General features: G+C 32.6%; 1 protein-coding gene across 2 annotated transcripts; it reads left to right on the top strand.

Annotated features, from left to right (window-relative positions):
- The first annotated feature begins 150,811 nt into the window (after nucleotides 1–150,811).
- Nucleotides 150,812–282,666, top strand: LOC118188827 (pituitary homeobox x-like). 2 transcript variants are annotated; one of them, XM_035359344.2, is made up of 3 exons: nucleotides 150,812–151,184; nucleotides 195,447–195,712; nucleotides 279,481–282,666. In XM_035359344.2, exons 1-3 carry the CDS (start codon nucleotides 150,944–150,946, stop codon nucleotides 280,000–280,002), a joined length of 1,029 nt encoding a protein of 342 aa, XP_035215235.1. In that variant the 5' UTR covers nucleotides 150,812–150,943; the 3' UTR covers nucleotides 280,003–282,666. The 2 variants fall into 2 exon arrangements, with proteins under 2 accessions (XP_035215235.1, XP_085671718.1); XM_085815592.1 differs by having other exon boundaries at nucleotides 195,444–195,712.
- The last annotated feature ends 5,692 nt before the right edge of the window (nucleotides 282,667–288,358 follow it).

The following is a 288,358-nucleotide window of genomic DNA, read 5'->3' as shown; positions in this document are numbered from 1 at the left end:
CACTGGGTTAGTCTATCTCTTATAAGGTCCATGTTTTTTCCTCTGTGATGTGTATAGGAAATTGAGGAACACTTGTTAAGAAAAAACGTTCTTTGACTTTTCGCGATAATTTAAACTCGTATTTTCGTATTTTTTGTGCTCAAAATAGCTAATTCATTAATTAGTTTACTTGTGCAAAAAAATATTTTCTTTACCTTTAAAGATTAAAGAAATTTAAAACGATATTCGTTTTATGAACTCTTGATGAACGTGACCTTTGAACTTCGACGCAGGCTTCGAGCTTTGGCGACAGATATTTCGCGCATGGGCAGCTGTTTCCCTCTGCGTTCCGACGGAGCCACTCCTGTTGCGGAGAAGTTTTCCCAATGCATATTCTTTGGCACAGATTCGTCACTCGGAAAGATGCTGGAACTGGACAACTTTTCTTCCTCGTTTCCTCGCCAAGTTCAAGGTTCCTGCCAAGCGAAGAACAATGTCTTCACGGAGTTTTCGAGCAGCTGACCCCCAGAGCAACAGGGACGACAAACAGACAGAACGGCACGTATTTTTTTAACCGATAAGGATGGTGGACAACACAGGGCAGCGTTGTACTCTTCAGACGGGAGAAGAAATCGAGCATGGTGTTATGGTCTTCCTGATGTAGTTCATTCTATACTGTTTTCCATTTTTTAAAAAAAATTTTCCAGATATTTTGTATTGAAAATCAAGTTCTTGTCCTCAACGCTGTTTTCTCATCAGCTACCCTGAAGTCTCATGAATCGCCTTACGCAGCTGAGAAAAGAAAAATCAACTCCTTCAGAAATTTCAAATTTAGCCTCTAGGTTGACGTTTAAAATCCTTATTATTTTTGACAACCACCGATATGTGAATGAAAAATGTAAATTCTTGGTTACGATGCTAATTCTAATTATTCCCGGTGTAAGCCGGTTATCAGTAACGATTTTATTTTCTGTAGAGTAATTTAAAGAATTAGAGATGAATTTGTTTTCCTACTAGAAATTGCTGTATTTAATGTGTCCCGATGTCCACCGGCCTAAAATATGTTACTCGGAAATTGATTTCCTTATATTTTATTTTCCAGTTTTAAGAGTCATGTAATAGTGTTTAATAATTTAAAGTCTTCTGTTTTGTGTGGACCCGCCGATGGTAATCATAGTAGTGAAAACAGAAGGTATGTTCTTTGATATTTTGTCAAAGTTAAAATCTTAAACGATTTTGCGAACTTCGAAGATTGACCACTTCATTGTAACTTTTATATGTAACAACCATAATGCTTTAATCTCTTAATAAATATTTGATATTTAACTTTATTTTTTTTTTGTTTTATTAACTAGAATACACTGGACTAAATTAACTTATCCTGGGTTTAACTTGTTTACATAATTCAATGTTACTATTTGTTGTTATTTATATGTATTTGAATTAGGTTCCATTTCTATTTAGTGTATTATTATATTGTCACACCATTTTCCACATGCTGTTTACATACTTTATTACAAATTTCAAAGTGTTTTTATTGATCATGAAGTTGAGATAACTTAAGTGGTACCTATACAGAATTGTTTATATATATAATGGAAGAAAGGAGAACAAACTAAAAAAGACTTGTGTGGTCAAGAATTTAGCGCACTGAGCTGCAAAGTTTGATAACTAAGTAAAAAGGAAATTCTTCAAGCTATTGCTTAAAAGCAAATGTGATACTGTGGTTCTCATGTAAAACGTATTAACACTAGGTAAAAATAAATTGTAATACAAAAAGTTAAAATACAAGAAGTATGAAATACTAAACAAGAAAAACTGACAAATAAAAAGTGAATGTAAAACTCAAATCAAATTTAAAAGTTAAAAAAAAAAAAACATTGTTTAAATTTAAAACTTTTTATTCCTTCTTCTACAAAGCTTTAACTCTTCAAGCTCAGTAGGTACTCCCTTAAAATTATGTATATGTTGACTAATAACAATTCGCTATTTATTTTATTCTGTACATTTGCCTTACCAGGCTAGTTTGTATAGGTTTTCTTTCCTTTCACCATTAATGTGTTTCTCATTTACTTTTAACAAGCGGACGCGTCGGGAAATGAAACAGAAAAATTGGGACTAAAGTTATATTAGGTATTCTTGTCTGTTTAATACTCAAAAAGTTTTTTTCGTGTTCAGTCTCAATTCTTATTTTTGACGAAACGCGTTATGGAGTTAGCTGGATTCGAAACTCATTGTGCATTTCCCTTAATAAGTCCGTAATGAGATTCGAATTAGGCTAATTTAGTATTTACCGCTTCTTAGTAATTTTTCTTGGGTTTTATATAATTTTTGTTGTAATTTTAAAATTTTTTAGGATTGTTTATAAACTTTCATCAACATTTTTTATTTTTTAAATTTGATTTGAGTTTTACATTCACTTTTTATTTGTCAGTTTGGTTAATCTTTGGATTAGGGTAACTTAACGATTTTTTGGCGAAAATTTGGCTACCAACTCTGCTACAGCAACTTTCTACTTTTTTTTTTTTCGGCGCCATTTTCTCTTCACAAAGTAAAGACATGTTTCTTTTCTTTTTATTTACTCAACACTTTTCTAACAATCTGCTAGCCGAATTACACTTATGCTAGAAATTTTATGGGACAAAACTGCTTAATCATGACAAATATTAACTGCAAAATTGGGAAAAAGTGCAGAATCGCAAACTCCTTGCCGCGTTTTTCAGAATCGCGCATACACAGTAACCATGTACACGTCGACTTATTTTTACTTAAAAAAACATCCCAGAATTGCACAAAAATGGCATTGCGCACACTCTTGACTTTATCCACGTACACTGCTTTTTTCTCATAAATTATAAAAATTTGCACGAAAATGCAGGAAAATTTTGTGAATCTTTAAACTCGGTAAAAAGCACATATATGAAATTACCTGATCGCGAAAAAGTATATACCCTTTCCAAGGATGAACATTTGCACGTATAAAATAAATAAAATATCCAAAAACTTTTCCCTCTAAATTATCTATTATAAACGTCACCTGCAAATTTATAACGCAAACATTAAAAAAGGTTCCAAATACTTAGTGTCAAATATTTAAATTCTATCCATGCACATTTACTTCTACTCAAACGTATTCCAAAATACTACAAACATATAACTCACAAAATCACGATCATTAAATTAAAATATAATTAAATTAAAAAACACTACTTAAAATATAAATAAGCACATACATTAAATTAATAAAAATTAGCTCACAATCCTAATTACTTTAAACTAATTCATTGCTAATAACAATTTTCCAATAATACCATATTAATTTATTTATTCTTTACATGCATAAATAAGATACAATAATCCAGTAGTCAACTGGCAGTCTATTCACCCAGTAATAAGAAATTTATAAAATTTCACCCATACTCAAACGACTTTCAGCAAACCACGTACCCTTCCTTACACTCCGTTTCACAAAATGTCCATTTTCACCAGATTTCTTGCACCGCCATTCAAACTTATCTGTACCATCCTTCCTTTCACACAATCTCATTTCATTCCCACATGTTGGACATTCATACTACACTCATACACCATTCAAGCAATTCTTTTGGATTATCAGATAAACGCAATAAAAATTTAGAATTCATTTTAGATAGCGCCATGGGATCCAAAAATTAATCAACACTCTTTCACACAACACACAATGAAGCTAAATACAAAATGCTATAAACTACTGCAGATATTTTTCCAAATTTCCCTCCTTTTCCGATTAAAGAACTATAATTCGTCCATAAATGTCATATGACATATCTCATGATCTCTCATTTCCCTCACACAAAATAATGCGTAATCGGTACTGAGTACTTCTCACATTATTCCCAACGTCCTAGGTAGTAACCTTTATCGCCTACTAAAATGTCGCCAAACTACCTGTTACCATATTCCAAAGATTAGCCGTTAGTTTTTGTTCTTTAGTATTTCATACTTCTTGTATTTTAACTTTTTGTATTACAATTTATTTTTACATAGTGTTAATACGTTTTACAAGGGAACCACAGTATCACATTTGCTTTTAAGCAATACTTAAATAATTTCGTTTTTACTTATATATATATGTATAATGAAAGAAAAGCTTATGAACTAAACAAAAAGGACCTGTGAGGTCAAGAATTTTGCGCATTGAGCTGCAAAATTTGAAATAAAATTAAAAAGTAATTCTTCAAGCTATAGCCTACGAGTAAAGTGATACTTCGTTCCTTTGCAAAAAGTATAAACACATAGTAAAGATCCAATTGTAATATTCTGTGTTTTTAAGTTTTGTATTACGATTAGATCTTTACTTTTTTGCAAAGGAACAAAGTATCACTTTACTCGTAGGCTATAGCTCGAAGAATTTCTTTTTAATTATATATATATATATATACATATTTCACATCAGAAGGCCGAAAATTGTGTTTGAAAAGAAAATCGCCTCATTCGTACATGAAAATTATCTGAAAGCTCCAAAAGAGAAGGATAAAGAGGGATGTTTTAATGGGTTTAATAGGTTTTTTATTTTTATTTTGACTTTTAATTATTATTCTGTTACTAAACAAGGGCCATATATATTTTCGAAGTTGTCATGATAAGCCCATGACGTGAATACGTTTTACTTTTCTAACAATAGTTCCTTTACTTACTTTTTCTGTATTTTTCTCTTAATTTTAATTTACAACTTTAAAAAAATCTAAAATTCTACTTTATGGATTTTTCTACTCAAATCTACAGAACAATTATTAAAAACTTTTGACCACTTTTTAGGCACTTTTTTGAGTCTAATATTTTAAAAGAATAATTGATTTTAAAATTTAATTAAAGTTTTAAACTGAATGATGATCTTTATTCCCATTTTTGTTTTAAAAGAGTCCGAATTTACTTTAATTTCTTTCCATTAATATAGTAATATTTTCCTTTGTAAAAATTTAAAAATTCATTGAAGTATTTAAAAGCTTTTCTTTTGGTTTTAAATATTCCAAATTTTCTATTGGTTTTAAATATTCCAAACTTTTGTTCCAAATTTTAGCCATTTGAGCGATTACTTTATCGCCAAGGTTTTTTAGTTCCGCCAATGAAACCAAAATGGCAAACCTATAAGTCTCGATATTCCTAGCTTCGATTGAGGTCTAATGAAATTGCTTAAGGTGTTTAATTACTTAATGTGAATTTTAATTAGGCTTTTTCACCTAAGTTTTATAATTTCACTAAATTTTAAAATTCTTTGGATTATATGATATATGTTTAAATGCAAAATTTTAATTTAATTTTTTCACTGAAATATTTTAATTTTTTACTTTCGGTTTCAATTCTGTAAACAAAATAGAATTATCTTTATTTAAGGTACAAGATTCTAATTAGAATTAATTTTTTCCTTGCTTTGGGGAAGAGTCAAAATTTTCGATTGAACTGTTATAGTAATTAAAATACATTGAAATGTTTCATCGGCTAATTCTGGATACAGCAAAGCAAGGATTTTTGTAGAAGAGAGATTTCAGTTGATTTCAATGTTCCTTCCCCCTGATGGAGTGGCATTGAATTTCATTGAATTCCTCTTCAGTTTTGTTCTTTTTTCTTTAAATTTCATTAAAAAATTTTTTGAATTGGGATATTGATTGTTTAAAAGTTTTGGTTTTTACATTTATTAAATTCTTTGTTGCATTTATAGAATTATTTGAAATTTATTAATAATGAATTTCAAAATTTTTGGTCTTTGTGAAACATTAGTTCTAAATTTCTTACCTTTTATATAATATATATGTATATGATGTTTTAATGCAAGAAGAAACCCGGTACTTTTAATTTCCGAATTTTCCAAACAATTTTGACGTGGCCGTTTCGAAACATAATTTTATTCATTGACAATGCACATTAAATCAGTTTCTTTGTTGACAAGATAGTTCCATATCATAATCGGGAACAGTAATTTTTATGTGCATGTGTTAACACCATACTACGTCATCTTAGATAAAGAATTAAGTATAGGGCTTCAGAGGTTTTGCAGGGCTGGAGAAGTTAAGAAGAAGTGACGTCATTGCTCGCGAAGCAGTATTTGTACTAAGCATGTGCATATGTACAGTTAAGCTGCGGTTGGTTAATTTTAGGTTTTAATTCTCTTTGCAGGCAGCGCTATGTAATTTGGAAAGATCTCGAATTTGGAAGAAAAAATAAACTTAGGGGGAGAACATCAAATTTAGAATAGTCAATTTTGAAGTTGCCAATTATTTCTAACGTAGCCATGGTATTTTATTAAATCTTACAATTTAAAATATGGAAATCGATTCTTGACATTCGTATTAAAATTGAAAAGAGTATTCACATTCCACTACAACACTGAAGATATAATCAATGAAGGAGTAAACCTATGTATTCTTTCATATGTGTACCTAAACAAAAGTTTAATTTTATGGAGGAAATGAACAAATATTTTTACCATTCCTTCTCTATTCTCTTACTTATAGGGTGTATATTTTTATTACGAGCTTGCTTAACTTGATAATATCCCACAACAATAATGAGCAAAATGCCATTATTGTTGGTGCTATCTAAGTGAACACCCAGGTATTTGATACCTCAGTCAAATACCTGGGTGTTCACTTAGATAGAAAATTAACCTTTCAAAATCACATCAATTATATCTGCAAGAAAGCAAACCAAGCTATTTGGAAGTGTTTATGCATTAATAAGCAGACACTCAACTCTTAGCATCGCTACTGAAAGAATTTTATATTTACAAGCCTGGGCGGCTACCGCTTGTACGGACAGATTGAAAATTCAAAGAATGCAAAATAAAGCCTTGAGAATTATAGCCAATGCTTCCTGGTTCCACTCTGCATAGCGACCTCAGGATTAAACCTAGAGACTCAGAAATTCTAAAATGCTCCCACACATTCTTCCTCAAATGTGATCAACACAACAAGGAAATCATTAAGAAATTAGGCAATTATGACTACGTCATAGAGCAAAATCATAAAAGACCTCGCACTATCCATCATAATTCTAAATGGTAGGGCTTGTTTATATAAAATATTTTTTCATTTTCTTCATTTAAATAAGTTTTATATTTTATTCATATCTAACCAAGTTTTTATTTCGTACCTTGCAAAGAACATTTTTGTGCCTAATATAGCAGGTTTTGTGGACTGTATTTGTATATATTGTATTATATTCTGTATGCGACAGCTCTATGGCGTAGCAGATAAGACAAACAATTGGAAACTTTCTATGACCGATTCGAGTCCCGATAGAATTGTTTACGCACATATACCTGTACAAAATTGTTTCTCTTTTTTGCAACATATTTTTATGCTCTTCACTGTATTTATGCCAAAGAGAATTTCAAGAAACTTTCTCAACTTTTCTTGAAAATCTACTTCTTCAAAGTTATGCCATTGCTTTATCCCATGGCATCATATGGCGCCACATGAACGTCACCCCAAAGATGCGCCATTACTAAAGATTATTGAAGTCAACAGATGGCATCGTACTTCTTTCTCTTATGAGATCCGCACCCAGTGCTGTAAGACTTTCCGCTTGTTCAGATTTTTTTTTCTCATCTTTATGCCATTAGGAACTTAAGAAATATAGATTGGTAAAGGCCTCAACAGGTCGCATGCCTTTTACACGAATGATGAACTGTGATCTCAATTCCTTCACTTCTTAACTGCTCATTGAGCTGATAAAGACGTTTTTTCTCTCCGCTCCTGAGGTTTTGCTATTCTACTTGAATTTTGAGTGAGTATGTTCTTTTGTTTTTTATTGTTATTCGCTATCTGAAAGGTTATTTACTATCTACTGACTCTTGATTATCTTTACGACTGACTATAGCTGAATAGGGCAAATTATGCTTATCGATTTTTGACTCCCTCATTGATTATCTAACAATTGATGACATGGCTATGGACAGGGCCTATATTAATGAAATAGAAACGCTTTACAAACTTAGAAAGGATATGGAAATTTTCAAATCTAAACTCCTTGACAACCCTCCGAAGAGAAAACTAAAATGTTAAAAAGTTTAGAATCCTAATGCACTCGATCTGAAACCTTAGTTCTTACGCTTCTCGCAAATAAACAAGCTACAATGGATGCTATTATTAAAAATGTACTATTAATTAGTGGCGAAAAAGATAAATGGACTCCAGCACCTCGAAATAAAAGAGCGAGAAAGCTATCTGACTCAGATAATAACCTTCCCCCTACACAACTTAGCAATAAATTCAATGCACTAATCAAAATCTTGACATTCCTACAGGGAAATGAGAAAATGGATGAGACTGACACAAATGATGCACCTTTTGTTAAACCAAATAAATATGCCGGGAAAATCCCACCTTTAGTTATCACTAAAGATATTAAATGGAAAGACTTACGCAAATTCACTAAAGATATACTTAAGAGGACAACTTAGTAATTAAAGTTTGTGACTCAGAAGACTACAGGAAAATAAAGGATTACTTCCAAAAAGAGGCCATACCATTTCACACTGATTTGTCAAACGCCGAAAAATGCGTTCGCGCCATAATAAAAGGATTATCTGATGATATTACAGCGGATGAAATCAAAGAAGATCTTGAATCGCAGCAAAGTTTCAAAAGTTAGACAACTGCAGCGGACCAGAGAGGGCATCATTGTATATCTCCTTGTCTTCTATGCCGAAGCGCCTACTAAGACAGACGAGGGTAAGAAGATATTCCACGTCAGGAAAATTATGGATATGTATGTTAAAATAAGAGGTTATAAGAGTAGACCGAGATCTACGCAGTATTTTAACTGCTAAAGGTGCAGTCACTCTCAAAGAGCCAGCCATAACCCTCCTAGATGCGTGAGATGTCTTGACTTTCACAAATCTAAAGAGTGCCCATCTAGACTTAAGAAAAATTTTGTTCCAACGTGTATTCTATGTCTTGGACCTCACCCCGCATGCAACGAGGAATATCCCAAGCGACCTGGAATTGATGATAGCAATTTTAATAAATCTAATACCAACAAAATTAAAGACAACTACTGACTACCAATCAGGAAAACAGTTCCTTTAACCAATCAATCACATGCCGCTGTTGCCGCAGCCCCTCCAAGCAGCAAGAAAACTAACTTTTCCAAAAATATACCTAATAAAATTAAGAAAAAAAAGAAGACAACTTTGACGAATTTAAGAATTTCATCATAAATTTACATAATATGTACCAACAAAGTAAAAAAGCAGCAGATTCTTCAGACTGAATATCGCCCTCGAGGCTGCAAGGCTTTTAATAAACCACGAACATAATTAATTACAACAGAGATAATTTTACCAAAAATTTAAAACAGATCTGTTACGCAAAATTCATGTTTTTCAATTGTAATGGGGTTAAGAATCAATTACTAGCACTCAGAGATTTCCTTTCCAAGGATAACTTAGACGTAATCATGCTTAATGAAACTAACCTACGTTGCACTGATAAACTAAAAATCCCAAATTTCGACATCTACAGAACTGATCGTCTTCATAGAGGCGGTGGAGCCGCAATTGTCATAAAAAGTTAACTTAAAAGCAACGCGTACCCTCTCCCTGCTTTTAATAGCATAGAGGCTTGCACTTGTATTTTACCCTGCAACAATACCAACTATTTAATAGTATCCATTTATAAACCTTCGCAATCTCATCTCAATACCCAAGACCTGGACGCCATAGTAAATTTAGGATTCCCCACTCTTATAGCGGGGGACTTTAACTGAAAAAAAAATGCAGTTTGGAATTCCAGAAACAATAACCCTGATGGCATTACTCTGTATAATTACTGCCAATTTAAGGATGTGAACATTCATGCTCCAACTGATCCAACTTTTGTCTCTTCTTCATACGAATGCAAAGACACCCTCGATCTACTCATTACTGACAACATCAACTAGCAACCGTATCTTTTTATCGATAACCGTATTTTTTATCCTCAGATCATTTTCCTGTACGTTTTACCCTTTATGGGTTAAGCTTTGGCCTTCCACCATTTAATAGCAAAATAAATTGGTTCAGTTACCTTATGCAAGAGGACACTATTATCAATAAAGACTTAAATACCCTTCAAGATATTGAAGATGCAATAGAAAAGTTTAATAATAACATTCACGAAACGCTTAATAAGTCCAAATCTGCCATTCACCCTGAAAAATTCACCCTTCCAGCACACATCCTTAACAAGATAAAAGAAAGGAACAGGATGAGAAAAATTTATCATAAAACGTTAGACCCAATCGATAAACGCAACTTCATTCAAGCTAACGGAACCGTAAAAAATCTGATCAAAGAATATAAAGACGGCAGTTGGAATAACTTTGTAATCAGTGATTCGCAAATGATCGCAAATGATTCGACAGTGACCCAGAAGTTAGAAGAATTTAAGAATCATACCAACCCACACACCTCTCCCAGAGAAATTACAGAATTAATAAGAAAATTAAAACCAAGGAAATCAGCAGGATTTGAGCAAATTAGCAATAAGACAATTCACAATTTTCCAAGAAACGCCATCCTTCAACTTTATTACATCTTCAATGCTTGCCTACGCTTAGGATTTTTTCCTAAGCAATGGAAACACGCCATTATAATAGACTTAAAGAAACCTGGGGAAAACTGAACGTCCACCTCAGATTAGAGACCCATCAATATCTTTTCAGCAATTGGAAAATTATTTGAGAAATTAGTTATCAATAGACTTACAAAATTCGCAAAGACAACAACATAATTCAGGAACATCAGTTTGGATTCAGGCATGGATTTAGCACTACCCAGCAAGTGACTCGTATCGCAGAAATTATCGGTGAGGCCTTCAATAAAAACGAAACGGTTGCTGGGATCTTTATTGATATTTAGAAAGTGTTTGATAAGGTTTGGCATCCAGGCCTCCTTATCAAACTTATCGGCAACAATTTCCCACCTGGACTAATCTTTCTAATTTCTAGTTTTTCGGCAAACAGAACTTTTCAAGTTCGTATTAAGAACGAACTCTCAAATATCAATTATATGAATGCTGGTGTCCCTCAGGGCTCGAATCTTTCGCCTTTTCTCTTTAATATGTATATAAACGATCTTCCTAGCCACAAAGATGCCATTATCACCTGCTATGCAGACGGCATTGCCATTCTCAGCAAATCCATCAACTCTCAAAGATCTGTTCAAACTTACAAAATGCAACAGATTATATTTTCCTATGGTTCAGTGAATGGAAAATTAAAATTAACGAAAGCAAATCAAGTACAATTTATTTTCGAAAGAACCCTAGAAGACATCTCAATAGTACACTGGTGTGCAAAACTTAAGCAACAGGTGTTCTTTTTGCCAGAACTCCACGAGAAATCATCTGAGAGACATGAAATTCAAACAAAAAGAGGCTTTTTTGAACTCATAGCATTGTTACACATCATTGTCTGTACAAGACGAGGAGCAACAAGCAGATGTTCCTCAGTATGGGATATGCCATGCCCTTACTGCAATGGTTGCTTCGTCCCGTCTCTCCATACTCAGCACCAGATTGCCCAACAGATTTTGAGATAAGAGTGCCCATTCCTCAATCAGTATCTGTTTCAATTGTTGGGTGTTCCCCGGAGGATGTAATCGTGCCAGATGGCGTCTCCTCAAAGCATCCCACACATGTTATATGGGATTTAAATCAGGGAAGTACGCTGGCCAATCCACTCGAGTGATATCTTGACTTTCCAGTAACTTCTGAACAGTAGGAGTCCGGTGTGGACGTACATTATCATCCATGAAAACGACGTCTGCTCCAGTGACAACTCAGAACAGACGCACATGGGGGAGGATCACCTCCTGACAATAACGATTTCCGGTTACAGAACCTCTGTCGAAAACGTGGAGCTCTGTCTTCCCCTTCAGTATAATGCCTTCCCAGACGAGGTCTCCAGACCACCGTAATGGTCTCTTTTGATGATGTTACTGGGATGAAACTGGGTCCCGACCTCTCCGCAAATCAAATGGCGTTGAGAATCGCTTGTGACACTAAAACGACTCTCATTCATAAAGAGGACACCATTGATGAGATGTCCAGTTTTTATGCTCCTTTCACCACTCTAAACGTAGCAGCGATGACCAACTTCCAAAGGGATGCAGCGTTCAGGACGGCGGGCGAATTGGCCACCTTTATGAAGGCGTATGGACACAGTAAACCGCTACACTTGTCGTCCCGTTGCTGTATACAGCTGCTGAGCTATGGCGCTTGTTGACTGGTTTCAGACTCTTTTCGCCTGCAAAATGATATATCAGTCATCCACTGCAGTTGTTTTCCTGACGCGGCCACCAACAACCTTTCTAACAACTGCACCTATGGTTTGGAAGGCTTTCCAAGCGCACAAAACGGCACTTCTGTTGATTCCGAACTCTTCAGCTATACTGATTACACTACGTCCTCCAGCTTTTCGATCATTGAGCCATGTGTGAAGTCATCCAGGTGATTTCTTCTAGCCATATTTCACGAAAAAACTCACTTGAACTTGCAGCGAATTTCTTTAATTGCGTTTCTTTCCTTGGTTTTATTGTAGTCTTGAGTTGAGTGCGTCGACCGCACGTGATTTGCGTACACTCACGTCGCCTGTGATGTTTTGTTCCTGACATTTGCATACGCGTGACCTTTCTATTGAATCGCGTGTTCATTGTACTGATGGCAAGAACCCCCTTTTCTGCAGTTTCATGGCTCTCTGATTAAAATTTACATTGTTGCTTAAGTTTTGACCACCAGTGTATTATCATCACTAACATCCCTATTCCCAATGAAAAATGCATCAAGTATTTAGGAGTAGATCTCGATCAAAAACTCACATCCAAAGATCACGTTGAAAATACATGCAAAAAAGCTAATCAAGCAATAGGAAGTATTTATGCGCTCATAGGAAGAAATTCTAATCTTCAGGCAATACGTCCCATTCTTTTTTATGGATCTCCAGCTTGGCTGCTACTGCAAGAACTCACCGCACAAAAATTTAAAAGATTCAAAACAAGGCAATTCGAATAATTACAAATGCACCTTGGTTTGTGCGGAATAGCACCTTACACAACTACTTAAAAATAAAACCAACAGATGCAGAAATTTTAAAATTATCTCATAACGGCTTTGCGTAGTGCGACAATCATCCTGAAAACATTATTAAAAAACTCGGAAATTATGATTACACAGTAGAACAAAGCCACAAAAGACTCCGTACTGTTCACCACAATAGTTGGTGGAAATTGTAGATATATTTTCGTTCTTTACTTATTTAGCCAAGTTTTATTTTATTATTATTACTTTTCATCTTACTTCATTACTTTACAAAACGCTGTGGACTTTGTCCCTGCCAAAGCAGGTATGGACTTTAGTGTGTATATAGTTTTCTTCTTGTGAACCGTCTTCTACTGTGACAAACTATGCTATTTCATCATATAATCATTTGCCAATAATTGCTTGTCTAAAGAATAGTAGGAATTTTTTTTTTTTCAAAATGCCTCACAATGCAACCTACAAGAGATGACGCCACCGGAGCACTAGTATACTAAGAAGCTTTTCATTTTCAAAAATAGATGGAGCCACATAAGCACCTTCGTATCTTCTAAGTTTACTTATCTCTCAACAAATAGCGGCACTGGAGCTTCCATTAAAAATCTCTGAATTCTAGCACAGTATGTGTACAGTTACTTTTCATTCTAGTGGATTCAAATCCCTTGGTCCTCAAGATTTAAAAAAGTCAAGAATACTATATTGGTAAAGGCCGCAATAGGCCGATTGCCTCTTACCCGAAGTTAAGACATCTCAATTCGTTAGTCAATTTGTTGTTGTTTTAAGAGTTTGTTTCGAAAATTTCTCTTGTTGACTGTAGCGAATTTGTGGATTAGCAGGTGTTTTGAAGTAAGTTCTGTTGAACGTTTGAGTAGTTAAAAGATAAATTCTGTGAGATATTGTAAAACTGTACGAATATCTGAAGAAATTGAAGCATTTTGTTTTGTTTGTTGTGGTAAAAATAATTTTTTTTTTAAATCGGACTTGTGCATTCAATTCAAACGAACCCGTACGCACGCAACAATATATTAAAATTTATGCTGATTATTTTAACCAAAGCTATATTAAAGTTATGAAGTAAGAGTCTTTGTTAGAAGTTTGGTTAAAACTGATTTTACTAGCTTTCTAATTCTTTCAAATTTATTCTTATTACATTAAGCTTTCTCTATTTGATGTTATATAAAGCAGAAATTCTCAATATCTTATCATAAATGAAGTTATTTTTTGCTTCAAATCAAAGAATTTTCTTCTCATGAAAATTATTTTGCACGCAAGGATATTTACAGAGCGTAATGCTAAACTAAGTCTTATTTGTAATATTTGGTTCGTTTCTCTAAAATATTTCTCATATTTACCCCCTTTTTTTTTACCAGGGCGTTATTTAAGAATTTAAATCTCTTTTATATGTACTATTATCGTTTTCGGAATTAGAAGTGGAGAAAGTAAATTACATGCTCTTCAGGATTCGAACCACGAATCTTACATACGTATATACAAGGTGTGTTCGAAAAGTTCGGTGATTGGTCTCATAATTAAAAAACCGCGCCGGTTAGGATCTTGCACTCACGCAGACGCAGTGAGAGAAATGTCATCTAGAACCATCTAACGGCCATTTTACGACAGATAAGAGGAAGCGCACGCTATGAGCAGTTTAACACAGTCAGTGTGAGAAAGATTGTCAGTGTGACATGGAGCAACGCATACACATAAAGTTTTGCTTCAAGTTAGGCAAAACGGCGACGGAGACACATGACATGTTAGTGAAAGTTCAGGAAGCAGTGAGTAAAAAGTGTGTTTATTAGTGGTTTAAACGCTTTACAGACAGAAAGGATGATGTCAAAGATGAGCCGCGGTCGGGGCGCCCTACAACAAGCACAACTCCTGACAATGTGGAACGACAGATGCTTGCGGCAGATCGACGACTATCTTTAAGAATTATAACTGGCGAATTGCAGATAAGCCTAGACAGTGTGAGCACCATTGTGCACAAACATTTACATAAACGTAAGATGTGCGCCCGGTTTGTACCGCACTCGCTGTCAGACGAGCAAAAGCAATACCGGATGGAAACTTCTGGAGATTTTATCCACATGTGTGACCGGAATCCGCAATTCTTGGAAACAATAATTACAGGGGATGAGTCGTGGTGCTATCAATACGATCCGGAGACCAAGCGGCAATCCATGGCATGGTGTTCAACGTCGTCACCCCCACCCCAAAAAAGTCGTTTGACACAATCCAGGATCAAGACGTTGTTGATCGTCTTTTTCGACAGTAAGGGTTTGATCCATCGTGAATTTGTACCCGCGGCTACAACCGTCAATGCGGAATACTACGAGGTGGTTTTGAAACGGCTGCTGCTACGCATACGCCGGATTCGGCCACAGTACCGGAATGGACAGTGGAATCTGCTCCATGACAATGCCCGGCCGCACACTGCGATCCGTGTAACCCAATTCCTCGACAGGCGCCAGGTTCCAGTTTTGGATCACCCTCCATATTCTCCAGATCTGGCTCCCGCGGACTTCTTCCTGTTTCCCAGCCTCAAAGGAGTTCTGAAAGGCCAACTCTTTTCCGACATTACTGAGATCCAACAACGTGTGACAACGGTGCTTCCAGCCATACTGAAAGAAGCGTTTTCAGACAGTTTCCCACAATTGTACACCCGATTTCAAAAGTGTATTGTTGCTAATGGCGAATACTTTGAAGGCCAGTAAAGCTATTTTGCTTGTTTCTCTTGTTTCCTTTTTTATGGTAAAATTCACCGAACTTTTCGAACACACCTTGTATATACATTAATTAGATATGCTAACCCTTTTTTACAACTCCAAGATCACTCATGGGAAATGCAATAATTCCTTACATTCTTCCCTATACAAAGGGAGACTAAGGAGAAGCATGAAGCCCAATCAGTCAGATCCAGGTGATGACAGATTATAAATCTAGCATCAAAGTACAGTACATTAGGGTCCCTTAAGTTATTTGAATATAGCAAAGGATATGAGCATTATCTGTTTAGGGGAATGGATGCCTTTTTGGGTATTTTTCAAGATTAAACTCGATTTTATTCACGTGAGGAAAAGCACAAAAACCAACCATGTAGCCAGCCCGTTTGCCTGGAATCGAACTCAGGTCAGATTTTCAGTATTCAGCGATCTTTCTCAATTGGCCGCAGATGGGACTAGGGTTTTTAGGAGCAGTTAAGAATAGGTGTAACTCGTCGAATGGTAGGAATGCTTGAAGTCTGGCTGAGAGTGCTAGTTTTATACTGCATTTTGCCAATTATTTCATCGAGTTTCATTATACATTATCGTATTGATTAAGTGAATTTTTGTAGCAGCATTTTTTAAATATAATCTCTTTTCCAGGTGTAGAAGTATATTATTGTATTCGCAATTAGAGTAACTATAACAAATAACTTCATCTTAACATTTCATGTTTTTCTCATGTCTGGTATTTCTCATGTTCGTATGAAAATACAGACCGAGAAATTTTATAGATCTTTTAACATATATGTAAATAAATAATTTCTTAATAAAATTTATAGTTTTGAATTTTTAACTCTGTATTAGCTATACACAAATATTGTACAAACGTGTGTGAAACTTCAGTGGATCATTGATAAGTTTATTTTCAATGATATATATCATTCCTAAAAACCGTATTTCGTATCATTCTTTTAATTGTTACTAGCAACAAATGACACTTGATTATTAAAGAAACCTTTGTGTTTTTTGTGTGCATAATTTTGATTCAGTTTATTATTTCGCACTTAGAATCAATATTGTTACGATTGGAAGAATGTCTGATGTGCATGAACTAATATACTAATTTCTAGTTTTCTCTTATATTTTTTACTGCTTATTTTGACCCTTCATATTTTAATCAGAAATTTATTTAAGATTAATTCTATTTTTATTTTATAACATAGTAATTATATTATTTCGGTAAATGTTTAAAATATTTATAAGAATATTTGAAATTACTTTTGTAAATATTTGGGACACGAAATATACCTTATAATTCAAACGTCATGAAATGATAATGAAAAGACATTAGTTAATCAACTCATATGCATGTAAATGTATGAACCTATATTTTTCGAAAACTTGATAACTTACAAGCTATCGGAAGCCTAAACTGGCAATTAAACCGTATTTTGCAACGAACCCTTTTTAATTTGTTTTGCGTTTTAAATTCGAAAAGTAATAATTTCTATAATTTTTTTGTAAATTATGACTTAATCGCATCATATTCCAACATCCCCAACCACGAAAATTTCCCCAAACCGCCCCTTCGGAAATGGATAACGTGTGACCTCAGGACACTAACGGTTTTATAAGTTAAAGCCTTAAGGGACTGTCTAGGCTCACTCGCCACTCTATTATCTCTGTCACCATCTCATTAGCTGACATATAGAGGATTAAGGCATTCAGATCGGCAGGTGGAGGCCACCATAGGACGCGCCCCATTTGAACGTGCTACAAATGCGTAAGCTATTCATTTTCAGGCAGAGGCAGGGTGATGATTCATCACATGCTTCTCAGGTCGTTTCCCATACTGATGAAATTTTCTTTCTGAACTAAAAATCAATCAGAACTGAACTAAAAGCTCTCTAAACTATGAGATCGATGAATTTTTCCCTAATATATATCATACTGAGCCATGAAGCCACTAAAATGTAAATTCGTTATATAATATTTTATGAATTTTTAGTCCATTACGATATTTTCCCCTGAGGCAAAGAAGGAAATGCTCTCCCTTATATGCAATACAAAGGTAATGGTCATCTGATGGTAAAAAATAAACTACTACAATAATAAGCAGGTAAAAGAAATAAGATATATATATATATATATATATATATATATATATTACACCTAACGCAGGTTAGTTTTATATTCATTAAAGATAACTATTTCAAATCATAATGCCATTAACTTTTACAATAATTATTTGAACATAGTTTCGTATATTCAGAAGCGTGACACATATAATGAATTACAGTTTTGTAATAAAAGTATTAAAAATTCCTTTTCCATAAATGGGGTATAACGTTGCATTAATATAAACAGTTATGTAATGAAAAGTATTGAACCAATTTTTCTGGCAGTTTTTAATAACGTAACTTTTCTTGCAAATATCGCCAATATTTTCCTCAAAATCTAATCGATAACTTAATACACGTTTTAGAGATAATGCCAATATTCGGCATCTTCCTTGATTAATAAAAGATAATTATAAACCTTTATTATTATTATTATTGTTTTAAACTTGCTGAATCGTCTTTCGCCATTAAGAAAAGTTTCTAGCCACGTTATAAATATTCTTAACGCTGCGACACAGGACTGATACAATTTCACAGCTTCCATGTGAGCTGTATGCTGCCACTGAAACCCGAGTTCATGGTCTACAGTTGCTCGAAGACTTCATGATGTACAGCCTGAATGCCAGAAGACACGCTTGTTTGCTTCGCGCTTTCTGCAGCACACAAAACAGCGCGTTTAGCATGAGTCAGACAACATGCGCTTTGGACCAAACTTCAGAGGAACATGGGGCTTTTTACGGATGAATAGAGATTGGACACTGATTCTCGACGTAGCTTTATCTGGAGAGAGCCTGGAGTCCGATACCATTCTTCCCTCATCAGGGAAAGGAATCATTTTGATGGTGGAGGTGTAGTGGCTTGGGCAGGCAGTCATGTTGGAAAGCCACCCCTGCATGTGTTGAGCAACGGCTTCCTGATTTCTATGAAGTATAGAAAGGAGATTGTAAAGCGCTATGCTGGACTTTTCAGAGGTGCAGTTGTTCCTGGGTTACTGTTGATAACGCGCTCATCCACATAGGGATCAGCAGACTGATGATTACATGGAAAGTGATTATATTCGTCGCATGTATTGGCCAGCCAAATCTCCTAGCTTTAACCCTATGGAGCATGTTTAGGACGCTCTTGTAAAAGCAATTTCATCTTGCCATAAACCGAAAACTGTCTTGCTGCAGAAGTGGAATCGATTGCTACAGGGACTCCTGAACTGCTTCCTGTCCAGTATGCCCAGACACTGCGCGACACATCTGGCTGTGAGAGGGGACCATACCCCATATTAGATTCATTTTCAGTTCTATATCAAAACGTGGATTTTGGATATCCCTGCACCATGAGCTTATGAGTACATAAAATAAAATGACTTATGAGTACATACAATAAAATGACAAAATTATAAAATGATTTTTGAATGGTACAGCTCTTTCTCATTTACAGATGTATGATGGTACCAAATTTCATTAACATCTTTCTGTTATTTTTTCAGAAATTCGGCATAACGTACGAATTTTTTAATTTTGCACTCGATTGTGTAACGCGGTAGCTGCGTTGTGTCATCAGTCGTTGGTATAAGGTTTTGCACGGGCTGGGGAGTGAGGAGGAAGAATGACTGAGATGTATGAGAGGGTAATAGAGGCCAATAAATACTTGCCACCCGGGAGTAAGGATGGGGTGGGATGCGCTCGAAGGGACAACCGGAAACTCCACTATGCCTCGTTATTTTCTATGTTTAGAGTGTACCTTTTGCGCTGAGAGTTTTGCCTTTAAGTATTTAAAAAGTGCTCACCATTCGACTGCAGAAAGAATGCTTCGTCTGGTTGTAACATATAAATATGGGGGATATATTTGTAATTTATCTAGACACATAATTTTGAGTTCTACAAAGCACTCGATATTGATCTCTATAACTATAAATTTATCTGGCATATTTGGGATTGGATAAAATCTAAAAAGTCGATGAAACTTTTGAAGCAGAAGCTTCTGAAACAAAATATTGATTACGGTATTAAAGGTTAAATAGGCTTATATTAAGCAAATAAAATTTTTAAGAAAACATTGTTATATTATACAAAATAACAATTATTTTACTTAGCAATTTATAATAGTCAAATGTTTAACTTAGTTTAACTTAATAAATGCATTATCAGATAATACTGTACTATAATACCCTATTATTACCTATTAAATATACTATTTAATATTAATTACCTATTAAATATACTATTTAGTTTTTCGCATAGAACTGATTCTCGAGGAAGAGAAAAACTTTAAGTACTTAAAAATTTGTTTTTCTTTTTAAATATTTCGACAACCTCTTTTGGGGGTCTAGCAAATAAACGTTATTGCTATTTGAATGGAATATTTGTTACAAGACTCACGCGAAAGTGATGTAGTGAAATAATATACAGCAGTATTTTTAATAAATAAGTTTATTATTTATTAAAGAAAAATTTTTATCTTGAGATTTAGCTTTGCGATTTTGAACAGCTCATGGTCTATGCTTTTAATTTCTGGGATTAATTCTTAAACTAATAGGTCTACTGTAGTTACTTAGCTTCACTCATTAAATTAAAATGCACACACCTATATCAAATTGCAGTTTCTTTTTTATCTCCTATTTTCATACTATTTTACATTTTAATGATTTTTTTAAAATTTCTTGAATCTTTAATAATAAACTCTTTGAGGTGTTAATACCACATTCTACCCAAAGATAGTTTTTTATCACAATTTTTAATCTGTTTTGTTTTAAAGGTAGTCAAATTCAATTTAAATTTTTATAACTGTGAAATTTAAATAATTAGATCAGTCGTTTATATTTAGAGCAAAATAATGATATTTTCATTTAAAGCTGGCTTTTTGCAAGCAGATAATTTGTGCAAGGAAGCACACTTTATAACAGGGATGTCAAACTCATAGGTACACTTGGGCCAAACAAACAAGGTTTAACTTTAGGCGGGCCGCAAAAAAAAAAAAAAAAAAATGTTCGTAATGATATGATCTTTTTCTTGTAACGATAAATTTAAATCGGTTAAGTGTTTGGTTTGGTTTGGTTTATTAGATTACAGCAAAGCACTCGAGGGCTATCTGCCTTAAGGGAGGGATGCCTTCGTGGAGGACGTTTTAAGGGAAACTGGCTCGTATACACGTTACACATGGGGAAAACCACGAAAACGCCCATGCAGCCAGCCCGTTTGCGGGATTCGAACCTCGGACCGAACTACCAGTGGTCAGGGATTTTACCGCTCGGCCGCTGGTGGGCGTTAAGTGTTTGGTTATATCAACCAAGAAAGATAAATCTTGTATCCATATTGGATCGTAAAACAAACTTACGTCTTGATTTTTCGTTTTTAAAAACTGATATATTTCTTCTTTCAAATCCCAGAACTGTTTGAGAATCTTGGAGCAAGATAACCAACGTACCTCGGTATAGTAGGACAAACCCGAATATTCACTATCTAACTCACTTAAGAAAGCAGTGAATTGACGCTGATTTAAACCTCGAGATCTTATAAAATTTATAACTTTTTTTATATATGACAAAACATTCTCCATATTTATTACTTTCGTGCATAGAACTTTTTGATGTATAATACAATGCATATGATGAATGTTTGAACCGTGAATTTTACTAAGTTTTTTTCTTAGTAATGCTACGAAGCCCTTGTTTTCCCGGTTATTGATGGAGCGCCATCTGTAGCTACAGAATTTAATTTTGCCAAAGGTAGATTGTATTTCTGCAGAAGTCCAAAAACACAAGTAAATATATCTTCTCCTGTGGTAGTACCAGGCATCGGTATTAGTTCCAGTAATTCCTCAAAAATGTTAAAATTCTTGTCACAAGAACGAAGAATGCTAATTGAGCTTTGCCACTAATGTCCGTGCTCTCGTCACAGGCAATGGAGAAACTTTCGAAACTAGATGATTTTGCTTTGATCTGATCACTTAATTCGCGGCTAAATCAGTAACTCTTTCCGCAACTGTATTTCGAGGCAATGAAATTGATTGAAAAGCCTTCACATTTCCAGGACAAACAATTTCTCCAGCTTTCATTAGGCATTCCTTGATGAAATCACCGTCAGTAAAAGGCTTCGAATGTTTAGCTATCAACTCGGACAAGACGTAGCTTGCATGTACCGCCGATTCACTTTCTTGCAATAGTTTACTAAACATGGACTGTTGCTTTTTCACTCCTAACTTGACCTCTTTCAACTTTTCTTCTCTCATTAATCCTTCGTAATTGTTATATTTCGATTTGTGTTGTTCGTAATGACGTTTAATATTATATAACTTTGGTACATTAATAGTATTATTACATATCAAGCAGATTATTTTATCTTTTATTTCACAGCAAAAATATTCTAATTCCCATTTTACTTGGAATATTCTATGTTCGTCAGCGATTTTTCGTTTAATTTTACTACCATTTGGTTTTGATATAGACATACTGAATACAAAGGGCTGGAATAAACACGGTTAACGTTAAAAAGTTAACAAAAATTTATTCTTTCCACAAGAGATAAATCAAAATGCTGAAATATTTCTTCAAAAATATTCTAACAATATCACAAAATGTCAAACGTTTAGCAAAATTCAATTCAAAACAGAGAAACTAAATCTATCTCACAGCGAAATCGCTACAAATCAATCACAGCATTAAGTAAACAAACAGTTCGGTAGAACTACAGCTACTACTGAGATGAGTTGTTTGTTCTCGGCTTTTATAAGCTTTATAATTAATTTCTCGAATATACTGGAAACATCTATAAATATCTGTATTTTTGTGGATGGCAACAGCAATTACGAGATATTTATTTATTAGGTATTAAATGCACGCGCTGTTCTATTTTTAACCTTCCAACGCAGCTATCTTTTCAAAAATCGTCTGCGTTGCTAAGGCAACATGAAGCAAATCTAATTACAATTCTAAATAATAAAAACTAAATAAATAAATAACTATGAAATCCGTAACAATATGACTTAAGTAATAATTAATAATAAAACAAAGTGCATGCACATGCATGCACCAATATATCGCACTCGCACAAAACTATGATTGGAAAACTGAGACCGTGAGTTCGGCCATATTCGGCTATCGGGCGATGGGTACAAGTTCTGAGTGCACGTGTCCCCCAAAAGCCGAAGGCAGCTGAGCGCAAGCTACTCACACGCACTTGTAATTTAAGTAGTGTGTGTAATATCGAGGCTCGCTGTGAGTAATCTAACAACACTGAATAAATTATCGTTAATTACTTAGCAGTAAACATTTCATTTTTTTCTTCGTCGATATGTTATTTTATTATTATATATTATTATTTGCCGATATATTGGCCGGGCCGCAAAAATATTTGTTGTGGGCCGCATGCGGCCCGCGGGCCGCGGGTTTGACATCCTTGTTTTATAACATTAAATATAAGAAAAGATTTCTATTATTATTATTATTGCTTACTTTCCTTTATCATCTTGCTTTTTAAATATTATTTCTTATTTGATAACATTTGAAGTAAGATGAGAAGCACAAACTCATCTTGATTTAAATCTATCATCATTATAATTTACTAGACTATTAGCTCAATAAATTTATAGTTGTAAACTACACAGGTTGAAGAAGTATAGGCAAAGTCCAAAAATGGATGGAGGTATTAATTTTTTCATATTGTCTGTAGCAAACAGAAGAAATCACAAAGACTGCACATATAACCGTGTTCTGGAAAAATACTTAAAGGGTCATTTATATCAATATTCGAATGAAAACTCTCAATCAAGTAAGCTTAGCTTATTATTCACTGATCATAATATTCTTTATAATAAAGATAACAATCAGCTTGATAGGAATTTATTTGCTAAAGCTTTTCAATGTATTTATATTGCGCAAAGATTTTATTATTAATATTTTAATTATCGGATTGAAAGAGTAATCTAGCCGGCTTTGAAAATTGATACGCAGTGTTTTAAATCATACTAATTTTCAATTCCTGAAATATTTGTGTTTTCTGATCCGTATAATATGCAAATTAAATTTTGCTTTATTATTTTTATTTTAAATAAAACTCACGCAAGTTAATATTCAATTTCCATATATAATCCTGACTTAGTAATTAGTTTAAACTCATATTGTAAGGTTTATCTTAATTTTCTAACAGTTAATTTTGAGTTAAAGTTACTTTCCTATTTTCCTAAATTTCAGCTTACAACTTCCGGCCAGAACGTATTTTCAGAATAGCGTTTGAATGCAAATGAGGAGAAGTATTTAACTGTAAAGTTCTACTGACTTCGTTAGAGAGCCTGAGATTCTGCTCAGCGCGCTTTTGGCTATACTCTCTCACAAGTTATTATTACGCTCGGCCGTACTTTAGGCCCTTGATAGCTTCGGCTATATCTTTTTAGTTAAGTTGGTTAAGTTTTATTGATTATTATTCCTGAGTTCAAGTCCAAGTGGAGGCTTCATTGTATTTCCAAGAAGGAGTCGTCTGTTAACTTTATTTTGAATAATAAAGGGTAATTAATCCTTCGTACGATTACGTTTCTATCTCTCTGAATTCAGCGATTATTCGCTTACCTGTTCTTAAGGTTCCTCAACTTTAGCTGTAGATTGAAGCACAGGAATCTTGCAATATAATGTTTGATATTTCTTTTGTAAGTGTCGTTATAGTTGTATATTTATTGGTAATCTCATCCTACAATAGAAATACGTAATTGTATAAAATTTCTATGAATTTCCTTATAAAAACAGAGCCGCCTTCTTGGTGGTAGAGAAAATGGCTGTCAGATCCTTGAATCCGAGCTCGAATCCTGCAGAAGGCAAAGATGTTTATAAGTATATGGTGTCTTTAGCAGAAGAAGGTATAAAAACGGCAGGAAGAAGTTTAACGTCCTATAATGGCTTTTGCATGTGCCTTTGCTTAGCATTATTGTTAAAATTTGCTCTATGTAATGTTACGAAGAAGAAAATTCGCATTTAGGAATGCTGATTTTAGATATATAATAACAAAAAAAAAAAAAATACGTTGCAGCAAATAATAAAAATAGTAATACATTTCTTTTGCGCATTTGTGGATATGGAGAAATATGCGCGGACATGTAACAACGCAAACATAAGTTCTGTTTGAAAAAGTTTTCAAAAAAAAAAAAAAAAAAAGTCTTAGGTTTATGGAAGTTGCAAACAAATATTCTGACACGTTATTAAAAAACTTTATCAGTGTTCTTGTCACTTCTGATCCCAAGTTCCACAGAGTTAAATCCTTTATAATTGCTCTGCCTATGGTCGCAGTTAACAACCATCTATCTAACGTACTACAAAAGATAAAACTTTGGATCAGTTTCTTTGCTTAAAAAAAAAAAAAAAAAAAAAAAAAAAAAAAAAGCAAAAAAGGCAATTTTTCCTTCCTTGTTCTTTCTTTCCAGTTTTTTAAGCCTTCCTTCATTTAGCCTAACATTTTTAATCCCTTGATAATTGCAATATGGTCATTTCGGTTACGAGGTTGAAATATGCATATAACCACATCAGCCCCTGATTTTGCAGTAACATTCTACTTTCCCTTGCACATAAGAATTAACTAAAAAAGGGGTTTGTTTTAAAAAGTTAGTAAGCATTTAATCGTTTGTAGAAGAAATGCATTACCTAAAGACAGTCACAAGAAATCGGAGCGTTTTTGCATCGTTTTCATTTGCTCTTATGCAAATTTTCAGAGAACAAAAGCAACCTTAATTTAAAATAGCAATTAGGACGGGATTTGTGATCCAAATATTTAATCTTTTACGCCTGACACGTAATTTTGTTCGTTTCCTTCAATTAGCGGTCGGGAGTAGATTTAAAAATGACAGGAGAGAATTTCTAGAATATTCCTATATTTTGAGAAAGTATACTGGTTTTTTCCCCTTACTTTTTCTAAGGTAATAAATTATGTTCACACCAGAAATGTAAACATGCCTTAAGTTTGTATGTTAAATTAGTTTCAGAAAAGGAATAGCTACTAGAGTTTGCTCCAGCGAAATTTCAATAGTACTTGTTCGTAAGCGGTAACTGAGCAAGTTTCTGAGAAATTTTTATTTTTATAAATGAAATTGCAGTTGTCAAACTCTTTTATGGTTATAAAAAGCTTATTTAATGAAAATTATAAATAGCATAAGTTTTTAAAATTTTTAAAGGATGAGGTATATCTAGAGGTATATAGTATTTCACATTTAAAACAAAAATATCGCATTGTGGGTTCCAGTTATTCTTTTCGAATAAATCTTAGATTAAATTACCTGTTACAGCTAAGCACGCGAAAGTTATGAGTCTATTTTTCAAAAATAAAGATTTAAATTGTTTTTTTAATCTGATTTTTTCCCTTTTGTTTTCCTTTTTTAAATATGAATGACCATTTAGAAATGGTAATCTTAATGAGACGACTGTTTTAACAGAGATTTTTGAAAAGATTTATATTATCTATATAGAATAATTTATTATATTAGTCTAATTTATTATATTAGTCTAATTTATTATATTAGTCTAATTTAATATATTAGTCTAATTTAATATATTTTATAATATAAAATATTTCTTACATTATCAGTTATTATCAAGCATTGTTGTTTTTATTATTGGAGAAAAGTAGTATCCGACATACAATGCTTGGATTCACAACATTTTTAGTTTTAACAGGAAGCGTTGCCATTCTATTCTTTGTGAAAAATATGCATTTGTCATATTCTAATGCCTTAATTGACAGGGGATAATTAAAGAATTCGAGCTGAGCATTTTCCGAAAACAATCGTGGCGATTTTACACCCAATTCAATCTGAAACTGGATCGTTTGACCCATCATATCAATTTCAGTCTTCATTTTCCTCCTTCTATAAATGCAGAAGAGAGGGTATTTACAAATTATTGCATTTATTTGGTATTTACATCAAATCAATCATAAGATATTCGCATCAGCTTGCCTTTGCATTTCAATCTTTCTTAAGTTTCAGCAGTAGCAGTTTCTTTTTCCCTTGTGTCAACTTATAGCACAATACTGCGCTATTAAGTTAGGCTTTTTTAGGGTTAAGAAAAAAATAATGGGGTCTATTTAACACATAAGGGCCAAAGGGCCCTAGCAGTTCTTTTCGATTGAAACATATCTTTAAAAATGGAAATAAGCAATGGATTTGCCGATCTAATAATTTCAATGAGAGTATTTTCGCAACTGCTAAAGAGAAAGCAATTGACCAAAAATGCCATGTATGCATAAAAGATGAAAGAAACAAAAGTTAAGTTACAGAAGTACACTGAACTTAGTTTAATTTATTTATAAAAGAGGGGTGCATAAAACGCAGACTATGTTAAAAATTACTGTTACTCCAAAACACAGACAGTGTTATAAATGAAATACGAGGCTATTTCCTGATTGAATTGGCTGAATTGGGAATAAATTTACTAAACCTTTAACTGCAAGGCTGAAATGAGAACAGAAATGTCAAGGTTGAATCTGGAACAGTCTAAATATGGCCTTTCACTCATAGTAGAGGCGTATCTGATTATGGTTACAGAGACATATTATAGAATGAAATAAAAATGACACAATATCAATCAATATTTTATAATATGAATAATCAATCAATATTTTATAAAATGAAAATTTTATAGAAGGGTTTTAACTTATAAAAAGGAAAAATAAATGCAAGGGCGCCTAAATAATAAAATGTGTTATTTTAATTGCATTTTTTAAAGTACAAACCGTTAGCTTTATAAATTTATCCGGGGCTCTCCATACTTCTATTAAATGTGATATAAAACTGTATTGTTGAATTTTGCAAAGATAAGTATTTAATATTTTATTTCTATTAAACTGTATGATATTTTATTTCACTAACGATTCGATGATTTTTAATAAAAGCTTATTTTATAAAAAAACCTTTTTTTATTGCTTTAATTTTAAGCCGAAATTTTTACTCCTCAATAAAACTAATGAAAATGATTTAATATACAATTTTACAGAAGTGAGATCTATAATTAGTTTTCGGCTTTAATTTCGAGGACCAGTTGTTTTTATTCACCCATCTTATTAATATTCTTTAATGGAACATGAGTTTACCTCATATTTCATCTCAGATACCTTAAGATAGTTATAGCACTAGAACATTTATACACACTGTATGATGAATAGATTTGGCTATCTTACTTTCAGTGGTAGCTAGTGCTATATTTAATCACGCATCTGTATGCAAGAATTCTTTGAGAAGAATATATTTACGTGAGCTACGACAGTAACTAATTTTGAAAGATTTTCATTACTTTTCAAGACGAATGGAAGAAAGGAACCCATTTTATATTTTAGTGGAAAAATGAACTTGTAAAATGTTACATCCCGATTATTGATTTCATCTCCTGATCTTTGATGGTTGGAATTTTCCTCACTACACTATTTAACAGCATAAGGAAGAACCTCGGGTACAATACGCTATTTGCTATTGATGTTCTTCACCCCGTGTTCAAACATGCCACATATCCCCCCCCCGGTAATCAAAAGGGGAAAAAAGTGTACTTCGAACTTTGTCGCCTGGTGTCACACTTCACTGGTTAAAACCTCTGATCGTAATGAATAATCAATATTTGCCTCTTTTAGAGAGCCTTCCACTTCTCTTCTGTCGCAGAGGTGGATTATAAACCATCTTCCTCCCCCGTGCTTATTAGAGAGAAATATTTCGCACTTCACTAGTGCTATAGACTCACCCCTACTCTTCGCTATCGTATCGTTGAGATGATGAAGGACAAGATCTTCATGTACCACCATCTTTGGTCTTCCGAAATCAGATTTGTTTCCCATAGAAGAATCTCAGATCAAAAATTTTAAAAAGTTACAATTTCTCATAATAATAAAAAGGTGTACATATTGCGATGTTTAACAATAAAAAAATTGCAGACAATTTTAAACAAATTGTTGATTTTAAAATAAAATGGAAACTCTTTTTCTCCTTTTGTACATCTTGCTTTACTTATTACATTTCGAAGCTATCTTATAAAGCAAAAATTTTCTTTAAGTGAAACTATTTTACTTAATTCACAATATAATATAATGAAGCTTTATACCATACCAAAGATATTAGAACGTTTGTAGTATCTAGTGGACTATCAACAAAGTTTTTCATTTTAGTTTGATATATTTAGGCTTAATGGAAAGTATACAAAAGTTCATTTCGAAGATTCAAATTTCAGTCAATACTTTTAATGCTTGTTGATCCGGAGGAACTTTCTAGCTGTATATTAAGCAGGTTATATTCATTAAAAATAAAAAAAGTATCCTTTTTTAAAGAAATTTCATCATTTTTTAATTAAATGGAAATTATTACTTATAAATGCACTTTGACTATTTGTATAAAGAGAGAGAATTTAAGAATCAAATTGCCTTGAGACATTGACATTGCAAATAAAGACATTGTAAAATTTTAATTGTCAAAGCAAAACTAATTTTAGCAGTAAATTTACATTATATTAATATCGGCATATACCAAAGAAAAATATATCTCTAAATTCAATATTTTTTATTGGTCACTATTAAAAAAAACCTCCTAATTTTGTTTAAGATGTTTCTTCTTTTAAAGAAGTAAAATAAAAATTATAATTTTACGTAATTTGAACTAGGAAAGGACATATTCTTAACGCGATCTGAATAGCGAATTTTATTGATAGAAGAGGAAACTATCCGAAAGTTGACTTTCTGTAAAATACATTTATTTTGGCCAGTAAGTAATTAGCTTGACTTCCTTCCGATCACTGTTATCGTCTGAGCACATGCTTTCCTTTCGCCATTTGCTCTTCTACAGCTGAAGAAGACGATTCTATATTTAAACCTTTGAAACTAGTCCTTCAAATTTATGAATGCATTTATGAATAGTATGCTGATTCTTATTGCCTCAACACCTCCAATAATCCATATTCAGCGTCTTATTTTTAACACAAATTAATTAGTAATGATTTAAAGATAAAATAGAGTAAGTTAATTCAGAAGTCAAATAACAAACATCAGCGTTATATTTTCAAATTTTCACAGGACTAGTTTCGATGGTGTTACCGAACCGCCATATTCAGCTACAAAAGCGCATATGAATATGGTTCATTTGGGCGTTTGCAGCTGAAGATGGTGGTTCGGTAAAACCATCGAAACTAGTCCTGTGAAAATTTGAAAATATAACGCTGATGTTTGTTGTTTGACTTCTGAATTAGTATTTGTTCGGCGTGTTATTGTTCCTTAATTATAGAGTAAGTTATTACGTGCATGTTTATATTTCTCTTGAGTATTTTTAGAACCAGTTCTATACCATAAAGTACCATAAGAATAACACATTTTAAAACTTAATACAAGTAACTAGTTTATGACCGGGAAATTTTGTTTATTATTACTTGTGTAATATATTTGCTTTAAATATCAAAATACTTAAATTAATATCAAAATAAAATACCCTCAGTTTTCACCATTGACATAAAATTGTAATATGTACTGCGCGGAGATGTATGAATAAACAAATCCCTATTTTTTGCTGATTTTCTTTTTCAAAATTAGAAAATAATGATATGATTAAATTGATCTAGTCAAAAAATATTTTACTTAAGGAAAAAGCACTTTTACATTTTTCAGACCCTAGAATCGGCTATTTTATTATGTAAAATTAAAGATTATTTTTGAAATTTTTATGCGAGAAGTATAATAATTGGTCATTTTATACTTACGTAGGGTTTATAAAGTTAATAAAATTTTCTTGAAATTCTAGCCAATAGTTCCAGTGCAATCTTGTGCGCGAGAAGAAAAATAACAGTTTTAAGAAATCTAAAGGTATAAATAATAACCTTCAAATCCTTTAAATGCACATTATTTTCCTAACAGCAGTATAAATTATGAATTATTAATGAAGCATGCTTCATGATTATAGAAAAATGTGATAATAAATGTGTAAAGTAAGACCTGTGTCTTTTTCTTAATCGAGTTCAGAATTTCAGTGCAGTTTCTTCTCAAGGTATAATATTTTCTTTATTCAGTTATTTAGTTTTCCAATCCAAAATCGTAAATTCCCTTCCACATTTTAGACACATTTCAGTCGAGAAATAAAGTGTTTTTAGTAAGAAGGTATTTTTTCGTCGTAAATGCGTTTTTTCATGCATTTATTATGTAAAATAAAATGTTATTATTCTAAAATCATTCTCGGATTGGTAATTTCAGAAATACTGTTTTCGTGAAATGAAAGAAATGCAACAGTTGTTTAACTACATGCATAATCTTAATCAAATTTTTTGAAAATTGAGTGTAATTTTATTATCTGAAATTTCGGCTTGATGTATAGCGTTTCTGTGCTCTGATTTCTTAATTTATAGTGTTTCAGTGCCTCCTAATGAGTTATTATCTTTTGCAGTAACTGAAGCTGACTGACCTTCAAATTTGAACAAAGCGATGTAAATTTCTGCTACTGAAACTTATTTAAATCATACTTAAATTTTCATATTTCAAACGCAATACCAAACTAGACAGGAACAAAGCATTTTACAAATAAAGACAATACATTGATTATTTGTAGAGCAATGAAGGTACATACTAATAGCTTGTATAATTCATAAAAAATTATTGTTGATTGACTGCTATAAAACAAATAGTGCTTAAATCACTTACTTCAAAGCTCTTTTTCAATTTTACTTAGTTACAAATAATAACATAATCTTAAACAAACGTTTACTTAGCTCGTAACTTGTGTAAGTTCTAGAACGAAACAGTCAAATGAAAACAAAAACCAGTAAAAACGTAAAGTAGATATAAAACTTAATGATAACTTACATTAAATAAGCGTATTTACAACTTAGTATACAGACTTTTTTCTTTAAATTAATTTTTTTAATTTGTTTATTTACAGGTGAAATAATTCCTGCTGAAACAACAATTTTTTTTAATCCAAAGTCTTAGTTTTCAGCGATTGAAACACATTGTTTTCCCAAGATTTAGCACATGATACAAATTTCTAAATATTGGGTGCATTCGTGAGTGTATTTTACTCCAAAAACCCTATCTGTTATCAACGAAAGAGATATATGCAAATGATATGTGATGCGTCCAAAAGCGAATTGCTCCTCAAAATTGGTCGCAAATTAGGGTGAAATGAAGACGTTGCACCTAAGGGTTAAAGCGCTCAATAATAAAAAATTTTAAGCGAATCAATTTCTGTTTTAGATTAAATTTCATTTTTTATGATACGATGAATAAGAAAGGTTATCAACTGTGGCATAATTCTGGTAAGCTCAAAGCATTACAAAAGTCATGTATTTCTGTGTTGTGAATCATTTTGCCATTTTTGTTTGTACAAGCAATTCTAAACAAACGGGACTGTCATTCGGAAACCTGCTCCATTATAGGATTAAAATTAGATCATTATAGGATTAAAATACTATCTGAAAGTTATTGATTTAGTTTGTAAAATACAATAGTCGAATTAATGTATTGATTAATTAAGAAGTGGCTACCGCAGGAATAGGAAAGAACGTGATTTAAGTAGTGTTTTTAGCAAGTGGTATGAACAGAAGCGCAGTATTTTTTTTTTTTTTTTTTCACAGAGCCAAGATTTACTTTAGAAGTAGACCACTGTGTAAGAATCTTAAGAGATTGAGGGAAAAAAACCAATTCGTTAATATCATTGAATATCTTTTTGTCATGGCGATTTGATGGTATGAACTGGAGTTTTGGGAGATACCCATACTAACTTACACCTGTTTACGAGATGCTTATTCTTTTTGAGTCTTTCTAGTGTATAGAAGCAAATTAATTTTCATTTCTTCTTACGAAGCAATTGAACTTTCAAGAAAGTATTCATCACTTCAATTACATTCCCTAGAGAATTAATAATTTAGATCAGGTTCTTTTATGGCGAGAAAATTAAGATCTTTATTTTGTCTTTGAGTTTGAAGTAAAAACTTGAATTAATTTTTCATTGATAGATCTGTCAATGTTTTAAAATTAATGCTGTTGGTGTATTTAATTATGGCAAAGCACACGAGGGCTATCTGCCTAAAGGGAGGGATGCCTTTCGTGGAGGACTTCCTAAGGGAAACTGGCTCGTATGGGAAAACCACGAAAACGCGCATGCAGCCAGCCCGTTCGCGGGATTCGAACCTCAGACCGAACTACCAGTGTTCAGCGTCTTTACCGCTCGGCCGCTGGTGGGCTTTAAAGTTAATGCAACTATTTTCTTATTGTTTTAACGTATTGTTCAAAAGCTACCTTATTTGACTTGCTATGATTTAATAAATTGCATGATTTTGCTTTTATAATTACCTATGTAAAATTATGCTTACTGTACTTCAACTTTGAGGAAGATATTTCAGAAACAGTGCTTACATTTTCCCCTTTCTTATGAATTGTGAAGAAGTCAAAAACTTTTCTAACAAAGTGCGAAACACTTGTCTGTGTTTTACTGGTATTCAAAGATCTACCCAATGAAACAAAAATTTGAATAACCAAAAAACAAGAAATCTCTGTAAATCCTCTTAGGAGGAGAGCCCTAACCGGGGAAGACAGCTTGTAAGAAACTGGAAGCGTTCTTCGCAAGTGTCCCAGTTTATATTGCATTGAAGAGCATAATGGTAAGCACATTCAATAGCTATTGAAAGATGTGTAATTCACATCAAGGTAATAGTTGATTTTCATCATTTTCTGATTTTAAAATCTAATAGTCATTATAAAGGAACTCGAACTGAAATGTGATGGATAATAACTCTCACCACCTAGGTACTTCCCAGCCTCCGTTTGAGTGAAGAAGAATGCAGAGAATTAAAAATATGTTTATTCTAATTATTAAAAATGTTTTTCTTATATGGCCTTGCTGTGGATAGCATATATATCTAAAAAATGGAAGACTCATGATTCGATTATAGGGAAGAGAAAAAGTTATTTTTCTGATTTCTCAAATTTAAGTTTATACAATTTCATATAAAAAACTGAACGAGAAGCAAAGTATCCGACATCAAGTACAAGTAAATGTAATATGAAAATTTGCAGTTCTATACAGCGTCTCGAAGAGCACATTAAACTGCATTCTCTGAGGGATCATATTACTAATATACATAATTTACATAAGCTATTGAATTACATAAAAATAAGCAATAAATCTATTTGCATTGTTTGACAAAGTCATATATGGAATATTAATGATGAGGAAGACATTCCTCATTCTTTCAGCAATATGTTTTAATTCTTATTTTCTACACCGAAAATATCTTGATATTATCACTTTAACAGTCCAGGCTTTCCTTGTATTTATGCAATTGTGAAACAATGGTCTTCTGTATCTCCTACCACTGACTGCATCTCTTTTCAAGTTTTCTCGAACCTGATAGCTAAGCAATGGCTTTTAAGATATATGAAGAAAAAGAGTAAGAACCTATTTAATAGTATCTGACACAAAATAATATCAGAGTGTAGCCGAGACTGGAGAGGGGATGTGGTCGAAAATGGCACTGTGGCTTGTTCAGCATCGTGCTGCATCGTGTGAGCCCACCACGTGCACGTGACACTGAAGTTTTTTTTTTTTTTTTTTTTTTTTTTTTTTTTCCAACTGGAGTATGGGGAGAAAGGGAGAGTTGCTTTTCGTTTCTTGGCCGCTGAGCATGGCCGATGTCCACTTGGCTATAAAAATGTAATGAAGAATATAACACGCAGCAGATGCGTTCATTTTTTCATTCTTTTAACTTCCCACGATCTCTGTGATCGGTGTTCATATTAACAGATTGTCCCAGGAAGAGGAAAGCTTCTTTTTTGTTTTGTTTCGGTTGAGTCGTGATGAAACGATATTCCATTCTTGTGTGTTGATCTAGAAACAGTGCATTTTCGCTGAAGCGTTAATTTTTTCCCGTAAAAATCTTTTTGGAGAAAAGATAATTGCAATAACAGGTTTCTAGCCCATCCAAATGACGAGTTTTTCAGAAATTTTCTTTGCTAAACCCAACTCTACAAAACATATAATTATTTTTATATAAATAAAACAGGTAGCATTGCGTATTTAACAACCTTGAGAGTGCGATTAAATGACTAACTAAAATATTTTGTTCCCTCCCCCTCAGCCTTTATTTTAAATAAGACGAAAGAACAAAAGCATGTTACTAGTTTAATTAAATCTATAAAAAAATCAGTTTTTTTAAAGAATGAGAAATTTTAACTGGTATGCACGAGGAATATTTAAAATCTTTAGTCCATGCAAAAGATAGTGGATATTGTTTGTCTTCATCTGGCAATAACAGCGCTGTACTGAAAGGAAAGAAGCTCAGTCGGAGAATACTTAGTCTTCAGAACAAGTTTTGTGTTTATGAGATGTGTATAACGCAAATTTTTTTAAATAAAAATATGCTTTTTTCCTTTACATAGTCGAGATGGAAAGAACTGTATTAATAGAGTAACGATTTATCGGGAGGTCCTCATTAAGTTTGGGAAGATTAGAATAGAAATTTATTAAATATTGAGGCAAATGTGTGGAGAATCTACTATGCAGTGGTTAACGTTATTCAAAAAGGTTAAATGTTTTCAAAAGGGCCAAGAAGATCTGAGTTATGATGTGAGATCAAAAGAGTTTCAGTGATGCTCTTAACAGAAACATCGCCTATGGGTCCTCTTGTGCTCAGCATGATGGATGGCTAACTATTAGAATTATTGTTAATGATTTAAATTTGTGAAAAACGACTTTATATGACTTTAGTCGAAAATTGGGAAGGAGAAAACTGTGTGCGAAGACCGCCCTGGAATTTTTTGAGTGCTGAGCAAAAATTAAAATAGAAGGGTTACTCTTTCTTTGACTGGTATGGTGTTCTTCATAAGCTTATTACTGGTAAGAATCTGTTTTCTTTCTTTTCTTTTTTCAAGTTACAAAGAAAAGAGTGGAAGATTAAAGACTAATTAAGAATTTCGAAGAATTTCAAAGAAGTAGATTCAAAATCAAAATCGAGGCCATCGCTTTTTTCTGACATCGTGGAACTCTGTTTCATGAATTCACTACAAAAAATTAGTCCATAAACGCAGCTTATTATATGAATGTCTTGAGAATCTTTGGTACTGTTCTGTTACCAGGATAGGATTTAGGAGTGCAATGTATGTATGGAAGTATGTGTTCATGTGTGCATATATGTAAGCACGAATGTATGTGTGTGTATACATATGCACATACATACACACGTGCATACAATCATACATTTCTGAATCCAGTCCCGATAACAGAATAGTACCGAATCATTCCAGAACATGTGCGACCGCAGTTAGAAGAAACTGTACTTATTTTGCATCATGACAACGCACCATCCTACAAAGCATTCGCTATTCGTAAACTCCTAGTCCGCCTCTGACTTTTTCCTGATTTCAAAAATCAGAATGGAATTGCAAGGACAACACTTGGATAACGTGAAGATTACCAGAATCAAAATGACGAAGCGGTTGAAAGGCTTATCAGAAAGACCTATTGCTTTCAGAAATGAAACATTTTGACCGAAATTTATTAATCGCCAAAGCAGCTTCTTTGAAACCAACCAAACTGATATACTTGTCTAGCAGTTTCTTGACAGACTGTATAAATAGCTTTCGTATTAAACCATTCATGCAAGATGAAAAGGAACCGCAGCTTTTATTGCAGCTCCAAAAAATAATATTAACACAAACCAAAAACAAAAAAAAGGAAGACTATTGCTTAAGTACTGGCAGAAGTTCAAGCATAGCATTTTGAAGGAAAGATACCATCTAAAGTTAAAATTAATATCACAGATTAAATTTCAAATATTCAGGATTACTTGCGGAAAGTTCACTACGCTGTTATCAAAACGTGTAACAGAAGTGTAAATTCGCTCACTGAGCTAAATTAGAAAACACTGAGTACCTGAAATGATTGCTGAGCTCTGTGTAAAAATTGAAATTGGGCTCATTTGTGACTTGACTGTCACCGTTTGTCCTTTTCTCAGTAAAGGTGAAGGTTCAGGGAAAAGGGATATAATCTTCTGGTAAAAACATTCAGAGTACTTCTATTCTTACAAGATTAAAAATAAAGAGAGATAAGATTCTAATCCCACAAAGTTATTATTAAACAGCATACAAAACAATGAATGAATAAATAATCTTGAATAAATAAAAAATTGCAAACTGATGAAAAATAAATAAAGCCATTATATAACAAAATACAAACAAACATTTGCATGAATTTGGATTAAAATGAGTAGTATATATTGCCATATATAGAAGCAGAACTTTACTGGAATGCAAACCAGATGAAAATCGCACAAATTTTTAGCATGCATTTTAAACAAAAACATTAGCCACTGCTGTTGTCTAATAAAGTCAGATCAGTAGCATTTAATTGAAATTGTGGTAAAGAAGGATACACATAAAGCGTCAAAATTTATATTTTGCAATTATTATTAAATTTAAATATGAATAGGATATGATATATATGTAAGGTATTTGATGAGAAATTCTCTAGCCGATATTCTTAATTTATAGCATTGGGAACATTTTCTGCAATGCCTGCAAATAATAATAAAATTATTCCATTGTAGTTAAATGTTCCTTTAGGAGAAAATTGCGTTCCAGCGATAAAAAAATCCTTCGATATTAATAAAATTGAATACGCACACATTACTTAAGCCGTATTTATGCATTTAAGCAATTCATATACTTATTAAATATTAAGATGTTTCTCAAAAGCTATCCTTCAAAGCAAATGAAAAAGATTTAACATTTGAATAACAATGTTAGTGTAGTTGTACGAAGCCAAGTAAATATATTTGGAGCAGTGGTCCTTATACTGTTATGATATTTCATGCAATTTTAAGCTTTATTTTATAAAAATACTTGTGTTTGAAAATTATATTTTTGTAGTTGAAAACATTATATAACAAAAAGGAAACAATATATGTCAAAGTTTATCTTTTAAGAAATTATTGCTTAGTAAGTTCTTACTTCTTTTTGATATGATACTGTGGAATGTTTTTAGGTTACAGAAAAACTTATTTATCCAAATAAAGGATGCAAATCCATTTCGGATAACTAATGAAGCGTATATATTCCACAATTAAAGTAAGCACATATAACTTAGATAAACAAAAATATTCATCATAATTTATTTATATATGTTTGAATTATTAAAAATAATATTTTACTTTGGAGTTTTACCGAGCAGCAATGTCGTGCTTCCATCTGATGAACATGATTTTTTAGTGAAACCTAGAGTGATTTTTGACGAAAAAAGTTCGTTAACTAATTTTACTGAACTTTTAAATTCACATTTTATACTATATCCAGTACCAGAAGTTCAGAAAGTCACGACAGCAACTGCTGCTTTAAGAAAATAGGTTTGAAAGTGGTATAAATACATTGGCGAATTGGTGTTGGGTGATCCAGGAAGCAACACTTATAAATTTAAAATATTTAAAAGTTTAGTCGTCAAAGCGTTTGCCGTCTTAAAAGATATGGCTAAGCTAGAAGTAGAACTTTTCAGTAAAAACGAGTTCAAAGTTGAAGAATTGAGTGGCGGCTGCCAAATGAAGAACAAAAGAGAAAAGGGGGGAAGAAAATAAGAAAAATTTTAACTAAGCAAGAATACTGAAGATAAGAGTGTACAGTTACCCCAGAGGTAAGAAACTTCATCTAAAATTCAATTAAATACAATAGTTGCTAAAAATTTGGTGTTGCCAATAGCACAAGTATTACTGAATAATGTCCCTACGTGTGCGTTGTTAAACACTGGGGCTCAGTGCAATTTTCTATCGGAAAGTTTTTCCACAAGTACTTTGGAAGGTATAGATTATTTGGTGTTGCGGAAGCAAAGGTTATTGCTGCTCAAGGCAAGCAGTGTACTTCCTTAACGAGTTCAGATTAAAAATGAAGAACAAATAGCTGTGTTTTTTGTTGTAAAAATATCCAAGCGCAAATAATTTTAGAGATGCACTTTTTAAAATCCGCGGTGGGGAGGATACGTTTTCAAGAGGCCACATTGCAGCTGGACATAAAGAAGGGGCATAACCACCAAAGATTCAAGTAAAGCATCTATCAACAGAAGACAGATTGAAATTAGAAAAATTGGTAAGGCAATTTTGCACATTTTTCGATGACAAGCCATGCTCCACTCAAGTTGTGAGTCATTGTATTAATACCAGAAACACCTCCCGCGTAAGAGCATAGCTCTATCGTTATCACAAAGTTGAGAAAATAATAGAAGCTCATATACAAATGATGCTAAGAAATAAAATCATAATTCTGAAAAGTAATTCTTACGCTTGCCCGATGGTTCTATTCCAGAAGAAAAATAATCTCCCACATACAAATTATAAAGCGTGGCTATTCGCAATTGATTATAGGAAATTTAACAGTGTGCTAAATATCCTGTCTATCACCTTCCTATGATTGAGGAAATTATTCGCAAAGTTAAATCTACAACTATATGACTAATTTAGATCTGATTTCAGGGTTCTTTCAAATTTGCGCAAAGCCAGAAAACAAACTGAAAATAGCATTTATCACAAAGTCAGTTTATGTCTTTAAATCGTTTCGTCCTTTTTAATTGTTTATGTCTTTCTAAGAAAGCCGGTTTGCTTATATGGAGCTCCCATAAGTTTTCAAACAGCCATGGACACAATTTTGAGATAGATTCTAGGTAAAAGCACGTTTATTTATTTAGATGATATAATGATAACCAGTGAGACAATTGAAGACAATCCACAATATTTCATATTTTGGATGTCAGCCATCTTACACGAAGTATTTTCGCTTCTAAACGAAGCAGTATTAGTAAGTAAATGAGACGAAATAAATGCCTCAAAATGTAAATTTGACGCGATAGAATTTCGTTATTTAAGATATAAAATGTCGACGAAGAGAAGAGAAACAGAAAATTCAAAAGTGATAACTGTAAAAAATTACTTTCCTTCTAATACTGCAAAGAACTTATTTTCATTTTTAGGCATGTATTCATAATTATAGCACTTTCATTAAAAATTTCACTAAAATAGCTGAGCCCTTGTTAAAATCAAAGAAAGCAGGATTTATTTGGTCAGCCTAGGCAAATACTTCATTCGAACATCTTAAACAAGCATTAATTTAAGCACCGGTATTAAAGTTTTCTGAAGGCGATGAAAACTTGGAAATTGCTGCGAATGCCTCCAATAACGCAATGGGTGCTGTTCTAACTCAAAAATGCCAATCGTTTGCATGCTTTAGTAAAAATCTTAATCCTATAGCTAAAAATTATACAGGTACTGAAAAAGAAACCCTAACCGTCTTGCTAGCAGATAAAAAATTCAGATTCAGAGCATATTTCGGTAAATCTTTCGTTACAATTTATTCCGATCACAGGGCTGTGGTCGTTTGTACTCAGAAACGAATTTATCGCCAAGGCTGATTAGATGGACCCTTAAACTTCAAGAATTCGACCTCATCATTAAACATACACGTGGGAAGGACAATGCAGTGGCCGTTGCGTTATCAAGAATAAAATTAGATGAGGATGGAAATGCGCTAAAATGTGCCATGCTTACTGCAAAATCCTTGATTCTCGTGCTACTATGGTTGCTGAATTACAAATGGACTCCGAATTTAAAGACATTTATGCTTATGTATGTAAAAGATTCGAACCATTTTCATTATCAAGACTTTATGGTAATTACGAACAGAGCTACGAATTATGAAGTCATTGACAACCTCTTATTTTATGAAAAAGCTACTAATGAGAATCACGAATTCAGACAGTTATCCCAGTTAGTTTAAGTATTTTGCAAGAATTGTAAGATTTGCCAATTTTAGGTAACCCTGGAATAAGGAAAACCGTAAAGCGAGTTCACGAGGCTGTTTATTTTCCGCAGCCACATAGATTTAAAACATGAAAAAAAAAATTTTGAAGGGATTTCTGTCCACAAATTGAGGAGACTGGCATGACTGCAGTAATGACTTAGCATTTGATTGGAGGTCATCTAAATATGACATGACAGGAAAGACACCAACAGAATTACTTCTGCGAAAAAGTAACTGTCCCAACTGATAAACTATTTTTTGCTCAAAAAGGGCACCAGAATTTAAGATGGCTGACATCCAAAATCTAGTAGGCAAGACTACTGAAAATTCCGATATGGCAAGAAGTAAACAGAAATTATATTAAGATAAAAAACGTACGGACTATTATTTCAAGGTGGGAAATAATGTTTGGAAAAGAAAACATTGGTTATCATGTGTAACGGATGATAAAGTGGAAAAGTTTATCCCAGATTTTGAACGACCATATGTAATTCAACATATAAGGGAAGCAGTCATATATTTAAAGAATAAAAATGAGGAACAGGTTCTGGACACCGCAGAATAGTTAAAGCTCTACTATGAGCGGGCTGGCATGCCTAAGCTTAAAGATATTTTGCAGGAGACTCTGAATACAACAATTTGCAGCTACATAGGAAGTAGAAGTCCATGGAAAGAAAAGAGGGATTGGAAGACATGAAAATGAATCCAAGAAATTCAAGTGGGATCTAAAAAAGGACAAGTGCGACAAAAACATCAAGTGCTAGGCTTAACAAGTAACAAATTCTCATACGGTAACGGAAAGATCAACTTCCCAAGAGATACAGCGAGCAAGCAACGGACAGCCAACGCAAGCTCACAGATCGCGCAATAGTTCCGACTACACAGTTCAACGACGTTCCTGCATAACTTCTATAGCAGAAACGGCCAGCGAAGCAGGATTCGCTTCAGCAGAGGAGTCTGCGAAAGTTTCAGAGGTCCTGTTCGTCTAAGTTCCGGATAAGGGTTCAAACGGAGACAGTACTTCTGGAGAGAAAATACGCAGGTTACGAAACGGGCTGCGGAATCAGAGTCCTCCCAAAGACAAAGAAAAATCAGGAAAATCCAAGAGAGGACTCCGAGACTGCCAGACCAACCAAAGTAGGAAATAAGGTCTAAGGAGACTGCTGCGCGTACACCAAACTACGATATTTCCAAGCTGGGAAGAGTTTCTCTCCAAGCGGATGGATGATCGCCGGAAAAAACAGAAGATAAGTGAAATTTATTTTTCTTCACAGTTTCAGCTTCTGTTTTATATCAAAAAGTGCAACAGTTGTTATTTATTTTAAATTTTGCCTGAAGCGAGGTCATTTCATTCGTTCTTAAACCCTGAAATTAAATATGCATTAATTCATACTGCTTTTAAGTTAAACAGAAACAGAAGTTCTGTTTCAAGACTGAAAGACTTAACATCAGACTCTTAGACTGAAACAGAAATTCTGTTTCAGTCTAAGAGTCTGATGTTAAAATGTAGAGTACCTTTAAACAATTTATGCACATACAATGTAAAGTATAAACTTAATTTTTTAATATGCTGTATTGTAAATGCTTCTTGAAGTATATTTTATAGTTTACAGCAAGCGTTAAATTTTTCTTAATATATATGTGTGTAGAGTCCATGTGGGCGGCAGAAGTTAAATCTATGAGGCTTTTTGAGTTAGAAAATCGTTTTAATGGAACTGAACACACAGCAAATACACATAGGATGCACAAAATACAAAAACCAAAATATAAAACTACATCTAGCTTTGAATTTTAATTCTTGTTGCCAACTCTAAGAAAGCATTCCTAATAACTATAATCAAACTATATATTTCTCTGATTTATTTTCAAGCCGATTATTTAATTTTTGGTCAGTTCCTACATGTGCTAAAGTAAAGTAAATGCTTGCACAACTGTAAGACTTGAAATTAAGTAGTGTGAATGAAATTAGTAAGTGTGAATGAAATGTTTAAATGTCAGATAGAAAAATAAGAAAAAATTAAGTTAAAAACAAAAGCTAGTCGTTTACATGTAATTAAAGGTTAGACTCTCCAGCTAACAAAAAGTTTAATCACCTATTTGTCAACACATTAGCTACAATTATCAAATTAAGGTGTTTTTGAGTGTCCAGGCTTCTAATATGTTATATATGGGTCAGATGGTAGTGTTATACCACTTATATAAGTGACACTTACCCATGGGTGACAATACATTTTACTGGACAGCAGTAAGGAAAAAAAGTTAATTCTACACTAAATGAAATGCATGCATGAAATTTCTGATAGAATTAGATGGAAAACTCGGATAAAGTGTTTTGAATAGGAAAAAAAAAAAAAAAAAATTATGCGAATTTTGTTAAACACTTCTGATAGTTTTTTCCTTCCAGGTGTTTGCAAGATCAGCTGCTATTGTAATATGAAGAAATGTATATCCAAAGGTCAAAGTTGCTGTAAATTTTTTTTATAAGCAGTTGTAATTTCTGTTACTCGCAGGTTAGTTACTTATAAGTAGTTGTAAGTTCTGTTGCTTGCAGGTTAGTTATTTCTAAGTAACTGTAAGTTCTACTGCTCATTATTAGTTAAAACTTAAGATCTTAACAAGATCGTTAAAGACTTTCTTTGCGATTACTTAAAGTCTGGGAAGGAAAAATGTAAATTATTTATGTTAATTAGTCAGTTATGTTATGCTACAAATCTTTCTGTCACTTCCGTCTTTCCTTTTTCCTGCCAGAATGCAAATTTTAGCTTGAGTCATTTAAGTGAGGGTTTGAGCCTGTTTGCCTGTTTTAGTCAGACCATGTTCTGCCTGCTGAAGGCCACGTTACTAGTTGTTATTCTACGAAAGCATTCCTGTCTACAGCATTGCTTTATTCTTGCAGATTGTGCTGTCACGCCGATGTAGGTTAGAGCCAACTTGCGGATTTAAATATTTGTGCTAGCATTTGGCTAGCTAAGGCTTTGTTTGCTTTCAATTTAAAATTCTACTTCCTTGACTTAAAACCTCAAATGCTGACTGATTTGTGAGCACCATGTGCGCCTTCGTTCAACTTATCTGAGTTCTTAATTAAAAGAGTCTTTTACACCCTTAGTAAATTTCTGTTGCTTATACAGACATAGCGATAAGTCGCATAGGTCTACCTTAGAGTCTTGACTTAGTTTATGTTACCAAAACAAGTAAGATGCTACAATTATTATGTAATGCGCGAATTTTATGAAAGAAGAAGGACCACCATTGGCCGAGCATTAAAGTCTCTGAACACTGGTACTTCGGTCCGAGGTTCAAATTTAGCGAACGGGTTGAAATCCTATCCATTTCTTATCCATTCCAGCTTGGGAATCCTACCCATTTGCATCTACAACTATAGAAAATTGTGTCTTATGTACTTGCCACGAGGCCTTCCCATCATAAGTGAATAGCATCAGAAAGAGACGAGCAGGCATAGGTAAAAATTTGAAACCATCAGAATTGCTCCCTGCCGTCGCTACGAACTTCTTTAAAGTATCAACTTCTTTGGCAACTGCAGAAACCCTGTCATCAATTTGTTGTTCGATTTGCCCTTGCACGGCAGAAGCTCCGTTTGTTCCGCTTGTTGTTGGACGGCCGAAACTCTTCCTTCGATTTCTTCTTTCACAGAAGAAACTCCTTCTTCAGTGTGTCCAACTTTATTTTCAATAGCGTCAATTCTGCCTTCCATAGCCTCGAATTTGTTTTCTATTACGCAGGCAATTTCTCTTTCATTTCCTCTTGATCTGTTTCAATCTTTTCTTGAACAGCCTTCATTTTCAGATTCCTGAACGGCTTTCATTTCTATCTTAACAGACACTTGACCCATAATCCATCTCCTCTTTAACGGATTCTGGACCAGACATTCATCTCTTCTTGGCTAGCTTACATTTCTATTTAAATGTAGCAAAGGTTGCTATTAGCTGTCTCAACTGCTCTTCCATCTCTCTTGTGATTGAAATTAAAATCCCGGCTATGCCACTCCTGATACCAAAAAGTGTTGCGTGCGTACGGGTTCGTAATGGACTGAATGCACAAGTCCATAAGAAGTTAATACAATTTATTCTTATCCCAAGAAGTAAAATTTCCTCAAGATATCTGTACAGTATTGCAATATCTCACAGTAGTTATGTTTTAAATTACGGAAACGTTTCATATAACTCAGTTCAGAAAAAGGTAATACGATCTCACCGCGAATTCGCTACAATCAACAACAAGAACTAAGTAAACAGTCGAATTGAGATATTTTCCTCCAGCTTTTTAAAGCTTTTTAATTATGCACGAGAACATGCTGGTAATTTTTATTTGCTCGGGGTTTCTGGAAAGCAAAAGAGTACAATTACGAGATATCTATTTATTAATTGTTAAATGCGCGTGCTCCTGTATTTTAACTTTTCCGACGTAGCATTCTCTCCAAATAAGTCTCGTGCTGCATTGCACAGGGATATAAAACAATAGCAAACAAACAATTCTACTAAAAATAGCAAACTACTAAATATAAATTCCGTAACAATATTATAAAATTTTCTCTGGCGCTTTCTTATCCTTGAGCACAATTTCACATCATTATAATTAATTGCATTTGTTGCACCTTTTATTGCTACAACCGATTGTTTCTTCTAAGAGCGTGTTTACTCATTTTTATAACGATTTCTATATTGAATTTTTTTAAAAAAAAGCAAACGTTTTGGAATAAACATTTCTGACAGCTTATTTGAAATACGAAATATCGTTTGCTGCTTTTAAATTTAGTCTCCTTTAAAAATGTCACATGTAAACAACCTGTGAATTGAAGAATATGTTTTTGCTCTTTCCAAAAAGAAATAATCAAACTATATAATTCCAAAACGTTGTAAAATAATTGGCCTTAAAATTTGCAAGTGCAAAAGAAGCAGTGTTATTAATCTAAAAAGGAAAACCCCCGTCAGTTATTACTTTTACATGGGAAGACGACTCAAACGAATACCAAAAAAAGATATGCACTGTTTCTAATGTTTTTAAAGTTAAATCGTTGGTAACAAGAAAGAAAATCTACCGACGCAGAAATCAGTTGCAAAGTCCTTAAATAAAACTGTAGCAATAATAAATAAAATAATAAACCAAGATTTACAACTTAAAGAAGATATAAAACATAATGTTTTTGTGGACCAGCATGTGGCGCAATGCTAAACAATTTGTACTATCCTGCATGAAAACCAATTAACGGGAGATAAATAAAAAAACATTTTGACCTTTGATGACGATGGGTTTACCTAAATGACAACAATAAAAAAAAGGTGCGCTTATTATCGAAAACGATGAGAAAAACTGTACACAGTTGAATTCAAAGAAAATTTCAGTAACGGGTTCGTGATTATTGCAGGATTCTCTTACAATAGGAAAATAAAAATATAAAGAATAGAAAAATATGTTAAAATCAAATCAGCGTACTATCAAGAGGAAGTTTTACATCCGATACTTATAGAAGAAAAGTTTTACATCTGATACTTATAGAAGAAATTCCATTTCTTTATCCTGATGACTTTCAAACAATGAAACATCAAGACAAAGCAGTAAATCATACTTCGAAAAGTACAACTGCACTCCTTGGAAAAAATGAAGACTGATACAGGTATTTCATTCAAACATTTTAAACGTATTATTGCAAAGTCCCCTGACGTTCGATCTATGGACTATTGTGTCTTTGTTCTCGTGAAAAGAATTCTTTCTACTAAGCACAAACCCAGTATGGTTAATGGACTCTGGAAAGAAGTGCAAGAGAAATAGAAATTAGTACCCCTGGAAATTTTATGAAAAGTCCTTTTTTTACAGAAATCACGATGCAGTCCTATAGCCTGAAAAATAGGCTATCAGGTCATACATTTTTTAAAAAATAGTCTACATTTTAAACGCTAATTAAAAGACCCCCAAATCTTCCTAAGAATGTGTAAAACCCTCTGTAGTTATCCCACATTTTCTACAGTCCGTTTACACAGGGCTCTTGCTAACGCATAAGCTCACAAAATTCGGCCCTGGAACTGTAACTGTTTTAGAAATCCTTAAAACAAGCTCCTCATGCTTGTTCCTTGTTTGAAAACTACGAAAGTGAGAATTTCTTCAAGTAATGTCGATGATCTTACAAAGCAACCGAATGTCTCTTGCCTTTGATACGCATTTTTAATTAAATTTTTGAGTTCATTTGCTAAAAATATCACATTTTATGCATTTATTTTATTTGCTTTTTAGGATACAGCTAAAACATTAAGCACCGAAACTTCTTTTTATATATATAAGAAGACAATATGTTTCTATTTCCAACATGTTTGCACTCAAAAGTGTAGGTGTTGTTTCTATACCGCATTTTCGAGAATTCATGTCTCATTTAAAAAGAGAAATTATGTATTAGTTAGTTATTAACTGAAAGAATAATCTTGTTTCAACAGTTTTAAATATAACATTAGAAATAAACTCCTCAAAACTTTTTAAACATTTTTCATTTGTAAAATGGTTAATAATAATGTGTTTAATTTCCATTTGATAATTAAAAATACTAAAGGCAATACCTTAAATTCATAGCATAAATAAAAAATATGCCTTCTTGTTATAATCATTCTTCAAAAATCTATTACAACTGAGGGACTTCAGACTTTCTGTTCCGTATCATATTAAGCTATGGAGCCTTCTCTTTCGTGTTCTTACACTATTCCAGTTTGTAAAAGTCATAAATGTTTAATATTTTTGGGAATGCGGAAGATTTAGTGCATTTCAGATTTAGAAGTAAATAGTTTACCTGTAGGGTTTGAAAAACTGACTTCGATTGATTAATCGGAACTCTTAATTTCTATTCATGGGAGCATTGTTAGAATCTAAAAATCTCTTAATGAAGCAGCAAGAAAAGACGATTTGGCTGCTTATTGCATTTCAAAGAGAAAGGGATTATTTATGTGAGTAGTATGAAAATATCGGTTCTGTATCAGGGGAAGGAGGAATGCGAATCTCTCCGCAAGCGAAATTTTTAGGTAAGTGCGGATGGGCAACGAATCTTTGAGATCAGACATTGTTGATCTCTTGGCCTATTTTTATTTTCTTCGTTATTTCTTCCCTTGGGACACAGCTTTCTGATTGTTACACCACTTTGTCAATTATTTATTTATAAACGTGACATACCTGTTTTTTCTATATATGTAATTTATTTCTAACATCTATTTCTAACTGTGTATCGTCTAAATGCCAGAAGGTTACGATTAATGAAATTGGCAAGAAGTGTTTCAAACCTAAAAAGGAAACCAAAATATTGGTATTTTCGAGATCATTCAATATGCGAAAAATATTTTAAATAATAAATATCATTGTTAATACATAGGTTTTAAATTAAAAGTGTGAAAAAGAAGTTTTCGGTTTAGCTGGAAGCAGTCCATTCAGTGGCTAAATGGTTACGAGTGCTGAATTCTGATAATTTGATCCGTGTTTGGACTCAGACGAACAGGCTAGCTGTGTGGTAGGTTTTCGTGATTTTCTTTGTAATGAACTTGAATACAAGCTAATTTCCCGTAGAAAGCGCTTCACGAGTGCATCCCTCCTTGTAGGCAAAAGAGCATTTTTTTTTTTTTTTTTTTTTTTTCTTTTTTTCTTTTTGCCTTTTTGTAATTCAAACACTTCACTCCAAGAGTTTAGAGTTTCAAAAGTTTAGAGTTAAGTTTACCAAATAACCTATATCTAACCTTTATAGTCTATATAATCTAACTTATATAAGTTCATGACCACTTAAAATTTTTTTATGATTCTGAAAATCTACTACTTCAGTTTAAATTCTAAGTGATAAATAATGTTTTTGAGAACAGAACAATAAACGTTATTTTATACGTTTATTTATTTAGAGTGAATATACGTAAGCAATTATGACAATAATTAAATTACGTATAAATTACAAGCAATTATGTAATTATGACAATTATTGCATAAACAATTATGACAATAATTTCCGATACTGATTGAAAACTTTTGCAAGTAATTAGTAAAATTTTGGCGCTAGAAAAGGCTGGAGATTTCGGAGTAAACTCATCTGGAAGATTTGAATGGGCAATAATTTGGCAATAACAACAAGTATGACCTGTAGATTTTTATTTTATTATAATTTGTGCATGTGTGTGTGTGTGCATAGTAGTTTGCAGTAGATGAAATAGTGTCTTTGAATGATTTACTTTTCATTATTTGCCTTTTATTCTTGTCGTCTTGTTATGAATTTCTTCCGAATCTTGTGTTCTGAAGATAATCAACGTTTTTACAGGCTGAGGATATACAAAGCACTTGCCATCCGTGATATCTGATAATTTCAGAAATTAAATGAATTATTCCGAATATATTGCATAAAAGGCAAACTTCTCCATTTTACAAGTCACCTTAAAATTTCTCTCTAAGTAATATTTACACATAAATTAATAAAAATGATCCTGCACTCTGTTCTTAATGACATAAAATTTTCAACATTACTTGTTGTTCCATAGGACCCCGAAACGCCCATAATAATGTAACATTAGTGCAAATCCGAATAACAACATCACTATTTAGTAACTTATATCACTATTTAGTTAAAAATATACACAAATAGGATTTTTTGATTTAGTTAGACTTGTTTTAAAATCATTCAAAAACATTTTTAAACATACATTAAACTGTTCTAAAATCTTTTCAAACTGTTTTGATAAACTCCCTTCCTAAGACCTATTATTTTAAGCTTACTTTCTCGGAGAATATGTTAAGTGTTTTCTTTATTTTACGACAGATGGCACCACTACCAATGAAATAAAATTCTCCCAAGTTGTTATGTTCTGTCAAGCGCTTTATTTCGTTCGCTCGCAAATGGTGGTCAAGTAATTTTTTTAGCAACAAAGAAAACTGGTGTATGAAATCTATAAATAATAATAATTTATTCATTGGTTTGAAAGTTACATTGGTTGAGAACGTAACAGTAAATTTCAAAATCATTGCTATCACTTTAGTAAACATGCTCTACAGCGACTGCTATCAATAACAAGAATCACTTTCCGCAATATAGTTCAGTGTTTTTTATAAGGAGCATTATAACGTGAACAAAAATTTAAACGAATCTATGACTAAATGAAAGGTGATAAGATACTAATCTTCTTGTTTAAGAACTGCTGTTAGTCAGCTTTTACCTTTTCTCTAACTTAATTGACGCGAGGTGATTTAAGAAACATCAAGGCCAAAAAATCCAAACATGATCTTACCTTTCTGGAAGTGAATCAGAAGGATCACGCCCACTTGGGGCTTTGCGTTCCAAGAGATCCCTAAGCTATCAATTAATATTTTAAAAATAGTAAACATACTTTTGCCTTAGGATGAGGGGCTCTTAAATGTTCGGGTGAGATAAGCTTTGAGAGTTCATAAATCCGTCACTAAAGTGAATATTCTAGCATTAGGTTAATATAGCAGTCTTCTTTCTTTCCTGAATTCATAACGGACTGAAGCCTTTACCTTAGGATACTTATTAAAAGCTACCACGCAACTTTATCTATTATAATCATTATTCTATTCTTCGGTTAAATGAATATTTATGGTTAAGGAATTTGCACTAGATTTTCTGTTATTCATTATATGAATTTGTAATTTAGTGAATGGGACTCACGAGACCTCAGATATAATTAGCTTTCGAGACATGAACAGAATAACGTTCGAAGGATAATGATTGTGCGGCTAAACATAAGAAAGCACAAAAAACAAGAAAAGTTGAATGGATTGCAGAGTTTATTTGTTGAAGTAGTCTGGATAAAAATCTAAACTAACTAAAACTAAGCTTCAGAAGCAGGCTGAATCTTTAAAAGGTTTAGATGAAACAATTTTAAGAAATGAACGAAAATGAGACTCAAAATCATAGAAATAAAAATTATTTTCATAAAAAGCTGTCGCAAGCTGAGTGGAAGACAAAATTTGTTAAATCAGAAAATAAATAGAAGGACAATATATATTTATGGAAATGATTATGATATTTATGAAGTGAAAGATGAAATTTTATAAAATTGCTAAACTTAATGAAACAGATTTTCTTTTCAAAATTTAGTTCTCAAATGAATTTCTTTCAGTTACACAACTAAAAACAAGAGCTATGTAAATATGAAAAATTTTATACGCAAAGGAAACAGAAAAAAAGCTCATAACTATGCCTGAAAAGATTTAAAAGACAGAGCGACATTATTGCCGTTTAATTGCAGAGTTCCTCTCTCTTGTTCTAAATCTCTAATCTATCTCCTCTTTTCTTTTCTCGAATTTACTGAAGTAAATGTCGAGGAACCTAATGAACTGTTAAACAACTTATCGCTTAGTTCAAATAGCAGGAATCGTAAACTCGGGAAGGGTTAACTACCCTTTATTTCACTCAAAATAAGATATACAGGCGGCCACTTTCTTCGGGCTTACAAAAAAGCCTCCACATGAGCTTAAATTCAAGAATAAGAAATAAGAACTAAGAGACTTAGCCGAAACTAACACAAATCTACCTTAGCTGGCCCTTAATCTAAACTAGCCGCCGAAAAGGCCAAGCTTCTAGGGAGACAGCCCGAAGGCAGACGTGCGCTACTTAAGATTCCTAGCTCTACCTCACGAAATAAGCTGAACCTTCCTTAAATACTACTTCTTACTCATTTGCATTCAACTCGGTTCTAAAAACTCACTCTGGTTTCAACATGTAAGTTGAAACGAGGAACGATACTCAAACACAATTAAATTAAAAATAACCGTTATAAAATTAAAATATACCTCACATAATATAATATAAACCGAATAATGTTTACATAAAATTATAAACTTCAAAATGTTAACGAAATATCTAGTCTTCCAAATTATAGCTGATCTTTAAAAACATGTGTCACATATGCTATCATGCAATGTTACTTAGAAATTCCTCCACGGAAGCAAGCTCCTTCGCCGCGTTCATAATAGCTAACCTATCTCTGTTTTAACTATCATATGACTTCTGTGTGCACTTTCTCGATTCGTTTGAATCTTTTTTATCGCTTTTTTCTCCCTCCGTAATTCTTTGTTTATGGATCATTTTTAAAGATTGGAACTTGTAAATTTTTATTTAATATTTTTACTGATTGTTATGGTGTAAAATCTCTTAATTATATTATTCTAGAATATCTAAGCTTTTCCGAAGCTGGTTTGGTTCTCCCTAGTTATAAATTTTATAAAGAACTAATATAATAATTGCTTGAAAAAGCATAAATACAAAGTGAATATAAAAAGCAGTAAAATTTCTTCAGTGTGAGAATTTATTTATTTATTTTGAGTAATATTTAATTTTTAGTTAAAGAACTCTCCTGCCGCTCCCCTTTTCACCCACGCTTTCCTGCCAGAATGCAAATCAGTTAGCACGCCAGTATTCAAATTAAGAGAGAAAAAAATGCTATTTAAACAAACAAAGGTTTCGGAAGCTGATTTCAGAGCGTGTTATGCCTGCTTAAAGGCCACGTTGTTACCTTTATTTAATAGCGATTTGACTGTGGCACCGATTGCTTCTAGCCTTTAGGTTTGTCTCGCCAGCTTCTACAAATCAGAGCCTTCCTGCGCGTTTAAATTATCCTGTGAACCGTTAAGCTTGTTTAATGACATTTTATTTTAAGCTCAGCATTACTTGTTTATGTTAAGCTAAACGTTTTGGCTTATGTAAACCAGGTGGGGTCGTCTGTGAACGCTTTGTGATCGAATAAACGGTCATTTATACCTTTCTGACTTTATCATAAGACCGCAGCATAATTATTCTACAGTCTTTCTAGAATTTATGTTGACAAAGAATACGAGACTCTAGAAAAGCATCTCAAAAATCGAGCAGTTCAGATTCTTCTCATGAGGTACATTTAAAAATGTTGAAGAGGTAATACCTATATTTCAAATGATAATCTACTAAACAAAGGCTCAGTCGTAAATTAAGGATATTTTTTTGTCATTTGTTCTGATGATGTAACAGATTAACCAATAAAATTGTGCAAAAGAAATCTCGAATTTCTTATACACAACGGAATTACTTTGTTTTCAAAAAATATCATACGATTTTTTTTTTTTTTATAAAATAGTTTTGGTCTTATATTGAGATTTAGAGCATACTGATGCATATTAGAAAATTCGTCTTTCTTAGTAAGCTAGCTTCCACACATTATAAAACATTATTTTGCTTTTGAAATGTATCCCGTTTATTAATCTTCTCTGGTCTAAGAACAGAATTTTTTTCCATTTAATTTCGTCTCAGAATTTCCTTTAAAAGAACTATGTTAATCTGAATAAAGATCTTAGATTGCTAGATTCTAAGGAAAAATTCTCGCCGCCTCGAATGGAAAAAATATATCTGGATTCACATTTCCTCTCGCGAAAGTTTCATCTTTTCCTGGTGGAAATTGAGACTGGTTTTAGCACGGCGCGTGCAGTGTCCGCTAAGTTATGGATGGGAACCTAAGCCGCCCTAATGCCGGGGCGGCCGCCAGCAAATGGGAAGGCCGGGGCCAAATCCCGTAAGCTTAAGGAAGAGGCGGCCGCGGAGACCCCAACTCACTCAGTCGCCGGACCCCGAACATGTTCCTGCCGCGGCACACTATCGCGATTCCGCAACAGAACGGTAAGTGAAGATGATTTTTCAACACCATTAAATCTTCTTATATCACTTTTCTCGCTGGATATACGTTTATGCTGTTTGTTTCGGATTCACATTAAAAAGCAGAAATGTTAATTTCTCAACAATAACCACTGTATTCAACAAGCTTGAATTGAATCTATTCATAATCGTTTATGAGTCATCCATAATGCATCTAAAAATATAATTATACTAGAAAGGGTTATAAAAGAAGAGATTTTTAGAAAAGTAATTATAAAGAAAAACGATTATTATTATTTCGAAGTTAAAAAATAACCAGATATGATTTCTATGAATACGTTAATTTTATGTTGCCAAAGAATACGAGTTTTTGACAACGAGGGCAGGATAAGAATTATTTAAGAATAATGTGTATTTGTAAATGATGTGATTAATAATGACAATGATGATGAATATTAATTATGGTATTATGATAGACGATGATTAGTAACAACATTTAATTTGCAAAGATCAATAAAAGTTACTTACATTTCTACATATTTGGGTTTTAGCCATGTAAATTTTTATATCAAAATGAAATATCATTGAGGAAAATAGTGAAGTAAGTTTTAAAAGTAGCTGTTAAAGACTGTGTTAAAGCTGTTTAAGCTTTTTTTAAACTGTTCTGGTAAAGACTGTCAGTATTTATGATTATTTATTTATATTTTATTTAAATTTTCTAATAAAATAGAGGAAGAATAGAAGAAATGACTTTAAAATTACTAATAAGTACTTGAATAGGAAGGTAGAACGTAAGGAGCATTTGACCTTCTAATACGCATTTAATGAGCTATTATTTTTAAATATCAGCTCAGCATCTAATTTTCTTAAATGTTTAGTCTACCTTTCCTCATGCAATTATTTAATTAAAATATGTAAGATAAAGTGAAATATGCTATGATATTTAATGATAAATTGCAAAATTGTAAGCGAGTAAAATCTAATTCAATCAAAGCAAGCTTCTTTCAGCATTTAAAATTGTTTCATAAAATACATAAAAAAACATTTAAAAATGTTTCATTTTGTAACCAGTAGTAGTTGTATTTTGATTTTTGATTTTGATTTTATAAAGTCATATTAGTATTTTTAATTAAAAAAAATCTCTCCGTATTCCTTTCAATATTATTTAATTTACTTTCATTTTTAGCTTTATTTTTAATTACATCTAAATTTACCTTTATTTTTTTTAATATAAAATATATTTGAAAGTTTTTTTTTTTTTTTTTTTTTTTGAAAGCAATGGCTGCACTTTTGCTATCTTTTTTTTTTCTTACAAGACCATATTATTTAATCTTTTGATTCGGAAAAAAGTCTTACTATTTCATTTTAGTATTATAAAATTTACTTTTACTTTTTCACCCAGCACTTTTAAACAGAAAATCGTCCATATGGGTTGTAATAAGGAGTATACAAAATAGATCAACTGTTAAAACATATTGTTAAATATCTTGAACTATGCTGTTTTTCTAGACCCTCTTATATTTTTTGTGAAAATATTAAGATACAATATATTGCCTGTCGTAGAAAAAGTTAGTAATTAAATTAACTTACAAAAATTATAAATCGTTCTTCCAAATTTTATTCCATTTGGTATCATTTGGAAAAATTGAAAAAAATGAAATTGTGTTTATGTTGATAGATAGATCTACTTCTTTCTCGTATTATTGTTGTTATTACTATTACTATTACACGTGATGAATCCTTATGAAATACTTGGCTCATGCCTAACTGATTCAGTATTTACCATAAAAGTTTCTTATTTTTGCGTTCAAAGCTAATGAAGTTCATATTTTTACATTGAAAACTGAAATATTTTTTTTAGGTACTTGAATATTACTTTGTTAATTTTTTTTCTAACAATATTAAATTTCATTTTGAAATCTGTTATTTCTTCTGAACGGAATCTGATGTAATAAATAGAATAGAGAAAGTATCTCTTTTAAAATTCTTATTACTTAAATTTATTGAATGATTCATTCTGTTATTTAAAATACTATGCATATATTACTCTTCGTTTCCATTTTTCTTGATATTTATTTGGAATGTTTTATATGCTCATTGATATGAAAACCTATTATTTAAATATTATAGTTACAACGTTTAAGGATAATACCAAACAATTCTGATTCTCTTTCTTATTAAAAGCATTTTTAATTTTCTGAATTTGTTTCCCTATACAAACCAGATAGCACAGATACATGTTTTATAGTCCATAAGCTCAAAGTCGTTATTGTGAACGGGTTTGACGTTTTTGATTACATGAATCAGATGAATCTACAAATTTTGAAATGAAAAAGTTAATGCAATTTTATTTGAGAAAAAAGTAAATAGGGATACGTATAAAAGATGCTTTTAATTTAAATGTTCTAACTTACAAAACTTTCATAATTAGCTCACATTTAAATTACTATTTATAGTTAACCATTGTAATAAGCTATAAAGAATATATTTACAAATATATTACTTACATTATTGAAACATATTTAAATGATTTGTCTCTCTTTTCATTAGAATCTATTAATAATTTATTTATGAGAATCTCTAAATATAATTTAAAAAATAAAATCTAGTTTATATTCTTTTAAATCAGTAATTATTTAATGTATTATTATATTGATTTACTATAGTTCGGAATCCATCTGTTTCGATTTTTATATTACTAAATCTATATTAGTAATAGTGGAATGCCTATTACTGAATTTCAAAAAAGTTCTCATCTTCCGAAAGTATTCTCAATAGTTTTATATCCATTGTGACTTCTTTATTATGCAAAGCAGGATCTTGATATTATTTTCTGAGAAGCAATTTCTCTTAAAATAAATACTTTTATATGTCTGTAAGAGAGTTAGTTGTTATTCGGTGTTTTGTTCCGTAATAGATAAACTTTTATTTCATGATTTTTAAGATTATCTATGAATGCAAATACCTTTATCTTTGATGGCATTGTTCCTAAATCATTTGAAATTTTATCAAAGAGATGCATAACTAACAAAGGTAGAAAAGTATCACGTTTAAGAAATTTCAGTAAGAGAAAGTTATATGAAATTTGAATGTTTGAATATAGAAGTGTTTGAATATTTGAATATCTGTCTAATATATAAATTAATCTTAGGGACAATTTAACAAAAATAAACAAATAACATAAAATAAAATAGAGCTCTTTAAAGAAACAAAGAAATTTCCCCAAGTTATTAAAACCTAGTTTAAAAACGCTAATATATTGTAGTAAAACAAACCCGAATAATTTAAACATTTTTTTAAAATTCTTATTTACACACATAATTTTCAGAATTTATTGAAACAGGAAAATAACTGCTGTATAATAAACACTCGAAATAAATTTTGTTGCATTTGATTAACATTCCAATATCAAAATGTTTTACATCCTGAAGTAATTTGCTTATGTATAATAAAATCATAAATTTCTATTATTTTTCTGATTCATGTTCAATTTATAATTCTTGTCTTTTTTAACTGGCTTTTCAATACCAGTTTCAGTCTATTTATCAATAAGGAACAAATCTGCGTGTTTTATTTCTCAGAGTGAATCAAAATATGTGAGCCTGATAGTATAATTATGAAATTCATGCAAGTAACCATTATTTCCAAAAATATAACGAATATATTTTTGGAAACATGTGATTAAAGTTTTTCTGAGTTTTGATGAAATTATCTGTGCTTTGAAAAAATAAAACCATCCAAAACATGGAAATATAAGACTACTTACTGTGTTTTTAACTGATGAATATCCCTGTCATTAAAATCTAGTAAATAGTCAATAAGTACGCGTAATAGACCTTTAATGTTCTTTATATTTTCTCAGTGTCGGTAATTTCTTAACAGAAATGTGTACTATTTTCCTGTGCTCTGCTTTGCTACTCATAAAAGAGTTATGTTGATATATATACAAAACTGAAATTCTGAAAACTACTTTGATACATACTATGGCTTCTTTCTTATGATTTCTATAAAATCAAATCTACATTTTAAAGTAGTCCTTTGCCCTTTAGCTGCCCTTCTTTTCTCCTTCCTTTCCCTTTTCCTGAATAAAAGCTTGCCAGTCTTCTTCAGATTTCGAAGTGAAATTTAGATAACGGTTTTTTAGTTTATGGGAAACAGAAAACCCATCTTTATATTTATAACTTCGCTTATTTTTGTGAACTGGTATCTCGCATACATGAAACTTTCTATTTAGAAGCATTGCCTTTTAGATCCATTGCTCTACATAAGTTTTAGCTAAATATGCAGAAGAAGAAAATATAACTTTGTCAGGTTTCTGATGGCTTTGTAGATGGCATAAACGCTTGTGAAGCTGGCAATGCTTATTTTGACCCATGCTTTCAAGTTCAGTTACTAGCCCAAAAGGAGCAATTTGCTCAGAAGGGCTATAAATATCGTTTTGCCATTTTGCGTCATCCGCTATAATACGGTGTTTCACTTTTCAGATTGTTGCCACCAAATATTAGAGCCCTGCATTATATTTAAAGAAATTAAATAATGAAGAATCTGCATGAATGTATGTATGTTTCACGCACTGTGAAAAGACAACGGTACTTAGAGACATCAAACTGTGAATAACGTAGTCGTATTTGGAATTTGTTTTATTACCTATTTCATATTTTGTAAAACTTTAACGAATTTTTGATTAATAAACTGAATGATTTCAAAGCGAGCAATGGCAGCAGTGTACGGGGGGGAACATTATTATCTCCAGCGCGCGAGACTGTGTATCGGAAACTTTAAAGATAATGTCATTTTAAAATTATTTTGCGATATTGCTGTTGAACTGAATTTTATGGTTTAAGTGCGAAGAACGTGATGTTTAATAAATAAAGGTAACACACAAAACGTTAAAGGAATTTTTTTCCCAGTTTCTGAAGCCTTTTTTTTTTTTTTTTTTTTTTAAAAAAAAAAAATCCAATTTTACTTACGAACTGATAGATATCAGTTTCCACTATCAAGAACTATAGCAAACTTCAATGTATCTATCTACATATGCACTTTTGATGTATTCACACGTTTTTAGAAAATATTATCAAATATTATCATACTATCTAGTGATATGATAACTGCCATACTACCTAAATAAAAGCTTACCAGCCTCCTTCAAAAACTACCTTGCAACTTTTCTAACTTATTTATTTGCTAATGGAAACTCGGATCATGATTTTTTAGTTTGTGGAAACCTGAAACTCGCATTCAGTATCTTATACATTTTTACAATTTACGCATTCAGTGTGGCTTCGGCATGTAAATGAGAATTCAAGAGCTATTCGAAATTCAATTAATTCGAGATCTGTGTTATAGTTCGAGGTTAATCGTAAACACTTAAAGGAGGAGAGGATTTTTTACAACAGAATTTCATACTTCCATAGATTCGACAAAATACTAGAAATGCTATTAGGAAAAAAATATGCTTCTGTTTTCGTTTTTCAGTCTTCTCGAATCTAAATACCTTAAGTTGTATTTTATTTTAATCATTATGACCCACTATTAACTAAGCTGATTTACCACTAAGTTGCTGTTTAAAGAGCAATGTTCTATGTCGTTATGAGGCCCCGTGGCTAGATCATGGGGGGCGCCTCGAAATATTCCAATGTTTTTATCAAACTGATATCTGTCTCTCTGATTTTAGAATCAGACTATCGATGTGTTGGTACTATGACAAAAATTAAGATCTAAAGACATTACACAAAGCATAAATATTTTTAAAAGCATTTATTAGTTTATCGATCGATTTGAAAGTATCTTTCAAGAAGGAAATGCTTAGCAGTTCACGTGGATTAATGACCAAAGCTCCATTTGAATTTGCCTTTACAGAAGAAAATCTTTCTGTCATGTCCCACTACAATTTATTTACGATAAAATTTGACAATGAGAAATTAACTGACTTTTGAATAGCAGTTAAAGATAAATAACCTGCAAAATTAGATGAATCCTTGAATACTATTTACCACATCATATTTGTTCCATGCTGGGTTTTTAATTTGCAGCATTCTTGCAGTGATAATAATGAACGTAAAAAACAGGAAATAACCGCTAGTTGAGGCTCAATTCAATCCTCAAATTTCAACAGATATGAAACAGCTACTAATTAGAGCTTATGTATTCAATTCGTTAAAAATGTGTACTTATTTAATATTTCTTTACGTACATTTCTTATAAATTTTAAATATATGTTTAGTTTATTTTTTTAGTTTACCCAATTGAATTCCATCATCATCATATTTTAGCGCGAAACTTAACTCGATTATTATGTACCCTTCCCTATTAATTCTGCCTTTGGAAGTCTTAAACGGACCTATATTCTGACTTAAGCATTGCGATAAGGTCCGGATACACTAAAGACATCGTGATCCAAAAATATTCCGCAATCACTCATTCACTCATTAGAAACTTAAGTGGGAGTTATAATTAATTTAATACAGAGTCATTCTCGAGATTCGCGGTTTATTTTAATAAACATAATGTTTAATTTCAGCTTATCGTTATTTTTACTATGCATAATTTTAAATTTTAAGTCCTGTGATTTTCAAATCTCTCCGAAAATAACATACACTACATAACGCATAATGTAAAATATTTTTCTTATAATTAGATAATTTTTAAGTGTAGTAAAATAATAAGTGAGGTTCATGTAGTGCTTTTTAAGTTATAAAGCATTGTTACTATAATTTTGGTTTTATAAAATAACCTCACATTTTAGAAAGAGTTTTAGACAATAACTTTTCAAGTATGAGTTTTCAATTAGTCTTCAGTTTTCATGAAACTTTGCCTTAATATTATATTTTGAAATTTTAATTATTTAATATGCGGACTACTTACCATACAGTTTTTTATAGAATTTTTAGATCTTTATCGTTATATTACAAATTGTTCCAAACAGTGCCCTTTAGAAAGATTTATGCGCCAATCTGATACTTCTAGCCAGAAAGCATACTTTCGACTAGACTCATTTCACGTGTGGTTTTAGATATAAGAAATATATTACATTAGTTACGGTGCTTACGTATCAACGCAACCACCTTATTAGAAGTCGCCAGATTTTCAGAATGTGCTAAACTCTGGTAACCATGAGCATAACCGTTTTTCTAGCAAACATACTCATAACAATCCTTCAGTCGAGCAATGCTGACATTTTTGTATGCTTTCTTTTTTGTTGTATTCCAAGTTCCGACGGTTTCTATAAACAAATCGCGATATCTTTTGCCATAAACTTAGTTTTAAATATGAGCTTTAAATTTCTGCAGGAATACAGAATTTTGCTGAAAATTTTCTACCGGGCACTTTAAGGAAATGCGTTTCCTAGATAGCTGCTGTTACCGAGGTTTGCACAAAACGGAGTCTCCTCAATTCTCTGTTTTCGTTTAAGAAAACAGATCGTTGTGTACTTCGGAAGAAGAATAGGGCAAACAAATTACAGAAGAATTTAATAAAGAATGTAAGCGTTTTATTTTTCAATGTATCATGTAATCCTCGTTTAATAATTAACATTTGCATTTTAAATTGCTAAAGTATGCCCCCTAATATGTTGATAATATTTACCGACTTACGATAAACATCGATAGTTTGGAAATCTTTCTAAAAAAAAAGCAGCCAAAATCACCAACTTGCACTGAATAAATAACTTTTACCTTTTCATCTGTAAAAAAATCTGCAGATTACACTAAGGTGGTTGCGTTAATGCGTAAGTACTTTAGTTACTTCAATAAATAAAGGAGAAAGTAGAATGACACTTTTTAACCGTCTTACTGACAATACTTTGAAAGTAAGAGCATTGCTTGTAAAAAAAATCTAAGAAAAACGCATGTAATTTAATGGTGGTGTAATGTAACGTTGGCATGTATAAATTTCGCCGAAGAAAATGTTTGGCAGTTAATAATCGAGTTCGATTTCGGGTCAAAATATCAAACCAGATGATGGGTGTGTGTGATTGTGGCAAAGCTTCGAGGGCTATCTGCCTAAGGGGAGGGATGCCTTCGTGGAGGACCTTTCTAAGGAAAACTGGCTCGTATACACGTTACACATGGGGAAAACCACGAAAACGTCCATGCAGTCAGCCCGTTCGCGGGATTCGAACCTCAGACCGAACTACCAGTGTTCAGCGACTTTACCGCTCGGCCGCTGGTGGGCCCCAGATGATGGGATTAAACTAGTTATGTTGAGTAAATAAATAAAATACCTACAGTATAAAAAATTCGATTTTTAAGCACCTAAAGTGCTGCTATCAGTATCGAAACGCACTTTTTGTCCGTATAACTTTCGTGTCCGAATCGCTTTTTAAATTTTTGACAGCGAATCTCACCGCAATGTATTATTTAAAAAATAAAGTATTGAAGACTCTGAATGTATGCATGCATGTTCTCTGCACTAGGAAAAAAAAAAAAAATCTGAAATTTTTCAGATTTTAAATTACGTCCAAAGGGGCGTTTTTTTAACGTTTTGAGTGTTACCTTTATTTATTAAATATCATGTTCTTTGCACTTAAACCATAAAATTCAGTTCAAGAGCAATATCGCAAAATAATGTTAAATTAAGCATATCTTTAGAATTTCCGATATACACAGTCTCGCGAGCTGGAGATAAAAGTATTTTTTTTTTTCTATATAACGTTGCCATTTCTCGCTTTTAAAGCATTGAGTTTATAAATCAAAAATTCGTTAAAGTTTTACAAAATATAAAATCTATAATAAAACAAATTCCAAATTTGGGATTTCAATTGCCCATATTCCCAGTAGGATTTCGTCATTCAAAATTCGATGGCTCTATGTACCATTGTTTTATCACAATGCGAGAAATAGACAATCATTTATGCAGATTTTTCATTATTTAATTTCTTCAAATATAATGCAGGACTCTAAAATTTTGTGGCAACAGTTTGAAAAGTGAACCGACGTTTATGAGTCCGACGCAAAATGCCAAAACGAAAGCAATAGTCCTTCGGGACTGAAATCCCTTTGGACTAAAAAAAAAAAAAAAAAAAAAAAAAAATCTGAAATGTTTCAGATTTAAAATTACGTCCAAAGGGGCGTTTTTTGCAACAGCAATATCGCAAAATAGTTTTAAAACGAGCATATCTTTAGAATTTCCGATACAGAGACTCACGCGCTGGAAAAAAATATGTTTTTTCTGCACAACGTTGCCATTGCTCGCTTTGAAATCCTTGAGTTTGTTAATCAAAAATTCGTCAAAGTTTTAAAAAATAGGAAATCGATCATAAAACAAATTTCAAATTTCAAATTTGGTCTTCCACATGCTCATATTCGTTGGAGGATTACGTTATTCAAAATTCGATGACTCTATGTACCGCGTTTTTATCACAATACGAGAAATATACATACATTTATGCAGATTTTTCATTATTTAATTTCTTCAAATATAATGCAGGACTCTAACATTTTGTGGCAACAGTTTGAAAAGTGAACCGACATTTATGAGTCCGACGCAAAATGCCAAAACGAAACTAATAGTCCTTCGGGATTCAAATCCCTTTGGACTAAAAATCTGAAATTTTTCAGATTTTAAATTACGTCCAAAGGGGCGTTTTTTTAACGTTTTGAGTGTTACCTTTATTTATTAAATATCATGTTCTTTGCACTTAAACCATAAAATTCAGTTCAAGAGCAATATCGCAAAATAATGTTAAATTAAGCATATCTTTAGAATTTCCGATATACACAGTCTCGCGAGCTGGAGATAAAAGTATTTTTTTTTTTTTTTTTATATATATAACGTTGCCATTTCTCGCTTTTAAAGCATTGAGTTTGTAAATCAAAAATTCGTTAAAGTTTTACAAAATACAAAATCTATAATAAAACAAATTCCAAATTTGGGATTTCAGATGCTCATATTCGCAGTAGGATTTCGTCATTCAAAATTCGATGGCTCTATGTACCATTGTTTTATCACAATGCGAGAAATAGACAATCATTTATGCAGATTTTTCATTATTTAATTTCTTCAAATATAATGCAGGACTCTAACATTTTGTGGTAACAGTTTGAAAAGTGAACCGACGTTTATGAGTCCGACGCAAAATGCCAAAACGAAAGCAATAGTCCTTCGGGACTGAAATCCCTTTGGACTAAAAAGCTCCTAGATCCTCCGCAATTTTAATATATGTAGTCTTTCACCCGAACAATGCACCACTCAAAGCCCGAATTTTGAATTTGTTTTTTATTTATTTCATATTTTGTATAAATTTAACGAATTTTTGATTAAAAAAACTTAAAGATTTGAAAGCGAAATTTGTTGAAGCGAACACTGTTTGAAATAAAACCTTCTTACCTGCACCTGCGCTAGAAATTGGAAATCGGCAATTTTAATCCGAAAATTCGGCTATTTGAAACGAATAGGTTGCGATTGCCTCAGAGAGAATAATTATTATCTCTACGAGCCAGTTGCTGCCATTCAATAAAGCATAATATATTTTCAAATTCAGTCTTTCTGTTACTGATAGCAAACAAAGTGACTGAAACGCAATAAACGCATTCCTTAAAAATATTTTTTCAACTCTTTAATCTGATTGATTTAAATAAAAATGCATGTAAATCTTGAGATGTCTAATTAGAAATGTTCAATAATTTTTATGAAATGACACTAGCTGCACTCATTAAAATCATTAGATACCTTTTCTTCTTTATTATAACAATTCTAGGCGGCTGGCCGTTTGAGAAAGAATGTAGAGAATATAAAAGAAAATAATAATAATAATAAAAAATAATAATAATAATAACTGAAAGCTTTTTACAGAATTACGCCTAAAGGCCCTTTTTTTAACGTTTTGTGTGTTACCTTTATTTATTTATTATGTTTTTCGCACTTAAACCCTAAAATTCAGTTCAAAAGCAATATCACAAAGTAATTTAAATAGAGCATATCTTTAGAATTTCCCATACATAGTCGCGCGCACTGGGGATAACTTTTTTTTCCCGTACTACAAAATATGAAAAAGATAATAAAACAAATTCCAAATTTGGGTTTGCATATGTCCATATTCGAGTAGAGGACTTTGTTACTGTCTTTAGGTACCGTTATTTGTTCACAGCGCGAGAAGCATACATACATTCATGCAGCTTCTTCATCATTTAGTTTCTTTAAATATAATGCAGAGCTCTAATATTTGGTGGCAACAATTTGAAAAGTGAAACGCCGTTTATAGTGAACCAACGCAAAATGCTAAAACAAAATTAATATCACTTCTGGGCAAATTGGCTCTTTAGGCCAAAAAAATTACGGCAACCCCTAACATAGGAATTCTAAAGATATGCTGATTTTAAATATTTTGTGATTTTGCTTTTGAATTTTATGCGACGTCAAAGCGAAAAAAGCGATTCTGATTATAAGGTAAAATAATATTATAAGCTAAAAGGGAAAGAAAATCTATTTGCAGGAGTGAGTCCAAATGCACGTTGGTAATATGAGATGTTCAGCGAGAGCTTAAAAATCCTTAACAAATCCTCTGGTGCGATGCTAAAATCTGAATTCTTTCAGATAATTTTTTCCTTGACTTGAAATATTTTAATATTATTTATTTGTGATAAAAATGTTGTTTTTACTCAGATCTGAAAGAATGTAAAACAATTATATCACTTTTATTATACAATAATTGATTTAATTATAATATATTAGAAATTGTTAAATATATTCGACAGCATTAGCTGATTTAGAAAGCGACATTGCCAATAAATGCACAAAACTCGAACCAAAACATCCAAGCAAATAAATAATTGAACTCTTCATTAATGAAATGTTTATTCACATTTCTTCCCGTTCCATTAAAGTGAAGTTTATTGAGCAAGATGATATCATAATTAATACTGAATTTCACTCGCATATCTTCTTGTTTCAAGCTTATTAAGTAAGGTAATAAGTTACTTCTAATACACTAACTCGATGTATATAGAGTAAAGAGGAAACAGTTTCCTACATTATAGCGAGGCACCTTAATTTGTAAAATTAAGCCTTCATCAGTTTATATCAAACGTAGGAAAAGCAGCTTCGTCAAATCTGCCTAAAGAAAAAAAAGAAAAGGAAAAAAATGCGAAAGTAATTCTGACTTGTTTAACGACAAATTTTGCGTCTCATAATACTATAACAAAATATTCTTCAAAGAAGGAGAAATGAGATGGAGACTTGCGTTAATCAGTTACATATACATTTATTGCCGAAACTAACTAGTGAAGAATAATTCCTTGAAAATACGAACTTAGTTTCAAAAGTCGAAAGTATTAGCAGAGAAAGTAAAAGTAACTATTGACATAGAAAAATACAATACTTGATTTTTTTAGGATAAAAAAAGTTTATTTAATTAAATCGCATTTCAAAACAATAAAAAGTTGTCCTTTTCTAAGGAATTCTTCGCTTCCTTTGTTTTAACTTAGGTTAAAAATAGCGTTTTCTACATTCAGCGTTCTTAAAAATATTACTTCAATAAACAGTTTCTTAAACATTTAAACCTCTGATTATGTATATATCTTTTGTTGAAGTCAAGCATATTTCACAACAGAATTTATGTTTGTGCTTTTCACGGGAAGACCCTACCGTTTTTTAAAAGCTGCAATTTCGAGAGGATATTTTCTTAATTTCACTCTTCTTTCCTTTGTTTATTTTCTCCTATGAAGTGAAACAAAGAGACATTGTTTTGATTTCTTTTAACAACTGATATTTATTATGATAAGAAAAAGCTTTTCGGCTACGGTTGAGTGATTATTTATTTAATCCTCATTTTAGAATCGGCCTAGACCCTGAATGTAGTTATTTTTTAAATAACTCATAATGCATGACTAAAAGTATATAGTCTTTGTTTCACAAACACGTCTTTTGCAATTTATATCTCTCAGATGTACACACACATTTATATAGCGAATTATCAAACGCAAGTTTAACAGAATGTAAGAAATTATTGCAATCCCCTCTTCTTGATGTCGTAGTGTAGTAGTGTAAGAGTTAGAGCGATATGATAGACAATAATTCGTCAGTTCTTGCATTTGACCGACTAGTTCTCATGCATCTCCCCAGTCGTCCTTTAAATAAGGAAGAATGTAGACTACAAGGAAGTAGACTGTAAGGAAATATATTTTCCGTGCTATTCTCGTAGTGGAAGTGGTAGCACGTCCAACTAACAATTGAGAGATCTGTGGTTCGAATTCCGAGAGGGCATAATCGACTTTTCAAGTTTCTCGCTAAAAAAAATTAGAAAACGAATATCTCTATATTAGTTCTCTTTATATTAGCCTATACGTTTATGACGCAAAGAAGTTGCGTAAAATCAGCAATACAAATTTTGACCATTTGCAGAATTCGTAACTGACGACTTTTACTTAAATTTTAATTGTCAGAGTTACACTAATAATGACTATAGGATGCTAAGTGACAAACAGAGATGTCCCTTTCTATGTGATGTCATATTACAAATGTGCCACAGTGGGACAAATGTTCCGCATTTGAATTTCTAATCGAATAAGAAAGTTCTACCTTTCTCAGCCTGTTAATGTGAAACAAAGAATCTTCATATGAGTGGTACTTGCTTAGGATTTGAAAACAATATTCCGTGCAAATGTCATAGTAAAAAAATAAGTATGGTTTTAGAAACCATTAAATATTCATTTTGATTACAAATATTTTTCTCTTTCGCATTTTTATGCCTTAAATCAGTACTCTTTCAGCATATTTATGACGCAATAATTCGTGTATTTCATTCAAATTTCAAATATTGCTTAATTGAAAAATGTACTAAGAGCGAGTTTCTGAATTCTTTTGTGTTTCTTCATTCAAAATATAAATTAGGTGATTAACATTTACAGCATATTTGGGGAGTTATAAATATTTTGCGGCGCGTTTACTCCCAGTAACTAACAGGAAGTTCAGAGATATTTCCTTACTAAGTCAAAAAGTATCCCTTTCTAGATATTTCTTATTGCTTTTTCCCCAATTATCAAGAGCTAAAACATACGTTTAAGAGAAAATTTTGCATGGCATAATTACTGTAGAGTGTTGCATTGATTATATTTCGGGAGTTGGTAAAATATTTTCATGGACTCATTCGTTCAAAGTAAAGTAGAATTTGGACCAAACCTCGTCAAGTCATAATTTTCGATAAATAGAACTGAGTGACGAAAAGTAGAATTCAAAACAAATCTTACTTGACCCCCCAAAAAAGAATTTTTAGATTAAGGATTTTTTACCTTCTGGTTTCTGCTTATCGAAGTTCTTTGGGGTGAATTAACGAAGTAAAATTGTTACCAACCAACAAATGAGGCATGGAAGCTAGGCTGACATAACGAACTAAACGCATTAAATTAAAAATAAATTATTTTCATCAAGATTTTTGATAGTTTCCACTATACTAGTGTTACTTTTGATCACATTTTCCACCAGTAGATGAGTGAATAAGATAGCTGAATCCAGTAAGTTCACACCAAGATAAACTCTTAGTGAATCGACTGCCTGCATCTGCAACCAAAAGAAGTATCAGTTTTCCTTAGCAGCTACCCCGCGGAGGTGTTCAGTAAGGTAGCTCTGACATGCTTTGTCTCGTAACTTAATCAATTAACTTACGTTTTAGCTATTACATATATTTTAATTCGCATGACCTCAAAAATAATTTTATCTTAAGTGCGATAAGATTAGTTATAAATTAGTATCTCAGATTTTTATCTAACTAACGTATAATATCCGTTGGAAATTGAATAATAATAATTTCCTATCATACGTGTACGAGATGCATTTCTCAACCCCAAATGGAGCAGTAGAATGACAATAATTGTGCAATGGCTCTCAAAATCAGAAAAATGAAGTAAAAAAACATCTCCTAAAATTCCTAGAAACTATTATTATACCGCAATATTAGATCATACTTAGCACAAGTCTCAAATTATTAAATCTTGATTTTCCAGAATTTTGATTTAAATCTTCCGCTAAAATGTCATGTGAGGGAATTTTCTATCGCTGACATACAAGGCATAACCAGGAAGTATAATTTCTCGACCTAGACATATTGTTTGATCTTTTGTTGAAATGAATATGACACAGTACGTTTCCCTTCTGGTCGTTTTGCTGCAGAACCGAAGAACGAATTGGCAGCAAAAAGTCTAAGGTAAAAATACCAGTTAATTCAAAACTCATTTTGCAGAGGAAATGAACAGTAGCTTTGAATTTTACATTTCCGCATTGAGTTCGACTTCATGAAATTCCTCCAAGAAGGAATCTGTCTCCTTAAAATTTATCTAAGAGGGCGATGTCTTTATTGAAATCTTTCTAAAGGTAAGTGGCTAGTATTTATGTAACACACGAGAAAAACCATGAAAACAGCCAAGCAGCCACCCCGTTTACCGAGAGGTGAATTCGGACTGTACATTCGATCTCGATGTATACTCGCAAGAAATGAAAGTGGCCGCTAATGCACATACATGCATAATGACGTATCCACAAGATGAGCCAGACGGGCATTAGATGCCTTTGAAAGGTGCTAGTGTACAAAGATACGGTCACACTCACAGCGATGATAAGAATTGGCAACAAATTATGAGTATTGAGATTGAATATAATGGAACTGTCTATGGAAAATTTTAGGATGATTTAGAAGACTTTGGGAGCAATTCAGTTAGCGCAGTGTAAAGAAAGGTGAGATGCAAACTCTTCAAAAATGTTCAAGAAGCTATTGAAAGCGAACCTTGATCTTGAAAGTCATCAATTAACAGAATGCATGAGAATGTTCAATATGTTTGGATTGCAATCGATACAAATCAGTGACAATAAGATAAGAAATGAAAAGTAATTTGAGTAGTCTGAAATTTTTTAGGATGAAATGTGTCGCTGCAGCCCACATCTTTTGCACCAAGAGGAACAGAAATATCGTGTTGCTATAGGCATGCTTTGCACCGCTAGTACCATGTTTTCCCTAAAAGATCATAACTAAAGAAGAATCGTTGATCTGCAATTACGATTCTCAAGTAAATGTCTTCTCAATTAAAATATTTTCTGGTTCTTTTCATCTAGAAAAGGGCAGCGAAATCGCATTAGGGCCAAGACCATTTTTAACTGCGCCAAACTTATGAATATACTTATGAACTTAGGTAATTAGGTTCATAGGTATAAAATGCTTTGGGTCCAAAAAATTTATAGTGAGTTTTCAGTGAATAAGGACGAATTGGGGTCCCCATAATATTCTTTTGTTATTTGTACAATGATGTCTGCCTATCTGTGTGTCTGTGTGTATGAACCTAATGAAACTTCCAAACAATTCCCTTTTTCCTATTTAAGCCTTATGCATTCATATAAAGAGTTGATTAGATTTTGTATAAAACTGGATAACCGGGTGTACTTTACATGAATCCTATAACAGTTTTTGATGGACAAACGGAAGTGATATTTTATTTAAAGTTTTAAATGAAAACAATTTACAGTTTTCAGTTAAAATGCATTAAAATATAAACCAAAAATTTCCAGTTTTAGTATTTAAGATTTTTATATTGATTGAAACAGAATTTAAAATTTAGCTTAAACTGGTGGATCAAATTGCTATTTTACTTGAAGCACGGAACATATTTTTATGAAAAATATATTATGTGACAATCCAAATCTTGGTATTTAAGATCTTCGTGGGGTTGAGAACAGTATATTACAGTTATAAGCATTAAACGTTATAGAGACATTAGGTTATTTTAACTCTTTCGCATCGAGAGAGGACCAGATCTCTTTTCCTCAAACATCGAAAACGCTCCTGTATAAGAATTTCTCTTGGAATGCTTTTCCTTCCCCCATGACAAATTGAATACTACAGCGCTAACTATAGCCTATATAAGTAAAGCGACAAATTCTTTCTTGGACACTTTCACCCTCTGTGAAGTTCCCCCTTGGGACGGGACTGTAACTTCGGGCATCAATAGCTAAACATTGACAGTAAACAAAGGAAAAGAAGGTGCATTAAAATAACAGAACTACTTTTAGTGGCTTGAAAAGAATGATTGTCATGCCATTTAACAACTCCTGAAAGCAATCAGCAATGCAGTAACGTGATGGGGGAAAGCATTAGGTGGAAAATTATTCAAGCGTTCGGGCGACCTGCCTCTGTCTGAATACTCGGGCGTCTGGAGCGAATTCGATTTGAAAGAGTTAAGCAGGAGATGTAAAAAATGAGCAAAGCCTTCACCGGGACTCGAACCTCGGAAACACACGCTGAGTGTGCTGGCTATTACACCACGAAGGCATGCTAAGAGGACGGGAGAAATACCTTGTAACGTATTCTTGGAATTATGTCAACTGCAATGAGGAAAAACTCATTATAAAGATGATCTATCGTTAAAAAGCAATTAAATGCATTATTCTCAATCGTCAATTTTGTGTCCGTTTGATTGTCGTATCGAATAATTCTTCAAATGAAAGGATGCTACCGCCAAATTATTTTTAAAGAAATAATGGAACAAATACAAATATTACAGTGAATATAAATAAAATTATGGCAAAACACTCTATTGGAAATTCTAAAGATCTGTTGGCCTGATCTAAATATTTTGTGATTTTGTTTTTAAATTTTATGTAGCGCAAGTGCGAACAAAGTGATGTTTAATAAATAATGCTAAAAGAACAAATAAAAAAGCTGTCATCGTATTAAAAAAACCGAACTTTGATATCATGAACTGAGGAAAGACTAGTCAGTACTTAATATTCTATCGGAATTGCTAAAGATATGCTTCTTTTAAACATTTTGTCATTGTTAAATCATTGATTTGAAATTCCGTTGACTAGAGGATATACTACGATCAATGCGATGTTTTCAAAAGAAAGGATGAGAACGCATGTGTATATACAGTTATATATACAGTTTTTATTTTCCTTTGTGTGGGAGAATAGACTAATAAAAAGCGCATAGTGCGTTTAATTAACATTGAGCCAGAAAGTTTGTAAACATATTAGATTGTATTTACAAATGATCAACAGTTCCATGTTTTAAATAGCAATGAGCTTTAAATAAAGTATTACTTGAAACTTTACTTAAAGCTCGTTGTTATTTAAAACATGGAACTGGTGGTAGGTCATGTCTTGGCCCTATCAGATTTTCAAAAATTCAATTGGAAGGAATGCGTTGGACTTCCTTCGGATGGAAGAATCAGTGCACTAAGTACAGCTGTAGCTTTAGGGAAGTACTAGATGGTAGTGAACTCCAGTGATTAGCATCTTCATCGTTTTCTGGCGATTATCATCTTCATTAGGTAAATGACTTTGGTAAATGGCATTGTATTGTGATGATGCTCTTACCGAGTTATCACATCTTTCGCTGTTTTTTTTTATTTTTTTATTTATTTATTTTTTATTTTGAAACATCAAATTACTTTCCTGACGCAATCTTAGAACAATTCATATGTATCCCTATATAGCTTCTGGCTTTTATCTGAACTTCATCGCCTGTGAAAAGAAAAAGATTTCGGACCGCTGGAAAGACTCGAGATAATATGATGAGATATTTGGTGGAGCTTTCAAGATAGGATTTGGAAAATGGTGAAAGAGGTTGTGGAACAATTATGCATGACTTTCAATAATAATCCTACAAGGCCGCATGACCTTCAATAATAATCCTACAAGACATCATATGATGGAATATGTAATTATATGCATGGTATTAATGAAATTTTTGAAATAAAGTTCTCGTTCAGTTAATAAATTTTCTCTTTTTAGTTACAGCACCAATTGTATAACTGCAGTAGAAACTATGCTGCAACTATACTTTAATAAGGGATCTTTTAATCCCTGTTTCTTAATGCTAAGCATCTTCCTAAGATATTTATGCAGGTTGATATAGAGCTGTCTTTGTCTGTTTGAGTCGGTATTATTACCTAGACAGTAATTGTACAGTAAACACATAAAAGTATTTTATTAGAAAAAATAGCTAGATTCTTTGTTCATGACGTGTATTAAAATTAATGACGGTTTTAAAGTAAATACTTCAAATTCTTGAACCTCAAGAATCATGCACAGTACATGATTTTTACTTTTTACATCTTTCTGAAATATTTTCTATTTTAAAAAATTATTTGTATAAGCTTTTGTTTTCTAAAAAAAGGTTTGATTCTTCGTAAGCATTCTCCTCCCTCTTTCTTTTTGTTTTCCTTCCTTTTTATTTTTCTTTTTTGTCTCTCAAATTTAGATATAAATTGTCTCTCAAATTTTACAAATAAAGTATAAAGAAATTCATTAGAAATTGCTTTTCTGTTTAAGGTTTAATAGTAATCATTATTTTTTTCAAAACCCCGAATTTATAAGATTTATTTTAATTAAACATACAATAAACAGAACGTAAGTTAATTTCCTGATCTTTTGTTTCAAAACTGATTTCCCGGATCTTCTATATTATTTTTAAAATCAATTAACAGCGCTTAATTCTGTATATGTAAATATATTTTTTTTTCTCAACAACAGCTATAGAAATATATATATAAAATATTCACGTTTAAAAAATTTTATTTTTAAGATAACTCTAATACATATTTATTTTTAAGATAAATCTAATATATATTTATTTTTAATTTTTAAAATTTAGCTGTTTTTAAAGATAGTATTATAGTTTTATTGTTGCAAAGAATCGGATAATAAACTTATTTAAATTTGATTGCCATTAACTGTCTTTTATACAAGAGTTTTCCCAGCTGAATAACTTTCGGATAAAAGTGCGTAAATTCTTTACAACTTCTATAAAAATAACATTATTATTGATATATTAGCAAAACAGATAACAGTTTATTCTTCAAAGAACTTCCAAAATTACAAATTCAGAAAAATAAATTGAAATTTTCAACTCAAATGAGGATTTCGTTGCAAATGATTTAAGTAAGATTAGCTATTAAATTACAAAAAAAAAAAAAAAAAAAAAAAAAAAAAAAAAAAAAATGAGATTGCCTATAAAATCGTACATAATAAGGTATTCTAAAGTTAATTAAAAGAGACTGCAATTAAGAATTCTTCTCCCTCTGCCCCAAATATGTATTCAGAACAGCGTTAAATTTTGAAAGTAATTAATTGCTACCATTCAGCCGCGACTTTTATTTCATTTAAAATTTAAAAACTCTATATTCAGATTTTTAAATTAATAAATTAAAACCTGAATATCAATATACAGGTATATTTTGATATATTTTATTCTTTCCTTTAGTTGTTGTAGACAACTTACTCTCTTAGAGTTATAAGGTATGTCTCCCGCCTTCCTGGCATGCTTTCATGGTGTGGTGGTCTGCACACTAGGCGCATATTCCAGAAGTCCGTGGTTTGATTCCCGGCGAAGACGTTGCTCAATTTTCGTCTCTCTTGCTTCAAATTACCTAATGTCTCTACAGTGGCTCTCGAACTAAAAGGGTAGTGGATGAGATTCTCCACGCCCAGGATTTGGCGATTGGGTCCCCTAAAAACCTCAGTCGCCCTTTAAAAGCGGGAGTATATAAGGTATTTCTCCCGCCTTCTTGGCATGTCTTCGCGGTGTGGTGGTCTGCACGCTGGGCGCGTATCCAGAGTTCCATGGTTCAATTCCCGGCGAAGGCTTTGCTCATTTTTCATCTTTCCGGCCTCGAAATAACCTAATGTCTCTACAGAGTTAAAAAATATTCTTTGAAGGCTTTAGATGTTTATTATGTGAAAAGAAATAATATTTGCACATGTTAAACTTCTGCACAGAAGCTACATTTTAAAATGTTTGTCAAATTATTCAATCTAGTCTGCATTTTCTTTGTAATTCTTGTAAATTATTTTGAGATAATTTTGGTAGTTTTTATAAGGAATTTTTTAGTAAATGCCTTTAAGTTTTTAGAACTGAAAATCACTTGGCATTTGGAAACATGAGAATTGTGAATTTCAATCCTTTGGCTTTTCTCCGCTGACAGGACAATCCTCGAATTCTAATGAAGATCAAGTAAAGTCTCACACAAGATATTTGACATAAACTGCTTTATTAAAAATTAAAATCAGTTTATCTTAAGATTAAAGTCTAAGAGAATTTTCAATATCCTGCCTCTCTTGAAATGGCTAAGCGTGAAAGAACCAGTACTTCTGACAAAGCTAAATGAAGGAAGGAATTCAGTTCTGCTTTGCAAAAATGTTGGTGTCTAGTATCAGCTTAAAGCTATAATAACTACAAAGGCAAAGGCAGAATTCTTTGTGTTTTAAAGGATTTGATCACAGCGCTATCAATAATATGCTTTCACTTAAAAAGTGCCTGATTATGTAATTTGACTGGCACTTCAACTATTTTGTACCTGACAATTTTTGATAATACTTTCACATTCAAACTGAAAATTCTACTGGCAGAAATAAAAGAATTAAACTACTTTTTTGACATCATTTCATTGGTATAACTGATAAATCAGGATGTAGTTTTGCATCTAAGAGGCTGTATAAGAAGGAAATTTTGTAACATTAGAAGAATCCAAAGAGAAGAAAGGATACAAGAATACTACAAAATTTTCACACTAGCAACACCAGATTTGGTGCAAATAAATTTAGCTGCTGAAAGTTACCAGTATTTTACTGCTTACAGGAAACTCCCATGAAACCGGTATTTTGAAAGACTTTTGAAAGTCTGATTTTTGAGAGATTCTTTAAAGTTTTGAGATAAAGTTTCATTTGAAGACGAGTGAATTTTCTCGAAATTATGATAATCTATCTTATCAAATTTTTTTCTGGTCAAGGATCAGTAAGAAACTGTTCTTTCTAGAAAGTAAGCATCATACTATAAGACTAAAGAGAATAAAAAAACTATACCTCCCAGACTTTCGATCGTGTACAATACATGGCTAACAATACAACTTATAATTAAGACACAATAACACGCCGAATAAATACTAATTCAGAAGTCAAACAACAAAAATCAGCGTTATATTTACAAAATTTTCACAGGACTAGTTTCGATGGTTTTACCGAACCACCATCCTCAGCTGCAAAACCGCAAATGAACAAGATAGGAAATAATGATTAGATAAGATAAGAAAGCCTGGTCAAGAATAAGTAAGTGGCGCTATCTGTTGGTTAAACCAGAACTAAAACATAATTTCTTTAAAGGCCGAAGGCAAAGATGAATTTGAATTAGGATCGTTAACCAGAACAGAAAGATTTTTTGAATGTGAAATGCCTCTAGAAAATCCAATTCTCCAATGGAAGATGTTTTTTGAATAATTTTGTCAGCAGAAAAATTGAAAGTGTGATTTTCGGACCAACAATGTTGAGCAACAGAAAACTTCTGTGTTTCCTTTTTTCTAACATATGCCTCATGTTCCTTGACGCGAAATATTAAGGCTCTCTTAGTTTGGCCAAAGTAAATTAAACCACACTGGCAAGAAATCCTATATTTTACCCCAGGAATTCATATCCGGAATGGAGTCCTTCAGTATGGAACTCGGAATTTTATTGATGGGAGAATAAACAACACGAAAGTTAAATTTCTGCAAAATATGTGCAACTTTATAGCTAATTGATGGAAAGAAGAGAATGACAACAGAATTTTTATAATCTCCTAAAACAAGAGTGTGCCTTTTAGTGTGTTGAAATGAGAATTTTTTAACTGCTTGATTAATAATGTTGGGTGGAAAGCCCCTGTCAATAGCTATTGCTTTTAAATAATTTAGTTCTTCATCAAGGGCTAGTTTGGAGGAGCAAACTTGAAGAGCACGGAAAACATAGGAATAAAATGAAGCTAACTTTTGTTTAGTCGGATGACATGATTTAAAGTGTGGTGGAAGGCAAACCGATGAAGGTTTACGGTAAACCGTAGTACTGAAGTTGGATGTGTTACGTGTGACCAGAATGTGGAGAAACGAAAGAGAATTGCAAGTCTCAAGTTCAAAAGTTAACAGAATAGCAGGATCAATAGAGTTCATTGTTGAAAGAACTTTATTTAAATCATCTTTATTACCTTCAAACAGGGTAAAAGTATCGTCTACGTAGCGGAATCATTCCGGGAAGTTTAAAGTTTCAAACAATTTTGATTCATAATAATGCATGTAGATATCAGTCAGGATGGGACTGCGGGGCTGCCCATGGCTAATCCCTCAGTTTGCTTGTAATATTTATTTTGGAAAACAAAATGTGTTTGTTTCAAACAGAGTTGAGTGAGAGAAATTAGCTCATCAATTTCGATGCAAGAGAAATGAAATTCGCGAAGTCTGGTTTCTAGACATCTTAATGCACCCTCCACTAAGACTTTGGTGAATAATGATTTTACATCAAAAGAAACCATGAGTAAATTACTAGGAGAAATGTTTTTAACCTTTTTTACAAACTCTATTGAATTTTTTATGGTGTAAATGTTATTGTCTAATAGAGTGGAAAATCTAGAAACTAAATATTTAGCTAAAGGATACGAGGCAGTAACTAAATTTGATACAATAGGGCGGAAAGGAATACTACTTTTATGAATTTTGGCACAATTCGCAACAGATGGGATAAGCAAATGTTTTAAGTTGCATGAAATGATTTGCGAAGATTTGATAGCAGTTTTTATTTTTGACAAGTCCGAAGGTGAAGGATCTTTAGGAATCGGATTAAAGATGATTTAAATAAAGTTCTTTCAACAATGAATTCTATTGATCCTGCTAGTCAGTTCACTTTTGAACTTGAGACTTGCAATTCTCTTTCGTTTCTCCACATTCTGGTCACACGTAACACATCCAACTTCAGTACTACAGTTTACCGTAAACCTTCATCGGTTTGCCTTCCACCACACTTTAAATCATATCATCCGACTTAACAAAAGTTAGCTTCATTTTATTCCTATGTTTTCCGTGCTCTTCAAGTTTGCTCCTCCAAACTAGCCCTTGATGAAGAACTAAATTATTTAAAAGCAATAGCTATTGACAGGGGCTTTCCACCCAACATTATTAATCAAGCAGTTAAAAAATTCTCATCTCAACACACTAAAAGCCACACTCTTGTTTTAGGAGATTATAAAAATTCTGTTGTCATTCCTTTCTTTCCATCAATTAGCTATAAAGTTGCACATATTTTTCAGAAATTTAACTTTCGTGTTGTTTATTCTCCCATCAATAAAATTTCGAGTTCCATTCCAAGGACCCCATTCCGGATATGAATTCCTGGGGTAAAATATAGGATTCCTTGCCAGTGTGGTTTAATTTACATTGGCCAAACTAAAAGAGCCTTAAAATTTCGCGTCAAGGAACATGAGGCATATGTTAGAAAAAAGAAACACAGAAGTCTCAACATTGTTGGTCCGAAAATCACACTTTCAATTTTTCTGCTGCCAAAATTATTCAAAAAACATCTTCCATTGGAGAACTGGATTTTCTAGAGGCATTTCACATTCATAAAAATCTTTCTGTTCTAGTTAACGATCCTAATTCCAATCCAAATTTGCCTTCGGCCTTTAAAGAAATTGTGTTTTAGTTCTGGTTTCACCAACAGATGGCGTCACTTGCTTATTCTTGTCCAGGCTTTCTTATCTTATCTAATCATTATTTTCTATCTTGTTCATTTGCGGTTTTGCAGCTGAGGATGGTGGTTCGGTAAAACCATCGAAACTAGTCCTGTGAAAATTTTGTAAATATAACGCTGATTTTTGTTGTTTGACTTCTGAATTAATACAACTTATGTTGAATCCTATTATATTATACTATTATAATGTGCTTCATTACTGTGAATATCTTAGAAGCTTTCCTTGAAGGAACTGTACAAATGTATATAAAGCAATAAATGTTTGATTATTTCTTTAAGCCTCTTCATCAACAGTCCTTACTTCATCGGTTTTCTCTAACAGTGATGAACTGGTAATTTCCGTTACATAGAGCTCTCAGTTTAACATTTTTCATTCTGAAAATCATAATTCTTTTAATTAATATTAATATGTATATAAAGGTCTGTGAACTATGGCACTAAATTTTCTGTATTTAATTATTTTTCAACATTTTTTACCAATTGGTTAAAAAATAAAATATTGCAGTTTTGTACACTGTAATTTTATTTAGTGCGCATCATTAGATAAACCGGTTTTATTAAAAAAGGTTCACTGATAAAGGATATTTCTTTTTCCGATATTAGTCCTTTAGAGCAATGATTTCCTATAATTAGCAAAACACTTATTTAGCTTTATTTTAACCGAAAATAATTTAATATCTTTCTATGGACAATGCTAAGAGTGAGACTTTACGATTCACAAGTTTATCATTTCGGATTTCATAAATGAAACACAATCTATGGACAATGCTAAGAGTGAGACTTTACGATTCACAAGTTTATCATTTCGGATTTCATAAATGAAACACAATCTATGGACAATGCTAAGAGTGAGACTTTGCGATTCACAAGTTTATCATTTCGGATTTCATAAATGAAACACAAACAGCATTTAGTGCTTATACGTGACGAAAAAAGGAACTATTGAAATTCATGCTGCTAGAATGTGTAGAGCATTTGGAAAATGAGTGTTGCAAATTAGAATCATTAAATAAAACTGAAAACTTCTGGAGGATAAAGAAGCTTTTAAAAAGATTTATTTCACCTTGCATTTAAGGATAATTTAACTGTTAGAACAGCATTGAGATCAATACATTTATTCGTTATCAATACATTATTTAATAAGTTCTACCATGAATCTAAATGCCGATTCTAAGTTTCTTCAAGAGTAGTTCCGGTGTATTTTTACCTAAAATCAACATTCTATCTACTTTTAAAGGGAATTTATTGGAACAGCGAAACAAAAACATATATCTAATAATGAATTTTATGTCTCATCAGTAACATTCAAGCTGCACCAAAACAAATAAAAAAAGTTCTTATTTACAATATTGCCGCTTATCCTACTCTAAATCAGTTTGCTTTACTGATTTTCGCGTTGCCATTCAGAGGTAAATAAAAGTGTCTCTTCAAATCCGAAAATGTGGTTTCTTAACTTATTCTTTTAAATAAAGTTCATATAGTTATAAGATTCTAGTTAAATTGGTTGTCTTTGGCAACTAGAATACTTAGGAAATATGTAGCGACTATTTTCTGACTTCAACACTATAGTAGCAAGTCCGAAAAAAGTTAAAATACCCTTTTATTTTAACTCAGTAATATTTACAGATGGATCCTCTCGGGCTTACAGGAAGCCTCCACTTGGTCTTTAACTTAAGATAGAAAATAAGAAACTAAACTGTTGATAACGAACTAAAAACTAGCCAAAGCTGTGCAAAAATAACTAACTGAGTTGACCGTTATTTAAAGCTCACCGGCGAATACTAACAAACAGGTAACAATACGGCCGAACCTAGTAAGATCTAGCTTAAAGGAACGACGTGGCTAGAAGGCAGACAATAATCCTAAGAATTACCAAGCGCTTTTACGGCAGTGACCGAGACTTCTTTTTAAATACTGGTTCTGCCTTATTTACATAAAACGCGATTCTAAAACCTCATTTTGGTAGAGAATTGCAGATGGAAAATAACATAATAAAGGAAAGTGGTTCAAAGTTAAAAATGATTATTAAGAAATTAAAATAATCCCGACATGCTTTAATGCGAAACAAGAAAAACTCTTAGTGTGACTAGTGAATATTACATCTACTGGTACGCAAATTCATCAATTTTTGTTTATAGGAAAAAATAAAAAAACTTCGGAGCTGAACCGAGCCTGAAAAGAAGCAGAAAAATTGCATTTTTAATAAAAAGAGAAAAGAGTTAGCAATTGAATGAGCATGAAGACGTTTGATAGAAGTGCAAGAAAATTTATTTTCTATATCTTATAATAAAGAAAAAAAGGGAGAGAGAGATCTTTGCAGCAACTCTTAAGCAAACAAATTTCTCAGTAACAGTAGATTGCAAGGAAATAGCAGTGAGAGGAACAGAAAAATAAAAAGAAAGGAGACTTTTATCCTATTGAGGAACTAGATTAAATAATAAGAGTAAAGCAAAAGGAAAAATATTTCCTCTCAGTATTAAATACTTGTGTATTATTAAGATGTGGGGAAAAGAAAAGGACTTCAGAAATTACCTTTTCGTTGTACCTCAGTACAATTATATTGTAGCAAGGTTTGTTACGAATCTACAAATATATACAAGGGTCATTTTTATTCTGTAAGTTTGCTAATTTGACTGTAGCCGTGATGCTCAAACAGCAGTTTGAAGAATAAATAGAATAAATATTTGTAACCAACTCAACAATAAAAGCTCTTAAATAGCTGGCCTGCAGGTTAATGTTTTCAGTCTACAACAAAGGGGACAATGAAACAATAACAATAGAGGAGAACTTCGTTTCGTCTTTCCTAATATCGCGAGAAAGACAGAGAGTGAAGAAGAGAGACTGCACATATCCAGCATCGTCGGCACAGAAAGGGCCTTCGGGACGCGGCCTTCTCCTCTTAACCCCGCCATTCGTAAGGAGCAAGATATCTCTCTCTAGAGATGGCGTACCCTTAACGATAGTCTCCGGGGAAACACAATCAGAAAACAGCCGCTTTCTTGTTCGTAATCAGTCTCTTTGTAGAAGATAGAAGAACAATGTTTTAAGTCAAGGTAACGCAGAACATTTTGAATAGCAGAATACAAGCTGGGCAACTAAAGTATGAGATATATTCTTAATCCTATCGAAACACTTGATGAACTAATTTCCTAAGTATTTAAAATCCATTCAATTAAATAAAAGTTTCAGCATATGAAGATTATTCAGTTGGAAAATAAGGTATTTTATTTAAAATATTTTAAATATTAGAAATATAAAATAACAGCAGCAAAAAATTATCAAAGATACTCAAATAAGTATTTAAAATTTCACACTCATAAACCAGTTACAAAGATATTGAGCTTTAAAATGTGTTGTATTTTCGGAGATAGTTTGATATTTTAAAAGTACCTGACTCCTTAAGGTATTCATAGTTATGTTATATATTAACACGCACATAATATAAACATTTTATTCAAATCTATTTTTGTGCAATACAGTAGCTTAAAATTTTGTAATGCAAATTAATAATACAAGTCGCTCTTCCAAGTTGTAGTTGTCAAAAGATAATCAAGATCTGATTTTGTGCGGAACTGCCATTGAATATACAAACTGTTATTAGGCATCCAACAATGAATCTTTCTTATGCGCCTGTATCCCTGCTTTTCGATTTGTGCGCAAGCACCACTAATCCGCTGTGAAACACTGTTCTTTTCATTATATACTGTTCTCCAAATAATAAAGTAAATATGGTCAGAAAACCTTATTTTTTAAAAAATCTGAATGTTTACATAAGTTAACAACGGTAAAATATAAAAAGATTAACTGACGTAGCGAGAAATCTAGCGCAAAAAGTCGTACACTTTTTATGCTAGATTTTTTTTTATTTATTTATTTTACAAATGCCAAACATTAGCACTTAAGCAATTAATTAGTTCACGGGCTCTCCAGACGTTTTAACAATGCCCTCATATCGAGAAAGTGCAATAGAATAATTTAAATGTTCCAAAATCATAGGCAGATTGGAATCAGACAAAATACAGTTTGGGCAATCCACCACTCCAATTCTATAGAGGTGGTCTCTCAAACAGTCATGTCCGGTCAGACGTCCACTTAGAGCTACAGCTGTCTTTCTTGAAAAACTGAGAATCAAAGTTGTCTATTCCCACAGAATGCTAGCTTTTTTAAAGAGAATCTTTCGACTAAATCCCATTCCATTCAGAGCCGTTGAAGTAGCCATGCAATCTGTATTTCTATCGCGCAGATGATCTGCTTGCAAGGAAACTATGACAATTCAGCATTTTATTATTCCCCCAATAAGAAAATGTTTGAAGCAAGGTCAGCACCTGTACGTATTAGCATTAATATGCTAATAAGCGCATTAGCATAATTATGCTTATTATCATTAATATGCTAATAAGTATCATTAACAAGCGCATTAGCATTAATATGCTTATTAGTATTAATGTGTTTATAAGTATCGCCGGGCCTTGCTAATTCCTAAGCTTCGTCTCAGATGGAATTTCGAAGTAGAATACCCCCGGGGTGCTGGTTCGAGAGTCTCCCACCCCATTTCTCATGCCAGCAATCTTTCGAAAGAATTTCGGCTTGCAGTGTAGTTTGAGTGCTTCCTTGCTGTACTGATACTGTACGCTTAGAAGCATCCATGCCGTCTTCGTATTCGTATCCATGCAGTCAGCGTCACAAACCACTATAACTTAAGTGGACAAAATCTGACCCAAAGGGCCGAATAAGGCCTTTTTAATTGCTTAATCCGGTCCGTTATGAAATCCCGTGCAACGACATTTGCATCTCTTTCCTACTCGATTTTGTACACAAACCAACGAAATCAGCAGCACGAATGTATATCTATTGTTACAGTTATACGAGCATACGTACGTATGACTGTACTAGCGGTCAATCTAAACTGAGAAAAATATACTAAAGCATGTGCATTCGCCTGAGAATATAGTTTCTATCAACTTTGTGTTAGAAATTAAAAAATTAAATGTGAATGAATATTCTTGAGATAAAAAGACTGGACGAAAGAGAGCTTAAAGAAAGAATAGTTCACCCTTAATTTTTAAAAATGAAACAGTATCCAGGACAATCATTTGAGGACCAATAGGAACAAATTCCGTTTTGGTGTATTTTCTGAAATTTCCAGTAACCCAACCATATTCTCCATCTTTCTAAAAAAAAGCAACAAAATAATTGCTTACTCCTGATCTGAAGAATCGAAAGCGGGCAGTATCTGAAGAATCGAAAGCGGGAGCCTGTATTCATCGTCTGGTGTTTATTTAAAGTAAAAAAGTATAAAATTAAGTGCATAAAATGCTATTTTAAATTGTAAGTTTTTAAATTTGTATCAGGAAGAGGTGTTCTCCCCAATCGCATGCTGGCGAACTACAAGGGCACCACAACAGATTATCACAAAAGCGCTATGGCATTTTGCGACGGCTCTACGCAGGAAGAACTTAATAAAAACTTTTTGGCCCATAGTTAAAAGTATGTGCCCATCTCTGTCCTATACTGGCTGAGCGGCGTTATTAACCAATGTGAAAAGATAGTTAATTGCCCCATAAATCAGCATATAAGGCAGGCATATCAAACTCCTACATACGGCCCACATGCAAATTTTGGTTCATTTTTTCTCTCGCCATATGTTCAACTTGAGAAAATAATAAAAATATATTATTATAAAAAGTTTGACACATTTCGTAACTTGCGTTAAGTTCAAAGAAACTTGTTTTGTGTAAAACGTGTGTCGAAGCTTCAGCGTTTGAAAAATGAATTCGAAAAAATGTTCGCGATTTAAGAACTATCTCAGATGAGTTGTTCCTGTTTTTTGCCGCTTTTTAAATCGACACTGAGAAAGTGCGAGTTCATTTACAAGGGGAATTATTAGAAAGTCAGTGTTATTCAGCTCGAAAGAAAAATTTCAGTGAAGTGAAATTTCACTTCACGTAATTTCCAAGTTCGATAGTACGCATCAATAGGAATAAGTCCTGAGCAAGATCCAGTATAACAGACATTCGTCTGATTTCTATTCTGCAAATCGCTAGTGCAAGCAACACGTCTTCAGACATTTGAATCTGGTTGCAGAGAAAAGATGCCAGATGTCGGGAAAGAAACAACAGGTACTGATTTCCTTATGTTTATTTCATTTCTTTCTTTTCTCTTTTTTTTTTTTTATATAAAGAACTACAGAATTAGTTAAAGTTTTATGTATTTACACACTTTTTAAGTATATCAATCAAGTATAAAAATGGCATTTTTAATTCTTGTAGCCGTACCTACTGCATGCTAATGACTGTTTGGCTCACCTGAATTTTACAGGTCTGGCATAAAGAGATAATTTATATGGATATTGCAATTCATTTTAACTTAACGTATTAATTAATAAATCTTAGTATACTATAAATTTTCACAAAGTAACAAAGCTTTCAGAATTACAACAGACCTTTTACGCTTCAAATGACTAGTAAAAATTTAAATCCAAATTTTGGAACTAAGTCCTTGTTTAATTCCACGTCAATATATTAAAGAACTGAAATAATAAAAAAAGTTAATTAAATGAAAACACTTTTCCACTGTGAATCTTCTCAATAAAAGTAATTCCTCTGATTTCAATAAATAGTCTATATTTTTACGGAAAAGTCTGAAATGTCTCCATTCATGCATCATATTTACACTGCTCGATATTGAAAATGCAACACCAAGAAGGAGTAGTCAGAAATTTATGCAAATTTTAGAGTAGACGCACGTCACTGAGTTATGTGAATGATGTGAAATGCGCAGCTCTCCGACGCACGTGAAGTAAGATATAAGGGGAGGAACGTGCAGAATGGGCAATATTCGTGTCGTTTTTTCTGCCAGACGAATTATCAAAGAAAGTTGGTTTTTGACCCGGAGGATTCGTGTAATACACTGTAAAAAAAAATCTGTAAGGTTACTAAGAAAACTCATGGAAACTGGGATGCCATGAGTTATTTGAGTAACAGCAACAGGTGTTTTCTTTGTAACTTTACAAGAGTTTTGCCTGTAATGGTTACAGATCTTTTTCTTGTAATATCGCAGCATATAGTTATGTAAGTAGAACATATTTTTCTCATGTAAAATCCCAAACGATATATCTGTAATGGTTACAGATTATTTGCGTGTAATATTACATCAAATACTTATGTAAAAAGAACATGTTTTTCTCATGTAAGATCTCAACAGATATATCTGTAAACGTTACAGGTTATTTGCTTGTATTATTACAGCACGTTATCATGTGAGTAGAAGATACTTTTCTTACGTAAAATTCCAATGGTTGTATCTGTAAAGGTTTCAGATTATTTCCTTCTAATATCTCATTAAGTAATTATATGTGTGTAGAATATATTTTTCACAGATGAAATACTAAAGGATATGTCTATTAAAGTAATAGAATTTTAATCTAAAATAATGCTTATTATAATAAAATACATTGAAATTAATATGTTTTGAGTAAAGCAAGGATATCTGTAGGTATATATATCATTTTGATTAATAATCGATTTGAGCTTAATTTGATTATTAAGTTAAAATTGATATGCTACTCCTTACATTAAATTACATGTATATCCTTAACATAAAATGGAAAGTCATCTGGAATTTATATTTGGCCTCTAAAATAGCTGAAAAAAAAACAGTATGCTTTATTTGCATGTTTTAGTGTCAATTATTAAGATATGTTCTAGAACTTTCTTTTTAGTAATTTTAGCTAAAATAGACACGTGTTGCTTAAGATTTAACTTATATGAGTAAACGTGTTGCATGTTGATATGATCATATTATTACAATAAAAGACATTTTGTGAAATATTTCTATGAAGAACTCAGAACAGCTGTTCTTCATGTTTCAAAAATATATTCTCTCCTTCTAAAAAATGACATTTTCAGTAAATTAAAGAATTCAACATAGCAATGAACTTCATTTTGTTACTACAAGGAATTCAAAATTTTGTTCATAAGCTTGAATTACAACGTCCAACTAACCTTTTTATTCTTATCTGCACTCAGTGTTTGTCAACAGTCTGCTATTGTTTGAAGTAATAGATGGCAACTGCATAACGTTCTTACCCTACCTTCAAATAATTTCCTTTGAATTAACAGATAGAAGTCTTTCATTAAAAACCTAATATCATGCTTTTTGAATAAGCATAAAACTTCACCAACTGACCTTAATTTTTAAAGCCTTGCTTCCATTAAAATTTTTTATGCTTAATACAGTTATGCCTTTAACAAATTTGTTTCAAAAATTAATACTTCAATTTAGCTTAAAATTTAATGCATTTTAATTTTACCTATAACTTTTACAAACGTGATATGTAATGAAACTTTAAGCTTAATATTTACCATTTAGAAAGTGATACTAAAAAGTATTCTAAGTTATTATAAGTTTCGAGATTTGCATACAAAATTATGAAATATACATGTGACAACAGAAAACAAACTTTATGCTCTCTCTCTATATATATTACAGCATGTTAATTAAGAAGTTTATTGAATTTATAATTTTATTGTGAAACATTATGAAGCAAATAATATACTAATTAAAACACAGAAGTAAAAATAATTTATTACTTAATTCATAAACTTTACATAAAACCTTAAAAAAAGAATTAATTAAAAAATAACACAATATAACATTTCATAAAAATTCGTTTCGACTGCTTGGAAAAAATGAATGGTTTCCCCCCTTCTTTGTAAACCATGTCTCCTAAATAAAGAAAAAAACATTTCTTTTAAAATCATAATCATGCTCTTAAAAAGCTTATAAAAATTATTTTAATAGATGTTTTAAACATGTGCTTATATAACACTTTTAATCATATTTCTTTATAATATCTTAAGTAATCAGGAACAGCTTAAATACTTTAAAAAATTGCATTACAGTGAACCATCTCATTACTACAAGCTACCTCAGTCAATCACTTTTTAAATTTAACCAGCATTCCTCATAAAATAACTAATTAGTAAACATAACTTCTCTAAGATGCCCAATATCATTAAAGATCAAAATCTTCAAGAATCACGCATAGCTAGCTTAGAGAAGGTTCACTGTACAAAAACAGCCAATATGCAAATCTTTTCATAAATGAAGCCACCATAGTTATTAAATATAATATATAGTATACTTATATTCAGAATTCAGAACTTGAATAAATTTCTCGAACTGTTTTAACATTCGAAAAATATTATATTTATTACCTTAGCTTTCTAAAACAATATTACATATTGGTCCAAATGAATCACTGGGACTCGGACAACATTTTCCCCCTAGCTTTCTTTTAGCAACAGGATTCTGAAATTGTTTTAATGATTTAGGTAATGTTTGTCTTCCTTAAAGCGCTCACAAAACAAGTTACCCTAAATTTTTCGTCTGCATAGTGGTCGTTTTCATCTTACCAACTGATTTGCTAGTGGATTTTGCGTGCATGGCCTATTATTTATGAAACAATAATAGTGAACAGCTTCAAGAAAATGGGGATATCTAATGCTCTTGATGCTATATTCCCACTTATTTTTACTAATTTTATCTTCCGAAAATTGAGAGGGAAAAATTAAACGAATAATTTAATTTCCAAAGGACACAGTCACAGTAGGAATATAACAAATGAAAAGTAATCATGTATAAACTACTACTATCACAATATTATTTCTTTAAAAGAAACCTCTATTTCAGTAAGAATACACATAATTGCAACATCTAATAAGTTATCTCATTTCTTAAGTTTGCCTTTGTTAGTATGATGAAAACAATCAGTGTGCCGATAAATCCATTTTAAAATCTTGGGATATTCATTTTCTAAATGCATTAAAAGGGGGATAATTATGCAAATTTTTTTTTTTTTTTTTTTTTTCGAATTTTCGCATGCAACTAAGCAAAACAAACAAATGTGACTTTTTCTTCTTTAAAAAATTTGTGTTAATAAATGGGATGAGAATTAAGTTCATTTTAAAGACTTATGACACATGAAATATACATGATCAAAACAAATTAGAAAATTAAGTTCAAATAAATTTAAAGCTAAATTACGTGTTTAAGTTGCAATACTTCAGTTTGATCTATAATCCGGACCTCAAAGCTACAAACTTTCTGCGCATGCGTCGCGTTGACGCATGCGCGTAAGACCTTTACGGCTGAGAATATGCGTGTGCGCATGCGCATAATACGTTTACACATGTGCGTTTTATGTATAACGGACGGTATAAGCTAAGCTAAAATTATCTAATTCAGTTAATGTTACAGATTGCGTTGTTCCTTAATCTTCGAATTGGATCCGGCTTATTATTTTTTGAAGACTGTTAGAGCAATTTTATAAAAGTAAGCTTGAACTTTCAATTATGTAAAATAGAATTTCCGATATAGATTTACTAATATGTAAAGGATCTACAAAACGAAAGTATGTTTCGAAGTCCATTAAACAAAAAGTGGAATTGCTGCAAAAAAAATGGATAAAGGCATAATCCTTTGTTTATCTAACCATTCAGAAATCTGCTGTTTATCAATTTCACGCTGCTCTGCGGCGGGGGAAGCCGCGGCGGGCAATGTATTGGATGTTGATCTGTCAGCAATCCTTATCTTCAGGTCAGATGTTTTTATTTTATTTGGCTTATAATTCCTTAATAAATGTAGTATTTCATCTCGATGTACTCCGTCTTGTTTATGATTTAAATCAAATTCCTCGTCATTATAATTCGCTTCCGATAGTGAAGAAAGTGATACAGAGGTTATTGAAAACGAAAAAATTTCGATTGACAAATTAGTCGGTATTCTCGACACAGCAATTATAGGACTTCAACAGCGGAACTTTGTAACTGAAGAAGAAACTATGGCTGTTTATAGAATTAAAGAGAAAGTATTATCCCATAAAACGAAGCAACTTAAATAACTTATATTGAAAGAAATGTTTAATAAAGTAAACAAATAAATATTAAGCTTTTTTTTTTTTGTAAATTTTGATACCCTTTAAATCATAATTGTCCTTTATTTCATAAATTACGGTTTCATATTTTTAATTTTATAATTTCTGCATGCCATCTTACCAGATTTAAACTGATGATCTGTAATCCGGAAAAATCGATAATCCGGAATCGCCGAGGTCCCGACGAGTCCGGATTAACGACTTTTGACTGTACTAACAAAACCAAACATCATATTCCCATTCTGCACAGTATAAAAATTCTTCTGCAAAACTGCAAAAATTACCAACACTTTGGCTTATTTGATAACTTTCAAATTCACTCCTTTGTTTGCATTTAGAATTTATAACTTTAATTTTTCACATAAATTTGTTTTTGATTTTAAAAAATTTCACTGGCATAATTTCATTCACTTCAGCATATATTAATAGATGCAGAAGGTTTTTGTACCTTACATAATTTTAAATCTTATGTAACCTAACGTAATTAATAACAAAATCAAAACATAGATCAGAAACTGCATAAAATTTAATAAATAATTTCTACTAGTGTCACACGAAATGCTATGAAATTAATCAATAAAATGAGATAAAATATATAGAATTAATATTCCACATGTGTGAAGCTGGAAGTTTTACATTAAATACTTTTTATTAATTAAGTATTTTTAAAAATGACCCCTTAGAGCATGGGACCTTTCCTAATTAAAACTTGCAAATCCACTTCGCTAGTCTTTCATAACATTGCTTTTCTTTTATAAACAAGAAATATTGCATTGAGTTATTTAATTTAAGATTTCCAAAAATAATGCTACTGAAAGGCATGAATACTTACTTAAATTTGAAATTAATTTAGTTGACTTAAAATAATATTAAAAAAATAAATCTTTATATATACGTCTAACAATCAGACCTTATTAATTTTCTTTTATTTGAACAATATCTGAATTCTGCATTAGTTTGGACTAGTAAATACCAAACTATTAAGAGAACTAATGTAGTTTACAAATGCACTGAATTTTATTTCCTGCATTAACTTTCAAAGAAAGTAAAATTTTCTGCATATTTGCATCATTTGGATTGATAGAATATGGCAAAGCATGCAAAGGCTATCAGTCTAAAGTATATATTCATGGACGGCTTTGTAAGGAAAAGTAACTTGTATTTCCATTTATTCATGTGTGTGTATATATATATATATATATTTACAATTGTTAATGCTAAAATCAATGCTTCATTAAAAATTTATTATTATTTTATTTTTAATACTAACATACAGATACAGAATTGTTTTAAATTCCAATACACAATCATAATTTATTTTTAAGAAAACTTATTTTATAATTTATATATTATATTACATGAATAAGAGAAACATTTGTCAAGAAATATATTAAACTTGTATTAGCAGATTCATGCTATCCTAGTAATAAGACTATCATATTCAAAACTGTATTAAAATTGGGCAAAATAAAATCAACATAAATTCTACATTAAATGTTTAAAAATTTATAAGTATGATATACAATATAATAAATTTTGTAATTTATAAAATATTAATGAAATATTTTTGGAAATAATGTACAAAATTTTAGTTTTCTTTTATAACTAGTTTAACGAATTTTTAGAAAAATATTTTAGGTCACTTCCATCTTTCCCCTGTTCATATTGGTATATTAAAATATATGGAATAATTAAGTTGCATCTAGTTAGTAAACCAAAACATTACGAAAAGTATGATGCGACATATTTTTAATCAATATAATTACTTCATTTTGGAATTATAACATATTCGTAAGAAATTAATACCATTGAAAAAATAATATTATTACACTAAAGAATAAACGAGATTCTCGACCGCATTGTTCAAGTTTTTGTAATTTTACTTCACAACACACTCGTACATAAACATATTAGACTGAATTATAAACCAAGTATAATTAATTAGGTAATCCTAGAAAAAGAATAAACTAAACCTAGTAAGCAAAAAATATATACATTACATTCAGAATTCTAAATGTTTACATAAACTTTTCTCGCAAGGCCTGCCGGGAAAAAGATGTCAAACGTTCTTTGGTCAGACGATTGCAAACGAACGCTAATATGATTAATTTTGTTTTCAACAACCACATTACCGTTTCAATTAAATACCATAACAGTGATTAAATTTTGGAATAATTAGTTATAAATAATAATACGGGCAATTTAAGGCGTAATTTATCGGATGCACAATGACAAAATACTACTATTAGATCTGCATTTGGAATAAATATTCTGCACTCTTTCAACTCATTAGACATTACGAACACTGATATTAATTAATCGCAAAGCTTAAACGTTTAAATACTTACTCACTACATATAGCAGTGCAAAATGCATGAGAATAATCTGCATAAAATGAACAAAAAATATTTCAAATGTAATTGTAAACATTTTCTTACTTACCTGCGCTATACAACCAACATGCATTCAGCCATGTTTTTTTCTGCAACTAGCTTTAAAACACTTTTCTTCTGATTGGCTAATTTCCAGTCAGTCACGTGATTCTTCCGCTCGGCTACTGAAACATTATCTGTAATGTTACAGGCAAATTAGCTGTACCAGCCACAGTTTGCTTTCAACCTGTTACCATTACAGGAAATTCTTGTGTAACTTTTTGATTTCTGTAACTTTACAAAACTTTTGCCTGTAAAGAGCGAACTTTTTTTTTACAGTGTAGAAGGGAATGCCAGGCCGCCGTTCACGAAGGCACTTCCAGCAGATAGACGATTTTACGAGGGGTAGGGTGATCGGACTGAGAAGGGCGGATTGGTCCTTACTTCAAATCGTAGCTGATACCCACATGGATGCGAGCACGGTGCATCGGCTATAGCGAACATGGTTGGAACAAGGAAATGGTGGAAGAAGGAGGGGTGCAGGTGCAGCCAGAGTGACGTCAGCACGCGTGGATCGACGCATCCGCTGACAAGCTGCGGTAAAGTCACTTTTACCGCGATTCTTCATCATGTGCAAGATACCCTGGATGTTCCTGTGTCGACCAGAACCATTTCCCGTCGATTAGTTAAACGTGGCCTGCACTCACGGCGTCCGTTAAGAAGACTGCCATTGACCCCACAGCACAGACGCCAACATTTAGAATGGTGCCGGACTGGAGCGATGTGGATGACAGAATGGCGAAACGTCGTGTTCTCAGATGAATCACGCTTCTGTTTATCCAGTGACAGTCGCCGCATACGTGTGTGGCGTCGACGTGGAGACAGATCTAATCCGGCAGTAACTGTGGAACGGCCCATTGCGCGACAACGTGGCATAATGTTTTGGGGCGCTCAAGCCTACGATTTCAAGTCACATCTAGTTCGTATTCAAGGCGCTATGACGGTCCAACGATACTTGGATGATATACTGTGGCCGGTGGCAATCCCCTACCTTCAGGAGCTGCCTAATGCAATTTTTAGCAGGATAACGCCCGACCACACAGTGCTCGCAACTGCCAACATGCTCTGCAGGGTATACAGATGCTTCCCTGGCCACCGTACTCTCCTGACCTGTCACCTGGCGAACATGTGTGGAGTGTGATTGGACGCCGTTTGCCGACTCTGCCCCTGCCTCGCTCAGAAGGCGAACTGTGGCAAATGGTTGAAAGGGAATGGAGAGCCATCCCTCAGGACACCATCCGCACTCTTATTGACTCTATGCCTAGACGTGTTTCTTCGTACATCGCTGTCCGCGGTGGTCCTACATCCTACTGAACCGACGCCGTTCTCGCTCTGTATTTTGACTATCATTTTGAAATAAAGATCACTTATTGCTGCTTGCTGTCTCTGTCTTTTTTCCAAATTTCATCACTTTCTGACCACTCCTTCTTGGTGTTGCATTTTCCATGTCGAGCAGGGTATTTTACATATTTCTCCTAGTAATAAAAAAAATTAGGAATTAGTTTATATCAATTTTTTTATTAATATTAGTAATGTTTTCCTAAGAAAAGGGAGGAATTTATTCCATAACTCTCCCTTCCTATCATTTAGTTACTTATGATTTAGAGAAAAATTGGCATTCGAATTCTAAACTTCTCAGTTCTTAAAAACTACAATGTTTTCTATTTAAACCTTTTAATTTTTTAAAAGTAATATATATAATATAGCACTTAAAATGATATGAGGCATTTTTTTAAACTTCCAGTAATAAATGGCACCTTTAGATACTAACACAGAATGGTGGCGTACTTTCAATATTACGCCTACTTTCGGCAAAGAATAATAAAGATGTTTATCAAGGGTCGTTCAGACTGGGGTTTATCTGAGTTAATGGAGTCAGTTCCATATGCCGGTTTGCTACGCTATGCTTGCAGTTCAGATTTTTCAACTTGCTGCGCTATGGGGATAATCTTGTTTCGGAAATGACTCGGTTAAGAGCCGTTCCCACCACCGTGTTTCACCTGCGGTTTATCTGAGCTAACGGAGTCAGTTCCATGTATCGACTAGCTCTGCTATGCCTGCAGTTCAGATTTTTCAACTTGCAGCACTGTGGGAAAAACCTGCTTTGGAGATGGGTCGGCTACGTCAGTTGTCTCCGTTAGCTCAGACAAACCCCAGTGGGAACGGCCCTTTAAATCAGATAAACTTCAGTCTGAACGGCCGTTTAAAGAGAAAAAGAGTAACGCGCAGTTGTTAACAGTTTCACTCAACCGCAGATAGAATGAATGAATGGATGGATTGCAAGTTAATGGCGCATAACGTCACAGAGTTATAAAGCGCAGACGTTTAGTAATTAGAGCATCTTATCCAAATAAAATTATAAAACAAATAATATAATATAAATCTTGCAACATGGATGGAAATATAGAAACAGGTAAAACTTCAATATACATCATAAAACACAAGGAAACTAACGTTTATTAGTGATTTTATGTTGATTACCATAACTTTAATCATAAAACAGAAGTTTTAGACATAAACTTCTTTTTGTTTATTTTAATAAACAAAAAATTATTTACATTTCTTTTCTGGAAGCATTCTAAACTTACTATCACTGCAGATATGAAAATGGTTGCCAAAAGTCCATAATCTAGAGGATAAAGATCGACACGAAATGAATGTGAAAGGAATAGTAATTAGAAGCCGGAAAAGGTAATCGAAATCGAGTATTATCTGTTGAGATATTTTACGGATAGATCTTATGTTACATTAGATGTTATCAATTAAATAAATGCTAAATATTTTGTTTTGTAAACTAATATAATACCTAATATTTTTCAGCTATCTTTTCCTCACTAAAATGAAGAAATTATTTTAGAAGAGGTAAAAAACCAGAAAATTATGAAATTAAATTTATATATACGTAACATAAAAAATATTGGAGGAAAATAATAACTTTAATTTGCAATGATCATTTTATCCTCTATTTTAATTCTAGTATTTCTTTTAACAAATCTTTACATAACGATGATGATGTAGCTAATTCAGAATTGAAAATCTGAATTAGCTACATCATCATCGTTATGTAAAGCACAGCAAAACGTTTTCTTTTGAACTAGACTTCCGTATTAGAATATATCGCAATTCGAACACTACAACAAGCTTCTTCCATTATGCTTACACATGTGTCTTCAAAAATTTCTGACTTATTGCATTCACGTACTTAGTTCAAAAAATGATATCTAAAACGTACACTTTTCTTTGAAAAAGTACATTCTCAAACAAAGAGAATATTTATATTATTGTCAAGAAGTCACTACTTTAGAAAAAAATCGCAATGCTGGTAAATCGAATTTTTTTTTAAATCTCTAAAAGAGACCATAATTTCGCATTCCTCGTAAGCCATTCCATGTGCAGTTTCCAGTTATGCATCGAATATTACTCAGATAAATTCTTGAACAGCATTTATATTAATCTCTAAAATTTCCGACCATTCACTAAGTCCCATTACGTCTCAAAGATATTAGAAACAATCATCTTTAATGATAATAGCTAAACCTTAAAGCAAAAGCCTTTTACCTTAATAATGAGTTGAATTTAGATTTAAAATGCATAATAAAATAGACGTTAATCAAAATAAATAAATGAAAAAGATAGGAGGAGTAATATAACTTTGTTTAAAATGACTTAAAATTTTAAGCAAATAAATGAAATTCGTTTATTCTTCAGAAAATATATGTATATCCTCAATAAGAAAAAATGTGAGTATAACATGTATTTTCTTTGTTATTTCTCACCACTTCGTTAAGATCTAGCTGAAATCATCTTAGAGAAAGTTGCAGTTCTACCAGACTTCTCTTAGCATTTGGTGTTCGCCTTTTCTGCCCGAGAACGTAATTTCAACGCGCCCGTGACACTTCGGTTAATTTCAGGCTTTGTTTTCAGCCTCCCCCGCTTACCCTTATTGGGATAAAAATGTAATTAAATCCATCCTCCAAAAGGAACAGGAACAATGTGAGAGCGACACCATTCTATATTCTTCGACTTTTTTTCACCCTGAGCTATATTTTTTTTTCTTCTACGCTTTCAACAACTCGAATTTTTTTTTACTTCAATTTTTTTCCTTTGTTTTTCTAACTCAGCCTCCGCTACAGCTCCTCTAGTCCTCATAAATTAACCGAGGTAATCTTTTTCTCCACACGCGTGCACGCATTTTTTTATTATTATTATTATCTACTTATTTATAATTTATTCGCCGTTGCAAACTTGACGCGAAGCAGGAAAAGCAGGAAAAAAAGGAGACGAAAGGCGGTCGGAATAGATTAAAGAGAGGGATTTTCCTGCATTGTTTAAAATTTCTTAAAATGAAACAATTCTTTGCATGACGGAAAAAAAAGAAAAGGAAACCTTTCTTTATCCGTCTAAGGACCTACTGTTTGCTTAAGTTTTCCTTAAAATGGCTCTCTGTTAACATATCTTAATGTATTCTTTTCCAGATCGTGCAATTAGTTTCATTGATTTAGATCTTCCGAAAGGACTCTTGAACTCTGAATTTCGTTGATTATCATGTAATTGGAATTAAATATAACCTTAAATATATAGTTGGGAAGGAGAAATTATATCTTCCTTCACGACAACAATTTAAGTTTAAAACTCAGATCAAGTAGTTAAATAATCTTTTAGCCATTTACTAACCCCATACTGATTTAGTGAATCCCCTTGGCCATTGATTAAATGCTAAATAGTTGTTTAACTGGTTTAAATATTTGGCAGCTGGAAACTTATCGTATAAACATAGTCACATGATCTACAACATCGTATACCAAAATAAGCTATAATTAAAATGTTTATGTCCGGACTATTTACAGAAGTATAAAAACTAAAAATATCGTTTAATACAGTAGGAACGCAGTCTATTTTCTGAAAGCACTTAGTAGCAGTCAAAGGTATGGCTACTTTAGCGATAGATTTTCGTCACCTCAGTCTCTTCTACTAGTTTAAATTGGGAGGGCAGCATAGGATCGGCAGGTTCTTTGCTGGCACATAATGCTATCAAGTAGCTCTAAAGCCAATCTGGATCTTATGTGGGTGTTGATCTTACGCTATGCCGATAACATGTTGTTGTTGACCTTATGCATTATCGATTGTATACTTGTGAAATTCAGAGAGTTCTGTGCAGTTGAAAAAATGTGCGCGAATCCTCTTACGCATTCTTACCATCATTATCCCCCCCAGGGTCGACGTAGAGAACTCTGCGAAGCTACTCACTAGGATCTGTACCTAGGCAGTCTCGTCCACGGGGTATAAAATGTATGAACCTAGTTGTTCTGGGTGCCCCGGATAGGTCGTTTTTTGACCGGCCGGGTTGTTTGGCACGTCCTAGAGCAGTTGGCTCTAGTAGCTCGGGGGGCACGTTTGCTGCGTAAATGTTCCACTGCGACGAGCAGCCCGAGCTATTGGCAAGTAGCAAATCATAGTCATGTCACAAAAGCGATACGTCCCTCTCGCCAAGGTTCGAGAGCAGGAGTTAAACTCCTGTGCCTTGTTCCGACGGAGGTGGTGACTATTAGTGCTCTAAGGCGGAAAGAGGAATGCCCATATTCTAGACTTACCATCATTATCAAAATTCATTTTTGATATTGATTATGATTGATTTGGCTATTTTGATCATACAGTTGAGATATCGATAACTAATGCCATTCGTATACCGGTACCGATCGTGTATGGGTGCGAATTCTATGTTGTATCGACGCTACGGAGTGTTGATCATGTACAGTGTCTATCTTCTGTGGGTTTGCATAGACGTTACAGAATATCAATCTTATTGTTTGTGCGGATTCTATGTTGTACCGACGCTACGCAGGGTCGATTCTGTGTAGCTGTCAGTCTTGTGGATATAAACCTTTAACTAACCACACTTGACATGCGCGGGAGCTCTCTCTTTATTTCACCAAACTATTCGATTTACTGGCAATAACAAAGAGCAACCAATTTGTCGTCAGAGACTTCCAGATGAACGTGTACTCACAATTAGCCATCACCTAAATTTTACTTCCTGGCCTCCCTAATTTCTTGGATCCGCATTAAATTTGCAAATCTGAGAGAAGATTTATCATTCTGCATTTTTATTTTGTTATTAAAATACCACCACCACCACGAAAATAAAATTTTATAATTTCAATGTAAGACGCATCTAAGCATAAGATCCCCAATAACATAAATATTATGTCTTTATTACATCAGTATATCTTAAATTATTTTGCAAAAGTCGGAAAATACCAAGAGGAGAGAATTTAGAGTCTGCTTCGACTGATTCAGGATATTCTGTGTTGTCTGCAAAGAAACAATAAGTTTCAAAATTTTAGTTATAAATATGTTCCAAGTGATAATAATAGAATGAATCTGAAAGAGTAAGAACAAGATCTGTTCTCATTACTCATTAAATTAAGAAGTAATACTTTCAAAAACGGTCACGAGAGGCTGAACGGTAAGGCCACTGAATGCTGGCAGTTTAACCTGGTTTCAAATCCTGAGAAACCAACGGACTATATGGGCATTTTCATGGTTTTCCCCATATGTAACATATATACAAGCTAGTTTCCCTTAGAAAATCTGCACGAATACATCCCTTCCCCTCGGCAGATAGCCATAATCTAAACAAAACCATACTACTTCCTAACAATATGAGTAATTCTGACTCTCGCCTTAACCTATTTGTATTGTTGAGAATATTTATAAGAATAAGAAATTATATGTGTGCAAGATAATTTTTAATTGAGCACTATTTGCAAGTATTTTCAATAAGATGTGTGCAAGATACTTTTTTTTAATTTGTGGTAATTTAGGAAGTTCAGAAGTTTCTATGTGTTTTAAGTGTATTTGATATGTATTATATGTGAACATGCCTTCAATCGAGGAAAATTTCCTTATCCTCTTATAGTTAATTTCAAAGTGCAATAGTTGAGAATGAGTTTTTGAAAAAGTTAAGAATGGGTTACTTTCACTACTTTCTAGTTGAATCGTCTTAATATTATTTTTGCAGTTAAGGATAAAGGTTGGATTACAATAATGACACGAAGCGAAATAATTTGCATATAACGTGCATTTCAACAGTACACACGTTTGAAAATAATTCTAAAAAGACATACACGAATTCCTTATAGAGTAAACAACGCCATGTTCTTCAGTATTAGAAATCACCAAGTAAAAAATCTAAATACCTGAAAATTATTCTCTAAGCACGTATAAACAAATCGAAAGAAATCCATAAGAACAATGACAATACAAAAGAGGAACATGATTTGGTGTAATTTGATTTCCGAAATGCAATTCTACCAACCCTCCGAAAAAGAGACTTTTGAGAATTTGATTAATTTTCAAAGATTCTTGCTTTTACATTCTTATTTTTTATCATTCGTTTTCAAATTTTTCAAAATCAAATAAATTAAATGCTAAGTCTGCAGTATTTGCAACAGTATCTGAGCAGATGAATGCTTGAATATACACCATTCATCGACATATATATGCAGAGTAAATGTACATTCTGGTGACCTAAAGGAACATAGGCAGAGTAAATGTACCGTGCATATATAGATATTACTGTGCTCAGTGTAGATCCAGACTTCATAGTATTCGCAATTCTAGCTACCCAGAAATAAAATGTTGCATTTAAAACTCGTTATAATCTAATTCGAGATTTAATTAGCTTTCAAACATCCAAATCATATGGTACGTTAGACTTACTTAGAAGGTGCGGAAAATTTAACCATATAACTTTTTTCAATTAATTTTGTTGTGTCTCTGACTTCCTGCAATTTATGCTGGAATGTATTCTGATCTAAGTCACCTGTAATTTTAGGAAAGTTACGGTTACAATTAGTTTATATAAATTCGCGTTTGTGCTTATTATTTTACAGTGACATAGACACCGTTCATAATTGGATGAACAATAATGCAGTTATAACAGAGAGGGTTATTTGACTAATTGAAATTCCAGAAACTCTATAATTGAAAAGGGTTAAAAATCTCAAAGTAATTTTAATTAACCGTACATTTTATTTCAGCAGCGTTTGAACACAACTGCTCAGCGAGCACTCCTTCCGGAGGAAGGAAGCAGAAAAAAGAAAACGGAGAGAAAAAATACAGTCACTATTTGTGATCTTTAGAGATAAAAGCGCGTAAAAACTTCCATTGAGGAAGAGCATTTTCCAAACAAGCAGCTTCCTTTAAACAGCATCATGTAAAGACTGTCTTTGATAGAGAAAAATCTGTATCGGCGTCTCGTGGCTGAGTAGAGGCAAATGGTAACGGGGTAAGGGGGATGGAGAGAAAGCCACTTGCTGCTCGATAATGGGCAGGGTCGATGCCGATTCCAAGATGGCCGCCGGCAGGATTAGGAAGGAAAGGATCCCCTTCGTCCCACCTTCTATTGCCTTTACAAACATGGCGGCAGATGATGGTCTACCATCATGGATTGGATCTTCGAGTATCCATTGATGGAGGAATGCTATTCCCTAACAGGAAAGATATAGAATGAAAGAGATGGCTTCGAAAATCCAGTATGAGGTACTGGGCGAATTCGATGCAGTGAGAAAAGGGTCACAACAGGAAATCCAGCATAATAGGCAATTTCTCGTACAGTGCATGGAATCTACCTTAAATCACTTAAATGGGCGGTTTCGGTGTAAAATTTAATCAGATGTTAACATAAACACTTAAAAAAAATTTTTTTAATTTGTTTCCCTGAAGCTATAAATGAAGTAAAATATCTGTCAAATCAGTATATTTACACCACGTCGAAATTTTATACCATTTGATATAATTAAATTCAATGAAAAATTAACAGTAGTAATTGAGAACTATCTTTCTTACAATTAAAGAAAGAGTTTTTCGTATACCAACAAATATTTCATTTCCTTTATTAGGATGCAATCATTTTTACATTTAGACTAATCAATGTGAAAATAGTAAGGTCAGTAAACCGAGCTACACACATGCCTCGCGGTGATAGAATCGTTACAAAAACAAAAAGTGTTCGTATATGTGTTTCATAAATTACTTTTACATTATGGACATATTCATTATGGATGCAAACTGTAATTACAGTTGATATAACTTAAGAGGATTAGGAACTTATTTTGCTCTATGATAATGTTACAGGAAGAATGCATTCATGTTTAAAAATGAAATGTTTCTTAATCAAACACAATAAGTTGTGTCAGATATAATACTTACTGAGTACACAGAAAAAAAGTTTAGTACATTTAAATGAATATCTGCAAACTGTGTCTCAAGCAAAATTCTTCTTAAATGAAACTAATGATTGTTTTTATTTAATATGAATTAAAAGTACAAAACGTATTTTTATGGCAAAGGAAATTTTAATGTGTTGGCAATATATAATACCTAGCACATCATCACTTTAAATAAAATATACTGAAACTTTATAATAATGCAGTACTTTCAAATTACATTTTTTGAGATATGACTATTAATTAATTTACATATGACTTTTATATTAGATATTTTTTTTTAAATGGTCAATTTAATTTTTTGAAAGAAAACGTTTTATTAATAATACCTAACTGAACCGATATTTAATATGAAATTCGCTTCATATATTGCGAGACACATTTGTACTATGCTTGATACCTTAACTTACTTTATCCAACTCATGCATTATCTCAGGTTCGACACTCCAAACAGAAAACTCGAATTGAATGCTTTCCAGGTTTAGATCCAAGATTTGCATTAAGTTTATGTTCATGCTAGAGGAATGTAGCAATAAAATAAGAGAATATTTATAGCTCTATAGCTATTACAGTGTTACTGCTAAAATATATTTGAGATTCTCCTTCTTCCAAAAGATACGTTAGGCGGTTTCTGTAAATATCATATTTGCTATAAATGCGGTTTTACTCATTGTTGGTGACCGTATCAACTATCGAGATATGCACTATAATTTTTAAATTGCTGGATAGTTATATCAGTGAATTTGGATTTTAGACTCGTAAAATGGCATGGAAGCCTTGTTACCGAGGGAGAAACACCTCTTCCAAAGGCGGTTAGCCATGGTAAAGAATTACAACTATCAGGTCTTTGTATTATAAATAGCTTCTGAATTCCATCAGATGCTTTAAAATGTAAACTTATATTAGTGACATTTTAGTCTCGTATATCTTGACAGATGTTCAGTGCATATTATGTATATCACGAGCATTTGGTTAAATTTTGATTGTAAGGTATTTTGAAATGTAAGGTAATAATTACATTTTTATTTAATTCGTTATAAATACAATCGTTATATTCGTACCAAGAAACGTGATGTTCATTGAATTTTCAAGATCTTTACGTTGATTAGAAGTTTAACTTTTTCCTAATCAAATGAAAATTCATGATGCTGTTTGAAAAATTTCCCTTCACATCTAGAAAACATAACTGTATACAATACATTATTTGATCTTGATTCTTTATAGCATATAACGCTTTTCATAAATTCACTGTATAAGGTATTTCTCCCGTCTTCTTAGCATGCCTTCGTGGTGTATTGGTCTGTATGTTGGACGCGTATTTCCAGAGGTCCGTGGTATGAAGGCATTGCTAGAAATCATTTGTCAAGGCAGAAAAATTTAATGATATCATACTTAAACTTCCTTTATTATTACTGCTAGAAATATGCGTTGAATTGTGTGATAGAGCAATTTTTTAAAACCTAAGAACTAGTACTAATAACGTTACATTTGTTGAAGATAATTCCTATCGAAAATTACTTCAACATTTCCTTAATCAGGACTTCTTTTCATAACCCAATTTAACATCCTTATGCAAAATTAGTTTCTGAAAATTTCTTATTATTTTTAAGAAGAGGACGTTTGAAGTTGCGAGATAGAGGCTAGAAGGAGGGTGTGATATTAATGACCATTCTATTTGTGCAAAATCTTGCGATGTTATCAAGGAAGTCTGGAGTCTTGCATGGGGGCTAGATTCACTCTTGCGTAACACAATTATGCTCAGTAGTTTTTTCCTCTTTACCGCCTTCTTTCCATAAAAGTTTACTTTTTGGAACCACTGTATTGATTACAGTGCAACGGTTCTCTTTTTAATTGAGGCAAATTCAAAGTTATTAAACAAAATCGGACCCTATATTGTTCCAGAAGACATTCACTTTGTGTGCCGACCGCTGGCTTTGAAGGTCGGACAGAGTCTGACCCACCACAGCATTCAGTGATTCTTGGTCTCAGGATTATAAAAGTGATTCCAAATCTCATTATCAATATTAAAATCGTCAAAAAATGCTTTCAATAGCTCCAGATGCACATATAATCTCTTCGTTTTCATATAAACCATTAACTGCGAGAAAACTCATTTGGAATATAGCCTCCAGTATCCCAAATTTGATAATCTACGGACTGTGCCAGAGACGGTAGATTGCCCATTTAACAGTCCTTTGGATAAAGATACGCCCGTTTGCATGGATCATCAGCAACTTATACAATTTTCCCCCTTTCAAATCAGTATTTGTTGTTGATTGCCTAAACATGAGCTTTCTCTTCTGTATTGAGTTAACCTTCTTTAATCAATTTCAGATGCCTTTGTTCAAAATTTGTGCTTCCTTATGCGTATTTTGAAACCATTTTACATGTCGAGTTCAAGTAATACTTCTTTATCGGGAAGTTAATATGATCTCCTTATAACGTTTTTGGAGGTTTGAAACTTGAAAAGATAGAATTGAGCAACAGTAGGACATCGGTGAGAAAACTTCCTTTTAAAAATATTTACTTGATATATTAGTTCATTAATGTTGCTGACCAGATCTTAAATTCAATTGGAACGTGGCTCCGGTCTTCTCAAACTTTGATTAAAATCCTATAATTCTTGCAGTAATTCCTGTTTATCTCAATTGGAACTTCGGCGTGCCGAAGTTCCGAATCAGACAAGCTTCGATATTTTTTAACTATTTGTGATTAATTTAACTGAATTCATTAGCTTTTCATTCATTTATTTGCATTTTATTTGTTTATTTATTTTTTCTTTTCTTTAAAACTCTCCATAGAACCCCGATATTTCTAGTTTTAGAATTTAAGGGTGTTGCAGATTAAAGTATTTCATTAGAAGCTGTATTGCTCAGTTTTTGAAAACTCTTTAAAAAAAACGGAAGTTCTAAATAAACATAAATACAGCTAAAAGTAATAAACTATAACATCTCGGATAATGAAAATAATCTAGTTCTAAATAAACATAAATACTGTTTAAAGTAATAAACTATAACATACCAGGTAAAACAAAAATATTTACGATATAAACAAACATAAGTACTGTTTGAAATAAAAATTAATGCACCAAGTGAGCCAAAAATAATAGAAAAAGCAAAAGTTCAATATTTCGAAAAGTACACTCTTAGACAAAAAAAAAAAAAAAAAAAAGGGATGATTTATTGAAGTGATAAAGCTTTATATAGTGAAAAAGGTCAGTAACGCGTTTGCCCACCTCTGGCCCTTACGCAAGCAGTTATTCGGCTTGACACCGATTGCTAGAGGTTGCGGATGTCCTCCTGAGGGATATCATGCCAAATTCTGTCCAACTGGCGAGTTAGATCGTCAACATCTCGAGCTGGTTGGAGGGCCCTGCCCATAATGCTCCAAACGTACTCGATAGGAGAGAGATCCGGCGACCTTGCTGGCCAAGGTAATGTTCAGCAAGCACAAAGGCAAGCAGTAGAAACATGTGTAGTGTGGGGGCGGGCATTATCTTTCTGAAATGTAAGCCCAGGATGCCGTGACATGAAGGGCAACACAATGAACCTTAGAACCTCGTCGACGTATCGCTGTGCTGTAAGGTTGCGACGGATGACATCCGAGGGGTCCTAGTATGAAATGAAATGGCACCCCAGACCATCAATCCTGGTTGTCGGCCTGTCTGCCGGAAGACAGTCAGGTTGGTATCGCACCGCTGTCGGGGCGTCTCCAGACTCACCTTCGCTGGTCATCGGGGCTCAGTTTAAAACGGGACTCATCACTGAAGACTATTCTACTCCAGACAGTGACATTCCAGTGCGAATGAGCCCGACACCACTGCAAACGGGCTTGACGCTGTACAGAGGTCAATGATAATCGGCGCAAGGGGCGCCGTGACCTTAGCCCCCTTTCTGTGAGCCGTCTATGAATGTTCCTTGCGGTCACTGAAGCACTAGTTGCACGTACAGTCGATGATAATGATGCATCTGGGCTATGAGTGCCGCTCTGACGATTGCTCGGTCTTCAAGTTGTGTCGTTTCTCTAGGCCTATCGCTTCTTTCTTGACGCTGTGTGCGGCCATGGTTCACCTATTCCTGCCAACATCGTCTAATATAAAAGCATCGCTCCTGCTCAAATGTCAAGTTATTCGCCGATAAGACCAACTGTCTTCTTTGAGCTATACTACACGACCTCTGTCAGATTCTTACATCTGCGCATATCGTTCGCGCACCTGTATGCGAGGCACAGTTGCTATCTACCAGAGTACACGGAATGAAATTCGTGAAGAATTTATGACCTGGAATCGTATTTTCTGGAACTAGAATCGCAGATCAGATGCGCTGTAGCGACAACCGTTCATTCATTGGCAGCCAAAATGTAAAATTTTTCATTTTCCGTCGAAAATTGTATACATATCAATTTGTGTCCGATTTGCTTTATATCTTTTCAGTGCGTCTTTTTTTTTTTTTTTTTTTTTTTTGTGTGTGTGTGTGCGTGTGTGTGTGTGTGTGTGTGTGTGTCTAAGAGTGTATATGCAGTAGAACGATGCGTTTTCCACGGAAAGACAGAAGTTTTTTTATAATTATGAAAATTTTTACTGTCAGAATAGTTTGTTTTATGTTAGAACAGTTTGTTATATAGAGTTTATCAAGAACTTTGCCTGTCACATGATGATGAAAAATGGGTTTGTCAATAGTGAGATTTACATCGGACATCTGCGGAACGGTGCCGGTACCTTCATAAAATTTGCCTGCTTATGCCGACGCAAAAATGTTCTGTGACGATGCCTCACTAGAAAGATGCTGGACTACTTTTAGGGATCAGTTTTTATTTTAAATCCTGGAAGGTATGGGTATAATTTTTATGATTAAAAACATATTCGATATTACCATCTGTATTGCAGGCATTACGAATTTAAATAGAAAAATCACAGATGAAATTCATGAAATTAAAAACTGACATTCTGCAGCAAATATGATTGGAACTTGATAACCATACATAGACTCTTTGGTAACAAATTTTGTCTTCTCTTAATGTGTGAAAATCTTGATTAGTTTGTCTTTAAATCTAATAAAACTATGTATTCGTTTCATTTACATTTAACATTCTATGATGAATTAAAATTAATTACTTTGGGATTCACTGTACAAAAGAGATTTATATTAAACATTTAAGAATTTTAATAAAACAGTACTTTAGTGAGTTTGTATAGTTCTTCTGAAGAATGGGGCTGTGGAATCATGTGACTGCATCACGTGAGATAAATGGCATCACTTGTCAAGCAGAGGCAGCTCAACCGGGCACGTTAGCAACATGACAGAGAGCTTTCCCCCACCCCACTCTTGCGTCAGGGAGAGGGGAAATCGGTATAGACCCACTCCCTATCGGCATCAGAGCTCTCTTTCCCTATTTCTCCTCGAAATATAGATATATCCGTTATTTTTATTATAAGGGATTTTCCCGTTTTCCCCTCTTCTCCAAATCCCGGTTAAGCCCCTGCCATTACGACCGCCCTTCGGGGAAAAAATAGTCTCCCCCCCAGCCTCTCATGGCATGAGGGTTTGCTGGCACGCATTCTGTTTAATCGACATAAAGGGGGGGAACAAGAAACTGACGCTGGCTTATGGAACCAAGAGGAGAGTGAGTTGTTGTCAGGTGTGTCTTTTCTGATTCGATTCAACATCCAGCATTGCTACAGTATATTTTCAAATGTATTAACTTGAGCGTATAAATAGACATGTATTCAATAGTATGTTTGGTGTTATAACTGTAGGTTTTTAATCAGTACTGCAGATTGATTGTATTTTTTATTCCGATTCAATGTTCAGTTACACTTTATCATATTCCAATGAAATATGTTCGAATAAAATTAGGTCGGATTCAGAGCTTGTGCGATCGCACTGAGCAGCAGAATTTAGCAGTAGAAAATGTTTTAAAATTTAAGGAAGTAAGGAGTAGCAAACTTTAGAGATGAAAAATTTTTAGAATTTAGGAAAGTACTAAATAGCAGAATTTAGAAGCGACAACATTTTTAGAATTTAGGTAGCTGCAGAGCAGCAGGATTTAGAACCTGCAGAAATTACACCGGGCATTATACATTTACAATGGTAATTTACCATAGAAATTTCCATCTTCGACTCTGAATAAAATACAACTTCAAACAAAGTTAATGGGAAAAGATCAACAGTACTATAATGGTCTGTCATATACGTTTGGTTAATTTCAAAATGTCCTAAAATAATTAGCTATTAATATGTAAAACAATTTTGTTAACTAGAGTTTTTATTATAAAAATCATATTTTAAATTTCAAGTTTTAAATTTCAGGTATCATCTTCATTTTAAAATCAGTTCAAACGATAGTTCGATAGCAGTCATAATGGATATTTTCCTTGAAATATGATGCCTGAAACTTTTCGCGATTACAATACTTCCTTTTTATTTCGTACAAGGAAGTAAAAATGGGCCTGTGTACACGTAGCGTACTACAAAATTCCGCCACTTTACTTCCTGGTGCGCATAAAAGAGAATGCTTAATTTTCAAGACTTTATCTCCGACCTTTAAATTTATTTCCCGCCTTTTCTTCTCATAATAAAATTTTTGCTTTACTCCAGCCGTATCTGAATTTTTCACATCATCATCCTCTATTTTTTGGATGTCTGCTATTTTAAATTCTGCAGACTTCTTTTGAATGAAAAAGAGTTTATCAAGATACATAATGAACTTCCTGTCAAGAAATAATTCAGCCTGCGTCTTCCCGCTAGTACCATGCTTAGTTGCCCACAAAAACAAATGCAAATTCATTGACGCAGCTACTGCAATGTTGATGATTATTTTTAACATAGATGCGAATAATTTTAGTTTTGTTCCTATTTACTCGCTCAGCAATATTTGATTGCGAGCGTTAAAGAACCATCTTAAAATGTCATATGTCACGTGCTGAACATAAATTCTTGAAAATTTGACTAATAAATTGATTTCCATTATTCGAAATTACTTTTAATAAAGCTCCAAATTTTAAAATAAATTTATTTCAGAACTAATCTGCAACAATTTTAAAGGAAGTTCATTTCAATGCCACTTCGAAAAATGATCCGCTATTATTAGCAAATATACATTTTTCTTCTTTTCACTACTTGGTTAGATCTAGTATATCAAATTATATTAGTTCATAACGGAAAATACATTTTATGCTATTTAAAATGCTTCCGGCTGTATCGTTAATTAGGGGATAAATTTTATAATACCTATTATACTGCTAAACTGACATGCTAACAAATTTTTGTAGCCACGAAAAATAAACAGGTTCCCTAATTCTCTGAACGGTTTTTTCTTATTCCGAGATGGCCTGAAATTGGCCCATAATGCATTCCTGAAAATGCTTTGTCTTAACTCTCAGGAAAAACTGTTTATAATTCATTTTTATTATTCGTTACTCTGGATTAAAACAAAAGATTTTCAATAATTTCATAATTTACAGCACTGTTTTTAATAGTTCTGGTGTTCAAAAGAGGTTCAGAATCTTTTAAATATGCATAAATATTTTTAAATCCGGGTATGTTTGTAGATCTGTGATAACTGTTTAGCGAAAATCCAAGAATTGGTATAAGTTACCATTACACATTTCAGTTCATTCCCTTCGTCATTTAACTTTATTCTTGATACAGCGATTGCAACTCCATTTTTTTCCCGGAGTATGTTTAATTATTAAGTTGCATTCTTGCAGCTTAAGCAAGCACCTTATGAATCTTGGCGATAAATTCTTCCCGAAACATAAAAGAAACAACACGGCATGATCTGCATAATATTTATGGGTGATTTTGAAAATAAACTCAGAATTTCTGAACTACCAAAGAAACCGCTAACGTTTCTCTCTCTGTAGCGATATAATTTCTCTAAGTCAGATAAAGTATCTTACTAAAATATGCAACTGGCTGTATAATACCACCGCTTGCGTAATACCACCGTAGATGATATTATGCACTGGCTTGCATAATACCACCGCAGATGAGCTACAAGAAGTCTCAAAAAGGCATGCCCCACTTGGTAGCCTTGGTATCACCATAAGCAATATTTCGTATCTTCAGTCAGAAAGTTCCGCAGTAAGACGCAATCATAAAGATGACATCCAATCCCTTAAAATTATCCTGAGGGGAACTCTTTTATAAGCAAAAGATCAATACCAAGATCCCTTCTAAAAGAACCCCCAAATTTAAGCTTCGCGACATTTTTCCTGGCCCCTCTCCAGATGAAATTACAGAAATGATCTGCACTCACAGAAAAGCAGACAGCTCGGAGTTCCATCCATCTTCAGATTTCATGACAACAAGAACAACGCCATCAAATGGATCACTGAGGGCATACCATCAGCTTTTATCTTCCCGATTAATACAAATAATATGATAAGCAAGTGAAGATCCGTTAAAATTACAGGCTGTTTAGGAGCAAGATACTGCTATGTTTGCTAAGACTTCATACCTCAAGAGAATGCAAGCATCGCAACTACTGTGACTTCTGCGGAGGTAACCATGGCATAAAACACTGTCAAGCCGAACTCTATGAATTACAGACTTCACAATTAACTGCAAGAGCCCTCAATTTGATACAACGCATGTACCAATGCTCCGCATTGCACGTCCTATCTTAAACAATTTGACAAGATAAGAGCCGGAAATATCAAATAAATCCCCCCTCAACGTCCTCTTCTCTAGTCTAAACAACCCACAAGCATGTACACTCATAATAATAATATTTCCTTCTCCATATCAGAATTATATATCAGACCATAATAATAATATTTCCTTCTCCATATCAGAATTATATATCAGACCATAATATTAATATTTGCTTCTCCATATCAGAATTATTCCAAGAGACCAGAACTAAGCGCTTCTCCAAACCAAAGAATAAACATCTAAAATTTTCTTATTCCCCCTGTCTTTGCACCTGCACTGCAACGTCAAACAAGAAACACATAGGATTATTACTATCATCCAAGAAGCAGCAAGGTCCACCTTTAAAATACGCAAAAGAAACAAACTCATAAAGACGAACTGGTGTACAAAAGAACTAAGATACGAAAAGAACCACACAAAAGCACTTCGTCATCGCATGAAAGGAGCACCACCAAGATGAGAAAACACAAGCACGGGAACGGTACAAGAAACAACTCGCGCTCTAAAAACGAAAAATAACAGAAGTTAAACTTAACAGCTGGAAAGATTAATGTTCGAATACCAAGAATACATGCAGCCAACTGTATAAGATGACTAAAAGGAATATACCCAAACCAGCCTACAATCACTCTTCCTGAACAATCCTTACTATATAGAATCAACAAGATTATCGTTACAGTATTTCTCAAAGGTTCCAAAGATGACGACCTACTTGAATACTCAATTCGCAGAAGCAACTTTTCCCTTTCTTACTCCGCGGATGATGCGCCATTTATTCAAGAAGAAACCATAAGGATCAAAAGCGCTCAAACAAGAAAATACCATTGCCAGAAGGGATCGACAACAGGATTTTGAAACTAACTCAAAATGTTGTTCCAGATGTCTTTATAAAGCTCCTCAATACCTGTCTCCGCTTTCATACATTCCCAACTTGTCTAAAAACAAGTGAAATAGTCCTTTTCAAAAATCCTACAAAGATCTAAGTGACCCTGGAGCTTTTCGCCCAATCAATTTCCTCCCGGTTATAAGCAAAATCCCAGAAGGTGCGACAGCGAATAGGCTGCGCCACGATATAGAGAAGAACAACATAATCAGTTAAAATCAATATGGCTTTTCCCCGCAAAGTTCAACGATCCATGTGGTCCACTCATTTATAAATATGATTCGGCAAAACAAAGCAAAGTACCTATACACAGCAATACTATGTATGGATCACAAGAATGCCAAGGGTCGATATGGTGGCCGCCTGTATCATTTATATTCTCATGCGCGACTCCCTCGCAGACAGAAAAAGCATAATAATAAACAACAAAACCGTGGTGCAAACGTCACGCAACAACGCAACAGAGGATGCTCACAAGGCTTCTGCCTGAGTGCGGACTTGTGGAACACCGCTTTAAAACCATATAACCTCATTTACCTGGGTACATCACACAAAACTAATAGCCTTCGCAAGTGACGTCGCGTTCGAAATCCATGGTCGCACAAGAGATATCCTGGAAAGGAACTGCAATGAAAGACTCGCAACATTTCACCTCTACACATCCAGAAAATGAATCATCTCGGAGTCAAAATCTCAAGCCATGCTATTTGCAAAGCCAACTCAACTATTAAACAGATGTTGGTGCTTTAAAAATAAATAACAAAAAGATCAAAGTAACAAACAAAATAAAATTTGTCGGCGTTATACTCGACACCCAAATCTTCTGGATTCCGCGTCTCGTAGAGCTCCGCAAACGTACCTCAAAAGCTCTTTACCCATGCATGGTTTGACATGGGGACTTCAATCACATATCCAGCGTATACTGAGCACATGAAGAATTCTGCGTAACAAAAATTGTCCAACTAAAACAAAAATTCACGGTAGAAAGATAACGCATTTTATCCAGAGAAATACGAGAATCACAGCTTGTCATCAAGCATAGACTCCTAAAATAATCATTTCCATCAGAATAAACATAGAAGCTGAATTTCAGCTTCCAAAAGCATATACTGAAGATTCGGAAGATTATAGCGCCCTTCGATATCTTAAAATGAAGATTCGGAAGATTATAGCGCCCTTCGATATCTTAAAAATAAGAAACCAAGAAATGGCAAGGACATCTGAATCTAAACAAATGTGTTTTTTAAGTAAAAGTTGTCGCAATCAGGGCGGCGATCAATATAGCAGTTTCAGAAGATCAGCATAAACTCTTCATTCATTCTGAGACCCAAGCAGCAATAAAAGCTCTTGAAGATAACAAATCTCCCCTCATAAATGAAATACAGGCTACCGTCGTCAATGACAAAAAGCTCAAGATACACATAAAATGGGTGAAAGCTCATGCAATACACCTTTTCAATGAAGAAATCCATAAATTAGCAAAAGAGGCTGGTCTGGGAGATGTACATATCACAGTTAACATTGCCTTCCCACGAATTCACCTAAAGAATTCATCGCCTACCAATTCAATTAACATTCCCCTCCCACGAATTCACCAATTAGTAAAATAATCAAGGAAAAATTGCCAGCGGAATGGGAAACAGCAGATGAAAGACGCAGCCCCTTTCCCACATATTACTTTTCAAGAAACCTTACCAGCACACACATCTTGCATTTGATAGGGGCGATCCGTATCATTCTGTATTCAAATGTCCACTGACAACAGAATTCCACTGCAAGATCCGTTCAGTAACACAGTAGACATTCATTACCTCTTTGCGTTCTTCATTCTCGCCAGAAAGTAATCGAGGCTATGCAGAGACTACTCATCTGCGACAAAGATTACATCTGCTTCAGCCCCTCACCATGATAGCACAAAAACGAAAGTCAGGTCTTCCCAACACACAACATCTTCTTGCATCCAGTACTCTACAACTCCAAAGTCTCCTAATGCTCTTGTGCTCCTCTGCATCATGCATCAATTAGTGCTGCAAAGATAAGAAATCCAAATGCTCAACTAATGCTCCAAATTGCAACACATTACGCATTAATCTGTGATGTAGAGATAAGAGCTCCAGAGTACTAATCTAGTGCCCCAAAGTGAACAATACTAAATATTCTACTGGTACCCAACTATCAAATGTTTTTACTTGCTCGAGAAGCCCTTCGACTAAGTTATGTCAATCAAGTAACCACTACAAACGTAGTAAAATTTACGTCCACCTGAAATTCATGAACTGATAGAATCATAGACCTTACAAAGCTAAGTACTTTATAAACCATATGAACTTTACGAACTTTAAGTACATCGATGAACTATATTAACACTATGCAAAGCAATTTATGAAATTGTACGCACCTGTAAAGTGTACCATGTATCAAAATGTTTCAATAAACGCTTACAATGACAGTCCAACTGTTGGAAGGGAAAACATGCATTGCGCACTCAGGAAGTGTACCCTGCGGGGCTGACTGCCGGTGCAAGTCGAACCGTGTCCTAGAGGTTAGGCTCTAGTACAGCAGACTGACCCGTAAGTTCATTTGCGAAGTGCCTGGTGCTGGTTCCACTTATTCCTACTCCTATCCGACTTGCGGAAGCACAGCTCTTACCATGAAAATCGATATATCTGTAGATATTTCTAATTTTTCTTTGGAATCGGAAAATTTGAAGACTGGAGTTTGAATTAAAGCTACTTTCTGTCTTTTGAAAGCTGTATTTGTTTTGGCAGACCAGGTAAACCTGACCTTCTTTCTTTTTTAATTTAATAGTGATTCTGCTATGCGGACAAAATCTTCGATAAAAGTTCTCTAATAGAAACATAAACCCAAAAAGGAGGCCAACTGTTTTGTTGTATTTGGTGGAGGCTAATTTTCTATTGCAATAATTTTTTAATCTTCCATTTCCATGGCCTTTTGAGATATAACATAAGTAACGAAGTTCTTGGCCGCACGTTTTATTTTTAAACCCACTTCTTTTAAAAGCTAAAACACTTTGTGTAAATCTCGAATATGTTCATCTATACTCTTGCTAGTAACAATAATGACGTCTAAATAAAAGTACTTTTTCCGACGACAGGTCTTAGTATGTTCATCGCCTTCTGAAACGCGAGGAGTGCTCCGCATAAGCCAATAGCGTTCTCAGACAGGCATAAGGGGCTGATTTGGGAATAAACACGATTTTTGGCACATCTTCTGGGTTAACATATATCTGAAATTATCCAGAAGTGAGATCTAGGTTCGTCATGTAATTTGTGGATTTAATTTTTCAAATTATTTCCTTAGTTATTGGCAATGGATAAACCGGTAATTCGTTATGATATTTAATTCCATGCTTTGAAATCTGTAGGGGGGGGTTTCATCGTAGTACTTGCCAAGCTAGCGTAAGAACTGATTATGGAAATTATAATTTTATTTTTTAATATTTAAACAATGTATTTCTCAATTATCTCTTCTTTATCATAGCGATAGGGCTTTGCTCGCTAAAGTGGAGTGATTTCCTGTGTCGATGATGTGTTTTACCACTTGAGTTAACCTTGGTGTCTCATTAAATAAAACTGAAAATTCTCTTACTAACTATTACAGCTTTAGATTTTCTTCCGGCTTCAATGTTTACAAGTGCAAGCCCGGAGGCTGCGGTTTTTCTTTTTCCAACTTATTTATATCCAGCTCTACCATGGCTTCCTGAAAATTAGTTTTAGCGACTGCCGTTTTAAAGAATCCATTCCCAGAATTACATGTGTTTGAAGGTTTTTCACCATGAAGAAAATCACCTTCAGATTCTCATTTTTCACCTGGGCGTTTGATATGACCTTTCCTATACACTGGCATTATTTGTCTTGGATGGCAATAACTTTTGTACCTTCAACAACAAGTACTGTCTACCGTTTAAAGTTCTTGCGAAAATATTTTCTACCAAGAGACTACTTGGCGCCCCTGTATTCAACAATACTTCCGCTGGTATGTTGTTTAACAGAATTTGAATGTCTGACAGGGTCAAAACTTTTACCATCACAGTATTTAAATGAAATTGAGAGGGATTTTGCTCCTCTCGGTGTAATTGCCCTTTCTGTATTTCAGTACCCTTATTAGTTTATATTCTTGTCATTTTCACCCTGTTTCATCTTTAGCGATTTATCTTGGCAATCGCCATTCGCATGCGAAAATTTCTTTCTATTATCAAAGCGTTTACCGTCGTCAAACACTGGCCTTCCTTCCAATGGAAATACAGGCAAATATCCCTTGGACCTCTGACCACATCCCGATATACTTGTACTTGTTGATACCTTCCTACTTTCAAACTTCACAGTGAGCTCAAATAAATTTTCTCGTGTGCTCGAGTTTCTCAATTCCACGAAGTCCTGAATTTGCTGTAACAACCTAATCAGGATAATTTTTATAATTCCTCCATCGTTTTATTTTTTACAATGCAATAAATTTACAACTTTTATTTTTCTTAATATAAATTCGGTGAGTTCTTCAATTCTAGTTTGATATCTACCAAAGAGGTTTCCTTCCAGTTTCGCCCTTTTACCACTGGAAAAGTTTTTACAAGGGCGGTTTAATATTGACACATTGCTATATATAAAACTCGCTGCTTCGCTTGATACATTATTTTTTTCATAATATGCATTATTTTAAATGTTACACTGAGCTTATGACACATATACAATACTCATTGCTGCACTCAATACGCTACATATTCTATACTGTACATTATATTGAGCATTACTCTTGACTCTTGACCATAGACTCTTATTAATACCATTGATTACATAGGAGACAGAGCTTAATCATATTACAGATAACACTTGACACAACAGGCTTAAATAAGTAGTAAAATGCACATTACAAACAAATTACAATATGCAGAAACACACGTTGCTTATTTAACGTTGTACTCATAATATACAAAATACAAGCAACACATCTGAGAACACAATACATTCCATGCTATTTAACTTAAAGTAACAATCGCATTCAAAATTTAAAATAATATTAGCAATTAAATTTAATTCTAAGACAGCTCAGAATCTCTCTCCGGCATAACAATTTAAAGTAAATGCTACAGATTGAAACATTGCAAATTTATGGATTTATTATTATGCATGATGAAAAACAGTTGTATATACATTCATTAATATAAATCTTATTCATTACATTAATACTAATAAATATATATTAACAACTTCTAAAACATCGCATCTCTCTATCTGTATGTAAATATATGACTTATTAGATGTGTATATATATATGTATGTATGAATACAAAAATGAACATTGCCAAGAAGTTTATTTGAAGTTACTTTTAATTCAGATAACGATTATGTAATTGGCAGCAACTATAGTTATCAGTTCTTTGCAAATTATTATGGGTATGTAATAATCAGTTGAAAAATAATTGATAAGTATTTGAGTACTAAAGAGTGTACACATTTTGTTATTGGGTTAATTCATAATTATATCATACGTATGATCTACGTAATAAAAACATGACTAATAAATAATAAGAAATCACCTTCATGTCTGTTTACATAATGAATTGCACTTTCCAATTAAGTGCACGGGCCTACTAGTGGCCGAAGCGTCGTTGAACACTGGTAGTTCTGTCTCAGGTTAGAATGCCGCGAACGGGCTGGCTACATGACGTTTCCTTGGTTTGCCCCATTTGTAACTGGTATACGAGCCAGTTTTAAAACATCTTCTACAAAGGGATCCCTCCTGTTGTTATCCCTCGAGGCTTTGCGGTAATCACATAAAACCAACTGAGCCCACCAGCGGCCGAGCGGTAAAGTCGCTGAACGCTGGTCCTGGTTCGAATCCCGCGAACGGGCTGGCTGCATGGACGCTTTCGCGGTTTTCCCCATGTGTAACGTGTATACGAGCCAGTTTCCCTTAGAAAGTCCTCCACGAAGGCATCCCTTCCCTTAGGCAGATAGCCCTAGTGTGCTTTGCTGTAATCTCAATAAACCAAACCATAAAACAAACTCATGATGTGAACACCTAATTTCTAGAGTTGGTATAATTAATGTGTTTTAGGTATATTACCGAGTGTTCTATGGGACAGTAAACAACTCGCACATGTTTGATTGCTCATGTATTCATATGCTTTATTTGATCTTCATTTTGCTGAATAGTATCTGCTGGCTGTGAGGAGGTAAATATCAGCCATATAGATTTTTGTCATTTGAATGGACAGAACAGTAATTATGAGCCATAAAGTTAGTCAGAAAATGCTTTCACTAGGTCACAAATTTTCCAGTGAGCCATCAAATTTTCATTGAAATGCAGACAACAAAAAATACACATAAGCGATGTGTGATAAATAGACTTATCCAGCACATGTTTTTAAACTATTCTTAGTGTATACAGAATTTGGCTATTACTGATGTAATTGATTGCTATAACCCCTTCTTCTGTTTTTCAGTTAAAGAATTAAAATGGAGCAAAACTGAGAGGACATAACATATTACATCAGCATATCAGCCGAAGTATTCTGATTATAATCTGCTCTCCTCTTTTCATTACAGCTTTAATACAAGATAAAACACGGGATTTTTTTTTCTTCCTGTTTTAACGACACTTCTAACTTTTTCTTTTGCTTAAAAATGAAAAATTAAAATTCAATAAATACGAAACAGAATAATAACAGACTTTTTCCTTAAGTCAGATAAAATTCATTCCTAAAGTAATTTGTTGCATAACAATCGGAAAACATTTTTGGTTGGTTGAAATGCTTTTGGTTATGTGTCGTAAAAGGTGATGGTTGTGTGCTGTTTTAACATTTTTTGAAGGCTTTGTTGAATAATATGAATTGTTACATCGTAATTTAGTGTTCGAAGTATTTAGAATTAAGCCTCAATGTCCACAAATATGTTTACAATGATTCACTTGAATTTTTTTTTTTTTTTACCTTTATCACTTTCTTCTTTAAAATTTTAATCCCTATTGTTTTAAATACATTTTAGGTAATTAAATCTAATTTTTTGATGCCCTTTTACTTATATTTTATGTTTTCTTACAATATAGTATACATAAAAGGAATATTAAGCTCATATTTACGAAGTAAGTGTATTTATATGCTTTGATTCAAATAAAGAAATGATGTAATATTGAGAGAAAATTCTACACAAAACTTATTTGATTAGAAAAATTAATCAAAATTAATTCAAATTAATCACTTACTTTCATTTTTATCGCTGAGAAAAGGAAATTAAATCCCAAACTGCCGTGTATAAGAAAAACGTGGCTGTGTTCAGTTTTATTTGAGATAAATCTTAAGTGCGCTGTAAAATTCTGATTATTTCTTGAAACACTTTTTCATTTTGTTAAAGAACAATTTTTAAAATTGAAAAATTAATGAAATAAAATTAATTAATGAAATAAAAGATTAATTTAGATTTTTTTAATTAATTAGTATTTTCGACAATTATAACCAATTATTTGAGTTATTCAACTGCCGTTATAATTATAATCTTAAAATGATAATCCTTCATTCTTGAATATGGTATTCTTTTATACACAACTTATCTTTATTTAATTTATTTATTCATTGGTAATCTATACTTCGTCCTTTGAAGCTCTTGCATTCTTAACATTGTGCTTTCATTCAAAAAACTGAAAAATACTCTCTTCTAGCAAGATATTTAAATTTTCAACAATAAATTTTAAAAAATTACATTTTAATGCATAAAGTACCATTTCCATTAGTGAGTTGCGAACGCTTAGCGTGTCATTGGGAGAAACGCATACGCAGACGGAAGACCGTTTATTACACTATTACATTGGATTTACGCATACGGAAGTTCGGTTTTGGATTGCATTTATTGCCACCAGATGTCTCAGTATTTAACTTACGGGATTCGGACTCTTAAAGTACTTAAATTCGATATTATTGGAAATTTTTATTTCTGCTTATGAACTGTGAAAGTAAAGCACATTAGCAATTTTTAGATAAGTAACGTTATAATGCATACTATGAAGATCCCTAATTGCATAGAAGCTGAAGCAATTTTTGAAAATTTCTTTGAGTTTCTTTAAATATTAATGAAATAATGCATAATGAAAACTAAAATGTATTGTTACTGCAAAACAAATAAAAAAGTTAAAACATTTAAAAATAGCTGGTACTTTAAAAATATAGAGCAACTGTAAAGAAAGGTTCATAATATTTACACAAAATTTGCTATGCTTATATACCGCTGACTGCCACGTGAGATTGTATGTTTTAAAAATATGCCCAAATTTGAGGAGAAAACAGATAATATAGAACATTTGTAGCATCACTTTTTTCAGTATCATAATAATAGGAATAAAGGTACATAATAATAGAACTAAATTGTAAAACGCAAATATAGACCAAACCGAAACAAGGAGCTAAGAAAGTTGCAAACAGAGTGGAAAAAAGTGTATGGGATTCGAACTCACGACCCCAAAAGTCAAATGCTGTTCCGGTCAGCTATAAATTTAACATACTTTTAATGCTATTTAAAAAGCTGTCAAATTTAATTTATAAATAACGTTATTAGTTTTTACCTGTTACAAAAGAGAAAAAATATATTTTAATGCCTTATCTGATTTACTATAGCAGTTTGATGTAGTCATATGTTCATGAAGAGTAAATGTGTATGCAGAACTAGGAAATAATTGTCAGGACAAATTTTGCTGTTTCATGGATTTGGAATGATATTTTTTTTACCTGATTTTCATATCACAGCTCTCTGCAGTAATCACTACTCTCTGCAAACTAGTACTGTAGTTGTAGTTATCTTTTTTTTTTTTTTTTTTCCTTTTTTGTTTTTTTAACTAAATTCAGTTTATTGCTGTTTCTTTCATACGCAGATTTCTTGCTACAGTGTTCATTCAGAAATAAGTATTTTTTAGCAAAACATTCTTTTCTTGATCATCATTCCCTGATCAACATTCATCGCTATTTCTGTAACTATTAAGTTTTGGTGACAGCACCTGATTGCTCCTTTTTTACCGCGTAACCTCAACGCTTCTGCAGACATACGCATAGAAGTTGAACATCGTTGAATTTCATCCGGCCGTCCTCCGTCACCGCACACCGACTGGTTATCAGATGTCAATCAAAGTGAATTCGCTCACTGTTTCGAGAAACGCATACGTACCACATTGGCAATGCTGTAATGGAAGCGGGCCTTAACATGTATTAAAATGGCTACAAATGTATCGTTAATTCAGAAGTCAAACAACAAAAATCAGCGTTATATTTTCAAATTTTCACAGGACTAGTTTCGATGGTTTTACCGAACCACCATCCTCAGCTGCAAAAGCGCGCGCTTTTGCAGCTAAATAAATAAACAAAATGACTATTAAAATCATTAAATCATGCGCTCCGGCTAGAATTAGAGCATGTCCCCAAAACTAAGAAGTATCGGAGCCGGCCTCTGTTGGGCTCCGGCGCAATTTAAGCTCTGCTTTGGTCACTGAAAGTCTTACTATAAATGTTTAAACTTTCATAAAATGCCCTTAGCAATATTTCTGTTAATAACATTAATTAAAAGTTCTTTATTAAGGGGAAGGAAATCGATAACTTGGTTGGATGGCAATGCATACAAAAGCTGTCTGCCTAAGCGGAGGGATACTTTCGTGGAGAACTTTCTAAGGAAAAGTGGCTCGCATTCACGTTAAAGATAAGAAAATTCACCCAAACCAACATGCAACTAGCCCGTTAACTTGAAATTGAAAACTAGAGAACTTAAAAATCTGGAAATTCTAAGCAGCTAAAAGCCCAGTCTGCAGTGTCTATTAGAAAAGAAATAACGAAAAGCATTACAGTGTCCATTAAATCGGATTAATAAACTAACAGTACACTTTAACTTTTCTACTTAGTTGGTTTCGTTATCAAAATTCTTGTCTCGGGAACTGAACTTAACCGCTTTTACTTCCAAAGAAATGAATTTGACAACTTGCTTGTCAGAACTTTTGAATTCATTCACGTTTTTTTGTATAAAATATATTTTAATACAGCTTTTATCAATAAAAATATATTTTCTAAGAACTATTGAAGCATTATTTTATTTCAGGAAAATTTAGTTCAATAAATTAAAATTCATTGCTTGTTAATTAGAAGAGGACATCTAATAAATAAAGATTATTAGACCTATTAAAACTTAAACAAAAATTAATTTTCAACTAAAAATTAGAAATATTTTTTAATTTTAAAATTCTCTGTTATAACAATAGATTGGTCTGTCTGAACTAAAAACATTTCATTTTTTGTTGTTTACAAATTCATTGAAATAACATATTTGCCAAAGTCATCTGACGCTTATGACATAAACTTTTCAACATATACTGGTAAGGAAACATTTGAAGCACACTGGATATTGCTCTGTTTAAAGAAGAAGTTTTTCTTTTCTTTTCTTTTTTTTTTTTTTTTTTTCTTTGGAGCGAAATAAATAAGTGTATCTATTTGCCTATAAAACAAAGATCACAATTAATAATCAATGCAGTCTGCCGGGAATCATCCGAAATATTTCTTCTTTCTTCAAACGAATAAAATACTTACAATTATTTAATTAAAACTACGAATTAGTGTTAGTGCATACTGCGTTATCTACTGGATTATTGAATAAATTTTTCTTTCATTTCTTGTTCATGGTTTCAGAAGACTTCTGATGTAACTAATACTTATCTGGTGGTAATAACTTATATGGTGTAAAATAAATTAAAACTATTTGTCCCAGTACCACAGAATAATCCAATTATTATCCCCACTGATACTGATTAACTATGAATGATTAAGTTCAAAGGTAAAATTTAACATAAACTTTATTAACCACTACTTACAATTATTACAAAACTAAAATCAAGATTTTCTCGTCAATCTTCACAACAGCTGATTGCTTTCCTTTCGGCTAAGCTTGCTTTGCTATTACTACAATATTCTAACTGAAAGATGAAACCCGTTGGGCTCCCAAAGGGAAGTTAACTTTCTTTGTATTTGCCGAACTCAGAAAAATCTTCTCTGTGGCTCTTAACAGCTGCGGAAGAAACTACCACAGTCCAGACTGTAGAATCACAAAAGTAGCTCCAAAACCCTCACGATCTAAGTGAAGTAGTTTACATCCTAGTCCTACAAACTTTTTACCCTCAGTCGAATTTGCTGCCGGATAATTATTTTTCGAAAGATGTTATAATTCTAAAACATAAAATACTACAAAGTAAAAAAATTAACCTATTATTATTTGAGGTTAAAGTTTATTCTCAAGAATTCAGAGCATGAAAGTCTTATCTGAAGGTCGAAATGTTCTATGTTCTTTTCATTTAGAAGGAGAAAACGAAGACTGGAATTAATTTTTTTGGATTATGGCAAAGCGCACGAGACCTATTTGTCTGTGGGAAGGATGCTTTTGTTTTTAAGGAAAACTGGCTCGTATTCATGATACACATGGAGAAAAGCATTGAAAGTTCTGCGCAATTTTGTCGGAATTTGAAACTGGATGGAATAACTAATATCCAATGATTATATTCCTCCGCTGTTGGTGTGTCGAAAGAAAGTAAGCATTATGAGAAAGAAATTTTTAATTTTATATTAAAAAACATTTCTGTAATTTTAAAAATTTAAACTGTTACCATCTTTGGACACATAGCCTAAATGCCTACAGGTTATTCTCCTGATATATATATATATATATCAGTATTTCTAACAAGTTGCGATCTCACTGCATTTCTTCTACTTCAAGTGAGATTTGCAAATGCTAAATATAACGTCCGTAAGCGGGATACCCATGCAAATATCCCCTTCAACTAGGCTTCAAATAGGATTCGAATCCACAAATTTAGATCATAGAAATCAGTGATCTAGCTAGCGATCAATGCAGCGGGTGCGCCTCTAAGCCTCTGTTCTTATCCATTTATCTAAGCAATCATAAATAGTTCAAAATCTCGGTTCATGTAATAACAATATTCGAGATTAAGAAGAGATTTTTTTCCACTTTCCTTTATAAATAAAACTAAATTATACCCTTTTCTTCTCCGCTATATCTTCAACAATCTTAAAGTTAAAATAATAAGCAAAATTTCCACAAAAGATGTTTTTCAAATAAATAAAATAGGATAAGATAAAGTTAAAAGTACGCTACGTATTCTGTAAAGTTTTAGGGTTACTATTAATCTTTGAATTAAGTTAAGTCCTGAAGACTCTACTAGGCAGGTTAACGAATTATCGCCAGGTCTTAAATATTCATAAATATCGGAGAAAATTTTTAATTAATTTTTATTTTAATTTAATATGAACGAAAGGATATAACTTGTGCTACAGACAAAAAACAAAATTCGTGACTAAATTAAATTAAGTAATAATATCCAGTTCAATTCACCGCTGATGACGTAGTCTAAAACTACACATTCAATAAGGTAAGTAATAAGCTGATCCAATCATTCAACCGGCGCATAAGTTTAAAATATCGTCTAGGAGAAAATGTCGAAATATCACTGTTAGACGGAGCTGGTGAGGAATTTTAACAGAGCGACTCGAGTGCCAGAAGCTATGTGTTTCTCTCTGTCTGAGATTCAAAATTTCCAGCTTAAATACTCTTAAAATCAAATTGAATTCTATTTAGGAATACGGAAGGAAGAAATTAGAATTAGTTAATATTACTAGTTAATTGACAATAGTTATAAAGGCATAACCTTAAAATTGGATTAAAAAGAATACATGAAATGCTAAACAAAGAAATAAACATAATAACTTTTATACAAAGTATGGAGAGAGAAGAAACTTTTTTAATAACTTTCATGAGAAATGCATAAGAATGCAAAAGACAGTGCGACCCATAAGTAAAGTTATTATATCTTACAATTGTAAATTGACAAGAAAAAATGCGAAATTTCTCAGAAAAACTTTTAGAAGCCATGACTTACAATTTATTTTTAAAAGCAACCTCTGGTCGTTTTCTTACATGTGCTCCCTCTCTCTCTCTATATATATACATATACATCGTTTGTCTTTGCTCACAGTAAAACAATGGTCATTGGGTACATGCTTTTTGTAGAAAATGTTAGACTAAGGTAGATCTATGAGGACATAAATTCTTATAAATTCTTATCATATGGGCAGTCGCAAATAGTGTGGAATGTCCGCACACTGCTCAGAGAAAACTTAGCATAAGTTGAAATTTTCCTTTCTTTTATATGTGACTATCCAATATTCTACCAGAAAAGAACTTGAGAAGTCAGCAGCTGTATGATGTGTTGATATATATTTGCAATCGAATAAAACCTCATCTTTGTGTATCGGTTTGTTTTCTGTGTGAGACGGCATGAATGCTGTGTCCCGATTTACGTCGAAAATGAATTTGAAACTACGTGAAAATGGAGTATTATCCTTTTTTCTTACAATTCTTTGTATTTGTTGATGTGTGAACTGAAAAATGTTTCATTTTTCCATCTGTATAGGCCTCACTAATTTCAGTATTCCATTTTACACCTTCAGATTCTTGTTTTTTAAAATTATTTGTTATTAGCATATATTTTAACGTTTATGTAAATATTAATTCAGCGTAAAAATGGTTAAAAATTTAATTTCATTGAAAACGGTATCAGCCCTCTTAAATCAGCAGAAATTTTCTTTCGAAAACATAAAATGAAATTTTCATTTTGGAGTAAGGAAAAACAGTTTATTACGAAAAGGCACGAGTTTTTAAAGCTATATTCTTTCTTCTTCACAATATATATAAATATCACAATATATATATATATAAATTGATGATTTGTTTGTTGTCATCCTAATTAATGCAGATTACACAAACATGGAAAATCCAAAAATAAATTATTATTAACGCTAAGATGTAATAAAAAAGAAGCTTTAAATACGAAGTAACATAGATTTCCCCCTTTCCTTTTTGGAAAAATACGTTATTCTCTCCCCTTTGATAGTCATGTGACTTACACCAGGAATAGTTTTAGAAAAACAAGGAAGTACATCACTGCATTCGCACCCAGTTTATTCCTTCAAATGCTCAAAATTCAATGCCTAAAAATTAATCTTCCTGTCCTGTCCTGTCTAGGCCAAGAAGGAAATTTTTACGATTTTGAGTGGCTGAGGCTTTGGGTACTTTTTAGACGACGGTACTATCTGCCTATCACTACTCACGACAATATATCTAACTGAAGACTGTTATTATAATAATAGGCCTTATACGAGGGCTATCCAGAAAGTAGATTACGTTTTGGAATAAAAAAATAAACAAAGTATAGGAAACAAATTTTATTATATACAGATGAAAGCCACACTCAAATACTACTTTTCTACATAGTCACCATACAAATTAAGGCATTTATCGTAGCGATGTACGAGCTTGGAAATTCCTTCGTCGAAAAATTCGGCCGCCTGCGCCTTCAACCACTTCGTTACCTCTTCTTGCAGCTGTGCGTCGTCATCAAAACGCTGCATAGCCAGCCACTTCTTCATTGCTGGGAATAGGTGGAAGTCGCTCGGTGCCAGGTCGGGACTGTACGGCGGATGAGGAAACAACTCCCACTTAAAAGATTCAAGAACTTTACGAGTGACATTTGCCGTGTGGGGCCGGGCGTTGTCGTGAATCAACAAGATCTTAGAGCTCAACATTCCTCTGCGCTTGTTTTGAATTGCTCTTCTGAGTTTTTGGAGAGTTTGGCAATACCTTTGAGAGTTTATTGTAGTGCCTCTTTCCAGGAAGTCCACCAAAATTACACCTTTTCTGTCCCGAAAAACAGTTGCCATCATCTTCCTTGCCGACATTGTTTGCATGCATTTCTTGGGTTTTTGGGGAGAACTTGTGTGCCCCCACTGCATTGATTGCAATTTCGTTTCACAGTTCACATGTTTCACCCATGTTTCGTCACCAGTAACGATGCGATCGAGTAAAGAGTCGCCATCCTTATGGTAAGCGTCCAAAAAGTTCAACGCTGCAGCCATTCGCTGATTTTTGTGGTCCTCTGTCAAGATTTTTGGAATCCATCTTGCACAAAACTTGTGGTAACCAAGCTTTTCGCTGATGATTTCGTGCAACAAACTTCGCGAAATTTGTGGAAAACTCAAAGAAAGTTCCGTTATTATGAAATTTCGATTTTCACGGACTTTAGCATCGACTTTTTCGAGAAGTTCGGCGGTCACTATGCTGGGTCTCCCACTTCGATCTTCGTCGTGAACATTGGTTCGGCCATTTTGAAATCTTATGACCCACTGACGCACTCCACCTTCAGTGATAATGTTGTCCCCATACACTTCACGAAGCTGCCGATAGATTTCTATCGGTTTACAGTTTTTTGCAGTCAGAAACCTTATTACTGAGCGCACCTCGCAGCTCGCGGGATTTTCAATTAACGCAGACATTTCAAACCGTCACAGTATCTGAACGGAGCACAGCACGAACCTCTCACTAGCACGGCTAGATGCAGACTGAGCTGCGCAACGCTCTGACCCCAAGATGGCCGCGCTAGCCCCGCCCCTAGCGGACACAGACGGAAACGTAATCTACTTCCTGGATGGCCCTCGTACATTGCATGTAATAGTGAGTTAGCTTCATTGTTACTTTGACGAATGCCAGGCTCGGGAAAAGCAAAACGATGTTATAATGAGTGTTTTACTTAAATTAGTAAAATTAAAAAGTTTATATTGCCAAATTGTCATTAAATGTTCCACAGTGATAACTCAAATGCATTTTTTCGTGACACTCTCTGCAGAAAATAGTTTGTAGACATTCTGTAGAAAGTATTCTTGTGGTAAACAAACAATATGAGTTTAGTTCACTTTGTCCTAATAAACGGATACAGGGATCTCTTTTTCCTCTTTCCCTACCATTAAGGTCTAAAAAGAACTTTCAGCTTAACGATATTTAATGCCGAAAAGAGATGATACAAACATCCTGGATTCAAACTCAGATGCAAGGCAAGCCTTCCTTATCAGCATGCAAACACAGAACGGTCTTTTTAATTCAGTTGCTTGTTTATATATTCCAGTACCTCAACGTTCACCTCTGTTATTTCCTTTTCATCTTCATTTCCTGTTATTTTATTGGTTTCTATTGAGTGATAATAACATGATTACAAATGCATCAGAAACAGCTAGCTCCCATGAAATCCTACAACCTTTATAGTTCGTGTCTTTCTGTAGCCACCCCTCCTCATTTTCTTTGTTTAACATCAAAAATAATTTTACAGAAATTCCAGTACAGCGAAGTACCTCGAATAACTTTCGTAGTATAATACAGAGTTCCTCAATGACAAAGTTTTTAGTTATTAATCTATAAATCTGAGACTAAAAATATCTGATGTCGAATTTGTTATGAGCAATAACTTAAGTTTGTTTTCTACTAATAACTTTTAAATGAGTCAAAGGAAAAGTAAATATAAAAATAAATTACTTAGAATTTCGACCATCAACGCTAAGTTATGCAATTTAAAAAATGAAAAAAAAATGAAAAAAAAAAAAAAAAAAAACCACTTTATAAAAATTATATAATTTGTAAATGATCCGTTCAAAACTGATTTTAAGGTAAATTAAAATACGAAGAAATTTAGTAGTAATATTCTTTTGCGTTTCTTCCCACTTTCCTTTGTGTAACTGCGGTTTATTAACTAATTGAGTAAGAGACCAGATGGGCAACTCTTGTGTTACCTCTGTGTGAGGAAATTTCATACATTCTGACTAAGAATTTAAAAGCAACGCGGATATCTTATTATCTTTAACATAATGGCATGTAATTATTCTTATCATAAGTATAAAGAAAATCTTTCATAGTTTGAGAAAAATTTGAGCAACACAAAGAACATAGCTGTACATCAATCCATATTATATATATGTTTATAGTACGCGGTTTAGAACACAAGCCACAAGTTGCTTGTTACGAACAAATCCTTCCATGATTACCATCATCTCCTTCAAACGATGTTTCCCTTTCCTACTCAGAAACTATCAACGAATCATTTTCATCTGGCCCGCCAAGTATCGCGTGCGCATGAGAAAATTCTTGGAACAGGTGTCGCGCGCTTGTATGTGGAAACAAAAATTAAAGATAAAAAATAATAGCAGTGTAAAAATAAATTAAAAATAAGGAGAACCCATAAATAGATGGAAAAAGACCGTGTTCGCCCTAATCGCAACTGCTAACCGCGTGTCGCTTGGATGTGTCAACTATTAAGGAGTGTTTAACCGCAAGAGAGTCATTGTAAAAGGCCTCTTCTGGTAATGCCCTCCGAGGAGTAAACGTGTAAGCCTTTTAGGATTTAACGGCATATCTTTGACTTTGGCGGCAAATCACGCTTAATCCTTGCCGTAAGCCGCGGCCGCCTTTTTACCCGGCGCTTCACGCTGCGAGAACCCCTAAGCCCCCAAAGTCTCACCTAAGCTAGGTATAATCACGTTAGGCCAACGCACCTCCTCCCCCTTGCGCCCTCATAATTCAGTACCGCCCGCCAATGAGAAGAGGGCCCCGCCCCGCGCCCGCCTCTCCCTCCACCACCCTGCTTCCATATCGACCGGCATTTTCAAGGAATGTGCTCAACACCACCTTCCTCCCTCCTCCCGTTCGCAACACGCACGCGAAAGCGAGCGGAGGAAGAGAATTTTTCCTTGTCACTTGTCTACCTTCATTCTAAAGGGATGGCGAAAGTCCGTTGGATGAATCGCAACAATTTTTAGTCTTCGGAGAGTTAAAGGTAGATACGTACACCGGCAGAGAAGTATCTTTCAAATTTTATTAAACGTCATGATGTAAATTGTCGTTAACTACAGTATTTCCAAGATTCGGTACTACTAGCCGAAGTATGTCTTGAATATACTTGGTACTAAAATCATATTTGAAGTATATTAACATTGAGTAGAAATCCGAAGTCTGAAATATTAGGGGAGTAGAACGGATTTAGTAAAACGTTTCGAAACCCTTTTTGTATCATAAAATGCAGAGTCAGTTTCTTTCGTCAAAAAATATTGGACTCGTTTTCAGGATTGCTTCGTTGATACTGTCCGATAATTGAATTTTATTGTTATAATATTTGATCTGATTGTTGAGGCAAAGATTATTCATTATAAAGTTGAGAAACTAATAACGAATCCTGGCTCCTAACTATAGCTTTTATAGATAGCTAAAAATTTATCTTCCTCAGCTCGAATACAGAAGATTGTAAAACGAAATTAAAATACACTACCATTCCGAAAATGGTATATATACGTATATTATAACGTGCATGCTGGTTTAGTTTCTGTTCTCATTATGTTTCAAATCAGAAGAGACTGATGTATAAAGACAGGCAATGAAAAAATACTTAAATATCTCAAATTTTATAAGTTTGCCTGGTGCCACTTTGCTTTTAAGAAAGATATACATTAACACCTTAATTAAGAAAATATTTGCGTTTACGTAAAAAGTGAAATGCGCATTTATCATTCAGTGTTTGTTTTAGAAAATGATTGTAAAAAAGAGAGATTTAATGATGAGAAAGTAGGAATATAAGGAAAGTTTCTCAGGACGCTTTAACTGCCTACGTAGAACTGTTCAAAAGAAAAATCTTTTGATCCGTTTAAGCAATCAAGCGTATTGTCGAGTTTCAAGGCATTTATATCAACCAGAATACAGAACTAACCTTGACTTTCGGCACTGCACCAACAAGCTATAGGAAATTCAGATATACAGACCTGTATCTTGAGAATGCACGCGATGATGTGGGATCAAAGCATTATCTTTCCTTCTTTTCAACAGTTTAGTCTCTTGTGTATCTCAGAACTGAGTGCTCGGGCATTGCACTGTTCAGAGCTTCTGAGTCTTTTAATGTGTTCACTGCTCTCTCACTTTAGGAAAGCCAACCCTTCGACGGCTGCAATAAAGCAATTTTTTCTTCCGAAATACACGCGATATCTCTCAGTTGTAAATATCTAAAGCAAGATGGGAGGTGTGTTTGTTTGGGCCCACAGCAGTGCGTAATTTGAATGCGAGCTGAGCTCATTGATAACCATTAGAAGGTTAAATTAATATACATGAAATCTGATTAGAAATTTTAGCAAAGTAGATTATAATCAAAACTCTTTCAAAAACAGCTCAAGGGAGAGAAGCCAAAGTTTCAAAACATGGAGAACAATCTTGCATTCATTTATTTAAAACGTAGAAAAATACAAGAAAAATATCATGACACCAAACGATTAGAAAGCATGCAAACCAGAGATTTTTATCTACAAAACTCTTGAAGCTTGCAGTTAATTCTTAATCCCAAACTGGCAAGCAAAATATTTTATACTTTGCTTGTTGTACGTTTTAGCAAAACAATATGATGTGGAAATTCGAAATGTTTCAATATTTAATGCAGTAAATATAGGAACAAAGAAAAGATAATTTTGTTTTCTTTTAACGTTAAATAGCTGTTTACTGACGCTCCAGTTGAAGAAGCACTAAAATATCACACATCTGAAATTACATCTCACATATACTGAAATTAATGAGTCAACATCTCTCACTAAAATTTGAGTTAAACCTATTTAATTTTTCAAAATACACTATATGCAGAAAAGAAGTCATGAAAGGAATGGCACACACACTAGTGGGCAAAACTTAAGTAATTTTCTGATTTTAGACGTAATTCCGTAAAAATAAATCGAGAGGTATGAAATTCATGCTGCAGAGGCACAATGTAGTACCAATAGAATGATGAAAGTATAGCAGCAAAATAATGAATAGGGGGCAAATACACTACGGAATGAATAGCAAATGGCTTTATGGAGAGAATGATGCTGGTGCAAAAATTCAAAGAGAAAGAACAACAAACCAAACAGCCATAGTAACGGATGTGACTCCCTTAACTGCAACGTTTGCTTTACATTGTCTATCGATACTCAACACCAGATTATCTAGCAGTTCTTGGAGTAAGATTTCCCATTCTTCAAGGAGCATCTCTTTCAGCTGTCTGGTTTGCTCTGGAAGGTAAGATCACTCCGCCAGGCTTCTCCTTAAATTTTAAGGGTGAATGGGATTTAAATCATAAGAGTATGCTGGCTAATCTATTCTGCGGATATCTTCATTTTCCAGGAGCTCCATAACAATGTAAGTTTTATATGGCTGCCCATTGCCATCCATAAAAGTAAATTTGGGACTAATGGCATCCCGGAAAATATGCACGTGAAGAGAGAATAATTTCATGAAAGTAACAATCTCCAATAAGTGAACCTTTGTTGAAAATGTGGAGCCCCATCCGTCCATTCATTATAATGCCTTCATATAAGCATGCCAGAACCACCTCATTGGTCTCTTTTCCTAATGCTAGTGGGATGAAAGCATGTATCTATCTCTCTTCATATTAACGGGAACCGAGAATCATTTACCAAATTAAAACGACTCTCATCGGTACAGAAGGACGTGACTGCATTGATACCCATTCTCCGTGATCTCTACATCACTGTAAAAGTTGCAGTCGATTGGCTGCTGTCAATACTGCTAACTACATGCAGCGTTCAGAACGGCGAGAGCCATTTTTATGAAGTCGTCTGACCACAGTAAACTAGGACACGCTGCATCTGTCATTTAGAAAGCTTTCAAATCTCATGAACCAACACTTTTATCAATTTTAAACTCTTTGGCGACAAACGTCAATTTTGTCAATATTTCTCCCACGTTGTAAAGGTCTCCTGAGGTTTCCTTATAACCAGACTGCAACAAAAATACCACTTACCTTTGCAGAAGAAAGCCTGGAAGCGCGCATTCCTTGCTTCGTTTTAAACTTCCTTGCATTGTGAGCTCTGACTTCTCGTAGTTTTCGTACTGTGACGTATCCTCTGACATCACGGACATGCATTACCTTTCAATTGAGTTGGCTTTTCATTGTAGTGATCATTAAACTGCCTTTTAAACTTTTCATGGTTGTATGCTGAAAAATGAATTTGTTGCTTAAGTTTTGCATACTAGAGCATTTTCGAAATAAATATGTTTTTTGCATTCTGGTTTGCATAACTGGAAAATATTCAAAATGCTTAGTTCGCCGGAAAGACTGGAACCTATTTAGATTTGACCTATTTAGTTTTTTTTTGTCTGAATTACGGACTGGATATGACTAGCTGAAGTTTACGCACGTGTGGAGAAAGATAGAGTATCTTTTAAGAGCCGTTCACACTGGCATTTATGGAGTTGGTTCCACATTTAATACGTGAAGTTCCAGATTTTTCATCTGACTCTGTTGTGAACTAAAACTTTTTTTCCACTCTGTGGGGCAATATCGGCTGTGCCAGATATCTCCGTTAACTCAGATAAATCCTATTGTGAACGACCTTTTAGACATAGCCAGGAATATATATGGCACTCATATAGATGTTGTTCTAGAACTTACCGAGTTTTTCTTCCCAGTTATGCAAACCACAATGCAAAATATTTATTAATTTCGGATTATGGGTCATTCTGTAAAAAGTGCATTGGCTTAGTTATTAACTATTTCAAATCAATTTTCCCCCAAGTGTTATTAAAATCTACTTTGTGAGTTATTACTGATAACTTAATTAAATGGTGAAAACACGCATATTACTGATAACTTAATTAAATGGTAAAAACACACATATTACTGATAACTTAATTAAATGGTGAAAGCGCAAAAACTGTATCTAACTTTTTATTTTACTCTACCTCATTAGTGAGAGATTAATTAAGATATTACAAAGCGAAAGTACCACGCGATTGGACTTGGTAGGGCCTCTTTTAAACAGTATCTGTATTTCCAAAATAAAATTAGTTTTTAAGCGAAGCTATAAAACCTCTGGCCGGCAACCCAAAACTAGCTTCAGTCTTAACTTACCAAGAAAGCTACGCCATGAGATATAGTTTCTTTCTCGAGCAGAGGCTTTTCTCCAAGTGGGAAGCGTCTGCCGTTCAAATCTGTATAATTCTCTGGATGTAAGGATTCGATGACGAGCGGAAGCAGGCAACAAAGATGTAAATTAAATTTAAAATTGCTAGCAAAATGCAACTGTAGTGCCACATTTCCTATTCATTAGTTCTTTTTCAGGCACCCTGTATTTATTATTCACCAACTTGAAGGATAGCTATTGATAATTCCCTCAGTCAAGAACTTACCGATATTTATATGCACTATTTTAAGGTCAACGTATTTGAAAAATTATCTTTTCGGCTTTGAATTCGCTACTTTGATGATACATTTGCGGTTTTTGAAGGCAACAACGATTTTATCTGTTGTGAACTCAAGGATCCAGCCAACAAGTCAACTTTGAAACCGAATCTGATAATTTTCTTTTTTCTTTGAGATTTTAATCATCCACAATTAAACTAATTTCGGCATCATTCTTTATTTTAAACCTTTTTTCTGCTTGTTTGCCTTTTCATGGACAATTATGTCACCCTAGCAAATGAAAAATGGCCTGTCTTTACTGTTGCACTCGCAAGCTTTTCACTTCAGAAGGGTTGCCTTTTGAGAATGCTATATCCTTGATTTTCTCAGGATGCCAATTATCTGAAATCGATTGACATTGATGGAGAATTTTCTCCCACTGTAAAATTTTCTTTTTACCGTCGAATATTGCATTTCGTGAGAATTCAGTTAAGTTCATTGATCGAATCTTAAAGATCCAGTTTCTAATTATAATTCTTAGGTAGTATGTCTTGAATATCTTGTCAATCTGTACATTTTTCTGTAACAATTTACAAAGCTTGTTTTAGACTGACTGACTGAAGAGTAAAAAAACGAAGCAAAGCGCACTAAATTTTGCATATAATTTTCATAGAGTAAAAGGTGACGGAATAACCGGAAAAACCATGCTAAAAGCAAACACAAACGTGAAAAACAGTGATTCATTTCTAGTTCAGCGACTTGCAAGTTGCATATGAGCATTCTTATATTTTGACTGGTTGACGAAAACTTTTGAGCTTCAAGTACAAGTGATTTTAGGCAGCTTTAAAACGTTGTTATATTCTACAACATATGTTTTTTTATAACTATTTAATCCAAACTTTACTAAGACTCTACGATCAGAAAATCCTAATAGATGAAACTGAGGGTTAGATTTGAGTTTGCAACAATATAAGCCACTAATCCTGCAAAGACACTAATTCGTAATTTTTCCCAAATAAGCTTTCCTTGACCTGAGACCCCAAGAGGTCTAAGGAAATTATTTGCTCATTTGTCAACTAATACGACAAACAGGCTAATGCTGCTTACAGAAAACTCCTGAAATTATAACTATTTAACCTCTACTCGTTTCTATCTTTTAAGGTGAGAGTAGATAAAAGATTATCCCTACCTCAAGTGACAGACCGTTTCCTAATTATTTGCATGATAAAATATGAGGTCAGTAAGAATGATTAAAATATAGTGATGCAGAAGAACTTGAATTTTTGCACTGAAAAACTTTAGCAGAATAATAAGAAAGAGAGCATCTTCTTCGGCAACTTTTTCTGCTTAATATCTGAACAGGATTTAAAAAAATTGCATTTGTTAAGCGGAGTGCATATGCAACCCGCTTGCTATGCCAATGTCCTGAATCAGAAGATTCTACATCACGTGGTGAAAAGCTAGGGAAAAAAGGCCCGGGAGGAGAAAAATATGATTTCTGATAAGTCTCTACGTTATAATATTCTGATTGGATATAATGTTGCATCGACATTTTCTTTCGTCTGCTATGCTAAGAAATAATTTCTGAAAAGAGTTAATTCGTCATCAGGAGCAAATACTTTCTTATATGTATTCCTATTTATATTTTTGAGCAGTCGGTGTAACATTACAAAGTATTTTTTTTCCTTCTCTATTTGTTTTAGTTTCATACACCCACTTGCAGTCTATTGTAGTTTTATCTTTGGAAAATATTTCTTAATATCAATATACCATTTACTTTTAACTCATATATTTTTTCTTGCAGAATTTATTTACATATTTTCATATTTACACTAGAATAGGATTATTGGTACGATATTGAATCTGCTTTTTCTTCTAACTGCGATGTGAATGATTACACGTTGATGTAGTAAACAAAAATTGTCTGTGGATCAAATTGTCTAGTTTTCACTTCGAAATATTGTATTTCTATTAGTTAACATTATTCTTTCAGTAACGAAGTTATTATCAAAGGTAGATGAAGAAATCTTTTACATGTACATAAATTGAGTGGTGGCTCTAGAATCAATGCACCAGTAATTATGCAAATCATTTACACATTATTAAGTCATGATATTCGTAACTTGCCAACACTGCATCAACATCACTTGCGTTGAGTAATCGCTTTTGATTGTGTTTACTTTTCCATTTGTCACATGTTCCATAATCAGCTTTTAAATGTCTAAATTTCTTGTAAAAGATGCAAGCTCTTGATTTTATTTTTACCAAACTGAAAACTTTACGTGTAGAAAACTGTGATTTAAAATTTCATGCTCACTGGCCTTATGAAATTCTTTACTTTATTTCTGATTAATATATATTTCGTGCAATTTATTCTCATCTAATTCAACTGTTAAGTCATCTTCTGGTCTATTTATACAACTAGTATTAAGAATTTGTGCAGTTCAGCAAGTTGTTCAAAATAAAAGTTGCCTGAAATTTGAAATATTTAAAAAAGGTAATTAAACTGAGTATTTGTTTTGAGATAAAACTAAGTTGTATATCTTGTATAAAGGTAAAATGACAAATCATCATAATTTTAAATTTTGTTTTAAACGTAAAGGATAGTTATGGTTATTAAAATATCTTTTTAAAGCATCGTTTAATATTCGAACAATATGTAAGTGCATGTTTATTGCGGTATTTTCAAAGTAGTTTACCGGGTATGCAAAGAGATTCCAAAGTAGTTCACTAGGTCTGCCGGTATGTGGCATTAGACCATCTATTTATTATTTATAAAAAGGTATTTAGATGTATTTTAATTTAGCTATATTAGTCAAAAAATGTTTTAAACTAAGAAATGCGCTTATAGCTTTCAAATGGCTTAATTTGATGAGCAATTTCAGACTAATTAAATTGGAAAAATAGTTTAAATGTTACCTTTTCCAGAATGGCAAAACCATGATATGGCGTTCTGAATATCGGTTTTGCCATTTTTTAACGTTATAAATTAAAGGTTTGATATTTCAAGCATAGCACTTCCCAAAGTGAATGGGTATTATATCTATCGTATGTATCGTAAAGTTATGCTCCAAAAATTTTGGTAAGACTAATTTAAAATTTTTAATTAATTTTGGTAAGGATATTTCTAACATCAAAGCTATAGTACTATTGCAACATTTAATATGCTATTAAAACATTTAGTTCTAAATAAGTTATTATTTCTATGGTTATCTTTAAGCTTTACACAGGAGAAGCACGAAAATCAAAATTGTACTCCAACATTCATGAGTCATCGTCTCTGGATATTTTAAAAATCAAAGCGGCAAATCATCCTATTAATTATGAAATGCGTTTCACGAGATTATCATTTATACTTTACTTCTATTAGCAATACACAATAAATGAAGAATACAAAGTAGTGCTTAGTGAAACTCGTACAAATATCTTACGACTAGATGTGGGCGAGTGAAAAAGAATCCCCTTTCCCTAATGAAAGCAAAGCTGTCCCGTAGTAAGAGCAGATACGAATACAAATGAGCACATATCGGTGCTTCGATCGATCGGCCGAAGTCGCGACCGTAGCTGTAATAACATCATGGCGACAGCAGCCTAGGAATCACTCTCTCGAGTCCTCTTTCGCAATTCCAATTCTTCGACGCTTAACTCGTTGCTATTGAAATAATTACATCGCGGTAATTCTATAAGCTTATAATGAATGGTTTGCCATAATTGCTTAAGGGTTTTATTTATTTATTTACTTTTTATACATTATGTACATTTAAAACTTTGTTTTAATCTCATGAGAATATTTTGCAAGTACTTTATTTCTAGTAAGATTTGTTTCAAAGTTACATCACTATCAATGTTTGATTTCCTGCGTTCTATTATTTTATGACAGTTATTTATTTTTTAATGACAGTTATTTCAATTTCACTGTTCGAAAATTAGATGATATTTTGATTTCTTCCACTGACGTTTCGCTAAATCAGACCCTGAAAAATTAATTTTAATGTTTTATTTCATACCCACTGAGTTTTGGACTATAGGTACGAGTATTAGTTGATGTATGATCTGATATTCCAAATTTCATCTTATTGCTTGTAAACTGCCTCAAAATCAATTTCATTGTAAATCTCTACTTACGTCGTGAAAGGTGTGAACATTTTTACCTAATAAGGAAAGTGACAAATAAGTGATAACTTTCTGAACAACGACAATTGTGACTTTATGAATCAGTGAGGCCGAACGTAACTGTTTTAAGACAACTAAGAAAAGCATATAATAAATAAATAAACGAATAAAATATCTTGAAAACTGGCTTATCTGATAATACATAAAACTGAAGAATAACTTTCACTTTTCTTATTTGCTACATAAAATTATATTCAAGATTAATTACACAAGCTTGTTAATTTATACTTGACTGCAAAATAATAATTTCTTATTTTAGGAGGAACAAAGTTAACAGAAAATTCTTTCTGCAAATTATCCGTTCAGGTTAATATATTTGTACTAACAGAATATGCTTTCATTTGCAATTTTTACTGATTCCACATTCATTGATAAAGACCTTTCAAAGATTACATTTCAAAAATTCAATAATGGCATTTAAGTAATAACTTTAATTCAATTCAATACAATAATAATATTCATTGAAAGTGAAACATTTCAATCATTTTCTGCGTATCTTTGCATTATTTAAAAAGCAAATGCTGATTTCGGTATCACTTTCATTAACTCCCACCAAAATGCAAATTATTTTAAGTACAAACAGGCTCCGAATTTTTAAGTTTTCAGAGACAGTGTTCGGTAGCTTAAGCTGACTGTTACTATGCTTATCTTCTTTGCTATTGTATATAACTTAGCAGTTTACTGCCAGCAGCTATTGCTTTCGCGAACACTTAAAAGCGAACCAGAGTTTAGCTGGATGTTTAATTTTGTACTTCGCATTCTCTTTAAATTGAGAGTATGTTCTTATTTTCCGCAAGGTAGCGAAGTTCTATTTCTGTTAAACTTTTGAGTCTGTGCAGCCATCGGGTCAATTTATTAATACTCTACTTTTATTTTTAAACTTCAACTTGAGTTGTGATACTTTTAATTAGACGGAGCGATAAATCAGCTGCCAGTTTTTACTAGCTCATTTAGAAGTAATAATATAGTAGTATAAATAATATTACATGAAATGCATACATAAGTTGCATGCCAAGAACTTTTATGTACAGTGATTTTGATTTTCTAAGTATACTCTTACTTTAAACAAACTTTCAATGCCATTCAGTAGACTTGTAATATTGATAAACAAACGATTTATTAGAATCTTGGTGGTGTTCCTGTACCCCAGAATGCTACAATTCATACTAATTGTACTTCACATGAACAAATCGCACTCATTTTGCGTCAGAATATTAAAATACTTTACTATTTAAAAAATTAAAATAATATTCCTTTTTAATGCAGAATATAATCTTAAGAAGTGTAAGCAAGGAAATAAAAATTAAGAGCTGTCTACACAGAGCTTGAAGTCTGTAAGACGAATTCAACCTTTACCAAATTACGCTCTGCTTTCATGAAGATGATAATCGCAACTACAAGCGATGATTCAATTTAAATAAGAATTTCATAACTCACATTGTCATGACTCAGCTCAGACACGGTTGAAATGTAGATACACATTCTCCACAATAAGAACAGTTAATGTGACAAGGCGAGTGCCATGTTAATCAGGAACTGAAAGTGGCGTATATGCCATCGGATCCAAGTAAGAGTTTTAATTATTGATATAATCGATTTATACAAACCACATAGGAACCTAGGATCTATAACATTAGGAATCTTCAAGACGAAAACGGTCCTATTCAGGAACTTCATCCATTATACAAAAAGGGAACTGTGTAGTATATCATTGATTATGCAGAAAATAGAACTGTAGCAGGTAACAAACTTAACGCTTTTATAGCCTTCTTCTTACTATACCTATATAATGTTATCCCTCGCAACAGTAAAATGTATTTCTAAATTTCCAACAAAAACAAATCGAAAGGCTGTAAAAAAATCAATTAAAAATTTATAAAGCTTTAGATGTGCTTTCATACTTTTAGAATAAGCTTGACCTTTTGATAACGTTCTAGCAATACTAAGCGTTTTAGCCCATTCATCAGAATACACAGCGAAAAAATTTGTTGTATGCCATCAAAATTTACTAAAATAAATTGTAATAAATATAATAGCTTCAATTCTGTATCAGGATTGGCATTTTGCATCAAGCTACATGTCAAGGTCTCTCCATCAACATGTATAAATTGAAAGCTAATTATAATTATTCGAAGATGTCTGCAAGATAAAACAGAAATCCATTTTTTACTTAATTCAGTTCTTATGGTCTGAATTGCTGAAAAATTTCACTCTAGTAAAACATTTCCCAAACTTTATCTTGTGTTTAAAATACCAAATCTTCGGATATTAATACTTTCAAAGATAAATTTTAGTAATTACTACAATATTTGACTCTTTTATAAAATAAACAATGATAAATTAGAATTTCGTTTTCAGATCATAATCTTTAAATCATCGAGGAGGATTCAGAAAGTACTTATATTTGATTAAAATAAGCTGCGTATTATTATTAAGCCATTACGATATAAAACATTATTTTTTCACATAATCACTCGGACTCTCTAAGCTTTCATTCGAAGGTTGTAGTTAATGCTCAGTTCCCTGGAGATCAAAATTTAGTTGATTTTAGAGCCATTACAGAACTGCTTTTTCTACCTATATATCATTGATGAAATCTAGAACTTTTTTTCCAGTTTGGTGAATATATGAAAATCGTGAGAAGCAAACTTCAATGTGGTAAACATAAGAGTTAAAACGTTACTAAATAATTACACAGATTACTGACTAAAATAAACTATACAAGAATATTTAAAGCTGCATGTATAAGCGGTAAAAGGCTAATGATCGGTTCAAAATTGTATTGAAAATAAATCACGACAATAAGTCGAAATCATGTCATTGTATGAAGATAGAAATGGAGGTATTTAAAAGAAAAATCAATTATGGGTAAGATAAAAGTCATTTAACTGAATACTCAGCAGAGTACAAACATTCAATGAACTGCAGACATTTCGAATGACGACACGATTTTATCTTGCATCCAAGAACTGTCGCAATATTAAGGGAAAATTAGCGGCTTCCCTATGAAATATCGAAACTACACAGCAAGTACTGAGCCGAAGCAGAAAAAATGTTACAGACCCAGGTCTCTCCGTTCCGGAGATACATAATGCGTAATGTTTAGTAGTGGATGTGATTTCGAAAAGCACGCCTTTTATTATGGGTTCAGTGTATTGCCTTCCCTCCAAGTCGCTCGATGATATTCTGAACGAACTGGATCAAATCGTTAGAAAATATGCAGATACCACGGTTATCCTTTTCGGTGACTTTAAGGCAAAACATCTACGATGGGGACCATCTCATGTGGACCCCAGATTTGTGACATTTGGGATTCATCAGGCTTCACCATTTGCAACTATCCAATGAGTATAGCTACTTGCACCACCACCAGCAGAGGAGTCACGGGTGGACCTCATCCTCTCAGGTATTGTGGGAACCTGAAAATCCCAAACTGGATGGTCGAAAGAGAGCACAGTCAATCCAAAACTGGATTGGACGACTTTGAGCAACCATCGGAAAATCACTTATGAAGTATCAGAAGCTATACTGACGGAGCACTCTAATCCAAGACTCAAAGTAGCACACACAAATTGGATCGGCCTTCGGATTAAAATATCAGAAGGATTCCAGAAAAGTAACAGCCTCAAATTTGCAGCAGATATAAGCAGAACAACTGATTTGGCAACTAAAGTTTTGCGCAAAGCATTTAAAGACATGAAAAGTTCACGGAGAGGTAAGCGAACTCATTCAAACATCCACTCTTGGTGAAGCATAGCTCTTTCGATACAGAGAGAGAAAGCCAGAGTTTGGAGTAGAAGTTACCAATCCCAGACTTGTAATGAAGAGGAAAGAGTGATACTAAAGAAAAATATATAATAAAGAGCGCTCTGTAAGCGCAATATTTACAATACAATGTTAGCAACCTGGAACTCTTATTGTGAAAATCTCTCACCCACTTTTCCCTTTGGTATCTGCTAAACATTTGCCAAGGGGAAAGTGTAACTCCACTTCAAATCAAGTAAAGTGATGGCACTTCCAAAGACCATTTGCTATATCATCGAGCATCTCTTCTCGAATGATGGCCCTATTATGGATGATGAAAGTCTCTAACTTGTGAGAGAGAAAGCAGAGCTCTCTCAAAACACCTCTAATGATCTAAATTTCATTCAAAACGGTGTCATGGCAGCGATAGCTTTAGCAAAGAAAAGCGAGCACCGGATCTAGACATCACACTACAGTGTGTTGAAGAACTATATATGGCCAACAATGATCTCCGTACCCTTATGAAAGCATGCCTTAATATGGATTATTTGCCGGACTCGTGAAAAAAAGTGAATTTCGTTCTTTTCTCAAAAGAAGGAAAGGACAGATCTGATTCGCGTGACTACCACGCAATCAGCCTACTTTCCATTTGAAGCAAGATACTAGATAAGCTGCTGGCTCAAAGATTAACACATCACTTACTCAGTAACGACCTTGTAAATCCAGTCCAATATTGATTCATCTCTGGTAAAAGCACAATAAAGGCTTTGGACAAGTTAGTGAAAAGAATTAAAATCATGGACGGAATTGGCATACCTGTATGATCTCGTTGGATGCGATGTCGGCTTTCAAAAACTTATGGTGACCAGATCTTCTTTCTAGACTTGAAACTTCCTAAGATGCTGCTGTATTCCTTCTTCTAAAGGACTAATTAAACATTAGAAAGGTGGTCTATAATCGTGACGGAGTGAACATCAGGTAAAGCCTATTACAAAGGAGCTCCTCAGAGGTCTAACCTGAGCCCGATTTGATGGAACATTATAGTGAACACAGTGATAAATTTGGACCTATAAGAAGATGCAGAACTGCAAACTTACGCGGATAACTTTGTGAGTATAATTGGGGCTGGAAATAGGACCACAATAGAGGGAAATGCAAGGCATGCTTTGAATATCCTCGAAAAAGGAGAAAAAATTCAAGCTGAACTTGTACGGAGAAAACGCACATGAAATGAGTACGGAGAAACAAGTATGGAGAAAACGCACATGATTATGTTTCCCAAAAGGACTAAGTTAATCCACAATTCAACAATACTCAAGTGGATGAACACTCCAATCCGAAACAAGGATACCATAAAATACTTAGCTTTCGTTCTGGACGAGAAGCTGACATGGATCAGATTAAAAGAATTGTGTTATTGAGCATTACCAAAGTGTCCAGCACCACGCCGACGACCGCACTTCAAGTGCTATTAGGATCTGAAAGCAAACCAAGAATAAAAAACGTTGCAAATGACGCATTACAAGATAGAAGTGAAGCTCAGAGATAGATTTATCTCAGATATGTAAGTAGAAGAATATACAGATGGGATAAGGCGAGATCCAGTTCAAAAGGATAAAACACAGTGGTAAAAAGAGCTTCCAAGAGGCTGCGGAATCGAAACCTTTACGGAAAGCTTAAAGAACTCAGCCTAAATCAGAACGATAAGCAGTAGCTGTAATAAGCAGATCGCACCCAGAGACTAAGATTAAGAAATAAAAGTCGGTCTTCTAGTCCGAAGCCGTAGCACTCAAAGCGGCATTCCTATGGGTGAATGATTACCGAACAGAGCCATTTATGTTTCCTCGGATAGCCAGAGCCTCCTACGAGCACTTAACAGTTGTAAAACAACGCTCCTGACACGAGCACTCCAAGAACTTGTGGAGACGTTAGGTTATTTCGACGTAGGAGACATGAAAAATGAGTGAGGCCTCCGCCGGGATTCGAACCACGGATCTCTCGATACGCACCGAGCGTGCTGGCCACTACACTGCGAAGACATGCTAAGACGATGGGAGAAATATCTTATAAACTTATAAACACGGAGAGCAAGCTTCGGCAAGTAAAATTTAACTGGCAATTGGAATTGACAGCAGCGAGGCAGCTGAACAAGCAACGAAAATGCCTTAAAAAAAAAAAAAAAAAAAAAAAGTGCAGTTTATAAAATATCCCAATCTCAAAGCTGGTAATTAAGAATAAACTTTTAAGGAAGGCATGGAGGAGTGGCAAGAACGATGGGATGACTCAGATACGCGTGTCTCACACACGAGTTCTACCCAGAAGTTTCACTGAAGAGATTACGGATCGACTTTCTCCTAGTGATGGTAGCAACAGATCATGGGAAGTTCCCAATGTTATCATAAGTGTTTTCTCAAAAGGAACGGGAAGTGAGGATGCAGAGCGGAGACTGGGATAGCTGATGTATGTCACTACATCTACGACTGCCCACTACTTTCAACAATCAGAAAGGAGAACCTTCTGAATTTTGCAAACAGATGTTCCCAAAAAGAACTATTTTACAGCCCCAAATGTACTGCTAGGATCAGAATAATAATGAAATGTGCGCTCGAAAACGAGAACAAACTATTTATCAAGAGATGATAACTTTACATCTGTGTAAAATTACTATGATCGTAATAGGCTTCCACTTTACATCTCTATAACCAAGAATTGTAGAAAGAGAATCTTCTTTCCATCTGTATAACCATAACGTACAGCTTGAACTCTACAATGTATATAATGTACTTTACCATTGTAAGGAATTAAAAGACATTCCTCGTAGATGCATTTATGCGTTAGTAATCAGCATATCTAGCTATAGAATAACATTCTTTTTCCAGCTAGGTGGCAGTATATCTTTTGACATTTCGTGCTCCGAGAAATCTAATGTCTCAAAACAACGCAGCCGCTTTCTATAAAAAATTCACAGATAAAATCTGAGTTTTTTTTCATTACATATATTTTTGTTATAATATTTACCTTTCAAAATATATAAGACTTATACCTTTTATTTTTTTAAATACAACATGATTCAATTTACATTACGCAGTTTTTATACCAACTTGACTAACATTTTGTTTATTCTCAATTTTCACCATACATCATTAGAGACTTGATTGAATAAAATAAATTTTTTTGTTGCTGAAACGTTTCTTATAATTCTATTAAACAGCTCTACTAGCTACATACAGTTTAATTAAATTAATTCTTCGTGATTTAGTTAACACTACAATAACAAGATTTGATATTTGTGTCTTATAAATACTCATTAGGAATTAATTATCGCGAATAACAGTTTAAAACACTTTATTCTCAGTGAATTGCACCTACAATTCAAGTTATCTGAAATAAAAGAATTAAATTCATCCTATCACGTGCAAATTATTTAGTCTTCTTTGAACTATCATAATATTTTTATGATATTTTTTAAGTTATTTTACGCTACTACAGTTAAGTACATTCCTATTCTTTCCTTCTTAAGTCAGTATTTGATCTGGCCTAATGTTTGACCATTGCGGTTGCTACTCTTCTAAAGCCATTTCATTTCTTCAGACCTTGTTTACTACTGTACATCGTTACATGCTGCCTAGAAATATAAAAGACCTTATATAAATATATTTAAGAAAATGTAACTATAATCCAAACGGCAGAGAGTTTACAAGTCTGATCCAGAAAAACTGTTGGACGGGAAGCGTTCTTTTACTGCTCGGATTTTGTAATAGTAGAATGAGACTTTTTATACTTTTTGCTGAGGAACTAGGTTAAAATATTTGAATAATTTATAACTTAATGATTCAAAGGAGGTAGAAACCAAACTTACATAGTCGTAGATTTTTAATGAAACTCATTCAGTTTCGAGACTTATTAGGAACTTAGGAACGAAAGTTGTTTTCATACTAAATACGAATGATTCACTAAAAGTGCACTCTTAATATGTTATAGTGGCCAGTGTTCTTTTCCAAGTATTGTAATCATAAATAATAATAATAAATTTACTCTTGCAAATATTTAAAAAAAAATCTGAAAGTTTTCAGATTTTTAAATTACGTCCAAAGGGGCTTTTTTTTTAAGGTTTTGTGTGTTACCTTTATTTATTAAATATCATGTTCTTTGCACTTAAACCATAAAATTAAGCTCAGTAGCAATGTCGCAAAATAATTTTAAAATGAGCTTATCTTTAGAATTTCCGATGCAAAGTTCCGCGCCCACTGGAGATAAAAAGTTTTTTCCCCCCGCCGTAAAGTGTTGTCATTGCTCGCTTTCAAACCGTTGAGTTTGTTATTCGAAAATTCGTTAAAGTTTTACAAAATATGAAATTGATAATAAAACAAATTCCAAATTTCAAATTTGGTCTTCAGCATGCCCATATTCGTAGGAGGGTTACGTCATTCAGAATTCGATGGCTCTATGTACCGTTGTTTTATCACAATGCTAGAAATATACATACATTTATGCAGATTTTTCATTATTTAATTTATTCAAATATAATGCAGGACTCTTAACATTCGGTGGCAACAGTTTGAAAAGAGAAACGGACATTTATAGTGATTCAACGCAAAATCGCAAAACGGAAACAATAGTCCTTCAGGGACAAAGCCCTCTTTGGACAAAAAGAAAAAAAAATTCATGAGTCTCTATTCTAAACTATAACAATTAGGAAAACATTTTCTCGTTCCTTCACCTCAAACTATTTATTTGAACAACAGATGTTGATAAGTAGGTCAAGAACATGGCGACGAAGATTTTTTTTAGAAAATAATAAAATAATAAATGTACTGAAATTAGTAAAGGTCAGATATCCATATTCATTGAAAATAAGGCACATTGGAGAGCATCGCAAACTCCCAATATATCGAAGTGTATCAAAATGCGGTGCTAAATATATCTTATAGCAGTCCAACGAAAAGTTGTTGTTGTTGCTGTTACTAATGTTCAGTTGTCTGACATATAGTCAGCCCAAACCCACGTAAATCCTCGTGGCAAGGAGCGCAAGCCTGTCGTTCGGCCTTGAGCACCTCACAGGAGACAGCGCGATTTAGCTCAGTTCTGCCCCCAATCGATAGAGAGCAGCCCGTGGGGACGGATCCGAGGGTCTCTCAACCCCCCTCTTCTCCTACCACCAATCTCTGGAGAAGGAGAAATTGTACTTACCTATTATCGCAACCACTTTAGGAGAACGCTTCAGAATTTGAAAAAAAAAAAAAAAAAAAAAAAAAAAAAAAAAAAAAAATTCTGCTAAACAAGCGCATAACAATTATTCAGGCAACCATGCGGCTGACAAATACTCAGTTTTCAATGTATGCGTTCCTTTTGTTGCATTCCAAGTTCCAACGGCTTTTATGGCCCACCAGCGGCCGAGCGGTAACGTCGCTAGTTCGGTCCGCGGTTCGAATCCCGCGAACGGGCTGGCCGCATGGGTGTTTTCGTGGTTTTCCCCATGTGTAACGTGTATACGAGCCAGTTCCCCTTAAAAAGTCCTCCACGAAGGCATCCCTCCCTTAAGGCAGATAGCCCTCGAATGCTTTGCCGTAATCTAATAAACCAAACCAAACCACTGAACACTGATAGTTTGGCCCGATTTGAATCCCGTGAACGGGCTGGCTGCAAGAGTGTTTTTGTGGTTTTTCCCATGGGTAAATTGTATAACGACACATTTCTCTCAGAAAGTCCTCCTCAAAAGCATCCCTCCTCATAGACAGATTGCCCTCAAGATTTTACGTAAAAAAAAAAAGGCTTTATAGAAAAATTATACTTATTTTTTGCCTATGTTAAAATTTGTGCCTATATAATTTTCTTATAATAGAAAAAAAGGGAGGTGAAATTTCTGCACAAGTATATTATTTGTCTCAAAATCGCTAAAAGAATAATGCTTCGAATTATTTCTAAAGCGATCGCTGTGAAATTTCCACTACAACAACAGCAGCAACAAAAAAAAAAAAAAAAAAAAAAAAAAAAAAAATATGGTGAAAAACCTGTAGGTGCTGATTTTCTTTGGAATATATGTATATATAGTTAAAACGAGGAATATATATGCAATAATGTGTATGTATGTAATATATAATATTTTACAGTACAAGTAATTGTTCTTTTTCTCGCGTAAATTTCGCCAAACTGCGCCAAGATGATTGCGATAATAGTAAGTAAGTACACGAAAAATACTTTTTCGCCAGCCTAATTCTAACTTGATGCAATTCAAAAATTTAAAACGTGTTTGGTATTCAGCTAAACGAAAAGTGTAACTGTATCTTCAGATAACAGAGAACTCTGCTAGCAAATAGTTTTTTCTACTTTTAATATAGACTAAACTAAGAAAAACTGGAAGAATTTTAAAAAACGAAATTGCGGGTGCACTTTTAACTAAATAAAGATATTTAGTAGATCTGCTTGAATTGCTGAGAAAAAATCTGAATAAATACAAAGATTTAAATTCAACAATTTGATAATTATATCATAAGCTTTTAGATATTTGTGTTAAAGTTTATTTGCCTATGAAAGATTTAATTCGTCAATAAAACGGCAATACATCAAATCCTTTTACTTTTAGTTGAGAAATTTAGTAAACTTTTAAAAAATTTTCTGTTTTTGTAACTATAATGCCCGCCTCTTATTAAGATCACTTCCATTCGAAACGTATTTGAGTTTATTAAGCGGCTGAGTTTGATAGACGGAGATTTGTATCTTACAGAAAATGATATCATTTTTAAAATTTTCAAGTAAAATAACAACTAGCAATTAATAAATTAATTCATCATAAAATAATAATTAAAATTAATACCAAAATTAAACTATTTATGTAATTTTGAAATTCATTTAAATTTTTTTTTAAATATTTTTATAATTGCATTTTTGACCAGTTAGTTTCGTAAAATTATCGCAGCTTTTTGATCAAAATCTTTCAGTTCAAGATTTTTTCTTAGAATTTACAGTGCTGTTATAAATTCGATTGATGCTGGCATATCTTCACTTTTTTCTGCATCACTTTTACTTTTCTGCAGTTCTTTTAAACTTTCGTAGTCAGTTTTTACACACGTTACCTCAATAACGTTGTGAATTGATATATATTCTAAAAATGAATCTTCATAACTTCCCTCATGCATAAGCCACATTTTCGAAAACAGTGTTTAACTCATTTTAAGAGAGTAATCCCTGTATTGATTATAATATGTATACAATAGAGTAATTGACTTACTTATCTGCTTTTAAGTGCTTGCATTTTCCCAAAATTCTACTCTCTTCCAAATTTACTGAATATTTTTTATGTAATTATATTTAAAAACTTTTATAATACCCTAAAATTGAAGACTGGGTATTAGAAGTCGTATTTATAGGTAGAGGCACTAATGTTTTTCCAAAAGAAATGTGTGTGCAGTGGTATCTAATTAGGTAAGTTATTTTTTTTCCTTTTTCATTTCTCTGTTACATTTCAAAAGAAAGTCGGTAAAATTATTATTTATCACCGATGAGTTGTTGTTATAGTGAGTTAGAAGTAAATGCTTGAGTCTTTTCAAACACCTAGGTTTTCTGCGTTTGTCAATAACTACTGTTGTTTTCTTAATACCAATAGTTAGGTCCATATTGCACGTTAAACAGTAGCTGAATCCTTCAGTTTTTTAAATAAACTGCTGTTTCACTTTTAAATATTAAAAGGTTTTCCGGCAGTGCTCTGTAATTCAGTCCAGTTCCATCTATATTACAAATTTCGAGTGGCCTCTATTAATTTAGCAGCCCCACTAAAACGCCTCTTGTTAAGTTATCAATTTTTATCGTCTTTTGTCCAGTTATGATAATCCACCTTTTTTCTCATTCTCAGCATGCAATTTCTCATGAATAATGGCGGATTTCCATGTTTCTAACCCGATATTACTGAGATATGTTAGTTGATATAAAATCCTCTCCTCGGATTTTTAGAATTAGTAAAAAAAAAAAAAAAAGGGGGGGGGACTAGAAATAGAAAAATTTTTTAGCCTTATGACTTAAAAACATTTTAGAAAAGACGCTTCAACGTCTCTCGATTTTCTGTCTCTTTTGCTCTTTTTGAGACATTTTGCAGTTTTTATTAGCTGTTCATTAATTAAAAATTTTCGTTTAAGTAAACTGTCCAATTTTGTTAAGAAAATTCCCAGTTTTAAATGTAGTTTTTCTATGGCTGAAATTACCAAGACCATTAAATCCTTTAACAAGTTATACTTTTCTTTCAGGCTTAATTATCTTCGTTTGGCATGTCGATAATTTGAGTACAATAAATTTTAAATAAAATAAAATTTTTAAAAAAGTTTCTTCTAGTAATTTATTCAAATTTCAAAATTTCGTTTCTAGCCAGCAGAAATATTGGCCTTTGTCTGTTTAGTCGATCTGCCACTTCACGAGTACAGACATGACCAATGCTTTTTCTTCACTCTACAGTTACCACTTCCTTTCCATTCAAAGACTCATCATTCATATACCGTAATGCTTAGAAGCATTTTATGAATTTTTTATAACTCTTTGTGAACATAATGTATCTCTTTCAAGCGGAAGATTTTGAATGGGAAAACCTTAAAAGATGGTATACAGAAATTACATTTCTACCTTATTTTAGGTAAATTTCAAGAAGGTTTTTATTTTATTTTAGGTATTCAAGAAGAAACCCTCTCATTTACAATGCCTCTAGAGATTTGTTTTTGTTAAGCTTAAGATAAGGAATTTCTACCGGTCTGAAGTCCATTATGGACAAAAAACTCTACTCTGAAAAGTGTTTCACATGTACAGGGAATGAAGGGTAGGAAAATTTCGGTCAAACTCATTTTATTAAAGCGCTACATACCTGAATGATAAAGCCACAGTCCACGATAGGTTAAAGGGATGAATTACGAAAAGCTTTCATAAATACAAGCCGGATATTCTGGCACTGAAGAGGCCCACCAGCGCTGAACACTGGTCGTTCCAATCGAGGAAAAAGTAAGTCGCTGAACACTGGTAAAGTCGCTGAACACTGGGTAGTTCGAATCCCGCGAACGGGCTGGCTGCATGGGCGTTTTCGTGGTTTTCCCCATGTGTAACGTGTATACGAGTCAGTTTCCCTTAGAAAGTCCTCCACGAGGGCATTCCACCCCTTAGGCAGATAGCCCTAGTGTGCTTTGCCAAAATTAAATAAACCAAACCAAACCAAACTGGCACTGAAGAATCAGTCTTTTTGGCCAATTTGAGCTAAATAAGCAGCGGAGATGAGTTTAATGAACGGCAGTTTTTCTATTTATTAATATGTATTTGTTTGGTTCCTGAAAATTTGAACGTAATAAACGGCTGAGTTTGTTAACCAGTGAGTTTAATAGACGGTACAGAGTACTGTATAAGTTTCTGGGAAAATAAGCTTCTTTATTGCGCACGCAATAATTTTCAAGGCTATCTCTACAACTTAACGATGGTTGAACCATGATCAAATTATCTTTTATTATAATAACCTGGTATCAAATTTGGAAATGTTTGTAGTTTGGTCTCTTTAATAAACAAAAAATCTCTAGCAATTTTTTTTTTGCTCTGTTGTAGCTAATGTGATATCCAAGATTCTTCATAAAATTTTCATTTAACGATACTCTCTCCCCACCCACTAGTATTGTCCTGAATTCAGTAGTAACAAGAAAAAATAAATAATCTATCATCTGTCTCTTACAGTTCAAAAGCTAAGATACATTTCTGACTGGCAAACAGAGTTAAACTTTAGAAAGGAGGAAAATTAAGAGAACATCTGAACCTGTAAAAAGTTTGTCCTTTCACTCTTTTAGGGCTACATTTTGGAGCAAATTCAATGGCTGAAAATGTCCGGAGAACTGTTAGAAATTTTCATTACATGATAGGGAACAAAAAATGTCAGATTATTACAAATAAATGTATAATCTATTAGCTTCTATTAGTGTTTTTCTCTTGAGAAAATTAACAGTGTGAAAAATATTGATTGCTGACGGGTTAAAAAAGCAGCATGTTCAACTCTAGTAAAAATTTTGAATTGAAAATATTATGCTATGAAATATAAATCATTGATAACCTAGAGTCGCTTGTGAATTGAGTACCACTGAAGCTGAAAAGCTGAAATGTTATTGATTAATTTATTATAAAAAAAATACAACTAGAGCATATAAAAAAAAAAAAAAAAAAAAAAAAAAAAAACAAGCTTTTACTAGAGTAAAGGCTTCAGGATAATAGAATTTTCCCAAAGTAGCTGATGTTTCAACCCTTTCAAACATACCGATCTAGATTGTTTGGATGATTATTTTCTAATAAAGTAGTAACAAAGACTCGCTTGTTACAAAAAGGGTAGGGACTATACAATGAATTGTAAACCTCTGTTATCTCACTTCCAAAAAGTACGATTTAAAATTGCAATGATTCCAGCAGCTCCTGAATATCTTTTGTTCTATTACGATGTTTTTAATTGCAGGCACCGGGCATACGGTTCAACTTAGTTCTCAAAGTGGAAGATCGCTCTGTTATTAACTCCAAGGGAGATTTCATGTGTTTCATGAGCGGGCACCATAACGAAGCTGGGCCATAACCTTCCAACCAAATACTTCCGCCCCCTCTCAGAACCCTGTTCTCTAACTTTATTCGCCTAATTTAAACGCAGTTACATCTCCGCATTCTGAACGCTTCGGAGAGCAAGATAAAATAGAATAAAAATCAAAAAAAAAAAAAAAAAAAAGTGAACAAAATAGTCACAAAAGCTTCTCTCAGAGCGAACGTATAAATTAAACTTATTTGCAATAATTTTTCTCGACTTTTCCTTTTATGCGGCTTTTCGCTAATTCGCTTTCTGCCCCGTGTACTCCGGAACGTAATGGTATGAAGGGGGGAAAAAAAAAGTAAATAAATGAAGCAAAAGCAGAGCCTCCGGTTGGAGGTTGGTGGCGTCGCATCGCTGGGCGGGGACCCACCGCTCCAAATCCTTCGCCAATTGGAGAGACCAGAGGGGAGACGCGAGGAGGCGGAGCGCTCTTCCGGCAGGATGGTGGGAGGGTGGAGATGTGTTCGCAGCGGAAGTGTCGCTGCCGATCTCTGTAAACAACGGCCAATGGTCTCGCGTGCGGGTTTGCTCACGGCAAGGGTGGACGCTCGGACTCTCGATGGACCCTTTAAACGACTCTCTGTGTCTTCAGGACTTGGTAGGAGGCCTCCAGCAACAGCCGCACCACGAGGCGGCTATGACTTCACACATGGGCTCCCTAGTTGGGCCTGTGCCCGTCCCCGCACAGCCACTCACTGTATGTTCCTCCTTGCATGCGATGACACATCACAGGTTGGACAACAACGCTATGAGCATGCACGGACAGCCACCTTCGACGGGAAGTGACCATAAGAAAAGAGGTGAGTTTGTCTGATCTTGTCCGACACTTAGGACAGAAAAGTTTCTTTCAGAGAATTTCGAACAGAAAAATTTGATTTATTATTACTTTCTTTAAATTTATTTTGTAGAACAACAGAGATACTGTCTTTAAACTACGTTGCTGTAAAGTTCTTTGACGCGTTGGACTAACTGCATTATTAAAATACTTTGTTTAGCCATCATATTGTTTGTCATGAAATTCTTAGAATTTCAACATCTGTACTGCAAGAGTTTCGTGTCAGATTCCTGAGCAATATATATAATAAAAAAAGTGATTTCCTATTTAATACCCTAATTTTTGGAGTAAAACTTAGTAAACTGTAAATATATTGAGATGGCAATTGTTAATATTAAAGGGGTAAAAATTCCAAGACGATTTTCTTCCAATGTTTTTTATGTTAAAATGCGTTTCAAACATAATACTTGGCACATAAGTATGAAACATAATACCAAAAGGGGAATGTAAACGTGCCAACTTACATTGTCAGCTTTCTCAATTTATTCGTGGTCTGTTTTTCTGAAAGATATTCTACCTTGCGTTTTAAGCAAACTATGAATACAGTTTTTATTTGAAAAATTTTCACATTGAGCTTTGTTTCACTGAGTTATATTTAGACTTTTCTGAGATTCCCACCTAAATTTGAGACTGCTTCGAAATTATGAGGATAATTATTCGAATTTAAAACATTAAATTACTGATTAATAAAATGCGCGACATAGCGCAGTTTTTAATGCTAATTTTAATTCCAATTTTAATTTTAATTTTTAATTCCAATTTATTTTGAGTCCTCCATGTAGACATATATACCTCATTTACTTTGAAATAATCAAATTAGCAAATTTTCCATTTTTTACAATATAAATATAATTAAATAATTTAAATTAGATTCTGACTACATATTTAATTGAATAAAAATGTTTTCCTCGAAACTTTGAAAAAAAATTAATAATAAATCATTTCACTTTTTTTTTCTTCTTAAAGCATACATAAATTAAAATATCCTACTAATTATAATTTAATTTCTGTCAAACTACTTTCTTTTTAAAATACCTTCTCAACTGTCTTTAGCAGAAAAATTATACTTCAGTTCTAACTATCATGTTTCCAGCAGAAGCTGCTGGTCTTCGTTCATTGTAGCATTCTTAGCGCGTAGTTAGACTTGTTTACAAGAAAATTATGACTGTAAAGAATAGAACTCCTTTATGAAATTTAATATATGAATATTATATTTAAACATTTTTTCATAATGACTTTGCAAATTATACTAAAAGGTGTTTGGTGTATTTAATTATGGCAAAGCACACGAGGGCTATCTGCCTAAGGGGAGGGGTGCCTTCGTGGAGGACTTTCTAAGGGAAACTTCCAGTTTCCCTTAGAACCAGTTCATGTGTATACACGTTACACATGGGGAAAACCACGAAAACGCCCATGCAGCCAGCCCGTTCGCGGGATTCGAACCTCGGACCGAACTACCAGAATTATACTAAAAGAATTTTACCAGTTAATCCAGTTAAACATACAATAAGATCAACATGATAACTATGAAGAAAAATTAATGTAAGTAATTGAAAAGGAATGAAAATAGGTAGCCATAAACATGGAAGCTCAAAAAACGATAGAAATACTAGACGATTTTGGAAGGATTTTAAGCAAACAATGATGCTTTGTAATAGCGGTTTCCACTACTTTTCCCTTTCGCACACATCTTAAATAAGATAAGATATTTTAATTACCTAACCGTTTCTGCTCTCATCTTCATCAGTATTTCATCAATATATCCTACTATTGTATTATTTTAATACCATAGAATTATTAAACTGCAATGGATAAGGTCAAGAAAATGTAGTCAAACAAATATTAATCATTACACTATTTATTTCAAATGAACAATATGAAAATATATATTTTTAAATCAAAGCATAATATTATATGTAGTTAGATTAAATATCAGCTTTAGTATAAAGAAAATGAGAAAATGAATTAATTGATTAATTTATCGGCTGTTGATTAAACCTAGGCCTTACTAAAAGTTCTAAGCGTTCTTAAAATAGTGCTATTCTGTCTTAAAATTCTAAATCTTTAAGTTTAAAAGGAATTAATTTATAATTTCATTTATACTAAAATTAAAGTTAAGACTTAATTTGGAAGAAAAAGCTTATAACCCTTACACTTCAATGCAAACTGATAAATACAGAATCATATTGCTTACCTAAACATTAAAAATAAAAATAAATGACAATTATAATAAATTAAAACAACAACTTTAATTAGTCAATGTTGAATTGATGCTCAAATTTGGAGAGGGTTGAGCCTTTTTTTAACCGGAAGTAACATCAAATGTGTTAGGATAATTGTTTTTAGTGCACATTTAAGATGAGAAACCCTTTACATAACTTCCGAATTTGTATATGATACTAAACATTTTAATAATTTTCATTTATTTCTTCATCTCTTGTGTTATTGAAATCCAGAAAGAAATAATGCCTTTTTGTAAAGATGGCCTTGAAAGAGAAAATGAGTTAGTTGAAAGCTCAATAATTTGCTCTCCCATAGAATGATCCAGAAATTAATGTTTGAATGAACTATGGAATATTTTAAGTAGGTTATTATGTTTCTCTTTGAATTCGCATTTAAGTTAAAACCTATTTTTGGATAAGAAACTGTAAAATGTTTAAACTATTTCAGTAGGATTTTTTTCTAAATATTATTTCCAAATAATTTAACTTTTCGATCATAGAAAAACTGCATCTCTACAACTGCTATACTTCTTTTTGCTAACACAGTATAGTATATCAGCTATTCATCTCTTCATATAATGCTCTGAATAGACCGAAATTTATTGTACTGAACTTAATCACGCTCGTTGAATACTTTCTTCAATGACTCGAGTAAGCGCTAGATTTTGTGCATGAATGTAGCAATGACTCCAAAATACACGGGGTGCCTAACATTTACCTGCCTTTGCAAACCTGTACAGCATTCTGCTATAGACTTTCCTAATCTGTACAAAACCTAAAGCAGCTGTTCCAGCTAATAACTTTTTCATAAAAATAATCATTATTGTCATTAAAACTATCCTACCCTGTAATATCTCTCTGTGACGAAAAGTCGAAATATATCGAAGTTTTCACTGTGCAATAAAAAGAAAAATCGCAAGGGTCGATGTATCGATAAATGGGCTATTTCTTATTTCCTCAGTTACTGTAAAATTGATATCATCAGACACATTCTTAATTTTAGAGAAACTATATTACTTGACAAGGAAAAGTTGTTAATTTTTCGAACATATTTTTCTCCGAACATTCATTGAACAGCATCTTTAATACAATCATCTATTGAATCTTTACAACATGGATGCTTATTATCACTCTTGGAGATAACTTGTTGTCTAAGACGATTCAACTGCATTTTCAGTGTCTGCGCTAGTTGATAATAGCTATGAGTTTAGTCTAAGATTTCTAGATAGCCGCTGAGAAAATATTTATTCCTTTTTCTTCAATAGTGAGATGTTTGGTATCTAAATTATGCAACAGTAACGAAAGTTTCATAACTTCTTTTGACAAAACATTCCCTCGTCTGAAGTTGTACTACTTCTGGTCGGCTTACCTCTTAGCAGAGTAACAGTATCATTCTGTCCTCAGCTGATAGACTCGTCAATTCTTTGGAAGTGCTTGGCGTGAGAGAAGAATCTACTAATATTGCTGCGAATACTGTGTGAAGAGCCATTTATCAGCTGCAAAAAATAATACCTAAATGGCTCATTGATGGTGTAGTGATTATTTGGCGTTCCTACGAGCACTATTCATTAATGAAAAGTACAGTGAAATTTTGGAAACGAAGAGGGTAAAAGCAAAGTAAATTTCGCATGAATATTATGTATAATACTTTTAAAAGGCATCAAAATGATGAAACAAGCGTAACTTTTATGTGTTGTAAATATAGTATGAATTTAACTCGAACGTAACTAGTAGTCCAGCTGAGTATGTTGTTAAATCTTCGAAAAGTTGTCTTCATTAATAGTTATTAATAGTTATTAATAGTTATTAGGCTATGTTTTGGATTAAGTTCATGACTATATGAGTTGTTGATAAATACATTACGCATAAATGTATTCTTGTCATTTATTCTTGATTCAGGTAATTTTTCGTAATCGAGAAAGCTGACTATATCAGAAAGAATATAGTTCATGCCGTTAGAATGTTCTTTGTTGGCTTATTGCGATGCGTAAAGAATTGAGCAGTACGACTAGGTGTCTGCTAGGCTAGTTACAACCGACTATCTTATTTTTATAAACATTTCGGCCGGTAACAGTCATAATAGATATCCTCGCATTAAAAAAATTTTTTTTGAGTAAGACTTTCTGAATATTTTTCTTTATTTATCAGCATTTATTATAAAACTTCATGGTTTTCCACCATTACTGAAAATTTCTTCGCGTATTCTTGACTAAACCATCATGTGCCTTATGCCATGTGCCATCAGGCCTCGTGCCGTCATGTGTAAGGATATCACAAGCTGCTTCAGAACTATACATTTTAAGAGCAAATTTAAGAAATACAAAGAGAAACTATGAAAATGTGCTTAATTTTTTTTGATTCGCAAACAATAACAATTGTTTAAAGTTTTGATTTTTATTCGGTATTCCTTTTCATTCTCTAGACATAAAATAAATCCAAGATTGATTTATGAATTCAAAAATGCGAATAAAAACTGTGTTTACTATATTTAACATATTTTAACAATATAAGCAATAAATGTTAAGTGATAGTGTGTAGCTACGTATTAAACTTCTTTTTTCGTCTAACAATATTTTGTTTGTTTCTGAAATCTACCTTTTATGCAATCATTATAAGTTAACGAGTGATGACGTTAAAATTAGAAATTATGTTTTCAGATCAACATTAACATAACGAATAGCGTGTGATAAGAACATTTTTACAACTTGTTTTTACCGTAACTAGGTACAAATGTATTAAATTCTAGGCTATAAAACTTGATATGAGAGTATATGAGTTCCCTTCTTTATTACTATAGAGTGCGAAATTAAATAAAAAATGAAAGTATTTTTTAATCATATGCTGTTTGATTCAAAGTTCTTAAGTTTTAATTTTTTTTAATATGTAAAGGCCTTCCAGAAAACTGAAGATATTATCATGGGCCAGATGAAGTATTTCAGTCTAAAAATTTATTCGTGTATTCTTTATATTTTATGTTGTTTATTAAGAATATCTAAACAATATGGATTCTGGCATATCTAAATAATATGGATTCTAATTAAATAAAATTATTATTAGATTTGAGTTTAAAAGTACTCTATATTTCATAATGTTTTATTAATTTGTTAAGCACGGTTTAAACGTGCCTTGAATAATATTAATGCTTTCTATCCACATTCATACCTTAGCCATCCCTTCATAACTATTTCAGTCCAAACTCTCTCAATGCGTTGCCCAAATAGAATCTCCCTATTTAATTCAACCCTCCTGGTCGCCTCAGGTGTGGTGGTATTCGTCCGCAGACTCTTCATTATGCCCTTAATCCTCTCTGAATCCACGAGATCTGCCTAATGGAAACGTGGCCCCAGCGGCTTCGGTGAGGACATCCTCTCCTATTGACAGAGATAGCTTCTCTGGGCCTCGGGGGTCCAACCCTCACTATGAACTGCTTTTACCTCTGCATTATGCATGTGGACTGCGAATTGAGACTAGCGGATTCGAATATTTCAATTACAGTTATACAAGCAGGTGGAATTGCGACGCTGCGCTCTCGGATAAATGAAAGCCAGGGTGAGGGTCTTGAGGTTGACATTTCACTACTTCCGGACTATTTGACTTGGGACGCTGCAGTTTCTTCGGCTGATTTGAGAACTAAAATAAGAAGTTGTTTTTTCTTCATCTTCTCCTTGAGCCAGCTCTAAAAGGAATTTTCTGGAATATAATTTTATACTCTAATGGGACGTTCTGTAAGAGAACTTAAAGGAATTCTTGCCTCTGATTTTTTTGAGAAGTTCAAGGATTTAAATCCCTCTACGGGTATTTGTTGAGTAACTTCTTGACGTATGCTTGTAGAAAAACTAGACCTAATGCACACTTGTTTAATCTAGTATATTTTTAGTTGTATATACTTTATATTGTATTTATTAGTAGTATATACTTAGTATATACTATATTAGTATTTACTAGATTAGTATATGTGCTTAGAATGCATATAAATCTATTGTATTGGCAAAATGAATGTAGTACAGATTAACTTTAGTCTAGCATTACTTTAGTAGTATACGATATATTGCACTAAAGTAAAAATATGGTTTTAATCTAAAAAAGAAGTAAATTCAATCAGCATAGTTATGTATTGTGCAGCTTTTAAAACTAGATATATTTTCCGATTGAACTAAAGTAAAGAAATTTTCATTCAGTGGAAATGCATTAGGGATGTATTCAACATATTACTAAGTGATGACGTAATCCAGGTCTACCGAAATTTCATGGATTAAAGAAACAGTTACGGAAATAGTCAAAAACTATAGAACCTCACAGTTTTTACAGCTACGTTTTCGCTTATGTTATTCAATACTTCCTGAATATCACGGGCAATTTTTAAATCTTCGAGGTTATGGAACTATAATTTGAGATTTAATTTAAAAGAACAGTTTCGAAGAAGAAATGCTATTATTTTTACTACAATTAGATCATTTCTTAAGCTTCCAAATGGGCTGAATTTGAATTTTATTATTTGTCTTCAAATGAAGTGGCCTAATTTCAGGTAAACTGGAAACATCTATAATTAGATTACTCCTTCTGGTTAATTTAATTATGCCATGCATTAATTAGCATTCATTTTTTAAATTTAATTAAGACTAATTTAATTAAGTCATATATTTAAATATAAAATAGAACTAATGAGTCTAATTGCTTTTATGACGACTTAATTCCATTTAATTGAAATTCACTTAATAGCAGAGAAATTAGAAAATGTTATTGTTTAAAGTTATAATTACATTTTGATAGCTGATGTTGTTATGATTTAATTTAAGCTTCATATTTAAAATTATATATAGAATATCAACCGCATTCTTAACGCTCCGCTCTTTTTAGAAGAGCGCTCCTTTTCACTTACAGTTCACAATATGCTTGTTTTATTAGAAAATTACCTCAGTTTATTCAAAACACAATAAGCGAACATTCTACACAGTTTTATTGACGTAAGATTGAAGAAGTGATATTGGTAATAAAATTTGATCCACACTCATTATTCTTTCAGCAAATTACGACCTTTTAAATTTCATTAGTTCTTCCGCTTTGTGGAAATTTTCTTATTGTGTAATTGTTTAAGCAAATTAATTAAAGTTCAGCTTAATGCCCCAGTTATTGACTTTTCACTGTAAGACGACGTATTTATTTTTAACAAATGCTATTGACAGGAAAAGTAATTTACATTCAGGGCAAACAATCTAATTCTATATTCTCTTTAACAACTTGGATGAGCTTAATATACTTTCGATCAGCTCCATTAAAACTAGAACTCATTTCTGACTGAATCTGAATCAACAGTTATAACATTATCTTCTTCGTGTGTTGAGAAAAGAAACAAAACAGAAAATAGCTTCTTTTCGAATTGCGGTTAAGGTAATGAATGATTCTCGTGATTGTAGTGTCTGCGGTGAAGGAGGCAAGCAAAATCTGCAGATCAAACAAAGGAAGAATTTTTAAGAAACTGTTGGTAATACAATGATATGAGACATTCGAGTTCTTCGTCCCTTGACTATTTTGGTCAAAGCTGGGATAAACATGGTTAAAACGTCACTCCATCCCTAATTGAAGGCAAATAGATTCCATCGATATTCTTAAACAGATCATATCAAAGAGATAGTTGAACAGTTAAACAATTAAATAGTTCAGTAGCAGATAGTTAAATAGATTATATCAAGATTCTATAGACGTCAATAGATTCTATTGCCAACAGATGCCTGACAAAGATCTTTGCCCCCAGATAGGCGCACTCTGTGATCTATTTGTTATATTTCATAAGGTTTATTCTCGTGTGAAAGAACGACCGAACACCAGATGAGCAGCAAAAAATAACATAATTTGAATTTTATTTCTTACTTTTGGTAGTTAGATTGAAACTTAAAAAAAATTTCAATCTGTGTCTTCTATAAATCTCTCATTCCCCCCCCATAAAGACCATTTATTATTTTTTTCCTACTAGGGGATGATGGAAACTTGTATACGGAAGGCATATTTTCTATCATATGCCGTCTTGGCAAATATCGTATTTAGTCGCGTATTTCCTTTTATTTTACTAGATTTGCCATTTGAACCCCGAGATGGGAATATTATAAATACAGTATAGTACCTTTTATAAGTTTCTTGTTGATTCGTATTTTACATTTATACATCTTTTCATCTTGGTCCAGATTCAGTGCTGTTTATTTTAATAATAAAATATTTCTTTTATAAGTCACCTAACTTTGTTTTACGTCGCAGTTGCTTGACGTACTGCATTGGTTTTACATTTCACAGTCCAAGTACTTTTCCCAGAATTTGGGATAGGAGAAGGAAATAAAGGTACGAGACATCACAGCCTGGTAGAGTAGTTGAAAACCAGGTAGTTGCGGGAACCAGATTGAGATTCAATTGGATACGTATTTTTCTTCTGAACAGAACGCTGTATTAACTAAAATACGTGGAGGAAATTAACTGATACAAAACGTCACGAAAGCGAAAGGTACGTTCGTTAAAAGATAAACTTGAAATCTTAAAAGAATTTGGGGAGAGTTTTGATGTGATGAAAGGTGAATTAGCAAAGAAACTGGATATTCTTGTGACAACGCTAAAACTGGTAGTGTGATAAAAAAAAAAAAAAAAAAAAAAAAAAAAAAACTGAAGAAGGAGCAGAAATTTGTAACAATTTGCTTCTAAGAAATAATGCGTTCAAGATGGAAAATTTCGTGAAGTGGAAGCCATTTTGCTAAAATTTTTCATTGAGTGTCTTGCATCCAATATTAGAGTGAATGGCTTCACGTTAATCGAAAATTCAAAAGAAATAGCATATTTCCAAGGAAACTTACTTACATTTAAACTGCGCTTTTTTTTTTTTTTTTTTTTTGCATAACTTTAAACTGCGGCTTGGAATCTTATGCCATATAATAAATGGCGAAAGAAAAAGCACTCCTACTGAGTCGGTTGAAGAGTGGTTCAAGAATTTGTCCACCAACATTAATAGACATTAACAGACATTAGTAATCTATCTATCGAACTCCCTTTCCGTTTAGTGAAGAACATTATGGGAAGACAATTTTGAATCCTGTGCTGAAATTGCCAAAACAATTGGATCATCTATCCGCTCAGCGTATGCAACACGAGAGCATTAACATTGGCTTACCGCGCTCTACTAGAAATTTGGTTCACCTCGTCAACGGGAACCACAGGTTTTTTTTTAAGCGTACAAAGTAATAAAATAATAGAGTAAGGAAGGAAAACTTATTCAACATATACAGATGGAAAGAAGACTTAATGTAATTTTCTCTTGCTGTTTACAAATGTAGATAGGACATGTTGTTAGCATTACATGCTTTTAAACACTTACTAATTCCCTCAGGGAATTTGATTAATTATTTATAATCATCGTGCTTCGTGTTCAATAATATATTTCATTACTTGCTGAAACGCAGGCACATACTTTATATTGTAGAATAAATCATTCCCTGGAATTTTGTTGTAAATCCTGGTAAATACTCTGCTCTAAAATTGAAGGTAATGGACATTGCCAAATGTAATGTTTAGCTAAATGTGTTTGTGTTCTTCACCCACGTCTTACATTTCTTCTTGAGAATAGACATTAATAATAAAATTAATATTTTATGTCTTCTAGTTTATACATTAAATCAGCAAACATTACTAGCTTACTTTGATGAGGTTGACATTTTTTATCATTTTGTATATTTAATCCAATTTAACTGGTGAAAGCATTTTTCTCATTAGATTACCTTTTCTTATCTATACATACACTAATGATTTTGAAAATTGCAGAACCATGAAGTAATTATGCAAACTGAACCAAACTTATAGGAAATGTAAAGTGAGATAAGACGTGCAAATGATTAGAATTACAAAGCGATTGCGCGTGCATGGAATGAGAATCTGCCGTTTCTTACATGTATATAAAGAACTGTACACCAGTGGGTGGGGCTCCCAGCTCTGGTAGACTCCCTTACGCGGTAGTAAGGTCTCCCTTACATCTAAACCAACCACTAGAGGCGATCTATGGGGGCGCCGGCCCCTCGATCAATCCAGAGGGATTTAATCACTTGACACGCTAAAAGTAAATCTCAAAGTCAGTGGTGGAGTCATAGTTACGTCAAAACTGTCGAGTACGTAGTTCTTCCGCCGACAACAGTTACAAGTTCCAAAAGTCACAAGGTTGACATCGCCGTCCCTCTGTATTAACTAAGGGAAGCCCATTTCTTCTCGGACAGCCTTCGATATCAACCATGAAACGCCCCCACAACCAAGAGGCAGACAAGACAGTACCATATGGTCCCTGCCAAGCCTGAACGAACCACCGAATATAGGATGGCTCTAGTCCTGTGAAGACTGATTATTTACCCCAGAGGTCGAAGCTGTATAGGCAAAAGTCTAGCCAATTGTCTGGATAGTACCCAGGGTATCTTTCCATAAATGTTCGGTTCCGGAAATTCTACCTAGCCAATCCACAGGGTTGGTTGTTCAACATCATCAGCCCAGGCGAACCTGGTTACCGGCAAGGGCCACGAGGAGGCCGATGTTGGATGATGGCAGGTGAGGCTATAAGGTAGCGCTTCACTTCCCTGGCAGTTGCACCATCTCTCAGAAGGTCCAGATTGAATCCCGGGTCTCCTCTCGCCAAAGGTCGGTTCCAGTGATCCATCCTCTCTAACTTCAAGGAAGTAACAATCACCCCCCGCCGTATGTAAAGGACTGTAAATTTGCAATGAAAACTGTTTATCGTCCTCTGTCTGCAGTAAACATCGAATATATGCCTCGTCAACAGCGGAGGGTGCTATACCAGCAACCAGGGGAGTGCAAACGAGGTCGCATCGTCGGCATACATGAGGGTGGGCTTTAGTATCTAGCAATCCCAGCCCGCAAGCAGCGTAATGCTATGACAGCGAGGCGTTTTTACGAGAAATTGACAGAGGAGAACTAAACAAGTGATCCTATCAGTGGGGGGACGCAATAGCACAACGGTATAGGACGACAGACTCCTTATCCACTTAACTGTGATGGATCCTACAGTGTCCTATCGTGTGTTGGCACACCGAAGGAGCACGGCTACAGGTGTTGTATTGTCTAGGTCCACGGTTCGTTGTTGTCTCCTGCCGCATGAACAGCCTGCAAGGCTTCCTCTACGCAGGATTCCCCTGTTGTTGAATCACAGACGTTTCCGACTTCAATGGACACGACTGCAGAGTGCGTGGCGTGACCTGTGGCAACAAGTTGTTTTATCCGATGAATTTCGCTACAGTCTGGAGTATAATGATGGAAGACTACGCGTCAGATGTTACAGAGGGGAATGTCTGTCCCCATAGCATTATCCAGCGTCATACCGCACAAACGCCTGGCTTCATTGTGTTGGGAGCTATCGGGTATAATTTTCAATTCCATATAGTAGAGATTGTGGGCAACCTCAACAGTGATCACTAAATAAGGGAAGTTGTGAAGCCAGAAGTCCGCGCCATTCTTGAACGCATTCCGGGCGCTGTCTTTCAGCGGGATAATGGCCATGCACATGTTTCTCGCACTGCATAAGCCTTCTTTAGGGCACACTTCTTTAGGTTTCGCTTCTTCAGAAATTTAGTTTTATACTAACTGAAAAACCACTATTGATAGCTTCATTCCAAGTGGCATATAAAGAAGCGAAATGCAAGAAGTCTTATAGAATTACCGAAGATTTGATAGAAACCGTGTGCATTAAAGTGGCAACAACTATTCTCGGAAAAGAAGCCTCATACAAGCTCAGTCTAGTACCATTATCAAATAATATTCTTCAAAACCGAATTAGTGATTTTAGTTTGGGCATTTGAAATCCAGTTGTCTCTGATTTTTGAGCAATTCTCTTAAAAATCTCTCTCCAGTTGGATGAAACAACTGATGTCGCAAATTTCATTTAACTTATTTCATTAAGGTATGTCCATGATGTTGCCATAATGGAAGATTTTTTGTTTTGTGAAGCAAAACAAACACAAAGGAAAAAATGTCTTCCAGTATGTGAAAAAATTCTTTGCGAAATATGACTTAGATATCTAAATTATTGGTTCTGTGTGCATTAGCGGTGCCCTTGCTATGTTACGAAATAAATGTGGATTTTTACATAATGATCGACATAACTTAAATAAATGTGGCTCCGGATTTTTTTTCACTGATAAAACAAAATATTTCTCTCTTAAAAGGTACCTGCTGCTTTCTTCATCAACTTATTGTGGCATCAAAAGCATTATGGCCAGACATGACAAAGTCCTTGACATTTCAGTGAAGACAATCAAGTGGGTTATGGGGTTGCGCTGTGAACCACCGCGCCTTGAAGTTGTGCTGTGACGAATTTAAAAGTTAACATTTGGTTTCGGTTTTCCATGCGGAAGCCCTTTGTCTTTATAAGGCTTTTTTGAACAATAAGAGGTTAAATGTTTTAACGGGCTTTCTTGAACTATGAGAAATCAAATGTTTTAATACGCTTTTTTGAACTACAAGAAGTCAAAGCTTTTCTAAGGGAACGAGACTATGATCTGGCTAGAGAGATGTAAATGCATTGACCAGCTGTGAGTAAGATAAATTATTTCAAAGAAAATTTAAAATTTTTGTGCCGAAGAGTTAAAAGAAGGAATCTTTCTAATTTTCCATTACCTGAAGAAATAATTGAAGACAACAAGCCTCTAATTCCAAGTTTAGGTAAGGATGCATGTTTATTTGGAGCTATTATCAAAGTTATTTGACGGTTAATTTCAAGGAAGAAAACTGGAAACTTCGGAAATATGGATTAGAAACTTCAACTCATTTAATTAGGATAGTACATCGGAAGATCAAGAACTGAAGAAATATCTTTTAGAACTGCGTACAAGTAGTGTTTCTAAAATGCAGTTCGAAAGCAATACTTTGAAGGAATATTGGTGTTCGGTAATGAAGAGTTCCCCAAAACTTAGTGAAAAGGCACTGAATGAGCTCTTTCATTTGCGACATTTTTACGCGAGTCTGGATTTATGCTCTTTTGCCAATTAAGCAAAAGTTGCAAGGATTTCAAAAACTCTTATCCAATGAACAGAAGTAAAAAAAGTCTAATTTTTCTTTTCTTTCTTTCCTTTTTTTTAATACTTAAGCAAATGTAAATTTTTGTGATATTTCTTTATTTCCATGTTTCACTTTTATTTATTATAAGGATTTGATAGTACAACTTTTTTTTTGTTTTTTTAGAAACGTTTTAGGGGGTGTGCAAGAATATATTAAAACTTTTTAGGTGTGTGAAACTTGAAAATTGTTGGGAACCCTTAGTCTAAGGGATAAACCTGAAGATCATTTTCCCCTTTCCTATACTATAAGCTTGGACGTTCTTACAAATGCTTTATAAGTTCCTTTGTCCTTTGTACACAAGATAAAAACTTCTTTCCATTATACAAAATTCAAAGTCTGCACACAGCCGTGTGAACTTCCCTACACTAATAGTCACAGCAACTATAAACTGCTTAGGTTCAATAAAAATCCCTTTATGTTATCAAAAACATCCCAGAATCAACATGTACATTATCAAAAATGACCTACTAATATGCTGCCTTTTCACCCAGATAATTACTGAAGAATGTTCTTTAAAAATACAGGTGTAGAAATGCAATGGATGAGTCGGCGAATCTTTCAAGTAGCTGTATCTTCAGATATATATTTTTCTACTTCTGTAAATATGTATTCAAATTTATATTAAGAATGCAAGTATAGTTATCTTTTATATGCTTTAAAATGTGTGATTGATAATTTTATGCACTCTTATACTTATAATTAATATTGCAACAGCATGCTTGAGTTCTGTGCATATGTGAATGAATATAAATATGTTAAAATTAAACGAATTTAATAAAACCTCATAATTACATAGTATAAAGAAGGAATGTAAAAAACCTCATAAATTACATTCCTTTTTTATACATATCCTCAGACCCTGACTCTTAATTAGACTACATTTATTTATTTTTAATTGCAGTTTCGTACCCATGTTCAACTCTTTGAACCTTATATTATCGCCATTAACTGGAACTAGCTTAAACGTTTCGTAGGATTAAATTTCTTTCCTTCCGATTTAATCGACCATGCTCATTCCTGATCCTCATAAACTTAAAACATTTATCGACTTAATTTCGTTTAAATTTCTTAGGCCATACCTTATTTCCCTTATTTCATGTGAATCTAACATGTCTAATAGGAAGTACTCAGCTACATATTACGGTTAAGTAAAGTCAATATGTTCGTCAACGGCTCTGATTTCTGTTTAGTTTTGATGTTACGTGAAATTGCTTGAAACAATGTAAAATAGTAATTATAAAGATAGTTTATTACAAAATAACATTGATTGTTTGCCTCAGATTGGCTGTTTTCAGGAGGAGGAAAAATAGGTAATTTTTATAGAGGAGCTACGTTTTCACAGAAAAATAACCTTTTTTTTTTTTTTTTAAGTCACACATGCTGTAACTCTTGAAAATACCCATACGATTCTGTTGCTTCGCCACCGTGAAAGGAACTATAGTCCCACAATGAATATTCAATGGGTTTTAATTTTTGGTCTTGAACGATATCATTTACAGTAAAACTTGCATTTTTTAAAGGCAATTTTCGCTAACTCTTGTGTCCATTTAAATTGCCAGAATCCAGTTTAGTGCTTATTGAATGCAATTATAAAAATGACAAAGCATATTACATATCAGTAGAAGCTGTAACAGAAGCCATATTCTTGAAATTAAAAGTCCATATTAACTCAGTATGCACTGAATTTACTACTAAAAGTAAAAAAGCCGCGAAAAAGAGAGTGAAGTTTGCCCAAAATGTTTAAGTGAGCTAATAAATTTGGGAGTGGAAACTTTTCTAAGAAAATGTTTCTCAACCTCCTTGAGAATAAATAAATAAATAAATAAAAATGTTCTTGTAATCCCTTTTTCTTGTAGTCCAAATTAAATTTTGTACCCTTAGTTGCCTGATTAGTGATGGAGGCGAAAATACCAGTATTCTGCAGCTTAGATTAAACTATTCCATGGGTTTAAACAGGCGACCCGTGAAGCAATTTTATGTGACCTGCGAAGGCAATTTCAATTATGTACTTGTTGCAAAAGTGTTGCTACAAAGATTTCAAGATTTTAGTTGTATGAAGTTAGAGTTCGTATTATTCCAATTTCCGTTGAAACCGAACGCGAACAAACCACCAGAAAATTTATAAATGCAGTTAATTAATTTACATTGCGATGTAAATTTTATTCAAAGATTTTAAGATAAAGATTTCATTAACTCATTCATAATTATTTACATTTGTCAAAAAGTAAATAAACCAGTTATGAACTTTTGCACTACGAATAATCGCGTTTTTTTCGGGGGGGAGGAAAGGAGGGAATGCATTAATATGCGAACAGCTTTTTTTCTACAGTTGAAAAGTCAGAAGTAAAGAACCCGATTGAACGTAATGAAGATAACTTCCAGTAATTACTCTCCAAGGCTACAAATTGTATTTATCAGAATCTAATACCAATAAATGTCAAGCTGTAATAAAAAATAAAGAGTTTATAATTATTTGCATATAAACATGCGTATTTTTATTTATGCACCGAACAAAAAATTGATAAATCAGAGAAATTAGACCGTCATTATTTATTCTCAAGTTTTGTCCCGATTGGAAAGGTTTTTCTGAAAACTTAAATTTTACATAATTTTTTTAGCTTCAATTTAAGTAAATTATTTAATGATTTTTAAGCATGCTAGAATTGTGGTAGGAATGTCAGTCTAAGAATTTAATATTCGGCTGTCAGAATGTTTAAATTACAAAATGTAATCAACGAATATCTCTTGCAAGTATTATAAACTTAAGATTTCAGATAGATAAAAAATAACAATTTTGAGTTTTTTCCCTTTATGATATTATTATTATTGCTTACGTCACGTTTTCCTAAACATTTAGTGAGCGAAATTTAAAATTTTATATCATATTTAATTAATTAAATAATATAAAATTTATTTATATTTTTTGGTCTTGTTAATAATATTTTTACATTATATGTATATATATATATTGTGGTTCTTATTATTTTCAATGTGATATTTTTAATGAGATTTGTTGTATTTTATCTAATATGTAATGAGATAACTTTATTTTACATTCATTTTAACTTTTAAATTAGAATCAAGTTCAACATTCATCTTTAGCTTTTTCTTTCTTATTTTTTCATACAATTCTATGTTTTTACATTTTATATTACAATTGGATCTTTAGTGTGTGTTTATACTTATTTGCATAGGAACGATGTATCACTTTACTCGTAGACTATAGCTTGAAGAATTACTTTTTAAAATTATATATATATATATATATATATATATATATATATATATATATATATATATATATAACCCGGTGGTGTCAAATTCAAGGAGACAATTTTTTTAATATTATATATATATATATATATATATATATATATATAATATTAAAAAAATTGTCTCCTTGATTATTTCCAGGTAGTGCATGCGGAGCGCATGCAGTTTGAATTTGACACCACCGGGTTATTTGAATATGCAAAAGCATACGAAAGCTGTCTGCTTAAGCAAGGTTATCGTGAAGCGACTTTCTAAAGCAAACTGATTTTTATTCATGCTACACAAACGGAAAATCACGGAAATTACTTCCATGGTTTCTGATCAAATTAACAGTATTCAACGATCGGACCCTGGTGGGCGTTCTTCGGCTTAATAATACAGCTTTTGGTGATTCTGGGAAAAAGCATGATAATTTTATGTATAAATGCAAGAAATTCAGTACATATGACTTGATAAAAAGTTCATCCTTTGTTGAGGGTTTATATACATATATATATATATATATATATAATAATTTATTTCCTAAACAGTATTGATATATATATATATATATATATATATATATGCATATATACATTATTCTACTACTTGCGCAGTTGCTGCAAAGTAAGTTAATAATAATTTATTTACTAAATAATATTAATTATATTATCTCTTAAGATTAATTATAATGTTGTATGATCTTAAATTCATTTAGTGGGAAATTAAGTTATTGTACTACTTGCGCAGTTGCTGCAAAGTAAGTTAATAATAATTTATTTACTAAATAATATTGATTATATTATCTCTTAAGATTAATTATAGAAGAATGATCTGAAAAGAGTGAATTCATACTTAGTAAGTTCTATTTCGAAAGACGATTTTAAGTAACTTGAATGTAAATTGTTAAAAATGTTTAACGGGGACCTGAATTAAATCATGAACAACAATTGTAAAAGGAATAAATTAAAATCAATATTATTTAGTAAATAAATTATATATATATATATATATATGTATGTATGTATGTATATGAGAAGAAGATAAATTTTAGTGAGCTCGATATATATATATATATGTTATGTTAAACCTTTTGGAGCAGCAGCTCTTGGTAACTTTTAGGCGAGCTTACTACAATTTATATATATATATATATATACTATAATATTTAAAACTTTTCGAGTGCCAGAACACATGTTTTCTGCTTCAGCAACAATATTATTCTACACAGCTGCTCTTCTAGATGACTAAATTGAGTTTTTATTCAAGAAGACAGGATAAAAAGGCTAAAAGAATAGTTGGTAGAAATGAGGCATTACAACTCTTGAGTGACTATCAATTAGGTGCTTCCATAATGACATGGCATCCACTTCCGGACTTTGTAATGGCGCAAGGCTAATGGTTATTAAATAAAGCGCGCGGCTATTAAAAAAAATTCTTATTCCGTGATAATACTACTATATTTTATAACAGAGATTTCTCGCGGGAAGCTAGATTCTCCCAGAATCTAGACAATCTTCAATAAAAATGCCTTTTTTATCGGAAGAATCTGTGTCATAGGCCAATAAATTGTTTACGTTTTGTTGGAATTTCCATTTTTGAATTTTTTGATTTAATGGCAATTTATTGCGTGTAACTGAAAATTTTGCATATTTTCTGTAATTTTGTATATTTTATTTTACTTCTGTATTACGTATAATTGGAAATTCAATGTATGTATAAGAATACATAATTTATTAAAGTCTAGTAAAAATCCTAACCAAGAATTTGTTTTTATGTAAGTTTATGCAATTTTTTGAAATACGCATTTGATCTATTTTGACAAATGTATATTTGTGAAGAATATTCTTAAATATTAAATACAATACACTTTAGTACCTGCTTTAGTGAAGCTTTTTTAAACTTGTTTTTAATTTTTCTGTTGAGGACTAAATTAATACTGATTCCTTTATCTGCTTTGATTTTAGAAATGTCTTTAATCTTTCATTTTTTTGAATAGTGTGACGTTTCGTTATGCTACTCTATTAAGACATTTTGCTCATTCACGTGGTCTAGCCCTTGTTGCCATTCTACGAAGTGTATAATGTCTTTGATTAAACATGCACGGGAGTCTGCCATATGACCATTTTCAAAATTTTTTCTTTTATATTTAATCATGATAAAGAGGAATGGAATGGAACTTTTAATGATGACAAAGAGGAATCATGAAAAGAGAGAGGAATGCTTTCGTGTAGAATTTTTAAAGGAACACTAGCTCGAACTAATGTTACCCATAGAGAAAACCATGTAAAAGCTCATACAGCTAGCCCATTCCCCGAAATTTAGCACCGGTCGAACTTTATCAACTTTACCGTTCAACCGCTGGATGAGTCACTTAGCCAGAGATATCGCCATTTTATGGAACGTAAAATCTTTGTCTTTCAATCTGAAACTATATTTTTCTTAATTAACAGTACAATTTTAAAACGATGTGCCACTTTCTTAATAATTTATACCGCCATTTTTATCTTAGGCTTGCTATTCTATTTAACAAACTGTAAATAAGGATTAAGTTTATTTTTTAATTTACGCTTTAATATTTAAGAAAGAAACTGTTGAAATGATAGTTGGATTTAACAGTTTTGCCTGAGTTATTCGCTGTTGATACGTATAAAAATTTCTTTTAAGCAGTCTTACATTTTGTAGATTTGGAAAATTGTGGTAAAAATAGTGATGTTTATAGCTCGGTTTGCTTTTATATGTAAGGATGGTGGAAATAATTTTTCTTTATTGTTCACAAATCTGTAGCAACTACCTCATTTTACATTCAGTTGTTAATTAAAAACGACCTATATTACAAGCAACAGTTCTCCCGAACTCATACCATTTTTTTTCTTGCAATGGGCCACTCTGTCATAAATACTGGAATTGTTTTTTTTTTATTTAGAAACCTACAGTGGTAAAACTGACAATAAAAAGGATATGAGGAATGTTTCTTCAGAAAACCGCAATGAAAATTTCATACCACAGCGTTTACTACAGTTTTTAAAAAGTAATTTTATTAAGTTATAGAAATGAATACCAGTATACACATTAATACACATTAAAATCAAAATACAATACCCATCGTTTGTTTTAAATTTAATGAAAAAATAATTCATATCAATTCTTAGAAACACACAGATGCATTTTTCGGTTGTAGCCAAGAGGTACTGTTTATGAGAGAAATGATAATCGCAACTAAAATTAGGCGAAATAAGCAAATTCTGATAATTAAGAAATTCTTTCCCTCCTTACAACGTGCCTTCTTGGTGTAAATAACAAGTGAATAGGAAACACGTCTAGCTAGTAATCGGTACGTCAGTGTACGGACTCTGCACGGATATATAGGACATCCAGCTATCAATGTAAACATATAGATCTGGTAAATGGGAGGTTCGTAGTTTGAAATACATGAACGAATTTGAAAAAATAATCTAACCTTAATTTAGAAGTCAAACAACATAAGTCAGCGTTATATTTGCAAATTTTTCAAGGACTAGTAAAACCATTGAATCTAGTCCTGGAAAATTTGCAAATATAAAGCTGATTTTTGTGGTAGACATCTAAATGAATCTCTGCTCGGCGTGTTATTTTAACCTAAATTAATGAAACCTTATCATGTGCAAACTGAAGAAATAAATATAATTTAAATTACTGTAGTTAGAAAAGTAGGATGAAAAGCAATATTTCATCATAAAACTGGTAAAATATAATCCAGGAATACTTCGTTCAAACGAATCTTTAGGACACTGGTTTAGATTAACGGAAAAAAAAAATAGTTCGAAAAATGAAAAACATTTAATTTTCTTTAATGGCCGGGAGATTTATTTAACAGCCATTAGCCTTGGCCGAAGCAACAAGCGCCAAAATGGTGGCCATTTCATTATGGAAGCAGCTAATGGGTGGCCATCGTTGCCTCCTATGAAAATACGGACAGTTAACAATCATGCCTTCTCTGGTATTCGAGCCCCGGCCCATCGCTACAGCAGTCAGGGTCACTAACCACTAAACCATCCGGGCAAAGGAAGTTTAATTGTTGAAGTATACAGTATTCATTCATTCATTTGGGCTTTAATGAGTCTTAAATAATGAAATAGACCCTTTTTGTTAGTAGAAGAATGACCGGAAAAATGATAAACATATTATTCAAAATTATTACAAAATGTAAAACATTTGAAAAATGTCTAATTCAGATTTGATTGAAAACCTCTTTATAAGTTTAGGTGGAGTCTTTCATGGAGATCAGCAGTTTAATTCTATAATTTGTAGTGTAATTTAACTAGCTGCTTTTTTCAAAATTATGTTGATTTTGTTATTTTTAAGAATTTATTTAATAATTTGAGTTATTTTAGAAATTCTTCACTGCCACTATGTATCTTTCTAATTCTGGTGGTTTGATTTATTGTGGTGTTAACTATGATATTTCTGGAAATGTTTCTCTGCCAATAAATAATTATGTGTTTTTGAAACTTAGAAGTCTTCTTTTGTCAAAGATTTTTTATCTTAAGGTTAGAGATTTATGGGTCTAAACAATCTATGTCTGTTAGTTTAGTATTAGTTTTATTTAGTTTAAGGCATTTTAGGATAAGTGTATTGTTTTAATTGAATATAATACTTGGGTTTGCTTAGGTTATGTTTTGAATTTAATAGTTAATCAAATGCAAAAATATCAATATACGAAAACATTTTGGGAATGGGGAGGAAAATAATCAGATAGTTTGCATAAGTATCTCCTATGTTAAATGTCAGCATTTACATTTGGAAATGTATATTTAAATTACAATTTAAATGTTAAAATAAAAAACTGAAAAATGTTTTAAATGCAAAGTTATATTATTAAAAAGGATTTATTGAAATGTGCTTTCACACAAAAAAAGCAAATCACTGAAATTTTCCTCCAACACACTATTCTATACCCACATATATTGCTTTCAACGCAATTCATTATAGAAAATTTCTTTCATAACATACATTCAGTGTGCCGTACCGTCGGTATAGGGGTCAGGGAAGCTGACTGCGATACCGAAGAGCCTGGGTTCGAATCCCGGAGAAGGCATGGTTGTAACTATCCATCCCTTTATAGGAAAGGCGAGTGGCCCACCTGTTAGGTGCCTCTTGTATAGATTAATGGACTGGGTTACGTTTGTAATTGTTCACAATCTGCCATTTGGAAAAAAAAAAAAAATAAATAAATAAAATAAAATAAAAAAAAAATCTGAAATGTTTCAGATTTTAAATTACGTCCAAAGGGGCGTTTTTTAACATTTTGTGTGTTACCTTTCTTTATTAAATATCATGTTCCTCGCACTTAAACCATAAGATCCAGTGCAACAGCAATATCGCAAAATAGTTTTAAAACGAGCATATCTTTAGAATTTCCGATACAGAGACTCACGCGCTGGAGATAAAAATGTTTTTTCTGCACAACGTTGCCATTGCTCGCTTTGAAATCCTTGAGTTTGTTAATCAAAAATTCGTCAAAGTTTTAAAAAATAGGAAATCGACCATAAAACAAATTTCAAATTTCAAATTTGGTCTTCCACATGCTCATATTCGTTGGAGGATTACGTTATTCAAAATTCGATGACTCTATGTACCGTTTTTTTATCACAATACGAGAAATATACATACATTTATGCAGATTTTTCATTATTTAATTTCTTCAAATATAATGCAGGACTCTAACATTTTGTGGCAACAGTTTGAAAAGTGAACCGACATTTATGAGTCCGACGCAAAATGCCAAAACGAAACTGATAGTCCTTCGGGATTCAAATCCCTTTGGACTAAAAAAAAAAAAAAAAAAAAAAAAAAAAAACATACATTCAGTGTTAGCGAAAACCTTCGTTCTCTGACTATATCATAATAATTTTTAATTGTGTGACAAATAAAGGACCACAAATGAATAATTTACTGAATGATATAAACGTTATTTTATTTTCGAAGGCGAAAAAAAAATGTATGATGTACTTAGTGGAATATTTAGAAGAAGTTTTGCACATTTAAATAAAATAAAACATATTTTAATAATGCATCATGGCTTTTGGGATTAGTCTTTTAATGATCTAAACTTATTGCTTTAAACTTAAAATAGTAGACAGATAAATTATTAAATTAATTTAAAATTATCCCGATTAAATACATAACTACTGTTGCTTGCTTAATTTTCATTCGATTTAAAAAAATGGCCATCTTTATTTTTCTCTCTTTTATTTTAAAGCAACGAAAAGAGCTCTCATCGCTTATTACGATCAGTAAATGCTGCAGAAATACTTTTCGTAAATCACTACCCTAGAATAAAATCAACAGAAAACATACTGATATCAACACAATTCGTTACTGAAGATAGAATTTCTCATTTGATATCTTTTATCTTTGATAATTTTTGCAAGGGAACGATCTTTGAGCTGTTTTATATTTCAAATAATAGTCATAAATAAATAGTTATCTACGTATCTTTTCTTCACAGCAATAAAAGGCGTTGACTCTCAGGGAAAAGATTCTTTGTCGTTAACAGCGAAACAATGAGCTCAATAAAATTTTCAAATGTTTTCTTTATGCTCGACATATTTGTTTATTTTGCATATTTCAAGCAGATGTGAAGTATGCATTTTTGATTTAGTATTTTAAAAAAGCAATTTAAAACAAAAGGTTTCTAAATAATAAGCTTTTATTTAAAATGTAGGCGATAATTAACGAATTTAAAACAGAAAAATAATTTCTCGTACAGTTTTATGGAAACAGGCGATTAAACAATTTTGTTTATGAAGTTCATCTACAATTTTATATCAAGAATGATAAAAGCTTGGGACGACCTTAATTATAACAGACAAGCAATTGTTTACTACAAATGTATTGTAGGGTTTCACTTAATGTGTTAAAGTCAATTAGTCCAGTAATCCCTACAAACGTAAAGCGAATTATCACTAGGTGTGAAGTAACCATAAGTCGTGAAAAGGTTTCAAGTAACCCTTTTATTAAAGAGAATGTAGGATAAACGCACGCTCTTGGACACTATCAGCACAGCTCATGGTGATGCAACTACATTAACAGTCAAATTAAAGTTAAAAGTAGAGCAATAGTCAAAGAGTACACAATTTAAAATTACTCGAAGCTGGCACTGAAATTATACCGCAGCCTAAAAATCAACATGTCGGCAGTGATATAACGCAAAGCCAAATAATTACTACTGTCAGAACTGGCAGGAACTCACACGTGAGTGCACAAGAAGCCAAAAATACGCTCTGTCTTAAAATCCAAAAACTCGGTTTAAATACTGGCTGTCTGATTTACATTCTAATGAAGAAATAGAAAGGAGAAGTTAAAGTAGAGATACAAATTATAACTAATTAGTTTTCAATAATTCCAATAGTTAAGAATTTATTTATTACTAACCAAAGCGCCTTTCGCTTTCACTATTGAGCGCCCGAGCGGTAAAGTCGCTGAACACTGGTAGTTCGGTCCGAGCTTCGAATCCCGCGAACGGGCTGACTGCATGGGTGTTTTCGTGTTTTTCCTCATGTGTAACGTGTATACGAGACAGTTTCCCTTGGAAAGTCCTCCACGAAGGCACCCCTCCCCTTAGGCAGATAGCCCTCGAGGCTTTGCCGTAATTACAATAACCTAACCTAACCTTTTGCTATTTGTGATATAAAATTGTAGACGAATTTCGTAAAAAGAATTGTTGTTATCATATTGTTTTATGGAAGCAGGAGATAATTCCTGCTTCCATAAAACAGCATGATAAATTATTATCCTGTTTTCAGTTTATTAATTACAATCTTTATTTTAAATTAAAGCTTATTGTATAAAAACCTTTCTTTTAATTTCATTTTATTTTCTGCTTTTTAGGTTCAATAACGCGTTATCACTGAAAATTGAATTGAAGTATAATCAATCCCTAAACTGTGTTGTTTCTGAGAAAATAAATGCAAAACAATCTGTACCGAAGATGTAAGGACCATATGGAGAAATGGCATAATAATCTTGAAGTAATATGTTTGCAAACGATGCGATGGCCGAAAAAACCGATTCATTCCCTTCTACTTGAGACTACATCATATTTTTAAAAATAAATATGGAACATCGTCCAATTATTTTTTTATATAATTCTAGTTTTAAAAGAGAGAATGTATTTGTTTTATCATAAATTTTTTAACTTTGAAATTTTAAAATCATGGATGTCAAATATTCGAAAATATTGAGCAATTTTCTTTCATATACATTCATATAAATTTCATTTGAAAGATTTTTTTTGCTTTTTATTTGATGGTGCCAATTTTAAAATAATGATATTTTTAGTTCATTCATTTGAACATTAAATAAAAAAAATCTAAATCAAATTTTGGAAAAATCTCTTCACCACATTGCATTGTCATCGACAAACAGTGTATGTAAATAAAGTTTGAACTGGATATCTTACCAGAAAACAGATTAAAAATCGATGACAAAACTCCCCTCATAGTGAAACACCCCGAGTAAACTGAATAAAAGGTTATAAAAATTACATTTTTTAAAAATTGGGTTTTATTATTTCATGTTGTACATTGCTCATAAAGATACGAAATATAGATATGCATCTTCACACACTGATATTTTCCTTCCTTCATTCTTGTTTTAAAAAAGTAAAACAAGGAAAGACAAACATTCTCTGGAATCATTTAAGGCAGGATTTTTTCTTTCCATGAAATTTTTCCATTCAAAATGAGAATCTCCTGAGGAAGTCTAAAAATGCGTAAATAAGTTTCCAAGCTATGTTCGGAAAAGGCGTCAAATCATGAAATTTCTTTTATAGTAGTATGAAATGAAAGAAACGGATTGTAATCATCTCAGAACTCTCTAAAGAACAGATTGATTTATGGCATTCACACAGTATTTTCTAATGATGTCTTTTGAAGATTTTAAATTATATAGTCTACATCAGTTCATCATATATGTATAAGAAAATTTTTCCTTTATTCTCATAATACTGATGCCAAGGATGTTTTGAGTTTAGATTAACAGGTCTTTTTTCCTTTTCTTTTCACAAGATTTTAGAATTCCTCTATTTATGAACACATTTCAGACACTGGTAGCAATGTTTTATACAATAATAAAAGTATGTTAAGATTATGGAACTATAACAATGTTGATTTAAAGATTTTAAAGAGTTGATTTATTTGAATTATAAGTGCCAGATTTGCGAACTAGAAATGCATTTCTAAATTCTACTGTTAAGGATTTTTCATAATAATCATTTTTAATCTCATCGAAATTCAAACAAATATAAATCTAATGTGTTTTTGCGTTTTTAAAACTCTAAAAGATGTATCAAAAGCTCAAAAAAAAAAAAAAAAAAAAAAAAAAAAAAAAAAAATGGTTGGAAAATGCGCTTCGATATACGCTTTAAAGAGCTGATTTCTAATTCTAGTTAAACACAAAACACAAACATTCTGCATTCCCTAAAAATAATGTAATAAAAAACAAGTTAGAGGAGAGTTAGTTCAGAGAATAATAAGGCATTGCATAAGATGGAACAAAAATCGTGTTTCAGTGAATCCTAAAACACTAGTTCCTAAACTTCTTCTAAAAGCAAGCACATTTCAGGTTTCTGCAAAATTTTAATGCTTAAAATATTTAGAGACATTAGGTTATTTCGAAGCAGGAAAAGGGAAAAATTAGCAATGCCTTCGCCGGGACTCGAACCACGGACCTGTCGAACACGCGCCGAGTGTGCTGACCACTACACTACTAAGTACTAAGGCATGTTGAGAAGGCGAGAGAAATACCTTATATACTCCCACTTTTAAAGGCGACTGGCGATAAGGGGACCCAATCGCCAAATCCTGGTAGTGAAGAATCATCATCGACAACCTTTTTTAGTTCGGGCGCCATTGTAGAAACATTTGGCTATTTCGAAGCAAGAGTAGAGAAAAATGAGCAAGGCCTTCGCCGGGATTCGAACTAAGCATGCTGACCACTACACCACGAAGGCATGCTAAGAAGGCGGGTGAAATACCTTGTAAATACATCAAGCTTTCTCCCCCCCCCGAAAAAAGGACGTGGACGTTGGAGATAAAATTGAAATTTGGAAGGGGGATTAAAAGTAGAAAATACAAAACTGGAAACTTCAGAGTTATATATGATGAAGCAATGTCTCCTTGTGATTCTGGCATTATATTGTCTTTTAGTAAATAAAAGTTATGATGCAAGAAAAATACACATGTTGAAATGTTGGAGAAAAATTCTACAAGCGGTGCATATAATGTCTGTCATTTGAAATGTCCTTTGTTTATCACATTAAAGGTTTGAAAGTTTGTAAAAAATCTGTAATTTACATAAACTAAACTAATTTACTTTTAAATTTTAGATTTTTTGTCTTCATTTAATTAGTAAAAATGTTCAAGCTTTATTACCTTAATATCTCACTGTGTTTTACTACCTGCTGTGACTTATCGTATCAGTTTTATATTTGAAGTTTTACAGAAGTAAATAACATGTTGACTTATATAAATACCAATAACTTTATTTTATCATTATTTATCATAAAGTGATAAGGAAGTGGAATCAAATGACTGAAGGAATCCGTGTATTACGTAAATCATGATTCAAAATGTAGAATTTTCTCTTTAAAATATCTGTGCTTTCAAAAGTATGCCTCTTTTTCCGTTTAATTTTATTGCATGAATAAATATTGTACTTTTCATTGAACTTTTCATTCTTTATGACAGTACCTTATATTATACCATTTTGCATGTAAATTTTGTCATATAAATAATTAAAATTCTTTAACACTCTCTTTCCACATTAATGTATAATTTTCTGAGTTAGCAATTTTCCAAGTAATGAGTTAGCAATTTTTCAACCAAGAAATAGTTAAATCTTGGTTTGGTTTGATTTATTTAATTATGACAAAGGACGCTAAGGCTATCTTTTTTTATAATTACATTTTATAGTATGCTACTGAATTCACAGAAATTACATTTGAAATAAGTAAACATTTTACCTGTTCATTGTTACTCATGTTTCATTGTTTATGTGCTGATGATCTCTGATATATTAATCGATTGAGCCATTGGTTTTTTAATCAAATCAAATACTGTTTGTTCCCGAATAACCGAGGGCAGATCAACGGGGTTGCTGGTTGATAGGGTTTTGTATAAAAAAATATTAAAATTGTTTATTTCGGAATGATGAAAAAAAATTACTATCATAAACCATCAAAATAGAGCAAAATTTCCACGGGAAATAAAAAACAAAAAAGTAAAAATGAAAATGTGTAATCTAACAGCAGTGATAGTAAGTGATGTCATAGTATTTAGGAATTGTTTTATTTGCAATAATACATAATTTAACTATACATAATCTGGAATCTATAAACATTGTTAAATCAACTGCTAAATCATAAAAATGAATTAAGTGTATAGGCAATTTTAAGTATCGCCAATTTTTGCAGTCTTCTTCCCTCCCCCCGACTGCTACCAAAATACAAGAGTAATGCAAATAAAATCTCTTTAGCAGGAACCCTATACTTGTTGTTGGCCATTCCGATGCTATTCTTGAAAAGTACAAATTAATTTGTTTTACAGTCCTAAGTACGGTGAATGATAAGGTTGTACTTGCTTCTCTTGTTTATGAAGATAAACAAGAAAAAGACTTCAAACAGTACCATATTAATGATAACTGCAGCTCTACTTTTCAGGGTGAGTTGCTGTGGTTGAACCTTGATGGGAAATGGTTTCAAAATTCTTGTAGTGGTCTGAGATCGATGCGTATTTTAATATGCAGCGATTCTCTTTCTTCGGTACAGTTATTACAAAAATTCAAATTCAAATTCAGGTTATTATTATGACCTTGCAAGATCTTGATATCGACTTTAATTTTTCTGATGTTCGTAGCAGAAAATTTATAAATGAGAGGGCTGATGCTCTAACAAAGCTAACCGCGAAACGTTGATTTAAATCACCGAGCTCCTCTTTCTCATTGGAAACGCTTTTATAGTATAAACGGTGCCATCTGTATTTGGAATAGAGAGTATCTGGTCTCACCAAAAGCACGATGGAACAAAAGCTTTTTTTTTTTCCTACAATTTTTAACAGAATAAAAGTTGCTCAGTTTTCAACAAATTTTAAAGTAACTCAATTTTGACTGGATATAGCAACTTTAAGATCTACTTAAACAGATATGCACCTGCTTCAAGTGCTTTGTGCAGCTGCGGTAGTGGCGATGAAAATGCAAAGCATATTCTTCTTGAGTGGGTTCATGATATCCAGCAGAGGAAGATACTCCAGGCAGCTTTCAAGCGCTTTTCTGTATTTTCGCTTTCAATTTTTTGTGAACTTTTTAGATCTAAAGAGACAGCTGCACAGAATCTTTAAATACGGAGAAAAATTTAATCTTTGAATGAGCTTTGTCTGCTAGTTTAATGTTTAAATGCCCAGAAATGCTTTCCATAAGCTAAAATTATATCAAGATTGTCCTAAATACTAAAATAAAATTAGAAGGGTAAAAGCAGTCGAATATAATACACCTAATCATTACGAAGGCCTTCCCCTTTTTCACCCTCAGTGGACGGACACTTGCAATTTCAAGCATTAGGCAGGAATTGCCTAACCCGTTGGTAAAACAGTTTAAGGTGACGAAATGCGATATCGAGACTTTGTCTTTTATCTATAATAAGTTTTTCATTCATAAGTGTAAAAATTCATAGAAATAACAATTCTAGTTATTAAAGATAGTTTTTCTAGAAATTCTGGCCTTTTCATAAATTTTGAATTCTTAATATTTCATAGTAAGTTTTAGTGATTATCTAACTTCATAAAAGTAAGGGTTAAAGTTCAGAACATAGCCATACAAACTCTTAACTATTTCTTATCTTCACGTAGGTGTGTTTTGAGCATACCTACGGGGAGGAGAAACACCTCTCCATTCCGAAAGCCACCTACACGGTTATCGAAATGGGAAGAAAATCTCAAAATTTTGAAGATAAAACTTGTATCACGTTTCTAAGAAAATACAAAATTTTCTCTTGTAGACTTTTGCAAACTTTAAATATAAATTATTATATTGCTTAACAATGCAACTGATCCATTTTAACAAAAACTCGGATTGTTCCGTTTATTTTATGTAAACGGTGATTTGAATAACGTTTCTGATGAAACTTCAATATGGGAATACTTTTTTACAGAATGATTACTATTCTGATGTATCGAAAGGCCAATTCATGTTCAGTCTATTTACACATGCAATACGTTTTATTTAATAGTTTTTATTATTAATTTCTAGCTTCTTTCTAAACTCCTTCAATTTCTGGTTTCCAATTCTTTCATAATTTCTAACTTTCATCTACGCGTTTGATGTTCTCTTTGATAGCTGTTCAATTTAATTTAAATGTTAACTATTCGACTGCAATTTATTATACTGTAACAATGGTTACAAATTAAAAATACGTCAGAAACTGGTAATCCGAAACTAATAATACAAAAAGACAAAAATGACTCAATTAAGCACATATGTCAAATAATTTTAGTACATTTGAGTAATTATAACTAAACTGTCAAAATTTCCCAATCTATTCACTTATGAAATAATTTCCATACTTCATGAAGCCCTACATAAAATAACTGTACATAGTTATTAGCTCAAAGGGCGTTAGCCCAGAACAGCTATTAATTTCGTTTTGGCATTTTGCGTTGATTTACTATGAATGTCGGTTCACTTTTGAAATTGTTGCCATCAACTATTAGAGCGCTGTATTATATTTAAAGAAATTAAATAACGAAAAATCTGCATAAATACATGTATGTTTCTCTCATTGTGACAAAGCAACGGTACCTAGAGCCAAAAAATTTTGAATATCGTACGTTTCGACCCGAATATGGGCATCTGGAAGCCCAAAATTTGGAAATTAGAGTTTATTTTATTATATATTTCATATTTTGTAAAACTTTAACGAATTTTTAATTAAAAAACTCCTCAACGATTTGATTTGAAAGCGAGCAATGGCAACACTGTACAAAAAAAAAAAAAAAAAAAAAAATCTCCAGCGCGCGAGACTGTGTATCGGAAATTCTAAAGATATGCTCATTTTAAAGTTATTTTGCGATATTGCTGTTGAACTGAATTTTATGGTTTAAGTGCGAAGAACATGATTAATAAATAAAGATAACACACAAAGCGTTAAAAAACGCCCGTTTAGGCGTAATGTAAAAGCTGGAAGCTTTCAGATGTTTACATATATTTTTTAAAATTTATTTTTATCTTTTCGTAAATTTAAAGTTCATAACAAGTGTATAACATATTTTGCTGATAGCTGTGGCTGAGTGGATAAGACTGCTGAACATTGATTGTTTGTCTTGAGTTTTAATCATAGTGGGGTGGGTATTTCGTATAAGCGCAGAACCTTTCAAATCTCCTTTTTTACGTAAATTCCCTTTTTTACATAACTCCAAAAGAGTTTCCCTTAAAATGTCCTCCAGAATGCATTCTTCCAATTGGATATATAAGAACTCCATATGCTGCCGTAATTAATAAAATTAATAAACAAGCTTTAACAAACACTAACTTAACGTTTCTTCAAATTTGTTGAAAGTAACCCCAAAATCAAACTGTTTGTTTAAGAGATTTTATATCGAGATTCAAAAAATGATCCCATATCTTTAAACATAATACATAATTAAATAACATTCACATAAATAAATAATTCGAAAAGTAAAATACGTAAAAAGTATGTAATTAATTTTACATACATAATAACAAAGCCTTAACAGACTCTTTTTATTTCTTAAAGAATTTAAATTCCAAAAGTCTTCACAATAAAAGAAGTTAACTCTCTATGCTAGAACTTAACGATATGTAGATGATCTCATTACCTTTATTAATTTCAAGCGCCTTAAACTTAATAAAACTGATTCTTCACGAAATTTTCTCGATTATCAAACTTTCTAATAATCAACTACTCTCACATTCAGCTTTTTTTACGAAACTCCTAACTTTAATTTTACTGTAAATAAATTGATAAATTCTGTAAAAATTTTACGCTTTTATGTTTCCCTTCTGCTTTAATAAACTGTACTTTGATCATTTCCAAAAGAAGGATTAGGACCACAATAATTAATCAAATATAACGAGTAAAAAATATTTACAGATACACTTGATGTTCAATACGAAATTTTACTACTTATTAAAATCCTTAAAACTAATCTAGTAACCATTAAATTTTTAAATTTTGTTTTAAGAAAGCAGGCGTTATATACTCTGTCTAATTTTTTTACTGGTAGGGTTAGGATAATATTTATTTAGACCTTGCAGGCGAATTATGTTGGAAGTCTGTCAGTTTAAGGATTTGTAAATTTTGTAATTATACCTGTAATTATTGTATGTAATGTAAAATGCTAGTCTTTTTTTTTTTTTTTTTGCTTTTTCCTAACAAAACGGGCCTATTTCATTTTCTCAGACTTGCTTATAGTCCGCTATAAGTGAAAATTATCTACTTTTCTCTGTAAATTTGAGACCGTTAGTCAGAAGTCAATGAATTTCTATTGTTTGAGATAGTTTTAATGCTAATTTTAACTAAAGCAAATACTAATCTCACAAATTTTTACTCAAACATATAAATCTGGCTAATTTTATGGTAGTCCAGTCCCACATTAATCTTTCCGCCTTCCAAAAATAGCATCCAACTCGTCTAGTTTCTCCTAAAATATTGCAATCCGAGTCACATTTAGCAAAGCTGTAAGTTTTCAAGTGATTATTTCGTATGTGTACTAACTTAATCACGGATTTAGTAATATTGACACTAGTAGTCTAGCCGAGTTTTTTATGATTTCAGTTCGCAAAAAAGTTTATTTAAGCGAGATTGGCTAGAAGCAATATTGCGTTTGGGTGAGAAAAACAGCCAAACGATTCCTGACATAGAATATTACGATACTGAAAAGTTTTGTTACATAAAAAGACCGCATGTATCAGTATCACAAAATACATAATAATCCCTAAATGATTTTCTGCAGTAGAATAAGTACTGATCAGTGTTATCAGAGCAATGTTTTACAATTAAATCTGATGCAAAATAGCTGCCATGTGGGTATACTTTTGTGTTGATTACAAGATATTTTCTCTTTTACTTTACAATCAATTTCTATAATTCAAGAAATTTTTGGAAAGCATTTTGTTTCTGCAGTTTGCTGTAGTTTATGTGTATAGTTTCAATACTAACTCATTTAGTTTCAATGAAGGTTATAGAATTAGTATAGTTACATCAAAGAAACTTATTAAAGTTACCGAAAAGGGAAAATACTTATTTGTTGCGGTTGGGACTTATCTTACTTGTCTTATAATAATATTAGAACAAGTTTACGATTATTAACGCGGAATTGCAGAATTGCATCTGTTGTTTGTATGGGCTTTGGACACTGAGGGTGACAGCACGAATTTTGCTTAGTTCTGTCCGAATTTGAATAAGAATCATTCGGAGGACGAGTCTAAGGGTCTCCCATTCCTTATCCCCCAAACACCAAATCACATAAGATAACTTTCGGCTCATCTTGTATTTTAAGTGCCTCCATGCCGCAAAGATATTGTGCATTTACAATTAAGCCTTTTCCATTATTCAAATCCGATACGGCAGCCAGAAAGGTTCTTCACAATAACGATCACGGCTATATGCTTATTTTATCATCAGGAAAGTAACTTTACTTTCCATCCTGGCATGCTTCCAAAAAGAGAATTTCTATTACTTTATTCATTCATTTTCAAATACGTTTTGAATATAGTGAGGCCAATTCGAAAATCATTACGCTGTGAGAAAGCATAACATTTATTAACGTGATTTTTATGGTGTCAGTGAAGTGTGAATATCTAAATTCACTGAGGTCCTGATAGAGTACTAGTCGCTGTTCCTATCATTACATCATAAAAACAAAACCATTTATTCACTTTGCAGAGTTTTCATTTGTTTAAAACTCTATAGCATCTAGTAGATTTTTGCAATTAATATTTAACTCAAAATATTGTTTACGTATGTGTATATCCGTACAGGATGTTCAGTTTGAAAGTACTTCACAGAAATAGCAAGTGAGACATACCTTGCCTAAAGCATTTGGCCCTTAATAAGTGCATTTTTCTACAGACTCCCCGATTTTCCTAGCAATAATATGAAACTTTTACTTATCTATGCAATGGTGTTTTTTTGTAACTTTTCCGTGGTATGTGCACATCTTCTTTAGATACTTCCAAAAAAAAGTATTTTAAACTGGAGAAATGCTTAATGGGCATAGACTTCAGATGTGGTTCTATTGCCAAATATCCCTCCAGCATCTTCACAGTAGAGTTTGCTATCTTGTTATAATGCGAAGCAATGCTCATTCTCCAGCAATAAAGTAAGAAGTTATCAGACAATATTGAGAGATTTCGGCACTCATGCTTGTTTCAAAGAACAGAGGCCTGACTTTTATCGCTTCGCATGGCACATTAATTAGATAACAATTTTAGGGAGATGCAGAGAAGACTAGACAAAAATTTCCCGTTTTTTTCGAGCTCCGAGCTCTGTAATTGGACTACAAACTAATCGACTTTGATGTAACCATTTCTTATCTGAAAAAAATAATTCTGAATGAAAATAAAAATATTCTTACAAAGATTTAAAAAACAATTCAGAGACGGAGCACACAGTTTGATGATATTCAAAGTAGCTTTCCGCTAAAGGTAGTAACACACTTTTCTGATTCTGAAAAAAATTATACTTCACCTACCAAGCTGGTTTAGCATCCTTTGGCATATAACAAAACATTATCTAAATCGGAATCCCGCTATAAACAAAATATGCACAAGATTACATACCTCTAAACGTAGATCCAAACGCTTGCTCAGAATGAGAACTTTCTCTGGGCTTGAAAAATTGCATCTTTTCCATTCTATTTAATAATATCTGTACTTTAACAAGAGCTGCTAAATATTACTAACTATTTTTCATTGCAGCTTCAGCATATTCGTACGTCTACATTAATGTTCAATTGATAGATTATTCGATTATAATACATACTATGTCTATAATAGATCATGTTAAATTTTAAAGATGTCAGAACGTAGCTCAGATTTTCGTTATGTAAAACAAAATTAAATTAATTACTTGGGCAGTAAAACAAATATTGTGATTTTTTACTTAAGTACTTTTATAGAAAATGAATGACAACTTATATGTGCATAAATTGTGCATGTTTACTATTAATAAAATCCAACTTTATAGCAGCAATTTTTAATTATACTGCATAAATTTTGGGCTAAACAATTATGATTATACGTACATAAATTGTGCACGTTTACTATCACTTAAATCTAAATTTGACAGTAACAATTTTAAATGATTAAATGCTTTTAAATCTTGGACTAAATAATAGACAAATGTGCATATTTAAATTGTTATTGGTCAAAATTCCATTCATAGAATGCTTTAATATCTTATAAGGTATTTCTCCTGCCTTCCTAGAGTACCTTCGTGGTGTAGTGGTCTGCATGCTGGGAGCGTATTCCAGAGGTTCGTAGTTCGAATCCTGGTGAAGGCGTTGTGCATTTTCCCTCTTTCCGGCTTCTAAATAACCAGTGATCCGTGGTTTGATTCCCGGCGAAGGCGTTGCTTATTTTTCATCTTTCTGGCTTCGAAATAATCTAATGTCTCTACAATCTTATGAATTTATTTTATTGCTTTGGGCACCGATATTTGTTTATTGCTTTATCTATCTAGTACAGAACAACACTCTATGATTTTAATTAAATTAGTACATAATGCATTGCTTTTAAGCATTTAATTTAATTAATCTTCCCATTGAAATGCTAGATGAATTATACTGTATGATTATAGATTTAGTATAAAAATTATATCTGAAGCCTCTGTTGCATATCTAATTTCTGCTCCCCTGAAGACATAAATTAGTTACGCAATTATTCTTGTACATTCGTTTCATATCATTTAGAATCAGATCTTTTAAGAAGCATCCATTACATATGTCGGAATTTTGAATTGGCTCGAGGATATATTATCTGTTCTCTAATCTTAAGGTATTAGTTTATCTGGTTTTTATCTCTGTTTGGAATTCATATTGACATGCAATGTTAGCTTCTCTGTGTCACACCTATTGCTAAAAGCATTTTTCATATACTATAGCTTTCACATTTTATCTCCAAAATGTTTTAAAACTTCTAATGTTCTGTTCTGTAATCGGTTAATCTTCTGTATTATTCTGTGCAATGTTACATTCTAATTTTGGAATTTAGAAGTACATTGGTATTTAGAAGTAAATTGGTACATATATATATTATCATTTATTTTCATATATATCTACAATGATATGTATAATATATATATGTAATGATATATACAGATAGATATAGGTATATATTTATATAATGATTTAAAAACTGTCCTACTTTCCATTTTTGATTATTTTATTATATATATATATATAATATTTTATTACTTTGTAGCTTTTACGCAAGTATTAGACAGTTTATTACGATTAATTAAATTGTTTACTTATATATACAAAGAAATCATTTTTAACGACGATGTATATGTTAATGATACAAGCTGATCTATAAGGAAACAGTTACAGACACGACCTTTTCAGCTGCAACATACGACAGCAAGCTAGCAAAAAAAAAAAAAAAAAAAAAAAAACACCTACGCAGATTGACATACAAGTATTAGCAACGTTGCCTTTTTTCATTTACGCAATAAATTCGAAGAAAAAAAACTGCAGCATCGGACAGCAAGTTAGCGGGAGAGAAAAGAACGCGCGATATATATGTAGGATGAGGTTAGGATTAAAATAGTGGAAGGCAGTAGCATTTTAAGGGTATTTAATGATGAAAGAATAAACATGATTAGGGTATTTACAGTGTGAAAGGAAGTAAGATAAAAAGTTCTTCATCATGAAACAGAATCACATCGTCAATCAATGTTCTCGAGCGGCATGGTTCAGCTCCATCCAACGCCACGTTCTCACATCATCGGAATGCAAGTCTGTCCATTTCCTCACACAGCTTGAAGAAGTATCTCGCTGCTGTCGCTGTTGCCAGATTTAGGAAAAGGCGGACGAGTTATAGGAGCGAATTACCATATATATATATATATATGTCCGGAAAGTTCTGCGGGGTTTTGATGTAAAATACAAATGTAGCAATACAAAAACAAAAGCATTTTTCATTGAATAAAAAATGTCTTTAGGTTTATTCGTAAGGAAGTTATCGAGGTCATGCTTAACAGTTTCAAAAGAAATTAACTCAGGCCTATCAGCGAATTTGTGTACTACCTGAAGAAATAAGAATTTGAGACAGCAAGGTCTGGTGAATACAGGGGCTGACAAAAAATTTAGTAAGTATAAATAAGTATCCATAGTCGATATGTCTTTCTCTGACATTCATCGAAATGTGGAGATGAGCATTTTCAGGATGGAAAACCCTCAGCAATTGGTCAATTTTTGGCGATTTGCTTCAATTTATGCTCTTAAAATGCTATTTGCAAACAACATTCTTTATAATTTATTGTCTGATATGGTCGCAGTAATTCATAGTACACAGTTGCTTTGTAGTCTCACCATACATAAGCCCACCTTAGCCTATCTCCCACTGTAACTAAAGGAGGTTCATTTGGCTTAGCTATTAGATATTTTTATTGTAATATTATTGTATAGTATCAACTTCTCCTCTCCAACAGTAAGTTGTTTAAAAAAAAACCCTTTTATTTCTTTTCAGCAAAGAATCACATGCCGAACTTAAAGCAAGAATATTCTGCTTTTTTAATGTGTGGAGTAGTCATGCATTGTAGCGGCATACACAGTGTTCTTCAAATGATCGTGTATGAATATTTAGTTCTTCTGGTAGTTTCTAAACTATATAGTTTCAGAGATTGCTTTTTTAATAGATACTTTTTTATACAGAACGGTCATTCAGAAAGGGCATCTTCTTTGAAATAGAAATTAGCAGGTGCAATCTGATTAACATTTTATCTCTTTTTAAGTAAAAAAGCATAATACGCTGAAGGAAAATGAAACACCACTGATAGCATCCCTAGGAACATGTGCATCATGTTCGGTTTAAATACTCGATGTAAACTTAGTGCACCTTATTTATCTTCCAATCTTTAGTGCTGCGAGCGAGATTTGATTAAAAAATGCTTTTTAAGGAGACAAAGAAGGCCGTATCAGGAGCTTACTGAGTTTAAACTAGGCCGTGTAATAGAGCTACGAGAATGTGAATTTCTTTTCGCGATACTGCAGAAAGACTTTGTAAGGATGTTTCTAGGTGCTTGCCTATTGGTAACAGTAGTAGATACGGAAAAGTACTGTCCCAAGAAAGTCGAGATATGGTCGCGCACGTTATACTACTCAAAGTGAAGATCGCAGGATTCATTTCTAATCTCTGGCACATCGCACTGCATCTGAAACAGACATTCGAGTTTTTGTTGATATCAGCGTGACACAGCAAACTGTAACTAACCTAATACAGTTCCGAGCCAGATGCCCTGTATCGGACTTAACACTAATTCTAAATCACAACCATCTGTGATTTCGTGATGTCAGACTAAATCTTATTCGAGGGCGGAGTGATGATCTATTGCATTCTCGGAGGTAAGTCGATTCTGCTTTGGTGCCAATAATGACGTATGTTGATTAGAAGGAAGCCAGGTGAACGTTTCAAATTAAGGTGTCTGAGGCATAGACACATTTGACCTACACCAGGAGTTACGACCTGAGGAGCTATTTCCTATGATAGCAAGAGCATTCTCGTCGTTACCCAAATACCTTGAAAGCAAACTTGGACGTCAGACTGGTCAGTGCACCGATTGTACTGCCATTCTTGAACAATATTCCAAGGGGTATTTTCCATAATACGCAGACAAACGCTCTTTCCCAGACCACTGCTATCATCTGAGTGCTATTACGCGCTTCGCTCGTTAGGCGAGCCGAACTGTGTCCTGATATGACCACTGCTATCGTCTAACATGCTCTAGAGAGTGTCCATTTGGTGGTTTCGCCTTGCGAGATCACCCGATCTTTCTCCCATCGAGCACGTGAACAGGATTGAACGACAAATACAGCGTCATTCCCAACCAACACGGATAGAAGCTGATATGACCATATGCAACAGACATAGAAGTCTATCCCACATAATAACATACGGTAACTGTGCAACACAATGCATGCGCGTTTGGATGTTTGCATTTAACATAGTGGCGAACTACAGCGGTTATTAATGCATACCACCGTTTCATACTTGATATGGCTCACCTAGCGCATACTATAACTTGTGACTTTGAAACATTTATCACATAAATAGGTTATCTAGACAAATGCTTTACCTACGTTTCACTCTAAAGTGATTTTTTTCTTTGGTGTTGGGATATCAATTTCCATCAGTGTATGACGAAAACGAACTTTTAGGTTCTCCCTTCTTAACACAGTACTAAAACAAAAATAACGCTAGAATACCACATGCTAGAACTATGTAGCTTGAATAGACAACATTTTAAGTTTATTTCTATCAAGGTTACTTCTTATTAGTAGTAAAAAAGTTATTAGAAGAAAACGCACTGAGATCTGGGAAACCACCAAACGTTTTGGATGACTCAATATATAAGGTATTTCTCCCGCTTTCCTGGCGTGCCTTCGTGGTGTAGTGGTTCTGCACGCTGGGCCGGTATTCCAGAGGTCCGTGGTTCGATTCCCGGCGAAGGCGGTTGCTATTTTTCATCTTGTCTGCTTCCGAAAAATCCTAATGTCTCTACAGTGGCGCCCGACCTAAAAGGGTGTTGGATGAGGATTCTTCACACCCAGGATTTGACGATTGGGTCCCCTAAAAACCCCAGTTGCTCTTTACAAAGGGGAGTATATAACGTATTCTTCCACTTTTCTAGTGTGCCTTCGCGGTGCAGTGGTCAGCACACTGAGCCGGTATTTCAGAAGTCCGTGATTGGATTCTCGGCGAAGGCGTTTGCTAACTTTTCATTTTGTCTGCTTCTAAAAAATCCTAATATCTCTACAAATATATATTTAAAAATTTCTTATTTTAAGAGAATAAATGTAAATTATTTTTTATATGTAAATAATTTACATTTATTCTCTTAAAATAAGAAATTTTAATTTTGCAAAGTGTCTATTTTTAAGAGAAAACTGTATGATCCAGCTTTGAGGTATTTTAAGAATTATGTTATAAATTTATTGTAAACAAGTCTATGAGCTGAAAATAAGAAGAAATTCTAGAAATAAATCAATATTTTATGAAGTTTCTCTTCCCTTTTAATTAATAATAAATAGCAATTTAGCTCTAAATATAACGTAATTATTATAGAATAGAATAGAATTTATATTGATTTAGTGGCTTTGTCATGAAATATTTATTTCGAAATTGCTGTAAAATACATTATTAAATTATTGTGAAATTGCTGTGATTATCTTTTCAATTTCTACATCAATTTTTAGTATTAATTGATTATTTCTTTTAATTCATCTATCTTTTCAGAAATAAAAATCATGAAATATTAAATTACTATTTTTTTAAAAATATATTTACACGTTTTCTTATTTATTTAACTGCATGCAAGTGTATTTTTCCAACATACAATTTGGTCTGATAAGGTATTTTAAAATTCTTTCTGATGTTGCTATTATTCATGTAATTATTTAGGAAAAAATCTTCTTTGCTCCCCATGATATAATGCTTAATTATAAAGCTTTTTTTATCAAGAAAAATCTCATAATTTTTTATGAAAATTGGAATTTTTGGCTATTGTCTGAAGTAATGTGAAATCTTTGTCGTAACGACTTCGTCAAACTCTTTGCATCAAACTTTACCAGAGCAGATATAGGATGCCAGATGCAGGCGGATAGTAGATGAAGATAATCATCAATAAGATTTGGTCGGTATCGCATTCTGAGCTGTAACAAAAAGAAAAAAATAAAGAGAAGACATTTATGATTTATGTAATTTCACGCACATGGAACAGGAAATTCGATGTACATCTATTTTCTTTAAATACTAATGTCTCTAATTTCATTGCTGTAGAATTTTCAATTCTGATTATTTATTTTAATGTTGTTTCCCTGTTAATTAAAACTGCTAAGAAAAACTCTTCGTAATATAGTGCGACGTTTTATACTTACAATGGGAAATTATTTTTACCCTCCGAGCGTTACGGGTTTAGCCCTGAAATTTCAAATTTCCTCAAAATGTTAAATGTAAGTGGTATGTTCTTGATTTTAATTAAAAAAATGCCTCTCTCACTTTGTACCTTGATTCCTTTTCTTCCAATATACATCCAAACCGAAAGCAGATACGTTAAAAACTAGTAGAAATTTTCATGTATAATGAATATAGAAGGCAGCCTTCTATGCGGAATTTTCTGGCCGTAACGCTGAGAGGGTTTTAATATTGTTGTAATGCTAGAGACTGAACCATCACGTTAGTAGAAAAGTACTTTTCAAATTTAGGGATGTACATTTGTATTTTCAATTGTGTTATCAACATATTTTATGCCTTTGTCTTATTTATGCTTCATTAGTTAAATAAATATTATATTTGCATGCATTATTCATTTTATTATTAATTCTTAAAAATTTACATCGCGTAATTTAAGATCTCAAAAAGATATTTTACTTCAAGACTTAGATATTTAAATAACCATTTCTGAAGAAAATAGGAAATTGTACAAAATTCCTGATGGTGGTTTACGACTGAGATCTTAATTTATAGTCTTATAACGATAAGCAAAGAGCATTTCCTGCTCTACCAATAAAACTTGGAGACTTCTACTGAAATTTTTGTGTTGTCTTCTTGTATATCCTAGACGGCGGATACATTTTATGTTGCGACTTTCTGATTTAGAGCAGGAAGTACGCTACCATTTTTACAACCTCAAAGAAGAGCCTCATATCTTTCTTGCTTTAACTGAAGGTTTTTCAAAGATTTTTTAGCTCACTTTTACCAAAATTTGGACCTCTTAACTATAGACGTGTTTTCAAAGCATGAATTATCAAAGTAGTTGCTAATTACTCAATAATTATCTTTAATTTCTTTTGTTCGAGTACTTTTAGTCATTGTGCAAAGGGAGAGTATACTCATTCACTATTATTGATACAAAAGAAACAAATTACGTTAAAAATGACTCGTTGAAGTGCGTAGAGTAGTTAAATTTGTAACTTTTTAATATTACTCTATTTGTGATAAAATAGGTAATGGATATTAAAATAATATCTAATATCTAATTAGTATCAAGCTCATCTATTTCGTTCTGTAGTGCCATGATAGCTATACTGGAAGAAATTTCTTCCTTTTACATCTCTTTTCCCATTTGTTTATTTTATTTCTGAGCCTATATGAGCTCTCTATGTAAAAAAAAAAACTTAAAATCATAGTCTCGTATATAAAATATACAGTTTAAAATAATCACTTAATAACAGTTTTCTTTTCGTCACAAAACCAAACAACTTGATATAAAATACAATAAATTTGTATGATATGAAAGATAAACTACAAATCTTATGAAGTGAGGAATGGCGACATCTGGCAAATTCTAATGAAACGGATAGACCGTGATCTAATAGTATAACGTAGAGTGATGAGAAAATAGTTTACTCTGTACACACATTATAGCTTCCTTTGCCAGGACGTCTGCAGCCTGGTTACCCTCTGATGTGCCCTCGTGCGCCTTTAACCTGGGTTAAGGCGCACGACGGCACAGAGGGCAACGAGGCTGCAGACGTCCTGGCAAAGGAGCTGTCAGTGGAACCGATGCCCATCCAGACAACATCCCAGCCCCGGCGTCTCATATAAAACCAATATTGCATCAAGCAGTCCTCAGAGAGCGGCAACATGAATGGAACCCAAGTGAAACAGGTCGCCGCACCTACATCTTCCTTCCAAAAGTGTCAACGGCCCGTCTCATTGCAACCTTACAACTCACAAGATATATCACTGGACACGGCCCTTTTCCTTCATATTGCTTCAGACACCAAATCTCCAACACGGACACCTGCATCTGCGGCCGAGAAGGAACACCCCGTCATTACATCTTCCACTTCTTACTTACAAACCATAACTCATATTAAGCATCCCACAGTAATAACTGAGGCCTTCTAGCGCTACGTTATCAGCACTAAGCCAACAATAACATAAATCTCCAAAACCATCGACCCATTAACCTCCATGGACCAAGATGTGTGCCAGCCATACTAAGTCCTGGCCAGCCATACTAAACTCTCGCCAGCTTCCCAGTAACAGCCCACCACACGACCTACATGAGCAACCAAAGAACATCGACTGCAAACATTTTCGGTTCCATGAAACTCCATGCAATTGTCACAGGATCCAATGCCTGCACTCCACCGTCACAACTACTATAAACTATGTAAACTGTAACTATGTGAACTGTGCTACTGAAAACTGTGAACTCTGTGTACTGTGCAAGCTACGATCAGTGCTTACCGAAACCACGAACTGTGAAAATGCGCAAACTGCAAAACTGCAGAGTGAGTAAATATGCATCCTCCTGTACTAAAATTGCCGCCATTTGCATCATTACAACCGCAGCCAGCTGCATCCTCCTGTTTCCTCCGTCAAATTCGCAACGATCTGTGAACTGCGAGCATATAAGTGCACGTTCGAAACAGAGACCTCAAGCAACTGTAAACTATGTGCAAATTATTGAACAACGCACGCAAACAGTAAATGATTTGCGATTATATACATGGGCAAACTATTTACCTATGTGAACTACGCAACCCTGTACAACCTTGTGTGCAAACGCTTGTGTAATCGCAGCTTAGCTTAACACATGCCTTAATTATATTTCTTTATTTGTTTTAAGTATTGCTCTTTTTTATATTCTGCAACATTTTTGTTTTTTTGCCATATCTGTTGAGTCGAATTCTCTCCAAATCTGCAAAACAAAACACGATCTCCCTTGTTTGGCCACGTACAGCCTTTTTCATGTCTCAATAAACTCCCGACACATTCTCTTGGGGCTCTAGGGAGTTGTAGTCGCTAGATAGGTAAGGGCGTGGGACATACGTCTGTTTAACCTATGTTAGACACCAGGCGTCACCGTCCTCCGTAACCCGTAACCTGTAACCTGTACAAGCATTATTTTTATAAAAAAATAATTTATTATTTTATTATTTTAATAAAAAATAGACCCTAGCAACAAATATAAATTTAGTATCATGATTAATATAAGATTTTTATCAGTGTGTACTGTAATGCGTATTATAAGTGTTGTGTCGTTAACATATTATTATCATTGATACGTAATCCTCAAATACATTTTCATAAAATTAGAAGAAGTCATATTTCTGACTAGTCCTTATGAGTCTAGAAAAGCTTCCTTTCTCTGCTACGCAAATAGAGGAAATACGATAAAATCGGTTGCAAGCGGTGGATCTGCATATCTGAAGATGGCATCGTTTTCAAAATTATAGTTTTTACTGATAAATACAGTTCTGAACAGTGAAAAACAACGATTGTTTCTGTTTTATTATTCAGTTTTCCTACTAAGCAATTCGATTTTCTTTGAAGGTTGGGGAAAGGGGTTCTGATTTATAACTACTAAAATAGTTATTGTAGTTATGTGTAGTTTTGTGGAAGAGAATACTTAACAAGATTTTTTCCCTTTGTTTCAGTAGATTCCAGCCACCACCACCACCCGTCCGGCGAGAAACTTCGAGGTGGCGGTGATGGAGGAGGGGGTGGTGGAGGGGAGAGCGGGGAAAACTCCGGTGGGGATGAAGGAGACCCCAAAAAGAAGAAAAGACAGAGGCGGCAGAGGACTCATTTCACAAGCCAACAGTTGCAAGAGTTGGAGGCCACTTTCGCCAGGAACAGATATCCGGACATGTCCACTCGAGAGGAGATTGCGATGTGGACGAATCTCACAGAAGCACGTGTTAGGGTTAGTGGAAAATGTTTCTTTTACTTTTGCTGTCGAATCTGAACTTCTTCAGACAGCTGTGAATATTGTTTCTTTTATGGTTTGGTTTTAATTATCAGCTCTTTGGAAAGCTTTGAGATTTGCATTATCTTGTCTTAGAATTCTGCTGCAAATACACAAAATCTTATCAAATTACCTGTTTATTTGTCTAATTATCTACACATTTATTCTATTTATCATGGATCTCTCTAACCGTGTCTTCACTGAAACAATATTTAAATCTTTATAAAAGTAGATATTTTTCAGTATTTAAATCATCGTATAATTTAAAGAATATTTTTAAACCTCTTCCTTTTCTCTCACTTTTCCTACTTCTTTTAACCAGCACCGTGTTTGGGAAACTATCTCTCTTATCTAAGTTTTCAAGTGAATAACAGCAAATTTTTAATCTTATAAAGTTAAATTGAAAATAAATAAAATAATTAGAAATTGGAATTTTATTTAATTTAAAACTTAAAAAATGAAATGGCACAGTGGCATATAAAAAATATTGAAAAACATTTACTAAGAGGATATTAATAACAGATGACATGCTAGTAATTTAACTCAAATTTTATCAGAAGTTTTCTCAAAACTCCGATATTAGCAGTTCTTAGTCTGTTCCTGTTTTTGGACAAAATATTTTTAATCATCAGTCAATAGATCAAATTTGAAGTTAAACAAAGAAGAAGAAACTGTATCGTAGGACATAATAATGCTCGATATATACTAAAGATATTTTCTTTTGTAATCAGGAATCGTAACATAAATGTTTTTACGAATTTAATTGCAGGCCGTCGTTTTTTAACAATCCGATAAATTATTCTTTATTGGATTGGGATAATATTTGTAATGGCATATTTTTCTTGCAATGCTATTAGTACGGTATTTCTTGAAATGGTATTTCCTACTATTTAATCCCTTCAAAACGGATAAGTGAAAGTTAGTATTCTCTCCGTTAGACACTAGTTCGTTTTATAACATTTCAGTCATTTTATTTAATTGCCCGATCAGGTTATATATTGTAGTTAGCTAGATTTTTAAATTCATAGCGGCTTCTTGTTGCTTGCACTCGAGAAAACATCATAACAAAGAAGTAAAATCAATTTGTCTCTAAAACTTAATTATCATTGGCTAGACATTTCAAACAACTGAATAACCTATCCGTTCCCAGAGGTTTGCTGAAACAGTTGCCACATGGGAGTATTCCGATCACCACTGCCGCAGTTAACCAATCACTGACCCAAACCGAGAACCGAACCTAGTCACATGGAGATTGTAAGTTTTACGTCTTTTTGCTATATGGAATCAGCTCTAATAAGCTTCTTTTAGAACATGCCCTTTGATTCTGATCTGTTGAATTTAAAATGCAGTCGTCTACATATTTAAGAAAAGAAAACATTGAGTGGAGCTTTTTTTCTTTAGATTTGATTATTATAACCGGCGACGATGATTTTTATAAAAGGGCTGCTTTTAAATGAAATTTCATTTATTTTAATTTGTCCAATTATAATAATCATCGATATTAATAAACGTGGGGAATGTATTAAAAATAGAATGCTACAAAAATATAGGTATAAACGATCTGCTTCTAAACAACCTCATAATATTCACATCTCTTTATTTAAGATAATAAATTATTTTTCTGGACTTAAAGGGACATATTTTATTTATTAATGCAAAGAAAATCCTTAAAATCCTTGATCTGACTTGAAAGGGCTGCTGCCGATGATTAATGATTAGTCTTCTACTTACAAAGAAGAAACATAAATTACCTTTGACATCAAATTAGATTTTGCGTTAAGTGAAATTTAGAATAAAATGAAATAATAAAAACTTAAAGAAAATTCAAAACTAAAGGAACAGATTTTTTAACCCAACAAATAAAATCAAAAATCACTGAAGCATTTAAAATATGTTCTGTGCCTGTTGAGCTGAGAAAAGTACGGAATTTATTTAGAAACATATGAAGTGATGTCAATGTCAAGCAAGGCTTTAAAACTGAAGGTGGCACTATCTTTTTGCCTCAATTTAAACTCTATATCATTATCTAAGACGTATCTTCTAATTTCATATGAAGAAAATGTACGTACCCTATTAAGCTTTTTCAAAGCGGTACACGTGAAAGTCAACAGCGCATCCCCCTAGATTCCAGTCACGGATAGTTATTTGAATTAAACTACCCGAAAGTCCACGGGGAAATGCAATAATTCTTTACAAATTTTATGCTGTATTACGTTTATTATTTCAAAAATAACAGAAGAAACTTGGAGTTTTTATATGTCTTGAAAAGCTTTCTGTGCAATTTTTATGTTCATGAAAATTTTTAAATGAACGCAAGTTAATGGAATTTATGTGGATTGATTTGAAAATGCTGTGACATTCTAAACCAGCTAACCACCATCTTTCATTAGCCTTTTCTCTCTTTTTTTAATAAAATTCACAAATTTTTTACTTTAGGTAAATAATCAGCCAAAATCAAAATTTAAATTTTATGCGAACTCTGTTAAAGAGAAGTAAAAATGCAAGAATGAGAAGATAGTGTGGTAAGATAATTTAAGGTGGTATTTAAGTAATTCAACTGACATTTCTTTTGTGGCTTATGTAGACAAGATGCAATACTTAGTCTGAACAACTACATCAGAAAGATGGTATAGTGTATAATTTAAATGAATTTATGGTGAAGAGTAAAAAATGAAAGAATAATATCATTTTATTGTAGCTAAAAGTATTAAGACCTCCTCTACAAGACGCTTAATGATGCACCCATCAGAATTCAAACTAGTAATACTACTACGCAGTAACGAAACATCTTTCTTTATTTTACAGATTAAAATTTTTTTCGCATGGTATATTAATAATATTATTTGCATATATTAATATTATTTTGCAATTAAAGCTTTCCGTGTCATAGATGAGAATTTTCAAAAATTAATTTTTTATTATGCATTCAAAATATAATTTAAAACAAAATAATTTTTTTAAATCAAAATACTTACCGTTGTACAATATAATGAATTATTAAATGCATCAAGCATATTTATATTTATTATTAGCGATAAAATGCTACATTTAATTCATATAACACGTTTTGATTCTAGCAGAGATACCTACATTTGTAACTACTTCTATGCTTTTTAGTATTAATATACCCTTACTATTTCGCATAGAAAATATTTCTATTTCTAATAATTAAAAAATTAACACTTATGAGATAAATAGAGCATAATTCGTATATCTCGTAAACAAACAGATAGAATTTTATAATAATCAAATATCTCGTATTATTTTAAAACATTGCATATTAGCATTATCTTATGTACTTTATAAATTACTCTTCTGCAGCTGTTTTTTTTTAAAACAAGTTTCTCCCCAAGATTCGATACTTGCGCAATCTATCTTAATAATATTAAAAATCAAATATTTGTTTTAACACTTTGCTAAATACTTTGTATTTCTAACACAGATATTCTTACTTGCTTCTTTAAATATTTAATCTGACTTTTGATTTAAGTCAAGTATTTTGCTTAAAACCACAATTTGATTTAAAGTGGAGGGAATGGGTGTTTTTACTCCTGCTATTTTTTAAATGGCATAAAATTTTTGACAAAACAAATATATACTGTTGGTAGTATTTCAGAATGATAACGTCTTAAATCTCTGAGTAATCTTTCTCAAAATGAAATTACTTAGTTCTTGCTGGAAATTCATTCCCTGATAATTTGTATTTTTGATCCTTAAACTAAAGTCAAACAAGTCGTCCTGTAAATTTGATTTCTTAATCTCTTCTGCTATATTTTTAATCTGGTCTTATATTATCTAGACTTACCGAGATTTACACCGGTAAACTGAGATACTGGTGTTAGCGCTGAAAGTTTTGCTAATATGTGAGCGAAATTGACTTTTAAAAGGTAACATTCGACTTGTTAAATAAATCTTCTTGTGTAATCGCATTATGAATTTCAGACACCAGTCTCAGTGCACTGAGCACAGACAGAGTGTTTAGACGTTTTGTGCAAACAAATTGTGCTTCTGTTATGCGGGTTATAATGTAAGAATGTAAAATACTTTTAATAAATTCTAAAGTTTCATAATTTTATATGTTATACTTAAAAATAATGCATAAATGTGTTAAACTTAAGCTCTGATAAATAGTATTTCCCCTGTTTCCGTATACCCATGCCTTCGCTGTAGTGATATTTTAACAAGGCTTATATTGGTACATTCTCTGTGTACCCAATTTTCTAATTTTCTTTTTCGTTTAAGTGATAGTTAATTTAAATTATTTTCTAAATTTCTTTTCTTTTCTTTTTAAACTATTAGAAATATTAAACTTTTAGATAATAATTCACTCACTTTATAAATTTTAGTTTATTCCTGTACGGAATGGAATTCTTTAACTTCTTTAACTTCTGGAATTCTTTAATTTTTAACTTCGAAATATTACTATTCCATACATTTGAACCGTAATTTGAAAGATATTCTTTTTATACTATATTAACTTTTTATAATATTAAATGTATAATTAGACAGTTATAGTTAGATTATTAACCCTCCAATAATTAGTTTTTAAATAAAAATATCCAGAAAGAATTTTGACTCAATTTAATGTAATTTTACGGAATCACAATTAAATTATAGGAACTTGAAAATGAGTTACGTCATATACTTAATTACCATGTTGATTGGAGGGAACTATTTTCATACCTTCATATGGAGGGAGTTCTTCATTATCTCTTACAATAAATATAAAAATATACAAAAAGTGCATAAAATTGTATTCTAAGTTACGCTATTTAAATTAAGTAATCTAACTTTATATTTTAAATTAACTATCACAGCAGTTGCTGTCTAAAAGTAGAGTCTCTTTTGCACTAAAAATTAAATCATGGCAAGCCCTTAAAAATATTTTGGAGCATTAAGAGAATTCGTGGAACAACACAAATAGTAGCATAAATATTTCTTGTGTAAAAATGATCACAATCACTGCAGTTAAATTTCCATTGACAATTTTGATTTAAGTCCCATCATTATTAATAGCTTCAACATTTAAGTCATATGTTACCAAGAATATTATGATAGTTAAATAATATTTTTAAAATGTTAGTGCATTCAATTAGAACTTTGAAATTTAAAAAAAAAATTCATACATATAATTCGTTGAAAAATGAAACAAAGCATCAATAGTAGTCTTTTAAAGTGGACAGTATTTTTCGAACAACGAGCATTATTTTAAATTTAAAATATTTTAGGCGGAAAACTTCTTTAATGATATGTGCTTATGTTTTATAAAAGAATCTTAATCGTTGATAAAAATGCATACCAAGATGTAGGGAAAAATATTCAAAATACAGTTTCCATTTCGTTCCTTTGACTTCGTGAAAATAGAAAGTCGCAGCAGTTTCGAAAATCTATAGAGACATATTTCTTAATTTACTAAAAAGGGAGCAGAAGGAAAGAAAAAATAATCAAAAGGCAATTCTTACGCAACAAACAATTTTTTGATAGTCTCATGTTTGAAAATAATGAATATGATAGTTTTAAACAAATATAAAAAAACTAACATTTCTATTTAAGAGAGAATAATAACACACGTATTCAAATTTGTTAACTCACATTACAGTTACTCTACTTTCATTTAGCGTAGAAAAGAAAGAGTTCAAAAATATTCTTTCTCACAACACAATTTTCTACTAGAATTATACTAGAAAAAAAACAGATATTTCAAAAATCGATTTTAAGAAAACATCAATTTTCCGGAAAAAGATAATGTCATACGTTTGATAATAGTGAATTCAAAACGTGCTCCATGAATGCAACGCTTAGTATTTAATTGTAATTATGATATGCATCTAACATCTTCGGTAGATTTCAGTTCAATAAGGCATGAGTTTTATATATGAAAATTTATCTGAATGTTAAAGTATTTTTCACAAAAAGGTTTAATTAATTTGAGTTGCATCTACATTTTGTCATTTCTGTATTTTTCAGCTTTATTATGTTTATTCATGGATATTCAATGCTTTGATTCATTCTGCCAATGAATGAAAAATCAAGTAATATACTCACACAGAAGAATCAAATTACTACGACCTCGAAAGAATTGAATTATTATGCAAATGAAACTATCTACGAATAATCAAATGGTTGTTAACCCACAATGTAATATAAAATTTTAGAATCCCTAAATAATTGAAAATGGTTTTATTTGAAATATATTTTCAAATTTTCTGTCTTGAGATACTGAATTACAAAATTAAAATGATTATTTTGATACTAAAAATGTTTTGTTTTTATTCCCATTAGGTATGAATTAAAAGTTATATATAGATGAAATTCAAATTCGAATGAATCAGTAACATTCTATAAATTATTAGTCTATAATGAGTAAATTCTCCTTCGATTAGTATCGAATATCAGAGTTTCTTTTATTTTTCAAAGTAAAATATTTATAAGAATTTAGGAACTTTAAAATTAAGATTATAAACTAATAAAGTCTCTCAGTATGCTGTGAAATTAATTAAATAATCAAGATATAATTGGTGGTTAACAGGAAGAACATACGTCGATATTGAAGCCAAACAACTCAATAAATAAGATAATAATAATAATAGAATAAATAATTGAACATTTTTCAGTCTTTTTCAAGGAGCAGCTGAAAAGTTTCAAAAGAGCCACCTTTCTGAATTATATCTGGATGATTATAAAGTCCTGAAATGCTCAAACATTAGCGCCGAAGAAACAAATAAGAGTAATTTTAAATAATAATATAAGGCTATTAAAACTTTTTCAAATAGACAGCATTAGCAGAGTTACAATTCTTAACCCGCCCAACCGGCATAGTGGTTAGCGTCGCCGTGACGAAGCGTCCGGGTTCGAATCCCGGAGAAGGCATCGATGTTTGTAAATGTATAGTTGTATAGTGTCCGTGAGGCATGAGGGTCACTTTAAATATGCGGCGAGCCGAAAGTCCTCTCGAGAGCTTGTTGGTAGGGGAAGAGAGGTGGGAGACTCTCTGACCCGTCTCCTCGGGGTAAACTTCATGAAAATTGGGGGGCGAAACTGAGCAAAGTCGCACTGTCACCTGTTAAAGTGCTCAAGGCTGTTGTCAACGACAGACGTAATCTTGGACTCTTTGCCATGAGGAATTTCGTGGGCTTGAATTGACTATAGGTCAGACAAGTGAACATCAGTCAACAACAATAATTTTAAAATATAATTTTGAATGCAGGCGAAACTAACACATTAGTAAGCATGGAAGCAGAAGGCGAAATACGAGGCATCTGAGATGGAAGTTAGGCGAAGACCAATTTTCTTTCGTTCTGATTGGTTGTTTTGAGTTTCAGTTTTAAAAATTATTGCATCACTTTCGGTGTGTAAAAATCATATGACATCATTCAAATAACCAATTATTTTTTTTTATTTTCAGCCTTTGGTATAACTTCTTCTTTTCATTTCCTCGCCAAACGGCAAATCATTTAGATATTATTTCAGCTTAAGTTTTTGGATTGTAACACTAAGCGTGTTTCTGCGTCTCACGGGCACGTTACGTAGTTCCTACCAGCTCTAATAAGTTTATTACTATCGGGATTTGCGTTATTGCTGACGACATTCGAGTTTGTTGCGCCAGTTAAAGTTTTTGAGTCATCTTAGTTTAAAATGTAATTGTATAGTTTTTGACTGCTTCTTAAATTTGAATCTGACTGTTACTTTAGTTGCATCGCCATAAGTTATGATTCTGTTAGCACAGGTGCGTGCACTCGCATTCTGTTCACATAAAAAGGGTTTGTTTAAACCTTTTCAAATCTCTGTAGTTATTTCAGACATAGCGATAATTCGCTTTACGTTTGTTAAGGTTTGGGACTATTGAACTGTTACCAGACCAAGTAAAACTCTACAGAAATTTCTTATAAAGAGGTTATATTTAGAAGAAGGAAAGCGGAAGTAGCCAAATTAAAATGGAGAGGTAAGAGACTACTGCAAATTGAAATTGGAATTTAAATTTACATACTTTTACTCCACACACACAAACATATATATGTATACATTCTCTCTTTCATTCACAAATTATTCTGATTAACAAGGAATGAGAAGAAACCTTCTGTAGTACTATAATCAACAGATCCCTTCGACAAAACATCAAAGTCAGAATGCAACTTAGTTGCGTGAGATTTAAGTCGAGGCTTCGAATGTCTTAGAGTGATAGTTTTTTTGCTGGCCAACATTAAAAAGGCGCCGTTAATTATTTGATCCAGTTTACGTTACTCTTTTGTGTAGTCTCCAACTACAATACTTGAACTAAAATTTCAGCTTATGTTATTTGAAATGGTCGCAAGTAACGGAGTTTTGCTTTAAAGATTTCTATTAAATTTATTCCATTTTCTATTAAATTTAATTCCACTTTCTATTAAAAGTGGTGATTTCTATTAAATTTAAAGAGGTAATAAAAATGTTATTTTTATCTTCGTAAGATTATGTCACCTTAATTCAGCCTAGGGCAATAACTGCCTTGTAAGTCTCGTAGGTTCTGAAGAACACTGATTTAAGTTTCTATACAGTTAGAACATACAAAGCCATATATTAATTTTATTAAGTATCTTAATCTTTTGAATTTTTTAGTAAGGGTTAAATCCCTTACGCGAGCAGTTTGAAAATATTTACTTGAAAACATTAGTTGAAATAATCGGATATGCAATTTACACACGTTGCTTTTGTCTAGTGCAGACATCCCTAAAGAAAAACTTTTCCCTAGCGTTAGCTAAAAAGATTCATTAGCATTGGAAAAAAGATTAAAAAGCATCAGCTATCGCTCATTTTAAAAATTAGCCCTCGCATGCTTTTCTCTAACCAATTAAAGACCAGACTTATTTTGTATTCGAATCTGCCATTAAAAAGCATATTCACTGGAATCATGCCAATGGTGAGACGAGTCTCCGTCTAAAATATGATGTAAGTCACAAGACATAATAAATTAAATATTTTAGGCGAACATTTGGTAAAATTTCCTCGAGGTTATAAAATTAGTCCACATGATACTGATATTAAAAAAAACTACAGTTCAAAAGAAATGTTTCTGAACTCTTGAGAAATGATGTTTGTAATAATTTATTTGTAATTAAACCTTTAGGTTTAGTAACAAGAATTAGAATTTAGAAGAATTAAACTTCAGAATTCAAATTACAAATTTAGAGAAGCATTTACCGGCCACGTTTATAAGCAAAATATACATGCAGTTAAGGTACAACTTCATAAATTAATCAACACTTATACATTTATAGCTAATATTTCGATTCGTTATTTAATATTTCTTGGAGTAAAAGTTTTCATTTTAGGTACATTTGTTTACTAGTTATTTGGATAAAAAGTATACTCCATAATCCAAAATGGCATAAAATGCTTTTAAAGCATTTAATTTTATTTTACAATGCCTTATGGTCGATAATTTAGTCACATTCAATTCTTTCATATTTCATTTAATTTTTAAAATGCACTTAATTTAATTTAATTTTCTTATTTATCCACTTATTACTAATTTGATTCATTAATCGCTTATACTTTTATCTTGTTTATTTATTTATTTTTTACTTTTATTTGCTTATTACGGTTTGTTTATCATAGTAAGAACCCTTTGACATTTAATTTTATAAATTAAGCCTTGATATATGTGCACATATTTGTGTGTATGTGTGTAATGCTAAAACTTTTCCAGAGATGGAATTCCTTAATAATTTCCGTTTCATTTTACAAAAGCCCACCAGCGGCCGAGCGGTAAAGACGCTTAACACTGGTAGTTCGGTCCGAGGTTCGAACGGGCTGGCTGCATGGGCGTTTTCGTCGTTTTTTCCCATGTGTAACGTGTATATGAACCAGTTTCCCTTAGAACGTCCTCCACGAAGGCACCCCTCCCATTAGGCAGATAGCCCTCGTGTGCTTTGCCATAATTGAATAATCCTATTTTACAAAATTTGTAATTATGTCTTTTACACTTGTGAAATTGAAAACTGGAAGAAGTATATATAGCAATTAGTATACAACAAGGTAATAACTGTACAACTGTTTCTAATAATTGTACAACATGCTTAAGGTAAACATGTTGTACAGTTATTAGAAATCTTGGAGGAAGTCATGTTACAAAATCAGCTCTACCTTCGCCCGGAGTTAAAAACTATTCCATAAGGAAATGCATTTAATTCCGTATAACAATCTGCCTAATGCTCATGATAAGGGCCTGAACAAACTGCAGTATTCAAAATTTTTTGTCCTTCTTGTTCTTAAATGTACATGAGTAAAAAACGCATATTTTACACGCAGAAATAATTTTAAAAAAATTGTAGTGTATTTACGATATTTATTTTTTATGGCCATTTCTTTTAGTTTCCTAAATATACACAAAAATATAAATTTAACTCCAATATTAGTTTTCACTTCTGCAAATTAAGACACTATTTTTTAAAATCATTTCTAATTCTTAAAGCTAAACATTTATTAAATGACAACTATAAATGTTACAAAATAGTTGAACCTCTGTCTACGAACGCTTAAGAGATCAGTGTTTTTGTCTGTTAAATGTAAGTGCATTAGCGAAATAGGAACGCATTCGAAAGTCGGAAATTCATTAACTGTCCGCTAAAGTGGGATGATCGGTAAAGGATGTTAGTCATTTTTATGTGTACAGCTTATACTTGTACTTAACAACTATCTCTGATTCTGTGGGTTTTTAAATTTCAGTAAAATAGTCATTCAACGTGACCATTATAAGTTAATTATATAAGGTAGTACTTAATATGTGTTCCCAAATGTATATATTTGCTGTCGCATATTTTTTAATATTAATGGTTACAAATTTTTCAGCCAAAAAAATTTATTTCCCCAGTTGAAGTACATTAAAATTCCCAAATAAAATGTAAAGAACAACCATGCCATAATGCATGTTGGAAATCTTCTCGCTAAATATAGAAAGAGATGCGTTACGAAAAGTTTATTTAAGGAAATTATCAAAAAATATGAATTTAGAGAGAAGAAAAATTAAAATATGTATATACTAAAATAAATTAAAATATAAATATACTAAAATAAACAATACTTCCCATTTTATCTCCAAGCTCTTTCTTATTTCGAACGCAAAATTTTTATTTTAAAATCAATATTGATAATATTTTAAGTTACAGAAAAACAAAGATTGTCTAGACTTAGTGATACCGACCTTAGTTTGTGCAAGCCAAAAATAGAATAACTGAACAGACAACGTAATTTTTTTTTCCAGAGAAAATGTAACGCAGTCTCAGTGACCTCTTCCGATAATACCAATATTTTCAGCCTTATTAAATGAATGATATATTTTGTAAAATTTGATGCCTAATTACTTCTCGATCTATCAACGAAAAGATCTGAATATGATTTTCCACTAAATAAGAATACATTTTATTAACATAACAACAGTAAGATAATTGTGCATTATTATTTAGTTAAGTAAATTTTTAACCAATTATTCCAACTTTTCTATGAAGACATTTTACGTGTGATCATATCGGAAATTATTTCTAGGCTTAAAAATTGAAGTATATATCAGAATCTTTCCGCCATTCGAACCGTAGTTGCTTGTAATACTTAAGTATTTCTAGAACCTGAATCGTTATGCAAGTAATCGTTTTAATTTTAGTGTCTTTTTTCTTGAACGGACTACACGAATATCAGAATCATTTAAGTTTCGTTCTGAAGCTTATTTCCAGTGATAATTTTTAGCTTTCTATTTTCATTGTAATTCATTTTGCAATTTTGACGTTCTTTTCCGCATTGCCCAATTCATTACCTTCATTTTCACCAATTTTACTTGCCTAAGTTAAATCATCCTTTACCTGGTTACTCTAATTTGCGATTTATTGAAATTAGAATTTTTTGGTAACATGATATTTCTAATGATTGTGATAACAAGAGTTATAATTGTGATAACAAGAGTTTCTAATGATTGAAATAACAAGAGTTAAAGTGTAAATATGAGTGCTTAGGACATCGAAAGGCCTTTAAAAAATTTTCAGTTCCATTAATAATGTGAATAATGTGTACTAATGTGTATAATTCTATTAATGCTCTTACATGAAATGCAAATGGGTTATGTCGTAAGACGCGTGATTTTATAAATGATTATGCAAACTGTATGAAATTAGACATTTTGTCATTCTTGTTTCTGGTGCATATTCCACTAGCTGTACTATCTTAGCAGGCGTTCCCAATCGATCCCTACTTGGGCCCATTCTTTTTACATTTACGCGAACGACATTCCCACCACACTCAACACTGCGCTTGCAATGCATGCTCAAGATACAGCGATCCTTCCACAAAGTGCATTTCTTAATCCAGTGATGCAAAAGCTTATAACGTCTCGTATACTTAGGTTGCATAAAGTAACTAGACATTAAAAAAACTGTGTAGGAAATTATTCCCTTACCTAGTTATAGAACCCTTTAAAAACGCAAATTAATATTCACAGAAGGCACCGATTCGTGCTTACAAAAGCTAACACTTTTGGTTTAACTCAAAAAGATACCGAGTAACTTAAAATTAAATGGAGTAAATTAGTCTAACGACTTCACAGGTTACTTGACACCATGATGACTGTGACTCGAAAGTCGGTGTATACAAGTCTAAAGGAAAGAAGCGCTCAACGCCACAGAGGTTTAATCGTTAGTAAATCAAATATGGTAACGTAGTCTTTAAGCAAGTAGAACACACTCTACACTCATCTTCCAAATCCTTCCCTTAAGTACTACATCATTTGAATACACGCGCGCTAACTCATTTACATTCTGGCAAAAAGATAAGTTGAAAGCAAGAACGATATAAAAGAGTGCTTCAAAATAAGATTAACTGTTAAGTAAATTAAATAAATCTCCAAAGATAAAAGTTTCAAGACCATATTAATGCACTTGATACTTGGCAAAACAAATGGGATACCTGGTCAATGTTAATAAAACTAAAACTGTAGTCTTCGCAAAACGAAAAAGAATTAAGAAAAATCTCAAGCTCTACGGAACAACGATACCCTGGGCCAAGCAAGTTCCTTATCCACGGGTAATCCTCAATGGAGTAATCTTCATTTTTCCTTGGATGTCGCACTCTGCATCTACTTCCAGAAGTTTCGAATGCGTAAATTTAAACTCTGTTCCTTAATTGCTCGAAACAGCGTTCTATCGGTAGCCACAACCAGTTACTCATTTATAAATCCATCTTGCGTCCTCGTGCTTTTTTATGCATGTCCATCCTGGGCTTATTGATGTAAAACAAATGGCAAGAAACTGCAAATGCCTCAGATTTGTATTATGAGTCAGATCACTGACTTCCTCTGCTATGCAAACATAATCGCATTCATGAAGATTTAAAATTAGTTCAGCTAAGGACACACTATTACCATCTGGCTTGTAAGTTTCTGCATATTACGCGTGTCTATTTTACCAGTTAGTGTATTTGCTCTTGATAGTATTTTGGCATTATATTGTCTGTATCCATATGATATGTTTACTTTCAAAAGCGCCAAGAGTTCACACTCGTTACCGTAATTTCTCTGTTTGCTGTCATAAGTCCTCAGCTCGATAGATTTATTCTAACATCTTGCCAACGAATCGGAATCGGATAGTGAAAACTTGTCCATATCTAATTAATATCAATAATTATATTATCTATATAATATAAAAAATATAAAAAATATAAAAACTTTCTACATAATTATATAAATTATATATAAGTTAACTCTTATAAATATGTTTAGGAATGTATATATAAATTTGCTCTCATAAATATGTTAGGAAAAATAATAAGTTACTGACAAGAATTGATCAGGAAGTTTAAATCTTAGTTCGATAGAAGGTAGGGCTTTGTAATCTAGATAGTGTGATGAGTACGCAAATTCACTTCATGATAAAGGCAATAACCTCTTACAGGAAAGGCCGTATATGTGCGGCTTAGAAAATTTTTTTGAAATTAAGAAATTAAATCAATTTTTAATAATACATAATTCCACGTGTAAAGTACCAGAAGAAATTCGGCATTCAAATCAAGAAAATAATCCTTTCTCATGGTAGTTTTGAGAAATTTGTACTTTCTTAGCGAAAATTCCGATCCCGTCTGAATCCGGCCTTTCTTATATATCAAAGGATTTCTAATTACGTGTTTACGTTCCTAATATTTGATCTACCATTTAATAATATTTGATAAAAACATAATATCTGTAGATTCCTCGGAGGTTTAGTGATGGCAAGATTAGGCTTTTACGTTAAATTTTCGGGATTTCGCTAGTGTTTTCAGAGTTTTGGCTAAAGGTGAGAACAAATTCCAGAAATAAAGTAAATGTTCTAAGGCTAAATATTTGTAGAAAAGTAATGCATTACTAAATAATACTAAGGAGCGAAATGGTATATAATACTAAATTTTAAACTTCTTGGATGGATTTGGATACTTGCATAATTCGCCACATTACTAGCCTGACACATTATTAGGGTAACTTAGATGACGCCTTAGAAGGTAGTCAGGACAAAAGTTCCTTACTTTGTAATGCACTACTAGTAGATAAAGTCGACACCTTACTTGCGGTGTATACGAAAGTCCTTGGGAGATGGAATAGGGAGTAAAACACACAGGCCACACGAGTCTTCAGGAATTGGAAACAGGACTTATATACAAGATACACATATTTGCATAAAACGTATTTACTCTACGTAAAGTGCATGAACTTTGTAACCATCCTCAGGTTTGGCTTCAAAAAGCTTAAAAGGTTTTAAACTCTACCATGAGAAAACGTATTTTCTTGATTATATCTCGAAAATGCCATTCCTATTTATATCTGGACTCTTATTCTCCTAATAAACATCTTTAATTATTTGCCTACGTATTGAGATGCACATATATATAATTATTTAGGAGTGTCAGTAAAACTTTCTTGGGCCTCTGAATGTCTCTTGGACCTCTTACAGTTGGAATGTTCTTGGATATATATATGGCCTGGACTGTTGAAGGATATCACTTTCTGGAAATGTCTTCCCGAGACAATTAACATTCAAAATCAGAGAAATAAAAAAATTATTTTTATAGGTTATAAACAGCTAGAAGATAGCCAGTCTTTAAATAGGTGCGTAGGTAAATTATGACGGAAATTTTTATTTTGTTACCTTTGTGTATACCATATAGGGCATCAACAAACTGAAACGTAAACCGAAGGTTATCAATTATGTAAATGGTAGGCTATAGAAAAAGATTCTGTACTCGAACATATAAAATAGGACGTAATATTAATTTAATATAACTTAACTAGCAAATGAAAAAATAAAAATTTAGCACCATTATACGAAAGTGACATTTATTCAAACATATTAATAAAACTAATACTATTATCTCATTTAAAAGTGAACAGAAGAGGATGGCTGTAATTTGAATGCTTATCAATGACTCCTGCATTTGAATCTAAATAGACCTCAAATCTAGATTGCGGCGTTGATATTCACATATAGAAGGAATAAATAAATCAGAAAACATAAATGCACGTGACTGCCTCATACGCGACTAATAGAGAAAGTAGACACCTTACTTGCGGTGTATACGAAAGTCCTCGGGAGATGGAATCAGGAGTAAAACACACAGGACACGCATGACTACATTTCACGAGTCTTCAGTAGTTGGAAACAGGACTTATATACAAGATGCATATATTTGTATAACGTATTTACATTATGTAAATGTAATGTGCTGATATCAGATCCCAATGCATGAACTGATATCAGAATATGTACAGTGATAATCCAAAAGCACTAGAGTAACTATATAAAATTTCATGTTGATTAACCCAATCGTCATTTTAGTTTCTCTGTACTTTCATTTCTACTTTCATCAATTCCCACCATAATGCAATCCGATTTATTTACAGTACGATTAATAATAATTTATAATAGTTCTATATTTGAGAGTCAGAGCGTTGGCTGATCGTCACTTTGATACACTTGCCTGCAGTTTGAATTGAGATTATAGACTTTATCTTTCTCAAGCCACTTTTTCTTGAGCATTTAAAGTAAAGTTTATTAGGTCGCGTTAATTTGTAGGTCACATTTAATTTGACTTGAACTTTTGTTCTCAAGAACCGCAAGCAGTAGAGTTTGTGCTTATTATACTTTAAAGTTTTGTGTAATATGACGATTACACAACCTTTTGGGTCTTAATTAAATGGGCTTAATCATAAACCTTCTTTTTCAGTTTGTGATTCCTGCAGTTAAATGATACGATAAGTAATCTGACCACTTCTAGTGGGTATATAGGACGTATGGTAATTTAAAGCAGTTATAAACCGTATGACTAACTATTAACATATTAAAGGAGCACCCGTTCTGAAAATATTTTCTTGATAGCTGCTGCATTTATTGAATACTCTAGATTTACTCACATGTGTACAGAATTATGAAGAAGAAAAGAAGAGCGAATCCTAAAATAAGCCTAAGAAATACGCGTGGCGCTCAACGTGTTAAGTGACTCAATTTTCTGGTACCTTAGCTGAATTGTTTGAAAACTTTGCAACTGTTATTAGAGTTGTAGTACCTATCAAGGGAGTATCTTTGTTACTGTTCAATTACTTGGATATTACTGCAAGAGTCAACTACACTAATCTGCTACTCCGGCAACTGCGAGTTGTCAGCTCAATGTACTGCACTTTTGTAAGACCTTTCCCCACCACTTTGATTTGCTATTGAAATTATGCTGCGAAGATACAGTTCTCAATGGAGGGGGAGAATGTCAATTACCTTGCTGAGTATAGCCTGATCACCTCCTCTATCTTAGTTTTCTCATGCTTGTTACCGCAGGTATTCTCCGCCCATTGCGGCCGGTATTCACTGCTTGATATTTTTAAATGCAATTTATCGGTTTGTGGGAAGTTGAAGAGGTAGTGATCTGCATCATCTACCGCACCACATTCACAAAATTCTGAGACTCACTTGCCTAATCTCTTAAGATAATGTGGGAAAGGGCCATGGCCAATGTATAATTGAGTTTATGCTCCGCTGTATGTTTTAATTGAGCATGTAACTTTCGGAAAGAACTTGTAGGTTCCCATCCCTGTGCTTTCCATTTTCCTTCTTTTCTGTAATTCTTGTAAAAGGATATTGAGCGTGATTTTTTAAATAGGACTGCGGCACACTTACTGCGTTTTTCAGCCTACTGGAGTCGTTGGCTGCAGATTTCGCAACCAAGTCCGCCGCGTCGTTGCCGTTAATACCCACATGAGCTGGAACCCAGATCAGGTTAGGTCTGTCATCTGGTGGGATATTTAGAAGAATTTTCTGTATATCTTGTACCAAAGAACTATTTTTCTTATGCCCTCGAATGGACTTCAAACTTGAGGAAGAGTCGTTATATATATTGACTTTTGCTCCTAATTGATATTTTGCTAAATTGATGGCTGCTTTTAATGCAAGAAGCTCCGCCTGAAATACGGTATTTTTGTCTTCCAGTCACTGGCGGGGTGTATTACAGGTGTGCTGTGTGCGATAAGTCTGTATCTGCAGGGTGTCCAAGCATGATCGGCTTGCGCTTCTCATAGTCTGTGTGGTAGAATGTCGTTTGGCACAGAAAAGTGTTATTTTCCAGGCGCAATGTTCTTACCAATAATGATTTCATCTTCACTAGAAGGTCCAGTGGAGAGATACCCGCCAGCACTTGCAGCGCCGCAGTTGGGGATGTTCTGTAACCTTTGCATATTATCAAAAGTTGCATTCTTTGGATGTTTAGAGGCTGCCTTCTCATATGGGCGGTGAGCTTCCTTACCCATATGGCAGCCTCATATAATAGGATCATTTCTGAAATTATTCTGTACCAGCTTTTGAGCATAGTGTTTGGAGTGCTCCACTGAGGTCCTAAAATAAGTTTAGGACCTCTGCTGTTCTAACCATGGAATTGCTAAACTGATTTATTTTCTGCTTAAGCTCTTTAATATGAGGTACCCAGGAAAACTTATTATTAATTATAATGCGTAGGTATTTAAAGTTGGCGACTTCTTTAATAGAGACTGCATTTAGCTTGATATTAGGATTCCTATTTCGCTCTCCATGTTCTACAGATAAGCAGTTCTTTAGTTTTATCTGCTGAGATTTCCTATTGAACTTTTACCTTATTTCTATGTGAATTATTAAATCAATTTCCATCTTGTCTTTAGCAAAGATTGTTTCTAGGATGGTGCTCAGAGCTTCTGTTTTGCTTTTCGCATCTTGTTTTACTTTAGCGATAAATTGTAGGGGGTTGAAAAAACCGTATTGGTGGCTATTTTCTGTATTGTACCAATGGTTGTTTGCACATTACTACAGTGCTTAGTCATGACTTTTGTTTTGCTGTCTTGATTTGTTTTTGTATTGAGCTAGTTCCTTCCTGTAGCGTACAAACTGTAATATTTTATGCTCTTGATCATTCTCCGCTTTCACCTGTCTTCTCAGGGTTCTTATTTCTCTTCTTCTATCCTTCAGGTGGTTGCTCCAGCATGATATGGTAATATTTTAAAGTATTATGCCTTCCGTAGCAGGTCTTGAATCGTCTTTTTGTTAGGTAGGTAAGTCTACTATTGATCTCACATTGAATTATACGATGGTCACTTAGAAAGGGTGTGTCCATTATGTCTCAGTTGTCAGTTATGTACACGGACAAACTAATGATGAGACAGATGTGACATCTGGCCAGCCTTTTGCTCTTTCATTGTCGAGTGAAAGTTGAGAGTCTTCTTTATTTATTACTGTCAGTCCATGAGCAATCGCATATTTTAACAATTTCTGCGCTCTGCGATTTTCTGTTTGTGTTTTCCATAAGGAATTGGTGGCGTTAAAGTCACCAGCCTCTATGGTATTCTAATAAATATACTAGAGTAAATATTTTACTGTTATATAATAAATTTAAATTTTTCTTTTAAATTAATTTAATAATTTTTAATAATTTAAAATTTCAATTTAAAATAAAATGGTAATTATAGTACTACAATGGTTTTGTTTATACCCGTTTAAATAAAGTAAATTTTAAACAAATCTTCGTCAATCTAATGGTAACTAACTAAATGAGAGATAACTACTGTGTTAAAAATTTATGAAAACATTGTTTTCTGTAGACATTCATAAGCCCAGTTGTAATGTATTTATAATTTCCAATTAAATACATTTCAATAGGTTTTTCTATTTCTACACAGAAGCACTGCTTTTAGATAAATAAAACTGTATGAGGATAACATTAAAATAACATTATAACCTAGTGGAACAGTCTTTAATGAAATCAAAGAAAATAAAATTTTGGTTGAATTTTAAATAAAACAGTGCTATAAATCTATTTAGATTCACTACATGCAGGACTTCGTTAATATAATGTGAATTCTCTTCATTGGCGTTAGTTGGTAAAGTATTCCGCAGTTGTGCCATTTGCAATTCTCTGAGAACATCATTGCTTTTATTCTGCTGTACGATCTCGTTTCCTGTATGGTTGAACTGTGCAACTCATATATCGTGCATAAATTAGTAACACCTAACGAGATTTTTACTGCTCTTCTTTTATCGGCACTCTCAGGAAAAAGAATAAACAAAAAGAAGCCCCATTTGCATTGAGAAAGCTCTCCTCGATGCGCCGATGGATGTAAAAAATACAAAATATTCCGCTTTCAAACAACATCAAGCGCCCTTTTACGACCGAAATAAACATCCTTGCATTTTTCTGTGCCCGCTCCAGGGAGATCATTAGATTCATTGTCATCATTATTTGAAAAAAAAAAAAAAAGAAAAGAAAGAAAAAAAAAAAAAACAAAAAAGCAACCTTTTTTTTTTTTTTTTTTTTTTTTTTTGGAAAAAAGAAAAAGAGCGAAGAAAATCCCATTACCATGATTCCTGTATGTATAACTGTGACCGTTCGTTTTATTTCTATCACGCCCGTGGTGGCAATCAACGATCTAGTAAACAAGCGAGAAGAAGACGAAGAACGGCGAAGAAGAGAGGGAGGGTAAAGATAAGTGGATGGAGGGAATCAATGCTCAGTCAGGTGATGGGAAACGACGTAATAGCGATGACGGAGATTGCTCCCGATGCAATCGCCCCCCTCTTCCGATAAACTTCCCCCTTCTTCAAAATAGCGGCCATTTTTCATGGGGCCTCTGCGAAGACGGAAAATAACTTCTTCGGAGATACAATCCTGCGATGATGGATGGAACTCGGTCACGCGAGAATGGAGTGTCTTAATCTTTCCCACCCCCATTCGGGATACTACACCAGATTCTCCATTCTCTCAATTACTCCCTGCTTCTTACCAATCAGAGTTTCCAATAGGGCCCTACTCCACCGAGACGTGTGGCCATTGGTGGAGCTCCTTCCACTCTGGATTTCTGATTTGTGCTTCTTCAATCAGTGCCCAAGAGGACATGTTTCGGGATTTCTTCCACGGCCGAGGTTTTCCTGTTTATGTGTCGTAAATAGATGATGAGAATAGATGGCCCTTGGGGCATTAACAGACTGCGTTATTGCAGAAGATGCGAACCTAGAAATGCAGGAAAGTTTACCATCGAATGAATACCCATGTGCGATGGGCATAATAAAATGATGTGTTTCACTCTTTCAAGGACAGACATGGCTAGCACAATAATAATGCAAGAAAAGGATTTGGATGTGTTTCATTCTTCAAGAATTTTGCATTCTTTATAATTCACGATATTTTAAAAAGTATACGTATAAATCATAAGTATGCAAGGCCTAATGAAATAAAAAGACTATAAAATTATTAATTATTCAACATTAAAAAATTAATATAAGTAGAAAAGATTGAATGCCACAGGAATTTATGAAGCGCTATTAAACCAACTCATAACGAATGAATAAGTGGATTTTTTATAATGCTAAAATTAAGCGAATAAAAAATCAGTGGTGAAATAATTTTAAAAGGACAAGACATACAGTATACTTAAGACATACAGTTATTTAAACAAAATAGAGGTGAAATAGCTGAATGAAAAATTTAATATTTCTTTTAAAACTTTTCTCTTATCTTTGAGTAGAATTTAAACAGAATTTTTTTAAATTTTGATACAATCTGCATAGGTCAATAATATGAAGGCAATGTTTATACAAAATGCGGCTATCTTGTAAATAATAAAAAGATTCTGTAAAAATGTGATGAAATGTTCAGCGATAAGTATGAATTATGATTTTCAGAGTAGGTTATGGAGTAACGAATTTACCATTATTTTGTTTCTGAATTTTTGGTGTCTGCGCTTTTCAGAGTTTCGTCTAAACCTGTGGTTCCTGTCTATTTTAATGCTCATACTTCTAGGAAATGTTTGATTAGTTGGTTATATATACACCATTCTTTAGTAGCTATCATCTTGAAATAATGTTTCTCACATTTGCTGAGAGTTCACTGCTAAATCCTTTGTTTGTCGTACGTTTGAACGTGACGGAACACTAAACCGAAATCTCAATTTATTTGTTATGGATTCCGCTTCCTCACATAACTCTTCCTGAGAATTCATTGTTAATTCTCTTTAATTCGATTTCTTACATCTAAAGGTAAGAGCGCACTACATTGAGATCACTATTTGTTTGTCACAGCTTGAGCATCCAAAAACATATGCTATCTGATTGAATCGTTAAGGTGCTTTTCCCTCTAGTATTTCGCTTATTCTACTGTGAGTCATTTTTTCTGCGTATTCATATCCGTTTATCTCTGTAAATGTATACCATTGACACCTGTGACCATATTTTGTTTAAAATGTATTCAATGCGTATTCAACTTCTTAATCTAATTTCATGTCCAACATTTCTGATGTTTTATAGTTAGAATGTTCTCTATGAATGAAACATAAAACGCACGGGTGTCATGAATCGTCAAATTGGATTTAGCAAAATACTGCATTTTATAATGACCTAATAAAATTATTTTTTAGTTAAATAGATATTAAAAAAAAACTGCTATCGAAAAGTAAAATTAAAACTGAAATATATTGATGCAGTTTTTGTTTCGTTACTTTAAGTCCCATTTCAATATTATCTACGGACCGAAATACAGATCATAGACAAAATCTTCCAGAAAATACCAGTGACAAGCGTGCATTAATGAAAATCTTTTAGCTGATAGTTGCATCTCCTACTTCAACATTTTAAAGATAACGATTTAACGTTATATGACTGCAATTTCCTCCCTGTATCAAACGAAAGGTGACCTGAGTTAGTTTGAGTATAATCATGTAAGTGTGTAAAGATTTTGACTGAGTCTCAAACTTAAGAATCTGTTGACTACAGATGAGCACATCGTAGCTGTTCCATGGAAAATGATAACTAGACAGTTCTAATAGATTATTTAAGAGCAAGACAATCCTGTTAAAATGTTTATTGTTCAGTTCATTTTTATATTTGATTAAAAAATAAAAAATTAGATGCTCCTGACATACAGTTTTCTTAACATCTTGGAAATTACGAAACCTCTAATTTATAATCTAATTTTTCTAGAGCCAGTTGCTAATACTGGAATAATAACACATATACCTTGTTTTCCCCTATCATACTAGCTAATTTAGCTTTTCCATATGTCTAATATAATATATTAAATCTCGTGCATACAGTCCATTTCTTCGTTTTCGCATTTCTAACCTTTTGTATTGCTTTATTAAGTGAAAAAAGATAATCTTCAGAATTAAACTAATTTATTTCCAAACAGATTCAATATATATCTGCATTCATTTCGATCATTACGTTGATTAAAAAGCGCGCGTTTATGAATACAAACATTTAAGATTTTCTTTTATTTTCTAGCAATTAGAGTTCTTTAGCAGTAAATAGAAATGTAAAGTTTAAATTACTTTAAATTTGAATACATTTCAATTCTCTCTCTATCCCTTACTTTGTAGTTATTGCATAGCTCATTTATTTGAAGAAAATGCAAAACTTTAACTGTTTCTAATTTTTAAGAATATTTGATAGCCCATATAGCATTTGGTTTATAATAATGGAGTTATTTGAGAAATCATATTCAACGTTCAGCAGTAACTTCTAGATATATTCATGTTCTTCTAAAAATAAATCTGATAATCGTTTGCTGAAATAGAAATTTATTAAAAAAATATTTAATCGAGGAATATTATTATAATCGTAAGAGTTCCTGGAAAGACTTTTCCTTTCTCTTAACTTACATATTATTTCTTCTAATTATATCTTGTTTCATATTTTAAAATAGTTATAATTTGAGAGATTTATATTGATAGAGATATGTCTCCAGTTTTATGATTTCATGTGTACATATGTCATTGTAAAGTAAACATACTATGGCGTAAATGATGTTTATTAACATCAAAGGAAACGATGTTTTTCATTATACCAAACAAAGGCACTGTTATTGTGATTGTAGTATCATAGCGAAATGAGAATATTTAAACTTTGTCGATTCGAAAGTCCTGTATAAAGTTTGGCAGTAGTATAAGGAAATAATACAGCAGGATTTCTATCTAAATTTGGTTAGAGCTAAACTGGTAATTATCGTGAATGTTCAGTAATATGCAAATTTTATTTTTGAATCACTGAGCTAAAAAGCAACGTAGATGCAAAATAGTTAGATTTTAACTGAGCACTTAAGCTTTAATTGGTAGCTGCTGGAGTTTCAGCTGCGTATGTTCTTCTGAGATGTACTTTCTCGAAGCATGAAATGACAAGGAACTTAGTAAATTAGAATTTTCGAGTTTTTGGCGTGCTAAGCGAGTCGCCTACGTGAGGTTCTTAAGCAATATAAATAAATAAATTTCTATCAAAGTTAAGTGTCTATGATTTCCTTGAGGTCTACTGAGGGTTTAAGACACATTCCATGTGCAGCCCACTAATATTAAAGACGGGAACGTAAAGTTTGTGATTCGTCGAGTGGAAGATGCAGTTCGTGAATTAAAGCATTTCTATATTTCTTTGTAACCAGATAAAGGAATTTACAATGGCTAAGGCAAGGAAGCGTGTACCAAATATTAAATTAAAAGGGAAATTACTGTGAATTACGAAACAGCTAATTACGCTCAGTTGGAATTTTTTTATATCTAAATTAAGCAAATTAATGACCAAAATTTCAGACGTTTTTTGTAGCATTTTTGTAGTAGTTTGCGAAGAGAAACATAAATAAATATATTGAACGCAGAAGACGAAGAGAAAGATTTTGATGGGTACACTCAACAGAAAGCAACAGACGGAAAGAAATAGATTCATAAGTATATTGAAAATCAATAAACGAAGAGAAAGATGCAGATAAGTATATTGAAAAGCAACAGATGAAGAAAAAGATATAGATAAATATATTAAGGAGCAACAAGGTATTACTTATCAGTTGTTTTAGATGTTAACTGTAGTTAATATTAGGATTAGGAACGGGGAAAGACGGGCACCACACCTTTACCATTTGGTTCATTGGTTTAGCGCTGATTCCCCACTACGTGATCCCAGCCATTTATTGAATGAATACATAAATTACATAATACATAAATTATACATAACACATAAAGAATACATAATAATAATAATAATACATAATAAGAGGCTATTTGTAAAGTTATTATGATCCTTTGTTGTTTTACAAGATTGAAGCTGTGGTAGCATACTGGAGAGGTGTCCTCGTATACTCTCTGTAAATATTTCAAATTTCTTGCCAAGCAACTTATATCTTTTGATTATTACGGTAGATGAAACTTGTGCGATTTAGAAGGTTATATATTTATGATCTGAAATACTATATTCATCAGAGTCTGTCCATTCTTGAATATATGGGAATATATGGTGCTAAGGATTGATTCGATATTGTTAAGTAAGGCCATCCTATTGCAGAAATACGGTCAAAAGAAGGAGGAGCGTCTGTGCTATTGTGAATTATAAGATTTTATGAGGTGATATAGTCTTCTAATTGGCGGCCTTTAGTATATGTTGTATTGTAACCCCAAATGGTATTGTGGGCATTGAAATCACCGACAATAAGCTGCTGAGTTGAAGTTTCAGAACGTAGAATGGAATCTAAAAACTGTATATCTTCATCAAGTGAAGCAGTAGGTGGTGAGTAGACTGAGATTAGAGCAATTGAAAGCCCTGTTTTTTCCAGGCAACCCGCTACATGATCTCTTTCTATCTTCAAGACTGACGGGGTCAAGTCAGAGTTATAAATAACTATGGCAGCACGCGGAGGTTGCTCTATATCTGCTTTTTGGATGATACTCGATTTGCAATGGCAGATCAACTATTATTCCATCACTAGTAAATGGCTACTGAAGAAATATGATATCAGCTTGATAACTAACAGCAAAGGTTATAGCTGCGCAGTTGTAGCTCTAGGTTTTTGTAAGTCTATTTGCAGGCGTTTTATTTTATTTTATTTTATTTATTTATTTATTTTTTTTTTTTGCAAAAATTTGCTTGTATAATATTTGTAGTTATTGGATTCATATTATATTTGATCAGAGGTACAGAAATAGTCTATTTAATTTTGTTATTGAGTTCTACTACGTATTTTTATTACTTCTTCTTGGTAAGATGGACAATGCGGAGCATATGCAGGATGATCACAATAATAATGCGTACCAGAATATATATTATTTATGGTGCAGTTTATACAATTTAGTTTATAGGCAGGACATTCAACTTCTTTGTGCTTTTCGCCGCAGAAAGCGCAGTAACAGCGATATGGGCAATTATTCGTTTTATGGTCAAAAGCTTGACAGTTGGCACATAGTCTGGCACCTATGAATTTGGAGATATAGCAAGTGTGGCAGCCATACTGGATTGTTATCAATGAAATACATTTATGAAAGGTGTACATTCGATAATCCATTTAATTGTATTATTTCGATCTCGAAGTTTAAATAAGGGTTTGAATTCTGAAAAATTATGGTTTGTTACTCTTGAAAGAATATTTACAACGGCTTCTCCTATTGCTTTTAATGGGAGTTGATGAATGGTACATTTTGGTGGTCGCTTTTTTGGAATTCTAGTATGTATGATATCGTGAGCATGTTCAAATTGCTGGAGTAAGTTATTTAATTCTTCAACACCTTCTTTGCTCTTTCAGTATACGGCAATTCCTCCTTTTTTAATGGGAACTATTTTCTTGACTTGAGTTTCCACTTTTTCAATCGGTAGTATTGTTTGCAGTTTATCAGGTAGTTTGGAGATGTGTCGTGCGCGTCGTTCGCATAGATTAGGAGTACAGGATCATTTGGCTTTATAATATTAATGCCTGGACATATGTACGCCGGTGTTTTACTTCTTCGTTATCCTGATTTGCAATAACGTTTGATCTATTTTCCTCTACATTCGAAAGCTGTTGATGAGTACTTTGGATTGTGCACTATTCCATTATTGGTATAGAAATAGGGATTTGCTATCTTTCTTGTTGGGCAGGTATGCAACTTGCTGAGCTGAAATTCTGGTGACGTTCTTGTGGGGCTGAAGTAACAGAATCACTAGTTATAGAAAAGTCACTTGATATAGAGCTCTGAGTAAATCCTGTAGTTCCTGTCTTATGACTTTGGGTAGTACATATTTTGATCTGTGTCTGGAATTGCTTATTTCCAAACATCTTGAGTATATTTTGTAAGCTGTGGAGTTTAGTACAGGAGTGGGTGCCTTAATTTGACGATCGCATTGGTCAGTGGTCGTGCAGGTAGAGAAATGATCTTCATCGTGTTTCAACGTTTAAAAACATCGGAGATAATACTGGTAGTTTGGAAGGATCAAATTGTTCGATAGCGGTCCTTGGTTCAATTAATGAGTACGTAGTTGTATCATGAAGAATTGGCGGAGAATTTCCCACTGAAGTTTTTGAAGACGCAGCTCTAGGCATTGTTGTTGAAGTATTTCTTAATAATGACTAAGTTTAAACAAAGTCTTTCATTTAGTAGTACTCTCACGGAGCATGTGAACAATATTTTGACTCTAATATTTTTGTTTACATTTTTTTCTAACTGCAGCTTCTGGGTAATATTGCACGAGCTTCAAGCAGATGTAATCGTTTTCTTTACTGTATAGGTTTTCTTTTGATTCATTTTCTATTCATATTATTATCTATGTTTTGTACAGTTTATGTTTCAGAGAATGGACTATGTTATGTTCTTTTTTTTTAGAGAAGTTAGTGTAATTTTTTTTTTCATTTTAGAGTATGAGTAAAAGAATTATTTAATTATTGTAGAGTCATAAATAACTAAAGAGATATAGATAGTTATTTACGAGTAATAAATAGTTTCTTGAAGTAACAAATTTGGTGAGAATTTTTGAACATTTGGCGTGCGCTGGCAGGATTGTTTATCTGTAAGTAGAATTCTTTCGTTTATTTAAAATGGATGTTTTGAAGTGCAAACGATCTCAATTTAGGAGATTGTTTACAAGAGCTTTAAATGATTTTGAAAAGAATAAAAATGATTAACCTTTAGGCTGAAAAATTTCGAAACTTAAATTAGTTGAGGACAAAGCGAAACCTATGATTGAAATAGAGCAGACTTATAGAGAAGAACTGATTAAAATTGATAAAGAAGAAACTGTGATAAATAATGAGTTTGATGAGTGTGAATGCTATATTGATAAGTGGAGAATGGTAGAAAGCAAATTAGTTTCGCTTCTAGCTGAAAAAGAAAACGGTTCTGTTGTTAATGAAAGCTTAACTCGAAATGCTACTATTCGTTATCCTAAGCTTAAACTCCCGATTTTTGATGGGAATATTAAAAGCTGGTTAGGATTTGGGGGCCAGTTTAAAAAGATCGATACTGATCCCAATTTAGATGATCATGATAAATTTGCATATTTATTGCAGTCTATGGAAAAAGGGTCATCTGCTGAAGAGTTAATCAGAAGCTTTCCGCCCGGTGGTGAAAGTTATAGTAAAGCTTTACAACAACTGCAATCGCGTTTTGGGAAAGAAGACGGTGCTACTTTGGTAGACGGTTGAACGGATTTTTGGCCATTTACGTTGGCCCAATTGTTGGCGCGGTTTTTACAATAGTCAGCCATCTTGAAAAACGCTGTTTTTACGCATAGTAAAGTATTCGAATCTTAAAAAAAAATAAAAAATAAATAAATATTGTTAAAAGTAATGGATTAATTTTTTGTTGAAAATGTCGTTTTTTAAGATGGCAGGCAAGTGTAAATAAATACATTTACTATGAGTATAAAATAATAAAGTAAGCTTATTATTACTTCAGCAAAGAAAAAAATACAAACACCGCTATAAAAACATTGTGCCAAAGTTTTAAAATATTATTTAAATTGAATATCGAATTAAAAACATTATACCAACATTTAAAAGAATTAAAATATTAATAAATTCAAATACTTTAAAATACATTATATAATAGAATATAATTAACATTAAAACATACACTCAAGAGCCAAAACATTATGACCAACCCTACATTTTGCGATGAACGCGCCTGGATGACGTGGAAGGTACGTGATCAGGTGGAAGTGGTATTTAACTACTGCTGGAGAGTCTGAAGAATCATTCTTTCACTTACTTCTGCGTGTGATGGGAAAGGCTGCGGATCTAAGCGACTTTGATAGAGGGCAGATTGTAATGGCTCGAAGGCTCGGAACAAGTATTTCCGAAACTGCACGACTCGTGGGTTGTTCGCGATCTACAGTTGTTAGTACGTATGAAAAGTGGATGAATGACGGTGAAACCAGCAGTAGACTACATGGTATTGGACGTCCACACGCTATCAAAGAAAAAGGTCGTCGGAGACTGTCTCGTATGGTGAAGCAAAACCGGAGCCAGACAGTGGCTCAGCTGACAGCCGAATACAATGCAGGGCCAAGTAGAAAAGTATTGGAGCACACTGTTCAGGGGACACTGTTGGATATGGGACTACGCAGCAAACGTCCCACTCGTGTGCCTTTGCTAACCAAGCGTCATTGCCAACTGCGCCTACGCTGGGCCCGGGAACATCGCGACTGGTCCATGGATCAGTGGGTGACAGTTGCCTGGTCAGATCAATCAAGGTTTGTCATTCATCACGCCGATGGCCGTGTCAGGATACACCGTCTTCCAGGCGAACAGTTGCTCCCTCAATGCACAGTAGGTCATACACAGGCCGGTTGTGGCGGTATTATGCTCTGGGGAACGTTCTCTTGGGCGTCTCTGGGATTGTGGTTGTGGTAGAGCAGACCATGAATGCTTCAGGGTATCTGAACATCATTGCGAACCAGTTGCACCCTTACATGGCCTCTGTTTTTACAGCTGGACATGGAATGTTCCAACAGGACAACACCCCGTGTCACATGGCTACAATTGTATTGGAGTGGTTCCAGGAACATGATGCTGATTTCCAGTTAATGTCCTGGCCGCCTAACTCACCGGATTTCAATCCAAAAAACACATTTGGGATGTCATGGGACGGCAGCTCAGAGGTCAAAGACCACCAATTCGCAATATCTCGGATTTGCGTGACCGTTGCTACAACATCTGACACAATCTGTCTCCGGCCATCTATCAAGGACTTGTGGCATCCATGCCAAGGCGGGTTGAAGCTATGTTGCGTTACTCGTTATTGACAGGTGGTCATAATGTTTTGGCTGAGTGTATGTGACAATAATTATCTCAAAAATTTTTGAAAATAGTATTTTATTTTTTAACAAAAATTTAAGCATACAATTATAAAATAAGAGAAAAATATGTACTTACATTTTTTTGAGTCATTTAACCTGTCGTTTATTCATAAGTACCACTAAAAAAATTGGAATCATAATTTAGATATCAATCAAAAAAATTTGAAAAATGTAATATCAAGGGCAGGAATAAAAAAATTAAAAAAAAAACAAAAATTTTATAAATAGATAAAACAATTTAGAGCCAAATTAATGGATCATGAAGATTATAAATAACAAAATTTTTTTTAAAAAAACCACTCCAATAATAGGTATTGTTTTTAAGATTTCGAAGATCCTTTAACCGCCCCTCCCTGAAGTACGAAAGACAATTTTTTGATTCCGATACCAATAATTCTTGGTACTTACCAATAACAACATTCATCTTTGAAGGAATTCGAAGACATGAATTAAATTTTAAAATGGCGCGGTAATGCACAAATTTTCAGTAACCAATCAGGGAGCTGATTACGCCTAGAATTAAAATTATTTAAATAATTATACATAACAAAATCATTTTTAAAAAAATGCAAAATTAAATTATATTCTAATATTTAAAAGCCATAAATAATGTCTAAAACATTAGATTAAATTTATACATATTAAAACTAATTACTTTTAAAGTAAGGGGACGTCATTGATTACATCATCCATAACATAAAATTTCATAAAATATCATAAACAATAAAATTTTTATTTCAAATAAAAATACAAAATTTAATTGATTTTTAATATTTAGAAGCCATAAATAATATTTAAAACACGAAATTTATGCATAATAAAACCCATTATTTTTTAAATAAAATGATAACAAAGTATCGGTTACCATAAATAAGTTATCCAGCAATGGATTTACCATAAGTCGTATTACTCGCCAAAAGAAAAATTGCCAAAGAATCGCCATAATCCGTGCAACCGTCTACCAAAGTACCATCAAGAAGACCTTCTTATAGAAGACTATGTCAGAGATCTACTTTCGTTAGTATCATTAAAAAGCTCTCAGCAGATCAGCAGAAATTTCCATTGCGAAAACTCTATGATAGCTTAGAATCAAAACTATAGAGCGTTAGAAGTTCTGGGTGTTGCAAGAGATAAATATGCGGCGATGTTATGTCCTCGAGTCGAATTGTCATTGCCGGATGATACATTAAGAGCAAGGCAAAGGCTCCGAGTTATTAATCGCAGTCAGAGAGAACCTGAAAGTAATGAGCAAAAAGAGAAAAATGCGTTAACACATCGCATGGATTTAGATGGTTTGCTTTCATTTTTGCTCGATGAAATTGAAGATGAAAAGAGAGTATCTATAGCTACTCAGTGATTTACTAAATATCAGACTCATAAGCCTGGGAATGCTAAAAAATTTAGTTTCAAAAACCGTGGACAATTTTCCAAAACACCTTCTGCTTCTACTCTAATAGTACCATTTGAACAAAATTCAGCTGGATGCATTTTTGGTGCTGGAAATCATGCATCTGATGATTGCTTTAAAGCATGAAAGCAGTTCTAAATAGCCGCAGTTGCTTTTTATGTTTAGACATAAAACATGTAATAGCTAAATGTAAAAAACGAACATCGTGTGTGATTTGTGGGAAGAAACAGCACATACTTTTATGTAGAAATATCCAAGCTGAATCAAAATCTCCAGTCCCTGTTAGCATGAATAAGGATGAAAATATGGATGTAGTACCTGAACGAGATGAAACGCTCGTCAATTTGGCGACAATAACAAATGTGTTTTTGCAAACTTTAACGGTTACGTTGAAAGGGCGAGTTAGAAAGCTCCAGGCTCGTGGTATTATCGATTCAGCTTCACAAAGATCTTATATTCTAAAAAGCACTGCAGACGAAATTAAATTTGAGAAAGAAAGATTAAGCCATTCATTATTTGGCGGGTCATGCACTGATGTCATAAACCATGATGTTTTTACGGTGTTCTTGTCTAAAACGGATGGAACTTATCATTGTAACTTCAAAGCTCTTAGCCAAGATATTATTTGTGAAGGTATACCACCAGTTGCTAAATGCGAGTGGATTCGATAGATTAAAGAGAACAATATTTCTGTATGGGACGATAGTAATGGACCAATAGAAATACTTATCGGCGCTGACATTGCAGGCAAGTTGATGACCGAAGGATTTAAATTACTTACTTCAGGTCTTGTTGCTATAGAAACTAAACTTGACTCTTTTTGGGAAAATGGTATGCATGAGATCTCGGATAATTCCGCACTGCTCGTCACATCCATGTTGAATAAGGAAATATTGATATCCGAACTATGGTCTCTAGATTCACTTGGAATTCTAGATCCCTCAGAGAAGAAAAATAAACTGGAACTTCAAGAAGAGGCAAGAGATCATTTCTTGTCTACTGTAAAGGTGAACGAAGAGGGAGGTTTTTAAGGCAGCTTGCCATGGCTTGATAACCATCTACCGTTAAAAGATAACTATGACTTACCTGCAAAGAGATTAGCTTCTAGAGTAAAATGACTAAAGGCCAAGAAACTTTATGATGCTTATGAAGAAGCTTTTAGTGAATGGGAACGAGAAGGCGTCATAGAAGTACCAAAAAGCGAAATTAATGTAACATGCCATTATCTACCACATCGACACGTAGTAAAAGAAAACAGTACTACACGGATCAGGCTAGTGTTTGATGCCTCGGCTAAACAGAAAGGATCACCTAGTCTCAATGATTGTCAGAACCTTATCGAACTGATTTCTTCAATTCTTCATAGAATCCAAATGAACAGAATAGGAGTTTCTGCAGTTATACGAAAAGCATTCTTACAAATAAGTCTCAACCCTAAGGATGAAGACTATCTAAGATTCTTATGGTATAGAACTGATGGAAAACTTCCATAACACCTGGAAATTTTTTATTACAAGCATTGTAGGGGAGTATTTGGAGTTACAAGTAGTCCTTTCTTGCTAGTTTCTGTAATTCACCATCTTCTAGAATCCACTTTGAAACAACTAAATGGAAACCCAAAGTATAAAGTGGATGTTATTGAGCAATTGAAGAAGAGCTTTTGTGTAGATAATTGTTTAGCGAGTGTGAAAAATGATTTAGAATTGCAACAGTTCATACAAGTTGCTTCAGATACTTTAGCTACAAGAAAGCTAGAATTACGTGGCTGGGAATACAGTGACCCAACAGATAATTCCTCTAGTACCACAAATGTATTAGGAATGGTTTGGGAACGATGTGGAGATTAGCTTTGCCTTAATATTACTAACATCACCTACAGTCTACCCGAAAGTTTGTCTAAAAGAGAGATTTTAGCTATTACACACACAATATTATACCCTTTAGGAATAGCTTGCCCCGTAACTCTTGTGCCGAAACTTTTACTTCAGCACCTATGGGAAGTTAAGTTATCTTGGGACCAAGAAGTTGATTCAAATTCAAAATCACAATTTTGTAAATGAGTGAATGATTTGAAGTGTCTGGAAAGAATGAGACTACCAAGATGGTTAAACTGTTATCGTGAGATTGAAAATATCTCACTTCATTTCTTCAGTGATGCGAGTAAACTTGCATATTCAGCTGTGTCCTTTGCTCGAGTACAAACAAGAGATTTGGTTCAAGTTCATTTGATACAAGCTAAAGCGAGAGTTGCATCCAGTGGAAGGAAAAAGACAACAATAACTTAATTGGAACTTCTTGGAGCTACAATATGTACACATTTAGCATCCAGCATAATACCTGAATTTCAAGCTGATGATATTTATTTTTGGACAGATTCGTCTACTGTGCTAGCTTGGACACAGAGGAATGAAGTATCGGACGTATTTGTTCACAACAGAATTAAGGAAATAAAGCGACTGACTTCTATTGAATCTTGGAGGCACGTACCAGGATCACTGAATCCTGCTGATTTGACCAGTAGAGGATGCTCTTCTTATTTAATTAAATCTAGGCGGTGGAGAGGTTCTCAATGGCTATATTTATCACCATAAAAATAGCCAAAAGAAAATTTTAGTGCTGATGAAGAAGAAATTGCTCTTGAGAAAAAGAAAAGGATTATTTCGTCCTTAATAAATTTTAATGCTAGTGAAATAGTTGCTACTAGATTCTTAAGTTATCGTAAAACAATCAGACTGGCAGCGTGGATGTGTCGTTTTGTTTACAACTGTAAACATCAAAACAAGAAAAAGGATGAACTTAACCGTATGAGTTAAATGAAGCAGAGAATATCTTGATTCTTTTAATACAAAATTAGTCCTTTAATGGAATAGAAAATAAATGGATTTTAAGTCTTAATCCATTCATTGATTGTGGGATCATCAGAACTAAAACAGCGAATAGAAGATACATCTGAGTTCAGAACTCCTGCTATTTTTCTAAATAATCATCCTCTTATAAGAAGTTTAATAGTGGAAGAACGTAAGTTGAAAGGACATATTGGAGTTTCTCACGTCCTAAATTCTTTAAGAGAAATATTTTGGATAGTAGCGGGAAGAAGAGTTGTGCCATCCATTTAAAAAACTTGTATAACCTGTAAGCGTTATTCAGACAAAACTGTTAACCCACCACTTCCTAGAGATCTGGTACAAAATGCCTCAGTGTTTCAAATAACCGGCATAAATTATGCTGGACCTATATTTCTAAGAGAATACAAGAAGGCATGGATTTGCCTATATACTTGCGCAGTGTACTGTTGTGTTCATTTGGAACTGGTTACATCCTTAACGACAGATACATTTCTACAAGCGTTTCATCGTTTTGCTGCTAGACGTGAGAAGCCATCCATATTTTATACTGATAATGGAACAAATTTTGTTGGAGCATGCAATGCACTTGCTTCAATCGATTTCAATGAAATTGCAAAAAAAGGAGCTAATGAACGTATTATTTGGAAGTTCATTCCCCCAGGCGCTCCATAGTGGGGGTGGCTGGTGGGAACGCCTCATGGGAATGATGAAAAGAATATTAAGAAAGGTTCTTGGGAGAGCCTGCCTTAGTTATGAGGAAATATGTAGTGTTTGTGTAACTGTGAAGCTATCTCAAATGATAGACCTTTAACAGTCGTATCGGCTGATTCAAGTCTCACATCCACAACACCTGGAAATTTTTTACGGGAAATACAAAACCATTCAGTGACAATTGTAAAACATGACTTCAGTTCTAACTTTTATAAACGTAGATTGCGTTATATCCAAAATGTTAACCAGGTTTTCAAGAAAAGATTTCGCCAAGAATATCTGGGAACTTTGAAAACAACAATCAAAATTTTCGCTAGAAGTTGTAAATTAAAAGAAAGTTGGTTTGGTTTGATTTATTTAATTATGGCAAAGCACACTAGGGCTATCTGCCTAAGGGGAGGAATGCCTTCGTGGAGGACTTTCTAAGGAAAACCGGCTCGTATACACGTTACACATAGGGAAAACCACGAAAACACCCATGCAGCTAGCCCGTTCGCGGGATTCGAACCTCGGATCGAACTACCGGTGTTCAGCGACTTTACCGCTCGGCCGCTGGTGGGCCTAAATTAAAAGAAGGAGACTTTGTCTTAATTGGGAAGAGATGACAAAAGAAGGTTAAATTGGCCTCTTGGTAAAATCATACAATTATTTCCAGGTACCGACGGTGAAAGTCAACGAGCCAGAATTAAAGTGCAAAATGGAGAAGTCATAAGAGCTGTACAAAATCTTTATCCTTTTGAATTACCGACTGCCGAGGAACTTCCATCGAAACTCAGCGGAAGTCAACGATGCGAAAATATTTCGGTAGAGCAAACTCCAATTGATGATGTGCCTGTAGAAACAAATAGAATAATCCATACCCATTTAAAATCGCCCACGATAACCAAATCAGGAAGGACAATTAGAGTTCCTCATCGATTGGACTTGTGAGAGCAATGTTTAATTTTTTATTATTTTGCTATACTCAATCCCGAATTTCACATTGCAAGGTGGGAGGATGAACAATATTTTGACTCTAATATTTTTGTTTACTTTTTTTTTAACTGCAGCTTCTGAGTAATATTAGACGAGCTTCAAGCAGATGTAATCGTTTTCTTTACTCTATAGGTTTTTTTGATTCATTATCTATTCATATTATTGTCTATGTTTTGTACAATTTATGTTTCAAAGAATGATGATACACTATGTTATGTTCTTTTTTTTTAGAAAGTTAGTGTAACTTTTTTTTTTTTTTCATTTTAGAGTATGATTAAAATGATTATTTAATTATTGTAGTGTCATTAATAACTAATGAGATATAGGTAGTTATTTCCGAGTAATAAATAGTTTCTTGAGGTAAATTTGGTGAGAATTTTTAACAGCATGTATGATTTCACAATGAAGGTAAATTTTACTTCAATTGAAATATGTAGAATAACATATAGTGTAAATAATAATTCAGTCAGTATAAGATTAATATATACAATGCAGTCAGTTTATATACAATAAAATAAAAAAAATTACAGTTGCAGCTTCAAACGTTGAGCAGTTAAGATCCTTTTATTAGATGAAAATATTTTAACCTAATAATATATATCAAAATCAAATGTAAAAGTAATTTATTTAAGAATCATAATATTGGCATATGCCGTTTAATGTTACATGTTTAACAACAATGCTTTAGAAAATCTTTAAAATAAATATTAAATGAAATTAAGTATTTAATAAATATTTCTCCCAATTATAAAAATATTTTAATAAAATCTATATGGCTAAAAAGAGAAGAAATTAAGCTTTAAGATTAATTAAGCTTTAAGATGTCATATATATAATTATTATTCAAAGTATTTAGCGTTATAAAATTTATTCAAGCGTTAAAATCTATTGCAATTGTTAAATATTACAAAAATGTTAATGAAACATTTCAAATTTAATTGTATTGAAGAAGTTTGGAATTTACAATATAATTTTAAAAACGTAACATGTGAGTCTTATATGGTTGAAAAGAGAAAACAAATCTGCTATTAAATAAAATATATATGAAAATTAAAAGCAAAGGTACTAAAGGGAAAGGTTAATTAAAAGGTTTCAGACATACGTTAACAATGAATTCAATGGAGCGACATTATTGAGACAAAATAACTCACAATTTGCATATTTCAAAATTAAACAACTCCTGACCGGTCGTAGATTGAAAAATGAAAATTACATCATTAAACGTAGTTTTTGAAGAGCTTCAAAAAGATATAAGTTTCGACCCTCTCAAACCAATTTATACGCAACCTGCAATAACGGTTTTCAGAGCGTAACAAAGTCCATCCAACACAGCTGAAAGTTAGGCTGAGAGTTAATATTAAGAATGCTGAAGATGTGTTTTGTTGAGACTAACTGTTACGAAGTAATAAGCATTCACTTACCGAAACTAACCCTTCCTGCATTTAGAGCTACTGCCGAAAAATGGTTTCATTTAGTGATTTCTTTAAAACGGCAATAGTATGTAAAGACAATGCGTTAAAACTAACCCTTATTTAATGTACAGCAAGATTCAAATATAGAGTTGCAAGATAATGTTATATTAAAGGAAATGAAAAAGAGATTCTTTTCATAAGTTTCTAATCTTGAAGAGCGTAGTTAAATCATTTCCTAGATTCCGCAAGCAAAATGCGTGTAGATAGAAGAAAAGCTACAATTCCAGATAATAATCAGAAACATCCTACTATTATGCCTAAGGATCATAATATAACATATTTGAATATTAAGCATTACCATTATTATCTTCATGGATGTACTCAACTGCTCATTCCTGTCATACGACATAGATTTTGTATTCTGAATGCAAGAGATAGCCTTGGAAAATATTTAAACCAATCTGCATAGATTTCTGGCACAAAATACAATTCAGCTAATGGCAGATTTATCCACTTCAAGAGTTACAAAAAGCATAGCTTTTTCTCGTTAGGAGTTGATTTTAAGGGACCATGTAACGTCAAATATCGTACTGGTACAGGAGTGAGAATCGTTAAATGTTATCTATAATTTTTTATTTATTTAACTACTAGAGCAATATATTTGCAATTAGTTAAAGGCCTTTCGACAAAGCTATTCCTTGCGATACTTAAGTGGTTTCTAGCCCGTAGAGGCAAATCGCATGAAATTTGTAGTGATTGTGCGACGAATGTTTCAGGAGAGCTAATATAGAACTGAAGAGATCTTTATTTTCTGTTCAGCGTGAAGAACACCTTTCAGAGGTTATCAAGTTATTTAATCTATCACGTGCACTTAATTTTTTAGGACTTTGAGAAGAGGGGATTAAATCTATGAAAAACCACTTAACGAGATCTTTAAGAACGCTTATTCCAGCTTACGAAGAATTTTTATCTTTAATAATACAAAACTGAATTCTTGTCTTAATTCTAAGTCACTAGTACCATTATTAAGTAATCAAAGCGACTTGGAGGCTATAACATCAGACACTCTTTAACTGGAGCTGCTTTGAGTGTTCTTCCAGAACCTAAACTAATTTATGAAAACCCAAGTTACAGTAATCGCTGGAGGAACTTACGAAAGATATTTCGACATTCTGCCAAATGATTTTGCATGAGATACAAGTTATTTAGTTCATCTTCCACGGCCCCCTGGAACGTAACCAGCTATTAGAGTGCTACCATACGACGTGTGTAACTGAATTTAAATCGTTTCTGTAAAATTTTGTTTAACTCTAGCTGATGTCTGTGGCTATAGTAAAAAATCTGCTTCGATTTTTATGCTGCTTACTGATAAGAAACAGAACTACAGTTTGGCCCTCACACTCCTTGTGGATGATAATACCACGTGTGAAGCGATATTTTTAAAACCGGAATTAAAATTTACAACGTCTTTTATATTGATCTAATCAGTTATTACGGTTTAGATCTTTATTGTCACTTCCACGTTACTAGGTTTCTTTATCTCAGTTAAAACTGTTTGGACTTTGCATTATAACAGTCGACATTTAAATTGTGGCGCCGGTGAGAAGTTTGAGACAACTTCTCGTTAAATAAATTGTGTAGTCTTTGACTATTGGATTTATTTTTAATTTGAAATTTTTTATTACTTTTAAGTTAGCTAACCACAAATGGTTGGCTGAATTTGTCAAACGCAAGAAGTGCATTTTATGATTAAGGTACTGAATTAATAAAAAGGTTATTTTATAACTTTCCCAAGTCTTTGTTGTTATCTTAAGAGGAGTGATAATTCATTCCAAGTGTGTTAGGAGTTTGGTTACCAGTATATGCTACCAAAGAATACCTATCATTTTTATAATTTAATTCTAAAATGATTTTTGGAACATATCTTTGCTTAAAGAACAAACTAAGAATTTCAAAACCTTACTGTTTGAATCATCAGATAGCGTGGAAAAATTTTTTTAATGAAATTTTTATGAAATTTATCTAAAATTTATCTGGTTCAAAGTTTTGAAATGCTTACCGATTACAAAAAACATTCATTACCCTCTTTTAAAACGAGAAAAATAAAAGAATATTTACTGGGTGATTTTCTGCGGTTTAAAATTGCGTATTGCAGACTTTAAGTAAAAGGCGAAATGGCTGTTCTGTGACATTTTATATCGTGAATAATAAAAGTGTGGAACTCCAATATAACGAAATCTAGTAATCGAATCGCATTGTCCAAAGTCTTTACCAAAGTCCATTATCTTTACTCATTTATCAATCCCGAGCTTTTATTATTCTTTATATGAAATTATCAAGAGAATTATTTAATCTGTTGTTTTCATGAAACACATGATAATTATTTCTCTTTTTATTTCATAAATTACTTTATCAGCTTTTTTTTAACCTTATTTTATAAAAAAAGAAACCTTTTTTTTATTTCTTTTTTAAAATCGCTGTTTTAATTTTCAAATATAAATCTCTTTGAATTCAAAAATATTAGATGTTACTGGTTTTCGGGTTTTCTATCTACCTTGTTTACTGCCCCGTTTGGGTTTAGTTGGATTTCGATTCAGTTAGTTACGCGGGATTTTGCTGCATCATTGGTTTTTCAGTTAATCCATTAAAGACCTCACTAATTTCACTTGAAGGAAATGAATAAAGATTGTGTTTTGGCGTGTTAGAGTTCAGTTAAAAGAAAAAAATGTAATAGGAAAAAATATTTATTTTTATTAATGATGCAAAATGTTGCGAAAACGTCAGTCAAAACCGATTACTTTTGGAATACATAGAAATCTATTAAATATTTGCTATACAAAGGTGCATGCCATTTATTAGAAATAGTTATCGTTTGACTACTACAGTACTTGAATTTTTCTGTTCATTTCATTTTTCTATTCATTTATTTAATTGTATTTTTAATTGAATTTTTTCGATAATGTGATTTGTGGAACTCTTTCTCGTTTCGCTTGAGGCTAACCTCTGAAAGAAAGATGGTCGGCCAACATAATCATCATATCTATATACCGAAAATTCGCAGGTTTTCATATTTTGAAAATTCGCAGCCTCTATGTTCAGATCAAGGCTGCGAATTTTCAAAATATTCTTCCCTATTGACATCAATTCCAGCGCCACACTTCTTTGAAAATCTAATAGGAAAATTTTGGATTTACAGCAGTCTTATAAAGTTTCCATGCAAATGACTTAAATACATAAATATAATTCGTAAAAATAGGCCGCCGCCATAAGATTGTCCAAAACATTTACGCTATCCATACATTTGTTGCAATTTCCGGAAGAATTTAGCTTACTTTACAGATGCTTGCTTCCTTTCCTTGAGTACCTCTCAGTCACTAAAGGCGGATAAATTGCATCAAAGGTTGTTGTCATAGCTATGACGGAAATGTCGGTCAATCGAATTACTGCGATGCCATGCTCATTATCAAATGCGGCTCATATGTTAAACGTTCTTCTTTTGCCATTTTGTTAGCAATGCATGATAGAACGACTTTCTAATCTTACTCAAGAACTGCTCTAGCTGCATAAATTTGGAGCTCATTCGTTTCTGTCATTTATGAAGTAAAATATTGTCGAAATACACTTTGTAGATTCAATAAGATATTTTGATTCAGGAGACATGACCCCTCGTCGAGTCTCGACTCGAGACCTCTCGAATATGCATCGAGTATGCTACCGTTTCACTACGAAGACATGAGGAAGAGAGGGAGAAAATTTGAAGAAACCACCACTAAAAAGATTTGTTACAGCGTCTCCACCTAGTCTAAGATCAGTCAATCACTTTGAAGACTTTTCTGAATAAATATGAAAATGATATAAGTTCTTTTTATAGGAACACGAAACACTAAACTTTGTACTCGAAACGAAGGAGTTTTCTTTTGAGAAACATTTTCATGAACGTCTACTAAAATAAGTCTACCAATGATCATCTATATAAAGATGTGTTGAAAAAAAACCTCATATGGCATGAAACTTTCATTTAAAATATTTAAAAAGAAGAATCTTAGCCAGTTTTCCTGTTTTATCCAGTCCTTCATAAATTATAGTGCTTCATTCAATGTTAAAATCCTTTGTCTGTGATATTCGTTATTTTGGAACAGTTTTTTTTCCTTTTTATGGTATTTTTAAAATAAAATTCCTCTATGAAAATCTGTGTATACTTACAGAGATGCTGCTTTGAACTGACTTTGCGTTTTCGCAATATTTTAAAAAGCGTATATAATAATAACATTACCTTTTGATGCCATTATACAATCTAATATTTCTAGAAGGTTTATTAGGTCTTCATAAAATTGTTTGAATGGTTGTGCTTTCTATGAGATCTACTCAAAATTAAAAGAAAAATCTTTGCGGAAAAAGTACCAAAACGATCATTTATTTTTCTAAAACTTTTGATATGAGAGAAAGAGCCTTTTTTTCCCACCGAGACAATGAAGCTTTATCTGAAAGATACGAAAACGTTAAAGAAAGAAACACTATACAAAAGACACAAAACCATGTTTTGACTAATATTGTGGTAACGCGAAGTCAGTCTTCTTAGATAATTTATCTTGTTAGCGATTGAGCGCAATATAATTTTACTAAATCATAAATGAAAAGAGTTAACAGAAGAGAGGAAAGAAACTTAAGATTACAATGTAACTTCAAAAAAGTGTTTAATGATACATATTTTTAACAATTAAATATAATCATATAAAATATAAAAAGCTTACAAATGCTTCCTTTCTTCTTACAGAAAACGATACCATTTGTAACCATCTCATAAATCTAAATCTTTATTATTGAATGAAATTAAGACTTTCAATTTTGAAGTTCTGGCAGTTGTTTCCACATTTAATTTTTTGAATGCAAATATGAATGTTAAAACATTAAAAACAACAGAATGTTAAAATATTAAAAACTTAACTCTTAAATAAAATTAAATGAAGAAATAAATGTGTGTTTCTGTATTCTATATGTTACTGCAAATTTTCATCATAATCGTTAGATTTTATTTTGGCTGCAGATGATACTGTGTACATAAGAAGTAGGGTTAGGAATTTTGATATTTACCTTTTTTAGGTTTTTAAACTTCTATTTCATTTATCATATTCATGTTTTAAAATAACATTTGTTGTAAAATGTTGTTAAGAAGCTCAGAGAAAATAGCTTTATGTGACTAACTTAACTAGAAAATAACTCTATGTAACTAACTTAACTAGAAAATAACTCTGTGTGACTAACTCTCTAATGAACAAAACCCTAATTTAATTAATGCAAATTTAATAAGTTATCTATTGTTGACCGTCAACAATCGCTATTTTTCACGCACAGTATTTCATTGCAGCGTGAAATCAATAACAGTTCCTTGAAAAAAACATCTGACACCATATGACTTCCTTGTACGGCCTATTAACTTATACACATTTTTTGCTGCAGTTGATTTAAATTTATTTCCTCGAATTTCATTAGAGATATATTTCTCATTCAGTCAATTCAGTTCTCCCTTCGCGGCAAGGCAAAAATACTTAAAAACTAAAACACCTTCATTTAAAATTATAAAAAAAAATTCAATGCAGTTATAAACAGTTTAAAAAAATTATTATTAAAATTAGATTTTCTATTCCTGAACAAGCTATTCGACCAACGGGAAAGAACACAAAATTTTCGGTGTGCAAAATTGAAATTTAATTTTGTCCCACTCGGCAAAAAGTGACTTAATTCACTATTCTACTAATAGTTTCAAATATAAACAAATGCAGGTCTGGAATGGACAGCTGGCTAACAAATTAAATTCATTTTACAATCCATTTTGAAAAATCCATTGATTTTGAAAATCCATATACAAAATTTCAACGTTCTGTATCTATTCATTTTTGAACTATGCGAGATACAAACATACCTACGTACAGACGTCACGGAAAAATCTCTTCTGAGTCCATTTTAAATTCATTTTGCAATCCATTTTGAGAAAACAAGAGACCTTTATTCTATCCGTAAATATAGATGTCACACACAAAAAAAATAATTCAAATGAATCCAAGAGAGGTGAAAATGGATATTTTAATTGAAATATGACACCCGAAATTTTTCACGATTGCAATTCCTCCTTTACTTCGTACGAGGAATAAAATGGATATTTTCGTTGAAATTTGATAACAGAAATTTTTAGCGTTTACATTACTTCTTTTAATTCGTATAAGGAAATAAAGATATAACAAAACCAATTAAAAGCTTTAAAAAAATTAAGAGATAGTACGTGAAATTGAAATCCTTCAGGAGCTTCCTCTACCAACTCACAGGGACTAGAGTGTGATTTATGAGTTTAATTATAAGATTAAATTTAATTAACTATTAAGCTACATCTTGTGTAATATTTCTGGGCTTCTGGTGAATTCTCGTCTTCGCCTTTAATTAAAAGTCTAGAAGTTTTTAAAATTAAAAAAAAAAACTAAATATCTTATGAAAACTTCAGTTTAACAAAATTTATGCACCGGTACTTGTAGGGCCTTAAAATTACAGCATATATAACATGACAAGTAATTTCGATATTTAATCATTCTGGATCCGTCTACCCATGATCTCTAACCCTACACTATAAAAAATTCAAAACTATCTCTAAAACCTGCTCAATATATACGTGGATTATTGACGAAATAATTTGCTTTGTCAAAACTCTCTTTCCTAATTACGTAATCATTCGTTATTTAAACTCCACTTAATTTGTATCTGGTAGAAACTGAAAGAATAAATAGAAGTTACAGGAAAGAAAAATATAAAAAATGCTTAAACTAAAGTAAATATGTCAGCAGTAACAGAAAATAAATATCAAAGTTAAAAAGGTACTAACTTCATTCAAAAACACTATAAAATAACACTTATAAAATTAATAAAGGGAACCGATAACAAAATTAGAAAATTAAATTAATTCCTACTTTGTTAGGATAGCGATGCAAATTCAAGTTCTTCCTAACTAAGAATTACACACCTTAGCACTACTAGTTACAAACTAAGTCCTCTTAAACACTGACTAATTTTACCAGATTTTGAAGTGATGTCGATTTGAAAAGGAACAAAAAAAAATAGCTAATTTTGAGAAAAATTAGTTAAATTCTTTATATTTTGATAAATATCTGAACGAACGAGAGTAAACAACAGGTGAAAAAAGAAAGGTAAAAATTTCTTCAAGTTTTATCATGGACTATTACTAACAGCCCATGTAATTAATTTTGCTTAAATGTTTAAATATTTTCACTGCTTTTCTTACATTGTTTTATTCTTTACCGCTGTTTCAAGCAACAAAAAATTATCTAGATTCTCTCAGAAAACACAGTAAAAGTAAACGATCTGTGAAAGCAAAACGTAAAGTTCTTCACTAAACACATTCTTGCGTAACCTTTCCTCACGATCAATGGTAGAGTCTCCTGCAAGAGATATTCTCAGTCCCCCATCGCCTTCTCCCTTCATTCTCAGCTACCTTTTTAGAAAGCAATGATGAGCAAAACGGAATTCGTTTGAGAGAATTCGGAGGAAGAAAAGATGGAAGGAGGAAAAAGGACGGCCGAAGAGAACGCGCGTAAGAAGGTTTTAATCTGGCTTTATTTCTCCTCCTATCTAGTATCTCTCCAGATATTAGGAGATTAAGGTCTTGAGTGTGGAGCTCCAAATAATTCTCTTTACGACTGCCTTCCATCCAGCCACTGATTGCAACTTAAAGGCCCGGATAAGTAGGAGATTACGTCCGATACCTAAACGAATTGTTCCGCATCCATTTGCGGAAGGCTCGGATAAAACAAAGACTGCGGAGAAATGTTTAATTTTCTGGCAAAGCCGCTCAAAGTGGTTTCCGTGTGTTACATTTTGTAATAAAAAGGAACTGGGTATTATAATTAAGTGGAGGGAATTTGCTCCATTAAAACTTGTTTGCTGTGATTTCCTCTCTTCTAAGTTTTTTTTTTTTTTTTTTTTTTTTTTTTTTTTTTTTTTAGGTTTTATAAAATTGATGGCTTGGTAAACCTACAGTTATAGTGTGCACAGAGTTGTTTATTTTTCCATGAAGTATGTTATTAGCAACTATTGATAGTTTATATGGGTAATATATTAATTGCTTTCCGGTATTTGTTATCTGATAATCTTGTCTAATCAAAAGCTGTTAATGAGTTAAAGGTACTTTGTTTTCCTTTTCATTGCATCTTCCAATTAGTTTAAAAATTATTTTCAAATGCAGAACAAAATTTCTCCTTGCTAAGAGTTCAAGAAGTTCTATTGTTGATGTTAAGAAATCATATTAATTTTTTTGTTTAATTATCTTTTTAATTTGCGTTATTTTTCTAGTCCAAAATTTTACTTTTTAGCAGAAATTATTAATTTTCTTGTAAATCAAGGCTTCCAAACTTCTGTTATTTGCACGTTTTCAGAATTGATCTTGTGTGATCTTAATAAAATTATGAATGATGTGCTTTTATTTCGAATGTTTATTAATCCATAAATTAAATCAAGCTGAAATTCTTTCAAAGCATAAACTTCAAAAATCCGAAATGTTTACTCCGTTTTCTTTATTGTAAATCCATATTTCAGCAAAAAAAAATAATAATAAATTCTATATGCAGAATTGATCTTGTGTGATCTTAATAAAATTATGAATGATGTGCTTTTATTTCGAATGTTTATTAATCCATAAATTAAATCAAGCTGAAATTCTTTCAAAGCATAAACTTCAAAAATCCGAAATGTTTACTCCGTTTTCTTTATTGTAAATCCATATTTCAGCAAAAAAAAAAATAATAATAAATTCTATATGCAGTGGAAGGTTTCTAAATTGTATCTTAAAAAGTGCCAGAAAATTTTCATCAAAGAGAAATTTTCTATTTTTAACTTGACCTGTGTCAAGAAAATTATATATAACGCTGAAAAAAAATTAAGTCACTTCTAATTTAAGTTTTTTATTTTAAACTGGAGTAAAAATTTATTTTCAAAGAGCTATTTACTTGTTTTAATAGAAAAATGGATGTTACGTTTAACTCTTTTTTAAAGCTATGCAATTCTTTCAGACAATCTTTTGTAGTTTTTCTGCTTAAAAACATACCTTTCTTCTTTCGTATAAATGACATAATTCACCGTAAATTACATAGGTAACAAAAATGTTCTTTAAGTAGAAAATGTTGAAAATTATTTCTAAACATTTAAATACAGATTGAAGATTAGAGTGCAGGGATATATATGTGTTAAAAACAGCAACTATCAGTTTCCTTTTGGCTTTTTTATCTTGACTCCTAACTTATCTCTTTTATTCATGATTTCATTTATCAATTTCTAAATTTATTTTAGAAAGTATAGAGTGGCTTCCGGCCTACGTTTTATATTTTTTCTTCTAAAATGCAGATTCAGTCTGTAATTTGAATTTTAAATTGTTTACAGCTTTATTTAAATAAAAATATCATTTTGCAATCAAACATTTTGGAACTGCATTTTAATTTTTCATTTCAATATTCAGAATTTATTGAAATTATTTATTATAAATAATCTGATTTTTTTTCTTAGAGAAAACAACTGTGAAATAAATTCTGCATCTCTGTATTAAAAAATATTTATGGAATTTTAATATCAGTTGCAAAAAAACCTGAAAAAAATAAAAGTAAAAAGCACATTTAATTGTAAATTTTTGTAAAACTAATGATATTTGTTTCGTCATCAACGTATTTAACCAACTAATTTAATTTATATGTAAGTGTAAACTATGCACCAATTTTTAAATAGTATGCCGTTCTAAAACATCACTGTTTTTTCTGCTCAGCGATGACTATAGGAAATTAACTCACCTAAAATGTATTTACAAATATCGCTTACCTGGCACCAATTTTCTTTTCAAAGAGTAACTGTTATCACAGGTATCTTAAACCTTTACAGTATAATGCTTTACATGCTTGCAGTTTCCAGTAGTGGGATAATTGTTTAATTTGTGCAATAAATTTTATAGCTTCATTAAAACATATTTTTTCGACTATTTCATTTATCAACAACTTCAGCTTTAGAAATAACTTTTGTGAAACATTGCTCATCATTTCTTTCCGGTTATTCAACGTTAAAAACGATTAGCTTCACTTGAAATATTTTCAGATTTTAAGTGTGTTGATTTATGTAAAATGATATGTTAAATTAAGTCTGAAATACATTGTTATCTTATTTTAAAGTAAACCTCCTATTTCATAGATTGTTTAAATACAATACGAGGGATAGATCACCCAGAAAAAAGTTAATTTATTTTATTGTTTTATAGTAATTCATATTCCTAACTAGATAAATCTCAATTTTAATGCCACTTCATTAGTACATCAAAATCTAAAACATTTCTGGTTACTAAAACTAAAATATGACATTTTTATCTGTTTATCTTTAAAATATATATATATCTTTTTACGATTCTCTGCTGTTAAGTATCAAAGTCTCACAGATTTTGATTTCTTCACTGTTTAGATTTTTCTGTAGTTTTATTATCTTATACGCTACTAAATTCTGCAGATCTAGTCTATCCGGTTTTTGCTTTGGTATAGAATGGCATTTTTCAATCAAGCTTGTCTTGATTAATGTAAGTGTGAACTAAAGATTTATTTATTAATAAATTTAGCAGTTTAATTTTGCTAACCCATTATCATATTACTTTTATCGTTATTGTCACTTTTACTTTTGTTGACTCCCACCAGGATACAAATGAATTAATGTGTATAGGAACAGAATTCTTGAAGATAAAGAAGAGGTTTTGGCAGCTACCGTCTTCCAATTACTTTAGCCCAACTATTAAATTTATCTGATTCGACTTTAGCCTTTGTTAGCCGAGTTGCTAGCGTCAGTTGAGGAGGCTGTGCCAAACCTTTCGATGTGAACTGCATATTTAAGTTTTATCTTTTATGCTCTAATAATCGCGCAAGAATCGATGACTTGATTTATAACCTCACGAGCTGTGTAAGAGTGTGAGAACTTAATAACATTCTAATAAAAATGTTTATTTTAAACTTCCTTCTGAGTTTGATGCTATTTATTGAAAACTAAAACAGGGCGATAAGTCGCCTAACTCTCTATACGGAGACAGAATTTCGCACTGAAGTAGTTAGGCTTTGTATAATTTTCTTAGCGTTTCCTCGTGTCTTGCTATACTTTATGATATGTGAAATTTTCGGCTTATTCTAATACGCACTTTTCATCTGCTTCATATAATTTTTAGGATTGAACGTAGCTACATATTTGAACAAGTAATTTGTTTGCATTGAATCTTCATTCTAAAAAATGTGCTATCTAGATGCTGAATTAAATATATAAGGATGTGAGGTTTACTCTGCGCAGTGATACTTTTTAGATGTTTCTAAATGAACTGAAAGACAGTCAACAAATAGCTTGCAGAGAAATAGAAGGTTTTCGCATCATTTGATATACTGTCTCTCTCTTTAGCTATTCTACATGTATTTTCTTTAACTAAGTGCTGCATTTCTTGAAAACTTTTAAGAGATGAATGGTTAAGATATGTGAATACATTCCTAAAATTAAGGGTAAATTTGTTATACATTTTCAATAAAAATTACCTGCAAATAAAAAAACAGTCTTTGCTATTTTTTAATTTACTAGATTTTATATTACAAATAGAGACCTTTTGTAGCTAATAAAAGCAGCATTTCAATGTTTTAAAATTTAACTCTATAGTCTTTCGCTTAAAAGCGGAGTTGAATACCATATTTTGCAAACATTTGTTTCTACATTTTATCTAAACTACCTCTGTCAGAAATGAAATTTTAAAAACCTTAGTAAAAGAAATAAATAATTCAAGATTTTATCTATCTCTACATTGAAACTCACTCAAATAAAATATAATTATTCCTTAAGTATAATTCTTTTTCTGGTGAAACATGATTATTTGTATGGTGAGAGGATGTTTCGGTTGTACCTGTGTCTATTTCTAAGACTTAAAACCGTGTTTGCTAACTTAAAATAAAAGCCGAAAATACGGAACATTATATGCATAAAACCTATTTTGTAATATAAAAATTATATGAGACCAAATATGCATTAATTTACTGCTGCCAGATATGCCATTTGCAATTTGGGAATTCTATTTGCATTCCACAGAAAACGCATAAAAATTTCGTTTACTGTATTGCAATTTCGATAAAATTTGAATGAGTGTTGACCGAGAGATTAATGTGACGCTTAATGTTTAACAACGCTGAAGTGGCAACTACCTGAATTGAATGGTCCTCAGTAGTTTTTATATCTTTCTTATTTGATCAGCAATAAAAATACAAAACGTAGAAAATATTAATAAGTTTAATACATTACTATTATAAAAATCTAAACATTTTAGATGTATAGTTTGGTATTACTTTTATCTGTAAATAATATAATTTCATAAAACGTTAATTTAATTCTCTTAAGTATTAATTTAAATTTTAAAATGTAACCAAGATGTGCAATACATGAACAATGTAATGTGAAACTAAATTTTCATTTCCTTTTTAAGTGACCCACCTAAATTGTTTTTTCATTTTTTTCTACGTAGAATATTTTACATGGCATTTTTTGTTTATGCTTTCATTTCTCAATAAGTTATATCTCGAGGGATTTAATTTTTTATGATGTTATAGATAATTATAAATCCTTTTCTTGGAAATATTGACTTTATTAGCCGCTTTCTTTTTTTACATGCTTAGGCACAAATCTGTGGTAATTCTAAGACATAATGAAGTTCTAATTGTTTCAAAATTCTTACTTAATTTTACTATTAAGTCTTAGAGAGTTATAATTCTAAACTCGCTTAGAACAAAGAAGCCCCAAATTTCAAACAAATATTGCTGATATCGAAATTAGCCTAGAATATTGCATATTTCTTTTTCAAGCTTATTCATGATCTAGGAAAATTAAATGAAATTTTGTTTGCAGAAATAAATTTGCTATCTGATGCTCCATCTGTACATCAAGATCGAATCCAGATCCTATTCAAAAACAGAATGCTTCTCTTCCTCAATGAAAGTTTTAAACATCTGCTATGATTATTCTACGGTTATTAGAGCCGCATCTGATTGAGAGTTTATTTTTTCTAATAAAAGTTACTGTTTATAGTATATACCTAAGCATTCTTCTAATCTTGTACAGTATAAAGATCAAAATTAAGTTATTACACACCATGCTCACAAAAGTCCTTACCTGACCATTATTTCGGCAACGCATACTTCAAATTACGAAAACATTTTGAATAACGCAAATATTCATTGTCCGAAATTTTTAAAAATTGCAAAATCTTAACTTTTTACATGCTTCTCCTTTACCTATGCTTTGTAAAGTTATGATTTGATACTAATCAGTTATTTATAATTTCAGCCTTCACTGTAACTTCCGCTTTCCGTTTCCTCAGCAAAATGAAAATCTAATTAGATAGTTTTTAAGCTGAGGTTATTTATTGGATTGTAAAACAGAACATGTTTCTGTCTTTCTGAAACACGTAATGTTAACTCATGCCAGCTTTGATGGGATTTCAATTATTTGACTCCGCATTATTGCTGCCAACATTTGAATTTGCTACGCCAATTAAATTTAAATTTAATTATGTATATTTATTGACTCCTATCCTATGTTTTAAATTGAAATTTACTGTTATTTTAGTTGCATCAGTTCCTGATTTAAAAAACAAACTTTAACTTATATTTAAGAAATTGTTTTATTTGTATAAATAAAGCCCAAAGAATGCGATTCCTGTACAGTAAAATTAACCAAGATATTTTATATTAAACCTGAAAATCATATTTATAAGTCTTACACAAATTGAAGATAGATATGCTTGATTCATTTTTATATTTAAAAATAAAATATCAGTTTAGAAAACGGTTTTTGATGTCAAGATATTACGTGACACTTTTTTCTACGCAGATTATTGTGGAAAGTGCAGATCGATATATTTTTTCTCAAAATGCAAATTTTATTCACAAAATCTTATAGAATTCATGTTCTAGAAAATACTACTAGTCTTCAGTATTTGGTACATAGTCAGCTCGAAATATTATTTGCATCAATTAAATATGAAAATTCTTTGCATTTTAATGAATTCTTGTATTCTTATCAGCTTATGATTTTAAAGTAATAAAACTCCATGATATTAATAATGTATTATTATATATGATATTAAAAATGCAATGTATAATACATTTTTAGACTTTGAAAACTTATAAATTTCTTGTTTAAAAATCCTTTTGGCATATCAAACATAGCATAATTATAAATCAAAGATAATAAATCACAACCGAATATCACTGAATGGCATTTAAGGGAAACAAATCAACCTTAAATTGTTCTAGTTTATCAACCTATTCCTCAATGCAAACTAAAAATGACCCCAAAAATCTCAAATTTTTAAATTAAATATTTCGATTCATTTTTGTCGTATGAGAATCGAACGCTCTGTTTTATTATTTTTTTATAAAGAGGGCACAATTTTCCAAAATAAAAGTATAGGAAGCGAAGGAAAGAATAAAGAGTATAAGGATTCGGAATTTAAAAAATTAGCTCTTTAAATTAAAAACAGCAAAATATAAATATTTGGGTCGTTTAAAGTATTTCCGTAACTGAAAGTGTAGTCTACAACCATCAGACAATTCTACAACCATTTTCAATAGAACAATATTCGGAATTTTTATTTGATGATTTTTACTGTATTTTCGTTTTAATCTGTGTTGGGTGCGCTGCGTTAACCATGAGACTAATTATTATCGGCCAGGAGGGTTACAGCGCACTCGTATATTACAATGCATTACATATCTACAACCAAGAATTGCGAAAATAAAGGCCGAGTAAGGACTTTTTTAGGCGCGGGGGATATTTACAAACGCGCTTAATTATTGGAATGGGACAACTGTAAGTACTGTAAAATGACGATTATAAAATAATAAAGAAATTATCATACTCAGCTTAACAGGACAAAATATTGTCTAATGATACGTAAATTTTCGAAAGTATCTTGCTTTTAAAAAGGAGTAAATTTATTAAGAAATTCACAAATTTAAAAATATAAAAATTTCATTATAACTGAATCATCTAACCGCAGATTTATTTTGAGACTCGAATGTGTCTCTATCTTTCCTTAAATAATGACTGAATTTCCTTTTTCTAAAACATCTGCCATTTCCAAAAGAACTATCTTTTTAATTTCATATTAAAATCATTTTTCTGAAACGTAAGCCTAATAAACGGTTGATCTTCTCTCACAAAGTCTGTACCTGCTTTAGTAGGCTTATCTATATACTTGCCTATCGTAAAAATAGAACAAGATATTTTATAAATAATTTTCTAGATGAGATACTTATACCTTCTCCGACTGAATGGCTGCAACTCTTTTAGACTTAGTAACTTGCTTTTCAATAAGTGTATGTTTTGAAGTTAAAAAAATAATCTGTTCCTAAAACATTTTCTCTTTAATCTGCTTCCTATCGTAATTAAGTAAAAGCTTTCTTTTATAATTTAACGTTAATTCGAGAAAAATCTGAGTTTGCCAGTATGTAACAAGTACCATTCTACTTTCACATTTCACAATAACTATTCCATTATACTTGTCTTTTAACTAAAAGAAACCTATGCCTGAAAATCTTCTCCTCTGTAGACTTCACAACTTCATATCCTTTACCATTAAAAATCTGCTTTCGCCTTAATTTCCGAATTTGCTCTGATCTTTCTCTCGTCTTCTTTCAGAGACGAGAAGAAGAACTTCTTACATCTCTTCCTTTTCTTTACGAGTTTGCTCTGATCTTTTATTACCCATATACATTGACTATTCAATGCTGATGAACTCTTAGTAAAACAAATTAACTACATGAAATATTGCTCCTTCTTCACGAATGAAATGCTAATACGAAATAAATTTTAGGAAGTAAGAGTTACAAAGTCTTACTCATAAATAGTTTTACCAAGATAAATATTTATCATGCTCTTTACTATAATCATTTATTACTTATTTTAATAAACATTAGTGATCCTTGAAAATTCTAAAAAATTTCTCTTCTTTGTGTATTGCTGTCGTTAAGTTTATTACATACTTCTCTTATATATATTGCTGTTCTTATTGAGTATGTTCCTCTAATTGAAGATATAGACGTAAAGTCTCTAATATAATTCACTTAAATGAACTAGAAATAAACTTAATTAGGTTGCTTATTTATTTGTTTAGTTAAATATGGTAAAGAACAAAAAGTTACATCTCTTAGAATTTCTCCCATTGAAGACTTTCTAATAAATCCTGGCTTGTATTTGCCTTACATATTTACATATTTACTTACTTAAATACCTTTGTAACAAGAACATTCTCAAGGATTGGAATTTAAAGTGAACTACCAATATTCCTATCCATTCAGCTACTGAACATAAACCTAATTTGAAATTTGCAAGATCCTGCAGATTTCATTATGACAATAAAGAAAACTCTTTGGGAATAACTAAAACCTGCAACTTTTTCCCATATATGTCTAAAGCTGTACATTATTAAATGCATTCATATATCTTCTAACATGTCTGAAGTTATTTCAGACACCATTAAAAAGAAACAAGCAAATCAGGTTGCAGCACAAAGAGCGACTGCACGCATACAAAGATTTTAAATAATAATTATATATATTTAATATTAACTACAAATCTTTTGTATTGGAAAAAGTTTAACTTTCTACCGAAGGACATCCAAAGAGCTGGCATTTTAAGACTCTGTACATCTTGTAACAGCTTTAAATAATATTAAAATCTTGTAGTTTAAATAATTTAAGTAGATGAACATTAAGGTATTTGTGAATGGCAATATTTGAAACCAGACTCGAGTGGCTCGTGCGATGAAGAATGTAATTTATTTTTAAATGATAGAATATGTTTTCTCTTTTTGTTTGCATGTCGCCATTTTTTTTAGTGTTAAATAAAAGTTATTGCTGTATTCCATCATTGGAGTTGCTTCATATCACCAAAGAAGCATCACAGTCATAATTATTTTGGAGGCACCGACCGAGATCGAATAATCGTGCGTATTTTTATTTCACTAGTTCATCACTGAACTAATATTAGTGATACCAGATTATTACTTCCTGTTAATATTAAATTGCTTTATTTTATTAGTTCATCACTGAACGCAATATTAGCGATACCAGATTATTACATTCTGTTAATATTGAATTGATTTATTTTATTAATTCATCACTGAACGCAATATTAGTGATACCAGGTTATTACTTCCTGTTGATAATGAATTGCCTTATTTTATTAGTTCATCACTGAACGTAATATTAGTGATACCAGATTATTACTTCCTGTTGATATTAAATTGCCTTATTTTATTAGTTCATCACTGAACGTAACTTCCTGTTGATATTGAATTGTCTTATTTTATTAGTTCATCACTGAACATAATATTAGTGATACCAGGTTATTACTTCCTGTCAATATCGAATTGCCTTATTTTATTAGTTCATCACTGAACGTAATATTAGTGATATCAGGTTATTACTTCCTGTTAACACTGAACTGCCTCATTTTATTAGTTTATCACTTGAACGTAAACTTAGTGATACCATTTTAATGCCGTTTCTACTAGAGCTCAAAGGAAAAGAAAAATAGCTGAAGTGCAGATCTTGGAACCGATGAAGGAAGAAAATAAAGCATCCAGAGATGTATTTGAAGAAGCAGTTAAATCACCAGAATTAAACGTGGAAGATGTTCACAAAAATTTGAAAAACGATAAAGAAATTAATATTGAGAATCATTTTGCAATGCAGCGTTATCATCATCTTTCGGCTTTTGATTTAATATCAAAGCCGCTACTAAAAGACGAAGAAAACAATTGTCGAAAGCAAATGACAAATGAATATTATCCAAAAGGCACAGATGAACTGAGGAAAGGCTTTGCTGTGAATTATAGCCGAGGAAATGGTCCACCATGGAAGAGATCTAGGCGCCGTCAAGAAAAAAAGAGAAGAATAATTTGAACACTGTTCCATTTTCTTCCTATTTAAATGTGGTGTAAAAATATTTGTTTAAAATTTAAAATCTTCGACCTGAAAATTTGAAAACTTATGAGAGAAGTTATCTTTTCTCTTTAAGCAATTGAGCAAGCCGAGCTTATAAACTTTCGAAATTTACAGAACTTTTCCTTTCGGTAAGTTGGGGGAGAGGTTGTAACAGCTTTAAATAATATTAAAATCTTGTAGTTTAAATAATTTAAATAGATGAACATTAAGGTATTTGTGAATGGCAATATTTGAAACCAGACTCGAGTGCCTCGTGCGACGAAGAATGTAATTTATTTTTAAATGATAGAATATGTTTTCTCTTCTTGTTTGCATGTCGCCATTTTTTTTAGTGTTAAATAAAAGTTATTGCTGTATTCCATCATTGGAGTTGCTTCATATCACCAAAGAAGCATCACAATCTGCTAAATGGAACTTTGAAGGGAAATGACTGCAAAAGTGAAAATTGTTATGGTTGATAGTTAGTTCTATCAGGATAAAGAATGTCTGAAGGAAGTTTCGTGTGTGCTCTGAACCAACTCTGTAGTAGTCTTAGTATTGACTATTCAGATGTAAAGAAAGTTTTTAATATAGAAATATTCTTAAAATAGCGGCCTATTTTCAACTTTATTTGAACGGTTGTACATTTGCTCTTTCCAACTTTCAAATCTACCTTAAATGTTGAAGGAGATAGTTTAACATTATGAGTCGTCTACAGTTGCTACTGGATCTAAGAAATGTAAACTTTAGAGCTTCCGTTGATTATTTCAACAATAATTGGAAAAAATCAATCTTAGGATATTTATAAATTCCTATTGGAAGGAATTTTTCTTTTGAAATATTTTTTTTGATTCTTTGTAATAATTGATTTCAATCATAGGACAAACATATGTCCTATTGCTGTTTAAATCTGTGTAAGCTTCTGAGCATGAAAGAGAAAAGAATTATTTCTTTGCAACAAGCAAGGTAAATAAATTCTTAAACTGTCTCTTTTTATTTTTGCTTCGAAATTCACTTGACCGTTATTATGAACAATCTTTATTCTCTCAGTTTAAAATAATACAGTTCAAGAGATCATTAGCTTTGATCCACACCAAGTTCGTCTGCTGTATGATGTACTCTTTGAAAAACCGAGGTATGTATTCACATGTATTAACGTTGCCTAAGCGATATCTGCAGGCAGTAAGAACAAACTTAAAGTATGTGCATCTATTATCCTCCTCGAAAGACGTAATAATGTCATTAAAACACTTAGAATCTGTATAAAGACCAAATCAGGTTGTGCAACTTTAATGATAATGCGAACTATCCGTTAGGCTGCAACTACTTTTCACATGTTCTTACTATATCACTAAGAAAGGAGTTGATGTCTCATGACTCTAAAATTTTACTCTGTTTGAACTTAAAGTAATCTACTACAATAAGTTAATTCCTAGATTTGACTATAGCATCATTTTTTTTATTTTTAGATTCCACTGTCAGTACTTAAAGTCTTTTAGGAAGGTAAAATGTTCTGAAACTATGTAAATAACATAAACATGTATTCTTTGTATATGTAATTAATCAGTCTAGAACATTGTTTTATAAATATTTCGCCCAGACTGTCGTTTAGTGCGTGACAATAGTTAATACCATTATAAAGCTCAGGCATTCTGTTAAAGGAATTGTTTGTTGTATTCAGAATTTTGTTAACTTCTAAGTTGTGCGCGAATTTGTAATGAAAATGAAAATTTTCTTATGAGATTTCTAATGTTTGTATGGAAAAACGGCATGTAACATTCCCTAATTGCAAAAACATTTTCCGTTCAATTTTTTTTTCTTTGAAAGGCTGGTTAAAAACTCTATGCAGGTGAACGTGAATTCGCATCATGATCACAAATCAATGAAAATGAATCGCTCCTGGGCATTCTATCCGAAGAAGCAGTTCTCCGTTTTAATCATGGCTCTTGAAGATGGCATTCGAGAAAATAAACTCGAGAGAGAGTTCCTCAGGGAGAACGACGTTGCGAAGGGGAAAGAGGGAGGAGCAATTATTCCGGCCGGGGGCCCAAAATATTAAGCCTTGATTCGATGTGACAGGAGCGCATGATAAATGCTCTGGAAGAGGCGCGGGTTATTGGCACGCGCCCCGCAGACCTGGTCTCCATTGAGATCGCCCGCTGAGGGAGAGCCACATGCGCCCCGTTTCTCTGACAGGAGTGTTGCCTCATTCTTGACGGAAGTGAGATGGCTTTGAGAAATGTTTGCAATGAATCCGTATTGTTCGGAACTTGGAGACTTATTTTGCCGATTAAAAAGATAAATGATGCATTCCTTCACTTCCTTCTTCATAATCTATCCAACTGAAAGTAATAAGAAAGTAATAATAAACGACGTAAATGTTCCATTGAAAATGAAAATCCAGTTCTTGTAAATTAAGAAATCACAATTAACATTGATCTTTAGTCATATATATATATATACATATAATAAAAATATAAGTGAAGAGATAAATTGAAGAAAATGGTATAGGCTATAAGCAATAACTTTGATTATTTCAAAGATCATAGACCATGAAGATATATAAGAATGTGAGTAAGTAATACTGCTTCAGATTAGTGCCGCTGGAAACAAAATCTGCGGATCCACATTATGACAACTATCCGAATATGAAACAGATGAGGAAAACGCTAAATCATAAAGTTCCAATAACTAGGAGCAGAAAAATTCTTTTGATCATATAAAATGTCTATCATGCACTATCTCATTGATGGAGAATATCGCATAACAAAAATCAACATTTACTAATCATATTCCTCAGGTTTTTAGATGCAAATAAAGCTCAAGCTGTGCACTCGTAAACATGATTCATAATATTTGATTGTTCGTTATGAATTGCTTTACCATTCCCAGCGAAACAGCATATGATAGACAATTTCTAGACAATTAAAAGCATTGATAGACAATTACTAGACAACAATTAATTAAATAGACAGTTAAAAGGATTTTTCTGCTCTCATTTAGCGTTTCATTTTTGCATTTCCAGTTTACCATTTTCCTTATTTGCTTCATGTTTGAATAGCTGTTAAAATGTCGACCAGCAGTTTTTGTTCTCAGCAATATTTTTATCTAAATTCGTTTTTTACTTCCTTGTACGAAGTAAAAAGGAAGTATTGTAATCGCGAAAAGTTTCAGGCAGCATATTTCAACGAAAATATCCATTTTGACCACTATCGAATGCAATTTAACGATGTTTTTGCGTGATATCTGTACGTAAGGACAGAATAAAATACTTTTTTCCTTCAAAAAAATTATAAAACTGCTTTAAAATTAATTCTGAAGAGAATTTTTCGTGGCGTCTGTACGTACGAGCGTACGTACGTATCTCCCATAACTCAAAAACGAGTAGCATCAGAACGTTGAAATTTTGTATATAGGACTGCTATAACATGTAGATGTGCACCTCGTATTTTGGTTGCAATCGGCCGCATCAAACGTATATAAATATATTTACATATATATATCCACTCTGTTACCCGGCTCAGTGATCTCAGTTTCTTTACTCTTATATGTTTGTAAATTGAACATTTTTGATTGCTTTAAAAATGATTGAATTATGTTATTTTTATCTTCTGGTTAAGGATTTTATGCCTTTAGTAAATCTGTGTGCAATATTTTTAAAATTATCAGCAATTTGAAAGTTGTTTAATTGCCGCTAAGCCTGTTTTTAATGGCGGCCATTGATGTTTACATTTGAAACAGGAGACTAGTGGATTTGTTGCCAATCTAGAGAAACTTAGCTTCGCAACAACAAAGATAACGCATTCATTTATTATTGCCATTGAATCAGGATTAATTCTTTCTAGAATTTTTTCGAGGAAATAAGAGTTTAAGATTCACTTCGTAATTTTTAATATAGATATTGTTGTGTTTTAATATTAATATTAATAGTATTAATATTAATATTAATATTAATTTAATATTAATATTAATAGTATTAATTAATATTAATTAATTAATATTAATTTTAATATTAATATTGTTGTGTAGCTCAAATTTTGAATAATTACAAATTAAAATTTTGATTTTTATGAATCACTTAATTATATTAAATTCGAATTTAATATAATTAAGTGATTCATAAAAATCAAAATTTTAATTTGTAATTATTCAAAATTTGAGCTACACAACAATATTTTGAGTTTTTATGTATTTTTGCCTTCTTGCGAAGTGAGAACTGAATTAATTAAATGAGAAATACTCAATCATCTGTGAAAAACTTTTTTTTTTTTTTCTTTGTTTGCTTAATTTCTTTTATACATAGTTCTAGCTTTATTATAGTATTTGAATAGAACATGTGGCAACGATTAGATAATTCTTTAAATGATATACATTTTGTGCATTCTGGGTTATAATATGAATGAAATATAATACTGTTAAGTAAACCTAGCTCCAGAGTGTCGCTATGTTAAACAAAGTGAATTTTAAAGAATGCATTTATTCTATGGTGGTTTATGCGCTGTCGACGAAGTAGATTTAATTCAATCTAATAAGTTTAAATAAAATGCAAGAAAAAATGCTTATAATTTAATATTCCGTACAAGGAAGTCATGTGGTGTACACATCAGATTTTTTTAATCTAAATTCAAGCGGCTGTTGAAATGTATAAGCATCTGGAATCAGACTCTACATATGTTTGCGATCTGATAATAGCTTTGTGCTTTTTTGTCGTACATCTCTGATTTTGATATTAGTTAACCTTCAAATATCATAGCTGTGAAATGACGACTCCAAACTTGTGGACTGGAGAAGACAGTAAAAGGCTAAACTTTCATTGCTTTCAGTAAATAAGCTTATCCGTTTCAACGAGGATTCTAGTTCTGTGTTATGTATTGTGATGACTTCAAGGAAGACATAATTTAGTGTGTATCTTGTAAAGTGTGAGTTCAAGAAAAGTGTACTGGTGTAGAAAGGGGATCATAATATGCTATTGTGGAAACCGCAACTGAACTCATCAAGAGTGAATACTTGATGTAGTAATTTGTGCAACATTTATAGCATAATATTAATAGTAGGCCTAATAATTATTTTTTGCGATTTGAAAGTTTTCAAGTTATGGTTATTGTTCTTTTTATGCTAATCTAACTAAAAATCGCTCTCATATTCTCATTAAGCTGTTTCTAATAAGCGAAATTCAATGCTGTTTCCTAGATTCTCGAATTGGACTTGTTTTATGATTAACACTAAACTAAAGTCCAACACCTGATTCCTTGTGAATAATGCGAAGCTACCAATATGTTTCAATGTACACTGATGGCCATTAAAATTGCAATACCAGGAAGGAAGGATCTGATGAAAGACAAAATCACATGAAAGGAAGAAGTTGGGATATGCAAATGATTAGTATTTCAGCCCATTTAGACAATGCAGGAGGGAGAAACGACATCTGAAGCACTGCATAAAAGAAAAGTCGTTTTGTGGATTTCTCATTCGGAAAGCGTTTCGTAAGGTCGGAGTTTGCTTCGAATATCGTGTTCTCGAATAATAAGAAAAAATGCTTACCCAGCAAGTGTCGGAATTCGATAGAGGCAGGATCGTTGCCTATAAAGAGTGTAAATTATCGTTCCGTGTTACCGCCCGTCGCGCTGTTCGACATTTCAACCACTGTCATGCGAATAAATAAGCATGTTTGCAGTACGCTCTGTATCCGCTCGTACGGTGCGTCGATGTTTACAGCAGCGTGGACTAAGCACAGCGAAGATAACTTCGGCTTCCCTTGACAATGCAGCATAGAGAGAGGCGGCGACTCTGGTGTTCCGAACGACAAAGCTGGATAAAAGAGTGGTACAATGTCGTCTTTTAAGACGATTCTTGATTTTGCTTTCAGTATTCTGATGGCCGTATATGTGTCTGGAGGCTCCGAGGAGACCACACGTCGCCTGCTTGCATTAAATAGTATCTGCATAGGGGCTTTGCACCTGGTGTGATGGCAAAAATGATATTATTAAATATCTTTTTTGTATTTGCTCTCCTTCGTGGTATTGCAATTGTAATGGCCAGCAGTGTATTTTCAATGGCATGTGTTAGTTGCTAACCAACATTTTCTATTTACGAATCATGCTAAAATTAGTTTTAAACATTTTGACTTAATAACTGCCACACAACTAGAATTTTGACAGTAATAACTGCAACACAACTAGAATGAAATTACATTACTTCCTTGTAATATGTATTACAATGAAGTCAATAAAAATTGTTGGAAGTTTTTTAAATTTCAACATTAGTGCTTCATACGTCTTAAAACTATTGAGACTGCACAAGTTTGGAATCATAAAATTTAATATTGGCTTGTTGGAAGATATAGTTAACTGCAGTATTATTATTTTTGTTTTTACAGCTTTAGTAATATTAGTTTTATAAGATATTTCACCCGCCTTCTTAGCATGTTTTCGTAGTTTAGTGGTCAGCACCTTGTGCGCGTATTCCAGACGTCCGAGGTTCGCTCATTTTTCAATCTCTCTTGCTTCCAAAAAATCCTAATGTCTCTACAATGGCGCCCGAACTAAAGAGGTTGTGGATGATGATTCTCCACACCCAGGATTTGGCGATTCGTTTCTCTAAACCCCAGTCGCCCTTTAAATGGGGGAGTATATAAGGTATTTCTCCCGCCTTCTTTGCATGCCTTTGTAGTAGAGTGGTCAGGACGCTGGGTGCGTATTCCAGAGGTCCGTGGTTCGATTTCAGACGAGGGCGATGCTCATTTTTCAATCTCTCTTGCTTCAAAAATAATCCTAATGTTTCTGCAATTTCTTTGAAATAGTAATTAGTATTGAAATGCAAATGTTTACTGCTTTTAGAGCTAACCTTTATAATATTTTCCCTTTTCTCTCTTTATTCCTTTCTGATAATCATATTTGATTAAACCTAGGTATTTTGTATTTATTCTATAATTCCTTATTCTCTTTTAACACTTATTTCTTTAGTGAAAATTGGTACTAATGATGTTTTAATTCCTTCGCACTTTAACTTCTTGTTATTCACATGAAATAAATATTTCCTGTACGTTATAAGAAATTATCTTTCGAAAATGTTTACATCTCTGAAAATAGATAACTCAAAATTTCTGAAGCCGACGATATCCTCAAAAGGAAATTGCTTTTAGCGCTTATTTGAAATCAAAAGTATAACATAAGATGAAATTTAATGTCTGCTTCATCAATAAAATATCATATTCTCATTGCACATTATTGTTAAAGTGTGTATAGAATAAAATGTTCACAGACATCTCTGTGAAGCATCAATTCGTTATCCTTAAATTTTACATAAATAATTCAACTCTTAGTTTCCGAAGAATTTACTTTTATTATTTCCATTTCGTTAAAGATGTTATTTCCAGGTCATAAAATCACAGTTAGCTTCATTTGACAAAAGCTCTGATTAAAACAAACGCTCGTGTATTTGTAAAATTTCGCTTCTTAATTCTATTTAGATTTTTGTTCGTGCTCCCATCTAAATTAAGCAAAGCGTTAATTTTAAAAATCGTACTTAAATTTAAAAAATTGAAAATTAACAAAATGTTTGCTGCAAAATATTTAAAACAAATTGCAAAAATTATAGTCAATAATTTTATAATTTAAATATTTGGTAAGCGACATCTTCCAAAGCTACTCTTCTGTGATCAGTTCATGAAAATAATGGGTAAAACCTGATATATAATGTAAAATAGGAAGACGAAAACAAAACATTTAAATAAAAATCGTATTAAACCTAATCAGTCTACTAGAAGTAGCGTTTACAATAGAAATCGCACATGTAGGAACCATTACAAAAATTACTATTCCGGAAACTGAGGCATAATAAATTTATTGGCATCGGTCTTTCTTCACTTATATTAATTGGTCATTTGACTAAGTATGCAAAATTTGAATAATTTTTTCTCAAAGCGATAGACGTAAGTACAGGGTATTTCAATTAAATGGAACAAAAACAATAGTATAGTACAAATTCTGTAATTTATTTATAAAGCCGAAGTAAATTAATTTCTGAAACTGCAATTATGCAAGCTTTATCTGGCATTACACAACCTTCTAGTTAAGAAATCACCGCTACAAGCACTGTTGATAAAAATGGTACTATCCAGGCAAAAGAAAGTGTATTGTGTTTCGGAATAAATTGTGTTCAAAGACATTTTCCCACAAAATTTGGCAAAGAACAACCGTATCATCACAACATTAAACCGTGAGTTAAGCAATTTCAGAAGACGGACTGCTTGTGTAAGAAAACCAACCGAGGAAGAACAGAAGCCCAAACCGAAGTGGTTGAAAAATTCGTGAAATATTTTTACGAAGTGTCACAAAATCAACGTGTCGTGCGAGTTCTGAACTCATCGTGCTTCATGTAATGGTGCGGTATGTGAGTGAAAACGTCTACAATTCCAACCCTACACCTTTCACATGTTGCAGGAGTTAAGACCTCCCGACAAACTGTTACTTAAAGCTCTCTGTAAGAATTTGTAAGATAAGCTGGAAGTAGATGGTTTCGCGAACGAAGTTGTGTTTGCGGATAAAACCACTTTTCTCCTTTCTGGCAAAGTTAATCGCCATCATTTAGGATTCTGGAGCACTGAAAATCCACATGGTGTAATGGAACGTGAGCGTTATTATCCAAACGTTTCCTTCGCCATTTCCAACATTAGTGTTTTGGGCCTTTTTTCTTCGTGGAAAAATGGATTAACGTATGCATACGCCAAGATATGCTATTAGAGTGATTGTTACCTTTGTTTAACGAAGGCTTCATTCTGGCTTCTTTCTGCAGCAAGACGGTGCTCCACTATATTCGCATAAAAACATTTGCCAGTATCTGAACAATAATCTACTCTATCGCTAGATTGCTCATGCTCGGTCAAACGATATGCCTTTGCTTTGTTAGCCATCAATATCCATACATCTAACCCCTTATGATTTTTTCCTATGGGTCTTGATAAAGTGTTCATGCCTCCATTTCCCCATTACTTACCCCAACTAAAGCAGCAGATAACTGAATTGGTGGAAGCATTAACAAAAGATATTCTTTCACGAATGCCGCAGTAACAGGAATATCTGCATAGATATTTACCGTGTCACCGGGGAAGGGCACACATAGAACATCTACAGAAACTTGGATAACTATAGCTTCGCAACAAATTTTAGTTATCAAAATATAGTAACTACAGTTTTCACATATATTCTTTCTTTCTGTTTCATTCAATATGAAAACTCTGTATAATTAATGGTGTAGTTCTACGAAAAGAAAATGCTACACTATCAGAAATATTGAGAAAATGGTAATAATCTTCAGTTGAAAATGGGATCAGGAAAATGGGATGTAATTAAAAAATAAATAATAACGGACACATATTGTTATCTGAAACCTCTATGATCGCATCAGTTTAATTATCTCCATAACTCCGGTCATCTTTCATCTCCCCAGTACTGGCGGGGCGTAGAATATCACCTAAGAAATATTTCTGTATAGGATATTGGAGCTAAATTAGGCATATCAAAATTGGCTGGAGTTATGTCCCAAGAGTCTGAAACAGGATAATACAAAAAAATAGCCAAAATATGTTCTCATCTTCCAACCTATAAGTTGCTAGTAACCTAGTACAGATAGTATTTATGTAATTATGGTGTGGGGAGTTTCGTATATTTGTCACTGAACTGCTGTTTGTAAAAGAAGCGACATTTCAGTGTGGTAATATCCTTAGTATTCTCAACTCAAATATGATTGTCAGTCAGATCCTGCGCCGCCATCCCGAGTCGATATCAAACACAGCGGCAGCAAAGGTGATATCACCAGTGTCACCAGGCATCAACACTCCAACGCCACAAGTCTCTTTACTTCTGAGAACTTACATGACCGGTAATATTGGAAATTGTGCTCTCGTCAAAGAACTCATCCCGCACCCTGCTTAACTGCCTGATATAAATCCAATTAGTGTATTCTTTTTCTTTTTTAATGGAAACATCTAAACGTTGGAATTTATGTTCATTCCTTAGCTATACCAAATGAAACACAACAGAATGATTATACATTATCTGAAGAGCCATGTGCTCTTTAAACGAGTACGCCAACCTGTTGTACGATGCTGCTCCTCTTCTGTCGTTTGCTGTGGTTAACTTTTCTACAACTTACTGTAATATCTATACTTTTCTATTTTTCTTATCGTTCATTTCATTAAATTCTGTTAATGGTTTGTAATCATCCGATGTAGCAAATGCACTAGTATTGCTTGTGGCATTTTTTGTGAACTTTATATTTCTTGCTGTATATTTATAAGGCATTTTCTCCCCTTATTTTGGTCTTCAGAATGCATTTCTTAAATCTGGCGATTCAATTTCAGGAAATCTTCTATACTATAAAGTTTAGACATAGATAACGTTTCACAATTCTTCAAAATAAAATCAAATTTTTTGTTATCCGATTTGTTAGACAAATGAATATGAAGAAAGGTAAGTTGTTTAATCTTTTTTTAAATTAGTCGTTTTAAAGAAAATATGCTCATATTTTCAAATATGGAATTATGGGATTCCAAACTTTATCTAACAGTGAAGTGTGTAGGAACCTCGTGAACAGGCAAGCGAATATTCGCTTTAGTTCAGGAACAGATACGGAAAACTCAAGAAGAAGGGAGAATTACCCTTTATTTCTCAAAATACGAATTGAACAGTCGGCTCCTTTTTCAGAGCGTACAGCAAAGCCTCCACTTACGCTTGAACTCAAGAGTAATAAGAAATAAAACTTAACTAATGTTCAACTAAAAAGATATAGCCGAAGTTATCAAAATTCTAAGTAGTTGGCCCCTAAATATCGAATAAGTTGGCGAAGCTATCAAAGGCCTGAAATGCGGCTGAGCGCAATAGTAGTTAAGAGAGTGTGCAGCCAAAAGGCAAACGCGCACTAGTCAGAATCTCTGGCTTTCTAAGGAAGACAGTGGAACTTCGACTTAAATACCGTTCTTACTCATTTGCATTAACCGCGATTAGAAAAACACATTCTGGTAGGAAATTGTAAGCTGAAATTAAGAAGGATAGGAAAGTAGCTTTAACTCAAGATAACTGTTAAAAACTTAGAATAAACCTTACAGAATAAAATCACCTATATTACGTATGTTCTAAGGATTATTTCTTCCTTCGCACATCTTTCTCCCATTTAAGTACTTATTTCAGTAAAAGGAAAGGCTCACTATTGGCCGACTATATAAAATCACTTAGCAGTGGTAGATCGAGCGTTGAGTTCAAACCTGGGCGAACGAGCTTGCTGCATAGTGGTTTTGGATTTTCTCGATGCGTAAGGGAAATGTGAACCAGCTTGCCTTATTTAGGTAATCCTCCAAGAAGGCATTCTTCGTTCTTCTATTAAACAGGTAACTATAGTATTTTGTGATTATTAAATGATCTATTCCTTAAAGTAAAGAAATGTACTAGTGTCTCTTCTTAAAGTCTGTAACAAGACGCGTTAAAAGTACTTGGTTTTTCTTTTGTTATTGTGGTAATTCGAAATTTTTATTAAATGAGATAACCTTTTAAGTCATAAAAAAACATATGAATATTACATTTAGTACACTAATATTATCAAGGAATTCGAAATAATTTTGTTTAATTTGCTTTTTCCTTGAAATGTACCTAACATTTGAAATGTTTTAAAAGGAATAAGAGAGAATTCTATCTCAGCTCATAATGTTTAAGCTCTAATAGCAGAACTCAAGATAATGAATACAGAAAATATAAAACAGTTTATGAGAGCCTTATATCGCAATGAAGAAAATGAGATTCTTAACATAGCGTTGAAAGAAGCCCTAACTGTTAGTTGAGTAAAATGTATGAAAGCGATATGCCTTAAAATCAAAAGTCATTCATAAAAAGAAAATTTCCTATCCTGCTGCAAAAGAAGGTCAATAAAAATACGGTCGACCGATATTATTTTTTGCATATTCGATGATTCTTTTTATGAGTTCTTTGTCACTACTTAATCCGAACCTAATATACAGCTTGTCCCTTCGGGAGCAGCAACGATGTACATAAACCGATCCCAATCTCTGAACGCCCATTACTATGCAATATTGAAAGCTCTATAAAGGGACACTGTCGATTTAAAAGGCGGCATGACTGTAATCCTTTAGGGGCATCGGTTTTATATTGAGAAGGGGACGAAGAGTGAGATATCCCTTCGCATTGGAAAACTTCGTGACGGGTGTCCCCGCTCCGTATAATCCGTCATGCTTATTTAAATGGGGTGTTTGCCCACGTGCCCTTTTGTCTAATATTGTAACTGTTTCTACCAAGCACAAATGGTTATCACCCGCAAAAATTGATTAATGGTGTCTTAATAACGTCATCTGTGGTCCGAACTAGCTAAGTGAACAACGCTTTGATGAAAAGTTATATCAAATAGGCAGTAAAATAAAGTACCTCAAAAGTATACTAACCACTATATAAATTTTATGTCATATACTATTATTCATACTCTCTTTTGTAACAGTTTTCTCTTGAAGATTTAAATATCTAATTAGTATGATCTAATTAGTTATAACTCAAATGATGTCAAACACTTTTTGTGGATTGCAACTATTACAGATTGTGAGGGCAATTAATTAATTATACTCACAAACAAATGAGAACAGCTGAAGAAAACTCTTGTGGAAAAAATCATGAAAAATTAATATTTTTAAATTTAAAAAGAATTAATTTTTTTCAGAATTTATTTCTTCATCTTTGCCCTGTGCTTGAGAAATGGAAAAGGAAGGTGTGAAAAATTTAAATACGTAATAGATCTGAAAGAAATCAGATATTTCAACTTAAAAATTATAATCTTAATAGTCAAAAATAATTTTCTTCACAAATGACTTTTAGGTAGTATACACATAAACCTAAATGCTGAATATTCTCCGCTGAAACGCTCTTTATGCGTTTAATAAAATAATTAAAATTGTGTGGAATCGTGTAAAGTTATCACATCTAGGTTTCATACTTGTATTTTGTATTTCATTCACCTTTCAAAGTGCAAACTGAATATTATTTTAGAGCATTTTAGTTCACAAAATTCTTCCCGAAACATACCAATCATCTTTAAAAAAATCAGAATAAAGACTGTAATTCGCAACATGATCTTTTTATTTCGTTACGGCTTTGAGTTGAATGAAATGTTTTTGTAATTTGCCTCATTTTTTCTAATATTATGCCTATTTTGTTTAATTGCAAAAAAAAAAAAAAAAAAAAAAAAATCAAATAACAAATGCATTGCTTTTCTTCAACTGATTCAACTACATCGTTGATTTAAGTTTTTAATCAGATGAATAAATTAAAAGGAATTACTTCCTGTTACTTTACTTGGGACAAAAGGAATTCTGCTTCTGATATCTTTTGCTCCTGAGGAAGAGTAACCTTTGTCTGAACTCTCTCGAAATCAATAAAGTTTTGCTGAAAATCTAAGCGAAATAAAAATTTGCTTCTTTTGCTTAATTTCAAATTTAACATAAGCATCTTTCTCTTCCAATATTAAATGAAAAATGATTTGCAGAACTAAAGGACGTGGGTCTTTAGAAATACATAATTTATCTATATTATATAATTATTTTCCCTATTAGTCACCATTTCAGTTAATGAGAAAATTAAGAAAAGACTAATATAAAACTAATCCTAACGACGAAAGCAACATTTTTTTTTTCACGCAGTATCATACACTTGTCATAGTTACATTTTTTGACTGCTTTCACAGTAATAATTTTTAATGCTGTGCTATGCTTTCACTCTAATAAAATGATTGAAAGCAAAAATTTCGAAACAGTAGAGACTGTTTTAATTTCAAAATAAATAATCTTCTATTTAAATACCATGTGGTTTCTGTTCTCTCACTTCTAAAGACATTTGCATTCAAATCTTTCTTTTTGATACTGTCTGTAGTGATTCTGCTGCAGTAAATCACACTTTATCCTCTTACTCCCATTGGTGTGTAGAGTCATGAGGGTTTTCGAAGTAGGTGGTGGGAAACATTTGCAGTGTCCTCGCCAGGACCTAAACTCTGGATCTCTCGAATACGTGTCAAGTATGCTTCCAATTACACCACGAAGGCATTCTGAAAGGAAGTAGAAAATACCTTATATACTCTCCGTTTTAAAGGACGACTGGGCATGAGGGGACCCAATCGCCCAAATTCTGATGTTGTGATGAATAATCGTCCGCCACCTTTTAGGTCGGACAAAATTTTAGAGTTATTAAGTTTTTTTATGCCGAAAACTTGAAAATTGGGGATGAGGGAACCCTTTTGGCAAACTTTTGTGTTGTAATGAATTATCGTCCACCTCCTTTTAATTTGGACTAAATTTGAGAGTTATAAGATTTTTGATGCTAAAGACGTGAAAAATGTGCGATGCCCTAGCCGGGATTCGAACCCTGGAGCTCTCGAATATGCGTCGTCGAATTCGTATACTTCCTATTACCCCAAGAAGGCATGCGAAAAGAAGGGAGAAAATACTGCAAAGTGGGGAGTAATAGGTGCAATTAATAATTTTCTTATTTTAATACAAATATTTCATTTTAAATTCTTCAGACCTTATTCATTCTAAAAGGCAAAAATATTTTACACCGAAATGTTGTATGCAAAATGTGCTATATAAATGACAAGAGAAAACTACGACTAGCTAAGCATATGTGTCTCCTTAGCTGTATATTGTTGAGATACACTATTTGTCACAAGTCAGTAATCAAAATTTTGATTAAGTTTGTGTATTATAATTTTAAACAGACGAACTATGAACTAATCGTGAAGTAAAATGCAAAATGCAAATGAATCCGCTGTTGCAATATATTACCAAGGCGAGTTCACTTTTAGGAACCGTGATAACAGAAAAGCCAAATATGTTACCCAAATGCTTCATTGATGATGTGGCTCAGATCTTACTTGAACAACTCTAAGAGTACGTATGTTTGTAATACGCAATAAAGAAGCCAAAATGCATCTGATGTTCCATTTTGTATTTAATATGTTTATAACGTTGCGCGCCTCCAACTTGCACGCAACCAAGGGGTGACTGTGAAAACGGTATAACACACAGAGTCTTGTAAAGGGTTTAAGTCCCTTTTTATTCAACGTAATAAATTACAATTGCGTGCTCTTGACGCTTACAGACGGTGCCAACTCGGCAGTTAAATAAAAATAATAACCTGAAAAGAAACTAAAGACAAGATTCTAACTACGAGGCTCTCTAAAATAACTAACTCACCGCGTTTTACAATACCGCTGCTAATTCAGCAGACTTGAAGCTCATTGGAACGATTAACACTACTTCCCGCCAAGCACATAGGCCGAAACGCGGGGTCCTTCAAATTCTCGCTAACTACCTCCGCGCTCGCTAAGTAAGAATATCACACCGAACTAGTTTCCTTCTATTTAAATCAGAATACTTCCGCTGATAATTTGAATGCTTGCGAGTTCTACTCAAATTTACATATTCTGGCATTGGCAGTTCCAGGGGAAAGTAAGGCTTGACAGGAAAGATAGTTTAAACTTAAAATAAATGTTAGTTAAAATAAATATAAACCCTACATTTGCCGCTGCCAGAATTTGGAAAACTTGGAAGCAGGTCCTACAAACGACCTGTTGTAAGTTTCTCTAATTCTGAACTAACTGGCGAGAACCTCGTTTACACAAAATAATCTTATGTAACAAATTATATACTAAAATTCTGTTGATCGTTATAAAGCTCTCTTCTTACAGCAACTTTTCCTGGACTTCATCAATCAATCTTGGTCTTTCCTTCCAGCATCTGGAAGGAATAAGTATCAGTATCTTTCTAAATACATTATAATGTACACTTTCTTGACACAACATTCATTCAATTTTTCAAGCATTAATTTAACTTTACCCTGGCTCTCCACCGTGTGTGGTGTCAAACGGGAATATTCGTGTTTTAGTCTTACAACACTTCCCCTAACCACCATGATTTGTTAGAATTCAACGACCAAATAGACACACCTTACTCGACATTCTACAACTCAATGAGCTACTTTAATAGTCTTAAAGATTCAAATGTAGGTGGAGAACCCTACAAAACACATTCATTCTAACTTCCCCCTCATTCGTCTTTAAACATGCAGGCTTTCGCTCTAAACCATGACTTTATCTACAATTTACTACTTAAATTTTGACTTCATTGCTTTTAAGCATTCACTTTTAGCATCTACAATTTTATGCTTCTAGACTAAATTCTACTTTTACATAACATTCAAGTATTTACATACATTTACAAAATTTTAATACATATGCTTTTTACAATTTACCATAAAATGAATAAGAGAAAATAAATTTTTACTTTACTCATTCTTCGCCAAGCTGGCGGCACTGAAACTAAAATTCTTATTAATACAAGAATACGAAGTTATTTTTATCTTCGGCCAAATTTTGGCTTTAACATAACAGAATTAGTCTTTCGACCAACAGAAAATGCTTGTTTTTAGCTTTTACACTTAAAGAAAATAATACTTTTGCCTTAGCTAAATAAAGTAAAATAAAACTAAGTCTCAACCGAGACATATTGACTTTCGTCAAAACATAGAACTTCGTACTTATGCATAACATTTCGGAACAAAAGAGAAAAAAAAAATTATAGAAGGTTTTAACTTATCTTTGAGTTTTCGATGCTTGAAACTCCGTCATTCGTTTTTGGCAGAATTGGTCCCAAGTTAGCGGTTTCATGGATGTTAATCTTCTCCTTACTGCCCTCCGAGTGTCGTCCACCTGACTTTTTCTTTTGCGTCCTCTACATGCTGGCCTCTTGACGGAGTAATCGTCTGGTTGTTGGCCTTTCCGTTTCTCCCTGGGACGGCTGGTCTTGACGTCCTCCGGTCTGGAGTCCTTCTTGAATTTCTTCTGTTCCTCGTATTTTTGTGCCTCCTGTTGGCGTTTCAGTTTCCGGAACGGCGGCCTTGCTGGCACCTGACTCTGTGGCCGTGTGCGCGTTCTCCTTGATGTGTAATTTCTCCTGCTATCCTTTGTAGGTGGTGTTTTTCTCTTTACCACGGTTTCTTTACCCGGTTCATCTGTATTTTTGTTTTTCTTAAACGCTGGAGTTTGAAAATTATTTTTTCTTTTTGATACCGACGTCCGGGTTGTAGAAGTGCTAGGTCTCTCTTCAGTTCTCTGTTTCTTGGGTGGTGGAATAGTTGTCTCTGGCCCTTCTATTTCGTTTAGACTTGAGTCCTGCAAGAAACTTTTAAGGATTTCAAAATCATTTGGATTATAGTATTTTTTCACCTGGTCGGGACTTGCTTTACAGATTTTCCCTCTCTCGTTCTTAAGATATAAGACTACTCCTTTGATTTCCTGAATTACATAGGGGCCTTCAAACTTTGGAGCTAGCTTTGCCATAAAATTGTCTGGGGCACTTGATAAAGAAAATTTCCGCTTCAATACTTTATCCCCAACTTTAAAATCTGCTTCACGGCGTTTTCTATCGTAATATAGTTTCTGCCTATTTCTTGCCGTATCCGAGGTTTTAAGCGCCTGATCAATCAACTTTTGCACATCTTTTTGTTTAAACTCCTGCTCTCTTTGTTGCACAAAAAATAATTTATCTAAAGGCGTAATTAACTTTCTGCCTAAAAATAATTTTGCTGGAGTTTTTCCCGTAGTATCATGATGTGCCGTTCTTAAAGCATAAGCTAATTCATTTATGTAGCCATCCCAGCGCTTGTGATGTGTGCTCACGTAACTGCGAATTATTTTTACTATATTTTTATTAACTCTTTCTGCTATGTTAGCTTGTGGTCTATACGGAACCATTTTGACATGGCGTATACCAAGTCCATTGCATATGTTTTCAAATATTTGACTAATGAATTGTTTTCCGTTATCGCTAATGACTTTTATCGGTGCACCGTATTTTAAAATGCATCTGTGTAAGAATGCATCTGCGACTGTTTTGGCTGACGCGCGTTTAAGTGGAACAATTTCTGTCCATTTTGAAAAATGATCTACTATTACTAAAAGAAAACGATTTTTATTTAACTCGCTCTGGGGGAAGGGACCAAGAAGATCTATGCCTAAAATTTCATTCGGAAATGTAGCGCGAATGCTATTTAAGAACCCGGCCGGGCTGTAATTAATATCATTTATTAACTGACATTGATTGCAGGACCTGACATACGCCGTTACTATTTTGTATAATTGCGGGAAATATACCGCCTCGCGTACCCTTTTTATAGTCTTTCTGACCCCGAGGTGGCCCGCTGTTTTTTCTTCGTGCAACTCCTTCAAAATGCTTAATCGAAGCGAGGCTGGGATGACTGGCTTATACTCAAGATTTTCGTTTGTTGTTTTCGTATAGAATAATAAATTATCTATTATTTCATAGTTTTTTGCTCTATTTCTTATCGCATCGATATCTGTATGCTCAAAGCTTTCGGGGTCTTTCAAATAAGCATAGATATTTCCAAATTCAGGATCAGCTTTCAGTTCAGTAATAACCGTATCTCTAGAATCTAAAATTTTTGAAGTCAACACGGCGCATTTAAGTTCATTTCCTTCATCGTCCAGTTTTATACGAGAAAGTGCGTCAGCTACATTGTTTTCCTTACCCGGTTTATATTTTATTGTGATATTATATTCTTGGAGTTTTAAAGCCCATCTTATTAACCTGGGCGTTAGGTTTTTCCCCGAGTAAAGTCTACCAACAGCCGCATGATCCGAAAAGACTGTTACTGGCGATTTGCCGAAATAAACTCGAAATTTGTGTACAGCCATTAATACGGCTAATGTTTCTCTTTCTGTAGCTGTATAATTCCTTTGTGTCTGATTCAATGTTTTACTAAAAAATGCCAGCGGATGGTTATTTTGCATAAGAACCGCACCCACCGCATAGTCTGACGCATCTGCTGCAATTTCCAGGTTTTCGTCCCCCTCAGGGAATTTTAAAACAGGGGCATTAATAAGCGCTTCTTTTAATCTTTCAAAAGCTGTGTTAGCTTCCGCTGTCCACGTAAACTTACCCTTTTTTCTTTTGATTACTAAGAGTGGTTCAACAATATTAGCGAAATCTTTTATGAAAGATCGATAGTAAGAACATAACCCAAGGAACGAAGAAAGTTTCTTGGCGGTGTTGGGCGGTGGGAAATTCTTAATAGCTTTTATTTTTGAATCTTGCGTTTCTATACCCTTTTGCGAAATTTTATAACCGAGATATTTAAGTTCTTTAGTTGCGAACTTGCATTTTGAGGCGTTAATTGTAAGACCGGCCTCTTTTAATAATTTAAAAACTTGTTCGAGGTCATTAATGTGTTGTTCCAACGTACTACTCGTTATAATTATATCATCTAGATAAATTAAAGTTGATTTTTCTACGACAGGCTTTAGAACAATGTCCATAGCTCTCTGGAATGTTGATGGGGCCCCACACAACCCAAAGGGCATGCGTAAAAATGCATAAGTGCCCGATTTTGTTATAAACGCGGTTTTATGTATATCTTCGGGTCTTATAGCTATTTGATAGTAGCCAGACGTTAAGTCCAAAGTAGACATATATCTTGTCGATTTGATCTGTCTAATGATCTCGTCTATAACCGGCAAAGGGTAAACTGGAAATTTGGTAATACTATTTAGTTTTCTGTAATCAATAGCAAACCTCCAAGCCCTTTTATCCGAAGGAGGAAACTCGTTCTTTTTCCTACATAGTACGCCTGGACTCACTATTTATGGGCGTTATTATTTTATTCTTTAACATCTCCTGAATATGTTCTTCGATGATTAAGTCTTTTTGTTTGTCATAACGGTATGGCTTTGTCCTACAAGGTTTTTCGGCATTTAATTGAATCTTATGTGTTATTATTTGGCAGTTTCCTGGTTTTTCTGAAAACAAATGAGAAAAATTACTCACCACTTGCTGTATTGCTTTACTTTCATGGTCATTCAGATGGCTAAGGTCCAATTCAGGTGTCTCCACAGGTTCCACCACCCTCTGGTCCATCTCCAACACCACGGAACTATCTTGAAAATTTAATTTGGCCCTCGCGGCCCTTAAAAAGTCCATACCTAAAATAAGAGAGTGTTGCAGGTCTTTCACCACAAAAATTAATACTTTGAGATTTTCCTCTTTTACCTGTAAGTTTAATGATAATTTCCCGATGCAGTGACATGTTTTTCCTTGCGCCGCTATAATTTCCGTATTTCTGGTTTTAAATAATCGTATCCTATAAAAATTCTTTTTGAAGAAATTTTCACTCATAAAATTTCCTTCTGCTCCTGTATCGATGAGGGCTTCTACTGGTACATCGCCAACCAGGACTTGTATAATTGGTAGCTGTGAGTTTTTTACGATGACCGTGTTTAAATGTCTATTTGAGGGTTTTTTTAAAACTTCCGGGGTCTGGACACTCCCTTTCACAGGCCCCTCTACTCGTTTAAAACTTTTCTTTCAATCTGTGTCTTCTGGGTACGCGGATGTTTATTTTCAAATTTTCTTTTTGGGCCTTTACCTTCGAGTTTCGATGCGTTAGCTTGATAGTTCTTTCCCCCATAAGAGCGATTTCCATTTCTGGTTTCCTCCTTCCTTCGGGCACTTTGAGAATATGTTTCCCCTCTCGCTTTTTCCGCTATTCTGCGATTTTGAAACTTCACCGCCAATTCGAAAAGTTCCTGCAATGTGCTTGGGTTTCTAATTTCAAAGTAGTCTTGGACAGCGGGTAACAATCTTGGTAATATTATTTCAATTATCTCCGCATCGGGTTTCTTTCCATACAGCATATCCGTTAGCTTGATTTTTCGTAAAATAAAGTCCGTCAATTGTGCTGTATCCCGTTGATAGAAACTATATAGTTCGGCTTCCAGCCGTGCGCGATCTTTCACTATGGGGAAGGCCTTTACTAACGATTTTTTGAAATTTTCAAATGTATATGTCTGGCTACCAAATTCACCTAGTAAAAATTTGCCTATGTTTTTCCACCATAGCGCGGCCTGTCCTCTTAGTGCTGATGTGGCGATGGCAACTTTTTGTCTTTCAGGCACAGGGTAGAGCTGAAAGTGGTTTTCTAGACCTTCTAGAAATACCGCCACCGAATTTTTTCCGTCGAAATGGACGTTTGCCTTGATTGATGCTCTCAAAGTCTGGACCAGGTATCCAAATCCTTCTAACTGAGTTGTCATTTCTTGGTGTTGTCCAGCGGCTTCCATCCAGTTTTCGGCCATTTCAGTTCGATAAGTGTTCGGGCGCCAATATAACGTTGCGCGCCTCCAACTTGCACGCAACCAAGGAGTGACTGTGAAAACAGTATAACACACAGAGTCTTGTAAAGGTTTAAGTCCCTTTTTATTCAACGTAATAAATTACAATTGCGTGCTCTTGACGCTTACAGACGGTGCCAACTCGGCAGTCAAATAAAAATAATAACCTGAAAAGAAACTAAAGACAAGATTCTAACTACGAGGCTCTCTAAAATAACTAACTCACCGCGTTTTACAATACCGCTGCTAATTCAGCAGACTTGAAGCTCACTGGAACGATTAACACTACTTCCCGCCAAGCACATAGGCCGAAACGCGGGGTCCTTCAAATTCTCGCTAACTACCTCCGCGCTCGCTAAGTAAGAATATCACACCGAACTCGTTTCCTTCTATTTAAATCAGAATACTTCCGCTGATAATTTGAATGCTTGCGCGTTCTACTCAAATTTACATATTCTGGCATTGGCAGTTCCAGGGGAAAGTAAGGCTTGACAGGAAAGATAGTTTAAACTTAAAATAAATGTTAGTTAAAATAAATATAAACCCTACATGTTAATTAAATGATATAAAAGACTAGGTTTTGAATTTTTTTATCTCCATTATCTCTGCAGTGAAAACGGAAATACTACTTTTGTTATTCAAAGCATAGGTAAGTTAAAATTTATAGTAAAATCATTGTATTTATATTAAAATATAATTGTAGTTTCTTTGCGCTGCCTGCAGTCCCATCCCATTGGTTCTTTCCAGAGGTCCATGTGTTGATAAAGTGTTGAAAAAAATCGTTAGTACTGTTTTTCAAATTAGTGTAATATTTTTCATTTGTATTAAAAACGTTTTACGTTATTTTAAAAGCCAATACTTTTCTTTCATTTCCAGGTACCTCCTACTAAAATCATTCTTGAAGCAAATGAAGAAAATGCCTGAATTTCCATTTCTTTTTAGTCCAAAGGGGCTTTGTCCCTGAATTATTGTTTTCATTTTGCGATTTTGCGTTGAAAACTTTAAAAGGCTGTAACACTTTTCAAATAGTTGCCACCAAATACTATCGCCTGTATTATATTTTAAGAAATTAAATAATGAAGAATCTGCATAAATGTATGTATGTTTCTCACATAGTGATAAAACAACGGTACCTAGTACCATCCTATTTTGAATGACGTAATCCTACTGCGAATATAAGCATATGAAAGCCCAAATTTGAAATTTGGAGTTTGTTTTATCATCGATTTCATATTTTGTAACACTTTAATGAATTTTTGAATAGCAACGTTTATTTTGAAACAGTGTAATACTTCTTTGGCGAAATGAAGCAACTCCAATGATGGAACACAGCAATAACTTTTAGTTAACACTCAAAAAAATGGCGACATACAAACAAGAAAAGAAAACACATTCTATCATTTAAAAATAAATTGCATTCTTCGTGCGAGAGTCGCACGTGGCACTCGAGTCTGGTTTCAAATATTGCCATTAACAAATACCTTAATGTTCATCTATTTAAATTATTTAAACTACAAGATTTTAATAATATGTAAAGCTGTTACAACCTCTCCCCCAACGGAGAGACTTTACCGAAGGGAAAAGTTCTGTAAAATTCGAAAGTAGACAAGCTCGTCTTGCTCAAATGCTTAAAGAGAAAAGATAACTTCTCTCATAAGTTTCCAAATTTCAGGCCAAAATTTTTAAGTTTTAAACAAATATTTTTATACCACATTTAAGTAGAAAAAGATGCAAAATGATCAAATTAGTCTTCCTTTTTTCCTTGACGGCGCCTAGATTTTTTCCATGGTGGACCAGTTCCTCGGCTATAATTCACAGCAAAGCATTTCCTCAGTTCATCTGTGCCTTTTGGATAATATTCATTTGTCATTTGCTTTCGACAATTGTTTTCTTCGTCTATTAGTAGTGGCTTTGATATTAAATCAAAAGCCGAAAGATGATGATAACGCTGCATTGCAAAATGATTCTCAGTATTAATTTCTTCATCGTTTTTCAAATTTTCGCGAAAATCTTCCACGTTTAATTCCGGTGATTTAACTTCTTCAAAGATATCTCTGGATGCTTTATTTTCTTCTTTCATCGGTTCCAAGATCTTCTCTTCAGCTATTTTTCTTTTCTTTAGAGCTCTAGTAGAGACAGCATTAACCTGGTGAGGACAACTATCAGGTTCCTTTCCTTGTTTATTCAACAGTGCAAAAGTTCGATTGCCTAATAAATACCTTCCTTTGTCGAGTTCATTTCTAATAATGGCAGCCTTAGTTATTACTCGCCCAAGATCGCAATTTAGTTCGATCTCAGCCAATGGTAAACAGGTTGGATTCAAGTCTAATGGTTGTTACACCCACACATTTTCACCTGTCAGCATTTCCAGCGTGATGTATTTGCGACAAACTATATCAATACTAGCACCTGAATCCCTTAATATAGGAATTTTATGACCATTTACGTAACCCATACCAGTATAAGGTAATAGAAATTTATCATCTGGTTTTGCACTAATTCTGTTAAGATTAGCAGGAGATTCAGTACTATTCTTAAGTTTTGGACATTGGGGTCTTAAATGTTGATAGGACCCACACTGATAGCATTGTGGCGTCTTTCGTTTTCAATATTTATCATCTGAACGTGGACTTCTAGGTCTATGAAACAAGCTTTGCGTATTAAATCCTGATGACAATTTTTTTTTCAGTTTTATTTTTATTATCTGAACTCAATTTACCTTGAGTTAGTGCATTGTATCTTTCTTTCTGCCGATCCACTACAGGCCTCTTTTGAAAGTTTCCGCAAACGTTTTCATAGGCATCAAGTTTTTCAGCTAATTTTTTCGATGAAATCATCTCTACCCATTCATCAAGAAAATGATCTCGAATTTCAGGAGGAACTCGACGTTTAAGTTGGTCAAGCACCATCAAATCTAGCAACTGATCAAAAGTCTTAACTCCTAGACCAGTCACCCATTCCTTGCAATAATTTTCTATTTCATAATTGAAATCCACCCATGTGGATTCGGTACTCTTTTGATGTTTCATAAATTTCTGCCTAAACTTTTCCGGGCTTAGTTTAAACCGTCTTAACAATAAATTTTTCACATGTTCATAGTCTTTAGCTTTATCGGAGAGTTCTCTAGCTATTAACTGAGTTACTTCGTAAGGAAGTAGTCCTAGTAAATGAGATACAAATTCTTCTTTATCAATTTTAGCCCATTCTGCTTGCCTTTCAAAAAATAGCAAATATAGACTGATATCTCCTTTCTTGTCATCGAATTTCTGCATACGGTGACGCAGCTCCGTTTTCGGCCGGATCTGTCCGGTATTTTGAGACTTTGTCTCTGCTTCAAGTCTTAATCTCTCTAATTCATACTGTTCGTTCCTTCTCCGCTCTTCTGCTTCTTCCTGTCTCCTACGTTCTTCTCTTTCCTCCCTCTCTTTCCGTTCTTCTCTTTCCTCTCTCTCTTTTTCTCTTTTCTCCCTCTCTTTCCGTTCTTCTATTATTGTGTCCAAGACTCCTTTGACGAATACTTCATCATAATCACTACTTTCAACAATTTTCTGTTTTAAATCTACTATTTTCATATCTGCAGTCACATGAACTCCCAGTTCAGCCGCGAGATTTTGCAAATCTTCCTTACGAGCTCTTCCCAAGTAGGACATTTTTTTATGTTTAAAATTAACGAACACTGTGTTCTTTATATTTCCTCAAAATAGCTCAATTCAATTACTTTAGTTAATTAATGCAGTCAGGAATCACGAAATTAAATGCACTTTGTTAAGTACGTATACCTCAAAAATGAAATATTTAATTATATGAATTTCATTCTCTGTACCACATTAATTGTGATTAAAATAAGAATAATAACATAGAGCAATATATATATCTACCGTCTGGACAACTAAAATGAATATTAAATATAATATCAAATACGGTAATAAAATAAGACAATTTGTTATTAACAGGAAGTAATAATCTGGTATCACTAATATTGCGTTCAGTGATGAACTAATAACATAAAGCAATTCTATATAAACATTAAGTAATAATCTGGTATCACTAATATTATGTTCAGTGATGAACTAATAAAATAAAAATACGCACGATTATTCGATCTCGGTCAGTGCCTCCAAAATAATTAAGACTGTAATACTTCTTTGGCGAAATGAAGCAACTCCAATGATGGAACACAGCAATAACTTTTATTTAACACTCAAAAAAATGGCGACATACAAACAAGAAGAGAAAACACATTCTATCATTTAAAAATAAATTGCATTCTTCGTGCGAGAGTCGCACGTGGCACTCGAGTCTGGTTTCAAATATTGCCATTAACAAATACCTTAATATTCATCTATTTAAATTATTTAAACTACAAGATTTTAATAATATGTAAAGCTGTTACAACAGCAACATTTATTTTAGTGATAAAATACCATTTAACTAAAAGTGAGAATTATTTTTCCTTTTACTTCAAAAGCATCTTTTTGTTAGAAAACTGTTTTAAAATGATATAAATATATAGTTGCGGCTTTTTTATCTCCTGAATTTTAACTTTCCTTTCTTAGTATACGACGTTTGACTACTTTTTATTTTTATTAACCACCGCATGGTAACTATTCGTGGAAAGAAAATAAAATTTATGTATATTTCTCACAATATTGCTGTCCTCCTACATATAATTTTAAAGTTTTATTTGTGTAGAAGTTTAAATCAACGTCCTTTCAAACTCTACTAGACTGATAAGCGAATTATCGCTAAAGTAACATAAGCTGAAATTCCATTTCGTGATAAAATAGTCAGAGACTGCAAAAGATAATCTACGAGCTAGTTCAAATATTTTAACGGCGCGTTTTATTGTCGGCTAGAGAAATAACTAAAGCTGGGATATTCCCTGGCAGAGCTGGGTGATCAAGCATAAACTGTAGGCAAAACAGCCAAAAGCTCTAACTTAAAACATTCAAAACCCTCTATTTAAATACTCCACCATTTAATTTGTATTGTATTAGACTAAGCAGAAGTTGCAGTAAACGTTTTCAATTATAAAATTTGGTTTATTTAACATAAAATATCTTGTACACTTTCAGATGCACTTATTTATGTAGGGGGGATTGTAATAAAAGCCTTTAGTAATCGAACATCTTACTTTTTGTGACAAATTAACTTTATTAAGCTTCTTAAAATTAGCTGCCAAGCTATTTGCATTAAGTATTCTTTCAGTACACATATTTCTTTAGAAAGAGTTTCTTTCCTTTCATTTTAAAAGTGTTATTCATTTTCTCATTTGTTTTTTATTCTGTGTTAATTAATATAGATTTTGTTCTTCAAGCTGTGACTGCTTCATAATATAATTTTAATTAAATGACTTGTGTCGTGGATTATCGAAGAAGACTCTTTGCTAATTAAGCAAATTTTTAACGTCATAATATAGATTGAATTGTCCCTTGTGGCTACGGTTTGAGAAAATGTATAACCTATTTTATACCAGTGCAATTAAATTAAAAAGAACTATATTTAAGCATAAACTATACTACACTACCGCAGCTAAATGTCCTACTGAAAATTTTATATTAAATATTGTATTAATTATCCTTTCTTCTATTTTAATTAAATAGTAATCATCTATAATTTTGCATTCAGAGGATATTGTTTATCCGTTATACATACTTAAGGAAAATACGTATTGGTAAAGAAAATATATTTTAGAAAACAAAAAAAGTTTAATCAGAAAAATTTCTTGCATTTTAATACACATAGTGTATATATAAATAGTATAGTGTATATAAATGTATACATGTATACATAAATAGTAATAGTGCATACATAAATGTTTATATTTAATTCTAAAGTGCAAAAGTTTCTTTATTTTCATGTAAAGTGAAGTTATTAGCTCACAAAATGAAATATGAGGATTGGCAGAAATTTAGTGAATTTGAGGATTATCATAATGCAGTGAAAAAGAACAAGGCAATATAATTAAAATTATGGAAGGAAAAATGTTCTGTGTTTCTTAGAGACTCTAGAATAGATTCTTAATATTTTTAATTTAACTATTTATCTTAAAACTTAAACTGTTTATCTTAAAAGAAAGGAAGTCGATTAACTACATTTGTCAAGCATTAAAGTGACAACAATATTCAGGGCTGGAGGAAGCGGATTTGCGAGGCCATCACTATAGACAGTGAACTTCTTTTTAAAGAAAGCACTTCATCGATTCACCTTTATATCAATTTTTATTTTAAAACAGGAAATATGCAGTTATGCAAGCATATTTAACACATTTTTTTAGCAATGAAACTGACTTTAGTCAGGGATGAGCAAATTTTAACGGCTCGCATTTTATCTTATCATATTCCATTTATATGCTGTGTTAACAGAAAATACAAATAATTATGTATATGAAAACATCAAATAATGATAATAATAAAAACCTCATTTGGATTGAAATCAATTACAATAATAATAATGGATAGACACTGAAAATGAAATATCTGAACCATGAAATATCATCGAAATTAAATCAAAATATTATTAGTTACCAGAAATATTCAGAATTAGTTAATAATTCAGATACGGAAAAAACATAAATTATGAATTATTACAAGATACTTCGAAGATTTCATTGTTATTATAAGAATAGTAATGAAAGTAAATTTGGAAGTTCCAGCCAACTATTAATGATAAATTAGAAGCAGTGTTTTACAGAAAACTGGTCATTCTTGGAAAAAATGTGATTATTTCTAAAAGAGGTAATCTAGGTAAATTTAGAAAAGTGTATATTATAACAAAAAATGGTAGATGCGGAGGCGATGTCAATGGCTAATTTATTCTTTCAGCGTAAATTTCTATTTTCACATTCTGTTACACACTTCATACTTGCTGAGGATGAGTCTCGTAAAAGGTTGATTATTAAAATTTAGCAACATTTTGGGCAGGAATACAGCAAATTTGATATTCATGAAAAATTTCCTGAAATAGCATCACCTCAAAACTCGAAATGATTTGTCTCTGTCCTTGGCAGGAACTAAAATGTGTTTGTTTTTATCACCGCCGAGGATTAAAATTAAAGATTTATGAAATCGTTGTTCTAGTTTTGGGATTATTTTGAAGGGTAGTAACAAAAACGAAAGACATGGTTTTAAGTTCTGCTACGCGATGTGTGATTAAAAAGGATAAATTAAAAACTCAAAACCCTTGTGAAAATATCTAATAGTTAAAATTTTCGAGCATATCAATTTTGTTTGAAATAATTTTGATTTAACTTGAAAATATTCTAAGTAGAGAATTATATTTTTCTTTAGTTTCAAGTACAGCTTTATTGCTCGATTCCTGCTCCCTGTAAAACTTAACTATACGGCTTATTTTGTGATTATTAAAGAAAATTATTCACCAGATTTGCTCTCAAAGTTTGCAGGCAGTCTTGATTTATATTGAATGTTGTACATTTTTTAAATAAATTAGTTTAAACAGCTCTTCAAATAGCTATTCAAAATTATTTCAATAAAACATTTGGGAAATAAATAGTGCTTTTGAATTTTATGATTCTACTGAGCAATTCTTTGTTTCAGGTCTGGTTCAAGAATCGAAGAGCAAAATGGAGGAAACGTGAAAGAAATGCTGCGGCCGAGCTAAAGAACGGCTTCGGTAGTCAGTTCAATGGTCTTATGCAACCTTTTGATGATGGTTTGTATCCAGGCTATTCCTCGGGATACAATTGGGCGGCCAAGGTGCCTAGTCCTCTGGGCGGCAAGAGCTTCCCTTGGCCCTCTCTTAATTCCGTCAACCCTTTAGGACAATGTTTCAACCCATCCACGCCTCCAGGCATCTCCACCGCCAGTATTGTGCCATCCGTCAGTATGGCAGCGGGGGCAAGCAGCGCGGCCGCTCCTTGTCCTTACGCCACACCTACACCTCCTTACGTTTACAGAGAACAGTGCCCTACTATGACCTCCAGTATAGCTTCGCTTAGGCTGAAAGCGAAGCAACATACGGCTGCTGGGTTTGGAACTTACGCAGGTGGGGTGTCTCCTCGCCAGACACCAACGTTATCACCCTGCCAATATGCCGCTGTTGAAAGACCTGCTGTATAGTACCCAACCACACTATATGCACAGCATTCCTGTAAGCCCAGAACTAGAAGTAAATGTGAATTTATTCTTCGCTTCTCATATGACAGACACGTAAAATGTGCAAGAAAAACGCAAATTACTTCCTTTAAGTATCCGGATACAAAAGATACTCATTTGCGAAGTTTCTATTGAGTGACAGGCATCCTGTTAGAAACAAAGAATTTACTGACCATTCTTATGACCATTGAGCAAAATGTACAGTATGATAAAATTACCATATACACACTTCGAAGAATATTTCATGCACAATACTCACGAAGAAGAGCCACAAATTGTTGAATGAGGATTTAAGAACTTCAATTTATAGTGGATATGTTGGACATTCTCAAAAGCCTATATTCAAATATGGTTGCCAAATGGAAATGCTGTTATTATTATTAGTATGTCCATTTGCTTAGTAAGTTTTATGATCCAAGATAAAACAGAATTCATGAATTGTTATTGCTGCAAAAAAACTTTCTTTTTAAATGAAGGAAATGTATCGAGTTTTAGTGAACTAATTTTAAGCTTTAAAATGTAGAAGAAATTCTTTCTTGTTTGCATTCCTTTACGTATTAAAATAAAAAAATCCTATTTAATTATTATTTTATTACCTGGATTTAACTCCTTAATCAATTTTATTAAAAAAGATTGACTTACTATACATTAAAAATTTAATTTAAAAGAAGGCATTAGTTTAATAAGCTACTAAAAGTTTGTTGTAGAAAATATTTTTAAAAAGCGTTTTATTACTGTGTTTTGAAAAAACTTTGTTTATGATAATGTATGAATGAAAGCAATGCATTGAATCTGTAAATTATATTTATTAATTTAAATTTATTTTTATACGCACATTATGCGACTGTTGTTATCTTTTCTTACTAATCTATAAACTCTTTCCTAGTGGTAATTTTGGAAAACTTAAAATGCTTTGCATATTTCAGAGTAAATGCGATAAATGTCAAAAAAATTTTATTGCTCACAAAAACAGTTATCGGTAACAATAAATGGAATACAGTTAATTTTGCTATTAAGTCAGATTAAAAGGCAGTAAAAATAATTATCAAGAAAATTTTAATTACATATTTTGCCATATTTATATAAATTTTGAAAACCCTTTGAAATTTTATTCCTCTACATTGGAAACTCACACAATCAAATGAAACTATAGAGGAAAACTACAATGTTTAATTCTAACTTTATAATTATTGTTCATTTGACATATCAGGATATCTGGTATATATTTTAAAATGGTATATAAACATAGTTTTAAATATACAAATTTGATTATTACCTTACAAAATTTCTACGCAATAAGATAGTTTACAGATAAAGAACTGTGCTGAAATTTTAGGTGTTCAGATTGTTAGCTACGTAATATAACTGAAGGCATACGTATTAACGTATGCGTTAATACGTTAATACGTATGCCTTCAATAAAACTAATTATATAATGCTAAATTACTTTTTTAAAAATCTTCCTGTTTTTCAGAAGCTGGCAACTCTCCAGTCATAAAAACATTCAGGTTTGTGTTTGCTGGACAAAATAATTTTATGTTTCTAAATTTCAAGTTTCAATTTTCCTTCAATAATTCTTACGCATTTAACTTGCATTCAGTATTATTATGGCTAGTCAAATTTTAAATGGACAGCTCATAAGTAAAATGTAGCATTTTGTCATAGTAAATCGTTACTGATTATTAAAAATTAAAAACATTATTTCTAAAAACTTTAAATTTTAAAATATTAATAGTAAAATAAATAATAAAATAGTTGTAACAATGGACAAAAAATTAGAAAGAAAACAGTCTGTTAAAAATTTAAATATGATTTCAGTACTTCTCTTTTAGAATCTACTTATAGTTTACATGATTGTAAACACCAATAAGCACTTTTTGCACAAAATAGCTGTGAATGTATTGTTTATTTAAATTCAATTATTAAGGTACACAAATACTCATTTTAGATTCTAAAAAACTTGTTAAAAAATTAAATTTTATTTTCCTTAAAGTTTTAGCTGCTATAAATCAGCTATGTTCAAAATATGAATTCCATCTTTTGGGTAAATCCTATAATATTAAATTAAAAAACAATATTTTATGAAAACATTTAAACTTAAAAATAAAAGTGTCGTAAAAAGAAGTTTCACTAAAGAAAATATAACTTTTCCATACATTATTTGAAGCAACACATAAAAGATAAAAAATTATCGCTACCAATTCTGTTAAAAGTAAGATGGTAAAAACCCTAAATGGCTTTTTGTAATAGTTTTTTCTGCATATTCGTATTTTAACCCTAGTTTCAAATGATTGCTAAGAACTGCAACATGAAATGTGCTTTGCATGTGCTATTTTTCCATTTAGAACAATTTTCAAAAATATTTTTTTAATAATTAAAATAGCTCAAATACTTGTTCGTAAGAAAACAAATGTATTCTGTCAGTTTCTGTGACAAATATTGCTGATTTTTAAGGAAGCTTAGTATTATTTATTTATTTTCTAAATAAAAAATAGTACAAAAGAGCTTCACAAAAGGCCCACAGTCAAATATATGAATACGAGCATACACACACACATATATATGAGCGACAGCTCCTGGTAACTTTTTGGCGAGTTCACTACAATATATCTTCTTATTATTTCATAATTTTTGCAGCATATTGCGCAAAATATTTTTAAGACCAAATAGGTCTTACAACACAATGCTTATTAGCTTTTCAATTTCAATTTTATATATATACATATATATATATATGTAATAATAAAAGCAAAGGAAATGACGGAACACTGTAGATGCGTGATTAGACCCATATTGAAGAAGATTTTGATTGCGTAGTATGCTAGTAATGCCAACTTGGTAACATCTAAAGAACTTGGCAGTCGAGGCAGTTTTAATTCCATTTTTATTTCCAATTGATATTTGTGGCCACAATCACTTGGCACTCTAGTCGTGCCTTTCCACAGAAGATTTACATTTCTGATATTGTTGAGATAGAAAGCAAGCCAGCGAAATTACATCTTAGCAGAGTAGAGGGCAAAAGCTGAAGTGCGTAGTTATGAAAGATGGAAGCACGCGAAGAGAAAAGTTTTGGTTTACAAGGTCAGTTTCAGTTCTTAATTATTACGTCATCAGAGTTGCGCGGGCCATAGAGTGATCTAGAAATGACGCAATGCAGAGAAGTTATTACGATTTAGAATAAAGAGGAAGAATTAATGTTTTTAGTTATTCTGATTCATATAATTTTATCTTACATATATATATATATATATATATATATATATATATATATATATATATACTTTTAATAATACATAAAAAAAATTTTAAACTTTAAGAAAAAATATACGCACAGTAATTTTTGTATCAAAGAAAAATTTCGAATTCAAACTCCACTGGGCAAAAATAAAGTAATAGTTCACTTATGGCTCCTAAGTTTTGATTGAGGCCTTTTAGGAATTTCTGTCATCATCGTTTCTGAGTAGCGCATGCTTGCACTGATGCACACAAATGGCCAAATTAGAGTTCATATGTTTCTTTCGCAAACATCTGAAATCTTTCTAATAACTAGATACAAAGCTCTGAAAAAGAAATATAAAGATAAGCTTTTAATTTCCTGCATATTTCGTTCGCGCATTGTTTCAGCACTTCTACAAGAGGAACTATATTCCTTCAATTAGCAGATTTGAAGTCCATAACATTTAAAAATATTTTAAATCAACTGAAATTAAGTGTAGGCAAATTATGATTTTAAAATATTGATTACTATATTTAAGATCATAAATACAAATACGAAACTCAGTAAGAATATATTAGGATTAAGTACAATTAAAATGTGAAATTTATTAGTTATGTTTGTTATTTTATAATGCTGAATGTTCCTTGAGCTAAGAACAGTTTTCATTTTTAGTGACGGATAAATTTAGGATTAACTATTCAAAAGTGCAGTGCACTTTATCTTGCAGCATTGCAAAAAAAAAAAAAAAAAAAAGTATAAGAATACGTGATTAAAATACAAATGACTATGAAACATTAAAAATTTTGAAAATTAATTATTTTGTTTTCAATTTATTTACTTAATTGTATAAAAAATATCATGATCATAAAAACTGTTCTGTAAGATAGTCAGTACTTTATATTTTTTGTTTTTAAGCTTATAAATAGTTATACTAGTCTAGATACGATTATTTTCCTTCGCAATGTACTCTAAATAACGTGCATAGCATTGGTCATCATTCATTAACATAACTATTAAAACAGCTACATGATTAAAAATAGCCAATTACTTTTTCTTTGTAAATTTAAAAACTAAAAAAAGGATATTATTACTTTTGTATATAAACCAAACTATTTTACATCTGATCAAAGTGCTGAATTATATCTGAAACCAATAAATTTTTAGCAATTCAGATGCGACACATACAGCAGATGACAGACTTTTGCACTAATCGCTCACGATTTGCAACTAGATTACAACTAGATACAGTCTTTTCTCATGTCACGAAATTCGGGATGATTGTACGTCGGACTTCAGTAGCATGAGACAGTTTAATACTCACCAATTTTCTTATCTAAGGCAGTTCAGTCGAATCATATGAATGCTTTGAGTAGCTAAATTACGAAAATAGTAAACATTGCACATTTAATTATGCATTAAAGCAGAAAAACATGAACATTAAGCAATGAAATATAAATAAACCATTTCTTAGTTACCGAAAATAAAACCCCAAAATATTGATTAAAGCATTAAAAGTACCCAAATCTGAATTTAAATGAAAAAGAGAAAGGAAAGGATTTTTCGAGTATAATATTTTTTATGACTGTGAAATCTAAACTTTGATTCTTGATCTGCAGTTAAATGGCATGAAGTTACTGAATGTTTTTCTCTTATTTTATTCCTGGCAGGCTCTATTATTTTAGTTTTCAGGTGGATTCGAAGCATGCGATGAATATTTACCTTGACGGACTGTCTTCGTAGAGCAATTTTTTAAAGAAAACTGTCTCATATGTACGATACACAAGGAAGAAATTCTATGCAGATTTTAAATAAATTCAAAATAGCGATTGGGCCCAAATTTTAACATTTCTTACTTCTCTTCTGGAAGGAATTTTTTTTCTTCTTTTCTTTTCTTCTTCTTTTCTGGAATGTTTTTTTCAATAATAAATGAAAGTCATTAAATTTGTTAAACGAAATCGATTTTACGTTTTCTAATTTTATGCACTGTAATACTTGAGAGAAAGGTAAGTCACCATTTTAATTTCAGTCACCCAATTTCACTCTATAGTTTGTAAAAATAATCACAATGGTGTCTCCTTTCATGAAGCAAGTGAGTTGGTGGCTGCATTGTACATATCAACGTTGATGTTCGCGTGATTTATACAAAATGTGTCCCAAATATTGTCGATTTGTAACATATTGCACTCATGTAAAATATATATATTGTACAAATAAAAGATATGGTGTTCATGAATATTTATCGTCTTGTTTTCATTTAATAGCAGAATTAACGGCACGAGTAACGCAATAAAACTATAAATTTTTGTCTTTTCACAGGTACATAAATTCATTCCTTGAACAGTTAGTTGTCAAATATGTAGCATCACAACCTTTAACAGATTCTTGACCAGCTTCCATCTTTCTTAAACGAATTTTATCTCTTATTTAATGGACTCTTGACTCGATTTAATCTCTACTTTGAATGTAGCAAAGGCGGTGCTACTTTGGTAGACGGTTGTACGGATTTTGGCGAGCGATACGACTTATGATAAACCCATTGCTGGACAAGTTATTTATGGTAACCGATACTTTGTCGTCATTTTATTTTAAAAATAACGCGTTTTATTATGCATAAATTCCGTGTTTTAAATATTATTTATGGCTTCTAAATATTACAAATCAATTTAATTTTGTACTTTTATTTGAAATAAATGTTTATTGTTTATGATATTTTATATAATTTTATGTTGTGGATGATGTAATCAATGACGTCACCTTGCTTTAAAAATAATTGGTTTTAATATCTATAAATTTAATCTAATGTTTTAAACATTATTTATGGCTGTTAAATATTAAATTACAATTTAATTTTGCATTTTTAACTGATTTTATTATTATGATTATTTAAATAATTTTAATTCTATGCGTGATGTAATCAGCTCCCTGATTGGTTACAGAATATTTGTGCATTAACGAACTGTAATCAGCTCCATGATTGGTTACTGAATATTTGTGCATTACCGCGCCATTTTAAAATTTTATTATTCATTTCTTCGAATTCCTTAGATTTCATAGCGAACGGATATGTCCTTTACAAAGATTAATGTTGTTATTGGTAAGTACCAAAACTTATTGGGATCAAAAAATTGTCCTTTGAGACCTTATTTTGGCCAACCTGGATTTCCTAATCAAAGATTTATTTATAAATTCTTAGAATGGTCAGAGGTTTTAAATTTTTGGAGAAACCTCGCTAATTGCTTCTTCAATGAAGTGCGAGAAATGTGGATCACAGATGAAGATCATTAAAAGAGCCGATTCTGAGGACGGCCGTATATGATCTTGTGGTCAATAACCGCTATAACGGTAAAAAAAAAAAAAAAAAAAAAAAAAAAAAAAAAATATTAGACATTTCTCCTTTTTTACCGGCAATAAACTTCTAATTGCTGTCATTTTAGCTCTAGTGTACGAAGCATTCTTATTTACTTATTTTAAAGTTAAGTAATATTTTAATTCTTTTAATCGTTGGTATGATGGTTTTTAATTCGATATTCAATTTAAATAATACTTTAATCCAGTTAAACGTTGGTGCAATGTTATTATAGCTGTGTTTTTATTCTATTTCTTCGCTATAAGAAAGTAATAATTTAACCTTACTTTAGTATTTTATACTCGTAGTAAATGTATTTATTTATATTTGCCTTAAAAAACAACGTTTTCAACAACAATTAATCCATTATTTTTAACGATATTTATTTTTTAACGATTTATTTTTTAACGATTTTATTTTTTTTACAAGTTTTGAATACTTTACTATGCGTAAAATACGTAAAAACAGCGTTTTTCAAGATGGCTGACGATTGTAAAAACCGCGCCAACAATTGCGCCGAAGTAAATCCCCAAAAATTCGTGCAACCGTCTACCAAAGTAGCACTGCAAAGGCTGCCAGCAGGTGTCTTAATTTCATTTTCATCGCTCTTCTCATTGGTATTCAATACCACTTCTGACGCCAAGAAGTGTTGCGTACGTACGGGTTCGTAATAGATTGAATGCACAAGTCTGACAATAGATTAAAATTTATTCTTATCAAAAGAATATATCAGAACCCTGGAATTTTCCTCAGAGTTATTTGTATAAATATTCACAATATCACGCAATATAATCAGCAGTTATACTTCAAACTGCTAAAATCTATAAATACAACGCAATAAAAGCGCATCTAAATAGAAAGCTAACTCGGATTTCTCAATTCACGCGGAGATAGGAACTCGCAACAACAGTAACTAAGCAACTGAACTCAAACGCTCTCTCTCCGGCTTTTTACAGTTCTCAACCGGTCGAGAGAAATTTTTAGTACTTTCTTCTTCTCGAGATTTCTGGAAAGCTGAGAGAAAAAGAGGTTGCAATAACGGTTACAGTCAATATAATGGTCAATTACATTTATTCGAAATCAATACAAATTACCGAGACCTCCATTTACTCAGTGTTAAATGCACATGCTCCTGTATTTTTACTTTTCTGGCATAGCCGTTCTCTTATAATTTGTGTCGCGCTGCATTGCACGGGGAAAAGCAAGTTTAATTATCATTCTACTAAAATTACCTTTCTAATTACAAAATTCGTAACAGTATAAAATAATCATATTCCATTGTAGCATATTTACTGTTTAACAGAATTGTGGTATAAACTTTATCAAATTTTACGTTATTTGTCAGATGTCTTGTTGCAGAAAATATGCAGTTCAAAACAAATATATTTGCTTGTAAATAGAGATTTTTAACACCTTTAAAATTATTTAAAGATGAAAACCCGAAGTTCACTTTATCTAGCTGTATCTGTAAAAGCACAAAAAAAGCATGAATCATTCAAGGTTTTGTAATACTTGAATTCCCTTCTACTATACGTACTTTTAATTAGTACTAAGTTTAATTCGTGAGAAACATTAAATATATTCCGTACTAATTAAACTATATTAAGTTATTATTAATATTAAATTAATTAATTTTTATTATATTAAATTATTAACTATTAATTAAATTATTTACATAACTATTTACATATCTACATTATAACTAATTAAACTATCTAAAATTAAAACTAAGGTAATTACCAGAAGTATATTACTGT

This window comes from Stegodyphus dumicola, chromosome 4, assembly GCF_044657685.1.
Source record: "Stegodyphus dumicola isolate Sdum_Otavi_A_Nest chromosome 4, ASM4465768v1".
NCBI classification, from domain to species: domain Eukaryota; kingdom Metazoa; phylum Arthropoda; class Arachnida; order Araneae; family Eresidae; genus Stegodyphus; species Stegodyphus dumicola.
The sequence above is the reverse complement of the archived record's forward strand: the minus strand, read 5'-3'. Positions and strand labels throughout refer to the sequence as shown.

Excerpts from the sequence above, each read along its gene's own strand:
- LOC118188827 (XM_085815592.1), top strand. The coding sequence starts at position 150,944 with ATGGACCCTTTAAACGACTCTCTGTGTCTTCAGGACTTGGTAGGAGGC. Across the intron at positions 151,185-195,443 it reads AAGTGACCATAAGAAAAGAG|TAGATTCCAGCCACCACCAC; the intron begins GTGAGTTTGTCT and ends CCTTTGTTTCAG. Across the intron at positions 195,713-279,480 it reads TCACAGAAGCACGTGTTAGG|GTCTGGTTCAAGAATCGAAG; the intron begins GTTAGTGGAAAA and ends TCTTTGTTTCAG.